This window comes from Podarcis tiliguerta, assembly GCF_965153285.1.
Source record: "Podarcis tiliguerta genome assembly, chromosome: 2".
NCBI lineage: Eukaryota > Metazoa > Chordata > Lepidosauria > Squamata > Lacertidae > Podarcis > Podarcis tiliguerta.
Genome location: NC_139535.1, coordinates 91,410,182 through 91,665,150, shown reverse-complemented (window position 1 = coordinate 91,665,150; position 254,969 = coordinate 91,410,182). Strand labels below are relative to the sequence as shown.

At 45.5% G+C, this 254,969-nt stretch overlaps 12 protein-coding genes and 3 long non-coding RNA genes across 29 annotated transcripts; 7 read left to right on the top strand and 8 right to left on the bottom strand.

Moving 5' to 3' along the window:
* Positions 1-5,557: 5,557 nt before the first annotated feature.
* Positions 5,558-6,860, top strand: NPB (neuropeptide B). Its single transcript, XM_083430336.1, has 2 exons — positions 5,558-5,863; positions 6,559-6,860. The coding sequence occupies exons 1-2, from the start codon at positions 5,591-5,593 to the stop codon at positions 6,685-6,687; spliced, it is 402 nt and encodes a 133-aa protein (XP_083286462.1). The 5' UTR covers positions 5,558-5,590; the 3' UTR covers positions 6,688-6,860.
* A 16,003-nt stretch (positions 6,861-22,863) lies between these two features.
* Positions 22,864-37,438, bottom strand: PCYT2 (phosphate cytidylyltransferase 2, ethanolamine). 2 transcript variants are annotated; one of them, XM_083430211.1, is made up of 13 exons: positions 37,218-37,438; positions 32,370-32,458; positions 31,715-31,876; positions 31,149-31,215; positions 30,687-30,771; positions 29,531-29,575; positions 28,293-28,431; positions 27,163-27,245; positions 26,959-27,036; positions 26,679-26,744; positions 26,097-26,162; positions 25,661-25,749; positions 22,864-24,068 (listed from the first exon to the last, which is right to left on the bottom strand). In XM_083430211.1, exons 1-13 carry the CDS (start codon positions 37,298-37,300, stop codon positions 23,945-23,947), a joined length of 1,176 nt encoding a protein of 391 aa, XP_083286337.1. In that variant the 5' UTR covers positions 37,301-37,438; the 3' UTR covers positions 22,864-23,944. The 2 variants fall into 2 exon arrangements, with proteins under 2 accessions (XP_083286337.1, XP_083286338.1); XM_083430212.1 differs by lacking the exon at positions 37,218-37,438 and adding an exon at positions 36,425-36,639.
* Positions 37,439-38,566: 1,128 nt separating this feature from the next.
* SIRT7 (sirtuin 7) lies at positions 38,567-50,948 on the bottom strand. The gene is made up of 11 exons (XM_083430210.1): positions 50,818-50,948; positions 47,992-48,873; positions 47,681-47,818; positions 46,417-46,521; positions 44,167-44,237; positions 43,949-44,021; positions 42,856-42,954; positions 42,533-42,769; positions 40,589-40,669; positions 39,452-39,558; positions 38,567-39,049 (listed from the first exon to the last, which is right to left on the bottom strand). Exons 2-11 carry the CDS (start codon positions 48,085-48,087, stop codon positions 38,848-38,850), a joined length of 1,209 nt encoding a protein of 402 aa, XP_083286336.1. The 5' UTR covers positions 48,088-48,873; positions 50,818-50,948; the 3' UTR covers positions 38,567-38,847.
* Positions 48,751-49,750, top strand: LOC310672691. Its single transcript, XR_014508724.1, has 2 exons — positions 48,751-48,891; positions 49,280-49,750. It is a non-coding gene; the product is annotated as an uncharacterized lncRNA (long non-coding RNA).
* Positions 50,949-51,104: 156 nt separating the features above from the next.
* Positions 51,105-64,339, bottom strand: MAFG (MAF bZIP transcription factor G). Of its 5 annotated transcripts, XR_014508721.1 has the most exons (4): positions 64,164-64,339; positions 57,546-57,607; positions 55,866-57,460; positions 51,105-55,508 (listed from the first exon to the last, which is right to left on the bottom strand). XR_014508721.1 is itself a non-coding variant. In XM_083430229.1 (3 exons), the coding sequence occupies exons 2-3, from the start codon at positions 57,579-57,581 to the stop codon at positions 57,008-57,010; spliced, it is 489 nt and encodes a 162-aa protein (XP_083286355.1). In that variant the 5' UTR covers positions 57,582-57,607; positions 64,164-64,339; the 3' UTR covers positions 51,105-57,007. The 5 variants fall into 5 exon arrangements, 4 of the variants coding, with proteins under 4 accessions (XP_083286355.1, XP_083286357.1, XP_083286354.1 ...); XM_083430229.1 differs by having other exon boundaries at positions 51,105-57,460; XM_083430231.1 differs by lacking the exon at positions 64,164-64,339 and adding an exon at positions 63,846-63,991 and having other exon boundaries at positions 51,105-57,460.
* A 75-nt stretch (positions 64,340-64,414) lies between these two features.
* On the top strand, positions 64,415-84,140 carry LOC310672690. Of its 2 annotated transcripts, XR_014508722.1 has the most exons (3): positions 64,470-65,015; positions 67,529-72,588; positions 84,050-84,140. It is a non-coding gene; the product is annotated as an uncharacterized lncRNA (long non-coding RNA). The 2 variants fall into 2 exon arrangements; XR_014508723.1 differs by lacking the exon at positions 84,050-84,140 and having other exon boundaries at positions 64,415-65,015; positions 67,529-74,378.
* Positions 75,900-84,561, bottom strand: PYCR1 (pyrroline-5-carboxylate reductase 1). Its single transcript, XM_083430214.1, has 9 exons — positions 84,529-84,561; positions 84,071-84,170; positions 82,524-82,594; positions 81,652-81,831; positions 80,227-80,448; positions 78,938-79,030; positions 78,320-78,483; positions 76,648-78,229; positions 75,900-76,424 (listed from the first exon to the last, which is right to left on the bottom strand). The coding sequence occupies exons 2-8, from the start codon at positions 84,135-84,137 to the stop codon at positions 78,085-78,087; spliced, it is 942 nt and encodes a 313-aa protein (XP_083286340.1). The 5' UTR covers positions 84,138-84,170; positions 84,529-84,561; the 3' UTR covers positions 75,900-76,424; positions 76,648-78,084.
* Positions 84,562-97,432: 12,871 nt separating this feature from the next.
* On the bottom strand, positions 97,433-100,148 carry MYADML2 (myeloid associated differentiation marker like 2). The gene has a single exon (XM_083428615.1). It carries the CDS (start codon positions 99,556-99,558, stop codon positions 98,656-98,658), a length of 903 nt encoding a protein of 300 aa, XP_083284741.1. The 5' UTR covers positions 99,559-100,148; the 3' UTR covers positions 97,433-98,655.
* A 7,206-nt stretch (positions 100,149-107,354) lies between these two features.
* Positions 107,355-124,215, bottom strand: NOTUM (notum, palmitoleoyl-protein carboxylesterase). The gene is made up of 11 exons (XM_083430201.1): positions 123,360-124,215; positions 122,094-122,146; positions 120,612-120,707; positions 118,314-118,374; positions 117,105-117,163; positions 112,986-113,088; positions 111,202-111,393; positions 110,774-110,874; positions 110,148-110,295; positions 109,490-109,537; positions 107,355-108,641 (listed from the first exon to the last, which is right to left on the bottom strand). The coding sequence occupies exons 1-11, from the start codon at positions 123,698-123,700 to the stop codon at positions 108,335-108,337; spliced, it is 1,509 nt and encodes a 502-aa protein (XP_083286327.1). The 5' UTR covers positions 123,701-124,215; the 3' UTR covers positions 107,355-108,334.
* Positions 124,216-124,700: 485 nt separating this feature from the next.
* On the top strand, positions 124,701-133,355 carry LOC310672693. Of its 2 annotated transcripts, none has more exons than XR_014508726.1 (3): positions 124,701-125,636; positions 131,139-131,283; positions 132,087-133,355. It is a non-coding gene; the product is annotated as an uncharacterized lncRNA (long non-coding RNA). The 2 variants fall into 2 exon arrangements; XR_014508727.1 differs by having other exon boundaries at positions 131,135-131,283.
* A 2,978-nt stretch (positions 133,356-136,333) lies between these two features.
* ASPSCR1 (ASPSCR1 tether for SLC2A4, UBX domain containing) lies at positions 136,334-202,457 on the top strand. 2 transcript variants are annotated; one of them, XM_083430198.1, is made up of 16 exons: positions 136,334-136,631; positions 138,416-138,471; positions 142,550-142,664; positions 153,868-153,968; positions 165,675-165,732; positions 166,788-166,861; positions 169,058-169,475; positions 175,552-175,691; positions 178,435-178,516; positions 179,259-179,325; positions 181,298-181,360; positions 181,594-181,646; positions 199,549-199,600; positions 200,806-200,872; positions 201,353-201,543; positions 202,305-202,457. In XM_083430198.1, the coding sequence occupies exons 1-16, from the start codon at positions 136,533-136,535 to the stop codon at positions 202,316-202,318; spliced, it is 1,650 nt and encodes a 549-aa protein (XP_083286324.1). In that variant the 5' UTR covers positions 136,334-136,532; the 3' UTR covers positions 202,319-202,457. The 2 variants fall into 2 exon arrangements, with proteins under 2 accessions (XP_083286324.1, XP_083286325.1); XM_083430199.1 differs by lacking the exon at positions 136,334-136,631 and adding an exon at positions 136,763-137,141.
* A 7,820-nt stretch (positions 202,458-210,277) lies between these two features.
* Positions 210,278-218,663, bottom strand: CENPX (centromere protein X). Of its 2 annotated transcripts, none has more exons than XM_083430243.1 (5): positions 218,540-218,663; positions 212,402-212,453; positions 212,175-212,228; positions 211,228-211,316; positions 210,278-211,030 (listed from the first exon to the last, which is right to left on the bottom strand). In XM_083430243.1, exons 1-5 carry the CDS (start codon positions 218,576-218,578, stop codon positions 211,016-211,018), a joined length of 249 nt encoding a protein of 82 aa, XP_083286369.1. In that variant the 5' UTR covers positions 218,579-218,663; the 3' UTR covers positions 210,278-211,015. The 2 variants fall into 2 exon arrangements, with proteins under 2 accessions (XP_083286369.1, XP_083286370.1); XM_083430244.1 differs by lacking the exon at positions 218,540-218,663 and adding an exon at positions 218,382-218,511.
* LRRC45 (leucine rich repeat containing 45) lies at positions 217,308-236,654 on the top strand. Of its 6 annotated transcripts, none has more exons than XM_083430184.1 (18): positions 217,308-217,328; positions 221,226-221,538; positions 223,072-223,133; positions 224,014-224,084; positions 224,422-224,600; positions 226,060-226,188; positions 226,881-226,993; positions 227,934-227,992; positions 228,968-229,045; positions 230,518-230,653; positions 231,088-231,165; positions 231,345-231,456; positions 231,584-231,654; positions 232,375-232,467; positions 232,714-232,806; positions 233,661-233,834; positions 234,864-235,011; positions 235,760-236,654. In XM_083430184.1, the coding sequence occupies exons 2-18, from the start codon at positions 221,301-221,303 to the stop codon at positions 235,954-235,956; spliced, it is 2,031 nt and encodes a 676-aa protein (XP_083286310.1). In that variant the 5' UTR covers positions 217,308-217,328; positions 221,226-221,300; the 3' UTR covers positions 235,957-236,654. The 6 variants fall into 6 exon arrangements, with proteins under 6 accessions (XP_083286310.1, XP_083286312.1, XP_083286308.1 ...); XM_083430186.1 differs by lacking the exon at positions 217,308-217,328 and adding an exon at positions 218,679-218,817; XM_083430182.1 differs by lacking the exon at positions 217,308-217,328 and adding an exon at positions 218,851-218,964.
* Positions 236,655-241,936: 5,282 nt separating this feature from the next.
* RAC3 (Rac family small GTPase 3) lies at positions 241,937-249,093 on the top strand. The gene is made up of 6 exons (XM_083430237.1): positions 241,937-242,299; positions 245,301-245,372; positions 246,906-247,023; positions 247,397-247,459; positions 247,765-247,924; positions 248,160-249,093. Exons 1-6 carry the CDS (start codon positions 242,265-242,267, stop codon positions 248,288-248,290), a joined length of 579 nt encoding a protein of 192 aa, XP_083286363.1. The 5' UTR covers positions 241,937-242,264; the 3' UTR covers positions 248,291-249,093.
* DCXR (dicarbonyl and L-xylulose reductase) lies at positions 248,666-253,348 on the bottom strand. The gene is made up of 8 exons (XM_083430222.1): positions 253,099-253,348; positions 252,911-253,008; positions 251,954-252,108; positions 251,445-251,487; positions 251,003-251,102; positions 250,738-250,802; positions 250,112-250,229; positions 248,666-249,486 (listed from the first exon to the last, which is right to left on the bottom strand). The coding sequence occupies exons 1-8, from the start codon at positions 253,145-253,147 to the stop codon at positions 249,383-249,385; spliced, it is 732 nt and encodes a 243-aa protein (XP_083286348.1). The 5' UTR covers positions 253,148-253,348; the 3' UTR covers positions 248,666-249,382.
* Between the last annotated feature and the right edge of the window lie 1,621 nt (positions 253,349-254,969).

Sequence of the window (254,969 nt, the reverse complement as noted above, 5' to 3'; positions counted from 1 at the left end):
CCTTATGTGGGTTTGAGTCTTAGAGGTTCACGTATCCTGTTTGAAAGGGGAAATTATTTCATGTGAAAATCTCTGTCAGGAAATGCTGTTCCTAAAATGCATAGGTATATACACACAAAACAAAACCTATCATAAAATTCATTAAAACCCTTTTTTTCTTTTTATAAGTAAAAACTACTCAAGAGACAAACTTATAGTAGGACTACTCTGATATTTATACTTGTGGAAAGAATTTGGCATGTTAGATTTGGAACTTGGCAACCTCTTGACTTTTAATGGTCCAGTGCTTAACCCCTTTTATTTTTCCTTAAGTAGCCCCTGGAGCAAAGGACACGTAAGGGTGATTTCCCTCAGTGGTTCCAAGTTTACATAAATAAATTTGAATAAATTTCTCCTTGCAGTCAGCTGTCTCTTCAAACCTCCTTTTTTTTCTTTTCCCTCTCTCTCCCCCCCCCCCGCCTCTCTTTTAAGCTGACATAGCTTCTGTGCATGTGCAGAGTTCATGTTTCAGCAAATCTTTTATACCATTAAAAGTGTTGCATCTTTGGGCTAATTACCATTTGAATAAAGGAAGGGAAGGGTAAGGAATACATTTTAAAATAGGGTTAGATTTAAAACAAAAAGAGAAACCCAGCAATTCAAGTTTTCACTAATGCCAGCAATAGAAGTTGGTCAAATTAAATTTGTTAACTCAGTTCTAAGGAATCATGTTTCCTGCAGCCCAGGCAAAGGGAATTGGAAGTATCTGCCTCCTTTATGTACAGGAAATTAGGGTGCAGGGCTATTATTTTGTGTGCCCCCCCTGGTCATTCATGGAACAATCACTCGCTCCCTTATGTATGGGTAAAAATGGCCAGAGTGTCAGATTTCCTAAGATCTTTAACATTCTCAGTCATTTCAGCCTTACCATTTGCAGACAAATTTTCCTGCCCTTTATTTACAGGATGGTAAAGGCTGATTCTGCTTGATTATGAATTTGTATGTGCTTAAACTCTGAATAGACTTTGAAGTCTGATTTTAAATAATAGACAAAATGGTAAAAACTGTTAGAGAATGACTCAAATGCTTGTTATCACCAGCTCTGCTTCAAAACATCGTGGCTTTCACCTCTCACCCTTTAAAACTCTCTACTGTATTCTAAACTCTGAAAACCAATCTTTCCATCTTTCTGTACCAAAAAGCAAAGCTGGGCTGAATTTCAACCCATCATCTTACACCAGAACTTAAGAATTACCCTCCAGTGCTTGCAGACACATTGCACATAGCCATAAATTGGGAGTTGGAAGGAACCCTGGGGTCACCTAGTCCAACCCTTTAAAATACAGGGTTCATAGCAATATTTGCATTACAGCAACCTTCCTGCCTCTTACAATCTGAATTCAGAGTTCCTACTGAATGCTTGAGGTCAATTTGTTCAGGACCTTTTTTCTGTGGGGTTTCAGACGTGGTTTATATATTTATGTACGTGTTTGCTTGGTACATTTATGAACATTTATTACATATCTAAGACCTTAAAATATTTCTCTGCAAGGTCAAAGTGGGAAACATCCCCATTGTCTCTTTCCTCACAAATCCTGTCTTAAGGGCACATTTAAGATATGAATAGGGTGTGAGCCTGTGACCTGGCTCAGGAACTAAGTATTTATCATTACAAAAGACTGGCCAGGCTCCCCAGGGTATCCAATCAAGTAAGCATTAACAGGTAACCTGCCAGACAGGAGATAAACAACGCACTCAGATTTATTTTGATTGAGGTATGATGTGTCTGGGGGGTGGTCTTGAGCTACGCCCTTTCTGTGATGTATGTATGATGTTTCTGGGGGTGGTCTTGAACTCCAGGGCGGGCAATTTAAAATGTCTATATAAGGGCGGACGCACCTGGGTTCTGGGTCCTCCTCCTTCTCCTGCGTGTGAAGGGGGCACCTGTTGCAACATTTCAATAAAGATCCGGCTTACTAGAGGCTTTGCTTCTCAATAGTCTCTGGTTGGCCTCTCTTATTTTTCTCTGACCGATGGAGAACCTGCAAAGGACTCTACATGGGCTCTTGTGTATCCCATAAGGGAATAAGGGCAGATTTCCATTTATTACAGTAAACAGTTCCACCAATGGGGCACTGCCACAGAGTAGGCTCTGCCTTGCTGCTGCCCCATGGGCCATATCTATTTGTGGTATCTGTTAGGATATAGTTCCGTTCCACCTTAAAAGGGAACAGGCATGACTGTTGTGTGTCACATGCCTGTTTACTTCCAGCGCTTGCTGGGAACTTCCATTTGTATATAGCTGTTGTATTGCTGCTGTTTTGCTGGACACGAAGGGAAGCAGACATGTTTTTTCCTTTGTTCCTGCTGCTGAATAAAATGTTGTAATATGCTGCTTACATATGACTCTGTCTGCCTCTTCTGCTGTGAGATTTACACACTCTGCTGACAGAGCGTGCACGGGTCTCTAAAGGTATCTGAGGCTCGTGTCGCTGATTGATGCTGTTCCAAGGGAACCCAGTAATCGCCTGGCTGCCGGCCGGTGGCTGGAGCCAGCTGGGGGCCTGCCTGATGCCCCCGTCTCCCCGGCAGTATCCCAACAGTATCACCAGCAGCGCCTCCCTACTGATCTTAAAGCACAGGTTGGTCAGTGTTGAGAGAGATGATCTCAAGCCTATAGGACTTTGTACTTCAACTTGTTGAATTGGGTCTGAAACTCACAGGCAGGCCGTGCAATGCTTTCAAGACTACGGTCCTACCACATTTAATATCTGGCAGCTGCATGGATCCTCTGTTTGACCATGGTTTTGCCAGGCAATTGCTCTGTGGACTGGCAAAAGGAAATAAGTCTTTTCCAAGCTACTCTTCCTTTGAGAAGCCTTGAACAGCTTGAGTGGTGATGATTCTATGTGGAAATTCAGTGTTAGCATGACATTTAGATAAATGGGAAGGGTCTTGTGTTTTCAGGCTCTCTGAAGGTCAGTACAGAAATCTCTGCTTCATTATTCTCCAATCATGTATTTTCTGTATAACTAGCACCGCAAGAGCACCAAAAGGTTGAAAACTTGTATTTGTTTCCTAAACAAAAAGTAACTCATGAGAATTAGTTCTTTTGCAAAAAAAAATTTACATGCAGCCACTAAGGATGTGGTTTGAAGTGGAAGGATCCTGGTACTTTTTTCCTCAACGTGGATAAAAGTGACTCAACAAGTGTTGATGTTTAGTTGGAATAGGACAGGACAGAGAAAGCTGCCTTGTCCTATACTAGGTAAAGGTAAAGGGACCCCTGACCATTAGGTCCAGTCGTGACCGACTCTGGGGTTGCGGTGCTCATCTCGCTTTATTGGCCGAGGGAGCTGGCATTTGTCCGCAGACAGCTTCCGGGTCATGTGGCCAGCATGACTAAGCCGCTTCTGACGAACCAGAGCAGCGCACGGAAATGCTGTTTACCTTCCCGCCATAGCGGTACCTATTTATCTACTTGCCCTTTGACATGCTTTCAAACTGCTAGGTTGGCAGGAACAGGGGCTGAGCAACGGGAACTCACCCTGTCGTGGGGATTCGAACCGCGACCTTCTGATGGGCAAGTCCTAGGCTCTGTGGTTTAACCCACAGCACCACCCGTGTCCCCTTAAACTTCAACCTTATCAACTGCATAATTTATAGGAAAAAATAACAGTCAAGACTAAACAATGGTCCCAGTCAACTATGCATTAAGATTGCAATCCAATATGAAATCAATGGTACATCTATCAATCTAAGTCGTTTTGAACTGTAGCATCACAAATTCGACCTGGTACTGTATCCCTGGGCAAAGGTATTTGTCCTATAAACTAATCGTGCTCAGAAGCTGCCTCTCTTCAAATGAGCTGGTACCATAGCTGCCTGCCTGTGCAAATGAAAAAACGCCACAAGAGGGCATTAGAAAACATGACACCTTTTATTCATCATACGGTATAAAAGCTCTGTACTTTTAGTCCTCTATAAAGAGAAATTTTCTTTGAAAGCACCCTCAGAAAAACTTTAAATGAGCTTTTAATTCCAAATTTGACAAGCGACTCAGGATTCTCCCGCACAGCGGTGGAGCCGCACGTAAATAAAAGCCTACTTTGTATTTCCACTCAAGTTAAAGCATATTTCAGCAGCATCTGCTTCAGCAAAGGGACAGCTCCCTCGACCAGAAAACAGGCTACTGGAAGAGAGAAAAGGAAGTGAACGTGTGAGCGAGGCAAGGAAACGGGAGAGCACAGCTCATTTCAGAAAAGAGAGAAATTCCAGGGAACATTCAGCTCTTTTTCCTGATTAATTAACCTGGAATAGATACTTAAAATCAAAGCAAATGATAGCATCCCGCAGATGGAAAGGGACTGCCATTGCTTTAGTCCTCTGCGTATGGGTCCTCTTAAGTGAACGATTATTCATCCCAAGGCAGGTGCAAGACTTTAGGGTCAGCTTTAGACCCAGAGAAAAAAACCCTCCTTAAAAAAAAAAGAAACCACGACTTTTAAATGCCCTATTATAGTAAATTATCCACAAAACTTTATGGAAAGCAGAGATATCTCACTCCCCCCGCCCCCGATGTCTAGGGGGGAGATCTTCCGCAATTGCCTGCCTGGCAATTCCGCCTTCTGTGGTCTCCTAACCCACAACGCTTTCAAGGTGCAGTGGTACCTCGGGTTAAGTACTTAATTCGTTCCGGAGGTCCGTACTTAACCTGAAACTGTTCTTAACCTGAAGCACCACTTTAACTAATGGGGCCTCCTGCTGCTGCTGCGCCGCCGGAGCACGATTTCTGTTCTCATGCTGAAGCAAAGTTCTTAACCTGAAGCACTATTTCTGGGTTTGCGGAGTCTGTAACCTGAAGCGTATGTAACCCGAGGTACCACTGTAGTTAGAAGTTTCTTGGGCGCGGGGGAGAAAGGAAGCCAGCCCCTGCGTTGCCTTCCTTGCTGGCCAGCAGCGAGCTCCGAGCTCGGGCTGCGCCAGCTGGAAGAAGCTGGCTGAGAAAGCGATACAGGGAGCAGGACATCCGAAGCGGCGTCCACGACGGGAGGTTGCTCGTTGGCAACCCCCTGCCCGCCCGCGCCTCCGGTTCTTAGTCCTGAGCTGGCGACGTGAAGCTCAAGGGACACGTCTAAAGACAAAGGCGCCTCCAGGCCGTCGCGCCTCCAGGGCAGAGCAACTACTTTGCTCGCAGGGGGCGCCCCAGACAGACCTCAGCAGCCTCCTTAAAGGCGAGCTTGTAACCTAAGGTTAACTACGAGGTTGGTGATTCGAGCCCACCCATCGACGGGTGTGGGCTTTGCAGGGGGGGTTGGACTAAATGACCCTCGAGACCCCTCCCAACTCTACCATTCTGAGTGCGCCAGAACCACAGAAGGGCATCCTTCCGAATAAGGCTCAGGATCAGGCCGCCTCCTTCTCTCGACGCAGCCTCGACGCCCCCACACCGCTCCTCTCCCCCCGCCCGTCAGGTCTCCCGCAGCTCCGGGGCGCTGGGGGGCTCCGGGAGGAGGCTGGGCGGCCCCGCCTCCGCTCTCGCCGCCCCGATATAAGGAGCCGCCGACGGCGCCGCCTGCCCAAAGAAGCCGCCGTCGTGGCCGAGCGCACCATGCCGGGAGCCGGGACTTCGACGCTGCTCTGCCTCGCCCTGGCCGCGCTGCTCAGCCCGCCCGCCGACGCCTGGTACAAGCAGACGGCCGGACCCAGCTACTACTCGGTGGGCAGGGCGTCGGGGCTGCTGTCCGGCATCCGCCGCTCGCCTTACATGCGCCGCTCCGACGACACCGACAGCAGCAGCACCAGCGCCGAGAGCGGACCCGGCGCCGCCGCCTCCTTCTTGATGTCCGAGCCGCGCCCGAACCCCAGCGGGCTACGCAACATGGTGAGCTGCTAGGGGGCGCCCGGATGGTAGTGGGCAGCGCAAGTGGAGCCCCCTGGAAGAGGGAGGGGGTCCCGGGTGGAGAAGGCAGCTGGGGGGGGAGTTTCTTTTATATGCATTGTGATTTATTTCAATGCATTGCATTGTATATTTATTATTATTGACTTAGAGCGTACATTAGCCACTCCCGAAAAGTTGTATTCATCAGATAATTATAGTAATAGTATCAATCAGCACTTTCTAACTTTTTAAATTAAAAAAGCCTATATGGTTTTATACCTATATTTTTTTACCTATAAAAATCTGAGAGGAAATATCTATTTTAATTGTTTTAATGTTGTATTTTAATCTTGTTTTTAAGTGGTATTCATGCAACTCGTTTTTATTATTGGTTGTTAGCCGCCCTGAGCCCGGCCTTGGCTGGGGAGGGCGGGGTATAAATACAATTTATTGTTATTTGCTGCTTTTTAGCCAAACAGGCCGTCGGGTCGCGCTGTATCAAGGAGGTAAAGATATGGCAATGATTGAAGGGCCCGGGAGATGCTCAGCTCCATCCTGGGCACATTGAAAGGCTCTTCTGCTCCACGGGGCTTCCTCCGAAGTGCTTTAGGATGGCAGTCGAGCAAGCCGGGGAGGGAGGGAAGCCTGAGGCTGGTGCCCCCGCCTTGCCCTCTCACTTTTCCCTTTTCCCTTTGCAGGCGGTGTGTGTGAAGGAGGTGGCCCCGGAGCTGCAGAGCTGCCAGCTGCTGCCTGGCTTGCCCAGCGTCATCCAGTGCAAAGCCGATGTCACCGTCTCGCTGGATCCCGCGGACTGCGCCAGCGCTTGAGCCCCGACGGGGCGTCCTTCCCCCTGGAGCCCGGAGCGGGGCATCCGGACGGGCGAGGAGAGGGAGGGAGGCGGAGGCAGCGGAGGGGGTTGCTCTCTTGCCAAAGCGACCGACTCCGTCCGGGAGTGTGTGTTTTTTCTCCTGCATCTCATAATAAAGGCGCTTTAAACGGCTCTTGTGCTTGCCTGGGTTTCTTGATAAAACAGGTTGAACAAAGTTATTGGCTCCACAGAAGGAGACACCGGGAAGAGAAAGATGACGCTTCTTTGGTCAAAATCTGAGTAAACATAATTACAGTGGTACCTCGGGTTACAGACGCTTCAGGTTACATACGCTTCAGGTTACAGACTCCGCTAACCCAGAAATTGTACCTCGGGTTAAGAACTTTGCTTCAGGATGAGAACAGAAATTGTGCTCTGGCGGCAGCAGGAGGCCCCATTAGCTAATGTGGTTCTTCAGGTTAAGAACAGTTTCAGGTTAAGAACGGACCTCCGGAACGAATTAAGTACTTAACCCGAGGTACCACTGTAACGTGAACTCAGTGAGGCTCCATTCTGACCAGGCATATATCCAGAACAGGCTTTAGGGGTGCTCAGAGGTGCTGCTAGCACCGCCCAGGGGATTTCACATTTGGAGGACAAAGATTTCTCAGCTCCATCCCTCCTGCCGCTGTTGCAATGGGAGAAGTTGCCCCCAAGCCCAGAAAAGGGAAGAGGGTGCTTTTATCTAGGTCAGGGGTAGCCAAACTAAGGCCCGGGGGCCGGATCCGGCCCAATCGCCTTCAAAATCTGGCCCTCAGACCGTGTTTTTACAAGAGTGGAATGTGTCCTTTTATTTAAAAAGCATCTCTGGGTTATTTGTGGGGCTTAGGAATTCGTTCATTCCCCGCCAAAAAAATATAGTCTGGCCCCCCACAAGGTCTGAGGGACAGTGGACCGGCCCCCTGCTGAAAAAGTTTGCTGACCCCTGATCTAAGCACTTTCAGAGAAACAGAGTGGGTTTTCACGCTGCTAAAATGGTCCCCAGGTTTTTCCCCTCCTGTTCCCCGGATTCAAAGGCAATCAAGGCTAACCAGGAAGATCAAGTATTTCTAAAAGACTGGAGTAAATTTTTAATATATTTAAAAGACCACTGTAAACAGTTAAAATCATTGGTGGGGATGTAATGACACTTGTAATGTGGAATCAACTATGGTAATTATAGATATATAACAGATGAATAATGGTAAAAGATGCAGAATACTTTATTTCAAATATGGAACCAATGGAGAGAGGGCAGGAGGTCCACAGGTTTGAAAGAACCTTTTATTTTAATGTTTGAAATGGTTAAAGTTAAAATGTATAAAACTATGTAAAACCAATTTAAAAACAAAACAAACACACAAAGGCAATCAAGGCTGTAGCCCTCTGCTTGCATTTACCTGGGAGAAAGTCCCACAGAACAGAGTGTAATGCATTTCCACAGAAACGTGCACTGGATCGCACTGCCTGGCTATAAGCCAAAGCTTGTTTAGGTAAAGGTAAAGGGACCTCTGACCATTAGGTCCAGTCGTGACCGACTCTGAGGTTGTGGCGCTCATCTCGCTTTATTGGCCAAGGGAGCCGGCGTACAGCTTCCGGGTCATGTGGCCAGCATGACTAAGCCGCTTCTGGCAAACCAGAGCAGCGCACGGAAACGCCGTTTACCTTCCTGCTGGAGTGGTACCTATTTATCTACTTGCACTTTGACATGCTTTTGAACTGCTAGGTTGGCAGGAGCAGGGATCGAGCAACGGGAGCTCACCCCATTGCAGGGATTCGAACCTTCGACCTTTTGATCGGCAAGTCCTAGGCTCTGTGGTTTAACCCACAGTGCCACCCGCATCCCTAAAGCTTGTTTACATGAAAGCAAATGTACGGGGATCGGTCATTAGCGTTGAGTAAGCAGGGACAAGTCAGGCTGCAACTTATTTTCCTGCAGCAAGGCTGATCCACGAATATTGGCACCATATGGCTTTCCCTATAGTACCTGCCCAACTTAATCACCCTAATAAAAAATAATTAGGGAAATGATAATTTGCATTTTTAATAGAAATGCCTTTTTATCTGTGTCGAAAACAATTCCATGTCACAACGGGGACAGGGTGGTGGTACTAGAACCAATTTACGGTAATTCTTTATTTGGAAATTTTCTTAATTGCTTTATTTTTGAAAGAATCTCAAAGCATACAAAACAGAAGTCAAATGCAATATATTAGTAAATTAAAATAGCACTGTACTATTCAATCAGTAACACAAAGACACAGCCACCCCAGATCCCTCTATCCAAAATCCTAGCAGGTCACTTTATAGAACAAAGACAGCTGACCAGAAAAAAAATATAATGGCCATGATGGCTGGGAGTGATGGGAGTTGGAGTCCAGCCACATTTCAAGAAAGCCACGAGTAATCTAATATGCCATATTCAAAGGTAAAAGCAAGGTGTAACTGTGGCTCAGTCACATGAGAGAGCTATGAAGATCCTAGAAGGAATGTAGATAGAATGTAGGATCTGCTCTGAACCCATCTTTTATTGGTTCACTTTATTCCTGATGGCAATGGGAGAAGGAGGAGAAGGAGAAGGAGAAGGAGAAGGAGAAGGAGAAGGAGAAGGAGAAGGAGAAGGAGAAGGAGAAGGAGAAGGAGAAGGAGAAGAAGAAGAAGAAGAAGAAGAAGAAGAAGAGGAGGAGGAGGAGGAGGAGGAGGAGGAGGAGGAGGAGGAGGAGGAGTTTGGATTTGATATTCCGCTTTATCACTACCTGAAGGAGTCTCAAAGCGGCTAACAATCTCCTTTCCCTTCTTCCCCACGACAAACACTCTGTGAGGTGAGTGAGGCTGAGAGACTTCAGAGAAGTGTGACTGGCCCAAGGGCACCCAGCAGCTGCATGTGGAGGAGCGGAGACGTGAACTTGGTTCCCCAGATTACGAGACTACCGCTCTTAACTTCAGAACTTTGTTCTTGGCTAAAGTTTGAATAGTCTTGTCCAGGGCTTTTGCCATTGTAAGTCAAGTCAGGAACTGTGGACTATTTCATAGTTATTATTAATAGAGGTTAAACCCATGTCTGTTATGGAGTGGACACTCAGAAATAATATTTATTAATTTCCTAAATTTTACGTATATAAAATTGACTGTGGAAAAATCTCAAAGCAATTCAAAGAAGATAAAACAATAAAATCAAGAAAGAAATCACAACCCTACTTTAAGTCATACAGAAGTTAAAATATTAAAACAGATTAAAATCACCACAACTTTCTAAGCATCAGGGCAGGCTTGTCTAAACAGGAATGCTTTTTTGCAGGCGCTGAAAAGAGCACAGCGAAGGTGCCTGCTTGCTTTCAATAGGCAGGGCGTTCCCAAAGTGTAGTGCTGCCACACTAAAAAGCCGAGTTCTTACAAACGTGGAACGGGCATTACTGTATGTGGCACCTGTAGCAGTGCCAATTCTGCTGATCGAAGCAGTCAGCTGGTGATCTCTGAGCTGAAGCAATTGTAGTTATCTTAACACTGTACTTGTAAAAGATACATTTGCAAACGTGACTTTTGCATTTGTGGCACAGCTCCGAGCTCTATGTGGCAAACACAATTGTTGCATGTACTTCAGTGTTTACACTGTGTACCCTGCCTGGTTCAGAGCTTCTGCATGTGTACACAGTTATTGCAAAATATCTATGTACATAATAATAAATGCACTTTGGAACTTCCAGCCAGTTGAGATCAAGCAGGCATATTTTGGTGCTTGCTTATAAAACCCTTTTCTGTTTAGGCAAGCCTTGCCAGCCATGTAGATGCTCTCGTGTTTTTATCTTTTCCGTCTGTTGGTTTTTCTCGTTTTTAAATATTTTTAACTGTTTCATTGAAAAATAATATTTCTTGTAAACGGCTTAGAGGTTTGGTGGCAATCAACCTGTATATAAATGTTATAAATAAATGAATGTTCTATACTTTGTGCCCACTGTGCAATACACACACCCTGGCTCTATTTGTCACACAAAGTGGAGCTGCCCACCCTCTTACATCTTTAGATGTGCGCTTACTTAGAGGTGAGATTCCAGATCCTCTTTTGACTGTCTGGGACAATCTAAATCCTCAGAGTGTGGAGGGAATGGATTGATGTATCAATCCTGGATGCCCTAGTTTGTGGGAATATCTAATTCCATCACTGTCTCTCTGTCTCTCTCAAACACACACACACACACACAAATATTGGAGCTTCAGGAATTACAGGCCCATAAGGCAGATGTCCTCATTTAATCATCTCATCTTCAGAAATTAACGAACTAATTAGGGAGAGGAATAAGTTCCGCAGCCTAATGTTAACTAATACTGTCAAGCAGAACCAGTCACCTTTCCTCAGAGACAGCAGCAGCTGCAGCTTAATTACAAGTGACAGCACTGCTCACAGATAGAGGAAAGAAATCCCCACCTTCAGGAAGGGGAGATGAGCACTGTTAGCAGCAGCTTGTCTACTCAGCAAGAAGTTGATTTTGGGGTACATTAGCACATGGGCATAGGCAGGATATTGGGGGGGGGACCTTTTGTGGGTGGGCAGAACTTCAGTTTGCTATGTATTTTTACTAACTTATATTTATTTGGGCAGTAGCTACCCCTTCTTGCCTCCCCCTTGGCTAAGGGCATGCATTAGCATGGTGCAGGGGGGAGATATGATGGCCCCCTTGTAGCCGCTATTGAGAGGAGGACTTGGAACATCCTGCAGGAGAAGGCAGAAAGTGTGTGTGTGTGTGTGTGTGTGTGTGTGAGAGAGAGAGAGAGAGAGAGAGAGAGACTAGACTAGACACATATAAAAAACGTTGTGAAAAAAATATTGAATCTGCCATAGCTCACCATCGCCATCTAGTGTCACATTTGTATAATTCACTTTAGTAAAGGTAAAGGGACCCCCTGAACTTTAGGTCCAGTTGCGGACAACTCTGGGGTTGTGGCGCTCATCTCGCTTTACCGACCGAGGGAGCCGGCGTACAGCTTCCAGGTCACGTGGGCAGCATGACTAAGCCTCTTCTGGTGAACCAGAGCAGCGCACAGAAATGCCGTTTACCTTCCTGCCGGAGTGGTACCTATTTATCTACTTGCACTTTGACATGCTTTCGAACTGCTAGGTTGGCAGGAGCAGGGACTGAGCAACAGGAGCTCACCCCATTGCGGGGATTCGAACCACTGACCTTCCGATCAGCAAGCCCTAGGCTCTATGGTTTATAATTCACTTTACAACACACTTAAATGCTTTATTTGCAGCTGTATAGCTGAGTCCAGAGGGGACGCGGGTAGCACTGTGAGTTAAACCACAGAGCCTAAGGCTTGCCGATCAGAAGGTTGGTGGTTTGAATCCCTGCGACAGGGTGAGCTCCCGTTGCTCGGTCCCTGCTCCTGCCAACCTAGCAATTTGAAAGCACGCAGTGCAAGTAGATAAATAGGTACCACTCCAGCAGGAAGGTAAACGGTGTTTCTGTGCACTGCTCTGGTTCACCAGAAGCGACTTAGTCATGCTGGCCACATGACCCGGAAAAACTGTCAGTGGAAGTGGACAAACGCCAGCTCTCTGCCTGTAAAGCGAGATGAACGCTGCAACCCCAGAGTCGTCCATGACTGGACCTAATAGTCAGGGGTCCCTTTACCTTTAACTGTAGCTGAGTCCAGAGAGAGAGAAATTGCTGAAACAACGCACATAGAAGCCAGTGTAGCATTGTGGTTAGAGTGTTGTACTAAGACCTGAGAGATCAGTTCAAACGCCCAGTCTGCCATAAAGCTCATAAAGTATTTTAGGGACGCGGGTGGCGCTGTGGGTAAAAGCCTCAGCGCCTAGGGCTTGCCGATCGAAAGGTCGGCGGTTCGAATCCCCGCGGCGGGGTGCGCTTCCGTTGCTCGGTCCCAGCGCCTGCCAACCTAGCAGTTCGAAAGCACCCCCGGGGGCAAGCAGATAAATAGGGACCGCTTACTAGCGGGAAGGTAAACGGCGTTCCGTGTGCGGCTCTGACTCGCCAGAGCAGCGATGTCACGCTGGCCACGTGACATGGAAGTGTCTCCGGACAGCGCTGGCCCCCGGCCTCTTGAGTGAGATGGGCGCACAACCCTAGAGTCTGTCAAGACTGGCCCGTACGGGCAGGGGTACCTTTACCTTACTCATGGGTTTGTTATGAGGATAAATGGGCGGAAGTAGAACTGTTGTGTGGTTCCTTGAGAAACACTGTGTTTCCATGTGTTCCACCCCCAAACCAGCTGTGATCCGATTTGAAAATGTAAGCCACATGGAGACATCCATGTCCCCACTCTGCCCACTGGTCTGGACAGACAGCAGGAGACGTGGAAACACATTTAACCCTACTGATGTGTACAACAACCAGCAAATGTGCTTTGAAACATGGGTGGGTGGGTGTGATCTCATTGCATTTTAAGCCAGCAATGTGTACACAGCCAAGGAGTGGAAGGGAGATCATCAATGAGTAGAAGCAGGTTCAAGAATAAAATCAAGCCTAGCTCAATAGTGTCTGCTACACAGATTGGTAGCAACTGTCCAGGGTTTCAGCCAGAGATCTCTCCCAGGTGCTGTGGCTCAAAACTTGGAGTTTTTATGTGCAAGGTGTGTATTCTGCCACTGAGCCAGGGCAGGACATGAGTAGAATTAGCAGCTCCTTGCCTTTCTCCACAAGCGTTAACATCTTTGGAAGAGGAACATGCCCACAGAGCATTGCTGGAGTTGTGCTTGCAAAATCAAGACAAAAAGAGGATGGACCAGTAGAGTGGTGTACCACCTAAGTGGGAGAAACCATTCCTGAATGTTCTGGTGCTGTTTTAAGAGTAGCAGTTGTCATATCTGGGTCCACAGTAAGCAAATCGACATGTGAAAGCACAGCCCCCACTCTTCGGTTTGGGAATCCCTTAACCAAATTACTCTTCCCTGTGTAAATGTGTAGAATTATGGGGGTGGAAGAAAGTGGTAGTGGGGAACATCTAAAAGGGATGGGGAGGTTTCTTCGCCCCCTGGGTCATTCCAGGCGGGAGCTTAATTTGCATATGGGTCCATTAGATATTGCAAAGGGATTGTTAGCCTCAGGGTTTTTGTTACATATCTGAAATATACTCAGAGTCAAGAGTGGATTTCATGCTCCTTATTCAGCTCATAGTGGTGAGGAGGAATGGAACTTCCCCCAGAATGTCTGCTTTATATACATTATTTACACAATGGGCCCCATGTGATTGGCTGCTTCCGGGATTCACCTGTGGGCCAATCAGGTTGCGGATTCACTCCCAACTGGAGCTGGATTGGGTGGCTCCTGTGGACCAATCAGACTGCTGCATTTTGGATCCTACTCAACTCAGTACATAACAATATCATTTCCACCCCCCACCCACCTAGGAAGGGTGCATCTGGATTAAATGGGAGGCAAGGGAATAGAGGTCATTATTTTGATGGCAATGATGTTGTTTGCAAAAAAAACCTTGTACGCAGGAGCAGGGACACTGATCCCATCTGGAGTATCACCTTTCAGAAATTAGACAAGTCCAGTTTCAAAACCAGCAAAGTTCTTCCCATAGCAATTCTCCTCTGTAACATCCGCCATTTGTCAAGCAGAACTTTTTCTTCTGTACTTACTGACAAGGAAGTGGCTCCATGGCCTCCTGGGCCCCATCAGGCCTGTGACAAGCATGAGTTTATAGGATCCCGCCAAGTGCCACCGCTGCTCAGCCAGTGGAAAATTACTGGCTGGAAGCGACTGACAAATTGGTGCTCATAAACTATGTGCTATGTCCTCCTCCTGAGCCCTGGCACTCATGGCTGCAGCAGTGGCTGAAGGGCCATGGAGCAAGGAGGAGAAAGAGATGGCACACATGGAGGAATCAGAGAACTGGGGATCAGGAGACAGAGTGAGGTATGGGTGCTACACAGGAAAATCCAGCACAGTGGTACCTCTGGTTGCGAAAGGGATCCATTCTGGAGGCCTGTTCGCAACATGAAAAGCCCGCAACCTGAAGTGCTGTATCTGTGGGAATGTAAACGGCGTTTCCGTGTGCTGCTCTGGTTCGCCAGAAGCGGGATAGTCATGCTGGCCACATGACCCGGAAGCTGTACGCCGGCTCCCTCGGCCAATAAAGCGAGATGAGCACCGCAACCCCAGAATCGGTCACGACTGGACCTAATGGTCAGGGGTCCCTTTACCTTTTTATGTTACCATATGAGGTCTGGGTGGAGAGCTGATCTGTGTGTGTGTGTGTGTGTGTGTGTGTAACACACACACATACACACAGAAAGAATATCAGAGTTCAGTGTGTGTTTGTTTGTTTGTTTACTTATTTATTTCATAAAGTTTATATACCTGATGTTTGTGGGGGGAAACTGAAAGCTAATTGCACGACCGATGCACATCCCACATGGTATTCAGAAATCAATGGGTTTTATCCTAGAACTAGCCTGCTCTCTGGATTCAACTCGTTCAATAATATATTGGAAAATTGTCCATCCCATATCTTGACTGCTCCTGTTCTCTCAGTGATTGTGTAATTAAAAAGTCCTTCAGGTTCTGGTGGTCCCTTCATCCATCTCTGCAAGTACTGGTCCAATGTAATCATGCTGCAATGTTGGGGGCAGGTTTTGGTTTTTTTAAGGGTGACTGCAGGCAGTCACACTGACACTTCAATTCCCTCAATAATATCCTATACTGAACACCTTACCCCATATCTTATCTGATAAGCATTTGCTGTTACTGTACAAGGTGAGACACCCCCATTTCATGAATATAAGTTGAAAAGAAGATCACAGCATATATAAGCATAAGCTAAGGTGACCACAGTGTATAGTGGACGCGGGTGGTACTGTGGTCTAAACCACTGGGCCTCTTGGGCTTGTCGAGCAGAAGGTTGGCGGTTTGAGCTCCCATTGCTCTGTCCCAACTTCTGCCAACCCAGCAGTTTGAAAGTATGCCAGTGCAAGTAAATAAGTAGGCACCGCTGTGGTGGAAAGGTAAACAGTGTTTCCATGCGCTTTGGTTTCCATTACGGTGTTCCGTCGCGCCAGAAGCGGTTTGGTCATGCTGGCCACATCATCCAGAAAGCTGTCTGTGAACAAATGCCAGCTCCTCTAGATGCTAGATCCTGCCTGAGATCCTGTACCTGTCCTTGCCTGGTTTCCTGCCTTGTGTCCTGCCTTGGCCCTGTCAGACTGACTCCTAGCAGAACATTCGGATTCTGGACCGGTCCTGGACTGCGTTTCATGGGTTACCCCCAGGCCCAGCACACAGAGGTCCTTTACCTACCTTTTTACATCCACATAAGCTGAGAGGAACACCACAATAAACTAGTCTCAGTTGCTATGTTCTGCCTCCATCCATCTTGGGAGACAATGCAGTTGTCCCACTTTGGGATAAGGACAGGAGTGCAAACATACTGGGAATGTGGCCTTGGGAGTACTATGAAAAAATGATCCTTTCTCTGCTTCCCCCCCAAAAAAAAACCCCCATTCCCTCCCTTTTTTCTGTTTTCAGTTTAATCTTGGAAATATCCAATAACTTTGCTGTAAACTTTCCCACTCCCCAAACTTCTTGGCCCCAGGGGACGTTTTCCCCCCCACGATTCCAAAAGCACAGCCATCTCAGACAGGCAGTGCCAGTTGCCCACCTACACATGGATTGGGTTCCTCTGTCTCCTTTAGGCTGCTCCATCATCCCACCAGTTAGCAGTTAATTCCACTGACATTTATTGACATTTGGAAGGTTGGGCGGAGTGGGGGGGGGAACCCTGGCTCTGTGGAGGCTGCCAGACACAGCACGCACCCTGCGGTAGCAATAACAAGCTAGCTCTACGCATCCTCCCATTTCCATACTAATCACCTCCCCAACCCCAAACCACCTGCACGCCCAGACAGCAGCCCCAGGCCCTGGAAAGAGCCAGTGCCAAGGAGCATTCGCTTCCACTTGTGCTGTAGAGCAGCAGGCAGGACAAGAAGTGCTCAGAGAATTCCACTGGCGACACTCAAGGCCGAAAGAGTGATGCAGAGCCCCACATGGAGCCCAGTAACAAAGGGGTTGGTGCTGAATACATAGAAACACTCTGTGACACTGTGCTCACTCTGGTGCTAGAGAGGGGATATCTTTTTGTGGGCTTCTTTTCTATAGTTCAGGAATGTGCCCCCACCCCCCATCTTTCTTTGACCATTGGCTGTGTCTAACAGAATCTAGAGATTCTCCATCCCTGCATTAGATCCCCTCCATAAAAGACAAGTGAAGTTCAGGGAGCATAAAGACCATGGAAAGTACCCCGAAATTCCTAATTTTGAGGACAAGCTCCCTCCTTGTTCTGGTTCTCAGGTGCAGCTATCACTCCACAGCTCTTAAACGGCCACTGGGTTAAGCAATTTACACAGCACTGGGTGCACTTGTGTGAATTATCCAAGTCAATCATCATCCCATTTACTGCAAAGCTATAATTGCATCTGTACTGCCTTCCATTGACTCTGTGATGGCTTCAGATGAGAGTAGAAAATCCAAATGATGAGTCAAGTTAGAAAGCAACAAGCAGTGCCTTATCAAATGACCTTGCAGACCCTTTGATATCAGAATGGGAGCCATGAGCTTCACACACTAACACTTTCCACACCAATTGGGAGAGGGAGGGAACAGAGACACGACTGCAGCTCTGGTTTCAGAGTACCAGGTGAGGTGGCACTCTCAAATAAAGCAGCAGCAGTAGTTGCCTGAGAGGAGAGAAGGACTCCTTCCCAACCACTGAGTTTCTCCCCAAAAAGAACAAAGCCAGAGTGCTAACAATTTGGAAGAGAGAAAGTAGCTGTCAATTCCGCCCTATCAAAAGCATTCAGTATGTAATTTGGGGTGGGAAACCTGTGGGACTCCAACTCCCATCAGTCCCAGCCAGCATGGTCAGTGGTCTGGGCTGATGGGGATTGTGGTTCATTCCAGCAACATCTGGAGGGTCCTATCCCTGAACTGTAAGAGGCAAGCAGCCCTCTCAAGTGCTTGGTGGACAAGAGGATGAGGTGTCAGATATGTTCCTTTGTAGATAGACCCCTTCCGGCACTAAGGGTGCTGTCACAAGCAGGCTGAGTATATTGACTTCCTCTAAAGGTAAAAAGGGTAGTGGACCCATGGACAGTTAAGTCCAGTCAAAGGCAACTATGGGGTTGCGGTGCTTATCTCTCTTTCAGACCAAGGGAACCGGCGTTTGTCCACAGACAGCTTTCCAGGTCATGTGGCCAGCATGACTATACCGCTTCTGGCACAATGGAACACCGTGACAGAAACCAGAGTGCACCGAAATGCCGTTTACCTTCCTGCCACAGCGGTGCCTATTTATCTACAGTGGTACCTCGGGTTACCTACGCTTCAGGTTACAGACGCTTCAGGTTACAGACTCCGCTAACCCAGAAATAGTACCTCAGGTTAAGAACTTTGCTTCAGGTTGAGAACAGAAATCGTACTCCGGCGGCACGGCAGCAGCAGGAGGCCCCATTAGCTAAAGTGGTGCTTCAGGTTAAGAACAGTTTCAGGTTAAGAACGGATCTCCGGAACGAATTAAGTACGTAACCAGAGATACCACTGTACTTGCACTGGTTTGCTTTTGAACTGCTAGGTTGGCAGAAGCTGGGACGGAGCAACGGGAGTTCACTCAGTCGCAGGGATTCGATCTGTCGACCTTTTGATCAGCAAGCCCAAGAGGCTCAGTGGTTTAGCCACAGCACCACCTGCGTCCCCATAGTCACCGTAACCATCCAGGGGTCCTTTACCTTTTACCTTGACTTCCTCTAAGACAGAGTCGCTCAGATAACACCAGTCCCAACTGAATTAATCAAACTAAATGTGAGAAGGAGGACAGAAGGCCCCTTTTGCAGTAGAAACTATTCTAAGGAACATTGTACTCAGAAGACAGCAGCTGTACCACAGCTAACAGAAACTTCCACAAGACATTTTCTCCAAGGAGCTCAGCTCTCTTCTCCTTCTCATCTTATATAACTTCCACTGTATTTGACACAAATGCATCCTTTGAATCTTGTGTTCCCACAGACACACAAAGTTAGGTACACCCAGAATAATGGAAGGGGTGAGGGAAAAGAACCCTCACAAACCAGCTACCAACAAAGCACTAATGGAGAGATGACCATAGATCAAAATCACATGAGTGGTTATTGAAGAGCACTTGCTCTCTCACCATCACTTGTACTAACCCCTCCAGCTACTGTTTTGTCACTGGGGTACTTCTAGATTCTTCCTGTGACATAAAATCAATTTCTTTGTAGCAGCGTTCTTCAAGCCCAAGCCTTGCTGGCTCCTGAAAGATACCAGACGATAAATAAAATACCCAACAGAGCAGTCAGAAATAAGATTTCACATTTAGTTCTAGCAACCAGGGCCAGAGCTCCATGGTGGAGTGTCTTCTTTGCATGCAGAAGGTACCAGTTGCTATCCTTGGTGTCCCCAGTACAAAGACTCCTGCCTGAAACTCGTCTATAAAGCCACAACCAATCAGTATGGACAATACTGAGCCAGGCTTACCAATGGCCTCATTCAATATAAGGCATCTCCCTATGTAATGTATTGAAATACCTTTTCCAAGAATTTGACAATGTGCCATTGTCATAACATATAATTTGTCACACAATGTGCTTTATATTAACAGGCATTGGTGTGCAGCACATCTATTACAGTGGTAGGCACCTTGGTTGTCGAACTTAATCCGTTCTGGGAGTCCGTTTGACTCCAGGAGTGGTTCAAAAATCAAGGCACGGCTTCCGATTGGCTGCAGGAGCTTCCTGCACTCAACTGGAAGCCGTGGAAGCCGTGTTGGACGTTCAGCTTCCAAAAAAGTTGGCAAACCAAAACATGCACTTCCAGGTTTGCTGCATTCAGGAGCCAAAATGCCAGAGTACCAAGGCATTTGACAACCAAGGTATGACTGTATAGCAAGTATCCCATACTGTCAAAATGTTTTGGACTACAACTCCCATCAGCCACAGCCAACACAGCCATGCTGATTGGTTGCTGAGAGCTGTAGCCCAAAGTATCTGGAGGACATGAGGTTGGGGAAGGCTGATGTATGTTATTGTGCGGGCAAAGCTTTCATTCCCATTATAGTCTAACACAGTGCATGAGGCAGTGGAAGACAGGCGTGCCTGGCGTGCTCTGGTCCGTGGGGTCACGGAGAGTTGGATACGACTAAACAACAACAACAACTCTGTGTTAAACTTTACTGTTTACTGATTCTAAAAACTGGCCACTAGAACAGAATACTGGACTAGAAAGTGGACCATTGGGTTAATGTAGGCAGTGGCATTGGAAGAATCTTCAGTCCTTCAGATGTTATTAGGCTCCAACTCGCATCAGCCCCATCCAGCCTGGCCGATGGCCCTGCTGTAGTCCAGGAGCATGTGGAGAGCTCCAGGCTCCCCACTCCTGGTTTAATGGAACAAGATTGCTCCTAAAAGTGAGCGAGCAATGACTGCCAGGTCCCAGAGCTTTTATTGAGAGAGGCAACAGTAAACAGCCTCCATTTGAAATTCATGAACCTTCCCCATAATCTAACTCCAAGTTCGTTACCATCTCCCATTCCCCAAGGGGGAAACAACCCATCAGCAAATGCCAGCACAGAAAGGCAGGGACCCACAGGCACTTTAAGAGCAGGGAAAATGTAAAATGCAAAAGGGTTTGTGATCAGAAAGAACAATAAGGTGTTGTGAGTAACTCCAGCTCCGCCAGGCACTGCTCATTGCATTTGATTGAGTAGACCTGAAGTTTGAGATTCAGGCTGCGAAGCAGCAGGGAAGGCAAAAATTAAATAAGTCTGACATTTTTAATAACAATTTTCAAACAGTTGGAAGCCAGCGGCACCTTCTTCCTATGGAAATGCACAGCCCGCGGTAGATTTGCCACTTTGGGCTGAGCTGTTTGCATTTAATGACAAATCCTTTCCAAATCTCGCACTCTGCAGAAGCGGCCGGGCCCAGAGGAGTTTCAAGTTTCAGAGAAATTAATTCAAAAATGGTAACAAGGCGAAGATTAAAAACAAACATGAGATGCTCAGAAGGAGAGGAGTTTCAGGGCATGAATGCCACTTTGTTAAGGTTCCAGCGAGAGGTGGGAAGGGGCACAGAGCTCAGTCAACGGCCCATAGGCAGGCGGCACTTGGCTAGGAGAGGAGGAGAGGAGGTGCCCAGGCCACAGCAGCCCCTCTTGGCCAGGTGGGCAGTCAGAGTGTGGCAAAGGAGATTGAAGCCCGGAAGTGCTGTGAAACTATGCCGTGCTCCCCAAAGACAATCTTCCTCGCCAAATATTACATGTTTGGTGGCAGGGTCTTGAATCTGCCAGCCACTCTCTGCAGAAAACACAACATTATTATTATTACATCTCTTAGGATGAACACAACAATTTCCTCTCCCCACAACCCCACTACTGGTCTCCTTTCCACCTACTGATCCTTCAAGGCCACTTCCCACCACTTCTTCCGTAGGAAACAAAAGCTACCCCTAGAAATCAATGGGCCAAGTGTCATTAACAGCAGAGCCAAGGAAGCTAACAGAGGGAATTCCATTTTCTAATGGAAGCCTTGTCCAAATGAGAACAAAAAAGGGAACGCAAATTTTGGCCAAAAATAAAAAAATAAAGGTTTAATGTTGTTGTTTAGTCACTTGTTCAGACTCTTTGTGACCCCATGGACCAGAGCACGCCAGGCACTCCTGTCTTCCACTGCCTCCCGCAGTTTGGTCAAACTCATGTTGGTAGCTTCGAGAACACTGCCCAACCATCTCGTCCTCTGTCATTCCCTTCTCCTTGTGCCCTCAATCTTTCCCAGCATCAGGGTCTTTTCCAGGAAGTCTTCTCTTCTCATGAGGTGGCTGTCTATGTTTGTCATTGCTTTTCTCCCAAGAAGCAGGTTTAATAAGGGATACTAAAAAAAGAATTTGAGGAGCACATTGCTTAGACCATAAAGGCCAACGATAAAGACAGTCAACTAAAATCTTTAAATACGTTAGCAACAGGAGACTGGCTAGGGAGGCGGTTGGACCTTTGTATGCCAAGGGAGTCAAAGGTAGGGTAAAGGAGGTTAAGGAGATTGCAGAGAAGCTGAACGACTTATTTGCATTTGGCTTCACAGCAGACTGGGCCTGCCTGCTCATGAGGCACAGTGAGGCAGCTACCTCAGGGTGCCAGGCTCCTGGGGCAGGGCTGCCACTGCACACCCAGTGCACATTGCCACAGGGCGGTGGGCTCCTGCCACTTGCTGCTGCAGAAACCACCTGCTGCTTGCTGCTGCTGCTGCCAGGTGCTCATTGCTTCATCCTGCTCTTCCCTTGCTGTGCCCATGCCACCCCACTGCTGCGGCCTACCCACTGCTGTGCCCTCCTCCTAGGGAAGCCCTGATGGACTGGCAGTCGGGGTGTGTGGGCTGTGGTGTGTGTGGCCATGGATTGGTTGTGGCAGGGGGGTGCAGCTACAGCAGAGGGGGATCAAGCATCCAGGAGTGGCGTGTGTCTGTCCGTGGTGAGTGGCAGGGACAAGCTAGTGAGTGCCTAGTGGCAACTAGAAGCAGGAGGGGGGCACAGGGGGAGTGGGAAGGAAGAAGCAAAGTGGCAAAATGTCACAGGAAGGGCCTTGCAGCAGAAGATAAAGAGCAGATCCCTATGCCTAAACTGACTTTCATTGGAAAGGGAGTCCAAGGAACTGAGGGAAATAGTGGTTATAAGAGATTATGTTTTAGGCTTTATAAACAAAATGAAAAATAACAAATTGCCAGGTGGTGCGACTGTATGTGTATGTCATGTTGCCGCTCCTCCCATCTTCAGACGTGAATTTCCCACTTAAAGAGTACAGAAGTTTCTGGGAAATGTAACACAAGGCGCGGTCCCATACCCACCAACATTTCTCTGATGAAAATAGGGATGTCCCATTCCATAATGTTAATTTTACTATTTATGCCCCACACACATTTTATTGGGTTGCCCCAGCACTCACAATGACCAACCACATGCGTCTCGGGAAGCCCAAAAGCAGGGCTAATAACAATAATATGGGGGCTATTGTTTTTTTGTTTGTTATTATGGTATGTATTTTGTACTTTTACATTGTAAACTGCCCTGTGATCTTCAGATGAAGGGTGGGATAGAAATTTAATAAATAAAATAAATTAATCACTGCCACAAAAGTAAGTCATCAACATTTTATTAATTTCCACTGCTGAAATTGTACAAGAGAGATAGAAAAGACACAGAGCCTGCCTGGACACGGAAGAGCCCCATGGTCACATGCGCGCGCCCCCCATGTGTTTCCCACTACGCATGAAAAGATGCCTCAGACAGTGATCTGCACCTAGATCTCACCACAAAGCATTCAACCTTAGCAGCACAAAGCATTTTAAATACAATACACAGTATACTGGGCTCAATGTATCTGATGTCTCCATCTCTCCGCACAAGAACCACAAGGCCCATATGGATGAGAATGAAGCCCTGGTTGTGAAGCAACGCAGTGGGGTTTTAGGATGGAGCTCCAAGCACATTCTGAAGATCTATGCGGTATTTGTGTTTGGTGGGAACATTGAGAATTGCAGTGCCACCAATCTCTTGCTTGGCCATAGGCCTAAACAAACATGTCTGAGTACAGAGTAGTGAGGGCCACTGTCTACCACCGGGGAACCCTGGGACGTGCCTAAGCTCCATCCACTGTTACAGCTTGGAAATATTTTGTAGGTACCAGATGCAAGGCAGTGTGTGCAAGCAGCAACAGGCCACTTAGAGAACCCTTTGCGCCCAAGCTAGGAAATGTAGTGGTCAGTCTGGCTTGGAGCCCAACGCCAGCAAGCACTGCTGTTGAGCAAATGCTCTGAGATCCTATTAATGCTGTAAGCAATGAGCCAGACCAGAAAGGACGGTTTTAAAGATTAAAAAATTGTCTCTGGCAGGCAGAAATCAGAGAGATGCTCCGAGATGCAGAGACTCAATAAGAAGTTGAGCAGAGATAACCCTGACTCCCCAAGCTCCAATATGTCAGGTGAAATCACACCATGTTGCAAACATTCATTGGAATTGAAACCTGCTATTGAGAGGGCAATGTTAAAATCTTCCCATGGGAGTGGGCCTGGGCTAACTAGATAGCAGCATCCGGGATCTTCCCCACACGCGGGAGAATTGTTACCACAGGCCTTCCTAAGGCTGGCAGCAGTATCCTCTCCTCCAGGAAAATATTGCTGCTCCAGGAGGGAAGGATTCTGCTACACCGTCCCCCATGCTAGCTCTCATGATCTTCCTGGCCTGCCTTCCCCAGGGCCCCTTCCTCCTCTCTTCTCTTCATGGCCTCCAGCACAGCCAATTCTTTCGCTTCTTTCTTTTGGTTCCGGGCTTCAAACTCCAACCTGCAACAATCGAGAAATCTGTATCAGCATGGAATATTTAAGTCCACTGTGCTCCTTCAATTGTAAGGACAATGATTTTATTATTTGTACCCCCACCCATCTGACTGGGTTGCCCCAGCCACACCGGGTGGCTTCCAACATGTAGAAAAACATAATAAAACACTGCACGTTAAAAAGCTCCCCTGTACAGGGCTGCCTTCAAATGTCTTCTAAATGTTAGATAGTTACTCATCTCTTCGACATCTGATGGGAGGGCGTTCCAGGTTGCCACCACCAAGAAGGCCCTCTGCCTGGCTCCCTGTAGCTTCACTTCTCACAGTGAGGGAACTGCCAGAAGGCCCTCAGTGCTGGATCTCTGTGTCCAGGCTGAACGATGGGGGTGGAGACGCTCCAAACAGCCGAGACAGAAAAAATACTACTCTGCTAAGCCACTCACTTCTGCTGCTTCAACACTGATCCCTCCTAGGAGAGGCTCTGGACAAGTAAACCATCTAAGGCAGCCATGTGCAAGACTCTAGTTGAGGACCCAATGGCTTCAGGGATTCAACATTCTTAAAGGTGCCCGGAAAAGCCTGTTCAGAGCTCGGGAACCATCATGGGAACAGACATAGTCTAACCACTATCAGAACTGTGTGGGCAAGGACAAAGGATTTGCTCATGCTTCTTCAAACGGCCCTGGCAGCAGCACCAGACAGAATCCAGTATCGCAACAGACTGCTTGGTACAAAAGCTCTCCCTTGCCAAGACAGTCCTTAAAATAGCAAATGCAGTGCTCCAGGTAACAATTAAGGGACGCGGGTGGCGCTGTGGGTAAAACCTCAGTGCCTAGGACTTGCTGATCGTAAGGTCGGCGGTTCAAATCCCCGCGGCGGGGTGAGCTCCCGTCGTTTGGTCCCAGCTCCTGCCCACCAAGCAGTTCGAAAGCACCCCTAAGTGCAAGTAGATAAATAGGGACCGCTTACTAGCGGGAAGGTAAACGGCGTTTCCGTGTGCGGCACTGGTGCTGGCTCGCCAGTTGCAGCTTCGTCACGCTGGCCACGTGACCCGGAAGTGTCTTTGGATGGCGCCGGCTCCTGGCCTCTTGAGCGAGATGAGCGCGCAACCCTAGAGTCGGTCATGACTGGCCCGTACGGGCAGGGATACCTTTACCTTTAGGTAACTATTATGCACACACCAATGGCTTACTCATACTTGCATAATAAATTCTGGTTGCCATATCTGTTTTCAAAGAATTCAGAATGTGCTAGTACTGTCAAAACTGACAGAGGGCACAGCAACTAGAATATCAGGCAGTGGATAGTTGTAGACTTGAAACTATGGGGAGGCAGCAACGGTGCAGAGCACAGAATCCTTGTTCCAAGGCCCACACTTCTTGTTGGTTTTGAACACTGAAATGAAACTGTTGAAATTTCATCTGCAGGGATGTTGGGGAAAAATTTAGCTATTTCCTCCTCTGTGAATTCCTGTTTAGTTTGTAATATAACTGGCATCATACGGAACTCCAAAATAAAAGACAGATAAGCAAGGAGTTACGGCACAGTAGAATCTAGGCCTTATTGTGCCAACGTGAATCAAAGTCAAGGTCAGCCAACCTGTTTTTAATTATTCTTTTCACTATCAGATCTGTTGTGAGATTGTTGCCACTGTCCACCAGCCGGAAGATATTACGCTTCTTGGGTTCCTGAAAATATGGGGAAGAGAGATGAGAGGACACAAGGCAATGGATCGTTAGAAGCATTCCAAAGAAGTTAGCAACGGGTATTTGCCAAAATAGTTTCTGAATGCCCAATATGCACCACAGCTGCAGGAAAAGCTGACAACTCAAGTGCATTCAAGGAAGGGACAGAACTGCACTTTCCCACAGCAAGGAGAGGCTTGCCACTTGGTCACACAAATGACAGGCCAAGCCTTATTGCCCAGTCACCCACATACTCATTTTTCAAAAACTCAATACTCTTGCCATGCACTGTGATTTGGGCAATAGATGGCATGTAATCGACACTAACCAGGAAGGAGTTTTCTGCTTACCTCATATGGATCTGACCCATTCTTGTCTGGTACCACCTCTGTCATTCCATGGCACACAAAGTCTACCTGCAGAGAAACAGCAATAGTCACTATCGCCTTCGCTCGCACGCTGCCCTACAGTATGATGTGGCTACCTGTGAAACTTCAGAAGCAAAGGGACATATCTCTCAAGCGCTTGTCTACCACAGGTACAGTATGAAGGGAGACAAGTGCCAGCAACTCACCCACAAAAATATAGGCAGTTACTTCCATGGCTGATCCAAAACATATTGGTACAATCATTAATATGTTCTCTTCCTCACAAGCATCCTGGTACTGCAGCCCACCCCTCATCAAATAGGGAACAATAGTCAGGCTGGGTACAGATGATAGCTTTTCAGAGCCAGAGGAGATGCTACAGAGTAATTGCTGCTAGCAATTCATGCATTCGTTCCCCTTTCCCCATGTGCCCCAGCATGTTCTCCGGCCAAATTAATTTACAGGTGTGTATAGATACTTCCTTTGTTCCCAAGAGCATACATTCCCCGCCCCAGTTAGTAGAAATCACACACACACACAATCAATCAATGGAACTATACTCACCTTAAAATGATCCAGCAGATCAGCAGTGATGGAATAGGGGGCTCCAATCACCACCTCAGAAACATACTAAGAGGAGGAGGGAGAGAGAGAAGAAAACAGTCACTCTGGATTCCCACATCTGCCAATGGCTGTTTCAGTTACTGAACTCTGTATATCAGGCACCTTCCAGGGACATTTTTAAGCTTACCAGGTGGCCTACTACAGCCAGATGTGCTCAGCTTTATCTGGTGCACTCTGACCATGTCCTAGTTGTAAGGGGAAGATTTCATCTAATACTCACCCTGCAGGCTAGAACACTGAGGGTTCGTTCATGCACATTCATGATTGGATAGTTCTTGCCTTTGTACAGATTCACCTCCTACGATTAAAATATGACAATCAGCACAAGTGGAAGTTTTGCATTCCCAACCCTCTCTCCCTCCCAGCTGAGATGAGAAGGAACGAATGACCAACCCTGCCTGGGCAGTGTGATGCTGATACCCACCTGGTCAAAATGTAGCCCCACAATTATATAAGGTCGCTTTGCTATCTGGTGCGCTTTCTCCAGGAAGTCCACATGACCAACATCTGGAGAGTGTATGTATTAAGGATAAAAGCCTGTGGCACAGAATGAGAAGTAGCGACTTTCTGTTTGCTTCTCATAGACTCTATGCTTCTTTTCCTGGTAGTCTCAGCAACCGCTGTGACAATCTGAGTTACTATGGTTTGGATGCACACAGACACTCAGCGCTGGAGCAACTGAGTAGCTGTGGAAGTGAACTTTACCGCATTGTTTACAGACTTCCAATACCCTATATCAGGGATCAAGCGCAAGGGAAACCAATTCTACAGTTGACATAAAAAATCTTGGCACAGCACTGATGGTTCGGCACTTGTGACAGGTGGCTGAGACCAGCAAATGAATCATGGATGCGTAGGTCTATCAAATGCAAAGTGAAGGCCGGGGGAAGGTGGGTTTCCTGTATGGGAGGGGGGAAACATGGAAAGCCCTGTTTAAGGCATGTCTGTACACATCCTTTATTGTTCATGTGCCTTTCCCTCAACCATTGCAGCGGCGGCAGCTAAAATGTAATAGACTGGGATGCATTGGAATGCGTGATACAGGATGAATCAGGCAGAGTTCAGCTTTTTCGAAGATGGTTGTTAGAGTTTATAACTCAAAGACTCCTGGGCTAGTTTGGCTATCACAGCAGAAAATTCTTAACACATATGGTTTTAAAGAGGAAGTGCAGAAGCCTATGTTTTGTGCTGACTGTATTTCTGGCACATCAGTAAGGAACCTGGGCTCAAAATACACTCTCTATTACAGTAGAAACTGTAGAAGGGGTGGCAGTGCCTTGCAGGGTCTGAGTCAGACAAGAACAACTATAGCTGACTTGTTCTCCTCAGAGTGGTACAATCCACAGAGTTCCATGGGAAGAGTGATTGATTGTTAAACCACTCTAGGAGGGGAATAGGGGTTTCTTAATAACTTTCAACAAAACAAAACAAAAGCAAAACACAGCAGGGCCATTTGAGACCTGGGGTACAGTAAGACCAAACCCAAGGTGTCAGGAACCCGTAATTTGCCTCACAGACACCTCCTTCCACCCGGGCCAAAAGGAAACAGGATACGAAAGAGGTCAAAAGCACCAGCCACGTAGATTATAGTATCTCCTGGTTGTGGCTCCTTGCCAGATGCAAACTGGATGATCTTCTGGGATGTCTGCAGGAACTGGGAAACTCCGGTCCAGGGGCTGTGACTTTTAGGGCACTGGAGAAAAGAGTACAACTTTAACACCTTGGCAGGCTTCAGCTGGGATGAGTTGTGAAAGAAGCAGACTGAAATGTCATTGAGAACACACTCCTAGCACAGGCATGCCACACAGTCAACACAACATCCCACCTTTATCAATAGGTGCTTGCAGACAGATGTTTACCGCCAGATCAATGCACGAAAGTGTTTGTCTTTTTTCAGTGTCCATGTGATATTGTGGACAAAATACCAGCCCATATTTTTACCCCATTTGATCTGGATTTCCCCTTTCTGGGAGAAATCCGGAAAGTAAAAAAGAAAACTTTGATGACTCATTTGAGATATCTCAACAACCTATTTGTAGAGTTTAGCTCCACCACGCGGCAGCAATAAGTACTGCTTCTACAGCTAGTTTAGTCAACCAATCTCATATACACACTTTACAATGCTGGTGCCAAAGCTCACATTCCTGAGGCCAGAAAAAAAAGCACAAAGTTTTTCCAAGACACAATAAGCTTCCACGTGACTCTACTGTATAACTTGGCAGATACTAAAGGTATTTCAGCTGGCCGAAATAGATATTCCATTGAAGTCCTGGTGAGACTAGAAATCAGCTACAAAAAACCCCAAACAATCTCCTTGATCACTGAGCTGATGTTCACACCAACAAGCTTATCTTTTCACAAGTAACTCTCAACAAAACAACAGGAAATAAAGTGGCATGAACAAGCAGATACTTTCTTGGCCATATTAACAGTTAATACCAGATGAAGCTGCATGTCTGCTACGATTGTCAGGATGCAAGCTGCAATTCATGTCTTTTAATCCTTCACTAGATTGGGAGATAAAACCACTACAGCTTGTCCCACCCATTCTCTCTGTGGCTTTTTCATCTTCATTTTACCCTGTTGTGAATAGCGTGTTGCGTATCTAGTAGTTACTTAACCATGACATTGTCCCAGATTCTGCCTGTTCCCATCACACCCTCCACTGTTGAAGTCAGGTCTGCTCAGGGTAAAACTGGGCAGGGAAAAGCCACTGTAAAAAATGCAAAACCACACAGCATGCAGGAATCACATCCCAGGTTTCATTTGCAGTCACTGGAAATGGTACTCACTTTCCCAAAGTTATCTGTGTGCTTCCGATAATCCATGTCTTCATCCTAAGAGAGAAAGCAAGCATGTCAATGAATTGTGGGGAAAATGCCTATACGACTTTCTAGTTAAGGAAGGAAACACAGGGTGCTAGGGATCAGAAATGGCAAGGGGGGGGGGAGTTTATTGCCCTCCAAAGGTTGCTGGACTCCAACTCCCATGAGCCCCATCCAGCAGGGCCAATGGTCAAGAGATGATGGGAATTATGGTCCAGCAACACCAGGACAGCCACAGGTTCTCCACCCTTGTGATAGGGCAGAGCTGCCATCACTCAAGTTTTCCCACCCTAAGTACATAAAAGGAGTCCTGCTGGCTGAGACCAAAGGCCCTTCTAGTACAGCGTCCGTTTTTCACAGTGGCCAGCCAGATACCTATGGGAAACCTGCAAGTGCAGCAGCCCTCTCCCCACCTGTGATTCCCAGCAATTGATATTTGGAAGCATGATGCCCCTCGACACTGGAGGTAGTACAAACATTCCACATCCATGTAAAGAAGACAATCTCTTGGTTCAAACTAAAACAGACACTTAATGGGACAGTGTTTGGTTTCCGTCTTCAGCCCACGCACATCAAGATGCAAAGTGAAACTCAAGATCAAATGCTTCAATTCCACAACCCCATGTATATCTTCAGGACAAGCCATCCTGCCCACAAGGCAAACGGCAACAATCTGACACCAACACACAAATATACATGTACACACTCCTGACCTGTGATGTCCTGTACCATTCCCCAGGCAACCCACCTCCTGAAAACCCTGCTCCCTAATCCCATCGCTGCCATCTGATGACCTACATGAACAGCTTCTGAATCCCTTTCTTCCCTCCTTGCCAGTCCATCAACACAGTACACGTGGTCTAAACACTAAGAGTGATAATTCTGTGCAGATTGCAAAGGCCACTTCATCAAACATATGCTTTTTCTCTTTGCTTTTGGCACCTACTGCCTCAAAGGCTTCTGCCAAACAGCTTCTAGTCCTGGCGCACGCAAGCAGCAGAGCTTGCTACAATCTGTCCAGGAAGCAATCTCAGATCAGAAAGCCCGGATTGCCTTGGTAAGTCAATGTAGCCAAGAAGCCCCGTTCCCCACCTCAAACTCTCAAACTCTTTCATTGACTCACAATGTTGCTGTGGTGAGCCTTGGTCATGAGCAGCATGCGGCCAACCAGATCTGTGGTGGATACTCCCTGAGTGCGCTTACATTCCCTGCAATAAGACAAGCTCAGAGTGAGACAGGGGCCCCTGGCAATGGCTACTCACCATGTTCACACTACGCTCACATTCACATCTCCTTCCTGCCCCAAGATTATCCCTGAAGCACACCACATTTATATGGGGACAAGGGAACGGCATCAAGAAGCCTAATGTAATACTGACACTGAAGCTAAATGGGGTCAGGCACGGCCAGCATTTCTGCAGGAAGCCATCTGGGAATTGACATGTACACATTTCAAACTGTATGGAAGGAAAGCAAGCTATAAACGCAATGAATAAAATTAACTGATCCGCTCGGCAATGTTTCGCTATTCTGATACGGGGACGGATTTTGAGCAGGGCAACAACAGTCCTAAGCAGGGCGTCACCTGTATCTCCCAGCATTCTTTACTTCCTCATAGGTGTCCTTGCCATCCACAGTAAGTGTGATATCATCTGTGAAGGGAAGAGGGGGAAACAGATCATTGTTGGCAAATGAGAGAAGCTGCCTAGGAAGACTAATCGGCGAAAGCCTAAAACCACACACCACAGTTAGGTTATGGTGAACTTGTGTATATGAGCAGGCCTGCCTTCTCTAAAGCTGGGGGAAGATTTAGTCCGCTGCCCTTCCCAGACTAGATGAGAAAGAGCACTGTGGATCAAACAGAATCCTTTGGGAACACGGATGTAGTAATTTTAGATAACTTGAGTGTTGTTCTGCAGACGGTATTGGTTTCTGTTTTATTTCTGTTCCCAACAGCATCCTACTGTTTTTTGGAGAACACCTCTATGGCTTTGGTCTATGGTGTGGAATGGATAAAGTCCAGGATAGTGAATGAGCTTGAGATTTACTGGCAAAGACAGAAAACCATTTATTTTAGCCTGAGAGCCACAGTTAGATGCAACTGGGCCGATCATTCACAGATAACCAGCTAGAAGAGTATCAGGTACTCACTCCCATGTACACAGAAGTCACAGTTGTATTTATCCAGCGTTTCCAATGTTGTGACATAAGGAGCTCCTGGTACAATCTCGTCCACCCACTTGATGGCCTTCACCATTTTGTATCTCTCCTCTTGAGTGAAGACAGGGGGTCCTTTGTGCTTGGAGATCTCCTCTGAGATTTAAGACAGAGAGAGAGAGAGAGAGAGAAGTTTGTTAATACCAGGTCTGCGTGCGTTCAACAGGTCCATACGTTTCCTAAGCAAACTGGCATCTCGCATCCTAAAGAGTTCCTAGTCCTAATCAGTTCAGAATAAACTTTGGAAAAATATGGGCAGTAGAAGGTGAAGTCTCAAAAGGCTAGACATGGCTTTAAGTGGACAGAAAAGCAGTAATTCATCCCTCTCCTCTCTCGCAATACACCTCTGACTACTGGATGCTGGAGAAAATCAACACTACTGTCATGCTTAGGCTGTGAGCATCTCAGTGGCATCAGGCTAGCAACCCCCAGATTGTGGACTGTGAAATCATGCAGATGGTAGGGGGAGAATCTAGCCATATTGTTACATATTCTGACTGAAAGGAATTTGCTGCTCACAATTTCACTTTCTGGGTTTCTTTCCAGGGGTGCTTCTGTAACAAGGAGAAAAGTGGGCCAATTTCCTTACCATCTGTGTGGACTCCTACGATCAGATAATCACCCATCGCACGAGCTTGCCGCAGCTGGTTGGAGTGCCCATAATGCACCATATCATAGCTACAAAAAAGAATAGAAAAGACAAAGGGGCTTTTGTGAAGAACTTGCCCTGGTACTGACTGTTATCACAAGACTCTCCTCTTGTAACGCTCATAGTACACCAGTCAATGCATCATTTCAGCCAGCTATACTACTAATATCAGTTACTGATGATGGAAAGGTGCTCACAAGCAGCAAACATTTTTAGTCCTAGTAACATTTATGCTCTTCTGTTAAACATAGATCTGCTCATATCTCTGCATCTCATTTTTGCTCATTGTTACATCATCTGCACTGAGAGACCCATTGTATTGCTTGATGAATGGAAAACCACAAATGTGCATGATTAAATTATTCATCCTGAAGACAACCACAAGTGGAAAATCCCAACTTGATTTTAATATTGCAGGAATCTCCAATCTGGACAGATAACTGGCAATAAGGTGAAGGGTTTGCCTGCCTTCAGTTACCATTTTCAATAGAGAGGGAGGCCTGTGAGGGCCGCGATGGTCACACATGTTTTGCTAAAATGACACAGGAAAGCATCCATAGACCACTTTTGCTTATAACTTGGAGAAATACTCATGGTAAAATCAAAGGTGTAATGAGAGCAAAATTATGCTAATATGGGTTACACTTAATGAAAAAGACAGCAAAGCCTGAGGAGAGCATGAATTCTTCAGGTTTAATCTAACTCTGGTCCAGAAGGTAGCAACTACATAATTAGACTAAAGGCAAGCAGTTACTAATAGGGCTCTTAGTTATGATTTTGCAATTTCGAATGTGTCTTGGTGCCAGCAGTCCCAGGGGTTATCTTCCAGAAGCCACATGGCTTCAAACCTAGTTACCATGACAGCACCTGGAAGGGTTCCAGGTGCCATTTGCCCCCTTCCTTGGTAACCCTCATTGGAGTCATGGAGGTAATTGATACAAGCAGCTTCTACGCTTCAGAACACACCAAGAGAAGTGATCGCATGCAAGATGTTGGACTCATTGAGCCCCACAGCTCCAAAGAATTTCCTGGTAACATAAACCCTTTGCTCAGTCACTGGAAATATTGCTGGGACCTTCCCTTAAGGTCCTAGGCTTACTCCATTTCAATAAGGACATGCTGTTCCTCCATGGAATTCCTTCTCAAGGCTTATCGTACTATTAAAATATTAGACTGCTGTAATACCAGATAATATCTATTGCTAACAAGGCAATTGAGACTCTTAATGAAAACTGACCTTGCCTGCTCTCACATGGAATGCACCCTCCCACTCAGATTATGCAGGGAATTTTAGTCCCACTTCTTAAAGCAGAATGCTATGAGCAAACTGCAAACCAGATGGCAAGGAATCTTGCATTAATTATGACTGCATACACAAATATTTCTGAATGCTGGAGTAAGCACAGAAAGCACAGTAAACTATTTGTTAATCAATCTCTCCCCAAGAGTTTGATCCCTCCTCCCTCCTCAACCACCCCCAAATGTAGTTTCTGCCCATTGCATCTAAACTCCCTGGTGCTGCTTAGCTCCACTATATTGGCTCTCTACTCCAGTTCCTCTCCTGAACCCCGAAAGGAGAGTGAAACCCCTCTGTTTTCCGCTGAAAACACCCTCAGCACAGAAAGTTAAACCCAAAGGCTTCTACTCATTTCTCATCTTTCTTGACCTGTCACCTTTGATGCATTTAATTACTTTCTATTATTTGACTTCCTTTGTGACTGTCCTCCAGTGATTCTCCTACCTGTCTAAACAATCTTTGAATGTTTCTGTGAGTAGAACCTTTCCTTCTCTCCCTTGAAGATATGTTTTTGAGCCTCTACTATTCTTTCTACACACTGTCCCCAGGTGACCTCATTCAATCTCATGAATTCACTATCACCTATACACTAAGAGGACGTCCAGCTATTTCTCTCTACCTCAGAACTTCCTTCCATCAAACACTCATCTGCCCGTCTTATATTTCTTCTTGGAGGGTTGACCTAACTTACTTTACACAGTTGCTGAGAGGGAGAAAAAGTGGGATGGCTGCTGTGTGGACGGAGGGGTAGCTAATGACACAGAAGACAGAATCAGAATTCAAAATGACCCTAACAGATCAGAGAACTGGGCGTGGGCTAACAAAATAAATTTTAATAGGGACAAATGCAAGGTTCTGCACTTAGGAGGAAGAACCAGATGTACAAATATAAGATGGGGGACATCTGGCTTACTAGCAGTACATGTGAAAAAGACCTAGGGGTCTTGGTGGACCACAAGTTTAACATGAATCAACAGTGTGATGCAGCAGCAAAAAAAAGCCTATTCTAGGTTGCATTAACAGACGTATGGTGTCTAGATCAAGGAAAGTAATAGTACCACTCTGTTCTGCCTTGGTCAGACCACACCTGGAATACTGTGTTCAATTCTGGACACCACAACTTAAGAAGGATGTTGACAACATGTGCAGTGGAGGGCAACCAAGATTATCGAAGGGTCTGGAAACTAGGCCTTACAAGGAGCACTTGAAGGAGCTCAGTATGTTTAGCCTGGAAAAGAGGAGACTGAGAGGAGATATGATAGCCATATTCAAATATCTTAAGGGCTTTCACATGAAAGATGGAGCAAGCTTGTTTTCTCCTGCTCTGGAGGGTAGGACTCGAACCAATGGCTTCAAGTTACATGAAAGGAGATTCCGACTTAACATTCAGAAAAACTTTCTGACAGTAAGAGCTGTTCGGCAGTGGAACAGACTCCCACAAGAGGTGGTGGACTCTCCTTCCTTGGAGGTTTTTAAGCAGAGGTTGGATGGCCATCTATCATGGATGCTTTAGCTGGGATTCCTGCATTGCAGGGGGTTGGACTAGATGACCCTTGGGTCCCTTCCAACTCTAAGAGTCTAAGATTCTGTGATTCTATAATAGAGAACCTACATCTAAGCAGTATACAAAAATAGTATAACAGACAGATCCTACCCATGGTTTAGGACATGGGTGGCGCTGTGTGTTAAACCACAGAGCCTAGACTTGCCGATCAGAAGGTCGGTGGTTCGAATCCCCGCGATGGGGTGAGCTCCCGTTGCTCGGTCCCTGCTCCTGCCAACCGAGCAGTTCGAAAGCATGTCAAAGTGCAAGTAGATAAATAGGTACCGCTCCAGCGGGAAGGTAAACAGCGTTTCCTGCGTTGCTCTGGTTCGCCAGAAGTGGCTTAGTCATGCTGGCCACATGACCCGGAAGCTGTATGCCGGTTCCCTCGGCCAATAAAGCGAGATGAGCGCTGCAACCCCAGAGTCGGTCACGACTGGACCTAATGGTCAGGGGTCCCTTTACCTTTCCCATGGTTTAGAAGCTAATAGACAGACGGGGGGGGGGGGGTGACAGTAAGGAAAGGGAGAGGCAAACAGGTAGCACTTTATAAATTGCTCCAGAACCCTCCCTGCAGACCAAGTTGGGGAAACAAGGATAACAGGGGAGATACTGAACTCAAAAGTTAATGCACTTGACTTCCCACACCAGGTGGTGACCAAAGGAGGCAATAAGAAGGGTGGGCTATTTGGCATATCAAAACTTTGTAGAGAGCAGTGTGACTTTGTATCATTTCCTGCTGAGGTGACGTTTATGCCAGTTACAATCTCCTGGCCCATTTACAATCACGGTGAACAGGCCCAGGGGGAAATTGAGGCCCAATAAACCCAACCCATGACTATAAGGTACAATTTAGGCCATAGGGTAGTCAAAAGATAGCTATGAGCAAACATCATTTTGCAGCCATGAACCGTACACACCTCTCAGAACGAGGGGAATTCAGGGCACAGGATAATCCAAAAGCACGTCTCAACGTGGAAATTTATGTTTACAACCGTATTCAAGCTCCAAAGTCCCTGCTACGTAACCCCGAGACGAGAACATCCAGTCCCTTCAATGGGATAAGTTTAGTAGGGCCATAGGAACCAGCCAGCTTCGGGATCGAGCCAATCAGGAGCGATGGCGCCACCCACAGAAGCTTCGCTACCCACTTACCAGCGGGATCGCAGCCAAGAGCCGAGGCTCTGCGATTGGCGCTCTCCAACCGCGAGCGCTCAGCTGATGCGAATTGGCCCGCCGATCTCTTCCACCCACATTCAGAGCAACCCGTTGCAAACCCTGCGCTAGCAGCGGGTACCGTAGAGAGAGAAGCCCTGTCGAAACGCAGAGAAGGGGGAGCCGAAGAGTGTCCGAAGAGGAAAGCAAACAAGAAGGTTGGAGCCTGCCCTGTTAACGGGCAGCAGCTTCGGTTCCAGGCGAGCATGATGCAGGAAGCGCTCCCTCCACGTGCATGCGGCACACACACACGACACACACAACGCGCGTTCTCCCCGTGAGCGGACGCGCGACGCGATTCGGCGGCTCCTCTACCCGGAAGCAAGCCTGCCCGCCCCACCGAGCTTATGGGCTCCCTCCTCTGAGCGCGCAGGACAGCAGCAGCCTCCTGCTCTGGATCCCGAGCTGCACGCGTCCCCCGGAGGAGCTTTGGCAGCGGCGCACAGACAGCGCCACCCGAGGGGGCACCTGCCGTGGAAAAGCCCCACGGCGGGTAACAGGAGCGCCGCCGTCGCGGACGCGAGCGCAGCCCAGCCGAAAGCAGCGCGGACGGGCGTTGCTATGGGGACAAGGGGCAGCCGCTTCGGGGCGGCGGCAACCACGGCAAAGCGAGCGGTTGCCATAGAAATACCCGGGGAAGCGTCTCTGCTGCTGGCGCTGCAGGTGGGCCCCGTCCCGTCCCCCTCGGAAACGGGCTTGGCTGCCTCCCCCGCCCCCCCACCCAAGCGCTCACCATCCGTCGCACCACACGCGCACGGGCCGGTTGGCGCCTTTGCCAGAAGGGGAGGAGGCCCCGGCAGCTCCGTTCCGCAGCATCTCCGGCCAGCGAGTGCCGGGCTCTTGGGCGGCTGGCCTGACCCCGGCGCTGTCACTCGCTGGGACCTCCCTCGTCACGTGGTCAGGGAGGAGCCGCAGCTGTCGAGCGCGCAGCCATCTTCGGTGGCCGTCACCTGACCAACAGGCGTCGCGCGCGTCGCCCCGCCCCCTTCACAGGAACCCTCTACTGAGGGGGGACCGGGCGCCCCGTTCTCTCGGTCCTTCAGCGCTGCACCATCTCCCTTGCGCCGGACGCTCACCGGCCTTCCTCCGCTGCTGGACACATTTGAGCTCTTTTCCACGCCAGATGTAAGCCTTTGCATCATAATAAGCAAGGTGGCGCCTGTTCCCTACCCCAGGACCCTCAAATGCTGTACAGGGGTACCTCAGGTTAAGAACTTAATTAGTTCTGGAGGTCCGTTCTTAACCTGAAACTGTTCTTAACCTGAAGCACCACTTTAGCGAATGGGGCCTCCTGCTGTCGCAGCGCCATTTCTGTTATCATCCTGAGGCAAAGTTCTTAACCTGAGGTAATATTTATCGGTTCACAGAGTCTGTAACCTGAAGCATATGTAACCTGAAGCGTATGTAACCCTAGGTACCACTGTACATGATATTTTGTAGGACTGCCTTGCTGAAGGGAGACCAAAGCCCTTGTGATTCTGTTTCCCCTGGCACTCACCTGTATAAGTCTGAGATACACTTATACACACTGGGGTTGACACCTTTGTTCTGGCAAAATACAGAACGGTGGGGCGGGTGCAATTTCCACCTCGCATCTGTTGCTTGAGTGATTTCAAAACAATCCATTACAATCAATTGCAGCCTAACAGGTTAGTCCCTCTGAAATCTGTCAAACACACACACACACACGAATTTGTAAATCTGTCTTTGCTTTGCTACCCAGGGCTTAAATACACGACCTTTCGCACACATGCATTTGGAGAGGATCCCTAACTTGGCAGAGAAAAAAAGCGCTGAGGAAAAACAGGACAAGCTGTCTCCTGTATTGAATGCAGGACGTAGCATTTTACACTGAAATAGAGGGCGATCCTGTATTATACAGGACGGGTGGCAACCCTACCCTCAAGACCACTTGCAACAATCTGGCACCGTTGTACTGCACAGCTTCTGAAAATGTAACCCTTGCTGTTACAGACCCATGTTTAGATAAAACATGCACACCCAAATGTGGTAGTTATCTGCATTGCTGACACCAACACAAGTGTGGGACTACAAGCTGTGTGCTACAAAAACCACAGCCACTGCCTTTTATTGTTTTATTTTATTAATAATATTTAATAATTGACAGCCCTGAGTATTAAACACCAACCTCTCCTCAGCCACAGCAGAAACCAAGCTAGGCTTCAGCCTCTGTTTACAAACTGAGTAGTTATACAAAACATTATGAAAATAGCAGCTGTGTTTTTCCAGTTAGCCCAGCAATTCTGGTCAAATCCAGTGCAGTTGTAAGGTCTTGTCCTGATTTTAGCAACTTCAGTTGGTCCTCAAGGTTAAAAAAAAACAACACCCTTATAATTCCATTATCAAGACACTTTTCTTTTCTTGGTGCCTTTTGCACAGCCCCTGCCAAACCATCCGCCAGAAAGGGGTCCCACGGGTGTCTGCTGTTGCTCTCCCAGCTGCACTTCATGAAGACCTACTGGTGGAGCCACAGCTCTCCTGCTATGACTGCCTTCTTCTTCAGGTTGCAGAGGAACAGCCAAAGAGAAAATGGGGTCCTTTGTTCTGCAAGCACAATAATATGTAATATTAAGTTTGCAGCACGCAGAGAATTACCATAAAGCCCAAGTATCAAGTGAAAGGGTGTGTTTACAACCATGCATGATATACTCCAGTAAAACAGGGCTGGACTGCAAGTCCTCACAAGTGCAAGTATGTTCAGTGCATATTTCTTTCCTGATACAAGCCATGTTTAAATTACATCACATTATGAAGAAACAAGAAGCTATATTTAATTATAAACCTCCGTATATGATATTGTATAAGCAGACAAGAACCAACATTTAGATTAAATGTAGAAGAGCCTACATTTAGCATCTGCTCATTCAAAAATCTGCGACTATCTACAAGAGTGAAGTATTAGTGCATAAGGGCACAGTGCTCAAGCCAAGCATTATCTTTGCTGACCTGTCATAGCAAGGGATGGGAAGCCCCAGCTCATCCATCAATAGCTTCATCACATCATCACATTTCCCATGAAGTTTCAGGGCTGCCAGATCATCTTTTGGTGTCCACTGTAGACAGAACAGTAATACTGTGAATGAAGTGAACTGACTTAGCACTGCTACCATGACATTCACAATGATCCTCATGTGTCACGTACTAGGTTTTCACTTTTATTGTAAAAACGTTGGTAACATGTTTATCCCATGGCAAAGGAACAAAACTTCAATATAAACATGTGAACAACATAAAAATTTATTTGAAATCTGACAATGTGGACTTGTTACAGAATTACTTTCAACCAATGATAAGTAGGAATCCACCAGATGGCTTCTAGGTAGTGGCATAGCATGGATGGGGCCACAGGGGTTTTTGCCCTGGGCACAAAAATTCAAGATTAAAAAAAACGAGTGCTCCCTGGCCCAGAAAATCTCCCAAAGTTCGCCTGGGCAGACTGAGGAGCAGATTTGGGCAACGGCTGGTTGCTACGGAGCCCTCTGCATGGGCTTTAACAAAGATACTTGCTCCTGATTAATTCCCAGTCCCACTCTCTGCCATGCTCGATGCTCATGGGGCACCGCAACTGCCTCTCGGGAAGGTCGCCAAGCTATTGCCCCTTCATTCCAACCTATCAGCGAGCAGAGCTGAAGAGCTCCGCCCTGCAGCCCCCTTGCTAGCTGGTGCTGCTGAGGTTGCCGGTGACAACATGGAATAGGAGTGTGTTATCAGCCATGGACCAATCAATGAAGAGAGTTTTGGTCCATAGGGATGTTATATTCATTACCATACATTCTACTCAGACACGTCAAGTGCTTATTTTTTGTATATCCTTTAAACCTAAACATTTCTTTTCTTATCTACTTCTCTTTTAGAAACTACTTAGCTCTTTATTCAATCCCATACGCCCAACTGCACAAAAACATATTTCACACTGCGCAATTTTTTGATAATGCACAAAATTTGTCCAGCTGCATGACGGAATAAACCTTGAACTTTGGTCCTACCCTATAAACACATGGAAGCAACTAAAGTAATCATATACACTTGCATATATCACCAGAGCAAATTGCTCTGCCCATAAATGACAAGGCTCAAACTAACCTGGAGATTTACAATGTAGAGTTTAGGGCGGTGTCTGGGTGGTTTGCTCATGCACCACAAATGTGGATACTTCTTCAAAACCTGTTGTGAGAAGGACAACACAACCAAAATATTCATCAGTGCTAGAAGAGGGAAGGAGTCTCAAACTTTGAGATACTTGGCAACACAGTTCATCTTTAGTCATTTGTGTTCAGCTTTAACCAATGCCTACTGCAAACTACTTAGAAGGGATGTGGGAAGCAGGAACAGTCTTCTGGTACCAACTTCCAGGATTACATGGTTGCCAAGGCTTTTGCAGGATTCAACATCTGTAGAAGAATTTCTATCAAATGCAAATGACCAGTCCCAGTAAACATCTAAAGTGTACTGTCTGGAGTGATGATGGGCAACACACAGGCTTTTGCTAAAATTTAATTGATCCTATTTCTAGTCCAATGGCTAGCATGCCCAAAAGACTCGAACCAAACACTTTTGCAGGTATTGCAACTATTAAAATACACATAACTAGCAGTCACCTCAGCTAGCTATTACCTCAGCTAGACGGAAGTCGTACAGTAAAACAGGCCTAGGCGTCAAGCTCCAATGCGGCTTCCTCCCAGGGAAATGTACCTAGGACTACAGTCCCACTTGGCAAGAAACTTGAAACACTTTCTAAACTTAAAATACTTTCTCAAAACACCCTAAAGTATGGAGATGGATGGGGAGAAGTGTAAGCAGGACATGATCCTTTGGTAAAACACTGGCCAATTCCTGATGGAACATCTAGTAACAGCTAGTTACTGGGATTGTTGCAAAGCAAGCTGGACTAGATGGGCCTTTCCTTATTGCGCTCTCTAGCAAGTGTCAGGATCTAACAGCAATAAAGCTATACAGCAGACCTGCAAGTTATGCACATTTAACTTGTGCGCATTCAGCTTGACACCCTTGGCAATTAAATAATAGTAGTAATAATAATAATAATAATAAAGATGATGATGATGATGATGGGGGTGTCCAGGAAACCTTTGGCATTCCCAATGTGTTTTGACTGTATGCAATTCTGGCTTTATGTGCTATGCTTGGAACACAATCCCACCACCACCACAAGTTATGGGTCTACTGTAATTTAACTGTAAGAGATCCAGAATACGCATTCTGGATTTATATGATTATATTTAAAAAATAGTGAACTACTCAAATATGGTATAAGGCCAATTCAGGTATCCTTTAGTTCATTCTTACATTTCACATTTACATAGAGAGGCAAACACTAACATGTTGAAATAATACAAACTGCCTTATTGGGAAACTTTATTGGGTTATTCAGCTATGAACCACTTAACTGTATACATCCTTACTTTAATCCAGGTTTGGGGACATTTGGCTCACCGGATGTTGCTGAACTACAACTCTCACCATCCCTGGCCATCAGCCATGCTTGCTAGAGCTGATGGGAATTGCAGTTCACCAATGTCTGTAGGGTCAAAGGTTTCCCACTCCTTTTTAAATCTCTAAATGAAGGGGGGAGGGGGAATGCAAGCCAAGACATTCATACAAACCAAGCTGCTTTATGACCTATCTTTGACCAGATATTTGAAATCTGTTTCCATAACCTTCCCCTGACATATATTTGGCTATAACCAATGAGACAGGAAAATATTCTCAAAGGATTCTATTGTTACATTTCTAAGAAGCTCCAAAGGAGGAAATGCATACATATTTGTGCCTATGTTACAGAAACTTCTATTGTTACATTTCTAAGAAGCTCCAAAAGGGGAAATATATACATATTTGTGCCTACGTTGCAGCAACTTCTATTTTTGCAAACACTTTCACAATAAACCTTAAAGACTATAAATTGAGCTTTCAGCCTGCTGATTCCAATATAATTCTAGAATTTTTGAAATTAAACCATTACAGAGTATAGTGGAATTGTACATCGAATGACATTTTCTCCTGCCTTACCTTCAAGCTAGATCCCAAGCACAGGATCACATCTGCTTTGCTTGCAGCCTCTATTGCTGCCTCCCAGTTCAAGGGCTGCTGCAAGATGCCCTTCTCCCCAAAGTGTACAATTGTATCTCTTAGTTGTGCCCCACATTTGTGGCACACTCTGCCGGTATGGTGCCTGTGCAAGGCTGTGCGCTCCGTCACGTCAAACACTCGCACGTATTCACGATTGGGTGTGCAGGATGTGCAAACCTAATTTTGAATGGAAGCACAGAATCTGTGTTATCATTCCCTATGGTACAATGGTACACCAAGCCCCGCTCTCTGCATATGCTCACCTCTATATACATGTTTCCATGCAGCTCAGACAGGGCTTCCCGAGGGAGCCCACTGCGCAAGTGGAGCCCATCACAGTTTTGTGACACCACATGCTTTACCTAAACAGGGAAAAATAAGAGTGTTAAGCATGGAGAAAGTAGAGTTAAAAGCAAGTCACTTCTTGTTTCCCTTTATCAGCAGTTAAGATATGTTCTGCACAGTTTGCATGTTAAATAGCCAACCTTCCCCTCCCTTTCTCACTGCTCTGCCAAAATAGCTGGAGGAGATATAGCTGATTAGCAGGAGCGGAGAGACAGTGGCTAAATGTGGTTGCCTGATAAAGCATGGGTGGACAATAACTGCTCACCAGGAGTGAGCACTATGGAATCACCTCTGTTTGAGGTGCCAGTTAGCGAAAGTAGCAGAGTTAATGATAAAAGACAGCATAGCCCTGCATTCAAAATGAGAGAATATCGTCAACAAGTTGGGTGGTTTCGCAGACTGGTACCGAATCCATCATTTCCTAATTTAAGAAATTGCTTTCAAGAGCAGACAGCAAAGTGCAGCAAAATTAATGCTATGCATTTGTAACCCACATGCAGCATCATTTCTATGGTGCCGTCAATATACACTGTCATACCACAGTCTTTTAAAGTAACCTAGAAAGTACAGAGTGTGTTAAGCAGCCTATAAACCTCCCATACAATATGCCACAAACCTGTTAATTCTTCATGGATTCTGGCTGCCTTTTACAGCAAGTAATATCTATTTATGTGCTATCACTTCACCCTATAATTCCATCCTGTGCAGGAAGCAAGTACCTAACAGGGAGGTTCATTTTTGGAGTCCTAAGTGCCAGCCTCCAACACACAAACAAAGACTGTCTATTTCTCTGCTACTCTAAGCCCCGTATCTGGTTCACTTTGTCTAACAATACAGTATTTGTGCAGGGAGGGTGTGCATAGCCTTATCCTCTGCACTGAGAGGCTCTCCAGCATTCCTGATTCTCCAGACATAATATCCATTTCACATTTAATGCCCCAACTATGTTCCCCACTGGTGCCATCTCTTTTTGCCCCTGGGAGTATAGGATTGACTAATATGCAGCCTTACCATTTTGTGGTTGTGCAAACAGGCGATGCTCATGTGGGTGAGTGTGGGCTCTGCCTCACTCAGATCCACAGCCCTGGCAAGTGGAGATAAAAACTGTATTAAATATCGGTAGTCAATCTCACATGTTCCAGTGGAGCCTTCTCTGAGAAGGTGGAAAAGATCTTCTAAGAAATTTCCCAAGCACCAGGCAAGCATCTGAATGGTCAAGTTTTGGTTACCTGATACTCCTCCCTTTCTGCAGCATTGTCCATACCCCATTAGGGCCTCTGTAGTCAGGAATTGAGGCTGCCTGTGTTACCAGGAGACATAAGAGAAAAGGGACCTTCAGCAATACACAGCCACACTCATCAGCAACTTTGTCTGCCACATCCTAAAAGCCCTGCCAACCCCCATAGTCTCCTGCTCAGACATCTCTCCACTGCTACCATCATCCAAAACTGAAAGCCCTTCATGATACAAGCACCTGCCCCCATCAGTCAACTAACACCATACTGAAATCTGCCTGAGAAATGGCCTCAACATTTTCCTCCATCAGGAAAAATCTTATTCCAAACTTCTTCCTAGCTAGGGCACTTAAGGTTCGTATGCTGCTCACATGGCAAACATGTGATTAATCTGCCCTGCTCTTCTGCCTCCCAAATTGCTAAAGCAGATTACCGTATTTTTTCATGTATATACAGTATACGCCCCTGTGTATAAGACGCCCCCTATTTTTGAGGACTCCAAATTAAGAAAATGGGAGGAGATTGCCAAGAGTTGTTAAGCTTTTTGGGGAGAGGATTGCCCAGAGTTGTTGAGGTATTTTTTTGGGGGGATTGCCCAGTTACAGAGCTTATAGAACAATAACTGTATTGTTAGACATTCTCACATATTGCCAATGACACCAATCGTAAGAACGGTCGCCAACAGCCCTCACCAATTGCCCGCCAAATTGCCACAGCGGCAGCAAAGCCACAACAGATCTTGCCGCATCCACCAATCAACCACTCAATCAAAGATGACAATCTCCTGCAAGCCGCAACAACCTATCGCTCGTCACCACACTGTGCTATACGTGTATAAGATGAACCCCACATTTTAACTTAATTTTAAAATAAATAATCCTCATCTTATACACGGAAAAATACGGTAGTTGTAAAACATAACAGAATGGAAAAACCCAGCCAGCCAAGCAGCATCTCCCACTGTCCAACAGCTGCTTTGCCATAGGCAAGTCTGATAAAATGCTATTTTCTTCCCAATAACAAGAGACAGCTAGAGGCAAGAACATGATGATTCTGCAGCTTTCCTGTTAGGGACAGCTTTCTGAAAGGAGTCTTCTGTATTCTAGATTGAAAGAGACATGCTCCTTAACATGAAGAAACATAATATGCAGACTGGCTATGTAGACTGGTTCTTAGGTGGGCATGCAAAATGCTAGTTGTTTCTCTGAGACACGAGGAATCAAAGTGACAGTTAAAACTGGCGTTCCTTTAACGTATTTAGCATGTCACCCACTTATTATCCAGAGTAGTTCTAACACAACCTCTTCTATGGCAAAACCTTAATCTATCTCAAAGGGTGTCAGGCAACTAACTAACTATCCAATGCAAAATCAAATGAATTCTGAGACGCCAGAATTCCCACCCAATCAGTTAAAAATGCTTCTGAAATGCTGAAATCAGTATTTCATGCAACTCCACAATGTTGTCACCACCACCTGTGCCTTGCATGCAAAATGTCGCAGCTTCAATTGGGCTACAAAAGTCTCATCTGAAGTGCTGAAAAGTCGCTATCAGTCAGTATATTTATTTATTTCATGAAATCTATATACCATTTGATAGTAGAAAAAACTCAAAGCAGCTTACAAAAAGAATAGGCAATACTCAGCTAGACATACCAATTCTATGATTGCATATAAGACAGCTTCCCATTGTCCTGCATACATTCAAAACAGTTGTTCCATCATCTCAGTATCCACACTTCCCATACTTCAGATTGGGAGTGCCTCTTCACTACCTCTAAATAAGAACGCTGTTAACAATACTACAACAAACTATTTTCATAAGTTCAAAACAATTGTTCTGTTTCACTTGTGAAAGTGGCCCAACTCACATCAAGAGTCACACTACATGTTATACTCACCACAAGAGAGCAGTCTAGCTCTTCTTGTTCTGCAAACTCCCCAACCAACAGACAGAGAACACCGGACAGGAATCACAATCAAACATGCATGGATGAAAAAGCTGGTTTTATTTTTGCTTACCTCTCTCATTAACAGGTAATTGTCCCTAGGAGGGAACAAAAGTAGTTTGAATACAGTTTCTTCTATATTTATCTGTTGCTGAGGGAGCCTACAGGATTCTCAACAGTCAGAGCTGGACTGCTCTTGCATGGTGAACATAATGTGTAGCCACACACTAATAAATACAAACCACTATAGGATCTTGTACCAGGTGATTTTAGAACAGCCAACCACACAGTCTTACCGTACTGATGCCAGCTCCTGTGTAAATGATGAGATGCTTTGCTCCCTGCACAGCTGCAGAGAGCTTACTGACTTTTCTTTTCAACTCTTCAGGTTCATCACAAACCTAAGAGTGGATGAATGAGGGACTGAAATTATTTCCAAAGGACCACTTCAGCTAAGCCCTGTACAATTCTAATCACATGACATAAACTCAGCCATGTCTTTTAGTCTCTTCCCTCTGCTCTCTTTCTTTTGTCCTCAACTCTATAAGCCTTGTAAAGGAGGACATTAAATAGAAGAGCGAGCTTCAGTAGAAACATCTTACATGTCAGAAACAGGATACATTAATGACATGTGGGAATAAGTGAGGGGGGACCAGCTCATCAAGAACAAGGAGATGGCTAACAAGAGCATTAACCCTAAACATTTTTCTTTAGAAGGCGTTCTGATGTAACAAAACTTACTTTCAAGCACATGGACCAAATCAACTTTGGGTTGTAGCAGAAGTTTGATTTTGTAACAACTGAAAGCCAACTTAAATGCTACTCTAACAGCAACTGGCTCCCCTGCCTGTAGGAAAATAAAGCCCTCAGTCAAATTACACTGCAGGGTTTTCAGAAACATTTTCACTTTTTAACTGGTCTTCCGAATATGACATATATCAGCTAGATAATGGTCTGACTGAACTATGTTCTTCCTGGCTCTGCTTTAAAAAACGGGTGGGGGCTGCTGTTAAAGGATAGTTCTAAGTGTATATAGGTTTTGAACACAAGCTGCCATGGATGGACATTTGCCCAGAAAAACAGCCTAAATATATTAAATTAAAAAAATTAAATTGAGTAAGTTTTCTCAGGTGGTAAAAATAGAATAATCAGAGGCAAGCCACACTAAGCAGTGTTGGAAAGAATTTACTTTGGACAACGTATTTCTTAAGCAGGCCACATACTTTCCACTGTGTGTTTTGTCACCAGCAGGTAGTAGCTGAACAAGCAAGATAAATGTATACATGGGTAATACCAGATGCTCATCCCCTCCGTCCTTCTCACTAGCTCACTCGTTCACTCTAATCCCAACAAAAGTGAAGCGTCGCCGTAGCACCGTAAAGGCTAACAGGCTCGTTTGCAGACTAGCGCCCACTTAGGGTGCCCCACGCGTGACTCGGTGTTGTTTCTGCCGCCGGCGAGCGACTGACGTGGCTGCCCCGCCGAGAAACCCTCCTTCCTCCGTACTCACTCGCGCTCGTTTACGCATCGAGGGGGGCATAGCTAGCAAGGCGCACACACCTCCTCCAGCCGCCGCCGCAGCCTCTCGCGCTTCTTGCCAAGTCGCTCCAGATCCCGGACGATCTCCTGACAGCCGGAGAGCAGCGCAGCCTCGTCGGGGCTCCGCTCGGCCGCCGGTTTGCGCAGGATCCGCGACACCTGGCGCCGAACGGCGGGGGAGAAAGAGACGGAGAGGGAGAGAAAGAAAGAAAGACAGAGGAAGGGGGCGGTTGATGGGGAAGGAGGAGGCGTGGGCGCAAGGCAGAAACAGCGGCGCCCACAAGCGCTACAAAGACCCACAAGCCCCTCGCCCCATCCGCAGGTCCCGGTACCTGTCTCCGTCGCTCCCGCTGCTCTTCCTGCCGGAGGAACTCGGCACGAGCCGCCGCTTTCCGTTCCGCGCGGCTCAAACTCCAACCAGCCGCCATCGTCCCGGTGGCTTCCGGGTACCAACCGGCCCAGCCGGTGGTTTCCGCTATTTCCGCTTCCGGCCTCCCAGAGCAGCGACCGAGGAAGCTAGAGTGGCCTTACTTTGCCGCCATTCAGAGAGAAAGGTGACGAGGCTCGCTGCCAGAACTCCTCACAAAGGAGGCTAGAAGGGCCAACGAGGCTCCTCGCCAGAACTTCCGGTCCAATAGCTACAAGGGTTCCGCCATAGAGATGCCAGAACGACGACGCTCTACAGGCATCTCTTTCCGTGAAGAGAGACTCGCAGCCCATGGCGGCTTTCACTCCTCCGGCTGCAGAAAGCGCCGGAGGCTCTAGCTTTCCGAGCAGTATTCCGCATTCGGGCTAGCCTGACGCCCGCCTCTTCCCGGGATCTTTCCGCTAGAATCTCGCCGCTCCGCGCTGGCATTGAGGTGGAAAGGGTGGTGGCAGCCGAGCACTTTCCAACCTTAGGCGCGCCGGAGCTGCGCTAGTTCTGGCCAGGTAGTTCTCAGATTTGATATTCACCTTCCCTCCTGCCGTTTTCCCGAAAGAGGGGACCGAGGTCTTAAGCCCATGAACCGTTGGCTGATACAATCTGAGCATTTTGTCTAACAGTCCTGACGGTCGAGCAAGAAATTACAGCTAAAGGAGTCAACAGCTGGCATTCATAACTGCTGTGAAGCACCAGTTTTCTGTGATTACTTTTTCCCCAATGGGAAATCAGAAATCGAGGCAACTGCGCAGATCTGGTCATTTCTATACAATTGGCAGCATCAGAAAATGATCTAAGAAAGGCAGAGAAAGTGAGCAATTGACCCTCTCTTATTTGACAGCTGTCAAATGTTCCTTATTATACCCCATAAGCCCTGCACATCCTTGCTGCTATAGCTGGACACAAGCTTTTCTTTTTTAATTACAGCAGAAATGAAAGCCCCATGCTGTAAGTCAGCGACTTTGCTGTTACCAGCATGGTCCTTCATATATAAAGCAAGCGCCTCCAGTTCTACCTGCAGGTTTGATCCCTGCATTTTCAGGTAGGGCTGGTAAGGTTTCTTTCTGAAATGCTGGAGAGCTGCTGCCCGTCAGTGTACTGTTTACAATACTGTATTGAGATAGATGGTCTAATAATCTGACTGTATAAAAGAGTTTCCTTTGTCCCTTATGCTTATTTCCCCTCTTTTTCACTTACAGTTAAACATAGAAGAATATTGCAAGTTAAAAGAAGAGACACAAAGAGAGACAGAGCCATCCATATACAGTGGTACCTTGGTTACATACACTTCAGGTTACATATGCTTCAGGTTACAGACTCCGCTAACCCAGAAATATTACCTCAGGTTAAGAACTTTGCTTCAGAATGAGAACAGAAATCGTGCTCCGGTGGCGCAGCGGGAGGCCCCATTAGCTAAAGTGGTGCTTCAGGTTAAGAACAGTTTCAGGTTCGACCTCCGGAACGAATTAAGTACTTAACCTAAGGTACCACTGTACTGTAGAAGCTTATGCAGCTAGTTCTGCCCTGTAATTCCAGATGTCTGACTTAGTCCTGACTTATAGTCCTGTTATGACTATAAACAACGTTGTGACATGAGCAAGCAAAAGCCACACAAAGTCAGTAGCCTATCACAGGCACATAGAATACTTATAATAAACACATTAAAATAAGTCTTAGTCTGTTTGGTTTATTTTTCAAAATTGAGTGGCGGGGGGGTGAGGAATAGGTCTGGAAAATTGTTGATGGGGAAGCGGGGGGCTAATAAGGACTGCTGCCTTCAGACAGAAAGTGTGTACCTCCCCAGCAGCACTGGCCTAAACCAAAATACATGAAATTCTGGTGTGATAGCACAGGTTTTATGCATTACATTGTTAATTATGATTTGTTTCTCATGCTAATTTACAAAAACAAATTCATTATGTCTCTTTTACAGTACTTTAAATAACTATCATGTGACATATTGACATATACTGTTTATGTTTTATGTTGTAAACAACCCTTTGGTCTTTCACAAAGGGTGGTAGATGAATTAGTCATCATCATCTCAACATCCACTGTGGAGTAAAAACCACCAATAATTTTTAAGTGGTCTGGGAAATAGGAAGATTATGATGCTTTGATTTTACCCAATACAAGAGAACAGAAATGGGCATTTGTCTTGTGCTTTGACCTGTTTCTGAATCACAAAGTTGAGGTCAGCAGCATTTATGGCCCCATCCTTGGCCCATTTACATGTAAGTCAATCACACAGAATTAGATTGACCTCCAGATGTACATAGGACTGAAGGACCTGAGCATGTCCATACAAAAGGTAGCCACTCTCTTAAGCAATTAAATATCACCCTTAATACTAGTCAAACTCTAGCTCCAGTAGTGCAGTACCTTATGTCTACTTTAGTAAGGAAATGGCTTTGCCGCAATGTCTTTTTTTTTTTTAAGTTACAACTGGCTTTTTACAATTGAACAGCATAAAATCAGCAAAGAATTGTTTCTTATTTATGAAGAGTGTTTTTTTTAAAATAGCAGGGTAGCGGATGAGGAAAGCAACAGACTTCATGCTTTTAAAACTTTTTCTAAGTAGTGAAATGTTCCAAGTGCTCAGCACAACTGGGGATGCAGTTCTTTTTTTAAAAAGGAAAAAAGTATGAAAAAATTATTTGATGTTATGAGGGATGACAACACAATTCCACACAGCAGGCAGAACAGCAACATATATGCTAATTGAAGAAAGACTTACAAAGGTCGAAAATATCCATCCAGTGCGGGAAGAAGGCATCAGAAGTGCAAATTTGAGGGAAGTTACTTGGATTGCTTGCAACAAATGGGTAATAATTAGACAAGTATTGTGCTAAAATGGATTGTCTGGGAAGTCCCTAAGAGGAAGCAAATTTGTTTTTTCTTTTCTACAGCAGGGAAAAAAGGTACATTCCCTGCATGAAATCAACCAAGCCTCAGTCAATTCAGTCAGCAACAGGAAACAAATCTGCCAGTCTAAATTTAGTCAGTAATATCATAGGAACCAGCCTCTTTAAAGATGTTTATTGGTCATATACAAAATAAAGAATGCTTCATATCAACAAACATACACTATATACATAAATAAATTAACAACACCTCCACTGGGGCTGTGGCAACAAATCCCCAACAGTTATCAGATATCTACAGATTGAAAAAGGACAATAATTTAGCAATAAATACTGATTAATTCATTGGGCTCTCCCATTGTATAGAAGAGCCCCAGGACTTGACAATATGCTATTACACCCCTGGCACATAGAATTAATCTCCAGTTTTATTAGCTTTGGAGACTGAGATTTATTTATTTATTTATCAAAATACTCCTCTTCCCCCCTTTTAAGAAACATTTTAAAGCAGCAGTGTATTTCTTTTATCAATATGTTGTAAGGACTATCCTCAACATCTGGAGGTTGGGGAGGAAAAGTCCTTAGCCCGTCTCATTAAGTGCTCTGAATATTCTTATTTGTATTGTTTTTCTCCATAATATTCCATTTTGGCAAAGGGTGTAATAAACTCAGAACAAACTGCAGGTGAGGGCAAGAGCAACGACAAGTAGGATTTGTTTTGGAACTCTCTGAAGATAACAACCCCCCTTGCCTTAGCCAGACAGTAACATACCTTCATTGGGAAAGAGGAGACTATTCACGTCAACTGCTCAGTGTTCATACAGGTGACAGCCGCAAGTGTCCGGAGCTTGTATACATCAGATAGCGGGAGAGGAAAACATAAATCCTCATCTCTTGGAAGAACCTGCCTGACGTTCACAGCAAGACTGCCATGAGATACTGTCCTGGTCTCTCAACATGGGGAAGAACCTCTCTTTTAGCAGCCACAGCTACCTGCTACTGCAGGTATCAAAGAAAGCAGCAATGTTATCAAACAGGAAATGACCTTCCTGTACATTAGCTTTTTTTCTGACAAAATATAGCTTGAGACATCAGGAAGGTGTGTGTGAGAGAGAGAGAAAGAAAGGGGGGCTGTCAATAAGTGCTTGTGTTTTCCAGTGGAAGGGAAGGCAAGATGCCGCTGGAGCTCAGCTACAATTCTGAGTGCAGCTTCATCAATACACAGGATGCCAATCCTGTTTAAAGGTAACATATGAAGAAAGCGTAGAATCATAGACTTGGAAGGAACCTCAAAAGTCATCTAGTCCAACCCCCTGCCAAGGCCAACTTGCAACATCTCTGGAGTGTGCCAAGGGCACAAGAGATGCAAAAAGGAACATCTGACACAAGGAATGCATGACTTTTAAGCATGAATGCATGTGATGTGTGTGTCCATGTATCTATGCACTCACACACTCCCAGCTATCCAACCTGAGGGCACAATGCGCAAACGCTGAGCAATCTCCAGCCATGCCTAAGTGTCAAATGCCCTAGTCCTAGCCTGCAGTCTTGCTTGCTTTTTCCAAAGCAAAATAATTGTTCCATAATCAAAGAGATCACTTTTACACAATTCACCACGACATAAAACAAGCCCCCCTCCCCCTCCCCGCCACAAGCCAGCCACATGTGGGCGGAATTATACTTCACGTATTTGCTCTGCAGCTAAGTAGAAAGCAAAGCTCCCCACCTGTTGCATCAAACAAAATGCCCCATAATAAAAAAGGAGAAATAAACACACAACACCCTTCACAGCAGAAAAACCAAACAAACAAGCACCTCGAAAACAAGAACCATCACACTCCGAATTCTATATACCAGAAAGAGAAATCAAGGGGAAGGGCTTGAGAGGGGCACCTGGGATGGAAAGAACTCATAAACAGTAGGAGACGGACTGAAACTGGGTGAAGGAAGATGGGAGGTTTGAAGGGCCCCTTGAGTGTTGGAAGATTCATCACTTTCATTTCAATCCTTCCCACTTTCCAAAGCCAGAACATGCCTGATAACACACCTGCTGTATTCAAGGTGAGGCACCTGCCACTTCTTCCAACAAACCCAGCTGTGGACAGCGTCTCGCCTCTTTAGGCCTCGGAAAGGGCACGAGTTGCAACTCTAGAGGAGAGACTTTCAGTAGGAGCCCTTCTTGCTATCCAAGATCTAGATGGAAATAGTAGACAACCCATTAAGAGGAAGCAGCAATGGAAGCCCGGCCAACTCCAGCAAGCTGTTAAGAACTGTTCTGGACAATTGTCCATGATAAGAGTCAACAAGGTTTGTTGAAAAGAAACTTCTACCCCAGGAAGACAGCCCCACTCAATCACTTTCTCATACAAGCTGTGTTTAAATATCAAAGTTACCACCAAAGGTGTCGTCGCCCTGCTTTCCATGGAGCAGTATACAGTACAGAGAAGCACACCAATGCCAATGGAGAGGCAGGCAGAGGTCAGACAGCTGGCATTCAAGAGTTGTTGCTCATCAAGGGAGCATGGCAGCCCATGGAACTGCCCTTCACGTGACTCTCAAAAGCCAGCTATGACGGGACCTAAGATTTCACTTCACACACACATCCCGCCTCTCGCTTGTCAGTTTGGTGACCATGAAACCCAAGTCACATGCTATTGTGGTTTCTCAGTTTGACAAGTTTGCATAAATATTGCTTCCTCAGATTACAACTGTTTGGTTTTCACAGAATTTGGATTTCTTTGGCAAGGACTAGAAAATGGAAGGCAATAAGGGGAAGAAAATACGCACAGCTTGAAGATGGGAGGGAAAGATGTACAGAGAGGTAGAAGGATTAAAAAACAATAAAAGGTAGGACAGCTCTGGACCCAGCAATCCTACATAATCAATCCTCCAATGGTTTCTAAGCCTTTTAAACCAGGAGTGAGAGACATAAATCCCTGGAGCCTTACCAGACCTTACAAGCTCACATCTGACCCACAGCAGCCCTAACATACTCCATACAATTCAATCATTTTCAGGTCGGACACCTAACAGCCTTAGTAGGGGAAAGGTGCTGCCTTGCCAATAGCAGCCTCTTACCTATTCTTTCTAAATTTGCAGTATGGAGTAGCCAATATAATTTTTGGTGGAATCTCCAGCAAAGCTAAGTGTACATCCACACCAGAGCTCTTTTATTATTTAAACACACACTCTTCCTTGTTCCTATACTGCCAACTGCATATTTGCAGTCCACATATTCAAAGGGCAGCAGAAAAGCACCCCAGGTTGCCATGTCGAAAGAATGGTTGCGATATTTACAAGAACCGCTGGTGGTAGAGAGCAGCCCTGTCTTTACATTGCAAACGGCAAGCTTGCAGTTGGAGAGAGCTCAAGAAGAGGACTTTCGACAACTAATCCTCATTTAAAGCTTTCTTTCTTTCTTGCACCTAGGAGATGTTCTAGGCAGTGAAATTCTCACACTGAGTGGGTTATTCGGAAGATGACTCCGGGGAATTAATTTTCAGCAAATTGAAATGGAAAAAACATTTTCAATGGAAATTGTTGAGTGCTGTCCCTGGGTATCTGCTGGGTAAGAATTTGGCCCTTCAGTTTATACGAATTTGACCTCTTTGCTTCAAAATTGGCCATTAAGTTTTTCTCTTTAGCCGTGAAGGCCAAATCTAGTAGAATGCCAGTTTGAAAAGCCACCGGATTCTGTACTGCCCAGCCTGAGCTATGCAAGTTTCTCAATCCTGCTGGCAATATCGTAACAGCTGGAGGGTTCTAGTGTCTGCCAATTATAGTGCTATTCTTATGCTGCTTCAGTCAAAATTTCTGAATGTGTTCTTGACTAGAACTCATTAGCTGTGCTTACTCTTAAGAACACTGTTTTCTAGGCAAAGCCCCAAGTTTTAAGTGCACACCTAGAGAGACAGCCTGACAAATATATACTGCCAAAGTCCCAACATGCTCCTCTTGATAAAGGGATGACCACCTGCTCCCTGTGAACCAAACACTTTTGGGTAGCAGCACAGAAGGCAGGGCAACTCCTCCTCTCAGAAAAGAGCAGGCTGCCAGAAGGCTCTCCTTTGGAGAACCTCGTGACCAGGCTTCCAACAACACTTTATGAGTATCCAGAGAATAAATAGTAAAGCTGGATTTTCCTGGGTCACACTGACAATCACACTGAGTCTCTATGGAGTTTCCACTGGCGCTTCCCAAGTACTTCTCAACATGCCCAAGAATAGAAAACAACAGCCAGGAGGTAAGTTGATGGTAGCATTGACAGCAAAATAATTCTTCCCAAGGAATGAACCTAGATGTATGCAGCCTGTGGCCCAACCCTAGGAAATACTGGAGTTAGTTACATTCCCAGCTCCACTAACTGATTCATGTTGCTGCAGCATGGGCAGTGGCCTCTTCTACCCAACCTTTTTTGACATGTTGGGACTGACCATTGGAGACCCCGTATCCACAGGAAAGCAAACTCTGTGATGCAAAGTGGCATGGGGGAAGGCAAGAGTGTCTGCCAGTTATAATTTATGCCAGGCATAGGCAAACTCGGCCCTCCAGATGTTTTTTGGAACTACAACTCCAATCATCCCTGACCACTGGTCCTGTTAGCTAGGGATGATGGGAGTTGTAGTCCCAAAACAACTGGAGGGCGGAGTTTGCCTATGCCTGATTTATTCAGTTTCAGCAACAACAATTTACCTCAGACTTCAGCAGCCGAGGAAGTGAGGCCATCATAAACAGATAAACCTTCTAATGAGAGGATCATCAGAAGGTCATTGGGAAATGCCCAAGAAAGCCCTGCCCTCAGCCCAGGAAAAGCAAAAAAAAAAAGAATGCTCACAGGACATCCACACAGCAAAGATGGCCATTGGCACCATCACATCACAGCGCCACACAAGACCTCAGAGCACAGACAACTAAACACAACAGGAGCACAAAAGAAGCGGGTGAGGAGTTCAAGAATAAGTCACTTTTGGTACAATTGCAAAAAGATATCAAACAGGACTAGCCTTTTTTTGTCTCCCCCCCCCCCAACATTATTTATAAATAAAAGTCTGATAACTCTTTATAAAAAACAACCTTGGAGCCACAAAGACTTAGCGAGAAACTTTTAAAATTTGCTTTTCTTTTTCTTTTCTTTTAAATTAGCAAAGTCTCCAGGAATATGAGAGTCAAATATTCTCACCCTTCTCAGGTTAAAAAGGAGACTATTAAATCCAAGTTGTTCATCCAGTTTTACTTTTGAGACTTAGATCATTTAAGAATTCTTTCAAATGAATGTTTCTCTCTTAAATAAAGGGCTATTTAAAACCACATAAGACTTGTGTAAACCATCACACTAGAGACACTTGATACTCTCCAAACACAGGAAACAACTAGTGATTTTGGTCTTGTTCAGTGCAACACATTAGGCACAAAACCGGCCTGTAGTCACCACGGTAGAACCTGCCTTTTACCTGACAGGCAGGCTACAACAGTGCCCATCCCTGGCTCCTTTCCCTTCTCAGCAGCACAGACACCAGGAAACTGCAGTTTTGCCCCTTCCCTCCCCTTTTAGGAAAAGCCCTAAGGAATCCCACCTTTAAACATAAAAGGCGCAACTAGATGTTAATATAAACATGGTTACACAAACTACCCCCATTATAGCCACTGATACCAAGCAATTTACAAGCAGCAGACTGGACAGCTGACACACAACCCTGGAAGAATGGTATAAGTCATCACTGACAGCAGGTCTTCCAACTTTCTATGACCTCTGCCCTCCCCCCTTTGGGCGATTTCTCTCCCCAAGAATTTATTCCATGCTGCTGAGAATCTCTTTGGCTAGAGTACCGAGGTCCTTCAGTCTCTGTCCCCAGAATACCTCTGGGTGGAAGGTTCTGCTCACACAGAAGGGTTGTGTTACCATCAGTCACACCAACCAGAACAAAGCTAAAAACAAAGGGACTGCAGTGACAAGCAGGCCAGCGTGTGCCTGTGTGGGCTAGGCCATCTGGGAGAGGGTTGTGCTTTGGGGATTCCGGATGAGCTTTGTGCCTAACTGCCCTGCACACACAAGCCCTCGTTTCACTAAGACCGGGCGTCCGTTTTGGATTTCACTATTGTGATGACGCTGGTGGTGGCAACCTTGCCGGGCACAAGGGGCCCCATGCTGGCGGCGAGGGGGCCCCGGGCAGGGGTGACAGGGCTCCGGGCCACGGTCCGGGCGAAGTTCTGCAGCGCCTCGTACTTGGAGCGCAGGGCATCAAGTTCCATTTTCATGCTGGCATTCTCCGAGGCCAGTTTCTCCACCTCCTGCTGAAGTTCTGCCTTCTGCTTCTCCAGCTCCTCCTTCTGTGTCACCCTCTTGACACGGCAGCTAGCGGCGTAACCCCTGTTCTTCAGGGTCCGCCGGCGTTGCTTTAGCTGGATGATCTCCTCCTTGGACAAGCCCCGCAGATGCTGGTTCAGCTCCCGCACAGACATGGTCACCAGCTCTTCATCTGTCAAGCTGGTCCCATTCTCACCTGGCTCCCGCTTCACCTGTGGGGACACAGAAGGGAACACATGTATCACGGGAGCTCTGGCAGTGTCCACGGACGGCTCAGCCCCACTCGTGCCCCATTACCTTCAAGGCTTTGTTTCCTTTGTTGGGGGTCGTCATAACACGCAAGCCTTCACAGTCAGATTCTGCAAGAAAAGAGAATGGCCAGAGGTCACCATCAAACTCAAGATCCTGAGACCTCATTTACAGATCCCTACTTATCTGGCTCAGGAACCAGGCAGGGAAGTGGGCAAGGCTCCCTGCTGGAACAAATCCCTATGCGCTCCAAACAGCATGAACCAAACAGAGAGACTAACCACAGCTCCTTGCCACCTCTGTCCCTACCAGCCCCACAGTTCTCTATAATACATGAAGGCAAATGGCAGGGGGGGAATTAAGAACCCTGGGAGGAGCCAGAGCAGGATGAAGCCACATTTAAAAATAGCCTGGCAGCCAGGGTCCTGCACGCCTGTGCCGAGCCAGTCATGCTGACTCAGCATACTAACAGCCTTGCTTACAGCACATGCTTCGTAGTATAACCAAGCAGGAGAGTTGTAGCCCAAGAGGCTTGCCAGGGAACCAGCCTGTCTCTCTTTCCATGATTGGGCTGAAAGCTACACGAGCTACGATGACACCCCATAAACTAGAGAGTTTGTGTGGGAGCAGTCTTCATAAATACTCCCTATGACAGAAGCTGGTGCATATGAATTGACCCAAGCTGTCTCAAGTGTTTCTTTGTCTGGGAAACTGAATAGCAAGACACAGGGGGTGGCGGGCAGGGAGAAGAGGGAATGATAGGGAGCATACAGGCTCCTAGAAAACTGCCCCAACCTAGTGCTCTCCAGATATTTGCGACTAACACCTAAGGGACTCAACATTCGGGAGCCATTTCTGGGTTGGAGGAAATGCATAAGAGTGTGTGTGAGAGAGGGGGGGGGGGAGAGAGAGAGAGAGAGAGAGAGAGAGAGAGAGAAAGAAAGAAAGAAGACAGTTAGTAGATGGGGTTCAAATAAATAAATAATAATAAGACTACAAATTCTATAAGATACATCCAGCATAGGCAATGTTTAGGAATTATGGGAGTTGTAGTACAGGGTGCAAGATTAGGGAAGGCTGGTTTACTGGTTTCATGTCACTACGTTCTAAGCTTCCAGAATGTGTGTCGCTAGGGAAATCTATGCCAAATGCAACTTTTTTTAAAAAAAAGTTTAAAGATTCTCAAGATTCCAGCAATTATGATTTCAGAAATAAGCCTGGGAAGTGTAATCAGGTTTTTATAGTTAAAGCTCAGGAAATCAGAAGGCAAATTAAAGAACCCACACTGATTATACTTTTACATTTAGTAATTTTACATCCATTGTGTTAGTCTAGCGAGAATAAAATTCAGCGTTGCAATGCCAGAATTCACAAGACACATGGGACAGCAAGTACATTTGCAAGCAAATTTTTACTGCCGAGTACATTATTAGAATGTTCTTTTTGAAACCAGCAGACAAAAGTGGATTCATAAAAAAGACATCACATACAGACATGCCTTGGTGTAGCTGTCGGTATAAGCCAGAACAGTCCACCACGTATCACAAACAAAAAAGAAAGCAGAATCCTGCCGTGCTACTCTTCAGGCTTAATCTGGAACTTTATGCAACACTAGTAATGTTCTCCTGCAGAAGATCTGGGATTGCAGCAAGAGATGAGTCGTGTCTTACAGGTCACATGCATCCCCAAAATGCACACACACTAGGCATCATAAATACTATACCTTTGGCTACTTGTCTGGAATAGTTCAGAAGCCACGGTTTTTCCCTAAGCAAGAAGAAAATCTGCTGGTGTGGCCAGGACTGTGTCAGGGACAGAGGAGTCACTATGTGCATCCAGACAGGGATGTTTTTACATCCACCTCCCACCAGGCACATCATCAGCACTTACATGGCATAATAAATGCCTCTCCCACACAGCCCATGTTCTTGTTTGTTAAATGCATAAAACATCAGTTCACATTTATAGCAGAGAATTAAGACAAGCTCGTGTCAGCAAAAGCCAAGGAACGGTCCCCCAGCAGCACCCCCAGAAGGGATGGCTTCAGCGCTTTCCAAGATCACTAATAGGCCAGCAACAACTCTGATATTCCTAGAGCACCGAAAACTGCTGACAAGCAAAGTGCTTATGCCCAAAGGATATGGCTGTGGTCACTGATTAAAGGCTTACTGCACACTAACGCAGGGGGTCCCAACTGTCTTACTAGAGGGACCTACCAACTTATTTTTGTCTTTAAAACTGACAAGTAGGTTCCAAACAATTACTGATCTTGAAGGAAAAGACACTTAGCTTGCTGCGCTATAACATCCAAAACCTGATTGCAGGCAGTATTGGGACTCGCCTTTTGGGAGTCAGCATTCTAAAAATACGTGGGGGAAAGAGACATTAATTGCTAGTTAAGTTTTTTAATTCAGAGAATAGACTAGGAGGAACACAGTATTGCCATCCCCCAAAACACAATTGCAACAGGGCAAAGGCTCCCCTCTGTCACCACAGTAATGCTTTAAAAAATCATGTTCTTTCAGTACTGGTAAAATAAATGCTACAGAATGCACAAGTATGCCTCTCAACAGTATAACCCTTTGCTTTCATTTTTCTGACTTTGCTCCATTTAAAAACCATGTGCAGTTATAGGTCTCCAGCAACAGAACTGTAAACGAAAGTCCCCCACTCACTGAACAGCCACAGCACTAGAACTGATACTCCAAACACAATCTCCTTCTCCAGGTATAGGATTTTCTTTTGAGACATGTGAGAATGTATTAGGCATCATTGCAAGCATTCATGTGAGAGTGATCTGAACATTTCTAAAGTACAGAAACTGTTTAAGCAAAGACCCATCATACATTTGTAAATCCAGCAGAAGTAAGGAAATAATAAGATTCACCATGCCAAGTATAAGTGATGTTCCACAGATATCCCAGGAAAGAGATAGTTAGTGGGAAAGTAAATACACTTAGTGCCCTGCCCAGCCAACTCAAAAATGTCTTTCATAGGGCAAGTCCAGGACTCTAATGTCTAGAGATCAATGCTTAGAATGCGAAGTTACTTATCATCATCAGGGAAAAGAAGAGATGATATAAAGGCTGCCCGGAAATAATCTTTAGTGCTCATAGTTCTCTTTCATTGCACAGGAAATTATTGGGGAAGTCTATGTTGTGAGAAAAAGATGAGACACAGCAAAAAAAACCTCAGTCACTCTGATGGGTCAAAGTATGAAGATACTTGAACTCATCTTTGTATATGAGACTTAGGCATCTTAGTTTCATCAGAAGGAGTAATGTGTGCTGCGTCTGTGCCTAGACAAGCACAACCTTCATTACTAGAAAGATTTTAAAAGGCCAAAAGAGGGCAGTCAAGAAGTGGAATCCCTACCAAACTTAGCGTGTTCTGTACCCAGCATAAATTGGGATGGCACCAGACCCTTCTACAGTCCTGACTTGCTGGCCACAGAAGGACTTATTAACATCATGCAAGGAGGACGGCCGGAGAGAACTGGCATCCAGACAGAGACAAACTTGGTCTAACTCCCCAGACTGCTGATTTCTCAGCTTTTTGACAGCTTCCCGAAGAAAGATCACACTGGAAAGTGCCAAGTGCGACGGCTGCAAAGGGAAAAAGTGCAACCTCGACACATTTTGCCAAGCTCAAAAGGCCTGCACTCAGCACAAGCACCGCCAATTCTTCGCTCACAACAGAGCTGACAGCAGAGCGCATGATTCAACACAGGCCCCATTCTCAACATTCCTGATTCACAGAGCTGTGCCATCAAACTAGTGTAAACATGGTGACGTCACCCATTCCAGGAGCAGAGACAGCCCCATCAGAGGAGGCCCAGCTGCAAGGGATGAGAAAGGAGATGGGCATGACGAGAACAGCAACGGGAGGCTTTTCAACAGGTGAAGTAGGAACAGTAGTTTCAACACTACACTGTACATATCTGCAAGTATATGACTTTCATGTGTTTTATGAGGGCTTCTCTATATATAACTTCTCACTTATGGAATATTTAACCTGAAAGTAGATGCTTACCCAGTTAAGACTTCAAGAAACATAAGAGTCACTAGAGAATTCTGTCTCCTCAAAGCAGACCTGACTGGCCCCAGCAATATCCCTGCTATGCTTAGAAAGTGCCTCAGAACTGCTGTTTACACAAGTTGTCTTCTTACTCAGCAGAACTGAAGTAAAGGGGACCAAAAATCAGTAACCTGACCTCTTCCTACCAGACTGCCAGACTCCTTAGTTATGATCCCTGAGGAGCTCATCATATTTATACTTAAAACTGAGCTTGCTCATCTCTCTCCACACCTTTGAATCGTTATTTTCAAGTACTGTACAATGCTTCTAGATAAGGCACATCTATTTTGCTTCCTATTTGCCAGAAGCTTTGTAAGTAACTGCAATTATCTAAATATCCAAGGGATAATACATTGTCCAGGTTGCCATGTCAGACACCCAGAATGAGAATCAAGACAGCTGTTCATCATCTCCTATCCTGCTACAATGAGCCCAGGAAAGAGACATGCTACGCATCAGTCTGTTAGGAACACTAGGTTTGAAGTATCCTTTTACAGAGAATGGAATCAGACTAGATTAACTTTCTCTGTCCTTCTAACATTACCGTTTTAGAATTAGAATCAGTTTGTGGAGATCTCCGTCAAAAGGACATCAAACCGCAGCTAGCTATTGTCACACAAACCATCTCCATATAATCACAATCTAAATATCTATGACATGCTGATTAAGTTGCCCAGTCCCCAGTAGCCAAGCCGCTCTCAAACTGGCAGAGGACAGATTGCCCTCCAGAGTTGTGGCTGTAGACGATAGCATGCTTCAGCTAGCTTCACTGTGGGAACTTCACACAAGGGACTCAGGGTAGGACAGCATGCACTTGTTGCACAGACGTGCTCCATTATACAAATCAAGCAGAGCTGTGCAGGCACAAACAAGGGAATCTGCATCTCTGTGCCCTTCCCACTTCAGTGTGACAGCATGCCAAGCACCTTCACAGAGTCCTTGAGGACATCGTGCCTGTCTGACAAAGACGGCATAGACAAGTAGCAGCAATTTCCATAAAGGTATTCAGGAACTACCATTTTACAAAGTCTATAAAGCTAGCCAAAACAGTAAAGTTAAGACCTACATGTACAGAGAGAGCACTGAGGACACGCGAGCAGACAGGGCAAACATACATACTGGCATAAATCTACAAGCACTTAGGAATAGGTCTCTTACAAAAGTTCTGCCAAGTAACCCTTTTTTTTCCTCTCTCTCTCCCTCACACACACACACACTCCCCACATACAGTTACTTCTGTCCTAATGCACATAAACTGCACATGGATATACAGTGTATGACATATGCTCAGAAAGCTACAGTTGTCACAACATTTTGAATGCAGGCAAAATACAGACAAGTAGCAGAGAGGAAGAATCTCAGGTGAATCCCCTTCCCAACCATCTCCTGAACTTGCACCCTTCTCTGCCTTATCACCTAGTGAGAAAGTGAGTCAGCAAGTCACCCTCTCTCCCCCAGCTAACCCTTTTGACAGGTCCCATCAGCCGGTCAGCCCCTACCTCCCTTTGTGCAGCATATACCTAGTGGTGACCTCATGTTGATGAGTCAGCAGTGTCTGGGCTCTGCACACAGTAGGCTGTGCCAGGGGATGCAATGGGGTGATTTAGATCCCCCCCCAATCCCGAATACTCTCTACATATTCCCCTTTGCCCCACCCCACATAGACTCACTCTTTCCCCCACCCAGACACCTGATGAGTCAGCACGGCAAGCCCTTTAACATTAGCAGACATGGCTGCACATCCCTGGAGACACACACAAGTGTGTAGGGAGCAGCTCCCCCCCCCCCCACTCTAGGCAGGGGAGAGGGAGCACCTGCCCTAAGAAACGGAATAATAAGGTGCCCAACTACTTTTTCATCCCCACTACTTGAGAAGCAAACTCAACAACAATAAGGATCGAGGCAAAACCGGGGGTGGGGTGCCAATGGCATTTCTCTCCTCCTAACGACAGCGGTGGGGAAATAAATACGGCCACCCACGCCGCAGAAACCCCTCAGAAGGAAAGAAAGGGGGGAAGCCACCCACCCATCTGTCAGCAACAGAAAATGAAGTCAACGAGCAAAGGAGAAGAAAGGAGGTGGGGAAACGAAGATCGGCTGCTGAAATACGGAAGCCCGCTCACCTAGACCCACCTATCCCTCCCCCCACACTATATTATCATTATCTCTCACACACACCCGAGCGCACCCCCCCCCGAGCGCGCCAGAACATTCCCGGGTGGAAATTGGGGAGGGGGGCCCATGCTCCTGTCAACATAAGTCTCCACCTACATTGCAAGAGTCGCTTCTTCAGATAATAATCATGAAAATAAATAAACACCGTGGAGAGAGAAACGCTGAACTCCACGGCGCCCGAAATTCCCGGGCGCAATTGGAGAGCGAGAGGCAGGGCTCCCCTAAAAAAGACCCCCCTCCCCGCTTCTATGTCAGACGCGCCCCCCCCCCCCCGCGCTTATTAATGCTCGCTCGCTCGCTCGCTCGCTCCCTCCCTCGTGGAGAAGGGGGGGTGGCGGCGGCGCTGGCTTGCCTTCCTCCCTCTCCCTCCAAAGGTAGAACCGGGGGCCCCAGGCCGCCCGCGCAGTCTCTCACCCTCTCCGCTCGGTGCCGCTGGGGGAGGGGGGGAGCCGGGGCGGGGAGGGGGGGAGGCCGCCACGCAGAGAGGGACCGAGAGTCCGGGGTCCGCCGCTGCCGCCGCTCACGGACACGTCACGTGATGTTTGGGTCACGTGCCTCCATTCATGAAGCCGTTCGGTGCAACCGCCCCGAGCCTTAAAGGGGAGGCGCCCGGAGGTTTCCCCCTCCGACGGTTCGAGATAGACGTTCTGAATATCGGCTATATTGAAGGGGGGGGGGGGGGAAATAGGTGGACGGCGGAAATAAAGAGGAGCCGCGAAAGCGTGGAAGGCAGGAGTGGGGCTACGGAGCCGGTGGAGAAACAAGTGGCTCGCCTGGCGGGCGAGGACAGAGCCAAGGCTGGGCACCTAAGCGCGGATCGCGCCTGGAGCTCCTACAGGGAGTGGGTTGGGAGGGGGGCACCGTCTCGTGGGTAGGCCCCCACTGCTTGAGCCATTTGGGGACAAATCCGAGGGAGCCCCGTTGGGCTTCTGGGATTTGAACAAAAGGAATGAAATCAAGGCCGAGGCTTGGAGTCTAATATAAACAGTCCGCTAGACGAGATCCAGCTTCAGGAACAGCTTTCACAGACGAGCGATTTCCGCGGGGTGGGTGAAGGACCGGGAACTCGGGGAGCCCCCCGTTTATGGCTTCCTTCTTCTGTTGCCTCCTTGGAGAAGAAACTTTTGAGAGGGGGCAGCAGAAGAGCTGTGTGGGAAACCCAGGGCAACATATGCATGTCGTGTAGGCACCCATGCCTTTGTGTGGCAGAGAGCATACCCTAGCCCCGGTTCACAGATTAAAAGTTTGCTAACCACGGATCCTAAGGTAAGAGGAGCTCTGATGGAGCAGACAAATGACCCATCCAGTCTAGCATCCTGTCCTCATATAGTGGTCAACTGGATGCCTCTAGAGGGCCCAGGAGCAAGACCCTAGTGCAATAGCAGTCTCCCCATTTCTGATTCGCAGCAACTGGTATTCAGAGGTATTCTGCCTCCAACCGTAGAGCTAGAATGTGGCCACCATGGTTAGTGGCCATTGGCAGCCCTATTCTCAATGAATTTGCCTAAACCTTTTTTAAAGTCATCCACTGCTGGTGGCCATCACTAGAATCTTGTGGAAGCAACTTAAATGCACTTTGTGAAGTACTTTTTTCAATCCTGCATCTTCCAACATTCAGTTTCAATGGATGGCCCCAAGTTATAGTTGAATGTGGGAGACAAACTTCTCACTGTCCATTTTCTCCACTGCAGACATGGGTTTGCACATATCATGTCATGTTTTCTCAACCATAAAGCTCCATTTGTGGTAGCCTTTCCCTTAAAGGAGGGTTGCTCAAGACTGTTGATCATTTTGGTTGCCCTTTCCTGAACCATTCCAGTTCTACAATATCCCTTGAGGTGAGGCAACCAGAACTGTACACAACATTTCAAATTTGGCCACATGAAAGATTAGTATAATATAATAATAATTATTATGTTGTTGGATTTCAACCTCTTTCCTTATTATCGTCAACATGGAACTTGCCTTTTTCACAGCTACTACACACTGGGTTATTGGAATGTGGGTGGCGCTGTGGGTTAAACCACAGAGCCTAGGGCTTGCCGATCAGAAGGTCGGCGGTTTGAATCCCCGTGACAGGGTGAGCTCCCGTTGCTCGGTCCCTGCTCCTGCCAACCTAGCAGTTCGAAAGCACGTCAAAGTGAAAGTAGATAAATAGGTACCGCTGTGGCAGGAAGGTAAACAGCGTTTCCGTGCGCTGCTCTGGTTCGCCAGAAGCGGCTTAGTCATGCTGGCCACATAACCCGGAAGCTGTACGCCGGCTCCCTTGGCCAATAAAGCGAGATGAGCGCCGCAATCCCAGAGTCGGTCATGACTGGACCTAATGATCAGGGGGCCCTTTACCTTTACACACTGGGTTAACATTTTGAGCTATTTACCACAACCCCAAGGTCTTATTCTTTTGTCAGTCACATCAGTTTAGACCCCAGTAGCATTTCCATGAAGTCAATGTGCATCATTTATACTTGCTTACATTGAACTGCATTTGGCATTTTAATGCCCAACCTTCTCTATTTGGAACGATCCCTTTTTAACTCATTGCAAATCCTTTTATTTTAACCACCCAGAACAGTTTGCTATCATCAGCAAACCTGGCAACCTCATTGCTCTCACCCTTAACTCCTGGTTGTTTATGAACAAGCTATAAAGCAAGGGTCCCATACCACTTCCTGGGAGACTCATTTCCCATATTCCTCCACTGGGATAACTACTCTTTTATTCTACTCTCAGCTTCCTGTTCCTTAAGCACTAACTGATCCATAAAATGACCCGTCCTCTTATTCCATGACTGCCAAGCTTACTCAGGAGTCTTTGCTCTGGGACTTTCCACATGTCAACTGAATTACCCCTATTTTATGGTTGCTGACTCTCAAAAAAAGAAAAACCTCTAAAGGTTTAGTGAAAGGGCTTACCTTTACAGAAGCCATACTGTTTCCATTTCATTGAGGCTTGGTCTTCATCCTTGGACATTCTTTAATAATGCTTTCCACTAGTTTTCCAAGAACAGATGTTATGTTAACCAAACTGTACTTTCTCAGCTCCTCTCTGGATCCCTTTTATAAATGGTGTTGCGTTGACCACTGTCAAGTCCTCCGGCTGATATTAGCAACAAGTTAGATATTCTTGTTCAATCAGCAATATTTACATTTTTGCCTTCCATTTCCCTTACTGGCATGGAAATGGTCAGATTCTGAGGGAAGGCTGCATCAGGCAGGCACATTGAATTGATGTTTTTTAAAATGCATCTTCAGCACACAAATATATTTTTAACTGAAGTAAACACTGACATCCCCCTTGCCTAGATAGATTTGGTATAACCAGTCTATGAACTTTTGTTAATTTATTCAGAGAGATACATGAAAGTATTACTCCCTGCCCTTAAGATGCTGTGATTATTCAGCAGTAAGCGGGAGCAATTTGGCATATTTTTAGAGGCACTGCTCTCCAATATTCTGCATGTTCCAGGATAGAGCCAGGTAGACTGTGGGTCTCAGCCTTGGCTCTCATTAAGCCTTGCTTCTAAAAAAAGTATACTGGTCACTGCTCCATATATAAATTGGTGATGTGCAGACTGGCTGGCATAGGGATAAAAAAGTGAGGAGACAGAGTTGCTGTTTGAAAAGCTGTCCAGTGGGGGATTCTTTTTGCCAAAGGGTTCTTTAGTATTTAAGTTTCCAAAACAGCTATTCTGTGGTTGACCCATCCAGATCTGTAAGGCTTAGAATGCCCTTCTAGACACCTTGTAGGATGACTGGCATTTCTTACTCTCTTGCTCGTAGTTGGTACTGTACCTGTTCCGCAACTTTACCACAAGGAGTGTGCCTGAGCCAGCACTTTTGCAATTGATTTTCTCAAGCCAGGGAGACTTGCTTACTGGAAAGTTTTCCAAACCAATTCTGCCCATCATTGTATTTTGCCCAGCAGTGCTTGCCTCATGAGTGAAGAGATCATCCACCCAGCTGCTCTGCAACTAACCCCTGTTAAAAAAGACCCCTCTGGCTCCAGATTTACTGCTGATATATAAAGTTTGCTGAGAGCCAGAAGATGATTGTGCAGCAGGGGCCTTTCAGCCTGCAGGTGCTTGCCTGAACTGTCATAAGGCATTTTGGTTCACTTGCCCAGAAGCTAGCTGATTGAAGACAAGCCCTCATATCCCAAAATACACAGAGACCCAGTGATACATGCTCAGCCATGGGCAGGACTCCTGGCAAGCACACCATTTCTCCAGAATTGCCTGAGCTGGATTAGGTCTTCTCATCGAGCAGCATGCGCCGTTTATCTACATGCGGAAAAAGCAGCAGGGCAAGTGTGCTCCAGGAATAAAAGCTCCGCTGGCTTTTGGCTTCTGTTTGGAAATACTAGAAACCCACTGTCTGATGCAGGTGTCAATTGGCACCTGCTCTAGGAATTGAATTGGTAATTGTTATCTAATTGCACTGTTTTACATACTGCATGAAAGAGAAAGATGGAGCTGGGAAGGATGAACACTGAGCACATTTCTTCCTTTCCTCTCTTCACCTTCCTGCGCAGCCAGCCCCAAATCTCGGCCCATGTTTCTAATGCCCACTCTGCAATGCTGTCCCCCCCTCCCTTAGGAATGCTCCCCCTCCCCACGCTTCTGTTCAGTCTTTGCTGTGTCTACACTTTCTCAAAACTGCGGAAATTGCAGGGAGCAGCGAGGTCTGGACTGAAAGTGCTGATGTAGGGAAGCAGCGCTCACAGCTGTTTCTTGCTTAGGTGCCTGGGACAGGAATGCTGCGGCATGCTCCAAGCCCAGAGATGAGGCACTGCATAAACTACTGTAGCAATGGAGAAAAGCCTGAGCCAGATACATTTTCCCCTCCAGAGCTCCAACAGGAGACAAGGCACCCCCCTTTTTCTTTCACACGCACACTCTATTGATACAAGACGTCATGCAAAAGTGAGAGGAAGCTGAACCTGATTCTTGAAGAAAAGACCACCTTACACAATGCTTGACACAATGCAGCAGTTTGCTGACACTTCCCTTTTCCCACCCACAGAGTTTTAGCAATAAAGTTGTCTGCCTAAATGTGCTGAGTCTGTCATCCTGTGAGGAGCAGGAGATGTGTTAAATGATGGTGGTACTGAAAAGCCTGATGAGATCCGATGGCCAGATTAGAGGAGGAGCAGGAAGAGGAGGACTGAAGGGTAGATGGTACAAAAGAAGCTCTGACCCACATCAGACATTACTCTTAACAGCTAGCGCCAAAAAGAAAAGCCATTTGTGTGCAGGGTCTCCCCATTCTGGATGCTGAATTGTTGCCCCAGACACTTGGGTTTGAAGATATTATTACAAATAAAGAGTGGAAATGGAGTGCCTTTAAGTGAAATTAAGCACTCAGGAAATTCCAGTCTAGGTTGTCGGTTGCTCTGTAACTCTTTGAAATGTAATTTGGTACTGGCAATTCAATCTTTGAAATTATGAATCAGCCTTGCTGCTGCTGCAGGTTCTATCTAGTGATAGTTCTGGGTATATAATCCATTATGTTAGCAAGTCTTTCTCTTCTGCCTTTTATTTCTCTTTCCTTTTACTTTTCACACTTTCCTTCCTTCCTTCTTTCTTTCTTTCAAGGGTGTAGGGCCTAGGAAGAACAGGATTGTTGGGTGGAGGTTTACATAGATTATTTGCTTTAATGCCCTTTTGAAAACTCCTCCCATAATGTAGATAAGGGGGTGCAGAGTTTACAACCACCAAAGTAACAAACATCTTTTGGGGGGAGAAACACTTATACCTGAGTAAAACTGGTAATCGTGCTTGTTAAACATACAGAATCCATAGATGTAATAGTAAACAACAAACTGCATTCTGACATGTCACACTTCTAACGTACACTGAATAGAAATTGTTCTGGTTATATTTATTCATGAAAATAATAAAAACAAATTATTTAAAGCTTTTAAAATGTCATTTAAATCTAATGATATATTTTTTTTAAATCAACAAAATGTGCACAGCCTGAGCCTATGCTTTGGCAAATTAAGCTTATGGCTAAAGGCTACATCACACATGTGGCTGTGTTTCTTTTTCCTTTGACTGTTTTTTTTGTGACGTAACCAAACACCCTTCAGGCACTGAGAGTTAAGCAGGAAGGGGAAAGGATAAGAGCCCCCTTTACTCTTTCTTTACCTGTCAGGAAAGTCCCAGTATCTTTCCCTCAGAAGGTGGGGCAACATATTGCCTTCTCAAAATCATTCCCCTTATTGCATGCTCATATTTCTTGGATTGTGATAAGACACCCAAGGACACAATATTCTTTCCTACACACTTGCTGTGTTTCCTAGTTCCTACTTGTTCAGATGCGTGGAGATGGGAAGCATATGCTCAGTCTCTCTAGACAGATTTTCTTCCTGTCCTCTGGAAAATAAATCCTGTGATTCTCAACCTGAGATTTGGTGTGTGGATTATGTGTTTATTACATGCATTCCCTGTTCAGAGAGGCTAGTGCATGGGAACTTCTTTCCATTCACAATGTTATCGTATCAGAAGGGCAGGAAGAGCCACAACATTTCTTATCCAATTTAGTTTGGCCCTGAAAGTGTGCTGAGGATTGCAGCCATTGCTGCTTAATCCATGGGGCAAATGGTAAAGGGCACACAGTACTCACAAATTATTATTATTTTATTCGTTGCTGGTTCTGGTGTACAGTGGTACCTCAGGTTACAGACGCTTCAGGTTACAGACTTCGCTAACCCAGAAATAGTACCTCAGGTTAAGAACTTTGCTTCAGGATGAGAACAGAAATCGTGCAGCGGTGGCGCAGCAGCAGCAGGAGGCCCCATTAGCTAAAGTGGTGCTTCAGGTTGAGAACAGTTTCAGGTTAAGAATGGACCTCCGGAACGAATTAAATTCTTAACCCGAGGTACCACTGTACTTTACAATAGGGAATGAGAAAGGAAAAGATGGTCGTCGTCGTCCCCCCCTTTTTAAACCACATTATAAGTTGTGTTATGCTTCCTCCAGTATCTCAAAACACACCTATACTGTACAATCATTTGTTGTATTACATACATGTATTGAATTGAATTGTTATAATATAGACACCTGTACAGTTAGGTTTATAAGCAAATTATTTAAAAATGTAATAAATTGATTTTAAAAACCACAGATGCTTAAGCCATTAAACATTCCTAGGACAACCATAGTGTGCTCATGCTGTCAGGTATTCATTAGTTGTTTCTGCAATGGACCATTATAATCACTCACCAGCAACAATGTATATCAATAGTCCAAAATCAGCAGCCCCCATTCAGACATAAGAAAGTATGTGACAGTTCTCTCCCCACCTCCCATGACTATTCCACTTGTGCTCATTCAGAAGTAAATATGGAATAGGGTGTCATGCCATGTCACCTTGACCTAAGTTCCAGAAAGCGTATGGAGTGTTTGTGGAAGTAACTGAGAAGCCATACATAAATGGTTTAATAGCTGCAAGCAGACATGAAAGCTAATGCCGCAGGCAGGCATGAGAGCTAATGCCAAAGTGGAAAAGTACCCACAGAATTCTAGATTGATCCATCATCATTCTAGCGATCTTTCTATTCCAGATGAACAAAGTTTCTACCCCTACAAAGCTTATTATGACATATACAAACGAGTCAGGGAACCTTTTTCAGCCTGAGAGCCACATTATCTTCTAAATCTTCTGAGGACCACATGCCAGTGCTGGGCGTATCCAGAGGCAAATATGGTTGGAAGGACGTATGCACATTTCAACTTTGTATAGTGGGCTACTTTCTCCAGCTGTCAACTTTTCCCTTTTCTTGTGAGGAATCCTATTCAGAATAAGGGAATTTCCCTTAAAAAGGGGGAAAAGTGGACAGCTATGCCACCTATCCTTCATCCAGACAAGAGGATACAATCCAGCCTGGCAAAAACTCAGGGTGTGAAGCAAGAGTCAGGCATCTGAAGGCTAGATAGGCCCGACTGAGTGCATTGGGTCCCTGGGCCTGAGGTTCCCCACACCATTTACAAGGACTATACAGTGGTACCTCGGGTTACATACGCTTCAGGTTACATATGCTTCAGGTTACAGACTCCACTAACCCAGAAATATTACCTCGGGTTAAGAACTTTGCTTCAGGATGAGAACAGAAATTGTGCTCCGGTGGTGCGGCAGCAGCAGGAGGCCCCATTAGCTAAAGTGGTGCTTCAGGTTAAGAACAGTTTCAGTTTAAGAACAGACCTCCAGAACAAATTAAGTTATTAACCCGAGGTACCACTGTAAAAGGACCATATAGGTTGGGGAAACAGCTCCATGTGTGCAGGTGGAGAAAGAACAGGGTTTTTTTTTCAACCGCAACTTTCTGGAACTCAGTTCCGGCACCTCTCAGGTGGGTGCCATTGCCATTGTAAGAGAACAAGGGAGGTGATCATGGTGAAACCTTTTTTTATAGAAAAATAGCACAGAAAGAACCTTGGAGAACCATGTCTTGCCTCAAAGTACTCTTCTTTGGGAGCAAGCCCCTCGCAACAGCAATGTCCTGTGAAATGGAGAGACCAACTATATTCAGCCCTTGCAATTACTGAGGATGCAACCAGTAGCCTTCAGAGAAAAGAGCCGCTCAGCAAATCTGCAGCTTCAGGGCACAAACTGCTCCTCAAGGCGATGTGTACGGATCAGCGTTCCTTGTGGGGTAGCTCCTCCTCCAGCCATACCCACAGTTGGGTGGAAAAGAGGACTTTGCCCTTGAACGGGAAGAACTACTGCCCTTTGCTCAGCAGCTGCTAGGCATGATGGAGAAGGGACAAGGTGGCCCAATGTACATGACGAATATGGTATTTGTCCCGGAGCAAACAGAGGCTTTCCTCATCACAAAGGTAGGTGCTTGGGATATTCTTCATGCTTGGGTGGATGGGTCATTCACTTTCAAGGCTGGATTCAGACTGCGATTGCACAGTGTGGGCCTAGTGCAAATACTACCCACTCCAGGCCTCGTACCACAGAAATAGAGGCCATAACCACGACAGAAGCTTCAGTGCAGTGAGCAAAATCTACAAGGCCATTTCTCTCCCCTTTGTGGCAGCTGGATATCGTTTTGGGTATACAAACTTCAGCAACACACCATATTATAAGGAGGTTAAGAAGCATGGCTCTCTTAAGAGATTTGCCTTCCAGGGCCAGGCACTCACAAGTTGGGGTATCACTCTATTATACACATTCATCACACCCCTTTACAGATGTGGTGTCAGGGTACCTAACTACCACTGACCATTCTTCCCCTGCAGATCAGGCAAAAATTATTATCAATGAGAAACTTTGAACAAGCTCAAATAAAACCATCTTCCCCCTTTCCCTTATTGGGGTATAGCACAGAAAAACCTGGGTCTCAAATATGATCCTCTCTTCTTATTCTGTTGTAACTTTTACCTCATGTTTCACCTGATTGTACAACTGTTTGGTGATCTGTTTGTTGAACTGCTAATGAGCAGCCATTTCCCACAGACGAGCAATCCAAGGACCATCCATAAAATGTATCGCACACCAAGACTGAGGAGATAGCAAAGTTGCAGCAGAAAAAGTTGAACATCAGTTAAAGTTGGGTTGGGCAGATGCGACAGGCATGGGGAAGGTGCTTAGAAGGCCTTTAAAAATGTGGCTTCCTTTATGTACAGAACAGACCTTGCCAAGTGCTTTCACTGAACTGTGTGGCATTTTAAAAAACGAAACAGCAATCCAGAACGTTGGGAGTTCTGACAGGACACACTTCAGTAACACTGACAACTGAGGAAAGCAAGCTGCTTCTCTTTGCCTCTTTAAAGACTCCATCACAGAAAATGGTTACCTACCCAGATATAGAAGTGTTAGCTTATACATGAGCAAAATGAGAGGGAAAATGGATAACTCTACAGAACAGGCCCCCAAAAGGACAAAGATGTCAGATATAGCATCTCCTCTTGTACACTGACCCACCCCATAGGCAGGTATAGGAAATGCTCAATATATAAATGCTGAGATTCCTGCATTGCCATGGGTTGCACTAGATGACACTTGGGGACTCTTCCAGCTCTACAATTTTATTCTATGGCCGTCTAGATGTTGTTGGACTCCAACTCACCCAACCTGCACAGTGAGAAGGGATGATGGGAAGGTGTAGCCCAACACCAGACAGTCCACAGGTTCTCTATCCCTGCCATTTTGCATATATACCTCTCCACCAAAACTCGCTCCTCTTCTTACATAAATTAGATATACAATACACTCCACTCTGTCTACACACATGCGCACCATAAATTCTTTTGTACATCAGGTATACAAACCTGCTCTAAAGCATACCTTGATTTTCATCCTCTCTCCATCATTCACTCACTCACTCTCACATGCATTATACATTATTCCAACTGCAAGGCTGAAGAGAACTCATTCTGTGCTATTTTTTCCAAACTTTTATGCAAGAAGCTTCTTTGTAAGCTTCTGGGTCTGCTGTGCTTGTTGACATCATCAAATCATGTTTGAATTCCGGTCATGTTGCACAGTAATCTGACACTTGTGGTGCAAGGATGGTGCAAGCCCCACAAGTTTCAAAATGAAAACCATAAAAGTAAAGCAAGATGCAAATACAAACATTATAGGTCTGGTGAAAATTATATTAGCTATGGCTTCAGGCAGGGGGGAAAAACACAAATCAGATGCATGGTATGTTCAAACCTAAGCAACCATATTCTTCTATTTGTATTACCAGTACTGATTATTCAAAGAAAAAAACAAAATGTCATTTATGCATAATGACTCCCAATGCTTTTTTCGGGGGGGGGGAATGCAGGGGTACACATACCCCTAAACATTTTGTGAATCTAGATTTGGCCTCACTGAGGGGCAGTATTTCAATATGAGTAGGAAAGTAAGAGAACGGCAAAACATTTTTTTAAGAAAAACAAGCACTGATGACTCCAAATAAGAATAAGAAAAATAAGCGACTGCAGGAGCAGAGGTTCCATCCATGGCAGAAGGAATGTAAAAAAAGGTTACTTTCAATTATTTAGGAAAATGACAGATTTAGGAGCACACAACTCTTCCCAAACCATACCCTGGCAAGAAAACAAACAAACCCACAAACCCTGCAATATCTTCAGGGACTGGACTGAGGCTTATGTAGCACAATCTTTAGCATGCTCACTCAGAAGTGAGCGATAGTTAAGTGTGTTTTGAATCGCAGCACTACAGCAATTTATCAATAAGGTACTGGACCTTCAAAATTATGTAAGCCCTCCCTCTGGTGGAACATCTTGTATAGCATGTTTAAACCCAGACAGGGAAAAGTTCAGCATTTCCTGCTTAAGATCAGCAGTTTTGGGGATTCTGGCACCAATAACTGTGTGTACAAACAGTAATTATGCACACAGAAATGTATCTCTTATGTTTTTTCTGTGTATGGTTGCAACAGTTCTGCAGAATCACAGTTGTCCTGGTGAAGTTATGGAACCCTGGGCCAGATGTACACAGGAGCAGCAATAGCAGCAGCAGGCAGAGAGAGTTGGTTAAGAATAAATGTTTTTTCAAGCAGTTCCACCGAAAAGCAATACTGATGATAATTCCTCCACTTTTAAGAAAACAACTTCCACCAACAGAAAGCAGTTGCAGGCTAATCAACGGACTGAAGTAACTGCAGTTCATTATTTGAATGGATCTACTCAGAAGTTTTATTCAGGATCCTGTCCCTTGTTAGGCCTTCAGACTTCCCCAAAGACTTGTATCTTTAAAAAAGATACAGTAAGTGAAGAGGCAGTCTCTATTGGGAGTATTTTTAAAAGTTACCAATTGCACAGAGATCTTCATCAGGTGAAATGAAAAAGTATGTATACAGCATATCTATATCTACACACATTAAAAGAGATAATTAAGTGTACTAATCTTGATGCATCTATTGCCCATTCAAATTATCAGAAGTTGACAGAAGTATTGCTCTGCATTATGTGTGGTCTTGGCAGGCTGACCATTTTTTCATTTTAAGTGGAACATCCATATCTCCCCACTTTCACAAATAAATCATTTTCTCTCTCTCTCTCTCTCTCTCTCTCTCTCTCTCTCACACACACACACACACACACACACCGTCCTTGAGAGAAGTTATCATGTTCTGGCCTCTCTGAGCAAGGAGCACAGGTAATAAACACACAGTCCACACACCAAGTCTCAGGCTGAGAAGCACAGAGTTTATTCTCCAGAGGAAAATGGGGGTGGGGAGTGGAATACGCCCCTAGAGAGACTGAACATAATGCTCTCCATCTCCACACCTTCCAATAAGCAAGAACCAGGAAACCCAGCAAGTATCTAGGAAATAATACTGTATCCTCAGGTGTCTGTCTTATCTATCCAAGCGTGACCCTGGTCCACTGTATTTCTTTCACCCACCCGCCAGGTTCGTTATTCCAATCATTACCATATGAAGGGGCTAGAGGGGCAGAGCCTTGAAGGACAAAGGCTTTTTGTTGGAGCTGGGGAGGAGGAATAGAGAATGTCTGAGGAGTTAGCTCTTGAGCACCTTGAAGTAAACAAGTTACAAATAACAACCAGCATATTTTGAAAGGATCATGAGGTATTTTACACAAAGCTTCCCAGAGGTTAAGTGTTTGTTACTAGAGCAAGTGTCGTTAGCAAAAAACAAAACAAAACAGAAACCAACAACCCAAAACACATTTTTAATTCTAATTCTTCTCTATACAGTGGTACCTCAGGTTAAGACTTAATTAGTTCCGGAGGTCCATTCTTAACCTGAAACTCTTCTTAACCTGAAGCACCACTTTAGCTAATGGGGCTTCCTGCTGCTGCCGCCGCTGCACGATTTCTGTTCTCATCCTGAAGCAAAGTTCTTAAACCAAGGTACTATATCTGGGTTAGCGGCGTCTGTAACCTGAAGCGTATGTAACCTGAGGTACCACTGTATATAAAGACAGCACCTCTGAAGGAATGGGCGGTGATAAAAAGCAAGCAAATGTAGTTGAAACAGCAGGCCAGTTCTGACGTATCTGGAAACCACAGTTTGATTCTAGCTTGTCATTACTAAACCATACTGATAGAGCTAGAGCAGGGATGGAGAACCTGTGGACCTCTAGATGTTGCAGGATTACAACTCCCAACAGCCAGGGGGGAGCATGGTGAACTCCCTGGCATGTCCATTTAAAAAGGGCTGGGTAGTGGACAATGTAAAAGCCCTTCCTCTGCCCTGGAGAGTTGCTTGTCAGTCAATGTTGGAAATAATACAGAGGTAGATGGGCAAGGAGTCTGGCCTGGCATAAGGCAGTTTCCTAGGTTTCTCTAGTAGCTGAGCTACACCAGACTTTTAATCTATATGGACATCTACTTCTGCTGGTAACAGGAGAACGGCATATATGTAGCCAATGCAAAAGTCCTAGCAAGAATAGGAGAAGTTGGAAGGAGGCAGAAACAGAAAAATTGTGAGAGATTTTATTTTACTACTATTGTGGGCAGCATGGTAGGGGCTGTCCAGGTGGAGCTGCCAAGGAAATTTGGGGTCCTCTATACAAAGTGAGACAAACAGTGTGTGGGGAACAGTGGCAATCCAGTTTGCAGTGAGGAGTAAAAAAAACACAAGGCCGCTATAGCCCGAAGCCCAGAGTGCCTTGCAGACTGTACAGCAGCCACTATTTCATGAAAATGGGATATACAACAACTGCCAGGACTTGAAGGGCCTGCCTGGGGTCAAGTCCCTGGCCTATTAAATAAGAAGTGTGCCCATACCAGTGAATGTCTACCAGCCTGATACAGCCACAGAAGAAAGACAGACTGGGAGAGACCAGGTTAAAATCTCTGCTTAGACATGGTGCTCCCCAGGTTACCTTGGGCCAGCCATTGTCTCTGAGGGCAATGTACCTCACAAGCAGGGCTTTTTTTCAGCCAAAACTCTCTGGAACTCAGTTCCAGCACTTCTCAGGTAGGCATCATTGCCATTTTAAAAGAATGAGGGAGGTGTTCATGGTGAACCTCTTTTTCTAGAAAAATAGCACTGTTCATGAAGTTGATGAAAAGATTAACAAAAAGGGTGTGCCCCGGAGGAAGGGAGGAGGATGTAAATAACAAAACACCGTAATCACAACTACAGGAGCAAAATCCCTCAAGGTCAGAAGCACACACAGTCACCCACCCAATGGAAAGTGGGGCTGGTGACAGTCTGCCTCCTGCTCAGCCCCCAGAAATGCTGGTCCCTGCTACCCTTTAATTAATCACATCTGGATGCTAAAACCCCGTTCTCCTGCAGCCGCGAAACCAGGCTAGGCCCCACCACAAAAAAATGGCTTAAGCTACTGATTTCCCTGAAAGGGAAAGGAAAGTGTTGGCTAGGCAAGGCCCAGGCCTCCTCATTGCTTCTTGCTGCCAGGATTCTTTTTGCTGAATAAGCTGACCTTGTTGGCAGAGGAAGACTCTAGTTTCACTTTATCCATCAAGGTCTTCTTAACAGCGGCCGGGGAGACCGTCTCCTGGTCAGCCAAGCATTGTAGTTCCCTGTTGGGGCAAGAGAGGGAAAAGCTTGTGAGCTGCTCAGGAGGCTCAGCTAAGGCAGGGCAGCTCTTAAGACTCCATGCCGGCATGTACCTTGTCCTGATGCAGGATGCCTCCACAGCATTGATGAGGAGCGAACGGAAGCCACCACTCTCCAAGAAGTGCAGGGCGTAGATGGTAGCACCCCCAGGTGAGCAAACATTGTCCTTCAGCTGTCCGGGGTGCTGCTCTGAATCCAACAGCATCTTGGCAGCTCCCTGCAGCATTGAGAGGATGAGTCGAAAAGCTCATCAGAAGTGGCAGCTACACACACACACACACACACACACACACACACACACACAAGAGCCTCTCTATGGAAATACTCAAGGCGATTTCAAAAACTATTCACAAGTATACAAACCAGAAGAATTGCAACACCTGCCTCAAAACTGGAAAATTCTGAAAAGATTGCAAAGAAGCCTGACCTGCATTGCGCAGGACTGAAGCCAACACCATCACAGACATCTGCTGGGCCTTTCCCAGAGTGCCTTTGTTTCCTTCTTGCAATTGCAACAAGAAGAGAAGAAAGCAACATGGTGCAGGCTGCTTTCATAAATACTGCTTTTTGAGGTAAATGGAATAGAAGCGCTGGGAGATGTTTCTGACCAAATATTGAAAAGGCAGAGTGGACATAGCTTGAAGAAGCAGCAAACAAGGTGAAATACTGACCAGCAAAGCTTGAGCTCCCAGCCGGACGGCTAGCCTGCGAGGAAGGCCCATCTTCACACCTCCATCTGCCAGGGCATCCAGGGCTGTGAATGCCTAGGAGGACAGAAGTTATCACAAGAAAATAAAGACATGAAATGCAACCAAGGGGGACAGGGCGAAGAGACAGACTTTACCATCTAGCTTACAGGTAGACAATCCACAGGCAACCCTCAGAGGCCTGGAGTGCTGCCTTGGGTGCCCAAGCTGCCCCTCCACTGCCAAATTCCCCACTGCCTGACTGGCTGTGGAATGTAATTTGCTTGGGAAGAAAGGTGTGCAGGGATATCCTACCCTATGCTGCCCTAATACAACAACTGTGCTCCCCCAGCAGCTGATAGGAAGATTGGCAGACGGAGTACAAATTCTATGAGGAGGAAGCCACAGGGAGGGACATCCTCCTCATATAAACTGAGCATGTGTGTGAGAATGAGTGTGTGGGAGCATCTGATCTGGTCACCCACCTACCATCATAGTGTGGCCCCCAAAGTGGCCAAAAGTTTGTCCACCCACAAACACAGATTGTTTCTTAAGTGCTATCTTTCCTCTGCCAGAAAAAAGGAAGAAGCCAGAATAGACACTCTAAGGAAAGCAAACCTCATATTCCTGAATAAACAAGTTTATTTTGGAGACAGCTCTCATCCAAACTGTGCCTATGACTATTGAGACTATTTATCCAGCAGGCACTCCCAAATGTTAACTGATTCTTGGTCTTGGTTTATCTTCAAATCCATTAAGCAACTGAAAAGCCCATGGCTCAGATGATGTTCTAGAGATTCAACATGCTGCTATAAATGCCTAATCAAAAAAAGGTAAAGGTAAAGAACCCCTGGACAGTTAAGTCCAGTCAAAATCGACTATGGGGTGTGGCACTCATCTCCGCTTTCAGGCCAAGGAAGCCGGCATTCATCTGCAGACAGTTTTTCCGGTTCATGTGGCTGCTTCTGGCACAACGGGACATAATGATGGAAGCCTGAGCACATGGAAACTGCTACCTTGGCAGGAGCTGGGACAGAGCAATGGGAGCTCACCCCGTCATGCAGATTCGAACTGCCGACCTTATGACTGGCAAGCCCAAGAGGCTCCATGGTGTAAACCACAGTGCCACCCGCGTACCTAATCAAAAAAAGTACTGCAGGCTGATCTGCCTTCTGTGAAAATGTAAGTATACCACAAGCATCGTTTCTGCACTTAAAATTCCCCCTTGACTACTAAGTTCTTTTTGCTTCATACAGGGAAGAGATGGTGCTTACATAAGCAGGTCCACTGCCACTGAGTCCAGTGACAGCATCTATCAAGTCTTCTTCCACTTCAGTGCAGAAGCCCACACTAGCCATCAGTTGTTCCAAGAGCTTTCCATCCTCTACGTCAGCATGGGTCCCCGTAGCATAGACAGTAGCTCCTTCTCTTACAATCACAGGTGTGTTGGTCATGCACCTGATCACTTTTGGGGTGGGGCAGAAGGCAGAAAGTTTCTTAGAGGAAAAGAGAAATAGGAGAGACAAGTGAGCATATTTAACATACAGCTTGCATTCAAAATGAGCTCTTCTAGCAAAGGGCAGAGATAACCATTTTCAGGGTTCTAGATCACATCGAGAGGCTATACATCACTGACACCATCCTGTGAAAAATGAAGAATGTGTCTGTGATGTGGCAACAAAGTGCTCTGCAACTGAGTTTGTCCGGGAAAGAAACCTTTGCAGCCAATAGTACAATGGAGGTGTTTTAGTCTGCTTTTTTTATTCTGTGATTTGCTTTATATTCACTGGTGGTTTTTATTATTGTATTCATATGGGGATACAAGCAATGATACACAGAGTCAGGCTCTCTAAGAAGCCTGGGGAGGCCTGGAATACTTCCAGCTTTTGAAGCCCCTCAGCCATAATAAATAATGATGACACGTGATAACAAAATAAGGCAGCAAAAGAAAAAAAGAAGAGTGAAAGATTTTAAAAAATCTCACTTTCATGCAATCTCAATGCTGATGCTAAGCATATGACAAAATCTGTATCAGTTAACAAAAAAGTTGCATGTCTTTTACCAAATCACATCTCCCATTTGCTTAAATTTGTCATTCTAAACTGAGAAATTGTGTCATAATTTGATCCAATGAACATAAAAACAAGTTGCAAAACTTAACGGATGCCCAAAAAATTAGCAGGTGTCTAAATTTGAAGCCCCCTTTCAGCCTGAGGTCCCAGACCAAATGGTCCCCTTCCCCTACCCCCTCCCACTGGCACTGCTCAGAGTAGATCCACTGATATGGACTTTTAAACTTACGTTGATTAATTTCAGTGGGTCTACTCTGAGCACAACTTAGTTTGGGAACACCTATGACGTATGGAATAGGTTTATTCACATTTCTATACACCACCCCAGAATTCTTCAATAAAGGGCAGCTAAACTTTGCTTTTTAAATGACTAAATAATAATTCAGCTAAGTTCCCTACTAAGGAGTGACTCTGGCTAGCAGGAAAGTACTCTGGCAGAGGGGCTGTAAGAAAGTAAAACACAGGCTGATCCTTACCCCTGCCTTCTAGTTGACTGGAGCAAGTCACAGGATTGTCACCATCAGTTTCTAGTCTGGTCTTCAGAAAAGAGCACAGAGGCTACCCTGTTCCTACACTCAGCCTCACCTGAAAAGACTTGCCAGAAAGGAAGGGCTGTGAGTCTCTTACCTTTTCAATAGAGCTGATCGTGACCCCAGCAGCGCATGAGACCACAATGTGCCGATCCTCTATATCTGAGCCAATCTCATCCAGGATGAATGGAATTATGGGAGGTTTCACTGCCAGAAACAGGACGTCACTGTTTTTAACCGTCTCTTTGTTGCTTAGAGTGAAATTCACACCCATTTTCTGGAATACAGGAGTTGGAACAGGTGAAGTGTAACAAGAATAACAGGATTTAGACATGCAGGGTCAGCCTAGAATTAGGCAGGATCTAGTTTACTGAAAATTTCAGAAACTGGATGAACTAAACACACACTCTGTCAGTCACCATCAAGGTCACAGGACTTTGTCCTTTACATATCAGACTGTGAATGTGGGAGGCAGAGACTAAACTGCACTACTGCTTGGGTTTTTCTGCCAATATGGATGAAGTGTCCTAAATAGACTCTCCTTGATGGGTTGCATTCCCCATAGAAGATCAGGTACACAATTAGGAGATGCTCCTGGACTTCGCTTTATTCTTAAATACTCAGGCAACATTAGTGTCCAGTACATTTTATCAGCTTCATCTGGTTCACCTACTGCAGCCATGCCTGGATAAACAGACATGGCCTCAGTTACTTATGCCTAATTACATCAAGACCAAGAGCTGCAATGTTCTCTATGTGAAGAGTTCAGAATCTGCAGTCAGCAAAAAATGTATCCGGCAGAATTTTGGTTGCTGTGTGACAATCAGAACAAATCACACCAATGCTATTAAATGCATGGGCATAGCAGCTTAAAGTGCTGGTATTGATTTTAAAGCTAGGGTGGCCACATGCACGGAGGACAGGGTGTGGGGTTAAGAAATATTAGATTTTTTAGTTCCTAACACTTACCCTCAATCCTGATACAGTAGGGAGATCAGTGTCTGGTGAACTTGCTGTTATCTTGTGAGCAGCCAAAACTCCTAGAAAGAAAGAAAAATGGTCAATTTTAGCTTTAACACAGCCTTCTGCCAACAGCTATTGAGCATTTTCTCCCTCTTCAGCATATCCCTTCCATTAAGACTGTTAGCATGAACAGCATTACCCTTCACATTATGCAACCGTTAGTTGTGGGGTCTTATATCCTCCCCCCACCTAAAGAATGGATACATATATTTCTAGAAGGTGGCATACCAATAGGCAAATGCCTAGATAATTTGCACATAGAATCACCACCCTTAAGACCTTTATGCTTCCCAGATCTGTGATATGAACCAAGCCTACTTTTGCATAGTTGGCCTTTTTTTTTTTTGTAACCAGTCTTATTACTTCATTCCTAATGACACTTGGCAAAAGGAGACAGAATTTTTCTTCTCCATGTTAATCCTTTGGAGGCCTTTGAGAATCCCCATTGTAGGTTTTGATTGCAGGCAATGGTTGCTGCAACCTGGACATTTAAAATGAAAGGAATAAATGCAAGGAAAACTGACAGTACACACCACCTACTCTTGTTTCTAAGCAGCTAGCATTTTTTAAACTATGCACATCCTTTAGTGCAGAACAGGTTATTCCAGAGAGGCTGATATTTATCAGGAACACCATTATGGGCAGAATTTCATTAATTAGCTTACCATTCCAAAAATGAAGCACAAGATTAAAGTTGGGTGTGTACCCGACTTTTGCAATATACTAACAAAAACAAGAAAGTCTGAGCACATAATGCCAACGCTGGCCCGACTGCACTGGCTGCCAATTAGTTTTCAGGCCCAAAACAATGTGCTTGTTTTGGCCTATAAAGCCTTAAACAGCTCAGGACTGCAATACCTCAAGGACCACCTCTCCCTATATTAACTGACCCAGAACCCTGCAATCATCATCTGAGGCCCTCCTTTGGGTGCCTTCTTCATGAGAGATCCAGCAACACGAAAGTGGGTCTTTTCTGTGGTGGCTCCCTGCTTGTTGACTGCTCTCCCCAGGGAGACTCACCTGCTACCTTCATTACATACATTTAGGGGTGAAGCAAAATATTCCTCTTCTCCCAGGACTTTGTTTAATTAAAAAACCCATGGCCCTTTAAACTGTGGAAGGGGGATTGTTATTGTTGTTAGTTACTATACTATTATTTTGTGTTTTTACATTGTAAACCACCTTGTGATCACTGGATGACGGGTGTTATAGAGAGTTAATAAACAAAGCAAATAATAAATAAAAGCACACCCCCCACACCCAGGCCAGACACTTCTCTTGAACGCAACACCTCACTCCAGATAAGGGTTGTGCCATCTGACAGGAGGATAAATATGCATATTGGGGATTTAACATCATTTCCATTTTTTTTAATCAGAACTATAAAGTTATATAAATAAGGAACTTTGATACCAAGAATCCCATGCAGACAGCAGTTTTGACTGTTTATTTCATGTTACATCTTGTTTCAGGAAGCACTGGGGCCTGCCTACCTGCTGCGGTGAAACCCCTAGCCAGGGAGAAGGCAAGCTGCCCCGCGCCGATGAATCCCACACTCATGGTGTCAGTTGCCTGGAGGTGACCTAATGGATTCTTGGGAGTGAATAAGAACGCGACAAATTAGAAGTTTCCCTGCCAGCGACCCGACTGTCTTCAGATCCTGCGCTGATTTAGGGAACTGGCCAGACCAGGTGGGGCTCACGTATATCAGATATACAAAAATGCCAGGCGATTTCTCTTCTATATCACTCGCCGCCACAACTCAGTTCACCCAATTCGTTCCTTCCTTCGGCTCCACTTCGCTTCCCACTTTCCCCCCTTTGTCTCGCCAAGCCCCTTTCCCCTCCTTCCGCCCGCTCCAAGTCTCGGTTCGATCCGTTCCGCGTTACTCGCAGCCCTCGCCCCATCCCCTGCCTCTGCTTGGGCTCAACCTGCTCCCCAGAGCACAAACCTGATAGCGCCCACGTGGCCCCTCGGGTGGGAGGAAAAAAAGAGCGGACGCGGCGTCGCGTGGCAAAGGGAACAGAGCGATAACACCTCGTCCAATCCGAGGGAAGGGGGTGCGGCGTCGCTGGCATCCCGTTCAATCAAATGCTGAGGAGGCGGGTCACCAGCTGCCTATTGGAGCAACCTTTGTTTGCGGTTGCATCAGTCGATGCTTTAACGGAAGCCGTGAGGGACCTATACCACGGCTTGCTTTTCGGCGTAATTTCTCAGCAGGTAATGGCTGCTGCGGGCCATCTGGACGTTTCCGATGGCAAGCTATACGTACAACTTGAGGCCGCGCTGACCCCTGGGAATTGTAGTCTTGGGGGAGCAGATTAATCCACGAGGTGTGATAATATAGTTGCATCTTTCAAGTGCAGTATTCGCAGACCCTCCAAGTGTCCCTATTTTCCAGGGGTGCCCCTGATTTAGAGAAGCCGTCCCGGTTTCTGATTTGATCCCGGAAAGTCCTACTTTCCCTTAAAGGTAAAAGTAAAGGGACCCCTGATCCTTAGGTCCAGTCGTGGCCGACTCTGGGGTTGCAGCGCTCATCTCGCTTTACTGGCCGAGGGAGCCGGCGTACAGCTTCCGGGTCATGTGGCCAGCATGACTAAGCCGCTTCTGGCAAACCAGAGCAGCACACAGAAACGCCGTTTTCCTTCCTGCCGGAGCGGTACCTATTTATCTACTTGCACTTTGATGTGCTTTTGAACTTTTAGGTTGGCGGGAGCAGGGACCAAGCAACGGGAGCTCACCCTGTTACTTTTCCTTAAAGGTAAAGGTACCCCTGCCCGTACGGGCCAGTCTTGACAGACTCTAGGGTTGTGCGCCCATCTCACTTAAGAGGCCGAGGGCCAGCGCTGTCCGGAGACACTTCCGGGTCACGTGGCCAGCGTGACAAAGCTGCATCTGGCGAGCCAGCGCAGCACACGGAAACGCCGTTTACCTTCCCGCCAGTAAGCGGTCCCTATGTACCTACTTGCACCCGAGAGTGCTTTCGAACTGCTAGGTTGGCAGGCGCTGGGACCGAGCAACGGGAGCGCACCCCGCCGCGGGGATTCGAACCGCCGACCTTTCGATCGGCAAGCCCTAGGCGCTGAGGCTTTTACCCACAGCGCCACCCGCGTCCCACTTTTCCTTAGGTTGTCCCTATTTTCATTGGAGAAATGTTGGAGGGTATGGAGTTATCTGACCCCCTGAGCCATCTGAAGGCAATCCTGTATAGGGAAGCTTTTTAAAAATGTTTAATGTTTAATTATTTTTTATATGTTGGAAACTGCCCAGAGTGGCTGGGGCAACACAGTAAGATGTGTGAGGTATAAATAGTAAAATTATCATTAGAGAATGGGACGTCCCTATTTCCATTGGAGAAATGTTGAAGGGTATGAGTTTGTGATTTCTAAAACAAGTGTCTGCACTGAAAATTATTTAGAGATCAGATTATTCGAGTTAGAAACTTTGCCTCCTAACTGTAATTATTCAGCTATGATTATTTAGTGACGTTCACTTCGTATATGCTCAGAGGTGCCCTGAAAGCAGTAAGCTACTTGGTCCTTCCACACTAGAGCCCTTTAGAACTACCGATGCACTGCTTTTCCACAACAAGCAGGAAGCAGGTCTATAACTGGTTGGTTCCATGCAGCATTTGAAAAACAGTACTGTAAGGTAAAGGTAAAGGGACCCCTGACCATTAGGTCCAGTCGTGGCCGACTTTGGGGTTGCGGCGCTGATCTCGCTGTATTGGCCGAGGGAGCTGGCTTACAGCTTCCGGGTCATGTGGCCAGCATGACTAAGCCGCTTCTGGCGAACCAGAGCAGCGCACGGAAACGCCGTTTACCTTCCCGCCAAAGCGGTACCTATTTATCTACTTGCACTTTGATGTGCTTTCAAACTGCTAGGTTGGCAGGAGGTGGGACCGAGGAACGGGATCTCACCCCGTCACGGGGATTCGAACCGCAGACCTTCTGATTAGCAAGTCCTAGGCTCTGTGGTTTAACCCACAGCGCCACCTGCGTCCCTATGTAGTGTTGTTTTATCCTATATAATCCTGAAGGAATCCTGTAGGTCCTACCATGGGGCAGAGGGAGGCGTCTGCCTCAGATAGTGGATAGCAAAATTCCTCTCTATTGGAGGACAGAGTTAGTGTGCCACAGTCTTTTCACCCTTCCCTAACCTGAATTGCTGCCCTCATACTGTAACACCACCAGAGGAAGAAAAAAGACATTGGGAGAGGGGACAGAAGGGGCACAGTACATTTTAGGTGAGTGAGTTTTCCCCCACATGTTAAGATCTCTGAAGAAAAATAACTGGATTAATAACAGGAGTGCAGCAATGGGGAGAGGGTGCAAGATCCTTGATGGGGATGCACTTGCCCCCCTCCCCCTTGCCACCCATGCTTTCAGGTGTCCTGGAGGACAGTGTTGAAGTAATATCTGTTCCTAGTCAAGTCATTTTTGTGCTTGGAATGAGGAGTGGGGGACGGGTTCTCTTTTGCCTCAGGCAGCAAAATGTCTTGTGTATGTCCTTCATCTAATGCGCAACCTCACAAAAAAGCCAAATTGGAGCAAATCATTAGTGCATCTGACATAGAAATCCTAAGCAATTTTTTTTTTAACCTTTCCTTGTTTTTCTGTTTGGTTTGCATATGTGCTTTAGTATACACACAGACACACACACAGAGGAAAGCACAAAATGTCAAAAAGTAACTGGAGATAGAGCTGTGTTGCATGACATTGCGGTGGGTGGACCAGATGACCCTTCCAACTGATACGATGACATGTAATGCCAAAGGGGCAAGCAGCTCATTTTGTACTTTGTTCATTTCTTGTATTGATAACTAATACACAGTCATTGCAGATCTTTCAACACCACTGTAATATGTGTAAAAGTGGGTGTTCCATTAAGCACCCTAGCAGCTGAACTTGGCACTAGTTGCAGCTTCTGAACCAAACACAAGACTAGCCCCACATGCAGTGCATTACAGTAGTCCAGTCATGCAGTTACCAATGTATGAAGCACAGTGACATACACAATATGGTGGTTGCTGTGTTAAATATACATAGTTCTCATAGAACACAGAAGTTGACAGATACATCCTGTCATATTGCTGCAGAGCTGTCAGAAGCTGTAGTTGTCAAAACTATTATATATACAAACAAATGAGAAGCCTACTCTTTGTATTTGACTAAAACAGAGATACTGTAGAGCTAAATAGATTCACAGGTGACTGAAACATTGCATCAAGCATTTAATGTGATTGTAAATCCCCTAGTTGCATTCTATTTTGCGTGTTTTAAAAATATATGTCCTAATACTGTGTCTTGTGCTATTAGAAGCTATTCTGGCAAACTGAAAGATGAGGTATAAATGTTTTAAATAAATATTGCAATCCCATTGCCTTCATTCACTAGTGCTGTGAGAAATGTTATTTGCTCCTGCTAATTCCTTCAATCATTCACCAGGCCTAGCTCTTATTTTGCATCATATCAAAATTGTCGTTGATGGCAGGAACTAAGGAATTAATTTCTCATAAACAAATGTACTTGTGTGGGTTTGTTGGTGAAGGAAATAGGCTGTATGTAAGATTCTTCTAACCCTTGGATCCTGCAAGTGTTAAAATTTAAGTCAGGCTAGCTTCCTGTGTTGATGTGATAGCCTGAGTGATGGGCCATAAAGGGAAGCAAAGGAAAGGGGCTCTGAGATGGTAAATGGGTGGGGCCCCTCCCCACCTCCCCCACCTCACAGTTTGTTAGAAGGACAAAGCAAGAGTTTAAAGTTGTGTTTTCAGTGATATGACCTAGCAGCAAAGCAGTAAGCAGAGAGAAAGAGCCATGCCAGTTCACTGGGTGAAACAATAACTTTGGGGGTGTTAATGCTGTGAATCTGTCCATCGTAGACTCAGGTTGTATATATGTATAAATAAACCATGTATCCTAAAGACACCACAGTCTCCGCTGTGCCTCATTTCCAAAAGGAAATACAAACCCTGGGTAAGTGCCTGGAACCCCAAGATTCTCACACTGCTCAGAGATTGGGGTGACATGCAAGAATATGAATGGAATGGCCTATCGGAAGAAGCTGGGGTTTGTTTTTAATTGGCCAGCTTATTGTGTTGCCTAAAAAAAACCCCAACCCTGAGATTGAAAATAGATTCCATTTGTGATTCAGGTCTGGGAGCTTAAGAGCTTGGCAGTTGTAGATATTTGGAGTTATGCAGTGAAGGCAATACAGCCTCCAAAGAAACCCTCTGTACCTTTCATTGGATTTATCAGTTGAGTAGTGCCAGTTTGAGACTCAGCTCTCCATGTGTTCACATGCCTCAAATTCCATCAGTGCTTTTCCTCATTTAATCTCCTGGAATCTTCTGAGTTGAATGTCAGTATCTTCTAATGCAGTTCCATGCACTAAGGTTGATGAGACCTTTTAAATGGGGCAGCTCTCAGCTGCAAAAGTCACACGTGTTCATGCTTTGTGCTGCTCATCCAGTCTTCCAGTCCCACAGAGCACACTACTTCCAAACTTAGGCAATGATTTGAAGCAATAAATAATTATTTTAGGCGTTTCGTGAAATCAGTTTTACTCTCCTCATGACTGACTATAGTTAAAATTGTAGGTACAAATACATACATCAATGGAGATATTTATTGTGAACTAAATGCATGAACACAAATCTCTTGTCAGACTGCTCTGGATTCCTTCCCTCTGTTCTATGCAGGCGAGAAATTCCAGGGATGGTATTTCAGGATTTATTTTATTTTACATTAGCAGTCACATACCAGGTGTTGCTTGGGAATTCTAAGAATCTAAGAAATCATTTCAGTTGTATATAAATACACAAAAAATCCCTTTCCTTGCTCTGCAAAATGCAAGATTTGGTTATTATCAGTGCAGTTTTGAAAGGCTGATTCCACCATCTTGATTCAAAATGGTATCCAAACATAGATGACAACTTGCTCCTTGCAATTATTAACTTTCATAACTATATAGCATACCTTTCCTTTTCCTTTTTATTTTATTTTGTTCAAATAAACTGTTCTTTAATAAATAATAAAACAAACAAACAAAACCATCTGCTCCTTGATCTCAGGAACCATCATGCAAAAATTGGTTACGATGCTTTAAAAGGTGTGCAAATGCATAGTGAACAATCCCCCAAAATATATAGTGGATAAGAGCACTAGGGAAACTCTTTCGTGTTATTAGCTCCTACTAATGACAGACAAACCAATAATCCAAGATAATCTGGCTTCTCCCTCAACTGTCATTAGGGGCTACCCCCTCAGGAGTGTCTCTTTCATCTACTCTGCTTAAAGACCAGCTTCACCAAGCTCAATAGTCATCAGCAGCCATTTCATCAGTCTGTAGGAGAGAGACAGACAGACAGATATTGGACTGCAGGGCCTTTCTGTCCATTGTGCCAAAAAACTCCTCCTGTTAGCTCCTCTTCTTGAAACATTTCCATTCCAGCTGGTTGTTACAAGAACTCTGTACCTAAGAAATTGTATCTCAGCTTTCTTTTTTCCTTCTCCCTCTCAATACCTTTTCCTTTTCCTCCTGTATTTTAGTTTGGATTGTAAGCCTGAACATTTCTTATTGGTGGCATTTGTTAGCTGAAGAGGCACCTTGAAATGCATTAAATAAATAAATATTGAATCCTGTTTCTGTCTTCGAAGCTACCCTACCCACTTTCATGTTGTCTGCAAACGTGGTTAGGATCCCCTCCACTCAGTCCAAATAGTGTATAAACATGTTAAACAACAGAACCTTGTGCTACTCCACTTGTAACATTGATGAATACTGCAAATCCACTTAACACTTGCATTGTCTAACCCACATGAATTGTCAAAATTCTTGCTGAAATCAATATAGTATTGTGTCCACAGTATTTCCCCTGATCTACCAGGCTAGAAGTGCTATCAAAAAGACAGAGATAAGGTTATTCAAATAATCAACAGTATTTGATGACTGCCATCCAATGGCATTTTGTATTTAACTGCATTTCATAGTTTGGATGCAATGGAATTTAATATTTGATATTTGATAGCTGACTTTATATGCATTCATAGCAGAGAACTGATGGGAAGATCACTTATATAGTTTTAATGTTAATGACTGTATAAATTTTAACATCTGTTTATCAAATTAGGTTTTTCTAACGTCACCAATAACTGAAACAGATTTGTAAATGATGTGCATGTGCAAGTATTGAATTCTGGATTTTATTTTGTACTGTTACTGTTTACTGCCAAACAAATACATTTACTTATCCTGTCAACATGGTAAAATTACGTTTGATTATATTTGCTGAATCATATGCAACAATGTTTAGTATTTGACAGCTGACAACTAAAAAAAGATTTCGCATTTGACAACTGCCAAAATCAAAGCAATCAATAGATAGCAAGTCCTAAGTGCTCAAATGTCTACTTTTGAAATCAAAAGGCATATCCAATTTTTTTCATTTTAATTTATAAGTCAAAATTCTGCCATCAAAATTTATATGATTTAATTTCACATTTTGGTACATTTCAAATCTTTGTGAATATTAATTTTAGTAGTATATAATATATATATGCTAAAATTAATATTCACAAAGATGAACAGAGAGGGGTGAGTTCATAGCACATTATCACATGCATGTGGTTTTCTTACATGGAAATTATATCCGTGTAGGAAATCAAAATGAAGGAATCAAGCAACGAATGCAAATTCCCTGCAAATGGTCACCACCAGTGTTTGAATAGTAGGGTCCACTGTCCTGGTATACCGTAATCATTGTAAACAGGTAGCTTATTTTAATATGCGCTGCCAAATGTGTTAATAGTCACATTCTTTTACGACGTGCAAATATACTGGTGTGTGTTGCAAAATGAATCCTTGCAGAGTAAGTTCCTAACAGTACAAACCAATCTAGGATTCATTAACCACACTTGCAGGATTACTGACCAGTGAGGAGGTACTATGAGCAGTTCAGTTCTGCTTTCAGGGCACATAAGCTACAAGTGTAGTTTGAGTTTAAGCTCATTTGAGAGGGGCCTTTTCCAGCTGTTGATTCATAACATTCCCGACGTGCTTCTTCTGCGTTTTGTTTGATTTTTATTTTAAATTGCCTTGGAATCCCGCTGGTGTTAAACAGTATACACTTTGAGGAATGCATGTGGCATAGCTCCAACTGTCAATGACACTTTTAAAGGGTGGAAAGAAGATTTAAAGTGGATAGCAGGTGTGAGGAAAGGCTACTGTTAAAGTTGTGGTTTTATTTATAACTTGTGCATAATTCAGCATTTTGCATTTAATGTCTTTATAGATATTTATTTAATAGGAATTATATACTGTTTCAGAATCAAAACCTCTACACAGTTAATATGCCGGTAGAGAGGTTATGTTATGATAATTCCCATTTTGGAGATATTGGCATCTTCAATCAGCTTCCTCCTTGAGCAATGGTATCTTTTAAAATTATCTTTTATGTTCAAGAGGCCTGGAAATCCACATACCTGCAATCAAACTATTAATTGCAGAAGTTGACTTTCTACAGGCACACAGCAGTTTCTATCGGTTTCTAGCACACTCACTGTAAGGTATTGGAGACATGGAAGCAGTTCTGAAAATGGCATCCCCAGACCCCTCTAATATGTCATTGTAATGCTTGGTCTGTGAAATATAATCTTTTATTGTTTATGGGTTTTACCAGTTTTATATTTACAGATCACATTTTCATGCCTATACAATAATTCACATAGACATCCCCACCCAGCTTTCCATGGCAGTTCAGATACGTCTTATTAAGGTCTGTGAAATATCATCATCATCATCATCATCATCATCATCATCATCATACCTGGTGCTTCTCTGTCCCCATCAATGACAGCTAAGGATGTGGAGCAGAGGCAGGAAAAGGTATGCTATAAAGAGATTCTGTCCAGGGCAAGCATGACTACATGTTTGGAAGGACCAGGTGAGAACTACTCTCTCCTTCTGCTCTAAGTGCATCCAATTCTAAACAAAACTCATAACCTACATTCATCTGCTGCCAATTCACGTGGGCAGATACAGAAAATAATGGACCGTCACACACACAGAGGGAAGCTATTGTATTTTTGCTCAAAATGCTCAGACCTAATATTAACTTATTCCCACAAATCACAGGAAGTTCCTGTGGAGATGTGCGTTTAAACAGATTTCAAGAAGTGAGAAAATCCGGCTCCTGTTGTTCTGCTGATAGAAATATTTATCTTTCATTGTATCAAAACCTGGGATTTTATTTGCCCTTCTGCTTTTGCTGCTGACTCAGATCATTTTGCTACATCCTCCTCTAGGTTTCTTACAGTCCTCCCTGCTCTACTTGCAGTGCTATACTGAAAGTGTTGCTACCACCCTGTGGTTCCGTAGTCATGTAAAGCCCTCAGGGCACCGGGAACACAGCAAAAAAGGCCGGCAGCTCCATACACTTCCTCTGCCAACACCACTACCAGTGTCCCTAGCACCACGGCCAAACTAAATGACCCTTGGAATCAACTGCAGCCTGGACTCTCAGAGCCTCTACATCTTCATGGGCAACAACAGAACAGTGTGGTTTGCGTGCCTAGAGTCCACTGCCCTCATCCATAGCAGGAAGCTCAACTCCACCAAGCAAAGGGGGTTTCTCATCTCTTTGTGCAGGGTAAATGGGTCCACAGCACCACCCATCCCTGAGACCTGGACACAGGTGCACATCAAATAGCTGGTGGTGCAACTCAGCTGGAAGTCTCCTGCAGGATGCATCCTATGAGCTGCTGAACACCTTCCATGGGGAGCTAGCGGACGACCTGGCTGGTTCCTAACAGAGTGAATATGTGGAGGATTGGAGCATCCAAGCAGAAAATGGACTCCTGCATTGCAGGGGATTGGACTAGATGACTCTTGTCCGTTCCAATTCTATGGTTCTGTGGTTGACACACATAGCACTGAATTGGATAGTGGCAACAGCAGTGGGGCATCCTCTTGAGCATTATACAGCTTCCGGTGCCACCCAGATAGCTATCACTCTGAAAATCAGCAAAATGCCGTTGCACTATTGCAGTTTCCTCAGTAGTTCCTTCACAGAAATAGTGCTCCTTTCTAATGTTCTTTGTATTAAATTAGCCAGTACAGGCAGCCCGCCACTTACACGTGTCCAATAGGTGTGTGACCATGTATATGTGCATTGCACTGAACCCGGAAGTGTCATAAAGATGTCACTAAAAGGATCAAATGGGGGAATAACTGGATGTCTGCAGGCTTTTTCAATGGGTTTCAATTATATGTGATTTCATATAATTGATTTCATGTGCCTTGAAATGTAACCCCTGTAAACGGGGGACTGCCTGTAATTCTAATATGAGCATTTTCCACCAACTTCCTGTTTGGTACTAATGTACCTAGCAAATATGGAAAACTGGGGAAGTAATTGGATTAAATCCCAGAGCAAATTTTTGTTTTATTTTTGCGGATCGTACACAATGCAACTGCTTAGCTCCATCCTTCTCACTCTCTGTGGAAGTGATTCACAGTGATTCTCACTCTTTCTGCAGGAGCAGAGGAAAGCCCTAGGAGTTTATTTGTCCTTAGTTCTTGATTTAATTAGAAACCTAATTAACGACTAATTATAACTAATTAATAGAAACTTAATTAAAACTTGGGAAACAGGGGTTAGCACCAAGGAGAGTTCACCATCCCATATTTTATGTACCTGATCTATGCCCCCAATGGCCATTTATGCTACACAAATTGAGACAACACAGCAAACATCTCATCATCCTTTGACCTCTATCCCAACTATATTGCTAGCCTGCCTGAACTGTGTTTAGGATGATTACAAAACTAACCAAAATCCAGTGTAAAAAATGTGCAGGAAGAATGAGGAATTCTTCACTTGAGGCTATCCTGTGCTGAGCAGGGGCTCAGGCTAGGTGACATTCAATGCCCTTGCCGTCATTTTCTATGGATGGTTTTGACTTCCAGTTGGGTATTTTTTTGTAATGTTGTGGAACCACAAGTTCAGTGTTAATGTTCCACCTTATGCTGCTTTCAAACTGCTGAAGTAGTGTTACTTTATGCTCTATTGGTTTAGTCTGCTTATTAATAAATTATTTTGGTGTTTGTCAACTGTAGCTGATAAGGAAAAGAAGAAGCACAAGGTTTTGTGGCAAGAGGAGAGTAACTGGAAGCAGGGGTGAATTTAGCTTCTGGCAAAGTAGCCATTTGCCAGCTATAGAAGGCACCCACAGAGATATTATTTTTTTGCCAAGGTTTATAATTGTGGAAGGAAGGAAGCTTGACACATTCAATTTGGGGAGATGGAAATTAATGGAAGGACGGGATGCTCTGCAATGAAATGTTCCTCACCTCCAGAATAATTTTATCATGCATTCAGATCCTGACTTGGGTCTCATATTTTGCCTGAAACTTACAAATGCGCAACACATGCACACGCTCCAGAGTAAGCAGAACTAGAAAATTACCCCCCACATCAAAGCTGTAAATGTCAGCATTAAGAAGATACAATCCTATTCTGCATTCAGAAACAACAGGATTGCAATCAGAAATCTATCTTGCAGGTTTCTAGAACTCCTCCTGGTATTATGAGAGTGCTCCCTTTCCTGCATTACAGCTGGGATGGCCACCTTTTAACCTGGCAAATTCAGGGTAGTCAATCCAGCCATTCAGTGGGCAAAAGAAGCTCATCATTTAAATTATGAAATACAGAATTGAAAAAACTAGGTCACTAATGGCTAGTAATATTTAAAAGGCTTACTGCTACAGCTTGCATACTCTAGCCACCAATCATTCTGCTTTGCACAGGAGCCAGAGCAGTTAACTGCTGTCTGCTCCCCCCCCCTTAAGTCTGCACAATGTAAGGCGGCTCCTGGAAAGACAGGCTCAAGTTGCTGTTCAGAATCAATGGGAGACATAGGTGGAATCTAGACATATATAAAAAACGTTGTGAAAATGCTTTTTAAAAAACATTGTGAAAAAAATGTTGAATTTCCCATAGCTCACTATCACCATCTAGTGTCACATTTGTGTAATGCACTTTACAACACACTTAAAACGTTTTATTTGCAGCTGTATAGTTGAGTAATATTGTCCGGCTAGATTTTGTTTCATATGCCACACTACTGTTAGGCAGAAAGAGGCTGTTGCTGGGTGCCATGAAACAACAGCAAGTTGTTTACCGGTAATTTATTATTGGAGTATTTTTACTGCTAGGGAAGGAGTGAGACCTTTGTGGGATTTTCTGTCTCAGGTACCAGAATAACTTGACTGGCTCTAGGTGGCATGCATGTTGATGGAGGTCAGGGAGTGCCACTGCTGCACTGCCTTAGGTGGCAAAATATCCTCGGCTGGCCCTTTAAGTCACAGTGAAAATGTTCTTTTTGGTATACAGTGGTACCCCGGGTTACATACACTTCAGGTTACATACGCTTCAGGTTACAGACTCCGCTAACCCAGAAATAGTGCTTCAGGTTAAGAACTTTGCTTCAGGATGAGAATCGAAATTGTGCTCCGGCGGCGCGACAGCAGCAGGAGGCCCCATTAGCTAAAGTGGTGCTTCAGATTAAGAACAGTTTCAGGTTAAGTACGGACCTCCGGAACAAATTAAGTACTTAACCTAAGGTACCACTGTATGCCCATCTCATGAGACAATGGAGTGTCTCCTCCGGGCATGAAGTCAAACCACTGCATTAGCAGCAACGAAGTGACCTTTCCGGGGCGCAACCCTGGGCAGTGTGTATGCAGGTCCTGGGCTGCTCAGACAACAAAAAACCCCTCTTGGTCTCGCTGATGCCAAAGGAATGCAGAGCAGGAGTTGCCAGAAGGAGACTACAAGGTGCCTCAGAGCATGTGTCTATTCATTGTGGGACCCCTGGTGGGTTTTTAAAAAAATCACACTATCTGTATTAAGTTTCTTACCAGTGCCAGAATGTCTGTGTTTTCAAATAATTTTTGTGTGTGAATGTGCACTTAATAACATAATTAACACACTCTGTACTTCTCTGCATTCCGTTCGCTTCTTACCTCACTGTTTGCAATCCCACATTCTCTCCAATCAAGTACCAGCAACTCAAGGTAGCACTTCACGCATCTGATGGACTGTAGTCCATGAAACGTTATGCCATAATAAATGTGCCACAAAACTGTTGTTTTGCTGCAAAAGACCAATACAGCATCCCCTCCGAAAAGATGAGACCTTTAGGACACACACACACACCCTGTAACTTTAGCTCTGTTTCATTTTAATATGCATCTGAGCTATATTAGGGTGTGTTGACATTAGTGCTTATTCCTCATCCAGCTGCTAGTTTTTGAAACAGCATGCACAATATGTTAGCCACAATTCATACCAGTCCTGTAGTCTCTGGACAAATGCTGTTGTTTGATGCTTCCTTGCCCCTCTCGAATCAGCTTCAATCTGATTAGAGAACTGGATGCGGAGTTCTCTATGTGATAATGTGAACATACCCTAACAGCCACAAAGCATGTGCAGATGACAGCTTGATGAGCTGATGGGAGGCAGTCATGAGCAGGGCCATGCATCAGGTGAAGACATCCTTGCCCCCTCTCCGATGTGAACATTACTGTGCCAATGTGGATTCAACTGCAGCAGGCTGGGTGGGTGTGTTTGTGACCTTACTGCATTTTAAGATACCAATGTGAGCATACGCTTAGACAAGGCAATGGCATTCAAACACCATAAATCACTGTGTATTTCCAGACGGGAAGAAACTTGGTCTGTGTTTCTGTGCATTTATGTTGAGGAGGAGGAGAGGATATACAGTGAGTTGGTTGAGGGAGGAGAATAAATGCAAGACTAGGGTGCTCTGTCAATTAAGGAAAACACAGAATACTTTTGCCAACTTGCTATTTTTATTCTAGATTGGAATAAAGCCTTCCTACCTAATTCACACACATTTAATATAAGCTATTGGAATAAACTACTTGCTTTGGCTTCTTATATTTGAAAATGTCTCTGAATTCAGGTGATGATCCTGATCCACACCAAAGGAGACCAGCACACTTCTTTGCACCATGATGCATTTATACAGGCATGTTTTCTCAGCTGCGAATCAAGAATCAGCACCTCCAGGAGTCGGACAATAGGCACTTGGTTGGATGTATTTAAATGTTACTCATGTCCTTTCAGCATTGTGAAAGACCAGCGAATCCAGGTCATGTTCTAGATCATTAAGTAATCTGCAGTTTGCACGGTGCCAAGTGTTTGTGGAATTAAACAATGTCTGTTGCCTAACTCTTGCAAAATGAAAACAACACAGTTTTATTTTGTCTAAATTAATATACTTTGGTTCAAAGTGTGGTTTTGGTTCAAAAGTCTGGCTTTGGTTCAAAACGCTAATGTCTTGTGTGTAGCCACAGTTTCCGCAGGCATAGCAATATCCCCAGATGCTTCTTGAAGGAATAACTGAGGGAAACAATCTGGAAGTAATTATTTTAGAGCTTGCAGCAACCTTCCCTACACCCATTGTCAATTACAAACTTGACAGTATTCACTTCACTTCTCAAACTCTTCCAAACAGGAATGTGCATCTCACCAACAACCAAGTACATGCATAAGGAAATTGTTATTTTCATACTCTAGGCTGTGGACAAGGGTCTCAGTCTTCTTGGTGGTTGTAATCTCCCCTCTCTTTCCCCTGCCTCGTCTGAAATTTCTGACAGAATCTATTAGGTTTAGTTATACGTTTTTCACTTTAACAGAATTTCATGGATTGTGCTGGGATTTTGGCAGTTGTTCTTTTGGGCCTAGATATTTTTCTATTCTTCTTGCAGTTTTAACTTACCCAACAATTTTGGGATGAACAATTCAGGGTCCAAAACCTGTTTTCCCCACCCTTAGTACTAGGCCTTACAAAACCTATTAACCTGTAGAGTCACTGATGTGTACACATCTGCTGGAATGAGGGTAGCATTGCAGATGCGTCGCTATGTTTCTTTCATGGACAGGCTGCTTTCAATCAAGACAAATTCTTTTGGTGTGACCTGGACATCAGCTTTCTAGGCGGGTCCCAAAACTCCCTCTGCCTGAGTCTTTTATGGCTTTTTTTTGTGGCTACTAGGGGTGTGAGACGAAGCGGATGCGTTGCGAGTAGGCTAAGTCCACAATGTAAAGCACCAGGTTCACACACGTGAACACTGCGATGACCACCTGGCTGTCCCAGGGGCACTTGCCTCTGGAGCACTGGTAAGGGCGGTGTGGGGAGCCGTACTTACGGTCAAAGCAGAACACCGGCCAGATCACTGCGGCGCTCAAGTACATCAGGACAGCCACAAAGGTATAAACAACCACAAAGCGCTCAAAGGGCCACTTCAGCATGGCTGTCTTTCCCGTGACACTGAGGGCCACCACCACCACTGTCACCACAAAGCAGAAGCTGTAGACAGCCACGCACCACTGGGTTGCCACGTACCGGTCGTATTGGCTGCCGTTCACCAGAGCTCCAAATATGATGCAAGCTACGAAAGCCTGGACAATTTTCAGGAGGCCAGAAACGGTGGCCATGTAGCTGGTCACCTGTCCCGGCTTGGCCCTCGTGAGGAATACTTCCGCGGCGTAGGCGAAAAACAGAAGCCCCGCGAAAACACTGGCCGAGATGCGGAAGTCTCTCGCCTCACACCCGTTGGAATGGCAGCCAAACTCGACGTAAAGCGGATAGATCACAGCAGCTGTGATGGACATGAGGGTGGCAAGCATGGCGAAGGCGGCGGTGAAATTCCCCCAAGAGATGCTCAGGCAGCTGTGGAGGCGCGTGAACTCGCAGGTGACGATAAAGACGGTGACTGCGAAGCAGAAGCACCAGACGGACATGCAGAAGGTGCCGTAGGCCGCACTGAACCCTCCTCTGTGGGCCACAAGGCTGAACGTGATACATCCACAGGCTGCCTGCAGCAACCGGGCAGCTCCAACACGAGATGCCACGGCAGCCATGTTGAGGTGTGTCCCTCTTGAGCTCTCCATCTTCAGATCAGGACCCCCCAGAATGTTTCTTTTGTGGTCGGATGTCGGCTGCTTGTCCTTGAGTTTCTACACGACACTGGATGACTAAGCGGGAGCTGCAGGGTGAATAAGCCCCATATCCCTCCGCCAAAAACCTTTGCTGGCTGCTATTTATGCCGCAGAGCGTACATTTCTGGCAGCTTTTTGAGATAGCGTTGCCTCTGCAGTAAGAATATTGACCTGCCCTTCTGGTACGCTGCAGTTATGATCCATCAGCCCTGCTCTTCCGGGGTCTGTGTGTTGAGTAGTCTGTAGGCATCCCTGTCACTCCCACTCCACCTCAGCTGATCAGTTTCTCCCAAGTGGCTAGCAGGACGCCTATTCCGTCTCAGTTATGCAGCTGTAGCTCTCTCCTATGTTGCTGCAAGGAGCCAGCATATAAATAGGAAGGTGTATTAATAGACTTATCTGGAATGGAATGAACTGCGTGGTCTGTGCAAAATAACGAGAGGGTTTTAGTTTCACCCAGTGCTGCTTTGCATGTTACTTTTTAAGCTCTGTGTCAAAGACCAAGTGAAAGTAATTTGAATTGCCAAAGACTAGAACATGGGTAGACAAACTAAGGCCCGGGGGCCAGATCCGGCCCAATTGCCTTGTCCAGCCCACGGACGGTCTGGGAATCATTGTGTTTTTACATGAGTAGAACGTGCCCTTTTATTTTAAATGCATCTCTGGGTTTTTTGTGGGGCATAGGAATTCTTTCAATTTCCCCCCCAAAATATAGACCGGCCCCCCACAAGGTCTGAGGGAAAGTGGACCGGGCCCCTGCTGAAAAAGTTTGCTGACCCCTGGACTAGAGTCCCAGAAGAAAGCATGGGGAAGCAAGGAGTCCACCTCAAATATATCATTTGTCTTGTCATGTTGAACTTTTTCTGTATGGTTGATAGTGGTTGCGGGGAGACATTCCATCTCCTTTCAGGGATTCCCCGAAACTGACTATTTGACCACAAGAGTGAACTCAAGAGAGCTAGTCACTTTTGTTGTTGCCATTTGTACTGAAGCTGGCTTACGCAAATTCTATTGCTCTATATGTAGAGATGGCCACCAACTTAGATGGCTTTAAAAGAGGATTAGACAAATTCAAGGAGGAAATGGCCTGTAGCCATGATAGCTATATACTATACCCAGAGGCAGTATGCCTCTGACTGTTGGCAATCACTAATGGGCAGAGTGCTCTGGCACTAAGGTCCTGCTTTTAGGCTCCCCACAAGCATCTGGTTGTCCACTGTGGCAACAGGCTCTGGAGCTAGATGGGCCCTGATCCTCTTAAGTTATTTAAAGCCCTTTAAAGCCCTATATGGCCTAAGACCCTCGTACCTACGGGACCACCTCTCCTGGTATGTCCCACGGAGGACCTTACGGTCTTCAAATAAAAACATTTTGGAGATCCCGGGCCACAGGGAAGTTAGGCTGGCCTCGACCAGAGCCAGGGCTTTTTCGGCCGTGGCCCCGATCTGGTGGAACACTCTTTCACAAGAGACTAGGGCCCTGCAGGACATGACACCTTTCTGCAGGGCCTGCAAGACAGAGCTATTCCACCAGGCCTTTGGCTGCGGCACAGACTGACCCCCTCCTTTTGTAATCCTCATAGAACTCCAGCCCAGTGGTTGCGATTAATTTGACTCTGAATTGATTTTAGAATGCATTTCAATTAAATGATTATGATTTTATGTAAACTGTGTTTTTTTTTACTGTTGTTAGCCGCTCTGAGCCTGGTTTTGGCTGGGGAGGGCGGGATATAGATATATTTATTTATTTATTTATTTATTTATTTATTTATTTATTTATTATTATTATTATTATTATTGGCTTGCTCTTATCAGCTGTTGACTGGCAGTGGATTTTCCAGGGCATGAGACAGTGGATTACCATCTTTTCTAATCTTTGTTGTAAAAAGTTAAAATGCCAGGGATTGAAGCAGGAATTTCTGCATGCAAAGTGTGTGCTCTACCACTGAGCTATGAACCCCAAGATGTCTGCAGATTTGGGGGTGCGGAAGCTGGAGGTTAGCTTATCTCCTGCCCCTACAGGCAAGTGGTAGCTGTAGCTTCAGAGGCACCTCCATAGAAACTAGTCACTGAAGCTGCTGCTCACACTTAATGGTGCACACCAGCACTCCCCTGAGTGAGTGCCTGAGGGCCCTGCTCTTGCCACTTACCATCTGGCCGGAGTGGGGCCTGAAGCCTCACAAAGACTGCTTGCTGCTTGCTGCCTGCTGCCCGGGAGGACTCCCCTGAGTGAGTGCCTGAGGGCCCTGCTCCTTCCTGCCACTTACCATCTGGCCTGGGGCGGGGCCTGAAGCCTCACAAGGACTGCTTGCTGCTTGCTGCCTGCTGCCCAGGAGGACTCCCCTGAGTGAGTGCCTGAGGGCCCTGCTCTTGCCACTTACCATCTGGCCCAAGGCGGGGCCTGAAGCCTCACAAGGACTGCTTGCTGCTTGCTGCCTGCTGCCTGGGAGGACTCCCCTGAGTGAGTGCCTGAGGGCCCTGCTCCTTCCTGCCACTTACCATCTGGCCTGGGGCGGGGCCTGAAGCATCACAAGGACTACTTGCTGCTTGCTGCCTGCTGCCCAGGAGGACTCCCCTGAGTGAGTGCCTGAGGGGCTGTCCCTTAATAAGTCTGGCCCAACCCATAGTCGCGGACATGCCTTGGACCTGGTGTTTACCTCTATGGATGTTGGTGATCTGACACTAAGTAAAAGCGAAACGAAAGAAGTGCCATGGTCAGATCACTTCCTGGTGCAACTGGACTTCTCTGCAACCCATCCCCTCTGCAGGGAGGTGGAACCAATTCGGATGGTCCGCCCCCGCCACTTAATGGATCCAAATGGTTTCCAGAGAGTGGTAGAGGATGCTTTATCCCATGTTGATGGCCTTTCAGCTGATTCCCTGGTGGCCCGCTGGGATGCGGAGTTAACCAGGGCTATTGACTGTTTGGCTCCGAAGCGCCCTCTCCAATTGCATGGAGCCTGGACAGCCCCGTGGTTTTCCATGGATCTGAGGGCAATGAAACAATCGTTGAGACGGCTAGAGCGCTGGTGGCAGATAACTCATTCCGAATCTGACCGGACACAGGTTAGAGCTCAACGTCGAGCCTACCAAGTGGCGATAGCAACGGCGAAGAAGAATTTCTTCACCGCCTCTATTGCATCTGCAGAAAACAGCAGCAGGAGACTTTTTCAGGTGGTTCACAATTTAGCGGAACCACCTGCAACATCGGGGCCCAGTACGGGCCACATGTTCTCCTGCAATGATTTTGCAAAGTTTTTTGCGGATAAAATCGCTCAGATTCAGGAAGAAGTAGACTCCACCGTGGGAGCAGGGCCGGGGTGGGAGAGTGCTAGAGTTTTGTCTAGTCAAGTTGAGTGGGATCAATTCCAATCTGTTACCTCCGAGGATGTGGACAGGCTGCTTGGACGAGTGAAACCAACCACCTGTCTCCTGGATCCTTGCCCATCCTGGCTTATAAAAGCTAGCCGGGAAGGACTGGGCGATGGGCTTCGTGGGGTGGTGAATGCTTCCCTCCGTGAGGGAGCCTTCCCAGACCCACTGAAAGAGGCGGTTATTAAACCGCTTCTTAAAAAACCATCTTTAGATGCGGCCACAATGGCCAACTATCGCCCAGTCTCAAATCTTCCATTCTTGGGCAAGGTGATTGAGCGAGCAGTTGCTGAACAACTCCAGGCACGCCTGGAAGAAGCAGACCATTTGGATCCCTTCCAGTCGGGATTCAGGCCTCATCATGGGACTGAAACTGCCTTGGTCGCACTGGTTGATGATCTCCGGCGGGCTAGGGACAAAGGTGAGAGCTGTTTCCTAGTTCTGCTGGATCTCTCAGCGGCGTTTGATACCATCGACCATAACATCCTTCTGGACCATCTTGAGGGGCTGGGAGCTGGGGGCACTGTCATACAGTGGTTCCGCTCCTTCCTCCTGGGCCATGTTCAGAAAGTGGTGATGGGGGATGAGTTTTCAGACCCCTGGGCTCTCACTTGTAGGGTGCCTCAGGGTTCTGTCCTCTCCCCCATGCTTTTCAACATTTACATGCAGCCGCTGGGAGAGATCATCAGGAAGTTTGGGCTGGGTGTTCACCAGTATGCAGATGATACCCAGCTCTACCTCTCTTTTAAATCAGAACCAGTGAAGGCGGTGAAGGTCCTGTGTGAGTGTCTGGAGGCAGTTGGAGGATGGATGGCGGCTAACAGATTGAGGTTGAATCCAGACAAGACAGAAGTACTGTTTTTGGGGGACAGGAGGCAGGCAGGTGTGGAGGATTCCCTGGTCCTGAATGGGGTAACTGTGCCCCTGAAGGACCAGGTGCGCAGCCTGGGAGTCATTTTGGACTCACAGCTGTCCATGGAGGCACAGGTCAAATCTGTGTCCAGGGCAGCTGTTTACCAGCTCCATCTGGTACGTAGGCTGAGACCCTATCTGCCTGCGGACTGTCTCGCCAGAGTGGTGCATGCTCTGGTTATCTCCTGCTTGGACTACTGCAATGCACTCTACATGGGGCTACCTTTGAAGGTGACTCGGAAACTACAACTAATCCAGAATGCGGCAGGCAGCTAGACTGGTGACTGGGGGCGGCCGCCGAGACCATATAACACCGGTCCTGAAAGACCTACATTGGCTCCCAGTACGTTTCCGAGCACAATTCAAAGTGTTGGTGCTGACCTTTAAAGCCCTAAACGGCCTCGGTCCAGTATACCTGAAGGAGCGTCTCCACCCCCATCGTTCTGCCCGGACACTGAGGTCCAGCGCCGAGGGCCTTCTGGCGGTTCCCTCACTGCGAGAAGCAAAGCTACAGGGAACCAGGCAGAGGGCCTTCTCGGTAGTGGCGCCCACCCTGTGGAATGCCCTTCCAGCAGATGTCAAAGCGATAAACAACTACCTGACATTCAGAAGACATCTTAAGGCAGCCCTGTTCAGGGAAGTTTTTAACGTGTGATATTTTACTGTATTTTTGGTTTCTATGGAAGCCGCCCAGAGTGGCTGGGGAGGCCCAGCCAGATGGGTGGGGTATAAATAATAAATTATTATTATTATTATTATTAGATGTGGGCTGATCACAATGCCAGTTTACTTCTGCTCTGGGCAAGTAGGTGGAGGCCTGAAATTATACTTTGAGCTGTGAGGTCAGGAGGTAATTTTGCAGAGCAACCTGGCAGGGCACTCTCTTTTCTCCTCTCAGTTTGGAGCAGCATTCTCAGTCAAGCATAGCTAGGGATCATAGACTGCACAGTGACCTGACAATCTCATAGAAAGCAGTTTGCTTGCAGGCCGGATTTCCTGGTTATTGTTTAACCCTCAGCTACCTAGCCTTAGAGTGCTAACGACAGCTGCTTATATAGAAATCCATTGCTGGATTATGGTTGGATTGTTCTGTAGTGTTATGGTCTTCTACTCCAAAACACTGAAGCAAAGACTGAAATTAATGTTCATTCACAATCATGTCTTTTGATATAGGGAAAATATGATATAAAATTCTTTTTTGTGTACCTTATAAAAATTAAAATAATCTGAAAACATAACAGGAACGCTATTAGCAATGTACAGCCCACACCAGATTTTGTCCAACATTTTATTTAAAATGCATCTCTGGGTTATTTGTGGGGCCTGCCTGGTGTTTTTACATGAGTAGAATGTGTGCCTGTTGCCTTTGTCCATGGAGTTTTCTTGGCAGGGATACTGGAGTGGCTTGCCGGTTCTTGCTCCAGGTGGATCACGTTTGATCAAAACTCTCCACTATGACCTGTCCATCTTGGGTGGCCCTGCACGGCATAGCTCATAGCTTCTCTGAGTTATTCAAGCCCCTTCGCCACGGCAAGGCAGTGATCCATGAAGGATCCAAGGCAGTGATCCATGACCTTTGCCAACAAAGGTCCGTATAGTTAAAGCCATGGTTTTCCCAGTAGTGATGTATGGAAGTGAGAGCTGGACGATAAAGAAGGCTGATTGCCGAAGAATTGATGCTTTTGAATTATGGTGCTGGAGGAGACTCTTGAGAGTCCCATGGACTGCAAGAAGATCAAACGTATCCATTCTTAAGGAAATAATCCCTGAGTGCTCACTGGAAGGACAGACCATGAAGCTGAGGCTCTAATACTTTGGTCACCTCATGAGAAGAGAAGACTCCCTGGAAAAGACCCTGATGTTGGGAAAGATGGAGGGCACAAGGAGAAGGGGACGACAGAGGACGAGATGGCTGGACAGTGTTCTCGAAGCTACAATCATGAGTCTGACTAAACTGCGGGAGGCAGTGGAAGACAGAAGTGCCTGGCATGCTCTGGTCCATGGGGTCACGAAGAGTCGGACACAACTAAACGACTAAACACACAGAATGTGTGCTTTTATTTAAAATGCATTTCTGGGTTATTTGTGGGGCATAGGAATTTGTTCCTATTTTTTTTCCAAAATATAGTCCGGCCCACCACATGGTCTGAGGGATGGTGGACCGGCCCACGGCTGAAAAAGGTTGCTGACCCCTGGTGTTAGAGAAGGGTCTCTCCCAGTCCTATCTGGAAATCCTTGGACCTCTTGTGCTCTATCAATGAGCTAAGATCTGGGGCAGTTCATTTCAAGGCTCATGGCCTCTCTCAGCTAACTATGCATCATTGAAGGCTGCTTTTTCCCCTGCCCTTTTCTGCTGCATCTCCCCCCACTATCTGACTGGGAGAATCCAACCCAGCATTTACTTTCATTGTGATCAGCTGGAACGGCAACAACTCCTGCATCCTTTTTCTGCCATTTGTCTGCCTAGGGCATGTACTGTATTTTTCGCTCAATAAGACGCACCAGACCATAAGACACACCTAGTTTTTGGAGGAGGAAAACAAGAAAAAAAAATTCTGAATCCCAGAAGCCAGAACAGCAAGAGGGATCGCTGCTTTCATTGTGCAGTGATCCCTCTTGCTGTTCTGGCTTCTGGGATAGCTGCATAGCCTGCATTCGCTCCATAAGACGCACACACATTTCCCCTTACTTTTTAGGAGGGAAAAAGTGAGTCTTATAGAGCAAAAAATACAGTATTTTATACATTACCTTTAAAACAAAAAACTTTATGGATTAAGTTCTTGCATTTGGTCTTAAATAAACAATCCTTATGATTGTAAATAGTCTAGTGCATTGCAACAGCTGGATCTTCTCCTATCTTTTAACCTACTAGGGCTTCCTAGCTAGGGTAGGAGTACAGGAGATTAAGGGCTTGCAAGACCTATGAGACTCAAAACCAAAATTGCTTACCTGTAGTAACCAATGGTGATGTGATTCTGTTTCCGACCATCTGAAGTAAATTAGAGGGAGGTGACAATAATGTACTCATTTGATAATATGAGGGTGCCTCGCAACTGGAAAAAAAATATGTCTGGGCACCTTTCTATTCCTTTCATTTCCATTATTATTATTACATCCTTAAAGTCCAGAGAGAAAAGGCTCAACCAGATGTGAGTTGGTTCCTGGAAATCAAGCCAGAGTTGACTGCAGAACATCTGCCAAGTCCTTGCTTGGTGTTGGAAGGAGTCTGGAATTTGCATTAGCCCTCAACCCTGACAAGTATGGAAGCTTTTAATGACATAATGCTGCCACTGAAATTTAACAGCACAGAAGAAAAGTGGTGGGCTATTTCTGAGCAGTAACATCCATATACTTCAAAATCAGCTACTCCACTGTTAAGGGCAGAAATTATCTGGGATAGCTCCAGGATCTGATTCACAGGTAAGGACACAGTCCTCTCTGAACAAAAGATGGAGAGAACGTAGGTGAGCAGGAAGGATAAAAGCTCTTTACTGAGGCTGTGGTTGATAATCTTTCCCCCTTTCACAAACAACAAGAAACATACTTCAAAAGAGTCATGGGGATCTAATAAACAATTTGAATAATAATAATAATAATAATAATAATAATAATAATAATGCCACTGCTGACCCTTGCCCTTTCTCACACATATGTGATCAGAAGGAAAACCTTTCCAAAGGAGAAGTATTTACAACTTTACAACAACATGTGAGCATATCTTGGGTCAGCCCTTATAAATAGCATTTACATATTAAAATAAATATTTTCACATTGCCAAAAAATAGCACAAGGTGTTTTTTCTTCATTATTTAAAAAAATATGTTACAAAACAATATCATTAATCTTATATTTCTTGCTTATTTCTTTAAAAATTAATAAAAATCATTTTATAAAATAATACAAAAGTAAATTGAGTACAAGATAAGTCCTTTTCTAGCCTGTGTGCTCGGTTTGTACATTATTATGTTACATCGTGAGATGCTGGCCTCCAGGAAGTCATATAATCAGCTATACCTTCATCATTTCTAATTGGACAAATAATCCAGTGCTTTTCTCCCCCCCCCCCCAAAAGCACCTTTTGTTGTCAGTCTCATGGTGTGAAAAGTTATTGGAAAAGGCAAAAAGTATACAGTCCTTTTAACTCTGGAGAGGGTTCGTGATTTTCTATGCATTCCCTGCAGACCATTAGTGAATTATTGCAGACAGAGGTGACGCTTAGCTGAGACTGTCCCCTGAAGTAGAGGTAACATTTCAATCAACTGGTGTTCATTTTATCCTGATAATACTAACTGTGCCAGAGTGTGCGTGCATGACTTGTGCCTGTATGTGTCTGTGTAGATGCTTATGTTATGAAAGTGAGCAAGGAGGGCAGGAAGTTTGAGAGGGGAGCTAAAAGGCTCCTGCTCTATACGCAGTCATGCAGTCCTCCTTAGTGGAAAACTCTCCTAGCTACCACTACTCAGCATCCCCAGCAGTTTACTGGGCTCCAGACCCTGCTGCTGCGCCATCTTCTGCACATCAAACCCCATATGCATGAGAAACTGGATCACGTTCATCTCTTGTCCTGTGTACTGGTCCCGGATGGTAGGGCACGAGGGGTTGCAGTGTGGCCAGGGACAGCTGTCAATCAGATGGACAGGGCAGCCTTTCAGTGGAGTTTTCCCATTCTTGTTGCTGTCGTGGAGGCTGCGATCCCAGCAGTGCAGGGCGCGGGGTAAAGAAGTCCCTTTCACTTGGATGTCTGTCCAATGACTGCAGACACAAACCACACAAGTTGCATCACTATTATTGTTCATGTTCATTAGTGCTTAACCTTTTGCACGCTCCAAAATAGAAAGGCTGTGATCAGAAGAACAGCTGCTCAAAATGGGATTCCGTCGACAAGTTCTGCTAGGGGAAGCTCGCAAAAAGACTTCCACTAATGGGGTTCCTCCCTTCCCAGGTGCCCCACACAATTGGATTGGGGAAGTTCAGGAGAACATCCCCCCCCCCGAACAACACATGGGGAGAGGGATGGGGGGGGTTGTTCCACCTGGCAAGCTGAAATGCTTGTGTTGATGGAACAATTGCCACAGCGCTACATTGATTTCCTCCCACTGGCCACCAAGAACATGGACCTAAGTCACATGCAGGCATTATGCCATCGTGATGTGTCTGCAAGGAAGGGGACAGAGTAAGCTCTTGACAGATGCAGCACAGAAATAGTATCGGTGAAAATGTGGGTGTTCTGCAATGCCGCTGAAGTCCCTGCGTCATTTTTTCCAGAATCAAATCCGAGATAACACAGGAGCCAACTTACATTGGCTCCTGAAGGGTTAAAGAAGTTCCTCAAGACGTAGGAGCAATTACTGATGCTTATCAGGACCTTTTGCCATTTTCTAGTGAGCCTTCCCAAGTGGGCGGCTGGGGAACTGTCTTCCCTGGTGCTCTCTTCGCTACCAAGGCTGTAACCCTAACCCTACTTCCCTGGGAGCACATCCCACTGAATTCAATAGGACTTACTTCTCAGTAGACATGGCTAGGGCTGCACCGTAGCCCCCACAAATAGGAGAAAGTACAAAGCAAGAGGGAGAATTCATCTCCCCAACCTAGGTACTTACTTGCGTGTGATGATCTCATGAGACAAACAAGCGGGAGCAAAGCTGGCACTGAAGCAGAAAAGAACAAGATATAGAATAGGTGTGATAGGAGAAATGCAAAATATTGATACATTTCCTTCCCAGCAACCCAGTGTTTGGTCATTCCTCACAATACGGCTTTGGGTATCCTTGTGCTTTATTTGTAGAGATAACTGTGACTGGACACAGTGGCTGCTACAAGAATTTCAAGCAAAATTTCCTCCAATTGTTTTTGGTGGCTTACAAAACAAACCAGATTCCTAACACAGAATGAATGCAGACAGTAATTCGAAAATTTATCTGACAAAGTGTCTTAGGCTAAGTCCACACTATACCTTTAAAATGCATCCAAAAAACATTATTTCCCACAAAGTATTCTGGGCACCGTAGTTTACCCCTCACAGAGTTACAATTCCCAGCAGCCCTTAACCAACTACAGTGCCCAGAATTCTTTGAGGCAGGGAAAGGTGATTTAAATGTATAGCGTATATGTAGCCTTATTGTTAGGATATTGGAAGTTCTCAATTTAAAAACAAAACAAAAACCACACAGTGATCTTAAAAAGAATGTGGTTTCCAGACCACATATTTAGAAGAACATATTGGAAAGTATTTAGGAAAAGAGAAGAGGCAAGACTAACGTCACATCTTTAAGGGTGTTCCTAAGTTCACGACCCAAATTCTGGATGTATAGCCACTGCCCCTCCTGCACTGGCTGGCCAGTCAAATGTACATTGTCCACGGTGAGCTGGGCTTCATCGAAGAGCCACTGTACTATAAACACAGGACCTGCAGCAAGAAGAATTGAGGAAAGGTTTCCCCATTATCAGGGATGCAAACTTCCATTGGTTTAATCAGCTAGAGCTTAAAATGCACAATTTTAGTCAGTGAGGCAGAAATTTAAGAATACACTTTCTTATCTTTCAAGGTTATTTTGATTCTGGTGTGTTACGGCAATAGGGAATGGAATCCTTTCTTAACAATATAGTAGGTTTTGTTTATAAAACTGTAAGTTGTCAGCGTTCCTTCAGCATCTCAAGGAACATCTATTCTGAGTGGTAATATTTATTCAAATCCAACAATTCACTTAGCTACTGCTACTGCTAAGCATCTGGGAGTCAGAAATGTTAAAAGGCACAAAACAATCCATTAAAGTCTTCAATGCGTTGACACTGCTGGCTCTTGCTAATACTAATAATGAGGAATCTTCTGAAACACATTTCAGATCAGCAAACAGAAAGCAGAAAACTCTCCGTTTCATACTTACATCGCAGTGTGGGATAAATTTTATAGCCAAAGAAACAATTCCATTCCTCTCCTTCTTTAAACTGCATTTTGCAGCGTTCAGGAACAAGTCCGTTCCAATACCTGAAAGATGACATGATAACAAGAGTTAATTACAGAAGCTTGTTCTGCAGCGGAGATCCAAAAATGTGCAAGTTACAAAAATTACAGACAGCAGAGGGCAGCAAATCATACATTTCAGCAAGAAGAAAATTCTACTTGTCTTACTTTCGTGCCAGATTACTATACAGGGGACACCTTCTACTCAGCCACATTTCATTAATATTATTTCTTTTCCAAATAGAACTTCATCAGCTAAAGGTAATAGATACTTCTTATAATTACAAAAAGAAAGGAAGACTAGGTGTCTCTGCCCAGTCTTGAAAAGGATACTTTAGAATAATTCAATACCTAATTCCTCTCCTGATGGCTTCTGTAGGGGCGCAGGTTATGGTATCAATGCAGTCTGTTCTACGATACTGTTTATTGTCCAAGAACCATCCAGAGTCTGCAAGGCCACGGACCTGAATCCCAGGATACCCCATCTCTTCCAGCTGCTCAGCTACTCGATCTACATTCAGGAGCACCCCCGTTCCACCAGCACTGCAATGACAGCATCAGTCTTTCAAATGAGACTGTAACACAACCACAGACATATTCAGGATTGCTTACAGAAGGGCCATGCCTCTCTAAACACCTGTCATCCACATCTGAATTCATAGGGTGCTCTTCTAGTGTGCTTTTTGTAAATTGTGCTCATTTGCATTTTTTTATTTAACAAAAATTACTGCTTGATTGTAATTAAACCTTTAACCTTATATATTGGCTATATTCCAAAGATGCTTCAGACAAATAAAACTGCACAGATAACTATGACCATTTTGATTTGTTAAGGAATGTGGCAAGATAGGAAGCTACTGAATAAAAGAATTGGGATGGTGCCAATCCTGCCTTAGAGGGTTGCATTATCTTAACAGTGCAATCCTATGCATGCAGCTTGCTCCCATGTAAAAGGGTGCAGAATTGCAACCTTAATGCACCTTCCAACTCTAGAATCCCATTTTCTAGACATTCAAAGAGTGGTGGGTGCTTGGAAAACCTAACCCAGGGGTCAGCAACCTTTTTCAGCTGTGGGCTAGTCCACCGTCCCTCAGACCATGTGGTGGGCCGGACTATATTTTGGAAAAAATATATGAACAAATTCCTATGCCCCACAAATAACCCAGAGATGCATTTTGAATAAAAGCACACATTCTACTCATGTAAAAACACCAGGCAGGCCCCCCAAATAACCCAGAGATTCTACTAATTTAAAAACACGCTGATTCCTGGACCGTCCGTCGGCCAGATTCAGAAGGTGACTGGGCCGGATCCGGTCCCTGGGCCTTAGGCTGCCTACCCCTGACCTAACCTAAGAGACAGTGGCTGCTTGTGGGATCTACTTTGGATTTCAATAAAATCCTGCTATCACTGGAGACAGGTGCAAAAGATACTCACTTGGACATTTTGTCACTGAACTGCTTATGAGTACAGGATTCTATCCTAGGTATCATAACTGATCTGGGCTCACAGTTCCCCCATATAAAAATCCGTTGCTGGTTCTCCCAAGTTTTATTTCAGCATTCTAATTTGATGGGGGAAGGGGGCGGGGCTCATTTGGTGCTTGCTGCTGTTAAACAATTGAAAGTCTAAAATCCTTGCTGATCTACTGCCATTCAACCCAGAGATCTACCTCTTTAAGCTAGTGAGCTGTATCACCTGCTGGAAGGTTAATTTGAGGAGAATAAACTCAAGCACCTTGACATCAAAATATTCCACTACCCAAATGTAATAACCAGTTCAGATAACCCCCCCCCCCCCAGTATTACGGCATTGGTTGTGAACATTAGTGGAATCTCACACAGAAGTCTCCCTTCTTCCTCACCCAAAAGTCCTGCTACTGTTCAAGAAGCATATTGAAATGCATCTTCTAACACCACAAAGTAGGACAATCACAAATATGCAGAAATCAAGATAATGGTAGCCTTTGTTAACTTCAGCACTTTTTTCCATCAAGAGGGCAAGGGGGCCTGTGGTATAAAAGTCATGCCCATCACCAACAAGTCAATCGGCAATCTTCCCCCATACACACACACACACACACACACACACACACACACACACACACTTTCTAGACAGTCCTTGTATACACGCACCTGCTTCCTGCTAGTAGGAGGACTTTGGCATTCCCAAGACCTTTTCCCACCAACTCTTTTACAACCTCTTGAATGATAAGGGCACCCATGAAGACAAATTCATCTGTGGGGAGGAGGAAAAGAAAAAAGTTCACAGTAAACAAAATTGCTTAAGCTGCAGATTAATTAAAACATTTCCCCATTCCTCTCTACTGAAGGCTTGTGGCCTATATGAATTGGAAGAACAGACAACATCTTTATAGAGTCTCAGACTAGGACCTGGGAGAGCAGGGTCGCCACTCAGACATGAAGCTCTCTGGGTAACGTTGGGCCACGCAGTATCTCTCAGCCTAACCTTGTTGCAAGGATGAAATGGAGTGGGGAGAACCGCGGGTGCTGCCTTGAACTCCTTGAAGGGGAGGCAGAATTTAAATGTAATTAAATTTTGGTTTTTTAAAAATAGGTCTGTTGCAAACAAAATTCTGTGGGAACCTGGCTGGTGCTTGTGGGTCTAGCCATGTACCTCAGGTGTACTGAGAGGAATTAACAAAGTACCACAGCAATTGTTCCATCGGCATGAACATTTCAGCTTGCCAGACAGAACCATCTTCCCCTCTCTTTCGCCTGCACACTGTCCCGGCTTGTCCTTCTGATACGTCTCCGCCAAGGCAATTTCGTGGGAGAGAGGAAAGTCCCACTTCACAAGCAGAGGCTCTTGTGTGGGTTTCTGCTAGCGGAACTCAGTATCTTTCGTTACCTGATGTCTCAGCCCTAAAATCACTAGAACGTAATTTTGCAGAAGGTTATATCTCCCATCTCTGAAATGCTACCACCTCTAGGCAAAAGACAGAATAGCAGCTCAACAACCTTCCACAACATAACAAGTGAAGATCCATTATTATTGGTTTTTGATTTACCTATGTGGTGAAAGCTTATGCCATAGGGGAACTGTCAAGTTTTTAATGTATCAGAAATCCCTTTGTTGTCTTTACGGCAAAGAGAAAAGATACACACACAGCCTAAAACGGTGGCAACCAATCCTGGCTCTCTGAAGTTACACACAAGGCCAGTGGAAGCACTAGATGCGCCTGCAGTTCAAATTTATAGCTACCATGGTGCTCACCTGAGGACCAATGCTACTTGGGAAACACCAAGATCAGCAGTGTAAGGGGGGAAAAACAATATCCTTTGTTCCTGAAGTATTTCAAGAAACTCTTTCTTAAGGAAATACAGATAAGGCAGTTGAATCTGCTCACCCTCTCAAAACTGGTGGCTCAAATAACTTCCTCTATCGATGTCTCTGAAGTCAAGGCAGTAGATCTGCTCAAACCACTTCAAAAATGCTGACTGACTGAAATAGTCTGTTGGAATAAAGGATATTGTTTTTTTTTCTCTTCTCTTCTCTGTCCTTTTTTATGTCAGAAATGCTTCATTGAACCAGATGTTAATCTTGTACTGTTATAAGAGGCAGGATTGTGAAATGTTTAGTATTCTCATGCAGGACTGTTATGTTGTGATACATTATTACAGTGGTACCTCGGGTTAAGTACTTAATTTGTTCTGGAGGTCTGTTCTTAACCTGAAACTGTTCTTAACCTGAAGCACCACTTTAGCTTTAGCTTCCTGCTGCCACCACACCGCTGGTGCACAATTTCTGTTCTCATCCTGAAGCAAAGTTCTTAACCCGAGGTACTATTTCTGGGTTAGCGGAGTCTGTAACCTGAAGCGCCTGTAACCTGAAGCGTATGTAACCTGAAGTGTATGTAACCCGAGGTACCACTGTAGTAGGGTAAAAGAGACAGCACCCCTGTGCCTCTAAACCAGTGTTTCTCAATCGGCGGGCCATATGGCCCCCCTAGGGCCCCCCCAGGATAGTCTACAGGGGCCACAGGTGAAAAATGTGTAAAGGTGGGGCACAGCACAAGGGTAGGGGGCCACAGAGGGAAGTGAGAAGTAGATTTTAAAAAATCTTTTAATTTTTTAAAATCCTGATTGGCTAGCTATCCACTTGGCCAATCACAAGCAGGTCAGGTAAGTACGGTGGTGGGGTGGAAATGGGTAAGTCTGGGCGAGCCAGAGCTGCTTGTTGCTGTTGCCAGTGCTGGGCCAGGCTCTATGAGGCACAGGATGCAATCCACCCCAGTGTATTGCCAGATCGGGACCTTTGGATGTTGCCTAGGGACGCAGGGCTCGTCAGCAGTGTCAGCCCAGCTCTGCAAGGCACGGTGTGAAATCCATCCCAGTGCCTAGCCAAGCGGGATTGTCTGGTGCTGCTGACTAGCATCTAGTAAATAACTAAGTGTCTACTCAGAAGAAAACCGCACAGAGTTCAGTGGGCCTTACACCCAGGTAAGGGTGTGTGGGACTATAGTGCTTTATCTAGGCAGCTAGAGCTCCTCCAGGTGACAAGATCTTTTTGCACCAGATCAGTGAGGACCACTTGCTTTTTAAAATTCTCCCATATACATATAGAACTCCCTTTGCACCTTTTGGGCTGTATCTTTAGGTTTCCCCTTCTGTGTCAGATGACTGGGGTCAAATAAATGTTGTTTACTTTTTATAACACATGGAAGATGGATCTCCCTTGGCAGGTTCTGAACTGTCCTTCCTTGGAGGTTTCTAAGCAGAGGTTGGGTGGCCATCTGTCATGGATGCTTCAGCTGAGCTTCCTACATTGAAGGGGTTGCACTAGAAAGATGGCCCTTGGGGTCCCTTCTAGCTCTATGATTCTATGTTTTTCTGCTTCAACAATATTTCATTATGTTCTTATCATTTTATGTACAGTGGTACCTCAGGTTAAGTACTTAATTCGTCCCAGAGGTCTGTACTGTGACCTGAAACTGTTCTTAACCTGAAGCACCACTAATGGGGCCTCATGGTGCTGCCGCGCCACCAGAGCACGATTTCTGTTCTCATCCTGAAGCAAAGTTCTTAACCTGAAGTACTATTTCTGGGTTAGCAGAGTCTGTAACCTGAAGCATATGTAACCTGAAGCATATGTAACCTGAGGTACCACTGTACTGGTAATTGTATTTTGTATAAATTATAAATAAAGCATATTCTGTTTACAAACAAAACATTTAAATAGCTACCTTTCTACTGGTAGGATGGAGAGGCATGGGTGTAGCCAGGGTTTGTAATGATTTTTACTTATTGGGGGGGGGTAGCTACCCCCGTCCCCCTCCTTGGCTACACCAGAGGGGGGCACAGGAAGGAAACAGGATTGGAAAAGGGCCACGGTCGGAAAAAGGTTGGGAAACACTGCTCTAAACAACCTTGTAGAAGAGGGAATTTCAGCAGGTGGACCTTGTCATGCCAGCTTCTGAAGCTCCCTCTCCTGCAAGGGTATTAAAAGTTCATGAGGGAGCCCTATCTTTTTACCAGAGGCACCCGACAAGCCAAGGTATCAGCAGTTGCCACCAAGAGGAAAAGAGTCATCCTGAAGAGACCAGTGAATTAATGAGAGGAAAGGACTATAATAGGATTCAGATTTGAACTGCTGCAGCTGTGGGGAAACCATTGCCCTTCCAGATGTTTCTTAACTGCTGCTCCCATTATCCATGGCCATTGACTACGCTTGCAGGAGCTGATGGAAGTTGCAGATTAGCAACATCTGAAGAGTCAAAGCTTCCCCAAACTTGACCTACTGAGTCAACGATGCTGGTAGCCCCAAACTTTTGAACTGCATTTAGGTCAATATCCATCAAAATAAAGTTTTCTTCTGGCCTCTCTGTGTCATTTTTTGGTGATAGGTTTAGGTGATCAAGTCCCTCAAACCCATACTTGGGAGCATTCATGATTCAGTCTGTGAATCCTGGCATTGTTTAGTTCTTCCCTACCAAATCCTGGCTGCTGTGGGGGGAGTGGGGAGGAGTGGGGGACATTTAGCTAAACAGACTGGCTGGGCCTCAGACATTCAGGATGCAGCTATTCCCTTCAGGCTACTGCTGCGTGATGGGGCTCTGAACCATGACAAAGCAGAGTTAGCAAGCGGATGTTTTATCCGGAGAATATTTATTATTCCTTCCTGCCCATTGGCAAGAACCATTTCTTCATTTGCATAACTGTAGAGAAGTTGGGCCATATCCCCTTTAATGCATAATGTCTGTCTGGCAGCAGGAGCCTATCAGAAGCACTCACTTTTCTCAATCCTGGCAGAGGCTCCGCTCCAGACATCGCTTGAGCAATAGGGGATGAAACTGCAAGAGACAAGAGATATGTGAGCGCCATTATTCCTCTTACATGCAGGGAGGGGTGAAGCAGGGGTCAAGCAAATTAAACCCAAAGGGAGTCGGAAAGAGACCAATTTCATGCCCATTCAAATCTCATGGTACCAGCTGGATACTCCCAGAAAGAACTCACTCAAGGAGCACGGTGTTTGTTTAATGGACATTAACAGTGTGTTTTACACTTTGCAAACAGGCACATATCCCTGTGCACCACTGTCATGATAAAGGCATAAAGCCGGAAAAGGAAACACACATGCCCAAATGCAGATATTTGTCACTGCCCGCAGTTTGGTGCATGTCCACAGCACACATGGAGACATGTGCCAGCCCCTTACATATTACCAGTGTTTGCTACGGCAACCATGCAGTGGAGTAGCGTGGGGGGTGCAGGGGGGGCCGGCCGCACCGGGCGCAACATCTGGGGGGGGGCGCGCTCGCACTAGTGGAAGAGACTCGAGTGCTAAAATCCACGGGTTAGGGGGCGCAAATTACTTGCCTTGCCCCGGGTGCTGACAACCCACGCTACGCCACTGCAACCATGTCATACTTTTAAGTAGTCCCAAACCCTTACCCGCCTGCCATGTTCCTACATCAATGGAGAAGCTTTTTGGGGTATTCTTGTTTTCTCCATTTAGTTTCTCTTCCTGAATATAATGCAAATGAAGGCATGGTAACATCTTTGCTCCACCCAGTACCTCCTGTGTCTACCACTATGGCTGGGGCTGTGAGAGACATCAGCACCAGCCACCCAGTGAAGACTTCCTGGACTATATAGAACTCTAGCTGCTTCAACAGCCAGGAGATTTGACTATATAGGATGGCATTTGCTGGAACATCAGAGAACAAAGGGATGGTGGGTTTTTTGCTTTGCTGTAGTGACTATTTGTATCACCATCTCTTTTACTGTGTTCGAAATATACTGTAAGCCGCCTTGAAAACTTTGGTTAGTAGGTGGGGTACAAATACCCTCAAATAAACAAACTGAAGTTGTCAATTATGCTATCCTACCCATTTTGACATTTTACAGCCACAAAGGACTTTGATTCCACTCCCTGTATATTGCTTGCTTCATCACATCCGCTGTGTTCCCCCCAACTCACACAATCATTCCCCTACTTACACCATGTTTGCATTCCACCAGTGTGGATTTTCCTCCGGTTGCGATGACAGAATACCAGTTCCTGTAAATGGGAGAATAAAAAATATATTCAAAAAGAAAAACATCTGCCAGATATCAAAGCAGCAATGTGTGGAGAACATTTGAAAGTAACAGACTAGCAAAAGATGCTAAAGAGGCAAGGACTTTGTACACATATCTCCAAGGACAGGCCTTTAGTCTGGCCAATGCCTTATGTATGTGGGTCTCAGCATTTGCAAGAATAAAGTGCAGGCAATAAATTATTTCCTAGTTTCTCAGAATTTAAAAGAATACAGTGTATCCAATAAATCATCCCCTAATGTATCCATGTTTGTGCCATTAAAGGAATAGAGAAGAGGAAGGGAATAAAGAAAGAGAGGCTGAGGTAAAATGATACAAATTATACACTTCCCAAACTGAAACTCTAAAATTTCAAATAAGAAGCCAATTCCTATTCCAGGCAAATAAGCAGATGCATACACGTAGAATCATAGAGTTGGATATTTCACTAGAGTGTGAAGTACACAAGAATTAAAGATGTAGGATCCCTATCTTCTTTTCAAATCTCTCCACCCAAAGAGACAACAGATTTTATTAAAAAAAACAGGAATGGGAACTTGTGATTCTCTGGAAATTGTTGAACTACAATGCTTATCAGCCTGGATAGCTCAGCTGGTTAGAGCATGGTGTTGATAGTGCCAAGGTTGCAGGTTCGATCCCCGTATGGAACAGCTGCATATTCCTGCATTGCAGGAGGTTGGACCAGATGATCCTCAGAGTCCCTTCCAACTCTACAATTCTATGATTCTATGCAGCCTTTCTCAACCTTGGGTCCCCAGATGTTTTTGGCCTACAACTCCCATCATCCCTGACCACTGGTCCTGTGAGCTAGGGATCATGGGAGTTGTAGGCCAAAAACATCTGGGGACCCAAGGTTGAGAAAGGCTGTACCTGATAATCCCTGTCCATTGGCCTTGCTGGTTGGGGCTGATGGGAAATTGGAGTTCCACACATCTGGAAGATAACAGGATGTGGAAGACTGAATTAGGCAGTGAGGTCCCAACACCAACTGTAAGTGCTGGCCAAAAACCAGTACCTGATCCCTGCCCCCATGGCTGCCAGCTGTTTTTCTGAACTAGTGGTTATTCCTGTGATGATGTAAATGTGCTAAGCAAGGAAAATAACGGACGGCTTTAGCCCTCCTGTATGTCTGCTCACAATGTGGCATCTACTTCATCCTCCTTGAATAACACCCTATGGGATGTTTGTGTTTCCTGGAGCTGTAAAGATGAATGCAGTCTTGAACAAGCCTCTGGTAGAATTTGCTTAACAGGTCTCTCTGCATATCTTGAAGATTTATGACTTATTTATGATATTTACAACTCATTGCAATCCCTACAGGCAACTGATGAGGGAGTCACTATCATCGCTGCCCACTTTACTGAAGGTACAAACACAGAAAGTGTTCATGGGTCGCTATTCCCAGGTGTGCTCTTCCCCCAGGTGTCCAATACACTTCCAATCAGGTGGCTTTTCACCATTAAAAATAATGATAACTATTTATAAAAGGACAATACAGAGAAAAACAGAAAGAATCAAAACTAAAAGAGGGGGAGAAAACTGATGCAGGACTTAAAAAGAAAAAAGAAATTATTCTTAGTTCTCATTCACATTGTTTGAATATGTACTGCCCTGCTGTCAGATGCAATATAAATTAGCATTCCTGATTTCTATAAATAGTATAAGTCCATTTCCCCAACAATTTGAATTTTTAAAGCCATTTTCCACAGAGGCATCCAAACCAAGAATAGGAAGACAATGAAACGAACACTTATCAAAGCATCACCGTAAAAGCCTACTAAAAACTATTTCAAAATGCGACATAGCATTCCAGATAAAACACTTCATTTCAAAAATACTCACACTGTAACAACATCTCATTACAATATGTTAACTGCCCTTATATCGGGTCTGGGCAGTATACTCTCTGATAGGTGCACCCTCAGATCTGCAGAGAAAGCTCTGTTCCATGATCCTTCCTTAACTGTAGATAAGTCAGCAATGCTAGGGCACAGGGCTGGACTTTCCCTACAGTGGCAACTGCACCATGAAGTGTCTCCTCTGTTTGATTTAAAATGGCATTATGGAATGCTGCTTCACTGCTGTCATGGTTTGGACTTAATGGAGCAGGAAGGCGCTCCAGTAAACTAAAATGTAGAAAGTAGAAGCAATATATAATTAATTGAGTAAATCCCAGGTTGGTGAGAATCAAGAATTTACCAGTTCTGGTAGTGGGCCACTCCTTGGAGCTCATAAGTCTCCTCATTGTTTCATACCGAGTGTTGCAGTTCTCTCTGTTGAAGCAGTACCAGCCTCCTGATTCAGAAAAGAAAGAAAGAATCGGATAGTGTCCATTTCTTCCTGTTTCACTTATTACATCTTTTTAGACTGTAGTTTGCATAAGAAACTATTAGTGTCATTAAATTAATTGAAGGAATTTATTTTTTTACTCATCCTAGGTCCACAGAGTAGGGTTTATAATGCAGTGGGATTTTTAAAAAGCATAACAACACATACATAATATCCAGCATAATGTGATAGTGGGATCCTGTTGTGACTTTAAGACTGTGATACTATGCACGCTTCCCTCCAGGAAACCCCAACTGAACACAGTGTTCCTTACTTCTGAGTAAGCATGCGCAGGATTGCATTGCACAGTGCTATCTCTGAATATAGTAAAATTTAAAAGCAGTATGTGCTGTAAAATAAAAAGCCACTTACAGCATAAGGCTGTTCAAAAGGTAGGTTGCCATCATTTCCAAAGCATGATCTGCCTTGAAGTGCTCCTATGAACATTTTGCTAACTTCCACAAGCCTTTTCAGCAACATCTAACTTTCCTGAGAATTAATTGGATGCCTTCCGGTTTTAGATCTAGCCAAACTTATATTTAATATTCTGAGGAGCCTGAAAAGGCACGTCCAACCTTTCAACCAGGCCTGGATTTGCACTAGTATGCAGAAGCACCCAAAAAGGCTTGTTTCTCTATGTGGATCCATCTACCTCACATGTGTTTAGTACCGATTACCCAAAGAACACTACTTCTGTAAACTGCAGAGAATTCTGTAGCTGAGGTGTTTGCATGGCAAAAGCATGCAAAATGGTTTTTTGTTTTGTTTTTTTAGTAACAAATACTGTAGTGAAAAGTAACTATATTAATAACGATAAATCTTAGCCACAGTTTCATACGGTCGCTTGCAAAATTTTGAAAACACTATTTCTTGGAGCACAGTACCATCAAAAGCAATGGGACATTTCCAAACAGATGATGAGTTCAGGACCAGAATGTAAGTACCAGTTAATTTATTTCATATTACGCAGAAGAAAATTAGAGAAAACAGCATATATGTGTAGACCAAAATCTGTTTGGAGACTTACTGCATGTATGCATTGAAACCTAGGAAATACAACGCCAAAAGTAACATTGCAAGCAAACAACAGCAAGAAGTAGATTGACTAAGTAGCTTTGATTAAAGTTTGGTGAGTAGTTAGGCTGCCAGCAAACCTCCAGGTGGCATGGCATATGAAACCGTAAAAGGGGGGAAAGGATGGAGACATTGGTTATAGTGAAGGCAGCCAGCACTCGCTATAAGTCTTTGAAGAAAGCAGCTGGGAAGCTCTTCCGCCATCCCTCGACTTTTTACAAAAAGAGCCTAAAATGATTGAACTTTGCTTAAATAAATTAAAAGAAAACTCAAGCTCACCTTCCAGGAAAAGCAGCCACCTTCTACTGCCTTTCGATTCTTTGAGGTAGTAGCTAAAATAAAAACAAACAGAAGGCAGCGTGAACTTAATTAGGGAGACTGGCTCACTCAGCCACAAGCCCTTTGATACACCAACTCATTATAATATCAAGAGGGTTACATAAAATACTTGGTTAAAGAACAAGAGAAAGAAACAGGACGGCTGTCAGAGGAGCTCCAAACGAAGTCTGATCAAAGGGCCTTCTCGGGGACCCTGAGCCAGGCTTTCATCTTGCTCCAAAATAAATGCATTAAACAAATTCCTAGCATTCCTAAGTATTTCCAGGCAGGAAAGAGTTATTCCACCTGTTACTGGCTGCGTTCTTAGCAAAGGCCACATGATGGAAGCAGAGCTTGAACACTAGGAAGGATTGTTTCAGCACTTTTGAAGTACTAAGGAGCAGAGAGGGACCAGCAAATGGTATTAATAGTAAACAGTCGTGTGCGTGCTCTGTCAAGCATCCCCTCCGCAGAAATGGTGCTTTACAAAGAAGCGGGTGATGTTATCCATGTTTGCTCAGCACATACACAGAGAGTCTGCGTGGAGCTAGTTTGAGAACTCACAGAGTTCTTGTTTCAGAAAGCAGCTCGTACTAGAGGGGCTGTGGTAGCTGAACTGAGATCTAAAAGAAACAGGGGCACCGCAGAGCTTCAATGACTATTCTACAGAGTTCCAAGGAACTATACTGCTGGGAGATAACTTTTTTTATCTACTCTGCTTTGCAAAGTCCCTGTTTTCTGGACTACAGCATATTCCTCGGAATAAGGGAGAGCTACTAACTTGAGACTACTGTATAAGGAAATCTAGCAAATACAAGGAACTAAAGTGATGAGGGACAATAAGAAAAAAATAATAGGTGCATTCAAAAAAGTTTTCTCTTCCTACTACCCACTTCTACTTTGTCTGCCCTCAGGCACAGGTTTAAGAGTAAGTTCATCTCCGATTCTTACTCTTAGTGGTATGAACTTGAGAAAAGAAAAACTGTTGGGCACGGAACGGGAGAGCACAAAAGCACACGCCGATGGAAGTGGCCGTGGGTTTGTGCGCACAAATTAAGAGAGGCAGCAAAGAAGCAGAGAGGATGGAGAAGGGCTCTGTTTTCTTAGACGTTTCTTCGCTTCCTACTAAGCACAGGAGCCACGAAGATGGGCTAAGGGGAGGTGCCTGAAGGGCCAGGGACGAAGCAAGGAGATCGCAGAAGGGTCAGGCTTGGCATGTGCACTCACCCGGCGGGGCTGCCGTCGTTGCAGGTGACCGAGCTGTTGAGCAGCATGTGCAGCCTCAGCTCCTGGTGCAGATTCTGCGCCGAGCAAGGGTACAGCGACTGCGCCAGGCTCTTGATCTGAGCCATGAAACTGTCCATGTTGCCCTCCACAGCGGTAAAGTCCAATGGGAAGCTCTCCACCGGCTGCCCAGCCGCCTCGCTCCGCTCCCGACCCGCCGCCGGTTGTTGTTGCTGCTGCTGCTGCTGCTGCCCACGCCGCCTCCAGCTTTTCCTGCCCTCCCCGCCGGGGCCCCAGTGCAGCAGCCCCAAGAGCAGCAGCATCTGCACGGCCCCTCTGCCCATGGCGACGCGGAGCCACCTGTTGGGAAGGAGGAGAGGGAGCCGGTGAGCGCAGCCCGCCGCTTTGCTGGACGGCCGATCGGCGCTTGCTCGCCTGGCCTCGGGCGGCTGCTGCTGCTGCTGCTGCGACGGCAGAGGCAGCGGAGGGGTGCGCGCTCTGCCCCTGGCGGCGCTTGGCGGGCGGCGCTTGGCGGGCTTTCGGTTGGGGGGCTCCGGCCTGTGCCTGCTCCTCGCCTCGCCTCGCCGAGGGTCTGGCAGCTCTGGGCCCGTCTCCCTGGCTCCAAGGAGCGGCGAGCAAAGCGGCGTGGGGAGCGGGAGCCGGTGCTCGGGGCCCGCGCTGTCCGAGGTCTGCGGCGGGGCTGGAGGGCGCGCGGCTTTTCTTGGTGCACGGACTCGCCGCCTCGTCCCAAACCACAAACATGACAAGAGGGGCACGGAGTGCACGGGGAGCCCGCCGGGGGCGCCGCCAGCCCCGGCGCCGCGTGGGGCGGCGGCAGCAGCCGGCCAGTCCCCGCCCCCTCCTCTCCGCCCCCACCCCACCGCACGAGGAGGACCAGAAACGGGGGGCGGAGGGGTGGGGGGCGTTCCGAGGCTTGACTTTCATTTCCCAGCCGACAGACGTCGCTCTGCCGGCCGCCCTCCTTTCTCTCCCCACACCCCCCCCCCATCCCGTCTGAAGAGACGCCCGGCGAGTGCCAAAAACACCTTCGCCACCTCCCGCCCAGCATCGCGGGGCGCCGCTCCAAGGGGCTGGCTGCCGCCGAGGATGGAGGAGGGATGAGTCAAGCGGGGCTTTGAAGTCCTCCCCTCCGTCCGCCCCCCCTCCATCCTCCTGCGAGGCCCCCCGCGCCCCAGCTGCGGTGTGCGTACAGGGATGAAAGGACTGGCTGCCTCTTGTTGGCTGCAGGCGGGGGGCTGTGCTGTGGTATTGGAGGGGGGGGGGCGTCGAGGCAGAACAAGGAGCCCTCGCGGCCTGGGGCATTGCCACTGGGGCTGGACGGCCACAACCCAACTCCCCACGCCTGGGGATACCCCCCCCCCAGCGTGGATCCGGCTCTGACCCCCCCCCGCACTGGGGAGCCTCCCCCGGGGACTCCCCACACCGATCCGGCTCCCCAGCGCTGTGTGGCCCGCTCGCTTCCTTTCCCGGGGTTCCCCAGCCACGTGCTGCCCCAGGCGGCCCGGTCGGCTTTCACGTGCTACCGTGTTTGTGAGGAGGAGCGAGCAAAACTTTGCTTGCGAGAACCACGGAAGGAGAGTAGGGGCTGGGAATGGGTGACCGTCCAGGCCTAGCTGCTTCCAGGACTCCCTTCCCCAACACGAGGGCACAAGAAGCGGCCTACTGGGGTTAGATGAGTGTCCCTATAGAGTTCCACAGCCTTCCGCAATGGCGAACTGGAGGCCTCTTTCGAGGCCCAGCCCGCCCTCCTTGTTTGTCCTCAGTATCTGGTGTTCAGAGCAAGGCTTCTCATGCCACTGGCATTCAGAAGTATTTGCCTCAAAACTTGCAGGTTTCGTTGGGCTTATGGCTAATAATCTGCCCCCTAAGAAAGCCGCTGTGGTGCACCGATTAAAATGTTGGACTAGGGCCTGGAAGACCAAAGTTCAAATCCCCACTCAGCCAAGAAGCTCACTGCCTGATCTTGGGCCAGTCGCAGCCTGCCAGACCGGCCTACCTCACAGGGCTGCTGTGAGGATGGGGAGGGAGAGAATAGTGTAAGGAAAAAGTGGGGATATAAATGTAACATTAATAGATAAGAGCTGCTGGTGACGGCTAAACTCCCTGCTCTGGAAGGGAGTCCTCTAAGCTCTGCTAAAGGCTTGTTCGTTTCTCAAGTGCTGGACTGCTGGTCAGGCAGCCTACTTGTTTAAGGACTAGGCTGTCCCTGATGCTGGAGAGTGGAGCTGTTCAAATGCTGGCGCTTAGGAAGAACTGCAGGTCTGGGTTTGGAGAAGCAGGATGGAATAAGTCTGCTTAACATAAGCTGGGTGTTGCTAACTGATACCCAGTTAGAGAAATCTTAATTTTATGGGTTCTTGTCAATCAGTTGTTTGCTGAAATGTGCGCATATTCGCATATTGGTAAAAGGAATAGATCTGAAACAGAAGCATCTTTCAGGTTGATGGAGAAGTGTATTTTAGTAGAAGCATTGCCTTCTGTGCATGGGAAAAGGGAGGGAATGTCTTAGAAGACAGCATTTGCTATCTGCAGTTTTTATAAATACTTGTATTGGCAATACTTTTTTTCAGAAACCGGTCTACCCAATTAATCAGAGTCAATCAATCAATATTTTTAGTCAATCAAAAGACTTTCATCTGATCAATCTGACTAATATATTAAGGCTGCAATTATCCTCTGCTTGAGTTTTGTCAGCCGAGGGGCTCCAGAATCAGGCAGAAGCCCTGCAACACTGGTGGAACTTAAGATACTGGAAGACCTCCTCCCAATAACACCAGTGGAAAACCTCACCAGTGAAGATCAGTGGTGGAGTGGCCAAAATGTTCTTGTCAAATCATACCCAACCCATCACTGTAGTAGCCACTTATCCTCCCATTCAGTCATGAATGTGATACTACGTCTGAGCTCACATAAATGAGTACAGCCTTGGGTGACGACTGGAATATGCAGGGAGTGTGTATATGAATAAGTTAGGTTTGGTGGGCGTAGGGATCAGCCATAGCACAACCTATTTTATTTGAGGGTCAATGCAACTACCCCCTAAAGGTGACATACCCCTAAAGGTGGCTCTGAAGAATCTATCTATCTAAAGATTTTTTACCAGTTCCTCATCAATTAGATATCAGTGGAGTGTACAAAATAAGACCAAAAATGAATTATGTAGGGTGTATTCATCTTTTCCCTGATGAATTCATCTCTCTTCAGAACTGTAATGAGCTCCAGGTTGTAGTCCCCTTCCCCCTCCTCTGTGCCCCGATGCTTCTAATTTTATACAACTATTTCAAATTAGAAGTGGTGCTGGATATGAAATGTGACCTTTAACCTCTTTATAACAGTTCTGATTATTACATGCCCTTGGAAATTGGAGGCTTTTCTTGAATCCTGCAACATGGGATAATTCGACTCAAGTTACTTCAAAGAGTGCTGTTCTAACAGAAGTAATACAGTTCTTATAAGGATGTGCCACTTTCTGATGCAAAATAGAAAACAGCTGTATGCTTCAGACAGAAGATGGGGGCCATCCCAAATTCAAAGTGGATGAGGAAACAAGCTCTGGCTGTGCAGGCCTTTTTTATGCAAGCAACCAGTCCTCTTTCAGTTTAGTAGAAGAACCAAATGTTTCCTTCTTTTCTGTATAATAGTCTTATGGTGACATCTTACAGTATAATGTAAGATGTAATCAGAAGACGAAGTCCTCCATTGGCAAGTTCTGTGTTCTGTTAATGTACGGATTACCTTATGCTGAATCAGACCACTGATTCATCTAGTTCATTGTTGCATATTCTGATGGACAGCAGCAGTTGAGGTGTTCAACTCTTGCATGGTAGGCTCCCCACCACTTTCCTTGTGGGGTAAGTTTGTGTGTTTGTGCTGGTACTGGGTGAGGTCAAAACCAATGATTAGTGACATTACAGGCAATAGTAGAAAGGGCCATTCTTTCTTTTGGACATCCCCTTCTCTCTGCTCCCTTGCAGAAGACACCCCCCCTCCTCCTCCTTCCATTGCTGCATCCATTTCAACTCCTCCCTTCATTTCCTTCTGGGTCTGCCCCCCACCCCCACCTGCATGAAATTAGGCCAAGGACTGCAAGTTGCTCACCTCAGCTTTAATCGATTACATCAGCAATGGAACCTGGGAGTTCCCATGTGCACTACAACTTAGCTATGGCAGGAATTAGGAACCTCTGGCTCTCCAACACCCATAACCAACAGCCTTCATTGCCAATGGTTGAGGACGATGGGAGTTTTAGTTTTTTACTTTGTTGTACCACCATAAACGGTGGTTTTTATCCATGTATTTTTATTTTGTTTTGTGTTATTTTGGGGTGGGGTGGGATGGTTGTTGAGTGGGGTGGGGATTGGTTTTGTTTTAGTGTAACTGTTTTGCTTGTTTGCTTGTTTTTATATTTTGTAAATCGAGGAGAGTATGAGGCTTGGGATTCCTACTGTGGAGGGGCGAGGGAGGTATGGCGGTGGGGGCAGATGTTATAGGCGAAGGGGATCGAGATACGGATATGCTCGTACCCCTTCCAATCTGCGCCCCATCCCGAGAGACGAGGGTAGGGTGAACAAGGATTACTCACCTCCGTCACTGGTGTTGTGCAATGCCAGGTCTATAGGCAACAAAACCGCCACCCTGCGAGATTTCTTCATCTCGCAGGGGGTCGACCTGGCTTGTGTGACGGAGACCTGGGTGCGCGAAGGGGATACTGTTACCTTACGACAGATGGCGCCCCCGGGTTTCTCCGTCCTCCACCAGTCACGGACTGTGGGCCGGGGGGGAGGGGTGGCACTATTAATCCGGGAAAATTGTTCTTTCAGGGCTCTACCATCGCCATCGATCCCCGGCATTGAATGTGTTGGCCTAGTGTGGGGCTCCGAGGTGAGCTTGGCTGTCTGGCTGGTGTACCGGCCACCTAGCGCACCAGCAGCCACCCTGTCAGGCCTGCTGGAGGCTGTGGCCGGCTGGGCCTTGGAGTTTCCTAACCTATTGGTATTGGGGGACTTCAACATCCATGCTGATGCCACTCCCTCCTCACAGGCTCTGGACCTGGTGTCTTCCATGGCGACACTAGGGCTCTCCCAGTTTGTTTCGGGCCCCACACATCAAGCAGGCCACACGCTGGATTTGATCTTTGGGGCCGGTATAGATGTGATCATGTTTCCTTCGATGAAGGTGCCATGGTCTGATCACTACGCTCTGAAAGCCAGGATTGATGTTCCACCCCCACCCTGCTTAGGTGGCGAGCTGATTTGGGCTCGCCCGCAGAGGCTGATGGACCCTGATAGATTCCGCCAAGCCTTGCGGGACCTTGCTCCCCCTGGCGACTCATTGACTGAGCTTGTTGAGGGCTGGAATACCCAGCTCCTGGCAGCCATCGATGAGATCGCACCTAAGCGCCCTCTGCGACCCCGCAGAAACCGGGCTCCCTGGTTTACCGAGGAGCTCCGGAAAATGAAGCGGGACCTCAGACGGCTAGAGCGAGTATGGCGGGGTGCCCGTGACGGAGCTTCAAGAACATCTTATAGGGTTTTTATGAAAACCTATGAGATGGCAGTGAAGGCCGCTAAGAAGTCCTACTTCTCGGCCTCCATTGCATCCGCTAGCTCTCGCCCGGCGCAATTATTTAGTATAATTCGGTCTTTAACATCCCTTGAAGGACAGCCAAATTTAAATAACAATTTGACCCACAGCTGTGAGGCATTTGCGAGCTTCTTTGCGGAGAAGGTCCTGTTGCTCCGCCATGACCTCCCTGCCAATTTGGATACAATAAAGGAACTGGAGGCCCCTCGACTGTCCTCGGGTCCAGTATTGGACCACTTTGACCGGATATCCCCAGCCGATGTGGACAGACTCCTCCGAGCTGGAAAGCCCACTACTTGTCCTCTCGACCCGTGCCCGTCCTGGCTGATTAGAGCGTGTCCAGACGAGGTGCGGGCCCCCCTGGGGGATATCATCAATTTGTCCCTTGGCACCGGGACATTCCCAGGGGAACTGAAGGAGGCAGTGGTGCGCCCGCTCTTAAAGAAAACATCATTAGATCCCTTAGATCTATCCAATTACCGCCCGGTTTCGAATCTTCCATTCCTGGGTAAGGTGATTGAGAGAGCGGTTGCTGAACAGCTTGGTAGGTTTCTGGATGAAACATCGGCTCTGGATCCATTCCAGTCCGGCTTCCGCGCTGGTCATGGGACCGAGACGGCTCTGGTCGCCCTAACAGATGATCTCCGCAGGCAGCTGGATCAAGGCGGGTCGGGGCTGCTGATTCTTCTAGACCTGTCAGCAGCCTTCGACATGGTCGATCACGAACTCCTGGACCACCGCCTTGCCGACGTGGGGATCCAGGGCACAGTCCTTCAATGGCTGCGCTCGTTTCTCTCCGGTCGGGGACAGAGGGTGGCGCTTGGGGGGGAATTGTCATCCCGTCACTCCTTGGTGTGTGGAGTGCCCCAGGGTGCGATACTCTCCCCGATGCTTTTTAACATCTTTATGCGCCCCCTCGCCCAGCTTGTCCGGAGTTTTGGGCTGGGCTGCCATCAGTATGCTGATGACACCCAACTCTATCTGTTGATGGATGGCCACCCTGACTCGGCCCCAGACACACTGATCAGATGCTTGGAAGCTGTGGCTGGATGGTTACGTGGGAGCCGGTTGAAGTTAAATCCTTCGAAGACAGAGGTCCTCTGGCTGGGACGGGACGATATGGGATTGAGGGGGCAACTCCCATCTCTAGCGGGGGTGCAATTAGTGCCAGCACCGTCCGTTAAGAGTTTGGGTGTAATCTTCGACACCTCCCTCTCCATGGAGGCGCAGATTGCAGCTATAACAAAGGCGGCATTTTTTCATCTCCGCCAAGCTAAGCAGTTGGCTCCTTACCTCTCTCGCCCTGACCTAGCCACTGTGATCCATGCGACGGTCACCTCCAGACTGGATTATTGTAACTCGCTCTACGTGGGGCTGCCCTTGAGACTGACCCAGAAACTCCAGAGGGTGCAGAATGCCGCAGCGAGACTCCTTACAGGGTCTTCACTGCGAGATCACATTCATCCGGTGCTATACCAGCTGCACTGGCTCCCGGTGGAGTACAGGATCAGGTTTAAGGTGCTGGTTTTAACCTTTAAAGCCCTATACGGCCTAGGACCCTCGTACCTACGGGACCGCCTCTCCTGGTATGCCCCACAGAGAAACCTACGCTCGTCAAATAAAAACATCCTGAAGGTCCCAGGCCTCAGAGAGGTTAGGCTGGCCTCAACTAGAGCCAGGGCTTTCTCGGCTGCGGCTCCAATCTGGTGGAACGCTCTGTCACAAGAGACTAGGGCCCTGCGGGACCTGACATCTTTCTGCAGAGCCTGCAAGACAGAGTTGTTCCACCAGGCCTTTGGTCAGGTCCCAGCCTGACTCCCTCCTCTGGCAACCTGCACAGAATTTTGCTCAACGGTTGCCATTAATTTGACTTTAATTAATTTTTATAATGGAATGTTTTTAGAATGTTTGATTATTTGATTGTTTGATTATTTAATTGTTGTTAGCCGCCCTGAGCCCGGCTTCGGCTGGGGAGGGCGGGATATAAATAAAATTTATTATTATTATTATTATTGTGGTCTTAACAAAACATTTGGAGGGACATAGGTTGCCCATCCCTGAGCTATTGCATCTTCCTTTCCTCCCTTCCTCCCTATATATATCTTTCTAGTGTCTTGCCCAGGGTGTCTCCTATATGATCAGCATTAATTATACCCATGTTCATCACTTACAAGACAGGAATGGGAAAGCTGAGGTTCTCCAGATATTGGACTGCAACTCTTAGAACCTTTGACCATTGGCCATGTTGGCTAAGCTAATTGGCATTGGAATCCAACAACAGAGGCCACAGACTAAGCATTCCTGCTGTCAGACAAGAGCTATGGTAGGACATTAATTTTGCATTTGGTGCCCAATACACAGTTTGCTGAACTTCAACAAAATGTTGCCTTCAATAATTTTTTAAATCAATGTTTATATATGTTTAATCAATGCTTACAAAACAGTTAAACCTACATCCAGTCTAAATGCCTACTTTTCCATGCCTAGTACAGTACATTCACAATTGAAAAGTTATATAGTCCTAGCTAATAAACTAGTTGGAGAAATAAAGAAGCCATACTTGACCCTTTATTCTCAGAAAATACTTCCAAGATGACCTTGAGCCTTGAAATCCAGAGAAAGTGCAAGGAGGAGGACATTGTAAACAAGATGGAACCTTAAATGTGTCAGTCTAAACTTCAGATGGTAGAGATAAAGGTACAGGGATAGTCTGGGAATTTGTTCCCAAAGCTGCGATGATGGCACCACTTGTTTCTCACATCATCACTAGAATACTTGCATATGGTCCTATAATAATCTATGTTACTTTAGCAGTTCCAAAGTGTTGGCTGTATATGCCAATTTACAAAATAGGTTTAAGCCACATGTAAAAGTACTAATAGGGAAGCTTTTAATATTTGATGAATCATTGTATTTTAATATTCTGCTGGAAGCCAGCCAGAGTAGCTGGGGAAACCCAGCCAGGTGGGCGGAGTATAAATATTATTATTATTATTATTATTATTATTATTATTATTACTGATAGGCCTTTTTTGACAATATTGTGGCACTCGCATTTGTTCAGACTCTTTCCTTTCATGCTGTCCCCCCCCCTTTCTTTTTGTCTCCACTCCACTTCCTCCACAGCCTCCCACCTACTATCTAGGGATTCCTGATCTACACTTTTGAGAATTCTTTCAGGAAGATTATATAAGTTAGAAGAGACTGTTAAAGGTTTTCCATACCACTGCAACACTAATTGTGTCAGAACTTCAGAAGTATTGAATTATTGAATCCAATGAGGCTTACCTTCAGGTAAATTAGGTTAGGATTGCAGCCTAAGGTAGAATATGAATAATTTGATGTGCAGGATAGAATGGATGAGATGGTACTTTAAAAAACAGATGTAACTTGCAGTGCAAGCTAAAGGAATCTTAATGGATCCTTTTGGAAACTAGATGGATGTGAACACACTGAACAAATAGGCTGATGAAGCTCATGTCAAATCTGTTAAGAGTATTTGCACTGGGGAAAGTATTTTTGATTAGTAGGGAGCTTTTTGTTTATCAATAAAGTTTAACTTACTGATGAGAAAATCTTAGCACAGATGGAGTACAATACAGTGGTACCTCTGGTTACGTACTTAATTCGTTCTGGAGGTCCGTTCTTAACCTGAAACTGTTCTTAACCTGAAGCACCACTTTAGCTAATGGGGCCTCCTGCTGCTGCCGCACCGCCACCACACAATTTCTGTTCTCATCCTGAAGCAAAGTTCTTAACCCGAGGTACTATTTCTGGGTTAGCGGAGTCTGTAACCTGAAGCGTATGTAACCTGAAGCATATGTAACCCGAGGTACCACTGTAATGTTACATTTATTTAAGTTTAACAATGCATTCTCTTAAACATATTGTTCTAGCAATGTGAAAATTAGGAGCCCAGACGTCAACGTTATATCCCCTCCTTGCTTTCATAATCTATCTGAGAAGAGGTTGGGTCAAGTGGTAGTAGCTTCTTGTTTTTTAATTTATCATGTAGGGGTCAATTATAGGTGATCACTGTATCTTTTATTTTGCTACTGACTGCATTTAAAAAAAGTAGTTTTCTTTGGAATTTCTTATCCTTTTATTTGTCTTGATGAAAACAAGCTGCTCTGTACTAAAACCATTTTCCGCCCATTTAAACTGGCGTGTCTCATAAACAGAAGATGTTAATCCAGTCAATTTAGCATTTGCTAGCACCTACGTGTCATACAAAATAGAAAAGATAAGATGCAACAGGTATCAGTTACCCTTGGTCTTATCTGTCTCAACCTCACTATCAGCTGGATCTAGAACCTTTCAGAGGCTTAAAGATAAACACATCAGGACCATGAACTGTTTATGCAGGACTGTCAGTTCTCATGTGTTGGACTGACTTGTTTCTGGCTATATTGCAATGCTGGATAAATTTTTTTTAAAGGTTCCCCCCCCCCATCCCTCCCAATGATTTCATAAAATAAGCCAACCCAGAGACTGTAGGAAAGGTGGTATGAAATGAACTCTGTGTTGGCCTTGCAGGGTTAATATGTGTTCTGATTTCCAGAGGGATATGTGCTGGTTTCACAGCAAAAACAGAGATTTGCAGCACTGAAAAGTCTACCAAATTTGTTAAGGCATAAGAGTTCATGGACCAATCCCCACAATGTCAGATGCCTGAAGTAAAATCTTTGTTGACAGGTATATAAAGGAGAAATTTGTAAGGAGGGAGTTGAAGGGGAGGGGAATCAAAAGTTACAGTCAGTAGTAACTGGACCTTGAATGCATGTCAGATAGGTTTACATTTAACTTTTACAGCAGTAAAGGTAAAGGGACCCCTGACCATAAGGTCCAGTCATGACTGACTCTGGGGTTGCGGCGCTCATCTCGCTTTACTGGCTGAGGGAGCCAGTGTACAGCTTCCAGGTCATGTGGCCAGCATGACTAAGCCGCTTCTGGTGAACCAGAGCAGCGTATGGAAACGCCGTTTACCTTCCCGCTGGAGCGGTACCTATTTATCTACTTGTACTGTGTGCTTTTGAACTGCTAGGTTGGCAGGAGCAGGGACAGAGCAATGGGAGCTCACCCCGTAGTGGGGATTCAAACCGGCGACCTTCTGATCGGCAAGCCCTAGGCTCAGTGGTTTAACCCACAGGGCCACCTGCATCCCTCTTTACAGCAGTAGATTAGTGATAATTTACTCAGAATTGCTGTGGTGATTGTATTATAAATACCTGTAATGGGCAGGGAATTATTCACAAAACACAATAGATAACACAGCTATTCTGTCAATGGTAAGCCAATCAACACATGTAGTATGGATTTTTAAAACCTTCGGTCTTTGTCTTGATGTAATCCACAAGCAATAAAACTGATTTTTTTAAAATTGATCATTGTTTCTGGAATGCTGGCCTTATGATCAGTTACAGAATTCCCTGGGAAGTCAAACGTTTTCCTACTAGTTTATAAATATAACCATTTCTGAAGTTGGATGTGTGTGAATTTATTCATTGCATAGGAAGGCCTGTCTCTTGTAAGCAGAATGTAAGAGGAAATTGTTGACAGATTATGGCATAAATGTCATTGGAACAAGTGCAGTGAATGAACCCCTGATGTTGTGTAATCTGGGTCTGCCTCAGTAGAAAAAAAAATTTGGGCGAAGGAATAGTGTTGCAAGTTTGGGAGCTCAGTCTGCATGATGCCCTGAGTCCCTCCCAGTTCTTGTGGTCCTGTATGCAGTGAGGGTCAAAATCTAATGGAAGGTTCTATTGTTGAAATATTTGTGGAAATAACTCATAGGCAAAAGGGGAAGCATCTTACAGGGATAGTTGGAATAGGTAGGTAAGAATGCCAGTTTTCCTATGCCACTTATCTGGGAGCGGGACCTACTTCTGAGTAAACATTGACTGCTTTACAGTAGCATCAAATTCACTACCATGTCCTCCTGTTTCCTTTACCATCTTTATTCCTTAGGACATCCTTGTGAGTGAGGCAAATCATTACTATTCTCATGTTACAGATGGGGAACAGAGTCTGAACAATTTGGCAGGGGCCATGTGAGCAGTTATATATGGCAGGAGTCCAGTTCATGGATCCAATCCTATTCATCTAGTAAAGGTAAAGGGACCCCTGACCAGTAGGTCCCGTTGTGACCGACTCTGGGGTTGCAGCGCTCCTCTCGCTTTATTGGTTGAGGGAGCCGGCGTACAGCTTCCGGGTCATGTGGCCAGCATGACTAAGCCACTTCTGGCGAATCAGAGCAGGACACGGAAACGCCGTTTACCTTACCACCGGAGCGGTACCTTTTTATCTGCTTGCACTTTGACGTGCTTTTGAACTGCTAGGTTGGCAGGAGCAGGGACTGAGCAACAGGAGCTCACCCCGTCATAGGGATTCGAACCGCCAACCTTCTGATTGGCAAGTCCTAGGCTCTGTGGTTTAACCCACAGCGCCACCCGCATCCCATCTATTACTCTCTGCCAATGGGTTGGCAGATTATACAGGACTCAGGATGCTGCCGCTCCTTCCCTGGCAGGATCCCGGTACATTGCACCTGCTGCGTGCCAGGCAGGCAGAAATTCAACAGAAACATATATACCTCTGGGATAGAAATGTAGATCTGGGGGACCCTGGCACAGGGACCCTCCCAATATTAAAAGTAGCCGTCTTTGAGCAAACGCTGCAGTGGTACACACATATTTTTCAAGAGAGAAACCCAGGTGGAAAAGTTGGGTTCCCCCCCTTTTCACTACTTCTTTGGCGATCGCTTGTAGCCGAGTAAGATTGACTTCCATAAACACGGTTTTAACAATGAGTCCGTTAAGTGACTGGGGAGGCCAATTCTGGATCCACACATCCTTCCACATTGGGGACATTGGTTTCTGGTCGGAAGTTGATCACGGTGTAGAATAGCCAAGCGTGCCTTCCTCTTAACACGTTTCTGCCTTTTGTCCTGAGTTCGAGTGTCTTCAAAGCCCATATGACATCTTTGGTAAAGGCTGTTCTCCAATTGTAGCGCCCGCAGGCCAGTGTTTCCCAATTGTTGGTGTTTGTACTGTACTACAATTTTTTAGATTTGCCTTGAGACCTCTTTTGTTGACCATCAGCATGATGCTTTCTATTTTTAAGTTAGGAATAGAGTAGTTGCTTTGGAAGACGATAATCAGGCATCCGCACATGACCAATCCAACGAAGTTTATGTTGAAGAATCCAAATGTTGTGTGTGTGTGTCCCCCGCCCCGCTTTTCACTAACACTGAGGGCACAGCTGCCCCTCGACAACGAACAGAAAGCAAAGCACAGCCGTGCATACTCGGAAGAGATTTCTTTCAGGAACCGGCCGCGAGTCCTTTAAAGAAGGAGGAACCCCTATTGCAGCGAGCGAGCGAGCGAGCGGGAGGCGAAGCGTAAGGCGGGGCGGCCTGAGTGGTGGCCGCGCCCCCTTGCCGGGGCCATTGGGCTGAACTACCTAGGAGGCTGGCTATAGACAAGTGCCGGGGCGCGGGGGGTGAGCCCGGCGGCTGAGGCGCTCGAGGGCCAGCCAGGGGTGGGGTCGGCCGGGGGCTGAAGAGGGGGGACGATGGCGGCAGCTGGCGGCGGCACTTCCGCGGTCTCCGTGCTGGCTCCGAACGGGAGGCGAGTGACGGTGCGAGTAGGCCCAAGCACCGCGCTGCTCCAGGTGGGTCTGGCCCAGGGACGGGGAGGCTGGGCGGATGCAGTCACTCTGATTGGCCCTGGGGCAGGAAAGGGGGGAAAGAGGCTCGTTCTGATTGGACCAGAGGGCACATAATTGTCAAGGGTTTTTCTCTCGGACCGGGCCGGGTCGGGAAGAGTTTCTCGAGTGGTAGAAACGGAATGGGTTGAACACTGATAAAAGCCGGTGACGGGCTTTTTCCTCCTCCCTTTATGTCTGTGTCTGAAAGGAAGTTGTGCAATAATGGAAGGACTCCGGCCTCCTGAAATGGGGGAGGATCGTAGATATTTGCCCCTGGTGGGGAAAAGAAATGGCCCCTGACAGCGCAGTCATCTTGGCTGTTGACTTCGAAGTGACTTCTGTCATTCAGCAGGGGCTTACTCGCTAGTAAATGCGTTTAGGATTGCAACCTGAATGGGGTTATGTCGAGAAATGCATTTTCTGTAGGAGAAAAGACCCTGCCGGAAAAAAATAGACGCCTTCCGATGTAGGCAGGTGCGAATGAGAGAGCTGAAAGTCCCTTTGAAATGTTAAAAGTATCTCTTCTAGTCTTATGTAATTTGTGGGGGGAAACCAACCCGTAGTCCTGTGGCACCTTAAAGGCTACCAAATGTATTATGGCACATGCTAGTCTTTAAGTTGCTGCAAGATTCTTTTTTGGGTTTGCCTCTCAGGGAAATGTAATTTATATTTTTTGGGGGTAGATCTTCTATCGCAGTGGTGGGGAACCTCAGGCCTTGGGGCTGAATGTGGCCTTCCAGACCTCTCTGTCTGTCCCTTGGGACTTTTCCCCAGACCATACTCTTCCCCAGGCCTGTTCTGCACCCTCTTCAGGTGTTTTTGTCTGGCTGGCATGTGCCCTTAATATGATCATGCCTCTTATTTAACTGGATGGAGAACAGAGAATGGTGTCTGTAGAAACTACCCTACCATATAAAGGTAATATTTACATTCACTACTCTGCCTCCTTTTAACCCAGCCCACCACTGGCATGTGGATCTACAACTTTAAAACGGTTTTCCACTCTCTATCAGACTTCATCAGAGGTTTTCTTTTTTTATCGGACCACAAATATTTTGATTTAAGCTTCTTTCATGTAAGATCTTTTTTCTTTTGTTTCCCAACCTGCATGTTCAGTGGTCCATAAATGAGTATTCCATAAGGTTTCCTTGCACTTATTCATGTAAATAATTATCCTCTATAAAATCCCACAAGGATCAATGGGGTACCTAAAAACAACCAGTCAATTTAGCCTTCATCATGAAAAATTAGTCCTCAAATTAATGTAATGTTGAGGGAGATTGCTACTTTCTGTCAGAAATGTATCATGTTAACATCCTGGAATAGTTTGCAGTGTTACCCCAGAATAAATGTAATTTTCCTCTGATTGTACTCTCACATTTGGCCTAAATTCTCTTGCCGGGCTGTGGGGGAGAATCTTCCTCTCATGCAGGTGGAATTGTTAATGTAAGTTAGAATCACAACTTGACCCATAAGCATGAGTTGAGAAGGGGGGGGGGGGAAAGGATGCTGACTGAAGTAAATGATAGCTCACCTGTTAGAGCACGAGGCTCTTCATCTTGGGGTCATGAGTTGAGCCCCATTTTGGGCAAAAGTTTCCTGCATTGCAGGAGGGGGTGGACTAGATGACCCTCATGGTACCTTCCAACTCTATAATTCTATGAGTAATCTGCACTGAGTATGTTATGGGACAGAATGGGAGAACTCTCTATTTTATATTAACATCTTGCCTTTTTTTCTTTTTTAAGATTCTGGAAGAGGTTTGTAGAAAGCAGAATTTCAGTCCCAATGAATATGATTTGAAGTGAGTCTTACTGTTTTTTCCATACCTTTATAGCTTGACAGTTCGCTGTTTCTTTGCCGTTAATTTGGGGGACGGGTGGGAGAGAAGTGTAATATGCAGCCCACAATGGCCGTCCAGAACTATTCGCTTTTGAAGGCTGTGATCCCAAATTTGACATGTCTAGCAGAGTGTTCCTTGGCCAAGATCAAACTTTCATCTTAATTGGTCAGATGTACGTAGTACCAGTTCTCATGCACCTGCAGCTGGCTGTTGAAAACAGGATGCTGGGCTAGATAGACCCACTTCCCAGATGTGAAAACACAGTCACTAGTTCATTCAGAATGGAGATGGGGAACGGATGGACCGCCAGATGTTGTTGGACTCTGCCTCTCATCAGCACCAACTAGCATGACCAGCGGTTAGGGATGATGGGCGTTGTACTTCAACAACCTCTAAATGGCCACAGGTTCTCCCTCCCTGTTTTAGCAATAATATATCTTAATTCCATGCATACTCACCAACTTCTCTAGGGATTTATAGCCCCAAATTCCAAGTATTTTGGCATAATCGGTCTATGAAATAGGCATGTATTAATATCATTATTAATATTTCTTAGATGCCTTTCTCAGAGAACTCAAGGTGACTAACAAGAATACTAAAATATTTACAGTGCAAAATAAAACATTGAAATCCAATAATTTATCTGTATAATACTAAAACCATACCACCCCACGGAAATTAACAAAATCTGGCAACAATATAATCAATAATTACAGGTGAATCAGAAAATGATTAATAAGAGCCCATATTTCAAATTTAGTTTTAAAAAAAAGTTTCTCAAGTAAAAAAAATAATCCCCACAGTAGATTCCCTTTCATAGTTAGGGCAAGAAGCATCCCATTCTGGTTGGTGTAGGTGATGTTAAGAGGCATGGCAGTCTAAAGGAATATTAAGTTCCAAACTAAATATTCAGTTGCTCAATGGATGCTGGTAAGGCAGAAGGCTCTCTGTGCCTTTGTCACTTCATCAGTTATACTGTAATCCAGCAGTTTCAGCAAGCTTTGATACATGTGAAACCTTTGATGATAAATGGTATCACTGCTATGAGAAGATTGTTCATTCCTCCATGTTTTGAGAAGTACGGTAAATGTAGCTGCAGGTAGACCTGCTGTTAATGGTGTTGCTAGGATTGTGTTTTCCTGCAGTTGAGTCACTGAGACAGTTAATACCCTTGTTATTGCAAGATCTCCTGCAATGCTTTTGCAAAGTTTTTTTGCAGATAAAGTCGCTCAGATTCAGAAGAGGTAGACTCCACCGTGGGAGTCGGGCCAGGGTGGGAGAGTGCTAGAGTCCTGTCTAGTCATGTTACATGGGATCAATTCCAATCCGTTAGAGGATTGCTTGGACGAGTGAAACCAACCACCTTTCTCCTTGATCCTTGCCCATCCTGGCTAATAAAAGTGAGCCAGGAAGGGCTGGGCGATGGGCTCTGTGGGGTGATGAATGCTTCCCTCTGTGAGGGAGTCTTCCCAGACCCACTGAAAGAGGTGGTCATTAAACCGCTTCTTAAAAAAAAAACTTTAGACCCGGCCAATATGGCCAACTATTGCCCCGTCTCAAAACTACCATTCTTGGGCAAGGCGATTGAGCGGGTGGTTGCTGAACAACTCCAAGCACGCCTGGAGGATGCGGACCATTTAGATCCCTTCCAATCGGGATTCAAGCCTCACCATGAGACTGAAACTGCCTTGGTCGCGTTGGTCGATGATCTCTGGGGAGGGATATAAATAATAAATTGTTGTTGTTGTTGAAGCTGCAGCTATGGAGAGCCAAAGGCATTTACGTACCTGGGGTGGAAAATGGAAATGGCATTGCCTTCACTTGAACTAGTTCACAGGTCTAGAGAAAGCCATCTTGTGCATAACTAATGGATATGAATGGGAGCTATTCCAGATCCTGCTCATTTTAATGGGGCTCATGCAGGAACTGTCCTGGTGGATTGTGCCTTATGGTTTTGACCTGTATGCCTCCTACTCTGCTGTCCTTTGGAACACTAAACATCTGCTGCCCACAGATGCCATCTCACTTTGCTATGATAGCTGCGACGCAGAGTTAACTGTTGTGCTGCTATTTCATACAGGCCTCTAACAAAGGATTCCACTGACTCCCCAGGTCTCTGAACACTCTGGTGGAAACAGCCCCTCTCATAACTGACATCACACGGCATTATGTGCAACTGCGTCATGCTGCTGTTCTAGACTATTCTTTTTACAACAAGCTGTTCCTCTATTAAGCAGCTGTTTGGGCCTGGGCCCCTCTCTGAAAATAAAAACACTGACAGTAGCGTTGCCTCTGCTTGTCACATGTATTTCAGCTCTTTCCAAATAGCAATTCCTGCAGCTTTTTTCTATTTTCTATCCAAATGTTTTCCTGATATGAAAATGCTTGCACCTCTTTCCATTGCTTTACTCTACAGCTTCTAAGAGTGTGGCCCTTTGTATGCATATTCATAGTTTGTTGAGAGTTGGGTGGCTCCTGTTGTTCCTAGTCTTCAAACAAAAACATCCTGAAGGTCCCAGGCCACAGAGAGGTTAGGCTGGCCTCAACTAGAGCCAGGGCTTTTTTGACTGTGGCTCCAATCTGGTGGAACGCTCTGTCACAAGAGACTAGGGCCCTGCGGGACTTGTCATCTTTCCGCAGGGCCTGCAAGACAGAGCTGTTCCACCAGGCCTTTGGTCAGGGCGCAGCCTGACTCCCTCCTTTGGCAATCTTCACAGAACTTTAGTTTATGGTTGCCATCAATTTTGATTTTAATTAATTTTTATAATGTTTTTAGAATGTTGTACTATTTTAGTGTTGTTAGCCGCCCTGAGCCCAGCTTCGGCTGGGGAGGACGGGCTATAAATAATAATAATTATTATTATTACTAAACTGTGTTAAATGAAGCAAGGGAGAGGGGGAAGTAAGTAGCTGACCTAATATTATTGGCTTGAATCCAGGGGAGCATAGGGGTGAATGTCATGCAGTGGACTTTTCCTGCCTCTTCCTTCCAGCCACAGTCCTTGTGCCCTCTGAAAAGCAGCCCCTGCAGGTCAGAAAGCCTTCTAGAATGACATGGGATATGGCAAGTGCAGAGATGCTGCTGGAGAGGGATGTTAGTGGGTATTGGAACCACCAATTGCACAAGTATAAATACCTCTGGATTCAAGCCATTGTTTCTGTGAGCATCAGTAACTAGTACTAATTGTTCCATGATATTCTGATTATGTTGGGGATATCTATGTGGAACCTAAAATCATGGTTGCACAAATCTACATGTTCTGTTTAGTACGCTATAAAATGTGGCAACAGAAAATAATATTTTAGGAGTACCTTTCAAGCGTTACTGTGGTGCTGGGGAATTGCTTTTCTGTGGGTCCATCTCACAGCATTGTGGTAACATTTAAAGGCCCATAACCACATGAATGGTGCAAATTGTATAAATCCTTGTTGCCTGACCATGGCTAGGGAATGATGATATCATGCTAAGAACCTGTGTGGTTAGCACCCATGTGGTTTGGGGCTTTTAAATGTTACCACAGTGCTGTGGGAAAAACCAGGGGGAAATGTCTCACATGTACTGTAGTAACTTAATTTAATTTAAGGAAGACTGTCGGGGGGGGGGGCTAGATTTAGAGATCACCTGTTTGGGGTAATTAATAAAGGACTTGGCTGGATCCTTAGATCCAGAGTGCAGGCTGAACACATTCTCCAGTAGTAAGAGAGCCCCAGCAGAGTTTAAAAATCGCAAAATGTTTAGCAACAGTGAAGCATTAAGAATAAAGGCTGTTAGACCCTTTTAATATCCAGTCTAGTATGCTTACAGTGCTCCTCCATTTATCCCCCTCTTGTAGTGATCAGACCACACAGTTCTGTAGGTTTTAATGGATTTTACTTACAATTCCCAAATGTCAGATTTATGTGTTATTCCATGCAGCAGCCAGAAGAACACAAGTAGAAATTATCGGGTTACAAAATACGGGGGCGGGGGGGAATCGCTGATAAGTAGTCTGAATTAGTCTCAGGGCAAAAGGATATCATTAGACTGTTTCTTTTGCAGGTTTCAGAGGACTGTGCTGGATCTCTCTGTTCAATGGAGATTTGCCAACCTACCCAACAACGCCAAACTGGAGATGGTGCCAGTCTCTCGTAATAGAGCAGGAATTGAAACTACGGTAGGTTCTTTTCCCTTTATAACACACTTCTAGCTCACATTCCAGCTGTGATCGTGGCAGGGTTTTGTCAGAGGGACGATGATAAGACATCCCCCTTCACAGGATTCTCATCTTCCTTATGAATCTATATATGTTGCTTTGTTTTTAAAGCGAAATCTCAAGGCAAAGTGGAGGAACCTGTGACCCTCCAGATGCTGCTGGATTCCATCTAAGGCTTTTTGTACATGATAAAGGCAGGCACGATAAAGAAATCCCTCAGTTTCTCTAGGTACTGTACTGTAAGTTGCCTCTCATTCACTGTCAACCTCTTCACCTTCTTTCTGTCAACTCATTTATAATCTTAAATGGAGTTGATAAAAGAAAGAGGGAGAGATGGCATAGTAGTAGTAGGACCTCAGTCCTTTTTAGAAAGCATATCATACACAGTGGTACCTCAGGTTAAGAACTTAATTCGTTCTGGAGGTCCGTTCTTAACCTGAAACTGTTCTTAACCTGAAGTACCACTTTAGCTAATGGGGCCTCCCGCTGCTGCTGCTGCGCCGCCCGAGCACGATTTCTGTTTTCATCCTGAAGCAAAGTTCTTAACCCGAGATACTATTTCACGGTTAGCGGAGTCTGTAACCTGAAGCGTCTGTAACCCGAGGTACCACTGTATTTCTCCGTAATTTTATTTTTAAAACTCACGTTCTTTGGTAATTACCGTCTGACATAAGGCTTAGTCTGACCTGAATAAAGTTGCCAAAAGAGAAAGGGTTTGGCTTTCCTTGTCTGGGATATACTATATTGTACTGCGGTTCTTATCAGTTTTGTAAATGAAATTGGATCTCCTAAATGGTTCTAAATGGTTGACCTGGCTAATATTGCCATTAGATGCTGTGTGCCACTTAGATTTTCACATATCAGTAATAAAAGTGTTGGAAGAGTGATGAAAAAAATGGGAGAATGCACAGAAATTGGTTTGAAAAGGGCATTAATATTGCTTTAAAAGCATAGATTAAGCTTTGCTATGAAATGGTGATATATGTTTGACTTACAATGCAGTCCAATGTGTATTTACCCCAAAATAAATCCCATGGTAAGTGTGAAACCCAAACAATATACTTTTTCAGGGATAGCAGTTCTGCTCTTAAAATCCCTAAAAGAAGGAATTTATTTACCAAGGCCGACTATATTTTCTTTAAAAAAGAAGAAGCCCTAAAGACTTACAGAAATTGTATATACAACAATGAACAAATGAAGAACCAAGGCAAATCCTTTTCAGTGGAAATTTGCTGGAGCACACTAAACCAATTAAAGAATCATCAATTTATGGTCAGTTAGCCAACAACTTTTCATAAAATTAATTGGCTGAGAATGCAATGGAGAGAAATTGCATTTGTACTGGCAACATGAGTCAGTTAAGCTTTTGATGAAGAAGTATTTGGAAGGCTCAGCTTTGTTCTCTAGGTAAATATCAAATGTTCTCTCTACTCTCGCCATGATGTTTGGAAATCACACCAACAGGATGGGACAGATGGATTAAATTTACTCCACTTGGCCCAGCACTGTGATGGTTGTGGGCAGGGTAGGTGGGTGAGGAAGCCACTCATCTGTTAGGATCCTGACAGACTCATACCCTGGAGAGACCTCTTCAGAGGAAGAGATTTGGGGGTTGCATGCAGCACCCTGTTCCCACCGAATACTTAAAGAAACCCATACCAGTCCCAAGGCAACCAGAAGAGCCCCATCTCAACGTGTCCAGAGGAGGGCAACCAAAATGGTCAAAGGCCTGGAAACGATGCCTTATGAGGAACGGCTAAGGGAGCTGGGCATGTTTAGCCTGGAGAAGAGGAGGTTAAGGGGTGATATGATAGCCATGTTCAAATATATAAAAGGATGTCACATAGAGGAGGGAGAAAGGTTGTTTTCTGCTGCCCCAGAGAAGTGGACACGGAGCAATGGATCCAAACTACAAGAAAGAAGATTCCACCTAAACATTAGGAAGAACTTCCTGACAGTAAGAGCTGTTTGACAGTGGAATTTGCTGCCAAGGAGTGTGGTGGAGTCTCCTTCTTTGGAGGTCTTTAAGCAGAGGCTTGACAACCATATGTCAGGAGTGCTCTGATGGTGTTTCCTGCTTGGCAGGGGGTTGGACTCGATGACCCTTGTGGTCTCTTCCAACTCTATGATTCTATGATTCAACGATGCCTCCTTTGCTTCCCCTTCAACCCTATCCACCTTGATCTGCAGTTCTTCCCCATCATCCCCTGGGCCACAGGAGGAAAGGTGGTGGGAGAGCAGGTGGGAAGGCCTAACTTGCAAGGTAATCTTCTTGCCTTCCAGACAGCTCTGTTGGCAGGGTTCTACATGGGAGGAGGGATCTATTTGGGAGGAGTGGGGAGAAGACCCAACTGCAGGCTATGACCCAGAAGAGGACCAGGGAGAGACGGGGACTATGTACGTCCCTCAGACTCCTCTGGACCTTTGCTGGGTCAAGAGCTCCCTTCAGAGCTCCTCCATGCTCCAGTTTCTGTGTTCCACCTCCTAGCTCCAGACTCCTCATTCCTTCGGCCTCCAAACTGGTTCTGGTTGCAGACTTTACCTTGGAACAGCACTTCTTCTTGCTCTTGTGAGACACCATTGCTAGAAGCCTTTGGAGGTTGGAGCATCCGTTCTTGTTTCCTGAGCCTAAGGCCTTCCAGCAATTGTACTGTGCCAGAGGGAGTAGAGGATCTTCTCAAATTAAGAAGTAGTGCTTGATTTTGGTAAAGGGCTGGCAAGCTGCTAACAGTGGTTTTGCAGGCTGCATTGAGTCATTGGGCTGTGGATTTGTAACCTGTATTTTATGTCGTAACATTGGAAGGTTATCCCCCTTACCTAAGGGTTGTGGGCTTCAGACTTGGTAGTGTAGCTTTAGAACATCTGACGTCTGATTTTTTAGCTCTTGAAAAAATTATCAGAAACATATTGCAATTAAAAAGAAATAACTCCCTCAGGAAACTAATCAATACTAGCAACTGAAGGACAGAACTAATTTAACAAAGCATCTTATTTATTTATATTTACTTTTAGAGTGGAATGAATGGAACTAGATAGGGAAAATATATGGGGATTGATGTTTGTATATTTCAGAAATGTAAATGAATTCTCTGTGTATATCCTTTAAATGAATCCAGTGTCTAGCCTCCAGTAGTCAGTTGTTGAACTTAAGGAAGATATTGACTAAAATCACACATACATTTTTAGGTGGAGTGTTCAGGGGAAACTACTTCAAAAATAAGATATGTAATCCCAGAAACAGATTTAATTATTGACTCAGATATAAATAGTTAATCAACAGTTTAGTCCAGTTAATCCTAAATTATTAATTACAAAAGGAACATGTTTAATTAATATAAAAATATTGCTATTAAGACTCATTACTAATCCTTTATCAATAATTCATGGAGTTAGATTTTATCTGTTGGAAGTATTGAAATTTTTATCTGCTGCATTAAACCGAAAAGGGAGACAGGTCATGACTAAATAACTAGTTGCAGAAATCAAGATTTATCAGTTGAGTTAGTAACAAGGCTAAGCAATGCCTAATTCTGTTAATTCCAAACTATTACTATAAGGAATGTGACTCAGTTCATTAGAAGTGGTTTGTTAAAGTCTGTGAAAGAGCTTCTTGAACCGAAACTGACAATTCCAGAGGGCAGAGACAACCAGTGGGGGAGATGGGGAAGGAGTGGCGTCCTTTTTCTTTTTTTTTATGTGAGACTGAGGGCATTTTTGGGTTGAAGAATGGGATTTTAACGTGCTTTAAATAAATAAGCCCCTTGTGCCGACTCTTGGTTTGTTATGCTGTCAATACCGGTAATTAAATTATAAACCTTGACTGCTTTGTTGTCTGCAACTCCGGAAACCTTGTTGGGCTCCAGTTCCCATCAGCTTCAGCCGGCATAGCAAATAGGGATGCTGGGAATTCTAGTTAAGCTGTATACAGTGATACCTCAGGTTAAGTACTTAATTCGTTCTGGAGGTCCGTTCTTAACCTGAAACTGTTCTTAACCTGAAGCACCACTTTAGTCAATGGGGCCTCCTGCTGCTGCCGCGCCGCCGCTGCATGATTTCTGTTCTCATCCTGAAGCAAAGTTCTTAACCCGAGGTAATATTTCTGGGTTAGCGGAGTCTGTAACCTGAAGCATATGTAACCTGAGGTACCACTGTATGTCATTAAACTACCTTAACTTGAAAATTAGACACCTCAAAGGATGACCTTAAATTGTGTTGGCTGGCAATGGCCTGGGCGTGCCACATTAAACCATAGTTTAAAATGAGGAACCTGAGGAACCTTTGAGCCGCCATATATTGTCCAGCTTCCATCAACTCCAGCCAGCAAGGTCAATGGTGATAGATGATGGGAGTTGGATTTCAATGATATCTGGTTCCCCAGCCCTGGTTTTGGGTCAACCTGTTGGGATTTGCTGCTTAAAAGCTTCTCTGTGATACTTCTCTCCCTGCTTCTGCTGCACTGTTGTGTCATCTGAACCTCAGCTTCTGGTTTGTTTCTCTCCAAACAAGCCATGAGCGATAACCAAGGCTTATTCTTGGTTTCCCACTCATAGTTTGGGGGAATTAGGAGCCAGAATTCAGATGATACGACATGTTCGGCTGTGACATATTTATTATACTGTGTGGCAACAGTGGGAAAATACAGGAATCTCAGCTAATTCTCGTCCCATTAAACTATAGATAGCTGAAAACTGTGGCTAAATGTGAGCTACGAATTGGGGCAATATATATATTTAACGAACTGAGTATACTGCTTAATTGTAAGCAAATCTCCAAGCAGTTTATGAAAATCTGTTATTTCGCATTTGGTTTTGTTGGTTGGTTGCAAGGACCATAATATCGCATTCCAAAAGAGTTTTTAAATGGCTGCATAATTTCTTCAATTACTTCTGCTAAATAATAATACCCTTTTAAAATGTGGGGTTTTTTGGGGGGGGTGGGGGGTTTATTGGGTTGTTGCTTTTATTATGATTATATATTTTGTGGTTTTATATTTTGATTTTGTTCCGTGAACCATCCTGAGACCTCTGGGTATAGAGCTGTATAAAGATTCAATAAATGATAATAAAGATGTCTTCCTCTGCGGCTGCGATGCTAGGTGAAGTTATTTGTATATTATTTAATTTCTGAGACCCCCCTACTACTGGAAAATAGTCTCAAGGTGAGTTACAACATATACCGTATTGGCCCGAATATAAGCCGCAACCGAATATAAGCCTCACCTTTAAAATTCACAGGGAAAAAGAAAAAAAGTCAATACCCGAATATAAGCTGCTCCCTTAAAATTACGCAGGCACTCACACCCATTCCATTTTACCGTATGTCTGTTTCACCAGCAATATCGTAAAAAAAAACAATTTTTGTAAGGTCGCAAATTTAAGTCGCACTTTAACTTTTCACGGTCGGAATTTCTAAAAAGAGGTGTGGCTTATATTCAGGCCAATACTGTAAATAATATATATTTTGTAGTGTTTATTGTATTTCCCAGCGGCCTTTACATGAGCTAAATCAGCATACTATGTCCTATATCCCAGTGTTAGTGCCTTCAACTGGTAAATAGTGATGGTGTAACTGAATAATTTGTAGCTTCGATAGCATGATGAAAACACAGGATATGTACATCCTGACTGGAAGCAAGCTGTGAAATTTTCTAGACCACAACTGTTAAGAACTGTCCTCTTTAATTCATGTCCTCTTTATTGAATTTGGGTCCACATCTTCTTTCTTTCTGGCTTTTGAAATACATGTACGTAAGGCAATGAAAGCAGATTCCTCAGTGGTCAGGGGAAGTGTACTGTTACAAAGAACTAACACAGCACTTTAGCCGTTCATCAGTCTTGTACTCGTGTGTTTGTAAACTTAGAAACTAATTGGCATGGCTCTCTGTTTGCTGGATAAAAAGATTAATATTTAGACGTAGCTTGGGATTTCTGTGAAGTTTTCATTTAATTGCCTGAATATGACTTTCGTGTCATGACTGGCTTTGAACTGCTGCCTAAAAAACTGATGCAATTGGCAGAGTCAATTTCTGGGCAAGAGTCTTCTAGCCCGGTGATGTCAGTTGTCGGCACCCTTATTCAGCCAAGGATAACCCAGAGGCTGGTCTTGGGCAATGAAGAAACAGGGAAAGCCATGACACTGATAGGATGAAACTACTTTGGCCCTTGCACTTAGTGTCTGAAGCTCTGCTTCCTAGGGGCGTGCTGCTGGCTCCAAGCAGGTCACATCTCTCGGTCATGGTGCAATCATACCCTGCCAATGAAAGCACTAGGGCACGTTGGATTTTATGGCGTATAGGGTTTACTTTAAAAAAACTCTTGTTAAAATCTTGGAAGGATTTTGTTGTGTCTGTCTCTTTCCCCAGAACCCTTGGATGCTTCGGTGATGAGGCCTATGTGCAGAATGAGTTCAGTGGGATGGTGGTTCAGCGCTCTTGCCCCATTGCCAACTCTGGAGATTTCATTGGTGTTTTCTCAAAGAATTTGCTTGTTAAAAAGAGCGTTTTGCCCTCCCAGTTACGGTGAAAGCTATCATAAAAAGAACACAAATTCTGTGTTCGCAGGAGTTGCTTGTTGTTGAATGTTTATAGACGTCATTGGGCCACCCCTGCATGTCATTTACTGGCTCAGGCTTTCAGATTGCAGTTGATAGTGTGGATGGTTCTCAGATCCATGGCTTAGGAGGGGAAAGTTCTGTTCTCCATAAAGGAGATTTTTCTTGCCCATGTCAGTTGCACAGTTGCACAGTTATTTAAGTCAAGCATTATTTTATATCACAAAAATCCAGGGGCTGAGTTGACCATGTGGCGTGTCAGATGAAGAGTGTTCTCAAATGGAAATTAGGTTTGTGCTGGTCAGAAGTGCTTGCAGTTTCTGAGCAAACTTCCTCCACGATGGCTTCTCCCAAAGGGAACTTTTGACTGACCTTCCCTTTATCGTTTTGTCCATGACTGCCTTGGTCAGACGCAGCCCCTTTTGAACTATGGCTGCCTCCTTCTGTTTTGGATCTACCAGCTGGCCATTTTTAACATTGTGCAAGTGAAATTCCTTGCTGAAGAAGTACAGTGGTGCCCCGCAAGACGAATGCCTCGCAAGACGGAAAACCCGCAAGACGAAAGGGTTTTCCGTTTGCAGAGGCGCTTCGCAAGACGAATTTCCCTATGGGCTTGCTTTGCAAGACGAAAATTGACGAAAAATTTTGAATTTTTTTTCCGCTCCAAAACCCCTTTTCCTGAAGCGCTAAGCTGCTAAAAGCATTTTAGCAGCAAAACCGCTAATCCTTTAAGCCTAAAAAAGCCGTTTTTAGCCCTTAAAATGTCAATAGCGCTAATAGCGCTAATCCACCAATGGGCTTGCTTCGCAAGACGAAAAAACCGCAAGACGAAAAGACTTGCGGAACGGATTCTTTTCATCTTGCGAGGCGCCACTGTAATTAATTTACATTGGAAGCATTCAGCTTTTCTTTTCTTTTCTTTTTCTTTTTAATTTGCTTTTTATTGAAATTTCCACAAAAAAACAAAAGACATACAACAAAGGAAAAATAAACAGACAAAAAGAAAAAAGAAAACACTCTTATTAATCAATTATAAGTATCATCCACTTATTTACACAACGTTAACACACGTCTTGACTTCCCTCCTATCCTGTTGCGGTTTTCTTACATCTTTTCTTCTCCTGCAGTTTCTAACTCTGTGATTTACGCATAGCAAGGTTTATGTTAGGCCTACTGTAGTTTTTAATTTGTTACAATTACTTTCAATTTACTTCACAAATTTACTCCATTCTTCAATAAACTTTGTTTCTTTTTGATGTCTAATTTTGTTTGTCATTCTTGCTAATTCTGCATATTCAAATAATTTTGTTTGCCACTCCATAATTGTGGGAGTCTCTGCTTATTTCCAATTTTGAGCTATCAGTATCCTGGCTGCCATTGTCGCATACTGAAATAAATTCTGGTCTTCTCTTTTAATTTCATCTCCGATTATTCCTAAGAGGAATGCCTCTGGTCTTTTTAAGATGGTGTACCTAAAGATTTTTTTAGTTCATTATATATGAGCTCCAAATTTTTTTAAATTTTGTCACACGCCCACCACATATGGTAAAAATCGCCTTCCTTCTGCTTACATCTCCAACACATTTTATTTCCACTTTTATACGTTTTATCTAATTTTACCAGTGTGATGTACCAACGATAGATCATTTTTTCCAAATTTTCTCTTAACGTGACACATACTGTAAATTTCATTCCTCTGTTCCATAACCTCTCCCACTTGTCATACTCTATGTTGTGTCCAATGTCCATGGCCCATTTTATCATTACCTCCTTTACCAATTCCTCTTTTGTGTCCCATTCTAACAACAGATTATACATCTTAGCTAAGAGTTTAGTTTTCCCTTCTAACACTTCTATCTGATATCTAGATTTTTTCTCGTTCATCCCCAATTTTTTATCCTCATTCCAAAATGCATTTATCTGATGATATTGCAGCCAACCTGTCAATCTATCTTTCAGTTCGTCATATGATTTAATCTTCCAACCTTTTCCCGCTTTAATCAATATGTCTTCATACGTTAACCTTTTCGCTTCCATGTTCACTTTTTTATTGTTAAAATATCTGTCGGAGATAACCACCAAGGGGTATTTCCCCCCCAAAATTTCTTATTTTTTCCCCAAATTTCAAGCAATGCACCTCTGAAAATATGGTTGGAAAATCCTTTATGAACCTTTCCTTTGTTGAGCCACAAGCAAGCATGCCAACCATATCTATTGTTGAAGCCTTCTAGATCTAACAAATCCAAATTCTCCAGGGTGATCCATTCTTTAAGCCAACACAGCCTGGATGCCTCATAATATAATCTTAGCTTTTCTTAATTCTGCTTTCAGAGTGAGAAAGAAATCTACCTCTGAATGAACGTGTTTCAGGTCAGGTTTTCCCCCAGTGGCTACGAGATTTAAAGTTGCCTGTGACAGGATCCCAGGATCATGTGCAGTGGTGAGAACAGATCTAAAGTGTAAAATAACTTTCCCTTAGACATAGGGAAGCTAATTATTCAGTGTCTTTAGACTTCAGATGAGATCTAGCCTAGTGAGAAGAAGAGCTATTTTGAATAAGATACCTTATCATGAGTTCTAATTGAGTTCTAATATGAGTTCTAATATCTTATTGTGTGTGCCTGCACACAAACTCCTATGGATATTGGGATATCTCTACAAGGATTTCTTAGTGGCATTCCTTTGTTTGTTATCCCACCCTAATGCTCTTTTGTCCTTAGTTGTGGATCCCTGTGATTATGCCAAATGTCCTCTTGTTTCTGACTTAACATAGTGAGACCTAGCTGTCTTTGCCCATGAAAAAGAAAACTTCATTAACATATATTGTGTCTGCAGCCGTGCCTAACTACCAAGCCAATAGAACTATTTGGCAAAAACAGATGTGAACACACACACAAAACTGTTGGCAAAACATGCACATGCTTGCTGTTGTGACTACCTTTTATTTGAAATTATTTTATAGTAGAGTAGACATGCAAACTGGAGGAGCTCTTAAGTCTGCACAACCCTCTATGACAGTTACCCACAAATGTTAATAGTCCAGTTTCGTAGCTACCCTAAGGAACTCTGTTTGTGATCCAGTCTTTTTATATCTCCCTGTTTTCTGTGGAGCCAAGGAGGTAATTGCATATATGAAGAAACTCAAACACCTCTGATTATTGCTCATTTGAAGTATGTCAGAGTCCAGCCACATCGTGTATAGCAGCATTGACCCCAGGTGATGAAGCTGATATCCAAGTACTGTAAACACCCAAGTTCATATAACTTTCCATTCTGCACTCCTGCTGCAATTCTTTTCAGGACCAGTCAGGATGCAGTTGAATGCAGATGGGTCAAGATTAGCTATTGTAAACAGGCTTTTTTGAATCAGGAACACTTCCAATCATAGAATGATAGAGTTCCCATGGAATAACTTGATTCTCTCCTTGATTCTCCCCGATGTTCTACTTTTCTGCACAGGCGTCCATTGACAAATATCATCCCTCACTTGAAGTATGAAGTAGTGCAGTCCATGGACTCTGCAGTGTGGTTTTGTTCAAAATATAGTTCTGCCATCTAAGTCTTGTATGCATGTCTCTAGAGAGACAATAATGGAACTGCAATTTGATCCACATGATCTGTTTGGTTTTTTGGGTCACTGTACTGTATGTGCTGATATCTATTGGTCTAAAGCAGGGGTGTCAAACTCAAATTCATCGGGGGCCGCATCAGCAGTTTGGTCACCCTCAAAGGGCCGGTTTCCGAATGGACGCACGTGAGGTGACACCGTGACGTGCCTCGGTCACGTGAACTGTCTCGCGTGAGCCCGTTTCTCACGGTTAACGGCCACAACTGCCACGGAGCCCAAACCAGATATGTTGTTGTTGTTGTTGTTGAGCAGGGTGGGAGGGAAGGACTGTCAAATCCTTCAAGAGGCCTCCACGTGCATCAACAGCCTACAATGCAACTTTTAAAAAATAAAGTCACCTGCGCAGGCAACACCATGACGGAGCAAGAACTCTGCTGCTAGTCCATAAATCTCTCTCTCTCTCTCTGACTAGCGCCCGCTTCCCCAAACAATTCAACTAAATCTCTAATTCGGGATTACGTAATGCTCCCGTTTGTGCCTGCTCTTCCCCCCCCCCCGAGAAATGGTCATAGCGTCTGCGCCTCACGCCTGCTCGCTTTCAGCCCTCCCCTGCTGGGGAGCTGGAGGACCTTCCCAGAATGCCCCTGGGTGGCGGCAGGGACCGATCTTGCTTTGGGTCTCGCTGGCAAGACAGTGCCGCGCGCCTGCGAGCCCCGTCACGCTTAAATCCCCGCCTACCAACCTTCTGCATAGAGAACTGATTGGGTAGCGCTGCCGTGTGGCGTTTTTCCTCTCTCTACGGGCTACACGGGCCACATGACGAGGTTTGGCGGGCCGGATTTGGCCCGCGGGCCTTGTGTTTGACACCCATGGTCTAAAGCATTAGTCAAAATCCCGGATGGGGAGGTCAGGATACAGTTGGCCTGATGTGACCCTGGATGGCTGACTTGCCAGATGTGACCTTAAGCAACTTGCCAAATACTGTTCTGCCATTAGTTATTTGGGACATATATATTCTGTTCTAATTCCCTGGGTTCTACCTCCTAGGTACGGATTGTGCTGCAGCTGGATGATTGCTCTAGGCTCCAAGACACGTTTTGCTCCAGTCAGACCTTGTGGGATATTCTTAACCACTTTGCACAGACCAGGTGAGTGCAGACAGAGAGCGATGAGAGAGAAATGTTTCAGAAAGCTGAAGATGAAAAGCACAGACGGTTAAGATGTCATGAATGAATAGATTCTGTGCTGCTACTTGAATAAGGCTCCACTAATGAATACTTTTCAGATTAATGACTGTATTTAATATGATTGTTATGCTTCATAGCTCTTTGTTCACTATTTGCTCACTAATGACAGTTGCTTTGGGCAGGACTGGGTTATACTGCAAATGGGATCACCTTTCATCATTGTCCTGGAACTTGGATTCATTCAGGGCAAAAACTGCTAGCTTCCTTTAAGGAAGTTGGAATCACTGCTTAAAAGCGGGGGTTCAGCAATGGAAGCGGATGATAGCTCAGTCTGCATTTGAGGAGAATAATGCTGGCAAGAGAGTATTGGTTAACTACTTTGCCATTTTCAGACTTCTTATCCTCTTTCCTGTCTCGTTTAGCTCCCAGCAGAAAGACGGGAAGATACACCACCAGGTCCAAACTACTCATTACACACAAAGGCATGTAACTGCAGCCCGATGGCCTTGCTGTGTGTTAACAGATACTGTGGAAGGGTTAAGCTGAGAAGTGGTGAGGGAAGGGAGCAACTAGCTAACCTATCAGTTCCTTGCTTCAAATCACCCCTCCCTGCCCATAGTGTTTAAAATGTAGCCATCAGTTTTCATGCATTCAGAAGAACAAACGAGTACTCAAAATGAGGTAGAGTGTGTGTGCACGCACATTCACACCCCCTACCCAGTTTAAGTCCTCATGTGTTCTTTTGAGCACTTGAAGAGGACTTGTGCCTTTGTCCAAACATACCGTTTTATATTTCATTAAAGTGCCTCTTTTCCTCTGCTGCTTCTTTGCTACCTCTTGCACACTTCCAAAGCAGCTTTTGATACACCCACACACCCTGTTAAGCCGTGTGTGTGTGTGTGTGTGTGTTTTCTCCAGGGGTACTTCTTCACGGTCAGTTTATTGTGCCATTAACATGCATTTTGTTTCTCAATGACTGTACATTGTTTGCATGTCTGTGTGTGCCTCCCTCAGTATCCTTTGAACTGCTGCTCCAGACACAACATTTTTTATCTAGGATGATGTGATTTTTTTCACCAGGAGGGTACATTTGCTGCTGTTTTGGTTGCTCTATGAAATGTGGTTGCACAAGTGCCACGAGCTATTGTGCCCCACCCCCAACACAGTGTTTTATTTCAGTCTTCTGTGGTTGTATGCTCCTGCTCCCCCCCCCCATTTTTCATTTAAAAAATCATTTATATTCAAAAGTAATAAAACAATAGAAATGACATATTTAACAAAAAGAAAGCAAAGGAAAAGAAAAATCAAAACCCAGCCGTTCTTGTGTACATTTCACAAGTTGAGTAACAGTATCATCATGTTGTTCATAGTTATATTTTTTAATGATCCCTTTTTCATTTTTGTTTTTTCGAAGGGTTGTATTGTATGCAATCCCATATGCACAGATGGGATTGAAAGGGGATGTGTAAGGGAATTGTGCCAAGGCTAGAACTTGATTGAGCACACTTTTGACTGTGCAGAGAAGTTCCAAGCATGCTTGCAGCTCATAGTGTTGACTGAATGGGCTTTTTCAAACCTTTGCTGAGTTATGGTTATAGTGGAGAAAGGCCTTGTTCTAACCTGGAAGCGGTCTACACTTCCAATATAGCGTCTCTGTATTAGAAAGCTTCTGTGAGGGTTTGCCTCCCTCTTGCTGCAGCCTACATTTAGTGCTTTCCTTCTTCCTGAAGAGGATTCAAGAACAAAAGGTGCTCTTTCAAACCAAAAATGTCAAACAAATGATCCATACTCCAAGACAATTTTGTTGCTTAACTTTTTTTCTTTTTTGTGGCATGGAAGGCTGAACTTCATAAATCAAGGGCGATTGCTACAAATTCTATTGGAGCGTCTTTAACACTCTGCCCCCCCCCCATCACATTCACTTATTAGGCAAATCTTCTAACACTTGGGAAGGGTTTCTCAGCCTCGTACGGTTTCTGTCATCTCTGCTTCTTGAATTCGTTCCAAGTTCTCTTTCTGATCCAATGGGAGCTCTTGGCTCCCGTTCTATTTAAAGGTCTTTTTCCGTAGTCCACGTGCTGTGTTGTAGGATTGTGTAATTGGCGGTTGTTTCTTTCGGGCTCAGAAACCATTCCAACAATCATCTAAAGGAGTCATCGACCTACTGTCGTACCAGGACTTCTAAAGCTGAAATGATAGAACTACCAGGAAAGGGGTGGGTGGGCCAGCTTGGACTCTGGTATGAATAACAACAAGCAGATGGGTGCTATTTCTTTGCCAGCTAGTGGATTTGCAGTCTCTGTATTCCTGCCCGCCCCCCTCCCGCCCGACACATTGGAGACATTAACCTCGCAAGTAATACTGTTTATGTCTATCTGCATCGTTGTGTGACTGCCACAGAGCACTCCTAATTTCAGACGTTTACAAAAGATATACCTGTTAGCCCTTCCTCCATGTGCTGGCTCACATCTAATGGCTTTATTGTACACGGTGCAAACCACACTCTGTAGAAACCCCCAACTAGGGATTACCTCAGATCCGCTTGGCAGTCTTCTTCTGTAGTTCAGCCCCTACTGATGGATCTGTGTAAAGATTGTTCTGTTTATTAAAGGTAAAGGGACCCCAGACCAATAGGTCCAGCCATGGCCGACTCTGGGGTTGCTGCGCTCATCTCGCTTTATTAGCCGAGGGAGCCGGCGTACAGCTTCCGGATCATGTGGCCAGCATGACTAAGCTGCTTCTGGCGAACCAGAGCAAGCAGCGCTTGGAAACGCCGTTTACCTTCCCGCCGGAGCAGTACCCATTTATCTGCTTGCACTTTGACATGCTTTCGAACTGCTAGATTGGCAGGAGCAGGGACCGAGCAACAGGGGCTCACCCCGTCGCGGGGATTCGAACCACCGACCTTCTGATCGGCAAGTCCTAAGCTCTGTGCTTTAACCCACAGCGCCACCCGCGTCCCATATTCTGTTTATTACCATACACAAATTCCCTCAGGCCTTACTTTGCTGACTCTTACTAGGAATTTACCTGACCATGCAAATGCTCGAAGTGTTGGAAGGGGGCGGGGGGAGGTGCATGCAAGCCCCGTCCTTAATATCTTCCTGTGCGTTGCCCCCCAGTCCCTGGGCTTCCCCATGCTTGTATGGAGAAGATCTGTAGGAAACCTCTGTTTGCGTTTGCTTGATTGTGTGTGTTTGTGAATAGACTCCTTGCAATCAGGGAGCCTGTTTTATCAGAGGATTCTACTTGCCTTCACGCAAGCATGAATAAAAGCCTCCTGCAGACCGTCTGCTCTCACTGCCAGGGAAGGTTGAGGACACCGTGGTGTACACTGGGGTGCTGGTGGGGGAGCTTGTAGAGTAGGGGTCAGTGCGTGAGACGAGAAGCAAAGTAGACTTGTTCCCGTCACGATAATCCATGATTTAGTGTGAACTCCAAATGCATCTTGACATGCAGAATTTGTCATGGATTATGCTATGATTTCCTGCCAACCTAGCAGTTCGAAAGCACCTCAAAGCGCAAGTAGATAAATAGGTACCGCTCCGGCGGGAAGGTAAACGGCGTTTCAGTGTGCTGCTCTGATTCGCCAGAAGCAGCTTAGTCATGCTGGCCACATGACCCGGAAGCTGTACGCCGGCTCCCTCAGCCAGTAAAGCGAGATGAGCGCTGCAACCCCAGAGTCAGTCATGACTGGTCCTAATGGTCAGGGGTCCCTTTACCTTTATGCTATGATTATGAAATCTTTAAGCCGTCATCTCCCATACTTTATCATGGGATATATACTTCTGTTTCCTGAATTAAAATTGAAAACGCAGCTAATTCTTAAAGCTCTTAGTGTGGACAAGAATAGCCACACTTGGAGGAGTTCCTGAGTTGTTGATCTGGGCCTTCTTCCTGAAAATAACATCTGGCCTCCTCTGACTTCAGGTAATTCTGCTATGTGTCTCCATCAGAAGTCACTTCTCATGCAAAGGCGCAATAAAACTAATCACCTTCAACAGAGGCTGATTGGAAGGAGATGAGACTGTAGCAGTGAATTATAGAAAAGATGTAGCAGGGTTCTTTTGGTGAAAAGTTGGGCTCACAAAAGCCTTTCATTATTTAACTTGTGTGACATGCTGCCAGTTCTATGGCAGCACATCAGCGTGCCTCAGCACACAAAGCATGAGAGGTACTCCTCAAAGCTCTGAAATTGGGAGAGTACCTTATACAGAGTCAGACCATCCAGATGACATTCTATGACATCTTCTATCATTTCTGTTCTGTAGGGAAGTATTGTATCTTCTATAGCTTTTTTTATTTTTATTTTTACCCCCACTAGTGTTTAAAGCTTTTCAACTCTTGCTCTACTACTTTTATAGCACATCATACCTATCTTCCTAGAAACTTGTTTTGTCTATTGCATCTGTCGGGTCTCGATGCCACAAAACTGTTCATGTTTCAAAATATTTTTCCTTCCAGAGTTCTGTGACGTATAAGAAATTCACTGGAAGGGCAATACAAAACAAGAAGGGTTTGGTTCATTTAGTAGATTTCCCCCTGCTCTTGGTTTTGTGGCATGCTGTCATCTTATTTCATGAGCTAATGTTATTTTGAAGAACTCTGTGTATGGAAAATCCTACTTCAGTATCAATGATTTTGGGGGTCCTACTAGTTTTTTTAATTTGTTGCTTGAATACTGAATTGATTCCAGGGCATCTGCTCAACTCTTGGGGAGGCTCTAACTGTATTTCAAAAGGCTGCATTTAATTTAAATTTTTTATTGGTTTTTTCCCTAGCCTAATTTGGTTGGCTTCTGATCATAAAGCAGAATACAAGTTTACTCTGTTCATGCTGCTGGTGTCACATGTTGTTGCTGTCTTTTCTCTTTGGAAGCCTGCTATTTACTTAAATTTATGTTCCCTTCTTTTGCCATAGGCATACGTTTCCTCTTCTGTCCCCTACAAGTGATCCCACTGAAGTTGGGAATTTGCTTGCTTATTTTGGAGGATTTATTGCACACTTCTTATTCCCGTTTCCTTCTCTTAAAGTAGTGGGGAAGTTTCGTCTTCACACTGCTTCCTCTCCCTGCCCTACGTCCTCTCTCTCTTGGCCATTTCATGAAGTGGCAGGATGTATATATTTATAAATTTTGGGTCTGATGTTGCTTTCAGAGAATTTCGGAAGTTCTTAAAATTTGGAGAGTAGTGCTCGCTGGCCAATGATGTGGCTAGGCTGGTGCCACTACTTTGGTCCTTAAATGTGTTTAATATAGAACTCTCTCTCTAAAAAGAAATACATGAAATACTAGTAAAACTCATCTTAAGAACTAAAATTGTGGTCTTACCTAGGGGCAGGGCCATGGCTCAGTGATGGAGCAGACTCTTTACATGAATAAGTGTCTAGGTGCCAATTTAAAACAAACTAACAGATTTTGGGTACCATGATCCAGAGATCCCTGGAGAGCTGCTGCCAGTCTGAGTGAGTTAGATTGGCCACTGGTCTGACTTGGTCTTTGGCAGCTTCATATGTTTGCCCAATGAAGCTATCAGCTTCTGAGATGAGTGCATACCCCCTGAGCACGGCTTCTTGGTCTCTGCAATATCTTTGCTTGGTTTATCAGCCGACATTTTTCTTTTTCTTTTGCAGACATTTGGCTTATTGTGGTTTAAGGTATGACAGTGCTGATGAAACATCTCTTTTGAAGATGAGAAGCACTAACAGAAGTTCTAATTATTATTAATTTCAGTCCACGACAGACAGCTGGGATATTCTGCCCTCCGGGATGGGAAGGCAGCCATTTGGATGATATTATTCTGCTTTTAAAAAATTAGGAACACTAAAAAGCCATACGTGATCTGGCAGAGTGGTGATCTGAGCTGGTGATCTTCCTGGCTGCATTTGGTCGTTGTGTAAGTTGGGGTGCTTCTGCGTTTTGTAAGCCATCTGGCTCAGTAGCTGTTTTAGCATGGATGCTGGTAGCCACAGCTGTGTGTCTAGCTGCTTGACCCTTCTGCATCCTCCGTTGGCAGCCCCATTTGGAGAGTTTTCTTGGAGTTCTGAAACTCTTCTTGGAGCACAAGGGGGATAAGTATTGTAAACCCACTGGAATTTCCCCCCAGGTCCCTTGTGTCCATTTCTGCTAATTAGGTCTGAAGAAGGTCTGGAAGCTATTGTGAACTGCTCCACCTCCTCCTCCTCCTCCTTCGGCATGCTCTAGTCCTTACACAAGATGTTTACAGGCCCTGTCAGATCCCTACATGAGGGAATCTAATCTGCCTGCTGTTCCCCTTCTGAAGAACAGCACATCAAAGAAATGGCAGCCTGTTTGATGTGTCTGCTTGCCTCAGAGAATGCACGTAATGGATTAGCAGCAGCTGGAGGAGGGGCCTGTTGGCTCCCAACTATTGCACACAATCTCATCTCTTGGGGCTATGTGTGTGTCATCTTTTGCAGAGGCTTGATCAGGGAGACACAGTCTTGGGATATTAATGCCCGGGCTATCCAGATTTAGAGGGGCGGCCCTTTTAGCTTATCTATCAGATCCCTGCATTCTTGTGTAGCCTTGCATGTTAACCATGTCGGGAGGAATTCAGCAACATGCTGTTACAAATGTTCCATCAGGACATGCATTTCTGCTTGTCCAATGGAATAATCTCCCCTCTCCTCCTCCTCCCTGGGGGCTCCTCTGAGGGTTCTCCTGCCCCCCCCCCCAGCGAATTGGGAAGGTGTGGAGTGCGAGGGGAGAGGGAAAAGCCTTTTGGTTCTAATGAAGGTCCTTGTATAGGTTTCCGCTAGCAGTGCCAGTTAACTGAATCCCAGCTTCAGACCTGACTTTTGCAGAGAACTGTCACCTGTACCGCATACTGCTCTTCTAGCTTTTTATTTTGGGTCTGAGGAAGTGCCCACCATGTCTTTGGTATTCTGAACATATCATGTGGAAGTTAAGAAGAAAATAACAGGAAAGTGGAGTAAGGCAACTTGAAAAGGAAGGACCTTAGTTTAGAATGCTTCCTTTGCAAGGTACGGTTCAGGGAAACAGAGTATGGAACATCGATCCAAAGAGTGTTGGAAACCTGTTAGATAGAACTCTTGCTTTGGAAGCAAGAAATGATGTAGGAGACAAATCTGCTGTGGGATGTTTCTTGCCAGAAATCCTCAACGATGGCTAAACATTGGAATAGTTAGCAGTGACACAAGCAACTCCAAGGATTCCACTAGCAGCAGGTTATTTAAAGCATCCTGAAGAAAATTCTTATCCTTAGCTCACCTTTCTGATTTGCACTGCTTCTATAGAATGAAATGGATTATTACACAAATGTCATGCTCAGAGAAAAGGCTTTTTAGGAATCCTGCAGCTCCTCTTCTGTGCTCACAGGGTGCTCTTTTGAGCTTGACCTTGACATTTACTGTTAAGAACTGTTATTGTAGAGCTGTCCTGAGTAAGTTCCAGTTTCCAAAGCCTGTAGTTTAGGCATGTGTCATTCTTCTCCTTTTCAGGAGCATAGCTTCACACCTGCCAACATGAAACACGTTCTGCATTGGAAATATTGGTTAGGTACCAGTCAACCCTTAATGTTGGCATGACGCTTTTTCTGTTTCACCAAATGCTTACTGGTCAAACAGGAAATGGTTTTCTCCATTTGAGTGAACTGGGCTGCTGCACTCTATTCTTCCCTCACTGCTGGAAAAAAATGTGGGTAGAATTATTTTGCTTTAACCATGTAGCTGAACGGAGGTGAAAAACGGTGAGAGAGTTTGAAGAGACATCTCTACAAAGATTGGGAACTTCCTTATAAAACCCATTTTTTGTTGGGTACTAATGGGAGTCTACAATATAGTCCATGATGTGTCTTGTTGGCAGTTACTGTCTTCTTGGAGAATGAACTACGGGTTATTATTTAGGACATTTGCCACATGACTTTATATAGGAGGTGTGAATCTAAGAAGGTGTGCTATTCTACTAATTCTACTAATTCCTGCACACCCTTCCAAAAAGAAAACCTTCTTAAAATCCAGTCCCACTAGGCTTAAATCTTGTTGGTCCTTTCCTTTCAGCCTTTCAGTGCTAACCATTCATTTTGTGGTGCTGGTGAATGTAACATAGAATGCCTTTGAGGCACTCTTATTTTCCTGTCTCGACCAAGTATTTTTGTTTGGTGCCTGAAATCTCATAATTCTAAACTGAACTCGGGCACGACAGATTCTGCTTCAGGAAAGAGCACATTCCTTCTTCCCTAGGCCTGATTCAGTACTAAACAGGAATTGAGTTGGAGTTCAGAATGAAGTCTTCTTGCTGGATTTTGGATATACTTTTCTCTATTCCTTCTGTATAAATTTGTTAGCAGCAATAGCCTTCTTCCACAGGCAAGTATCCTGTAGGCAGGGGGTGCAAAGCATATTCACAAATGCTGGGAGTACCTTTAGGCCTACTAATTTGTCTTAGCCTTTAGCTGTATCTACACCTTTTTTCAACAGCAGGGTTGCTAACCAACCAAAACACACACACACACACACACACGGCCTTCCTTTCAATATCAGTTGCCTACAGCACACAGAAATCAACAAATGAATATTTTAATAGTATTTATTTAGAACATTTATTAGCCACTCAGTCAACTATGTCTTCTGGTGGTTCACACAGAATTAAGACAATAAACACTTATGTATTAATTTAAATATTAAAGAAAATAATTTCCTGCCTAAAAAACAGAACAAACATCAAAACATCATTTAAAACCTAAGCAGAAGTAATTTGGTCCAATGTCAAAAAAATGAACTTCTAAAATGCCTGGGAGAATAAAAAGGTGTTCAATTTATGCTGAAAGGACTTTAATATAGGTACCACCAGGCAAGCATCAATGAGGAGAGAATTAATATACAGGGTACTACCACCACAAAGGTCCTCCCCTTAATATCATGGAGAAAAACTTTATCAGCTTCTAATATATTCAGATAACAATTGAAAAAAGACAGTCACGGAACCCAGAAATTATACAAAACAAAATGAAATACCGTGAAAATCCCTGAAACGAGAAGTAATCAACTAGAAATAATATCTTATGGAATTAAACTAAATAACAAAAATCAAAAAGTTTAAGGAAAAAATTAGAAAAACCTAGAGCCTTAACGGGATGCGGGCTACAAACCTCGTTTCACTGAACTATTCAGTTTCCTCAGAAGGAGATAGAGAAATCATAAACCTTAAATGATTTTAAACAAACTCAAGAACAGGACAGAAACGCTCCTTTGGTCTAGATGTTATTGCTGAGTCGCAGAAGCGTCGCTCTAGTTGCGGACTTTTCAGGGTGCGAACGGCACCCCGGAACGGATTGTGTCCGCAACTAGAGGTACCACTGTACCCATAGCCACAGCAATACACCCCTATTTGAACAGTGAAAAACCCAGAGATTATGAAACCGCCAGATTCACTAAAATGCACCCAGACATCAGCGTAACATTCTCCAACACTACTGTAGCGCCTGCTGCAATGTCCTTGCTCCATTCTGCGTCCTTGATGTCTCCTTCCGTCTTTCTCTTTTCTTTTCTTTTCTTTCCTTTCCATCCTCCTCCTGCCTCCCCCATTTTTGCAAATTTCTTTGGCCCTTTCATTTCCTAAGGGAAACATAAACTGCACTGTGGCAGCCATAGAGTGGTTTCAACTAGCTCCTCTCTCTCTGCAAAAACTGAGGGAGGTTATCTAGAGGAGACTTGTGTGTAGGCACACAGCTGACCTCTGAAGCTCAGCCTTACAACTTTTCTTTCTTTCTTTCTTTCTTTTGTATCTAATTTTTATTAGTTTTCTTTTCTAAGAACAAGTATCAAAATTATTTCCAAACATACATTCTACATTCCCCCCCCCCTTCCATTGACTTCCTTCAGCTTCCCCCTCTGGCTTGTTACATTAAATGATAAAATTTGCTATTCCTTATCTGTCAAAATGTTATTACAATGTTATTCCTCATGCATTTTGTTAAGTAAAGTTGTGAATGTTTATTCAAATCCTGCTACCGAGTCCATTTCTTTCAGTTGTTTCTTCAGATAGTTTATGAAAGGTTCCCATTCTTTTCTAAATCACTATTGTCTTTTTCATGTAGCTTATCCGCTAGCTTTGCTAATTCCACGTAGTTCATCAATTTTTCCTGCCACTGTGCTTTCGAAGGTATTTCTCCAGCATTCCAGTTTTGTGCTATTAGGATTCTTCCCGCTGTTGTCGCGTACATGAATATTTTCCATTTCTCTTTTGGCAGTCCTTGATCAGAAATACCTAGTAAAAACGCTTCTGGTTTTTTAACAAACGTCATTTTTTCAGTTCATTATGTATCATCTCCCAATTTTTTTTGATATTACTACATTCCCACCACATATAATAAAAGGCACCCTCCTTATTTTGGATTCGGAGGAGTTTGGATTTGATATCCCGCTTTACCCTAAGGAGTCTCAAAGCGGCTAACATTCTCCTTTCCCTTCCTCCCCCACAACAAACACTCTGTGAGGTGAGTGGGGCTGAAAGACTTCAGAGAAGTGTGACTGGCCCAAGGTCAGCCAGCAGCTGCATGTGGAGGAGCGGAGACGCGAACCCGGTTACCCAGATTACGTGACTACCGCTCTTAACCACTACACCACACTGCCTCTCTTGTGTGCAGAGCCACTCTTTTCTTTCTTTCTTTCTGGCTTGAACTCAAGTGGGGCTGCAAAGGAAGATCCCCGCCGAAGGCAGGGTTTGCAGACACCGCCAGTCAGCTGCAAGCTCCGCTTTCAGTAGGGGTCAGCTCAACTTGAGTTGAGTGAATCCCAGTGGGACTTGCATTGAGCACCAAATTTAAAAGGCACTGAATACAAGTCCCATTTGCCAAGGAACAATAGGCACATTAAGGCTCCCAATGTTCACCCAGGTATTTGCCTGTCCTGCACCTGATGTCAGGTGTGTGGCCCGAGGGAAACTGTCTTTTGGGCCAGATTAGGAAGCGGGTGGCGCTGTGGGTTAAACCACAGAGCCTAGCACTTGCCGATCAGAAGGTCGGCGGTTCGAATCCCCGCGACAGGGTGAGCTCCCGTTGCTCGATCCCTGCTCCAACCTAGCAGTTCGAAAGCACGTCGCAGTACAAGTAGATAGATAGGTACCACTCCAGCAGGAAGGTAAATGGCGTTTCCGTGCGCTGCTCTGGTTTGCCAGAAGCGCTTAGTCATGCTGGCCACATGACCCGGAAGCTGTATGCTGGCTCCCTCAGCCAATAAAGCGAGATGAGCACCACAACCCCAGAGTCGGTCAAGGACCTAATGGTCAAGGGTCCTTTACCTTTACCCAACACTTGAAGACCAACCTGAATTAGACTTTTTTGCAAACTGAGTCAGGCTGTGTGCCGTGTTTTAAGAGTCATTCCCTGATGCTGTGTAATACAGTTGGTTTCAGTACGACTCTTTTTTGAAGCAAACCTCCCCCCCCAAAGAAAAACTTGAGAGAAAATAGTGTTTTGCAAATTGAGCATTAATACTGATAGATGTAGACTGGGCTTGGAATATCCACATCCATAGGATATTTGGATTGGGACAGACTTGGAAAATCTCACAAGATATATATCTATATATATTGGATTTGGGTCAGACAGGTTGCTTTTCCAATGGGCTTGAAGCCAGCATAGAATTATCTTCATAGGGCATGCCTGCTTTCCCTTTCCCTTGCAGGGTATACGTGGAGCAGCCCTGTGAGACCTCCCCCGTCTGTATTTACATGCGAGATGAGGTAAGTCAACAAACCCTCTTCTCAGCCATCCCCCTTCATCTGCCACTGAAAATAACAAAATATACCCTGCACAGCTTTCCAGCCTGGAAAATGTGTTCCATCTCTGGGCTTGCTGAAGAAGGGAAATGGAAGAGCTTTGGTCTCTTCAAAGCTTGACGTGTTTGTGTGGGGGAGAAAAAAAAACCCTCTGCTGGAACATAATCACGGGTCGCTCGGCACAAGCCTCTGAGCCCATAAAACATTCTCAATGACCTGTCTGTGTGTTTTTTTAAGTTCTTTTAAAGCTCAAGAGTCACAACAGTGGTTTCATTTTAATAAATATTTGCTTTTTCCATGTTTTGATCTCTGCAGCATTTTTGTTTTTGTTTAATACTTTATATGTCAGCATTCTGGAGGCTTCCCCTCCCCCAAATAAATAAACAATATCCCTCCCCTGGGTCCGCATAGATCACTCGTATGCTGAGACTAAGAGGTGACTGACATTGATTCTGCCATCTTGCAAGGCCACAGGGTGGTTGTTTGCCCTTGCAGGGTGGGTGGCGGAGGCAGTTGATTTTTTCTGAGCTTCCTTCTGGATGAGAAGTTGCCCCCTTGAACATGACTTTGGGAAGTTGTTTAATACCAAGCCAGAACAGTAGTTCATTCAACCCAGATTTGTCTACTCTGACTGGCAGTGACACCCAATGCCTCAAGCAACACCTGCCTTTCTGAATCTTACGACCCAAGAATCCTTCCTTTCAAGGGTAGGAAAGCTGTGGCCCTCCAGATGTTGCTGCGCTCCCATCATCTCTGTTGGCCATGCTGGCTGGGGCAACATCTGGTCCTGGGTTCCCCATCCCTCTTCAACTGGAGATTCCAAGAACTGGACATGGGACCTTTTATGCCTGCAAAGCTTCCCTGACTCCACACTCAACACATTTAAAATAGCATAAAGCTGCTTACAAGTATGACAGAAAGAGTATGTGAGGTAGCCCTCAAATTATTCCTCGGTGTCAGTTCTGAGCGTTGAGCCTCTTCATAACTGAGAAGCGTGTCTGCCTTCATCTCTTTTGCAGGTAACTGGGAAAACTGCTTTGGAGAAGACAAGTCTGAAGTCGCTTGGTCTGACAGGAGGCAATGCTATCATCAGGTTGGGAGAAAGAACAAACTGTCTTCCCTATTAGTGCGCTTTGCTTCCCCCTTTATTTTTTATTTTTTTTGCATAAGGGATGCATTTAAGGAAATGTCCAGAGACCAATATTTGTGGTACTTGATAATGATTGGATTTTCCTTTTTAGGAAACAGCTGCTTAGATATACTTTCTGTAGCTGCAGCTGCTGCCACTTACCCCCCAATTTTGTTGGGAGGAATTTCTTCATAATGGCTTGTCTGCTTCACTCAGGAGGAAGCACTGTGAAACTCTGAGCAGAACCTTTAACTGCTTCTAGCAGACCATATATCCAGGTTTTGCAGCATTCCAGCTGCCTGGAAAAGTTTGCCTTCACTGGTTCCAGAATACATTATCCTGCACCAGGAAATTGGTCACCTGGTGCCCTCCAGATGTGGTAGAGCTCCAGTTCCCATCAGCCCCAGCCAGCAGTGCCAATGGTCAGGGATGGTGGGAGATGTGGTCTCTAAAACATCTGGTTCCCAATCCCTGACTTATACACCCCTCCCTATAAATTGAGATAAGCAAGAGAGGACTAGCTTCACATGAGATGAGATTGGTAAGGATGTAGGGCAGGGCTTTCTTAACACCATTAGCCATATTGTACACCCCTGTGAGTTTTTCCTGGCTCTCTTGCTTTTGCCGGCAGTGAAAAACTTAGTCTTCCCATCTTGCTGATTGCTGATGTACTTTTTAACATGAATCTGAAGTTGTTCATTTTGAGTTTGCTGTCTTTTAGCTCTTAAAACATACAACACTATTTGTGAACCCTGAAATAACTAATTTGAGGGTTAGTGGTGGTGGCGGCATTTCTGCCTCTTCCGTGCGGCTTCAGGTGTTGGAGAATGCAACACCTGAGTATCTGAAATTAAAATTTCAGGCATGATACTCAAATCCTTGATTAGGTCTTCCAGTGTTTACCTTAGTCACACACTCCTTAGCCTGGGACATGTGGCGTTGCTCCTTTCTCATTATCGTTCTGCGAGCCACTTCATCATTAAAGGAAAAGACTGATTCTAGCTTTCCTGCAGTGGGCTGACCACATAGTTTCTGTAGGGGAGTGATATTTTTCCTGTGTATGTGTGTACATACTTATGTCTCCTGACCTACTTTCTGGACTGCAGGATAGGGATACAGTGGTACCTCGGTTAAGTACTTAATTCGTTCTGGAGGTCCGTTCTTAACCTGAAACTGTTCTTAACCTGAAGCACCACTTTAGCTAATGGGGCCTCCTGCTGCTGCCACGCCACCGGAGCACGATTTCTGTTCTCATCCTGAAGCAAAGTTCTTAACCTGAGGTACTATTTCTGGGTTAGCAGAGTCTGTAACCTGAAGCGTATGTAACCTGAAGCGTATGTAACCCTAGGTACCACTGTACTCTTGTTAATTAATAAATCTGTATGTTGTGATTTAGGGACGCGGGTGGCGCTGTGGGTTAAACCACAGAGCCTAGGACTTGCCGATCAGAAGGTCGGCAGTTCGAATCCCCGCGACGGGGTGAGCTCCCGTTGCTCGTTCCCTGCTCCTGCCAACCTAGCAGTTCGAAAGCACGTCAAAGTGCAAGCAGATAAATAGGTTCCACTCCGGCGGGAAGGTAAACGGTGTTTCTGTGTGCTGCTCTGGTTCGCCAGAAGCAGCTTAGTCATGCTGGCCACATGACCCGGAAGCTGTACGCCGGCTCCCTCGGCCAATAAAGCGAGATGAGCGCTGTAACCCCAGAGTCGGTCATGACTGGACCTAATGGTTTTACCTTTATGTTGTGATTTGTATTCTGTTAGTTCAGGTCACTTTTATTAGCCATAGGCTCTGACTCATTTTCCTCTTTGTCCATTATGCAACTGATCAAAATGGTGGGATAGTGGGTAGGGCTGGTCTCTTTTTCTATAAGAGGTGCAGTGAACTTGGATTGTGATGTGCAACTTTTTAACCTACTCCTTATCGTCCCAAAGTTGGAGCCCCTGGGACAAAATGCCCGCTTTTGTTCATGTAAAGAGTGGCATTTATTTTTAGGCATTGCTTCTGTGGAGTGTTATATGCCCAGATTTTTCGAAGTTGTTGTTTGTTCCTTTCTTGAGGAAATGACTTGGGGAACTTGTTTAGCCTGAGCTGTTTGTGAATAAGAAAAAAGTCAACATTTCCACTGTCAGCGACTGCTTCACTCTTTCCCTTTATGTCTAGGGTGGTCAAAAAGAAGTCCACCACCTCTGGCCACGCCGAAGCTGGAAGTGGTGAATATCCTTCTGAAGATCTGACAGCAAGGGCACCTTCCAGCGAAGAGCCAGGGGGTCTGCCTGTGCCACATACAGCTGCCTCCCCAGCAACGTCAACCTGCAGCGATGAGGCTGTGTTTGCCAGCAATAGCACCGATAAGCAGGACAGGAGTGCAGAATCTCAGAGCAGCTCAGTGACCTGCCATTCTCCTTCGATGCCTTCCCCATTTGTCCCTTTTGTAGGTGGTGGCCAACGTCTGAGTGGTGGCTCTTCTGTATTGGATATGCCATCGCCAAGCCTATCAACATCTCTATCCAGTCCTGGAGGGCCTTCCAAGCCAAAGAAGCTAAAAAACAGTCCAGAAAAGCTAAAGGAACAAAAAGAGGTAGTGGTTTGGCTTTCTTACAGTGTTCTGGGGAGGCGGGATTTTCTCTTTGCTTGTCCTCCTTTAGCACTGACTTTTGAAGAGATGGAGGAAGCTTGTTAGAGTTCCACTCCCGTAATCCTACAGTAAACCTCTGGCCTGCAACCTCTTGATGTTGACGAGCATCACGTAGTTTGGGCAGAGTTTGATCTTTGGCCTGCTTGACCTGGTGTATTAAGAGTCAAAGTGGAATAAGTTGGTGGGAAAGCGGGAATTTATAGCCCTTATCTGGTGCATTTGAAATCCAAGTTGTTAGGAACCAGTGAAGTTAGGTGAAAGTGACAGGGCTGAGTCAAAAGTGCAGCACAGATCTTAGGGATTTGCTGTGCAGACTGAAGGATTAAGCACAGAAACTGAACTGTACATTCACAACCAGTGGCAGAAGACTATGAAGCTAGTTGCATTCTTCTGCTGAAACTGGAATGGATCTTGATTTACTAAAGCTTCCTCTGGTGTTGTCTCCTGGTCTCTGAATGGATTCCATAGTTGAGAGGTTCTTTGACTTCCTTAACTCAGCAGGACTTCTGCTGCTTCACAGCTTTTCTAGCATCCGAATGCATCAGGAGGGGGAAGTAACCCTGAGATCTTATGGGGGTTGTCCTCCAGAAATGAGAATGGAGTTGCAGCAACTTCTATTATCCTCTGGTTTGCCATAGTTTAATTGACTTTGCTACATTTTTCTTCTGAAACCTTCCTGTTGTGGAATTCCTGAAGTTTTGGTCTCTTGTGACCCTTTTGACTGAGCTGGCCAAGAGAGATGAGTAAAGAAAATGATTAGGAACAGTAAGTGAAACAGCAGTGAAATTTTACGGAAACTGAGCCAATCCTTCCCCCTGCCCCAGTCTAGGCATAACTTTCTGATGTGCTCAGGATATAATTTACCCTCGGTCTTTTCCCCTGTGTGGCTTCTGATACAGAGAGCAAATGTTTCCCTGGTGTGGTCCTTTGTGACCTCTGGTTCTTGAGTGTGTCACCGAATGCTGCCCTGCCTTTGCTGGCATCCGGGACTAGAAAAGGACCATGATTGAATTCTTGAGGATGCAGCTGAAGGGTTGGCTGCTTTTGTTCAGTTCTGATACTTGGATTGAGGCCAGCCTTAACTCTTCTTTACATGGTTTTGCCTGTAGCTAAGGAAACCTCCTGTTCAACAACCTAGACACCCTTAACAAACTCGTGTAACGGTATGTTTTTAGAGGAAATTCTTAGTTTACAAAGCAACATTCTGCAATCAGATGCTTGGTGCCCTTATATTCCCATAAGTAAAATAAGAACAACTTTGTCAGCGAGTAATATTTGAACAGATTCAACATTAATAGGGATGTGAAGTTAATTCCCCCCGCCCCCGACAGCTCGAGTAACGATTACGTGTTAGGCAAACTTGCCATTAAGAATGCACGAAATGGATGGCTGCCAAAGACCTGAGGTCCTTATATTCATGTGACAACAGATCTGTGGGTCACCATGCATACCAAGTAAATTGGACTTGTGGATCAACATGCCAAAAAGGTTGGAAAGCCGGGCCGATGGAGTGGTGCCTCGGGAGCAGCTGCAGGTTCTGTTGGAGGCTTCCCTCCCTCATGCTAAACAGCGTGCGACTCTGACGGCTGCTTTCAGGCCCTTTGATCTCGGGTGCCTTTGCCGCTGATTGATTACGTTGCGCTCCCTCCTCCATTCCTTCCATTCCCTTGCCTTGCTCTCATCAGCAGCTCCAGAATGGGGCTGGCCGCATGGCATCTGCTTTTTGTCCCTTTTCAGTCCAGAGGGGGAAGAAGAAAAAAACCCCAAAACAAAACAAATTATTTTTAAACATCAAAGGTCCATTTTAGCAAAAGAATCTTCCCATTAATGTTGTGCCTGTGTGTGGTTTTTTGGATTTGATGGAAGAGGCTGGATAAAATCTGTGCCGGCGTCCCTCCACTTCTGGGCTGGGGATGGTTTACAGACCAGCCATACTTTGATGTCAAAACATTAATTATTAGAAGGTAGCTTAGCTCCAAATTCCCCTAGAGATCAGAGACTTCTGCAGTGTGGGAGAGGAGCTGGTTTTGCCCCACCACCTTGCTTTAACGTCACAGCAATCCCTGCCACCCTTTTGACTGTGGACCGCAGTAATACGTAGGAGTGTAAAGGGTCGGTTTGAGTGACAAGGCCAAAGCACTGGGCTAATGGATGGCCTGTAATACTGTTGGCAAAGGATCTCTTGAGAGTTTTGGTTTGGAAATGCGTACTGAAGATTGTGGATGAAGGCTAGTAGTTTCACATTTATTACTCCCTTAAGTGCTTTTTGCAGCGGTTTCCAGAATTGAAGAATCATCTCAGACCAAATGACCACCGAAGAACTCTTGTCATGCAACCTGCATGCGAGCATCATAGCTAGTTCTTGACATCCTTCTCTGAAGGCTATGATCAGACCATGCAGCCCCTCCAGGCATTGGCTGATGATGGTGTTGAGAGTTGTGGTGCTGCCCATCAGCCCCTCTGTTACAACTGTACACCCAAAGCTGAAAGTTGACGCGGTAAATTACATCATATTGAAGATCTACTGGAAGGGCTTGGTATTCAAAAAGTCCTGTTCCCTTTGTCTCCATTTTTGGCAGCCCTCCCTAGCCACACTGGAAGTTGCCAATGTCCTGGGTTTGTTTAATAGTCTGTAGAGAGGAATGTGTTGCATTGTTTCTGTCCTCAAGTCAATTACTTGTTTCTAGACAGAGCCCTTCTGGGATTTGCTTCAGTTATTGAGCAGTCAGTGCTGCTGAGAGAAGAGACAAATGTTGACAGTTCAGATTATGGAAGAATTTTATACCAAGCAAGTTGTATTGAGTTGGTGGGAAAGACCTGAAGATCTTAAAGCAGGCATAGAGAATCTCTGGCCTGCAAACCTAATCTGACCCACCAGCCCCCAGTGCTCTCCCTACACGCCCCCCCCCCCCAGTTGTTCTGTTCTGCCAAGAGCTGGCAAGGCCAGGAAAAGAGCAAGAATGTGTCTCCCAGGGAATCATCAGACTTTGTTTCATGCTGCCATGGGTGAATGGTATTGGAGTGATGGAGAAGTTAGTGTGCCAGGCTTAAAGAGTTCTTCCATCTTGAAGTAGACCATAAAAGCACAGCTTTAAATGGGCATTAAAGGATGGAAGAAGAACTGTGGTAAGAGGGATGTGACACTTGTGAAATGTCCCATTATATTATCCCAAATGAACCTTGACTTTAAGCCAGCCTTTTTAACCTTGCGTACCCAGATGTTGTTGGACTAAAACTCAACATTCCTAGCTAGCAGGACCAGTAGTTAGGGATGATAGGAGTTGTAGTCCGACAACTTCTGGAGACCTAAGGTTGAGAGAGGCTGCTGTACCTTGTGTGATCTTGTAATTGGTGCAATAATTTGGTGCTCTTGGATTAAGCCAGGAATTTCTGCCAGTATGCTAGCTGGCTCTTGATTCTGGGCTCTCTTCTTCACATAGGGAATCTGTGGTGCGTGTGGGAGTTAATTTTTCCTCCAGACTTTGCTAGGAGTAGTAGCTGTCTTTGCCACACACACAAACACACACCAGTTTTTGATTGGATCTTTCCAGTGTAGAGGTTAGAGGTGTGGAACTAGGACCGTAGGTTTTAGATGGGGTGTCAAAGGACCCTTTTACATCACTCTATAGTAAATTGCTCCTAGTGGCTGTCCCAGACTGTCAGTACAAGGCGGTTGCTTATCCATTCTGCTTCTTCTGCCAGTCCCTAAACAGCCAGCGTAAGGCGACAGTAGTCTTTGAAAGAGGACAGATTGGCAGCTCACGGGTACTTCTTGTGCTTTCTGCCCAGAGAAAGCTACAATCAGGCTCCTTCACCCTCTAGTTAGACCCAACTCTCTTCAACTTTCTAAAAGTAGCTGAGGGTCCCACCCACGCAACCTCACTCTTTTAACTTCCCAAATTACCCTCTGGTGCCCACAAATAGAGAAAATCTTGCCTTGTAATTTGTGTTGTCTCTACTGACAATTGAGAGAGACTCCTTCTATTCCCAGAGGGCTTGTTCGGGGTGGGAGGGGTGGTGGTGATGCTGCAGAGAAGTGAGAATAAGATAGGACAGTAGATGGCCAGGGATGTGTGGGTGGGAAAGAGGGCACAGACAGGGATGTGCTAGAGACATTAAGCGTGGGGGGTATGGGCGATTATAAATAGGAACGTCCCAAGGTCACGGAGTCTGGGGCCAGGCTAAGCAGATCATTGATGGTCAAGGATGCTGGTCTTCAAAGCAGCCTATTAACAATACAGACCAAGTGGTGCCATCATTTTTTAGCTCTGAATTTACAGAGTGTCAGCCAGTAGCTCTGCAGTGCAGCACCTTCTCTTTTCTGTCAGAACTAGCAGGACTGTTTGCCAACTGAATGGAATCTTATGCATGCATGGAGGGGAAACTGAAAAGGGAGACTATATCAGCAGTGGCAACAAAGCCTCTTCCCCTCCATCCTTCACAACGTTGCCTGATTAAATCTCTAATCTGTAGTAATTCTGATGTAGATTGGTACTTGCAGATGCAGGTTATTCCAGTGTGTGGGGTGCAGCTGATAACCAGCTCCCACAAGCCCAAAGCCTTTCTGCTTCCAGTTGAACATGTAGCGTGGTATCGATGTCAAGCTCACTGTTCGGTAGTTGCATAGCCTTGATGCTTCTGCTCTATATAATCTGCTATAACCCACCAGTGCTGGGTTCAGTGAAATCTGTCTCTTGTTCATGCTTGTCACTTCTGCATAACTATTTCCGAGTTCCTTCAGTCTCCCCAAAACTGATGGAGGCTTTCCATAGCAATCTTGACTGAGTCAGTTCTCCATAGGCAACATACCTGATGTGGACAAGGAGGAGTGGCAGCAGCTTTCAGGCTATAAAGCATGCAGAGATTGCTACTTAGCAGACTAATTCTGAAGCTCAGAAGGGCACATTTTGAATCATCTCTGATTTTCACAGTGGAGGGTCACTTGCTTGTAAACCATCCCAATCAACAGCAGAACCTGCTTGATTGTGCAAACCTGTTGCATGAAAAAGCTCAGTTGGAAGCCTTCTTTTCAGTGTGAAAGCTGTGCACATTTCAGGAGATTTTGGCATTGCGTTCAAGCGAGAATTCTGAGGTGGTGCACTTCCATGTGTTCTGTGCCTTGTGTCTTGTGCCCTTATTAAAGCTTATATTATTGTGTGTCAACTAAGAAAGTTTGCCCAATCCCATTTTCAAATGTCGGTCCTATTGTCATGCAGGTTTTTAAAACTGATTGCATTTAAATAATCATTTGGGGGAAATGATATCAAATAACTTTCAATTTTTTAAAAATTACATAGATTCAGCTGTACTATTTATGAGATCTTTCTTTCTTTCTTTCGTATGGCTCCTAGCAGCTTTAGTTCAAAGCACAGCTGCTCTGCTGCCCTGGGTAAAAATGCTTTAAAATGCTGCAGAAAGAGGCTTTTCCCCCACTGCTTCCTGTGTAATTGTGTAGGCACAAAGGGACCTTGTACAGTAAAAAAGATGGCTACCCCAACAGCACATGGAGGCATCCATATTTTTTTCCCATACAATGCCCCTTTGTTTGTTCCTTTGTGTGCAACCACTTACCGCAGCATTTTAAAAGCACCTTTACCCGGTGCTGTACTTTGAAGCTGTTCTTAGCGGCTTCACAGTGGGAAGGAAGGAAGGAAAGCAGTCTTCAGACCATCTTGTAAGTGGAATGAGTGAACTGTGTTTCAGAAAGGTTTGCACATCTACAGGTACAGGAGTATTTGTTTATGGGGTATGAACCAGGGGAGCTAACCTCACATTGCAGAGAAGATAAAATCCTTCCCATTTCTGTTTTAAGACCAGGAAAGAGATTCACATGGGGAATGATTAAGCTGAAAGTTACTGTAATTCTGAAGCCTTTTTGTAGTTAAACGAACAAATGCTTTTGGGCAGGATTTTCTGGACACCCCCAAAAGGCACAATTGTACATATGCAAATATGTTCAGCTGATTCCATGCCTTCTTGGATCCAGTCATCTGAACATCAGTTCCTATATTCTTTACAGCATCTGGAGCGAGAGCCAATTTTGTGCCATCCAGATCTACAGAAGCCACTGGATTTTGGCTCACAAGAACTTCCAGATGAGTTCTTTGAGGTGACTGTAGATGATGTGAGGAAACGTTTGTCTCAGCTCCAGAATGAGAGGTAAGTTTCTTTTTCATTAGTGATGCAGTCACTCCATGTAGTATGTTGTGGATGGCCACTGACAATAACGGAATTTTCACCATCTGTATTTTCTACATTTCACTTCCTTCTGAACTTACAATTTATAGTTCTCTCCACCATATGTGTGTGTATATTCCTATAATTTAGGATTATATAATTCAGGTATCTGGTGAAGTGGACTATAGCCCATAAAAGCTTATGGCATAATACATTTGCTAATCTTTTAAGTGGCCACAAGTGTCTTTCCTATTTTCCTGCAATGGACTAACACAGCTAATTCCACCTATAGGCTGTTTCACAATCTTGCTGACACAAAGCATATCACAGCATGGGTCTGCATTGGCCTAATATCTGGGAGAATTATATGCTGTTATAATGTCACCCACATTCTTTGAGATTTTGAATCTTTCTCATAGTTTCCCACATAATCAAGTACGTTCACCTGTTCCAGATGGTGTTTTAATATATTTCCCTAAGAGCTCAGGAAATTAGCATAAAATCAGACACCACTCAGCATGATGCTTAGAAGAATTAAAGTACAGTATTCTGAATTTAGTGGGTGTACTCCCAAGTTAGTGTGAAGCTGTAATATGATAAAGAAACTATTTCATTGAAATTGGATAGGGAAGGGTTTTTTTGTTTTTTTGCTCAAATTACAGGCATGGGGAATGTGTCTTCTAAGCAAAAGGGGGGAAACATTAATTTCTTTCTGAGTGTTAAGATCAGGTTGTAGTAGTTATTCCAGGCACACACCTCTGTTCTAAGGAGCTGACAAATACAGTTGCCTCCTGCAAGGCTGAAGGTTTATCTAGGCTGCTATTTTCCTAGTTGATGTTTCAGTTTCGTAAGCCTTATTGCTTTCCAGTACCTCCAGCCAGTGTGTCTAGGTCACAGAGTTGTTTAGAAATTCTTGATACACTTTATGTCATCTACTAGATGCCTCTGTTATAAACACTGGAAAAAAGATAGACGACTGGACAGCAAAGCTCATGATTTCTTTGTTTATATATTGGCAATCCCATTTCATTCCCTTTGACCACAATGCAAGTCATCAGGTGCTAAGCCAAAAAGCAAATCCATGTCAGAATCCTCTCATTTTTACACTGTGGCAATATTTTCCAGTTTAAAACTGAAATTTTCATCTGCTGTGGCAACGAAATGGGATTACACAAGACACAGGAATGAAAGAGATTACACCAATTGTGGATCAGGCAATATAAACAAGAGGAGGGATGAGTCCGGTGCCAACTTTATTTTTGTGTTCTTCCACAAACTTCTAGGGGGACCTAGATGGATTCTACATTTCCTCATCCCTTGACAGTTGCCTTGCCACTCCTGAATAATATTTGGGATAAACATGAGCGTGTGTAGTTGTCACATTACTAATATACTCCCCAATACTGTTACGTATTTATAACATAGGCTGTCATTAGATCTCACTGATACTGTACTTGGATTTTGGAAGGAAAAAACTAAATCTGAAGACTTTACTTTAGGTAAACTTTACTGACGATCGCAAAGATAACAGATTGTCGCATTTTAGAAATTGGAACAAAGCCTGCATGTGAATTGGTCTTTACACAGAGTGTGCAATAATGTGGGGGGGGGGGGTCACAAAGCAGACAAATGGTGTTAACACAAGTGAAGGTACTTTTCAATACATGTTTTTCATGATTCCCCCCCCCCAAAAAAAACTTTTAGATGGAAGGACTAATGCACAAATGGAAGGATTAGCTTGATCGTTCCTTAAGCTTGTGAATATTTGTATGGTTTCACTGGAGGTGTTTCTTTGAAGCTTTGCAAAGTTTTTTTTTTAAAAAAAATAGTTTAAGAAAGTGAAGGAGTAAAGTAATTTAAACGAAAAGTGCTGTGTCATCTCTTAAAGTAAACAATTAAACTGTGGAGCTGTGAAATCTGTGGAAGAACACCTCTGAGCTGCATCTGCAGTTTTGTTTTTTAACTTCTCTGATTACAGTATATCCTTTACCGCTCATCAGTCTTGGTGAATCAACATTTTGAATTAAATGTCAAATGAATCAAACTTCCCTCTTTAACTTCCAATCATTCCTTTGGTATTGTGGTATGGCATTTGTTGCACCATAGGGAAGGCTGAATTGAGCTTTCTGTTTAAAGCTGAAGCTTCTTGAAGACTGTACAGTCTGTCCCTGCACCTCCCCATGATTTTAGAATAGTTGGAAATTGCACAGGGGGTACCTGTGTGAGGAGTTTTCAAAATACGAGCACACATATTGCATAGTTTCAGTTTATATGCTTGTCACAACTTCTTTTCTACACCACAAGGGGGAAATCTGGCAAGGCTGTTACCAGCAGACTTTTTTCTAAACTAAGTAAAAATTACAAAATGCATTATTTCAAACATTAATCTTAAATTGTTATAAATGTATAGTGCTGGTGCAAACCTGTAGGTTGGAGGCACATTTGAACATAACCAAAAATGCTCAGCCACTTTCAAATATGTTTGAGATTTGTTTGGTTAAAATGATTTTGCTGCAGAGTTTCTCAGATCTGCCTCTTTTGCAATCTTGTTTTGGGAGTGTGTAGTGGTGTTTTGTTTTAGACAAACATACACAGAGGTAGAGAGCAGGAAGGAGAATGTATGGAGCTTAAGCAGATAAGAGAGTTACTAGATTGTGTGGAGTGGCAGCCCCTGGCTGTATGGATCTGTGACTATACTGGCTTGCTAAGCTTTCCCTCTTCCTAGGAAGCGTTTGGAAGAATCTCCCTTGATGACACGAGCTCAGCGAGAAACTCAGCTGAAGGACAAGCTTGAGCGCTATCCAAAGGTAATGTTTTGTTTTGGGTCTTTCACAAAATGAGGAACAGAAAGGTAGTTGGTGGATGGTAAATTCTCAGGTACCGACTTCAGGTTACTGGCATCATTGAACCATCTTCTCTTACATTCTGGGACAACCAAATGAATGGCAAACAGGGCTAGCTGGTTATAGCGGTGCCCTTAGCAGGATTCTTATACCTGAAGGTTTGATGGGAATCCTGCCTGTTCTGCTCCCCTGGTTCATTGCCCCATTTATTTCCTTTAATTTGAGATCAGTAGCTCTCTTGGAACAGTGGTGGAGCCCAGAATGAAGCTATAATAGTACTTAGCATTTAGATACTGTGTTAAGTGTGCCGAAAGTTTGCTAAGGTGTCATAATTAGTATTTCCATATTGCAGAAGGTTGCTGGGGGGTGGGGGCTGAGTCTGAAAGAGAACGTCCTGCCTAAGGTCACCAAGTGAGTTAATATCAGAGGTAAGATCTGAACTGGGAGCATCCTGATTCATAACTCAGTCTCAACTACCGTGCTACCCCAGCTATCCATTGTTGTTCCTGACAACTTCTTGTTGGTGTGGGTTTCTAAAATCGCCCTTTCAAGTATCTTGAAAGCCCCATATATAGTGTCAACCAGTCACAGTTGCTCATTCATGAAAAGGCATCAGTTTCTCAGAATGAGCTAGTCTTGTCCCAAAGGCAGAGGTGGTTTGACCATGGTTTACTTGAGTAGGCTCCTGCTCTTTGTTTTCAACTAGGTGGTACTGAGAGTTTACTTCCCAGATCGTCACATTCTACAGGGCTTCTTCCATCCCAGTGAAACAGGTAAGAAGAGTGTATCTCCCTCCCAGCTTCTGCCTCACCCCCAAGTAAGGTGCAGTGAAATAGAGAAAAGTTCCTTGCTCCCAGGCTAAGGTTTGTGACTTGAGATAGTTACACTGCAATGTCTCTAGTTGTTTTGTTTGGGCGGTGCTTTAAAAGCTTGAAACTCAAGCACTGTGATCTGAATGAAGGAGGGCTGAGATTTGTGCTCTAAAGAGGACAAATCTTCCAGGCCACTTACCGCTGCATTAGTCATGCCCAGATGAGGCCATTGAACAACAGGGTGTTGGTCTAGTGTAGTTTCAACCAGAGCCCAAAAAAGGAGCTGGAAACACTGAAGAGAAGTTGAATCAACCACTCTTCTTAAATGTGCCAGGGGCCAAAAGCAAAACCAGGCTTCCTGCACCTCTAAATAGCAAGAGGCTAGAACTTCCTGCGGCATGGCAGGGCACACACCCAACTATGCTTTCTGCCTTGCATCTGTCCCCATCTACGGAACTAGATGTCCGTTCCTCCTCATGAATTTCTGCTCCTCCTTTGGCCTTAGGCTTGTGAGAGGGAACTCTAAAGCGATAGTTCTTTTGCACAGGCCTGACTAAAGTAAGATCCAGAATCTTCTGCCTTGCTGGCGTGAGATGTGTGCGTCAGCCCCTGTATTCCTAGGATCCTGAGTCGGGGCAGGCAGAACATACCAGATAGGAGGCTTTACACAATGCTGTACAGATAGCTGGCTGGTTTATCTGCTGTAAACACTTAAACACTACCATTGTTGCCTGTACCTTTTGAGGGAAGTGATTTGAATATTGAAGGAGGGGCGGAGAAGGCAGATAGGACCCTGGGTAACTACTGTTTGTGTTGCTCATTCTTTTGTGTCAGATGGCAATGGTGGTTGCTCGTGAGTAATCAGTCAGGACTGTCTTTTACAGGTTTTATTTTGGTGCAAAACTATTTACAGTGCAGAACCACAAGTTCATGTCTGCCTCAATCGCTAGCAGAATGCGGGAGTGGTCATTTCCGGGTCATCCCCCAACATAATAGCTTAGTCACCCCCAGCCTTTTCCTTCCTTCTTTGCGTTTTACACCTCTGCGCAGGGTGGGCGATGGAGAAGCGTGCTTCCTCCTGGCTGGCTTGACCAGGAGCGGTGCTGAGGCTCTCAGCAGCATCCTCTGGTCCCTTCCCCTCTTCCCCACTGGAGGTGTGGCTTTCCCCACCACAGGAAGAGGAACTGCTTCCCAAGATTTTTGGAGGTTCCCTGTAACCCAACTGCCCCTCTGCTTCCCTTCCCTGTTCCCATGGCAGTCCCCTGACATTTTGCTTTGTGTTGAATCTGGGTTTTTGCTCCTTTTAGAAGCAGCCATGTTCCTTGCTACGCCATCTATCTTTCAATCTAGCATAGCCTGGAAAAATCATTTGTGAGGGTCTCCGATAGCAAAACTGAACACCACTTCAGTTATTCCTTTCAGGGAAGCCAATCCTTTTGAATTGCTCATTGGGGGCAGAGGGGGTTTGGGCTGGCAGTTAATATAAGACGGAAGATTTGTAAGGGAAGTTTCTTCATTTATTCCTGGGCAGAAGAATTGGAACATACTGTTGAGACTTTGCATTGGGGAAACCAAGCCAGATCTTGATTAGGATGATAATTTTTTCCCCATCATTGAAGGATGCTGAAGTCTCAGTGTTGGGGTGTTCATAGTGTGGGGAGGAGACTTCCAGCTATAGAGACAGAATGTGCAGTGATGAAGCTTGAAAGCATAGACAGATGTTACAATTCCTTTTGGTGAACCTAAAATAGGTGCTGACCAATCAAGACATCTCCTCTTGCTTTGTCCTCTCCATGTGTCTTTAAAGCAGTGACTACATTGGTTTTCTTTTCTAAGCACTGCAGCAAAGGAGATGTGGTCAGTGCTGTAAAGAGAATGCTGCTCACAATATATCTTTTGATCCACACACCGATTTTCATGCTTTATTTGACAGTTGGTGCTCTGAGGAACTTTGTGAAAAGCCAGCTTGCAGATCCAGAGATGTCGTTCTATCTATGTAAGTTCAGATTTATGTTTTATAACTTTTTAAATGCCAGTTCTACAGGCCTACTGTCACCATCTAGGTCTTTTAATTTAAATTGCCACAGCTAGTGAGCTATAAGAGATAGAGCTGCACCTCTATCTCTCTCCTCCGCCCTATTCCCTCTCATTCCCCAACCCTTTGCTAAATGAGCTTTATATATTTTTCTTGTTCTCTTTTCCTAATGAGAACTTTGTGTTTTACTTTAGTTACTACACCTCCCAGATGCATCTTGAATGATGACAGTTTGACCCTCTTTCAGGTAATGGCTGTATGCCTCTTCCTGTTTGGTTTGTTTTTCTTATCACAAAAACGCCCTCTACTCTGGTTTTGCTTTTAAGGGCCTGAATAATTGCCTCCTGTGGGTCTCTATTAAGCCAAAGGTAGGTGAAAATCTGCAGTTGGAGTCTAAAGTGCTTCCCTTTGCTTGTGCACCTGGCATGTTACAAGGGCTTCCCATTGTTGAGCAGAAGTGCTTCTGGCAAGGCCATTTTTGCCGCGAGTGAAGCAAATAAGCCCCACTGGGTGGAATTCAACTGAGTTGTTACATGCACAGAATGAGGTCAGCTTGCACAATGGGACTTCCCTCCCTTATATTCATATCCCCCAAATCTACTCTGAAGGGTTGGTGGAACCCACAGAACAGGTTTGGGGGGGCATGGAGGGGAGGGGAAGTCTTGTTGCACAAATGGACTTCATTCCCCACACATACCCTACTTAGCACTACCTTGAATTCTGCCCACTGTGCTTACTGGGGCTTTCTCTGGAGTTAGTATGCATATAAGCGCAGCTTAAAATTGAATTATTTAGCATAGAAGCAAGCCAGCTGAAATAAAGGGAGAAGGGGCTACACATGCCCACAGTATTCACTAGTGTTCTTGTGAGAAGATTCTGAAAGGCCGTTACATCCAAAATTAAAACATTTTCTCGTTGTCTCGTGACACTAACCATACGGAGCACTTTGATTGCAGAAGCTGGGAGGTGATGCTGATGAATTGGGCTGTTTCCTTCCAGCTATACAAGTTTAAGGATTCGTGAATGGGGGTTTTCCCCTCCCTGACAGTTGTGTGTACCTCCTGATAGATGTGGGAATTGTTGTGGCATTGCGATCACCATGCTCCGAATTCTTGGGTAACTGGAAATGTTGCTTATATGAACTGAATTCCTGGAGGCTTTTCCAAATTGGACAACATTGCTTCACTTTAAAAGGGTGCATGAGTATTGTGATACGGATATCCTTTTCAGAAGGTATAGATCGGAACGTGAGCTCCCCATAATGCCTGCATCCCAGGTGTGTGCATCTTAAAGAAAGGCTGTGACTCAATGGTAGGCAAATGGTTTGCATGCAAAAGGCCCTGGGTTCAATCCCCAGGCAGGGCTGGGAAAGACCGCCGTCTGCTACGCTGGAGAGCTCTGCCGGTCAGTGTAGACAATATTGAGCTAGGTGGGCCAGTGGTCTTGACAGCTGAAGGCAACTCCCTGTGTTCCCATGTCTCTGTGACTTGGATCTTGACTCTTGATACCAGTCGCTTCTTTCTGTTCATGGAGTGCAAGAAGCTTGGGTTAATTATCAATGTTGAGGATCACTGGAGCGACCTTCCTCCACTTCCCCCTTCTAGGGGAGGTAATTTTGCAAGTTCTCTGAAGTTCCTCCCTCTTACGGGTCCGTGCAACCCTGTTCTGTTTTGCCCCTGCCCCCTTTCTTTTGATCTCCTTGCCTCCGGGCCCCAGATGAGAGTGCGCACTTGCCAAGCAAACAGTCTGTCTCTGTTTTGGAAGGCCTGAAAATGTGTGCTCTTGATTTTTAGGAAGGCTTACTGTGACGGAGATGAAGAACTCCTTGCACAAAAGGCTTTTTGCCTGAACCTAGCTGCGGAGCTCTGGTTTGTTTTGCTAAATGCTGAGTGGAACTGAGAGGGCCTAGCCAACAAGCCTCACCGACTGCAGCTTTCCTGCCCAAAGAAAAGCGAGGCAGGACCAAAACTGTCACTCGCAGGGTATGATATACCAAGGGTCATTTGGAGGTTGACAGGTCATACAGAGTGTAACAGGAATCGGTTTGCGTAGTGTATGTCAGAGCCTCTCAGGCGGCATATTGAATTAGGAAAGGATTAGACCTCTTCTGAAGTTGTTTATAATGGAGCTTTCCAAATTCCATGACTTCCTGGCCAGGCCATGTGGACGAGACACCAGTGCAGCTGCTGTCAGAGCACTGAATGTGTAAAGAGCCAATACCGATGGCTACCTACGTTCAAGCTCAAGACCTGTCCCCTTTCTGACACACAGTGCCTCACAACTCCTTGCCAAGAAGCTTAGGTTACCCCCCCCCCCAAAACATGTCTGTCTCTGTATGGTTTACTAATAGTGTTTTGTTTGTTGCCACAATGCTTACATTGGCCTCGGCCTCCTTGACCCCTGGGAATGTGTCGGGCCTGCGCACTTTTACAGCATGGGTGTGCTTTTATTGTTCATGGCTGGTGACTCCATAGCCCGGGCATGATGTAGCGGTTAGTTGTGTTTTCTGCCGTCTTGAGGCCCGTTCGGCATGCTTAATCAAAGTGTGCACAAAATACGTTTTGACTTTCATGAGATACTTCTGCAAATCCCTTTCCAATGCCAGTAGCACTATACTCTGCCGGCATTTAACAGATCGGGGAGGGAGGGTATCTGTGCAACTGTTGGCCTCCTTTTAAAGTCCAGATGTGGTTAGATGTGTTCTTCAGAACGGGGGGGGGGGGGGGGAGCATTTAGCCTTTAGAGTTTGTTTGCTTTTTAAGTGTTAATGAAAAAAAAATCAACAAATGGTGGGGCGTTGCTGTGGGGAAAGTGGTACTCTTGAGTTTCGCTTATTTTGTTTCATTTCTGCCTAATTTTCCACTCTGTAAAGAAACAAAAACAAAAACAAACTTGTGTGTTCCAGCCCAGGAATTTATAGAGCAGGTACATGCATAACCTCCATATTATTATTTTTAAAAAAAGATGGAAAATATTTACAAAACTGGACTGAGGTGGAAGAGGTGTTTTGCCCGTGACTAGTTACGTCACCAAAATATCAAGCAGGTGCCTGTAACACTTGTGGAAGTATATTCCACACAGCAGTGATCACACCGTCTGAAGGAAGTAGTCATATTTTCTGAGGTACGCTTTATTTGTCCAAAGAAGCATGCAACTAGTTCCGCGAGCCCAACGAAGCTCCAGAGTTGTTTTTCTCAAGCTGCAGGCATCCCCCTGCCCTACCGCCACAGTTCCCTGGGTGCTATGCGCCAAGCTGCTTTCGAAACTGACAGGGATTTTAAATTCAGATGTTTGAAGGAAAAACCTTTAGAATTCAAAGAGGTTAGCAGAAACCTCTTGTCTGAGCTTGAAGCAGCTCTTTGGATTCTTGGCCAACAGAAGTTTGACCTTGGATAGGGGGCAGAGACATAATGTCTGCACACAGCAAATGAGAAGCAAACACATATTTATCGTACAGTGGTGCAGAATGACCCTGAGAGCCATTTAGCACCTGAGCCTGGCCTCTGCTCGGATGTGCTTGCAGCCCTTCAGTGCTGGAACAGAAAGCTCTGTGCCTTTTCTTTCTGAGTCACAATGTCATCTTGGTGGGGAGCAGTCAGTTCAGTGCCTTTTCTTCTTCTCTCCCCCCCCCCCTTCAAAGCCACTGAAATATTTTAATTAATAGCAGAAGTGCCAGTGGAAAGGTCCCTTGTGCCTTTGAACTGGGCGACTTTCCCACTCATTGGGAAAGCAGCTCCTCCCATCTTCCCTTGTTTTGTGCCATCTTGCCCACAGCTGCCACCCAACACGATCTCCAATTCCCACACGCTTATTGTGGTCGGAAGATAGGAAAATAAGAGAAGTTTTCTGTGGAGTTCTGAGAAGCCTTAGGAGGGAAAGGTCACACTGGGAGTCTGATTAAACTAGTGATTAAAACCTGTATCTGGAAACGGAAGTTTCTCTATACGTTTTGGCCCTCTTTAGCCCAGCCTGTAGGCCAAACCAGACCTGTAAAGCAATTGTAACTTGACCTATCCCATTTTAATCAATGTGGGGTATAAAACCTTTGTCCTCTTGAGGAAATAATCAAATTAAAAAGTAACACCGGGGGGGGGGGGGGGAGACACACACAGAGACATGGAGTTGCAGGGGAATCACTCCTCATTGTAATGTTACTACTCATCCCTGGATCTTACATTTAATGCACTGGCTGCGATTGAGTTTTGTGTGTGTCAGGCTCTTCTAGGTATCTTGAACACACAGGAGTACTCATCCCACCCAACCTCCCATGTTGGCTTTATCCTTGAACTTTGCTTCCCAACATAGATTTTTGCATCACCACCACCACCACTGCATATCTGAATACTTCTTGGATTTTAACTTCCTCTTTACCTAGGATGCTTTTCTTCACCTCTCTTTTTTGTGCATTTTCTGACTATATTAACCAACAGCTGCAAGGGAAGGTTTAGTAGCTTCTCACTCCTTGATCCAGCTATGGCGGCTTTCTGGTCTATATACCCAATTTTGACTGTGAGTTTTTAGCATTCTAATATGCAGTTTTATTATTACACATAAAGTAGGGTTTTTGTGTTTTGTGTAAGCAGGCAGGAGGTTTGAATGACACTACAAGCATGATCCCAGACAAATAGATATAGGATTTGAGTCTTAGGCTGCAATCCTAACCCCATTTACCTGAGAGTAATCTTCACTGAAATCAATGGGACTTACTTCTTAGATTAGTATTACTACCTTAAACTCCTAGCGAAGTGGTTTCCTTGATATTGCCACCTATAAGGTCTCTGAGCAAATACTCCTGTTTTCATAAAGAGAGTTAGCAAAAGGTTAACGGAGAGAAGTTCAGACAATAATTGCTGCAGCGACCATATAAGGACATCTGAAAATAATTCAACACAGATAGAATATCACAAACATTATTACTGTCAAAAATGGTCTTGTTCATAGTGATCTTCCTTTGATGGTCCGTTTAAAGTCTCTGCTATCTGAACACTTCATTCACAATCTGGAGTCAGATCTCCAGTTCCTGAGAGACTAAAGCATCCACAACGAATGGCCATCTAACCTCTGCTTAAAAACTTCCAATGGCGGTGAGTACATCACTTTCCAAGGGAGTCCATCCCACTGTCAAACAGCTTTTACCTCCAGAGAGTTAATCCTGATTATGATTACCGTATTTTTCGCCCCATAGGACACACTTTTCCCCCTCCAAAAATGAAGGGGAAATGTGTGTGCGTCCTATGGGGCGAATGCAGGCTTTCGCTGAAGCCTGGAGAGCGAGAGGGGTTGGTGCGCACCGACCCCTCTCGCTCTCCAGGCTTCGCGCAGATCTCCGTAAGCCATGGGAGCCCGCGCTGGGCTCCCGTGGCTTGCGGAGAGTTGCCTGTTCTGGGGGCTGGGGTCGGGGGAAGCTCGGGCTTCCCCCGCCCCAGCCCCGCTCCTAGGGGGGGAAATAATTCCCCCCCTTTAATTCCCCCCCAAAAAGCTAGGTGCGCCTTATGGGACGGTGTGTCCTATAGGGCGAAAAATACGGTAGTTTGCAATTTTGCACACACACAAACACACACATAGATTGTCTATCATCTTTGTGACCCTTTTTTCGGTATTGCCCTTTTTCACAATAATGAGTTTTGGACTGAATGTATTTCAATGTTCTCTAGAGTAGCTGCACAGCTTTCCCAGGTTGCTCACCATTTATTTTCAGCTGCTTCACAGTTCAGAAGTGCTTCAGTGAAGCATTTTCATTCATCCATTCCAGAATGCCTTGCATCAGCTTCCTCCTGACACCTTTTCCAGCACCTGTTCTGTGAAGCCTCTTGCAGATGACAAGCTCAGTCTGTTTCAGCAGCCCCTGCAATCTAGCTGGCCCTCTACATTCCCATTGCCCTCAGATGACTAAGGCAACCACATTTAATTTTATCTACTAGAGAGCATTGATTGCTCTCAGAGAGATGCGAGTTGAGGGTTGGCAGCACAATGTGTGAGCATCTGTGGGGGTTTCCCCCCTCGTGCCCATTCAAAGTCTGTTAGTTCCAAACCTTCAAACCTAGTTTCAGGTCAGCCCTCTTAAAGTATTCAAGCTTTTTAGCTGGCAAAATAAGTTGGAGGTCAGGGAGCTGGCCAGGATGTTTTGATAAACCTTCCTTTCTATGTTTTTTTTTTTTAAAGTATTTTGGAAATCTTCATTTCCAAAACAACAGGAAGGATTCTGTTCAAAACTTCACTTTTCTTGGAAATTTCTGTACCAAATGTGACTGTTAGAAAAAGCCGGGAGAATGTGAAAGCAGCCCAGGCTAGACAGCTTGAACATAAATGATGGTGGCCACTCTTCAGAATTAAGTGGTTTTAATAGATAGCTTTTGAGGTTCAAGATTTTTTCTTCCCAAACCTCCAAATTTTTAAGGAGAGTGATGAATAGCAGTGAATTTGATCATGTATCCAGTGCTCTAGTATCACCAGTGTTTGCACAGAAAGCTCTGTAGTTTTCAGCACTATTCAGTTTTGTCAGTTCTCCTGGTTGCTAGATAGGTAAGTCCTGGTATATAGAATTATCAGAGGTTTAATATGATTTACAGGGAAGTGATAGTAGGTATGAGTTGGGCAGGTTAAGGGGTAGTAGTAACCTGTGTAAATGAGACCTGAATAAAGACCACCTTACCTCCAAATCTGAGTGCGGTGGGAGTAGATCAGCAGGGTGTTTAATTAGATTAATGAATCTGTTTCAACAACAAATGGCTGGACTGTGTGCCTTAGTGCTGCAGAGCCCTAACAGTGTGAAGTTAGTGGCCACACAGTCCTTGAGCAGAGTTAATGGCAGGTTTTCTAGCTCATGTTTCATTTGAGTACAAGGGTGGGCAGTTGGTGTTTTCTGGTCCCAGTAGGTTCTCCTACTGTGTGTGGTCAACATACAGAAAGGAGCGGAATGACCAACAAAAAATATCCTAGCCCTCCGATGCAAAGTACAGTAATCTGCTCATGGATGTACTTGTAAAGGACTCCTGCCTGCAAGCAGATCTGTTCCTAAGCACCCCAGTCTTCCCTTTTCAAGTAGTTGGCTGGAATGTTTACCCTCCAGTAGAGTTACTCATGAATAAGAACCCTGCATAGTTGTGAGTAAACACAGCCTGTGAAAACACTGACAAACCTGTGTGTGGACATAGCCGAAGTACTGAAAATTGCAGTGCTTTAACTACAAATGCCCATGTTGTCTAGAGTATTAGGACTGCACCCAAATTCTCCTTAAAAGGTGAGTAAGCCCAACTCAGGATGACTGCACCGGCTGATCCTAGGGTGTTCCCTAGGAAAACATCCGATGCACATACAATGCAGCCTAGCATCTTGCAGTAGAGCTTAGAAATGAACGTGTGCACTGTTCAGGTGCATCGAAACAGGAGCAAACAAGCAACTTATTCCTTATTCTCTTCCTTTTTTTGAGGTGGGGGAGATTGCAATCACATTGCTATAACTTCCTGGGTTGCCTCTCCCTTTTCCTAGTTTAGATTGGCTGATTCTAGATGACATTTTGCTCCCTATCACCAGTATAAACATGCATTCATCCGTTCGTTCTTTCCCCCTTTTTGCCTTGAGTCAGTGTATGCTCCATGCTGTAATGGCTTCTGCTTGGATAGCCTTTCTCTGCCACCGGAGATCTGAAAGCTTGGCAGAGGCTGAAGGGGGCTTTCTTTTCTGGAGAGAAATGGGTGCGGAAGCTGCTCCAGCTTTCATGTCCCTGGCAACTCTGTTATTGTTGGATGCCCTTTTTATAGGCTGCTGGTCCTAATCGGGCTGTTTTGCCTAAGCCCCTGTGTTCCTGGGAAGGAGGGGTGTGTGTGTGTGTGTGTGTGTGTTTTTGGACCTGTCTCGGCACTAGCGTGAGGGGCAGTGCTGAGGTGGGGGACCCTGCTGTTTGCCTTCTCCAGCATTATTTGCTGAGCGGCAAACTCATGGGCACAGGAGTGGATATGTATTGTGCAGACTCCTGCTTTTGAGTCTGCATGTGACTAATGTGGGAACTGGAACAGAGACTTCTCTTATTTTTGTAAAAAAATAAACTATGTTGGTTTTGTGTACACATGGAGATGGAAGCGAAACGCAAAGAAACACCAACCTTGTTCAGTGGGATGCTCTTAATAGTTTCCGTATTTAATATAGACGAAACCACTCTATAATATTTGAAATAGTCTTCTAAGAGACTTGTAAATTAATTTAACATGGATTAACTGACAAAAAGGAGCTAATTAGACTCATGGAAATGCCAGACAAAGGCCTGCTGGAACAAGTGGGTTATAGCTAGTATGATGAATCTTCAGAAAATGTCTGTCCTGGGCTTGAATAATCAGATCTCTTTGCTCTTGAGGTCTCTGCACTTTCATGCTGTGTTGTCAGGACATCAGAAGAGGCTAGACCAGGAGTGGGGAACCTCACAACTCCCATCAGCTCAAGCCAGCATGGTCAAAGATTATGGGAGTTGAAATTCAATAACAAGGGGCTGCAGGTGCCAACATCCTTGGACTAGACTCTAGAGCATCCGGCCTTAACTTACAGTGGAGAGAAGAAGGACTGTCTCAGTCGATATTACAGTGCAGAAACCCAGGCCAGGCATTGGGCTCAGGAGACCCATACATCCACGGTCACTGTCGTTTCAACAACAGAATATATTGTTTGGAGGCTGGTCCTGAGAATCCTAGCTTTTGCTGCAGACCCTCATGGTTGTAGCGGAGAAAAATTAAACTACAGAAAAGCAGGGAAGGTCTGGAAAGGATTCCAGTGGCTGATGTGGCAGGTATGAGAGTGAAACATCCTCATTTTTCCCAAGCTGGAGAAGGCTGCTTTAAATGCCATTTAATGGTGTGTGGTTCAATGTAGCCTAGATTTGCCACTGTTCCATGAACTCGTTTCTACCTCATGCGGCCGCACTAAAGTCTTGCCAGCAAAAGTAGCAACCTTGCAAAAGGGTTCTGACAAGCTTTGGTTGCATTTGTCTGAGCAAAGGAGGTTCGTCTTGAATCCGGGGATGACTTCTGAAAGTTATTGCATGATATTTCTTTTATGCTGAGGACAGAGAGATCAGAAAGTGAGGGGTCCAGCCAGGACAGCTACATCATTCTTTCAGACTCTTTGAAACTGATAAGGCCTGTGGTTCCAGCTATGAACCACTCCATAGCTATTTGTGACCTCCTGAGAGAACTCAAAATGCTTAATGTTAACAGCACCTTCTTACTATTTTTGTGTGAGAACATCCAAAGGGAGCAATCCCAATTGCATCCAAAGTGACAAGTAGGGGAATAACTACTCCGGCACATTTTCATAGCATCTCCTCTCTCTGAATTCGGTCCAGTTGGCACCAGTTTGGGGACATAGCCCCCTCACCTTGTATGAATTCCGAGGAGAAGAAAAGCCTTAGGTTCTCTTTCTGCCAAACTCAGCAAGGAAGTTGCTGGGGAGGCGGGGGATGAAACAAGTCAAGTGGGAAGGACAGTGTGCAAGGGAGTGGGGAGCAGAGATGGGATGTAGAGAAACCTGCAGTGCTACAGAAACGAGGGTGCTATGGAGTGCAAAGGCAGGGAAAGGAAGACAGAATACTGCCTTATCCAGAGTCAGACTATTGCAGTAGGTCTCTGAGATTTCAGACAGTCTTTCTCAGCCCTACCTGGAGATACCAGGGATTGAAACTGGAACTTTTCAAAGGGAAAGTATGTGCTGTTCCCTTTCCCATACTGGTTAGCAGTGGCTGCACATAGACCTAAAGCGGGAGAGAAAGCGAGCTGTAAAATGGAGAGGGATGCAAGGAGATTTCTGGAGGGGCGAAACAGAAAAAGGAAATAGCAGATAAGAGTACGGACCAGTGGCACTTCAGACAGAGAAAAGGAGGCCTAACAGGGATGCAGAGAGCCAGGAACATGCTGTGGGCCACGCAGAGAAAAGAGGCACTAACAAGACATTGTTTTTAAAGAGAGAACACTGAGCAATAAAATAAAATAAATTGGAATAAAATGTTGTTCCTTTGCAAGCCTAACAGAGTAGCCCTGCTAAGTTAATACAACTATAAAAGTGTCTCTTAGTATTTGAGTTGTGCACCCTTGAAACGGACCGATCAATAATACATGCTTTCAGCTTTGCAATCAGCAGTCATTGAGTAAGAACACTCACTTCCTTTTTTTCTAACCGAGATTTTGCTACCTTTCCAATTATCCTGATGTGTTCTGTCCTCAAAGCTTGTGTATCAAGTTGCTATAATAAGTCTTAACATTTTGTCTGCTTTTTTCTGTTCAGACCTTTGGGACCAATACAGCCATTGCTATCTAACAAGCTTTCTTGTCTGAAGATGCAACAAGCTATTCCAGGAATCCCATTATTTGAAACACAGGCAGTGATAAGGGTCACCGGACCCTGAGTCCTTTCTGATACCGTTTGTTTCTAGAAAGTCTTGGGGTGTTGAGTTCCTCCTCTACCCCCACCCCAGAAAGGCTTGGCTCACTGTGATGGGCTGAAAGAATATAGATACCTTAGATGGTTACCCTAGCAGGGGCCTCTGTGAACAAGTGCCGGAATTACAAGGCTATGACTGATGCTTATTTTCCTTACAAGGTTGAAAAGGCATCTAGAGCTACTATTGTTAAACCCGATAGCCACCAGAAAGGGGAAGAGACTTCAACTGTGGGATCAAAGCCAGGAAAACAAATGTTGTCAACTTGTCTGCTTAAGAGAAAAGGGGTTGCATCTGAAGAGAGCGTCCTGCAATGTGTGCCTATTTACTGGAGGGCGAATGTGCAGACTGGCAGCAACATGGAGTTTTTGGAAGCCATAAAGACTTCAAGGCATTGCTTTGATATTTTGTTATTGCTGTTTGTGCTGGCTGCATTATCCCCATGTCCCATGAATTATTTTAAAGTGTTCTCGAGGGCAGAACTGATCAACTGCAGGCTTCTCTGCTGAGCACTCCAGCCAAGGGGTCCCTGAAGCTCCAGCTGTGTGTGTGCTTTTTCTTAGCTGGTTGGACTTTCCCCCTCCCCACTCTACCCCAAGGAACACACACTGGCATGACTCAGTCCTGGGGCTTAGGAAAGGCCAGTTCACAGATCTCTGCTTGTGCTGGGAAGCAGTGAGGAGAGGTAAGCATCCCAGAGTCTGGGAAAGGCAGCAGACAACTGTGGTCCCATCTTCAAAGGAGCTGAAGAGGCCCCACATGCTTCCATCTAAATATTTATTCCCCCTCCAATGTATCTTAACATTTCTCCAAGTGTTGAATCAAGCTATTCTTGGCTTTGTCAACAAGAGGAAAAATACAAACGAGCTGAGGATCTTTTCTCATTGCTGCTCTACTTTCATATTCTTTGGTGCGGTTTTGGGTGCGCTCACATCTTTGAGTCAGTGAATCTGATGCTGGCAAAGCCTATGCAGGTTGAGAATCTTCCAGTAGACTTAGATACAGGTAGGTAGCCATGTTGGTCTGCCTTAGTCGAAGCAAAATAAAAAAATTCCTTCCAGTGGCACCTTAGAGACCAACTAAGTTGGTTATTGGTATGAGCTTTCGTGTGCATGCACACTTCTTCAGATACACACAGACTTGTTACACAGGGACAAACTTGGCAATTGAGTTTCCTGCCGCAAAAGGTACCTTTTGAAGACTGAACCTTCATTTCTGTGCTTCAGATGGAATGGGACACCATGGTTTCCCATTGTGTCTGGACAAAGCCTGTGTAACCAATGAGAGAGCAAAAACAGCAAGTACAATGAATATTGCACCTTTCCAGTTTGTATGTCAAGTCTTAGCCAGTTTACTGTCCCTCTGTGTTGCTCTTAGCAGAGAATATATACCACTCAACATGTTAGTTTCTGGTATGATTGTCCTGGGTGGTCCCATGTGCCCAAACAGCACCAGATATGTTCAGAGTACTAATACTGTTAGTACTCCGTGGTCAGAACTTGCTGTACTTTGGCTTGGGAGTATCTTAAGTAGACTGTCTCCACTTACTTTACCCTTGTGTAAAAGTTCCCCTTTCAGACCATATCTCATCAAAGGTAAAAGACTTAAGCCTCTGCTTTCCAGCTGCCTCACGCTCACTCTCTGTTTGATCATGGTCTCCTCTGCTTTGGAAAGCTTTTTTCTTGGGTATTAAATGAGACAAGGCCATTTAGGCAACGTCCCTTTGACTGTGGTGGTTCTCATGTTTGTTTCCTTTCCGGAGATGCTCTTTGCTGCTTGTCAGGGAAGCTTTTGATCTGCTAGCTTCCCCATTGAATTTTCCAAGTGCTGATTTCTGTGTATCTTGAAGGAATGTGTGTGTGTGTGTGTGTGTGTGTGTTTGGGGGATGGTGTTGTGAGGTATTTCATGCTGGTAGCTTGGATTTCTGCATTCATGCGCATGTCCCCTTTGAAGCCCTCATTTATTTATTAATCTTTAAACATCAAACTAACAGTGGACCTGTGGCACTCTAATCATTTCAGCTCATGTAACGGAAAGAATGCTTCCTCTTTTGGCAGCTGCAAGTCCCTGTCCCCTGTCTCCAACTCCCCACCCGCCCCCACCCCTCCAAACAAAAAGGGGGGGGGAAAGAAAAGAAGAAGACAACAGCCTCTTCCTGATCTCAAGGTCTCTGAACGAACTTGGCAAACTAAGTAGCAGTGTGGTGAATTGCATCCTTTTGCAGCAGCCTTTTGTTAAAGTGTAGGAGTGTGTGTGTGTGTGTGTCCCTCAGTTGTTAGGGAGGAGGATTTATAAAAGAAAGGCTGTTGAAATATTGGAGGGGGTGTGTGGGTGTTTGCAGCCTTTCCACTATAATGTATATACTGTAATGTAAAGATCCAGGAAGAAATATGTTGCTTCAAGTAATTGCCTCTGCTTAGCACGCTGACAAAGATCATTGTGACCAATGTGCTTATAGGACCGTGTTCAAGGCTTCTCCAGCATGTCATGGGCTCCTCAGTTGCCTCCCACACTCCCAGCTGCACTTTTTCAGTGGCTTCTCATTTGAATCTATGACGTGCGACTTTAGGTGCCTGTTTCGGTTGTTGCTCACCTGATACCTCACTCCAGTTCATCTAGCATTAGAGTCTATGTAGCAAAGTTTGGACCGCTCAGGGCCTAGGATTCAGACCATGCTTTCTGGACAGTGGTGGTCTTTCTGGGATTGCCCTGCATCTGTCAGTTCATAAAGCAGGGAGGGGGGGAGAGGCTGCTGCTGCTGCTGCTTGGGCCTCCCCACTCCAAGAGGCACCAGAGTGTGGTGAATGTGTGCAACACGGTAGCTAACCTTTTCAAGGCACTCTTGAGCTCTCTTGCAGCACACTCTACTTTAACAGCAATTGGTGAAGACCTCTTGAGCTCTTCATAAGAGGAGAAAATGTGTATTGGCATTTTTAACTTTAAAAAAAGTTAAAGGACCCTTGGACGGTTAAGTCCAGTCAAAGGCGACTATGGGGTTGCGGCGCTCATCTCGCTTTCAGGCCAAGGGAGCCAGCGTTTGTCCACAGACAGCTTTCCAGGTCATGTGGACAGCATGACTAAACCGCTTCTGGTGCAATGGAACACCGTGACGGAAACCAGAGAGCACGGAAACGCCGTTTACCTTCCTGCCGCAGCAGTCCCTATTTATCTACTTGCACTGGCATGTTTTCAAACTGCTAGGTTGGCAGGAGCTGGGACAGAGCGACGGGAGCTCACCCTGTCACAGGGATTCGAACCACTGACCTTCTGATCGGCAAGCCCAAGAGGCTCAGTGGTTTAGACCACAGCGCCACCCGCTTTACGTGTACCTTGAGCTAGTTTAAATGAACTGTCTAGTCACCTAAATCCTGTATTTCATGCAGAGATGTCTGTGTTAACGTTTTAACATGCTGACTAATTCCATGTCCTGTTTGTAAGCTTTCTGAAACATCTGGCTAGCTGCTGTTGGATATAGAAGTAGATGGACCCCCAGTCTGATCTTGCAAGGCACTTCCTAAGTTCTTTTGTTGTTAATGTGTTGATACCTCCAGGCCAAAGCTGAGATGCTGTGATAGCACAGATCTGTCACAGTCTCCCCTTTTAACCAAGACTATCAATATCAGCTTTTAAGAGCATTCAATTTTGCATCCTTTCACGTGTGCCTCTATACTTTACCAACTTAATTTGGTAAGCTGCTTTCATTTGTGTAAGAAGACAGAGATGAATGCTGTGGAAGGACCCGGCAATATTCCATTAAATTGCAAATAGTCGTATATGTTTATATAAAGCTTGGCTGGTTCTTCTGAGAAAGAATGGTACAAATGAGGTTGGACTGCACTCTACTGGACTACCCTTGGCTCGAGTGTCAAATAACACAAGTTCCTGTATTAGGCACCATCTGTTCTTTCTAAAATCTAGCTTTTGGAAGGCCTGATGCTACTCGCCCTCTAACTTGGGTTTTGATTTTGGAGTCTTCTGCTCTTTCATGCGTTCCAGAGGCTTTTTCGGCCGTTAATCAAAAATATAACCAAAATGAGAATGTGATCTTCAGAAGATCTGGAGAATTCCTGATCCTAATGTGTTATCCCGGAAAAGAGGCAGGAGCAGAGCCAATCATTCCAAAGCCAAAGGTATCCATAGCCCAGAGGCAGCATTGAGTGACTCATTCCTTGGAAGCAGTTGCTGCCAGCGGCAAAATCGGAAGTGGCCTCTAGTCTTCTGTTTTCATTTAATATTCTGTCCCATGGCAGAAAAATGAAAATGGCATGGAGATGCCATCAGATGGTGTTATCCCATAGCAGTGAAGTGATAGGAATGTGCAAGAGTTCCGTGGCAAGGTGGATTTAGAGAAGGAAAGCAGAGGTGGAATGAAGTTGTTTTCTCTGTAAATCTTTTTAACGTGTTCAAAAGCTACCCTGAAAGTCCATGATGATCATTTTGCTGATTTTTGTGCATTGCAGGCGAAAGGATTTAATTGGTCCTATTGAGAGAATATACTTTTCCTTTCCTTCACCCATGGAACGTGTTGTGTCTTTGGGATTCCCGTGTAATTTATACAACAGACAGAGGGAAGCAGACAAATGGCACACAAATGAGCCTTAAAAGTAAAGGAGGGAGCTGTGGAGAAGCCCCTTTGAGGGGAGGTTTTTATTGGCCAAACTCTAGGAAGGGAAAAAGGTGGGCAAGGGATGCAGAGCTGGGAGGGGGAGAGGAAAAAACGAGTCTGGAGGAGGTGGCTGAATGTTGTGTGCTTACGAGCTGCTGTCCCATTCCTTTAAGTCTCTTCCAATTAAAAGAGCTTTGGACTGATGTCTTGCCAGTGGTGGGAATTGGTTGGGAGAGGAGGAGCTCAGAAGTTAAAGCGGGACTTATTTGTCAACCTCTGAGTAAAAATAGGGTAGCGGCTCTTATCGGGGCATGCTGTGTGTGGGTGTAGGTGTTGCAGCATTTGTGCCTCGTGTGTCTCTCATTCTTGAACTGTGTTCCTCTGCGCTCTGTCTATCCCTTCTTTCTTTGTGCCTCACTCACAGGCCCTGCCATGAATTTTCTCTGACCCCTTGGGGCCATTCCCACATGAAGCTTTGATGTGTGTGCCCAGAGCTTGATTGACAAGGAAGTTTTAGTGGCAGCAACTGGAGAATCGAAGAGAAAAGGGCAGGGCTTTGAACTAAAGGGCTTTGAGCTCCGAGATGCTGTGCTTAGTTATCTCCTTCAGAATGTTAATTATTCATCATGATAATTGGGCAGGAGAGGGGAAAAAGAGAGGGGAGGTTATTAAAAAATTCCAACACTAACACGCTACAAAAACCTCATTTTCCAACGTTGTGACTGGCGTGAAAAGGATAGTGTGTATGTGAAGAGGTTTGGGGAGGGGGGCCTTCTTTTTTCTTTTTCTTTTTTTAATCCATTCCCTAAATAGTAGGATCCCTTCAGATGAAGGCAGCGGGGACATCAAAGCTTTTGTAAGAGTTTTCTTGGGGGTTTCTTAACTGTGTCTGGTACTTTTTAATTAAAAAGTTTACCGAGAGCCGTCTTTGTGACTGGCTTCTGGTGGAGTTGGCAACCCTGGGTCCTGCTGCTTGAGAAAGAAAATGTTTTTAAGGGGCCTAATAAATATTGTTTCCTACTGCTAGGATGTCAGGTTGGCACTGTGAAAGACCTCGTCGCTAGAAAGGAGGTGAACCCTGGTGCTGAGGAGGGCAGGGAGTGCAGGCTGTTCCTGGGAGCTAGACGTTGTCGGCCACTTTGAGTGCCCATGCCCACATCCCCCCCTCAGGTGCTCATTCCAAGTCTATGGCGAATGGGTCAGGAAGAGACATTCTGCGGTCACTGTGATGCAGGCGTATTCTTAGTATCCTGACATTCACATCAGTCGCTTCAAATAATGGAAGCAACGTGGTTTCTGTGGCAAGTGCATATACACCATCCTGTCCTCTTCCGTTCCAATACATAGCTTTTGGACCCAAATCAGAGGTTCTCCATCAAGAACACTGATAATGGAATGATGTGTTTGGTGGGAAGCATAAGATTTCGAGACTTACGATGCTGGGATTTTTTGCCTCAGTACGCATCACCTTTGTTGGTGTTTACATGGAACAGGTTTCGCCATGTTGTTGCTCCTTTAGTTTGGAAAGATCCTTGTGGAGCTTGAGTTCTCACCATCCTGAATAACTTAAGAATTCTCAGGTATATTCCATCCAGACCCAGTGAGCTAAGTTTCTAATTTGTCAGTAAGTCCTAGAATGTCATCATCTTCCCCCCTTCATGACTTAGATCTTCAGATGCCCTCATTTCCAGGAAAGTGGTTTATTAGCAGATGTCCAGTATTATTATTTTTTGCTCATCCAGCTTTGCTGCAATCTCCCTATCTTCCTATTAGCATCCTTTCTCTCCTTTGTCATCTAATGGTCCAACTGCCTCCATGTCCTGCTTCTGACATACTTAAATTTTGTATTAATACTTTTAGAACATGTTCCTCACTCCCTCTCCCCACCCCACAAGCATTGCCAGGCACTTAAAAGACTTTGGGTACGTGCCCATGACACCCGCTTGTCCTAATTTATATTTATAGATGCCTCTGGGTGAATTAAGATGGTGGGTATCTCTAGAGCAAGGGGTGGCAGGAGGGTCTCACAAGCACTGTGCTTTGCAAGGCACCCAGCTGTCCTCTAAGCAAATGAATGTTACCTTTCAACTTCCTTTTAAATATAGATAGATACGTAGATACATAGATAGATGGTAACTAAATCATGTTCATTTGCTGTTGTTGTATATTCATATTTATAGGATTCTTTTTTAATTGCCCTGTATTATATATTGTTGGCTAACTTGGGTGCTTGATGTAGAAAGTCAAGATATTACATTTAATTATTTATCCACAAATCCCCATTATTTAAGTTTTCTCTTTTGAAAACAAATGTGACTGTGCTGGACATTCTGGGCAACTTTCCACTTACATATGTATTGAATTTAGCAGCACAGTCAGTTCATCAACACTTAACATCTTACACCAGACTTCTCCAATGTAGTGCCCTCCAGATGTTGTTGGACTCCCAGCTCCCATCGGTTCCATCCAGCATGGCCAGCCATCGTAGTCCAAAACACTTGGCAAGCACCAGATTAGGAAAGGCTGGGCTATATTGTGATTGCCTACACATATGTAAAGGGCTTTGTTGCCAGCATGGTGGCATTCTCGGTATTCTTGAAATGTGGTGACCTGGTTTGCACAGAGTGGTAAGCCATCGTTTGTTTAAAAGTCTACAAGTTAACCACAAGTTGTCCTGCGGACAATGATTACTTGGTTTTCCAAAGTTTGGTTTGTTGCTTCTCCTGCTTCTCTTGCCTTTTCCTTTACAGTTTGGTAAGCATTATCTAGGATGGGGTGGTCAAACAAACCATGGTTAAGGAAGGATCCTGGGAGTAATGCCAGGTCACTGTTAGAACAAACCAAGGTTCAAACCATAGCTTCAGAGTGTAGTTTGTTGGCAGTAAGTAAACCATTGTGAAGTTGTTGGGCCGGGTTCACACATAACATTAAGTCAGTTTAGTAAACCATGGTTTAGCGTTATGTATGAAACCAGCCATGTTGTGACAAGCAAGATTTCCCCACTTTTAAGTTTCAAGGAAACAGTACTGTTCTGTGCATGCATGTTCCCAAGGCTGAGAGGAGAGGCATTTCTGGCCCTGGCTGTGTTTCTTCTAACCCTGGATATTTTCTCTGGTTAATAGGCTAACCTCTTCCCTGCTGCCATTGTACATTTTGGATCTGAGATGCAGAAAGGTGAGTCACTTATCTTCTTCCTCTCCATAAGAAACTCTGCATAGTTGTTACATGAGCATCTAGATGAACTGTGTCCACGGTTTCAGCTATGGTGGCTGAACTCTGATTAATGTGTTGGGCATAAATAAGTGGATATTTATAGATCGGGGCTCTTAGAGGTTCATGAAACCTTTTCGTTTGATGCAAATTAAATGATAGCCCAATATGGAAATGGTTGTAAGGGAAGTGCCCACTCTGGTTTAAGGTGAAATGAACTGAATCTTGGTGCCATTCATTGTTTGCTGTAGAAATTTTGGTTCACAGGTGGCTTTTTTTTCCAATTTGGGGGTGAGGCCTGTTTTTTAGGTGAAAATCTCTGCTTCCTATGTACCACCCCTTTCTCAATTCTTTTTTGACTCAGCTAGGGAGTACTCTTTGTCCTATTGTGTGTATCTTGAGTTAGCTAACAGCTATAGAAATCTTAATCATGCAAAATAGGTGAGGTATTATCTTTTTTGAATTGGCCCATCTTCAGTTAGTGTGCAGAATTGCACACTTTTTCAGGGTAGGTATTTAGACCTTAAGTAAAAATTGGGTCCAAAGTATGGCAACTTTATGTATATCTTCTGCATCTAACTTATTTTTTTGGACCAGACACTAATACAGTAAATGTCCACGTGAACATTTCACAGTTGTCTCTCGCCATGGTTCACTGTTAATCTGAGGACAAATGTCTGTGTGGTGCATACTGTTCTGGACATCTTTAAAATGCAGCAGGATTGACCACCATAGTTGGATGGGCTTTAGGGGGATTTGTCTGCAGGGAAGATCAGAGTAGGGTTGTGCTGCAGGTTGAAGATAACATCTGGTAGTCTCTCCTAACGGTTCAATTTACTAGGAAACTGCCAAGAACTAAATGATAAAAGAAACATATACAAGCAGGGGGAGACACCATCCCTGTCTGGCAGTTCTATTTTTGTGTAATGTTGCAGTCTTTACTCAACTAGTTCACAGAATAGGGTCTGATAGGCAGATGCGTGTTCTAAAATACACAATCTTAGAAGTTGAGATAAATGTTTCACAGGTTGGGAGAAGAGTACTGAAGAGGATTAGTGCAGCTTGTTGGGGCTATTGGTTTCACAAAATAACAGAGTTGCATCATGGGGCTTCCTAGCTCTGAAGGACAAGAACTTTGAGTGAGGGGTGTGTGTGTGTCTGTTTAACAGATTATCTGAGGTCGGACCTCCGGGAATCTGCTGTGTCCCCTTCTGAAGCTGACATCTTAGTAGCTAGGTAAGTAGTGTGAGTAATTCTTTTTGAAGCTGTTGTGGATGAGTGAGTTATCATAGAACTGCAGAGTTGGAAGGAATCCCGAGGATCCTCTAGTCTGACCCCCTGCAATGCTGGAATCTCAGCTAAAGCATCCATGACAGATAGCCATCCAACCTCTGCTTAGAAAGCTCCAGTGAAGGAGAGTCTACCACCTCCCAAGGGAGACCATTCCACTGAGTTGTTGCCTTGCCCAATGAAGAGTTTGCCAGCAGTTTACAAAGCTTGCTTTTACACGTGTTCTCCCACTGACAGCTTTGAACACCCCAAATGAATGAAGAGAGACCCCTGTAGTATCAAAAGCCATAGGGATTGGAAGGCATTTTTGCTGATATGCAACCTCTGGCTTTCGCAACAGTATTTGTAGTGATTTACATTTTGGAATATGTAAGCTTAGCAACTGGAAGACCCATATGAACATCTAATACTTACCTTTTCTCTCAGGCGGTTGTCTAAATCAGCACCTCCCACTAAGCGAAATTCAGATCCTGTTCTTAGTTCCCTACCTAAACCAAATGAGACTGATGGGAGCGCGGCAAGAGGGCACTCAGAAGCAGCAGTGGCTCCTGAAGCAGCACAGCCACCAGTAAGGAGGACGCCATCTGGGAAAGTGCCAAAGTGGCTGAAGCTGCCAGGTACCTTCTTAAATATTACAGTGACGCGGGTGGTGCTGTGGGTTAAACCACAGAGCCTAGGGCTTGCTGATCAGAAGGTCGGCGGTTTGAATCCCCGCAACGGGTGAGCTCCTGTTGCTCGGTCCCTACTCCTGCCAACCTAGCAGTTCGAAAGCACGTCAAAGTGCAAGTAGATAAATAGGTACTGCTCCAGCAGGAAGGTAAACGGCATTTCCGTGCGCTGCTCTGGTTCACCAGAAGCGGCTTAGTCATGCTGGCCACATGACCCAGAAGCTGTACGCCGGCTCCCTCGGCCAGTAAAGCGAGATGAGTGCCGCAACCCCAGAGTCGGTCGCGACTGGACCTAATGGTCAGGGGTCCCTTTACCTTTACCTTACTTGTTCCTAGCCATTGTACTGCTCCTAAAAAAGATTCTGTGCGGCAGTCTGGCTCGTCAGCTAAGTGCGTATCTGAATATCCTGATTTAGGGCTGGGAAGGAATTTCCCTCAAGCAGATCATACTTTTCCTTTCCTTTCCCACTACCCCCATACTCCTTTCCTACTACCCATCTTAGGCATGGTACGCCATGCTTGTCTCCCCCTGTAAAACGTGGCCCTGTTTAGTCTCCTACCAGCAGAGCCCTAAAATATTCTAATGTACTTTTCAGTCTGAAAGGACCTATCATTTGGGAGGCTCTGGAAAGCTCAGCAGTTGGAAGCTCCACTATATCAAAGTTTGTAGTAGAGGTTGCTTTCACAGTTGCTTTATGTTTGCATTTCAGGTGGGAAGCGATGAAGGACTTGTGATTTCCACCTTCAGAAAGTTGCCTCACCTGGCTGAGAGGCAAGTTGGGTTGCTCTGTTTTCCTTCATGTGAAGCAGCTGAAAGACAGGGCCCAGCAAACAGATTTTTCAGAATAAAATTGCAAGCACCATTTTCTGTTGCTCATTCTGCTGCTCTGTGTGCAACATTATGTTTGGGCGGTGGGTAAAGCAGAGACACACTCCAGCCACGCTGTTGTTTAACTAACATGAAGTAGACGCGGAAATTTGTAGAACTACTTTGCTGTATTTGTTGTGTAGGTGCAGGGAATTTCAGGACCAGGTTGTTGATGATAATTAAAAACCCAGTTGGGTGGTCATATATGAGTCTGTGACACTTACGTCAGTTGTCAGATGATCACCTTTGTGTTGTATAAATTGTCACCAAATCCCCTATGTTGGAGGTTTGCTTCTGGTAACCCATAGGACTCCATGCCTGCCACATGCTGGACACTCCTTTTCCAGTGCTGCAGGCACCGTACGTTGCTGCAATATTTTGTAGTTCTCAAAATCTGTCAGTAGATCTGAATGAAGAGATGCCTTAGGACCTGGCAACACTTAAGAGAGGTCAGTGAATACTCTTTTGGGGTAATAAAAACACACACATCCCCGCAAAATTGCTTCAGACAACATAGGTTAGTGATAGCCAAAAAGGATGTCATCTCAAAGTCTTCCGTATGCTGCTTTTAATTCTTTAATGCCATTGGCAAGTAGAGGCAAGCCAGAATGCACTTCATGGTCATCTTTATATTAAAGATATGTGTGATGCACAAGCAGAGGATGTAGGAAGGTCACATGCCAAAACCCTTTTGGAGCTTCAGATCCATAACGAAACTTCCATTGGCTTATCTTTTTAAATATTCCAGTGTTCCCGGAGCCTCTTCCTACTTCCTTTTGAACACTAGCTTACGGTAGTTTCTGTTGATTTCATGCTGTCACTTCTTAATAAGCACACAGTTCGCTTTGCTTTATGTGCATGTTTGAATCATGTACTGTATTTTTCGCCCTATAGGGCACACCGGCCCATAGGGCGCACCTAGTTTTTTTTTGGGGGGGGGGGGAATAAAGAAAAAAAAAATTCCCCCCCCAGGCGTGGGGCTGGGGAAGCCCGAGCTTCCCCCAACCCCAGCCCCCAGAACAGGCTGCTATCCGCAAGCCTAGGGAGACCGGCAGGAACTCCCGCTGGGCTCCCCAGGCTTGCGGAGAGCTGCCCGAAGCCCGGGGTGCGCTCCGCTGCACTCCCCGGGTTTTGGGCTGCAGGCTGCTGTCCGCAAGCCTTGGGAGCCTGGCGGGAACTCCCGCCGGGCTCCCAAGGCTTGCAGATAGCTTCCTGAAGCCTGGAACCGATCCCTCTTGCTCTCCAGGCTTCAGCGAAAGCCTGCATTCACCCCATAGGACGCACACACATTTCCCCTTCATTTTTGGAGGGGAAAAAGTGTGTCCAATAGGGCAAAAAATACGGTATTTCTACACTGCTTTTCCCTGGAAGAAAATATCACAAAGTGGCTTCCGAAAAAGCAAATGTAACCAAAAATAGATCATACACTATATAAAGCGATAAAACAAACAAATAAATAGAAAAATGCACCGATGTATTGCGCTTCAGACTGAGCCCTACTTAAGGCTTCCATCAATTACTGGGAGCATTTGAGGAACAGCCAAATGCTGGTTTTCTCCTTCGCTACCCTCAGAGCCTTCAGATGTTCAACTAGTTCATATCTTTGTTGAAGTATTATTCTGTATTCCACCTGTATCTTTTTTTCCTGAGCTGCCTTTTCTCCAGTTTAAGCTGTCCTCATTTCTGTTTCCTTGGTTGCTTTTTCGAAACCAACGGCTAATATTGTGCTCCCTCCATGTCCAGTCCCTGGCAGCACGAACGAGCACCGGCAACTGCTTCCTGTCAACCCATAGTTCAGATTAGGCCCAGAAAGATTGGAGTGGCAGCAGCTTACGACCCCTGCCCATCAGCAGTTTGAAGGGCTCGGGTTTCTGCGTCCTGGGAACTTCCTAACCATGCCAACTCCTGATACCAGGCTTGCCAGAAGGCTGCCAAAATAGTAGCAAGGTGGAAAATATTTACTCTGGGAGAGAAAAACACCACTGGCTTGCTAGTTGGCATCATTTTGTCTGAACTGCGATAATATCTGGTAGTTTTCAGAACTTTTGACGTTTGTTCTCAATGAAAACACTGTTATTATATAAAAATACATTACAAAACAGGAAAAAATATGTTATTCTAACTGAGGACTTTTACAATGATTATTCCAATGTGCAGCAAAAGGAACCCATCTGTGCAGCGGTTAATCACAATTTGTTTCCAGTTGGAGTCATATCAATATATAGTTGGCATGTCTATTTCAGCTGCAAGGAGTGCTTTCCCAGCTCCTCCGCAATAAGCCATGGTCTGTTGATTTCTAGTTTGTTAAAATTACAAATGCAGTAACGAGCATTTTCAATTAGAGCTTTGTGGTCCATTAGCACCTCTCCCCAACAATATCATAAAAAGAAACAGGTTGCATCTTAATCCAGATTGTTATCAAATGGATGTTTTCCCCATAAAATTCACTAACCAGAAGGTATTCTCATCACATATGTATAACTCCCACCCATATATGTTGACTCATTGAATCATTTAGTCTTGTCACTCACTTCTCCCTCCTCCCCGGTCATATTCAAAAATATGAAAGTTTCTCTGGGCCCAGGGGGCCGCTGCACACATCACATTATAAGCAAGGGATACCTGCTAGCAGATTGCTGTGGATACATGCAGATTGCTCTAAACTGAGACATGCAAGGTAGCTCAGCCATATACAGGGCAGCAGTGAGCCAACTGAGTGCATTATTCCTCCAGCCCTTATTGAATTCAAACTGTAACCCCTGTTAAATAATCAGTTGCTGAGGAAGGCCATTAAGGGCTATAGGTCTTTAAATAACATCTGCACCCATCTCTTCCCATGACAACAGTATGGTGCTCCCTAAACACTTGTGCAACTTCAAAGGCTTCTGGATCCAAGTGTGATTCAATTGCCCCTCTGTAAACAGTTGTGAAGTTAAGCTAATTTCTTTAACCCTGTGCTATGCTATTCAAAGACCCTGGCTCTTCTACATAATAGTTGATGAATAAGTGGAGGAGGAGAAATATCTCTGCTGCAGGCTAACAGATCAGGCTAGTCTGATGCTAGATGGGTGCTAAGAGTTACACTTTTTTCTGAGAGTGCATAATTTGTAGGTGTATGGAAGCAGGGTGACCATAAGAGGCCTTTCAATTAGTCTCTTTTTGAATTGCACATCCTCTCCACCTACTTGTTCGGGTTCTCTATCAGTTCAGAGTAACCTGCTTCCTGTTCAGTGTGCCTGACATGGCCCATTTCCCTCCTGCCCCTGCTTTTCCAACAAAGAAAACAAGAGCATTGTACCATCTGAATGAACTTCAAAGTGGCTGGAAGGGGCACTAAGGGTTCCTGGCACTTGTCATTGTCTCCCAGACTGACCAACATTTCCCTTCAGGTCTAATTACTTCCAAATGCTTCCAGCCGCTTTGAAGAAAACCAGGAAGGGGGGGGGGGAGGGAAAAGGTAGGGAGAAAAGCTTCAGAGCACACAGGGAGCAGAGAGCAGTTAAAATAGCAAAGGCGCAGATCTTTAATGTCACCCAAACACTGAGCCACCAAAGAAGATGAGTGTATAAGACAACAGCTGATGAAAACTGAATCCTGCTTTAACTGTACTAGTTCCACACACACACTGCTGCCATCTGTGGTGCTGGGAGGGTGGCTGCTACAGAAGACAAAGTGGAAACTTAAATCCAAGCAAGGTTAGGACAGTGCCAATTCTAGCCTTATTACCCTTACCTGGAAGAATGTGGTCTGTGTGGTTCTTCAGTAAGTCCATTTCTCTGTGCTAGGAGCTTGGCAGATCTCATCTTTCTGCACTCTACGTTGGAGGTTTCTAATTGTTTCCTTTGGGCCGGTTAGTGTTGACACCCAAGCTGCTTTCTGGTTTTCCCTGTGATCTGCCCTTTGTATCTTTATACTGTAAGATCTGTCACATAATCAAGCAGCCAGCATTCTGCGCTGAAATGTTGTTCAAACAGAACACACACACTGCTGTTAGGACAGATCATACGCATTAGCATATGGGTCTCTGGCTGAAAGGTGTATGTGTGTTCTTGAAAAACAGAATTTTGTTTTATTGCTATATTTTTATTACAAGCCATGGAGGGGAAACAGGGAAGGGATGACGCCCTGCGGATTGAAGCCCCGGACTGAAAATGCCAAGCTGTCTTGTTTCTAAGTTTTGACCATAAAGTTACTTACATTTCAAAGGTTGAGGGTTGTTGGTTTTTTTCACTCACAACATTTTCATTAGAAGCTGTTCCTTGAAAATGTAAAATTAGTTGATGCTGCTATAGTTTCTTTACTGCAGCAATGCTTGCTGTTAAGACACATGTACCTCATAATCCCTAATTGTGGGTGGTCATTCAGTTCTTGCTTTTGCTCGTGTCTTCCTTCAAAGCGGAGATGAGAGATCTGTGGCCTTCCAGGTGTTGCTGGACTCTCATCAGCTTCAGCCAGCATGGCCAATGGTCAGGGAAGATTGGACTTCTAGTCCAACAACATACGGAGAGTGGCAGGTTATCCCACCTCTTGTTCAGAGAGCCCTTCTTTGCTGTACTTGCACACATCCAGCCCTGGGTCAGATTCAAGATCTGCCCTGGTTGCTGACTCACTTGCCTATCCTAAAACAACTGAGCAGGTAAGAGCGCTGGTTTGATCCTACCTACACTGTCACTTAAAAAAAAAAAAAATCCCTCTGATTGCATGTAGTAGTATCAATTTTCTTCTGCCTTCCTTTCTCCCAGGCAACAGATGCTTTAACACTGATACATGTGCAATTGTAAAGTGTAGAGTGTTTCTTCTAGGAGCAATAATCAGTCAGGTGTGCATTAGGCAGACTGATGCACAGGGACTACGGCTCAGGGCCCGTGTTCAAAGGCTGAATTGTAAGCAAAGTAGGGCTATGAATAGATTCAACTGCAGCAGCAATAAAAAGGACCCATCAGATCATAGCTGTCAACGTTTCCCTTTCTTAAAAAGGGAAATTCCCTTATTCCGAATAGGATTCCTCGCAAGAAAAGGGGAAAGTTGACAGCTATGCATCAGATAATCTCTAGAGTCTCAAAATTAAAATCTTGATCATGTTGAAATGAAGATGCAGCTTGACTAGCACTTCCAGCTACATTGTATGGTTGAATCACACCTCTCTGCTGCCAGCGTTTATATTCCAAATAAATTTGTTTGGTACTGCACGCAAACTCACTGTGCCCTGTTTAAGACCAAGACTTTTAATAGTACATCTCTATCCCACAGAGTTCAGTGAGACTTAACGCCCAAGTAAGTGTGTATACGGGACGCGGGTGGCGCTGTGGGTAAAACCTCAGCGCCTAGGGCTTGCCGATTGCATGGTCGGCGGTTCGAATCCCCGCGGTGGGGTGAGCTCCCGTCTTTCAGTCCCAGCTCCTGCCCACCTAGCAGTTCGAAAGCACCCCTAAATAGGTACCGCTTTATAGCAGGAAGGTAAACGGCGTTTCCGTGTGCTGCGCTGGTGCCGGCTCGCCAGAGTAGCTTAGTCACACTGGCCACGTGACCCGGAAGTGTCTCCGGACAGCGCTGGCCCCCGGCCTCTTAAGTGAGATGGGCGCACAACCCCAGAGTCGGACATGACTGGCCCGTACGGGCAGGGTACCTTTACCTTTACTTTAAGTGTGTATACAGGATTGTAGCATAAATCAGGTGAAAAAGAGAGGCAGTTCTCTCTGTCCCATTCATAGAGTGGGTGGTGGGGAAGGATAGCATATTACCATAATCCCCCCTCCCAATTTTTAGCACCAGGTTTGGGCCATAATTTGGATTTTCCCTTTAGAAATTTAAACAGAGACATCCTGTTAAGTCAGTGTGCAAGTGTATGCAGAACAGAGACCTACATGTGTTTTAGTTTAGCTTTGCTGTGGGTACATGTGTGTTTAAACCCATATTAAATGTTCTGTAGTACATTCACACCCCTTGCTTAATGGGGGATTAAGCTTTGTGTGTAGTCAAAGCTGCTCAACTCTGGGGATCGGCCTGTTTTATACAATTCAGAGCTATATAGGAAGCAGCTGCCTGGGCCATTTGCTGGTCCAAGGCCTAGACTACATTAAACCAAATGGAAATGGAGAAGATACTTGCAAATTACAGGAAAAGTTAGCCTTTAAGGCTGTTAACACTTTTGACCAGATCATTTTGAGCTCAGTGAGACTTGCTTCTGAATAGACTAAAAGCAAGGTTTTAGGCCGGTACTTCACTTAACAGATGGCTGTAAAAATTCTGATTGATCAGATACCTTTAACTTCTAGCCTAAGCCCTACAAGTATCCTTAATTTACATGTCAAGAGCCAGTGTGGTACACTGGTTAGACTAGTATGGGTCTGAGGACACACTGGTTCAAATCTGCATTCAACCAGGGTGACTTTGAGCCAGTCGCTATCTCTCAGCCTATCCTACTTTACAGGGTTGTGGTGAGGATACAAATGGAGAAGAACTATGCACATTAGTTCTTGGGGGGGGACACACAAAACTAAATACTATCTTTAGTACTGCTCTTAAGCCCACATCCTCTGAAGTAAAGCCCCACCAACCTTAGATTCCCAATAAACGAGCACAAAGGAGTGCATGCATTCTCAGTAGTACGTAGCATCCTTTTGATGATGCAACAGAGCACAACATTGTTTTCATGCTTTATCACAATCGAGCAAAATAGCTATGACATAAACATTGCACTACCATTTTTGTCTAACGCAGACAAAGAGCTACAAATTCAATTTCTGGTTTAAAGAACCAGGTGGGAAAGAATAATGCCTAAGAGAACAACTCCCAGCTAGAGTAGACTACATGGATAAATACCTTTGACCTGATACAAGGAGCTTTAGCGTTAATACGCACTGATAAACCCACTTCTGTTTTTAAAATCTGATGAAGATGAGAATACTGGAAACGCTAAACCATGGTTAAAAGGCTGCTAAAGCAGGGTAACATGTAGCACTCCTAGAATTTGCTGGATTCCTATCAGCTCCTGCCAGAATCGCCACCAGTGGTAAGGGATCATGGGAGTTGTAGACCAGCAACAGCTTACTCACCCCTCTGCTAAACCATGGTTGAGGCTGACAAAGGCAGAACAGGAGAAAGGAAGTTGCTTTTGTAACGCTGGTTCCTAATTTATAGGCCATGGGTTTGTAGGAAGACAGCATTATGACAGTTCTGGGAAACGGCAGCATTCCACCTAACCCTCATCCTGTGTTTTTCAGCATAAACATTACTGGGTATTTCGGAGCCAGCATTCAAAGCCAGCAGCCCTTTGTCCCTGTCATTACCAATACGTAGCAACTGGTAGCTTAGGTATAGCATGCACATGACTTATCTATCAGGCAGCATGGCTGCTAACCACTAGCTGACAGTATCATTGCTGCCTTGGTCTTGTTCTGCCTCTTGGCGCACTCCTCTATATCCATTCAGAAGTAAGCCCCGTTGAGTTCAATGGGGTGTAGACCCAGATCTGTGGGTATAGGATTGCAGCCTGTCAGTACCTCGAGTGGCAATTGCTTCTTCCTCTGTAGGCCTAGCCTTTATTTTGCAATAGAAAAAAGATTCATTAGGCTATGCCCTGCCCCCCATGTATACGGTTTACTATTTCACAGCTCTCTTCTCTCCCCCCTGTCCTGCCCCGCTGACACAGAGGGGCTGGGCCGTGCGTGATGTGGGATCCTCACACATGCTGTTTGTTATTCTGCCCCTTTTTGAAAGTTTTTCTTTCGTCCTACAAAGAGGGTGGGGGGGAGGCCAAACGACTCTTTGAAGCTACTTGACTTTCTATGATTAATTGCAACAAGGAGCCCCGCGCAAGGGAGGGAGACTATTTTTGATTTATTGAAGTTTCTTTGTGAGAACAAATTTATAGCAGAGGGAAGCAGCTTCTGAGAGGAATATCAAATGGTTAAAAGGTTCCAAGCCCTCTTTGATGTCATGGCCCCAGTGGAATGCTGGAAAGGATTGAGGGACAAGCACTGTTTATTTATAAAATAAAGATCAGGTACCTGATGCTGGCACAGACCCGGGGCTCGGCTCCTGTTTAAGAACTCAGACAGCAGACGGGCCCGGAGCTGGCCTTTAAATGCCTGCTGAGGTGATGAGAGCCCATGGTGTGGGGAATGCTTCCAGGCATACTCACTCTTTCCACACACCCCTACAGGAAGGCACCTGCTTCTCCCATTGGAAAAGAAAGTGTAGACTCTGCCTGGCTGTGAATCGGAAACAGCAGCAGGCTAGGACGCAGCCTCAGATGGTGAGTGTCACTGACTCCAGGCATCCCATCACAAAGAGGGAGGGGTGGGGGGAGAGAGAGAAAAGATTCCAGCCCTTAGCAGCCAGCCTTAGACCATCACGGAGTGCCCAGAAAGAGAGATAGCAAACAACCGCAACTGCGCTGGCAAGGAAGGAGAGAGGTGATGAGAATATCGTCCGAGCAAGCAGAATCACGGCGGGGCAGATTCCATTTCAAAGCCTGTCTTCCACTTTGCTCCAGAGGTCAGGCCACGATCTTCCCCCTAGCAGGAATGTGGGCTTTGCCCCATCAGGTTTCTAGAAGTCCAAAAGCTGTAAACATTAAGCGTTTTTAAGTTACTGTGAGCAAAGAGTTCTCCCCAAACTGTTTGGCTGATTTGCCTGAGTTCCAGTTGCCCAGTGAGGATATTACTAACCAGCCAAACATCCCCCCAAAGGAAGGGGATTAAGATGCCTTTGCCCACATCCTTATCCTGTTAATTTAGGAATCCAAGCTGTGCGTTACATACCAGCTGCGGCAGCACTTTTTCCACGTGCTCCACATCCACCCTGGTCAGGTCCTCCGTTTGAGCCTGCCGTGCGGCTCGTGCGGCTGCCTCTGCAAGAAACACACAAGGCAGGCAAGGTGCAACAAGTAGGTACTGGGAAGGGTAACAGAAATGGCCTTTAGGGAGGAATGACATCAGTCAAGTAACAAAAAAGTTACTTTGAGAGGCTTTGCTTGGGAACAAATAAGTCTGCAATTCACAGTATTAATACTGGAATTCCACCTCAGGAAGTGTTAACTTCTCAGCACTCAGCACTTTTTCAACGTTCAGGCAAATGATCCCCAAGCAAAGCATGTGCTACCTTCTGAATGTGCACATGTCCACCTAGCTCCACCTAACTGCTGAGGCTCCAAACAGTCATGGTTGGGGAGCCTATGGCCCTCCAGGTGCCGCTCAACTCCAATTCCCATCAGCCACAGTTAGCATAGGCGGTGGCTGCAGATGATGGGATATGTAGTCTTGCAACATCTGGAGGTCCCAGGTTCCCCACCCCTGCAGCAGATCATGAACTCAAGACTGCCGAGAAAGTCCTAAGCTTTATATATCTGATGGAAGCATCATGAAAAATAAGCTTTCAGCATTTAAGCTGTACCTATTCTGTATCAAGCCTGGAAAATCAAGCTCTATTGCCTGGTTAAAGTGTAAGGTTTCATGAAGAATCTACTAGTTTCTGATAGAAAGATCAAGGTGTTTTTTTCTTCAGGACTTGGTTTTTGTGCTGAAGTTTATTCTTCCTTCTAGTATCTCCTGTCGACTTGTACTGCCTTCTGAATGAGCCGTGAGGCTACACCTTAAAAGAATAAAGAGTTTTTATAGTCTTCTGATTTTTGCACTAATTTTTATCCTTCTGTGTCATTCATCTGTGACTGCCATTCTATGGAAAAAAGGCACAGTCCTTTACAACTTACCTCGCACGAATACTTTGAGCATTTCTGCCATGAGCAACAGAGCATCACCACTGACTGGAAAGAGGGGAAAAAGTAACCATGAGAAATGCCCAGCCCAGTTATCTGCCCACAACCCAGGAATCATGGTTACCTCTGATATTCCAGGGCATGATCTCTCTACAGAAAAGTTTGGCAAGATTGCGAGCAGGAATTGGCCTCCTTATTGAGACAGAAGGGAAAGCAATTACCTCGTGTTTTGTCATCTTTGAAGTGGAGCTGGAGCAGTTTGTTCACGGTCTCCTGCATGGAAAGGAAATCAGTCAAGGGGTGTTAATGGAGAAAAAGTGAATCTCCCTGTCTTTCCATTTCAAAGAGATATAAAATAGGTAAAGCAATATCTTTTATGAGATCAACTTCTGCCGGTGTAGGAGTACATCAAAAGAAGCTCAGCCAATAAAGTATATTACCTTACCTGTTTTGCATCTCATTCTCTGGGACCAAGAGAGCAACAACTATTGATGCCAATCTTCCATCCCTGGGCAGGGACCACATAACTGGCTCCATCACCCACCATTTCTCTGTTGCTGAGGCCCAAACTTTTTTTATTAATCGGCAATAATTCTCCCCCCCACCAACTGCCTTATTTGTGCTATCTTATTTATTATAGGGGTTTTTAATTCTGCCTTTCTGCTCTGAATACAAGGGTACCCAGGTTGGCTCTCATCAGGGTAAAAACAATACATAATGAGAACACTAAATCTCAAAAAGCAGCAGCAGCCAAGAAAACCATACTGGAGATGAAAAAAGGAAAAGAGACACTAAAGTTGGGCCAAAAGCTAGCAAGAAGGTCCTAAACCTGAGGCAGAAGACCAAAAAGCAAGGGGGCTACGTGGCTCTTCCTAGACAGACAGTTCTACAACCGGAGTGCTCCAAACAGAACTGCCCTCTTTTCCTGTTCCCATCCATTGTACCTCAACTGATGGTAGGACATGCAGAAGGAGCCTCTTCAACCCAGCTCAGTGGCTGGATAGAATTGCATGAGATTAGAATCATGTTAAACAATTTTTAGTTGACTAGTCAGCAACATCCAAATTCACACATGAATTTCTCAGAATAGGTTGCTCACTTGCACCTTCAAAAAGGAAAACTAACATTCACTGCCAGATGGAAAGGCCCTTTTTAGCATTTGCTCTCCTGTTCTGTTAGAACCAGAATAAACTAAAGAAATAAGGTGTATGCCCTTAGCTTACAACCATCCCAATAAAAAAATGATGCCCTTCTATTAATTAACTAGGGTTGCATCCAGTGAAATCATTGAGCTTAAGACAAGGAATTCTGCATACACAAAGGGTCTTGTTCTCCACATATACAGTGGTATCTTGGGTTAAGAACTTAATTCGTTCTGGAGGTCTGTTCTTAACCTGAAACTGTTCTTAACCTGAGGTACCACTTTCGCTAATGGAGCCTCCTGTTGCTGCTGCGCCAACACGCGATTTCTGTCCTCATCCTGAAGCAAGTTCTTAACCCGAGGTACTATTTCTGGGTTAGCAGGGTCTGTAACCTGAAGCGTCTGTAACCCGAGGTACCACTGTAATCCCTCTCCCAACCACCACTGCACCAATCTGCTCTGGAGGTTTGGGGAAGCCCCAGAAAAGATTAATTTTATTTATTTCATATTTCTTCCATCTTTTCCTCTAAGGTAACTTTCAGTTCTTGGTAGAGATGTTACCACATCAAATCCTGTGAAGTGGGATTTACTAATTTTAGCCCTGGCTTTCTGGACTGGTATATAAAGTAGCACTGCACACTAAGAGAAGAAAGATGTATAAAAATGAGAGTCATGAAAAACTATGCATTACAGTGACTTACAGTTTTAGGAATTAAAAATTGCTCAAGAAAGGGACTGGTATGAACGTAAGTACTAACAGAAGCTGCAGTGACTGTCCCCTGAATCACTTCAGATGAGCCAAAAAACAGCATCTTTGTAAAAGCAAATTTAGCAGCTAGGCCACAAGTGAAGAATGTTTGTGGTGTACTGAAGATATAAAAATATTTCAAGGAAAATGCAGTTGTGTTGTATTAACAAAAACAATATAAGGAAGACACCAGTGGCAACAACATTATACTGGTTCAGTACTTATTAGGCTTTTCTTTGAAAATTCTGTTCAGGATACCAACAAACACTGAACAACAAAATATGACGTAAGTGCTTGGAGTACATAGTATGAGAAAGGATGAAGGAACTCTTGGGAAAGAGACTTGAAGAGATATATTAACAATGGCTAAATATCTTAACAAGTTGTCAGACAAAAGGGTGATCTACCAGAGCAGTTAAAGAACAGAGCACCAGCAAAATAGATTGACTGCTATTAATTTATCTCCAAGCATTTTAATCTTGCTTTTCTGTTTTAAAAAGACACCAAAATCAACATCTATATAATACAGTGGAAAAGCTATCAGCAAAAGCTTCCTAATTTTAGGAACAGCTGATTAATGTATCAAGTTATTTGTTCTATGGAATTTGTGGTAGTTTAAGTAACTTATGAAATAAGTTTTTGGTTCTGGAGGCGAGTTCAAAATATCTTTTTCAACTCATGATTAAATCAGTATTACCCAACCTGATTCTCTCCAGCTGTTGCTGACTACAATTCCCATAATCCCTATTGGGTGTTTCCACCAGGGCTGATATGAGTTGGGATCCAAAACATCTGGAGGACAACAGGTTTGGGAAGGGTTAATTAAAATGTCAAACTCTTTCTTCATCCAAATGGAAAATACTAGCTTGATTAATGTATTGTAAGAAAGCCCTATCCAACACCCCTATGAGGGACTGGCAGTTAAGGTAAAATAATAATGACAAATAAGATCTAGGCAGGACTGTGCAGAAATGGCTGTAATCAGGATGCTGGTTGCCAAAGCTGGATTAAAAAAAGTGCCCCCCCCCCGATTCTGTTGCAAAGGATTTCTAATGATAATTTCATTTTATAAGCGGTTAATCAGCCGTCTGAGCCTTAACTCCGTACCAGAGTCAGGAACATGGCGGCATGCCTTAAAGCAAGTCAGACCATTGCTTTGTCTAGCTCAATATTGTCTGTGCCAGGTATGAAGAACCTTTGACACTCCAGATGCTGCCATACTACAATTCCCATCAGCTCCAAGAAACGACCAATGGCCAGGGATCATGGGAGTTGTAGTTCAGCAGCGTGTGGAGGCCAAAGCTTCCCCACATCTGGTTGACACTGATGGGAAGTGGCTCTCCAGGATTTCAGACAAAGGTCTTTTCTGACCCTAGCTGGAAATGCTGGGAACTGAACTAGAGATGCTTTGCCACTGACTACAATCTTTCCTCTAAATCTTTTGAAATCAAAGGGTTTGAGCGTGCCTAACTCAGCATAACATCTAGATTAGTATATAAAGAATCCTTTGCACAAGAAGGAACAGCTTACGGATTTTATCATGTGGGCCTGCTAGAAAATAAAACACAAAATTAACTAGGCTGTAGCGCTACCTGCTGCATATATCTGGAAGTGCTCTGGAGAGTTTCACCAGTTTAGCATATTCCATTAAGAGGGTCAGTAGGAAAGGGACTGAAAGTCTGCCAATATCATGATGCCATTCTACAAAGCTATGGCACGTGGAATGCTAGCTATAATTCTGGTTGCCTTGTGTGATCAAAGGACTGAATCAACTACCTTATGAAGAAAAGTTGCATTTGGGGCTTCTTAGTTTTGAAAGAGTGAGTATTTGGGGGGATGGCATGACAAAGGGGCATACAATGATGCAACGTGGAGAAAATGAACAGAGAGAAGCTTTTCTCCCTCCTTCCTCTTAATTGAACTCATGAGCCAATCCAATGAAACTGAATGTTGGAAGATTCAGGACAGGCAAAAGGGAGTTCTTCACACAGCGCATATGGAATTTGCTCCCACAAAATGTAGTGATGTCTACCAATGTGGATGGATTTAGAAGGAGATTAGTCAAATCACGGGGAATATCATGACTACCAGCCATGACTAAATTCACTATCAAAGGCTGTAGGTGTTTGAACGGCATTTACTGGGAATCAAAAGTTGGGAGAGTGCTGTTGCTCTCAAGTCTTGCTTGCGGGCTTCCCATCAGCATTTGGTTGGCCACTTGGAACAGGGTTCTAGATTATATGTGCCTTTGGTCTGATCTAACAGGACTCTTCTTATGCTCTTACCATGAAAGTGTGAAAGTGCATTTAAAACATTTTTACCAGATTCTTTGGCCAAAAAGTCCCCCAGGGCAGCTTACAAGGGTCAGTCTTATTACAGGATGAATGGAGAGACATCTGCTCTGATCTCCCAAAAGTTATGGTTCGGTTGTAGCACACCTGCTTTGCAATCAGAAGGTCCCAAGTTCAGAAGCCAGCCTGGAAGCATTTTAACTCTTCCTATTACTTTCCTTTCCCCTCTTCTGAAATTTAAGTTTGCCCATGTTTGACTTCAGGGGCAGGATTCCACATTCTTGTATGTTTAATTTAATAGGGCCGTGGTCTCTTTTCCCAATCAGTTCAACATCATTTACATCTTGCAACAGGTCCTGGGCTACCACTCAGGTTTCTAGCTATAATCCTAACTAGTACTGTGGTCTGGAGGGGCTGAACAAAGTGGCAGGACCAACACTGCACCCACAGCTCTGTCACCATCACCAGGTGGGATGCTGGAGCAAGGAAGTAAGTGTATCACAGCAGCAGCCTGCAGCTGGTGCAGCAATAAGGCCTGATGCCACAACACAGCATTACTGGGACAAGCTTGGGATCCAACAGCACATCTGACAAGGTAAAGGGGAGCTCCATACTTGTGGCGTGACGCCGGTATCTCCCTGCAGGCAGCAGGGCTGGGCAGAGAGACGCCTCTGCCCAATTCAACCCCCTCTCCAGCCTGTTGTGAAGGGCATTTAGGTTGTTCTGTAATTCCAAGGTCATTCCCATTTATTTGCTTTCTTCCCCAACAGTTTCATGGCACAGTCATTTACATACGTTTTCCTTTGTCACTGCCTGAACGTGAGTTCACCTAAGCAACTTGAAGGCAGCTTAAGTTACCCATTATTACAACATCCATTATTACAATTATTTTCACACTCCCAGCCCTCAGATTTCTATAGCAAATGAAGGCCATTACAAAATGACCTGCAGGCAGACATAATATTACGGTGGGTAGGCAGCCCTGGCTAACTTACAAATCCAGACGCCAGGGGCAAAAAAATCCCTCAAGCAAGTGGGAGGGGGGGCAATGGATAGGGCTTAAACACTACCAATTCATGTCTCTCCCCAACACCACTTTATAGTGGAACCTCCTTGGTCCTTCCCCAACCCCATTCCTCATCCAACGCCTACCCTTTAAGGAAACCACCCCGGCTTCTGAGCACCCATAATCTGATTCTCCATAAGAAGATTAAGCCCAACGCTTGCAGTCCTGAATTGGCCAAGCTGCTCTATCTATCCACTACAGTGGTACCTCGGGTTAAGTACTTAATTCGTTCCGGAAGTCTATTCTTAACCTGAAACTGTTCTTAACCTGAAGCACTACTTTAGCTAATGGGCCTCCTGCTGCTGCTGCGCTGCCAAGCACGATTTCTGTTTTCATCTTGAAGCAAAGTTCTTAACCCGAGGTAATATTTCTGGGTTAGCGGAATCTGTAACCTGAAGCGTATGTAACCTGAAGCGTATGTAACCCGAGGTACCACTGTATTCTTTAGTGCCCCCAAATCCAAATACAGTGGTACCTCGGGTTACATACGCTTCAGGTTACATACTCTGCTAACCCAGAAATAGTACCTCAGGTTAAGAACTTTGCTTCAGGATGAGAACAGAAATCGTACAGCGGCGGTGCAGCAACAGCAGGAGGCCCCATTAGCTAAAGTGGTGCTTCAGGTTAAGAACAGTAACAGGTTAAGTACGGACGTCTGGAATGAATTAAGTATTTAACCTGAGGCACCACTGTACGACCCTTCCTCTAAACCTGTGCTTCCCAGACTTGGGTCTCCAGCTGCTGTTGTTGTTTTTTGACTACAACTCCCATCATCCCTAGCTAGCAAGTCAGGGAGGGTGGGAATTGTAGTCCAGAAGCAGATGGAGACCCAAGTTTGGGAAACACTGGGAGTCTAAACCAAGAGCCCTCCCAAGACACAGGTCTTCCCTGAGGGAACCTCTTTAGCCTTCACAGCAGGATTTGCAGAACTTGACAAGCCACTGAAACAACTTACATAGAAACCTTCCCAAGTTCCTGCCATAACATTTTAGCGCGTGTGTGTAAACTCTGAATTCTCAGGGCTCCCTTTCACACACACACACACCCTTTAACCGCCACCCGTCACTTTCCAAGGTGAATTCCCTCCTGGCCCCCTGCTCCCCCCGTACTGACCTTTTTGAAGCCTTTCGCGCCTTCTTCCCTCTTCTCCATTTCAAAGAGGACCCGCCCTCTTGACTCTCCTCCTCAATCACTGGCCAGAGGAGGCGCCGGAAGTCCCGAGGGCTCAAGGCATCGCGCAATGCATGCTGGAACATGTAGTCGATCTGAAGTCGGCTCCCGCTCGTGATTTCCTCCCACTTCCGGTGGCAGAAGAGGCCTCCTTGGCCGAGCATTGTGGGAGTTGTAGTTGACTCTTCCCTCCGTCTCTTGCGTTGTGCTCTCTTGACTCAGTAAGTAATCCAAGGTAGAGACCTGAACGGGAAGCCTTGTTTTGCAGGGGCGGTGGAGCCTGACCTGGGGACCTGGGGGTAGGCCAGGATCTGAAGGCAAAGCGAGATAAGAGGGAGAAAATAGGCGGTGTAAGAGCCGCAGCTCGAGTAAGTTCAGACAGGAAGGGTGGTTTTCTTGCTCATTTGGTAGTGGAAATGGTATTTTTGCCCTCATTGCCACGTGCGCCTGCTCCTGTGCTCCACTGCCATAGCTGATTTTGCTCACATCTCTACTGCTCGTAGTAACCATGTTCAGAATAAACTAGTAGCTAGTAGGATAGATTGCAAATGCATTTTGCACCAGCCCTACAGGATCATAATTCTAAAGCCTTTCCTTGGAATGAAATTTCTATCAGTAGGAATTACTTTTAAAAAAATAATTACGTCCCATTAAGTTCAGTAGACACCATACAGTTCAGTAGGCATCATACAGTTGGCACAAAGTTATTAAGAGATGGTGACAATAGTTGTATAGAAGCATTTTAGCACTATTTCAGTGTCAGTAGCTCCAGTGCCTAGTATGTGGACTTAAAGCTTGGTCCAAGCCAAGTTTACTCAGAGGTAAGATGCATTAAATTCAATCAGACTTTCAATGGCTTAAGTTCTCTTAGGAAGGCAGCCTAACAGCCCGGCCCTAAACCTTTTGGATACAGAACTACTTCCAGGGAGCTAAGCAAGCTCAGGAACTGCAACTGTGTGATCCAGTCCTATAAATGTTTACTTAGTAAATCCCACCGAATTTGGTGTGACTAAGTCGCAGTCTTTGATTGCACAAATGTACAAGAGAGGAAGTCCTACTGAACTTGTTGTTGTTTAGTCGTTCAGTCGTGTCCGACTCCTCTTTTTCTTCTATCCTACTCTTCTGTTCATTTGATTTTCTCTTCTTTTTTGTCTACTGAGGCATGAATGGGTATGAAAGTGTGGCTGAATGTATACAATTAGAATATTCACAACACGTTTTTTAAAACTGCAAGACAGTGTTGGAGGAAAGGTGTAGGGAGAGAATGGGTGAGGCGAGGTAAGAATACATATATGAAACTCTTTCAACCAATTTCTTATTGCTTTACATATTTTTCTTACAATTAAGACAATGTAAACTTTTAAAAAGCCAAGTGAGTCTAGTTTTGTTCAGGGGAAGTCTCTGCAGATTTCAGAACCAATGTAATTTGACGTTTCACACTGTGACTTGTAGACAAAAGAATTAACTGCCTCTATTGAAAAGAACTATGCTTGGCAGTGTGAGGTGATACATAATGCTTGAAATGTGATAGTGGTTACTTTTGCTGCAGTCACTGAGTGGTTAACATGTATGTGTGAACTCATCCTGAGACTGAACTGTTACTGTGAACTAATTTACAAGTAAGTGGATTGTTCTCACATAAACATAAAGTGTCTAATTCTCATCCCTGATGGCACGCTGTAGTGTCATATTGTACCTCACATCTCTGTAACAGTTTCTCACAGAAAACATGTGTGATTCCAAGGCAAATCTCCAGGGATGGAGACAACAACTTGGCATCTTTGTGTGAAAGGCTGGCTTCATCCTTCCCAGTTAAATTAATGCATTAATTTGATAACACGCACACAAAAATAAACAAGTTTTCCCGAAGTCCTGTATTCTGCAGAATGTGCACCCCAGATTTCAGCATCTTACATTTCCACAGAATATGAGAGACTAGCCAGACTTGTATTTTGATTCTGGCTAATCTCTCACATTCAGGAATCTTGTAGAACAGCCACACTATATATTTATTTTTAAAGGGTTCTCTTACACCACACGAAGACCACAGGTGCCTCTTATTTTAGAGAATGGCTGTCCCATAAAACAGGCACTGAAGGTCTCTCGAGTCCTTTTAAACATGCTTAATCTGCCAACTCTAGTTCTTGTTAAATTGCCTTCATTACTTCAGAAACTTCACCTAAAACTCTTTATCAGATTCTAATTTGATTTCATATGTATCATTATATGTGTGTTTACCCTGTGTGTTTAAAACAAGAACTCATTCGCAGAAGGAATGTCCGTAAGAAAGTCAAATATTACTTCTAAACTACAACTCCCAGCATGCCGTACTTCCTAAATAATAGGATTTGGCAGAGGAAGAATTTAACTACATTACCCATCATGCTCCGTTTCCCTTGGTTACATAGGCTGGCGCTGGCAGTTGAAGGGTGAGGCTGTATTTCTAGCAACCATCAGTGAGTGTTTGGAAACCTGACTGCTTTGTCTCGGGGTAAAGTTGGCTAGGCTGGTGCCATTCCTAGTGCCCTTATGTGGGGTTTTCTTAACATCTTAAAAGCATGATTACCTGAGAGAAAGCACTCAGCAGCATGTATCAGGGTGGTAATATCTGACTGTTGCTGTCTCCCAGGCTACCCTCGGCTGCCATTTCATACCGGGACCCCTCTTAATTCCTCATCTACGTGGAGGGGCATGAGTGACACTGATGCCTGCCACAGAGATGGATGACTTCCGACGGTCCTACGTTAGGCTGTGCAAGGAGAGCGGTGCTGAACCCCAGGAGAGTATCCTGCAGCACTTGGAGGAAGCCTCAGGGAAAAGCCGCTTGGATTTAGCTACACACACCCTTTCTGTGGAAACCTGCGGGGTCCTGGGCAAGCTGTTGCAGGATGAACTCCAGTTCACCGAGATCACGCTGAGCAATTGTATGCTGAGTGAAGAAGGTGGGGCTCTGTTTGTTCATAAGGCAATTCTTGATTTCTGTCCTTTCCTGAGAATAGACCGTAAAAGTCAAAGTCCGTGGCCTCTTTTCCTCATGGCCTCTCACCCATCCTTCAGTTGCTGATGTGGCTTTGTCACCCATATGTTTTCGTTGCGTTGCACAAGTGGGAATTTCTGCTCCTCGTAAAAGGGGTTTCCAGTATCACTTGGGAAGGAATAAAACAAAAGATTACAAGTTGCCATGGGAGGCCCAGGGGAAAAAAGGGCTTGGAATACTTGCAGGTGGCAATTGCCGTAAGGGGATTTGGTCACTATTCAGAACCATGATGCCTCTATGAGGGGTGCATTTGAAATCCCATCAAGAGCCAAACAATGATGTGTGAAGTGATGTAAAATTGATTTTTTGCAGAAAGTGGATTTTCCTGAGTGCCACAGTAGCGGAGGAAAGGGTTAACACACCCACCCACACCCCACATGCCTGCTAATTACCAGCCACCCAGGCTGGGGCGTTTTTTCCCCATAATGTGAAGACTGCATTTAACAGACTAAACCCCAGAAAATATTACACTGAAACAGAATTTTCCCAGTTCCCAAATAACATGTTGTTAACAGAGCCTCTTACACAGGGCCAGGCATACACTGCAATTTCTGTGATTGCACTATGCAATAATTGGCAGTGGGGGCAGAATGCAGCATCCTGAGAATACAAGCTTATTTCTAACCCTAAAACATGGGTGGAAAGCTTGCTGCCCTCCAGATGCACTTGTTGCACTCCCTGATCACTGGTCATGTGGGCTGGCGATGATGAAAGTCGTAGTCCAAAACATTCAGAAGGCACAGGCTTGAGGGAGACGGCCTTAAAGTATTCAGGTAAAATAATAGGAGCTGTAGGGCAATTAGAGAAGGCCAATGGCCTCTCTAGAATTGCCCCATTTTTCTTTTTTTGAGAGAAGGTGTGCCTTTTGGGACTGCCAATATGGATGAGAAACATCCAGGGGTCAAATGCAGCACTTTATCTGCCCCTCAAGGCTTCTCTCCCCCCCAGACACCTCTCCCCTGCAGACCTCCAAGTGTGGGTCCATTTAGTGTAGGCATTCCATTAAGTGCTTGAGCCTAGAGCCAGTAACAAAGCTTTGATAGCTCACAACATGCATAAGATGATGCTATAAATGAGTTCTGCCTCCCCTTTTTCCAGGCTAGAGTTATGGGTAACACATAATCCCAGAGGAAGACCTTTTGGCACCCATTAGAGCAGGGATAGCCAACATAGTGTGTTCTAGATATTTTGGACTACAACTCATCCATCGTCCGTGATCGTTGGCCATACTGGCTGAGGCTGATGGAAATTGTCCACAGCATATATAGGACATCTGTTTGGCCACTCCTGTGTTAGAATCACAGCAAGAAGTTGCTAACTACAGAGCTTGCCTGACTGAAACAAATACCTGCTGACTCTTGCTGCTCATACCCAGGGGTTGAGAGGCCAGACCTGCAGTACAAAAAAAATTAACTGCTTTTTCATTTTTTCCTTACAGGGGCTAAGCTACTACTTCATGGACTTTGTTCCAACACTGTTGTGAAATCCTTGGATCTGAAGGTGAGTCGGTTCCACTTCCAAGTAGTGGGGTCCAGAAATGACTACAATGCATCTTTGGAATTTTGGGAATCCCAGCTATTTTTAAAGGCTGAATTCCTCTTCTTCAGGGTTGCAGAGGTACAGTTTTAAATGTAAAGGCAGGAATTCAGAATCGTAAGTCCCAGTTAATTGCTTTAAACTCTTACAGGTTCTGTGCATATGGTTTTGCATCCCAGTCCTAAATACATGTGGAACAAAGCACCAATAAGAAATAACTAGCTCCTCATTACCCTCCCCCACAAGCCAAGAGAGACAGATATTTTGCTTAAGTTGCAGCTTATGATTAGCCCATACCTCAAATGTAAATAGCGTGTGTCTATGTTGCTAGTACAGACTTTTTTTTTTGCAGTTTAAATGCCATGGCTTTCTCCCCAAAGGAATCTTGGAGTCTATTTATGTACTTACTAAATTTCACCCTGCTTTTCAGTTCAAATAACACAAAGTGATGTACAACAGCAGAATCATAAAAATAATAGTTGATAATGAAAATAAAAACATAACACTGAATGTGAACTGTAGTCCACATTCACAAGAGCTAGTCACAACATCTTTACAAGTTTCTGACTCCAAGAGTCCTTGGGCAAAGCCACGGTACAAAAAGTTATTTTAAAGCAGTGTTGTTTGTAGTGTGGATGTTCTTGTACCTGACGACGAGGCAAAACAAGCAGCTGAATCCCATTTAATGGGGACCATGAGTGGGAGAGGACCATTGTGCTCCTGGCTTACTTAAGGGCTTCCCACAAGCATCTGAGAACAGGATAACAGACTAAGTGGGCCTTTGGTCTGACCCTGCCGTTCTCATATGTTATCCTGTTAACTGCTGGGGCTTGGTTTGTTTCAGGGAAACAACCTACGATCTGTGGGGGCAGAGGCTCTGGGGAAACTGCTCAGGCAGAACAAGACAATCCGGAGGTGAGCAGCTACAGGGATTTTGGGGTACACCTGCTCCTTTTGGACCTTTCTGGGGGGGCACTGTGTGCTTGTGTGCATCGAGTTCTTCGAAATCTGACTGGGAGCAGCTTTTCCTGTTGTTGCTCAGCGAAACTGGAAAGACTGAGTGGATTCTTTCTTGTCTCTACAAAATTATTGATTGTCACACAATATTACCTCATAAAATTGGTACTGAGTGCGAGGAAAATTAAAGGCTCCTTGCTTGGTGTATAGCCCTGTCTTAGCTGTGCCGTTACGTCTCTTGCCTAACGTGGTCTCTTTGCCTTTCTTTTTGACTCTTCCCCGCTCCCAACTCCAGTCTCACTTTGGAATGGAACAACTTGGGTGTGTGGGAAGAAAGCTTTGCCATTTTCTGCGAGGGCCTTGGCGCCAATGGTCACATCCAGTACCTGGATCTGCGCAATAACCAGATCAACCACCAGGGGGCAGGAGAGCTGTCCATGGCGCTGAAAGCCAATTCCAGTCTTCGGGAACTTGGTAAGACCGATCTCTCAGACTTGCTTCTCTGGGACACGCTTTCAGAATAAAAATCTACTCATGCCACACCAAATCAATCAGCAATACATTGGAAAACACAGCTAGGATTGTCCTTAGTATTACTTGATGCTCTTGCTCTCATTTTAAAAAGATACCTATCCATATTCTAGAAATAAAAATATATTATGTTGACACTATATTATACCACACTGAAATGTTTAAATGTTCCTTGGATGGTCCTTGAATCTTCCCTGCCTGGCTACATCAGTGGGGGGTGCCACACCCTTTGAGAACCACTACTCTAAGCAGTGAAGCATCTTCCCCTTCTTGTCAGCCCAGTTCCTTTTTCAGGGAAGCGATGTCTGCTCTCCTGGCTTGAGCCTTGGACTCTGCCTACATCTGAAGATATCTGCAGGGCATTGCATGGATGTGTCCAACCCCTGTCTGCACAGTGACCCTCTTTCACCCTGGGATCGTTTGACTCCTGCACTGCAGCCACAAATGCTACTGAGCAGCATCTTCAGAACTGGAGGTGCTGCTGAGGCAGTTGGGCATCTCACTTTGCAGATTTTGATACAGTGGTACCTCTGGCTGCGAACGGGATCCGTTCCGGAGGCCCGTTTGCAACCTGAAAAGAGCGCAACCTGAAGCGCCGTATCTGCGCAGGTGCACTGCACGATTTGGCACTTGTGCGCATGCGCGAAGAGCAATTTGGTTCTTGTGCGCATGCGCGAGCGGTGAAACCCGGAAGTAACCCTTTCCGGTACTTCCGGGTTGTCACGGGACGCAAACTGAAAAGACGTAACCTGAAGCGTTCGTAACATGAGGTATGACTGTACTCTGTTCAGAAAGATATAAATTTGCCCACTCTTAACCAATCAAGCCAGGGCAAGTGAAGCTTAGAACTGTACAGGTGCAGACACGGCCTTAGTGGCCTGTTCTGTGCCTTTTGGCATGAGGCCTTCAGCTGCTGAGCTTTATTGGCTGCTTGGCTGGCACCTGAAGCAACGCATGGCAAAATATTCAAAACTCTCCACACACACAACACACACACAGGGGCAAAGTCTCCCTAGCCGGCAAAGTATCCTTACATAAGCATTTTCAAGTTGCATAATTTGGTGCACACGTAAACCCATAGTAATTAATGGGCTTAAGCACCTCTAATTATGCATAGAATTATACTGTTCGTTTCACACACGTATAATAAAGTATGGATCTGTTGCTTTGCATCGGTTCAGCAAGCATTTATCTCCCTAGTACAAAAAAAGGACATGAAGGGGAATGCCACCAGAAATTAGCCTCCCAGCCCTTTTCACTGGACCCTCGATGAATTGCAGTGATAAGTAACACACCCCCCCCCGAAAGTGGCCTAGTTTCAGCTGCTGGTGTGTGAAAACTTGGAAAAGCGAGATCTTGTGTTTAACTGGTGGTCGTGTGTGGTGCTTTTCTTCTTACTTAGATCTGCGCTGGAATAACATTGGGCTCCTGGGGGGCCGTGCACTCCTGAATTGCCTGCATAGCAACCGGGCACTACGACAACTGGAATTGGCCGGGAACAATGTGCCCAGTGACATCCTGAAGGCTGTGGGTGAGCAGCTGTGCCAACCCTTTACGTGCTTAGAGTTCTATATTCAGCTGCTGCAGTGGGCTGCTGTGTACCCAACAGTCCTGTACAAGAGGGACAAGAGGTCAACATCCAGCCTGAGACCAAAGAAGATTTTCAGACAGGCTCACAGTTTTTTGAAGTTGACAGTACATCCTGGGCAGGGAGGGAGGCCAGCACATTTGCTGGGGTTTTTTTAGTTTATATTATGTGCATCTCAGAGGTAACCGGTAGGCCCCTGTTGAAAACAGAGTGTTTGGTTTACTCCAGCAAGGCTCTTCATATCTTACACTCCCCATTTTGATGCCAGATGCACAGGGAACATACTAACAGCAATTGTTGGATTTCACATTTGTGACTCTGGGACAAAACTGACCTTATTGGTCATTGGTGTATGATTGATTGATTGGTTGGTTGATTGATTGCATTTATATCCCGCCCCTTTTCTCCCAAGGAGCTCAAGGTGGTAACAGCCTTATGAGGTTGATTAAGTTGAGAGTTAGTGACTGGCCCCAAGGTCACCCATTGAGTTTCATGACTGAGTGGAGACTAGAACCCCAGACTCCCAGGTCTGGGTCCAACGTTCTATCGACTACACATCACTGGCTGCTCACCCTGAGCAGAATAGTTGGCGAAAAGGTTCATTTATGCACTTTCTCTCTCTCCCTCTGGCCCAGATCAAGCCATGGAACACAACCAAGAACGTCAAAACATCCTCTGCAAGAGTCGGAGCATGACCCAAGTGCTCAGCAAAGAGGTGATAAGCTTGAAGGAGAAGAACTCTAGACAGGTTTGTTGGCTTTGCTTGATAATTTTTGGGGGGAATGTGCTACGGAGCTGTCCTGTCCTCTTCATCCATGGATTCAATCAGGTTTTCTATGGAGTGGAAGGGTTAATTTGTAATGGTGCTTGATCTTGAGGGCCTTGCATTTCTAACATCACTTGGTAATTCTTCCCAAGTTGCCAGAGGAAGTCATTCTGATCTACAGAACCCTCTCAACTTCAGATGGCAAACTACTTTGAACATACTAGAAATTGAAGCAAGCCTGGACCAGTTTGTCTTGTCTGGTCTAGGGAAGGCTGTTACTGTAAAATCATCTTGCTGGATCCCTGTGGCCTGGTAGAATTGCTGAAGCCAAGAGAAATGGGTAGGAGAATCCCTCTCAGTGCTCTGTGTAACTCTCAGCCTCCCAGACATATCATCTGCACTAGTCCAGCTAATAAAACTTAATTCCTTAAACTCCCTGAAAGTAATCCATTTGATTGAATGAATCCTTGGTCTTCCTATATATACCTGACAAGACACCTGTGGATCTAACCTGTTGCTCTTCAGCATCTTGGTGTTTACCTTCAGCTCTTGTGACTACAGCGGTAACATTCCCACAAAAAAGAAAGACTTGTGGTCTTGTGAATAGAGCTTGAGGCTAGGACTGGGGAAACTCAGGTTCAAGCCATAAAGCTAATTGGATGAGTTTAGGCCACGCTACCTCTCAACTTAACCTGCTCCAGAGGATTGTTGTGTAGTTAAAATGCAGGGAGGAGGCATTGTGCATTTCCTAAAGCTCATTAGTAGAAGGGTGGGATTAAAAATCTATAGACGTGTTAACTGGAGGGCAAGGAAGAACAGCTGTGGCCTGAGGCTAGAAAAGTTCGACTCTTGAGTACATTGGCCTGCCTGCTGCTTGAATTTCAAACTCAGGTTACTGATTTTATACATATGTGATTTCCAGTACCTGGATATGATGGACACCATTGACAAGCAGCGAGAGGTGATGAACCACAGCAGTAGGTGAGTGGATTGTGGGCTGCAGATTTTTTTCCCTCATCAGCTGAGTCCAGACCATGGTTCCTCAGTGTTATTTTCAGGTGCTACTAAGGCGTTACACCAAACAGAAATGGTAGCATGGAACAGGGAGCATCTCAAAAAGAGGATAATTCCACTGTGGAAGTTTAGAGATATTGCTATTTTACTTCGCTTCACTTTGTATGGTACAACCGTGACATCTGTGCTGACCCTAATAGGTCTTATGGACTAGCAGTCAGAATACTGTTATTTATTTATTTTAAAGTTTTTTTTCCACCCGCCTTTCCTCATATAGTCAAAGGCAGCTTACAAAAATATCAAAACAGGTTATTCAGAGTGCTGAACCCTTGTAAAGCATTACTTGTCACATAGGAACTACCGTATTTTTCGCCCTATAGGACGCACCGTCCCATAAGGCGCACCTAGTTTTTTGGGGGGGAAATAAAGGGAAAAAATTATTTCCCCCCCCAGGCGCGGGGTTGGGGAAGCTCGAACTTCCCTCGACCCCAGCCCCCAAACAGGCAGCTCTCTGCAAGCCGTGGGAGCCCAGCGCTGGCTCCCGCTGCTTGCGGAGAGGTCCGCGAAGCCTGGACGCGCTGAGCTCAGCGCGCGCAGGCTTCAGCATGCAGGCAACGCTCCGCAAGCAGCGGGAGCGCTCCCGCTGCTTGCGGAGAGGTCCGCGAAGCCTGCATTCGCCCCATAGGACGCACACACATTTCCCCTTCATTTTTGGAGGGGAAAAAGTGCATCCTATAGGGTGAAAAATACGGTATCTACAAAGTATGCTGTGGTTTTTTTAAAAAAAAAAGATTTCTAAGAAACTTCCTTCGGCTTGTTACTGTTTGTCCCATTTTAACCAGTACTTTTGTCACAACTTGGCTGCTCCCTTCCCTGTTCTTGCTACAAAGTTTATTTTACAGATAGTCCCATACCTGGATATTGCCTCTCTCCTCCATGCAGGGTATCAGCGACACGAATTGGGCAGTTGCAAGAGGCCCTGACGGAGCGACATTCCGTGTTGAACTCGCTACAAGCAAAGTAAGCAGCAGCAACTCTTTGGGAACCTGTTGGGCAAGAGGATCAGAAAAAGCAGGATTTAATTTCCTTTTTTAAAAAGAAATATTTATTAAAAATTTCCAATCAAACCAAATTATATATTCCAAATTATACAAATTATCCAACAATCAAACAAAACCCAATGTTATGCCTAATTATAAATTTTTATTATTATTATTTAGCTGACTTCCCATGCTTCGAGATCAGAGGGAATCCTAACCATCTCATATTTCTACTGCATGTCTAAATATTACAATAATTCCCTTAATACATTCTGATGTTAATCCTTCAGCACGATCTAATTTCCAACCAGATATCTGGCTCAAGCGGAATCTCTAAAGAGTTACATCCACACCATCCAATTACAGCCCTCTTATACCACTTTAATAGTCACGGCTTCCTCCAAAGAATTCTGGGAACTGTAGTTTGGGTTGCTGAGAGCTGTTAGGCAGCTCCTCACGGAGCTACAGTTCCCAGTGTCCTTAACCAGTTCCCAGAATTCTTTGGGGGAAGCCATGACTGTTAAAATGGTCTAAGAGACTTTTAAATGGATGGTGTGACCCATCTAATACACCATCTTTTTCTCGCTACTGGGAATCCCTACTGGATCACAATTTTATCTAGAGCGAGTCACACCACCTGCACTACCACTATGCAGAAATACAGCTGAAAATTAAGAGGTGGGTCCCCAAATGCACGTCTTGGCAGAAGGTGGTGCCAAGTCTCAAAAGGCGGAAGATTGCTGTCGTCGTGTACGCCTGGAGAAATACATTGGACTTGACCTGTGTCGCATGTATGCTGAAATGGTTTTCCAGCATCCAAAATGGATATGCTGTCTCTTTATTTAGTTATCCCAATTGTTTACATTCCACCAAGGCGGCTTACAGGTAATATTTCAATTCGGTTAGTATTTTATTGTATTTTTAAAATATCTATCAAAAACACATCCTGATCCTTCACACACAACGTTCACCCTGGGGTGGTGAGGAGATAGTCAAGCAAAAACAGGCCCTGTTTATCATAGAATCATAAAATGATAGAGTTGATGTTGATCTAAGTACATATTTCTCAGAGGCATGGAGAGAATGTGGCCTTCCAGTTGATGTTGGGCACAAACTCCCATCAGCCTCAGCCAGCCTGGCCAGTGGTGATGGATGATGGGAGTTGTAGTCCAACAAATATCAGGAGGGCACCAAATTCCTCATCCCTGAAAACCCTGTGAAAGTTTGTTATACTGGGTTACCTCCTCTTGAGAATGTCTCCTCCACTCCGCACATGAGGTTTTGTGGCTGTAAAGATCTTCAGGTTGAAAGCAATTATGCAGGGCAATTTGTCTCCTTCACCATCTGATTCTGGCCACCAGCACTCGGGCGTTTGCTTTTGCTGCTTGCCCCTAATCTACTGCAGTCTTGAGCATAGCTGGAGCGGCTCACGTGACACTTCCTGCCTTGCAGGCTCCAAATGACCGAGGCCGCTTTGGCTTTGTCCGAGCAGAAGGTGTGCAACCTGGGAGAGCTGCTGAGTACGGCAAAGCAGGAGCAGGCGAGGCTGATTGAGAGCCAGGCTAAAGAGTTGCAGCAACACAAAATGGTAGGCTGGAATGATCTGGGCAGACTGGGGCCATCTGTGGCTGAGCAAGTGGCAGGTGGCCAGTGTGGTGTAGTGGTTAAGAGCAGTAGTCTCGTAATCTGGGGAACCGGGTTCGCGTCCCCACTCCTCCACATGCAGCTGCTGGGTAACCTTGGCTAGTCACATTTCTTTGAAGCCTCTCAGCCCCACTCACCTCACAGAGTGTTTGTTGTGGGGGAGGAAGGGAAAGGAGAATGTTATCCGCTTTGAGACTCCTTCGGGTAGTGATAAAGCGGGATATCAAATCCAAACTCTTCTTCTTCTTCAGCATGGAAGCCTTTGTTGGGAAAGGTGCCCAGAGCTGATGTGGTGGTGGTATGGGAAGCAGTGCTACATAGGGGGTATGTGAGGAGGATGGAAGAAGAACTGATAGTTGCCACTGCCTGCCTTTGTAGGCATCTGCTAATCGAGAGGCAACACTTCAGCGAGAACTTTCAGCAGCCCATGAGAAAAACCTCCTGCTCAAGAATCAGGTAAGAGAATGGCTTGAGTATCTGCAATGGGTAGCTTACCTGAGACACACACCAGGACCTCCTGACAGCCCATCTTCTCCTTTTCCTGCTGCCAGGCTCCTGCCTCTCCCCCTTGTCCCAGCAGTCCAGGGTGTAGAGACTGGGCTTGCCTGGGTATCATGAGAGTGGCTTCCTTCTAGGTGAGCGACCTGGAAAGAAGGTGCAAAGCACAGCAGGAGCAGCTCTTCCAGGTGAAGGAGGACCTGACCCACACAACTGCAGAAATGAAGCTACGGGCTGTACAGGCTGAAGGTGAGCAGGATTTGGGGAGTCTGGAGCTGCTGAGTGTAAACTGGGAGTCTGGATTCCCCAGAAGAGTTGAATCAGTGAAGGATCAAGCAGCTGGCACCTCACTGTAGTTCTCCCTGCTTATCCTCAGAGCGTTTGGACATGGAGAAGAAGAGGTTCAAGCAGGTCCTTGAAGATGCAGAGTCCCTTCGGCTGAAGGAGGTAAGATTGAGGGTGGCCAAGTCTTTCAGCAGCTTCCCTGGGGAGAGGGGGGGTGGCCTAAGAAGACAAACACAGATCCCTTCTCAAGGAGGCAGAGCTGACTCAAGCTAACTCTCGTGTCTCAGGTGAAAATTTAATTCCTTCATTTAGCATCTTGCTGCATAGGATGTAGGGTCGCAGAGTTTTTCCTACAAGAGGCTTCAGTCCCTTTGCCATTTCACATGACTGAATGAAGAGAAAAGGAAGGGGGTGCCCCCAAGGTGGACAGCAAGGCCCCTAAGTGGGGGATGGAAAGGTCTTTTGTTCCCTTTTGGGGGGAATTCCCCGACTGCAATCTCCATTTTCCATCTTATCCATACAAAGGAGTGGATGCTTTCACAATGGTTCCCACATTTCAGATCTTACTTCCCAAGAGTCTGGGGCAGGGGAAATACATTTCCCCTTGAAGGATCTCCCAGTTAGCCTGTATGGCTTGCTGGGTTAGACTGACTCTAAGCAGAAGCTCCATAGTCTGAATCAGTCCTCATTTCTTATCAGGAGGTCAGTTTGTTTATGTGTATATATTTAGAAAGGAAGGCTTTGCTCCCAAACCATTTGGGACAGAGTGGAGCCCAACATCCCTTTCTGAGCTGAGAATGAGAAGGTCCCCATTTGCTGAAGGGGTTACACTAGATGGTGCTCAGATGCTGTTATGTATCCTTTGTGCCATTCATAATGCAGGTAGATCACCTGAGCCATCACATGGAGGCAAGTGAGCGGTCCCTGCAGGAGCGCATCCAGAGACTGGAAGCCATCCGCATAGGGCTTGAGGAGGTGAGTGGAGCGGCAGCAGATCCTCCGCAGGGTACCAAGTCCCAGCCATAAGCTGCTTACTGCCATAGCCAACCTTTGCGTGAAAAACATACCCAGTCCCTACCCTCCTTTGCTTTTCAACCTCCTCTAGGATCTTGCATCCAAATGCAACCTGTCAGATGAGATCAGTCAGGAAAGCTGAAGTGACATCAAGATTCTTAAAACCCGAAATTGTCACGTAATGCCCTTTTTTGCTTTTGTAACTAGGAATTGAGCCGAGTGAAAGCTGCTGCCCTTGTAGAGCGAGGGCAGATTGAGGAAGAGCTCATCAAAGCCAAGAACCAAGCTAGGTTGGAAGAGGTGAGAGCGGCTGGGTGCTGAGGGTGGAGCTACATGTTATAGGAAACAATGGGGGTGGTTGCAGAAGCCGCAACAGCAGCAAACCACTTGACTTGTCCCCATTCCACCCATAATGTGTTGTACCACCTACATCGTATCACATCACTGTGTTTCAACAGCCACATGAGTGGCACCCAGTGATGTGGAAACAGGATCGGGAAACTCGTTGTGTCATAGCATCAGGGTGTGAAACCAGTGGCGTAGCGTGGGTTGTCAGCACCCGGGGCAAGGCAAGTAATTTGCGCCCCCTAACCAGGTAGGGGCAGAGAGCTGCGAGTGCGAGCGCCCCCCCCAGATGTTGCGCCCGGTGCGGCCGGCCCCCCCTGCACCCCCCACGCTACGCCACTGTGTGAAACCACTTTGAGAGAGAGGGGATTACCATTTTGGAGCAATGGGGGAGTGTTGGCATGTTCCGTGGCAGCTTCATGTTTTCTTGCCTCTGCAGAACAGCAAAATATATGTTGCAGAACTGCACACTTGGAAGCAAATTCAATATCACATTGTATTGCTACTTCCAAAAACTGTAGGTGGCAAGCACAGTCTTAGAAATAGGAATTCCCCTTTCTCAAACACACACACACACGGCTAACATGAGCCCACAATCTGTGCTTTTTGCTTCACAATGATGGCTTTTTCAAAAGTTGTATGCAATTTCAGTTGAATAACTAAAGGGTTAAAATTCGCACCAATAATGGGTGGAGGTTTTCCTTAACTGGAAGACGGCCCTAATTAGTGCATGCTGGTGTTATATATATATAATTTCAAGCAGTTGATTTCCCACCCCCTCCTCTCACATCCCCTTTTGGGCTTTGCAGCAACAGCGACAGGAGCACCTGGAGGAGAAGCTGCGGCTGATGATGCAGTCCCGCGACGAGGCTCAGAATTACTGCCTGCAGCAGAAGCAAGCAGTGGCTGAGGCCCAGTCTAGGGAGGGCCACCTGAGCCTGCAAGTGGAAGGGCTCAAGAGGCGGGTGGAAGAACTTCAGCAGGTGAATGGAGAGTGTGGTTTGGAGGCCATGGTCATTGAGTGGTATATACCGTATTTTTCACTCTATAGGACGCATTTTTCCCCCATCCAAAAATGAAGGGGAAATGTGTGTGCGTCCTATGGAGCAATGCAGGCTTTCGCTGAAGCCTGGAGAGTGAGAGGGGCAGCTATCCGCAAGCCTTCGGAGCGCTCCCCCAGCCTGTAAGCTCCAGGAGCAGCGGCAAGGCTGTGCAACCTTGCCTCCGCTCCCGGACGTTTTCTGGGGGCTAAAAACGAAGCCGCACACAGCCTCTCCCGGCTGGAGAGGTTGTGCGTGGCTAAAGAGGAAGCCAAGACAGCCAGCGGAATGGATCCCGCTGGCTGTCTTGGCTTCTTTGCTCTTTGGGGCTGGGGGGGGGGAATATTTTTTTCCCCTTTATTTCCCCCCTAAAAACTAAGTGTGCCCTATGGTCTGGTGCACCCTATGGAGTGAAACATACGGTAAATTGCCTAAGCAGCAATAATAATAATAATAATAATAATAATAATAATAATAATAATAATTAATAATATTAAAATAAAGTGGTGAAAACGGGTAGGGCATCCTTCACTGCCAGAAAACCTAAGATTAAATTTTCAAACACATGCAATTTCTACTGACTAAAGTATTGAATTGGTGTAGAATTGGGTGTCTGTAAGACATGGTAGATTACCTCGGGTTACATACGCTTCAGGTTACAGGCACTTCAGGTTACAGACTCCGCTAACCCATAAATAGTACCTCAGATTAAGAACTTTGCTTCAGGATGAGAACAGAAATTGTGCAGCAGCGGTGTGGTGGCAGTGGGAGGCCCCATTAGCTAAAGTGGTGCTTCAGTTTAAGAACAGTTTGAGGTTAAGAACAGACCTTCGGAACCAATTAAGTACTTAACCCGAGGTACCACTGTACAGGGAAGGGATGGGATGGGCATCTCCTCTGAGCCTTTAAAATGGTTCATTCTTAGCCTGCAGCCCTCTTGACTTGCTTTGTCGCCTGTATTTCGGATGGCAGGAGTTGAGCAGCAAGGAACAGGAGAAGGTAACTGAGATCAACAAAGTGCGAGTAGGGCTGCAGGAGCAGATAGGACACCTTGAGGCCGAGAGGACGGCACAGGAAGGGCTGCGGGAGAAGATTGCAGCCCTGGAGCGACAGCTGAAAGGTAGGGAATGGTGTGTCTCTGCTTCCCCGGAAGCTGCAGGAAACAGGGTGGTATGCCATGCCTGTGAGACCAAGCTGATCTATTTCTAACTCCACCAAGTATCCTTTGATGCCTTGGAGCTGGGTCTGACAAATGGGACCTTTTGCATCCTGCTTCCCTCTTGCTGGCAGATTTGGGACTGAAGGAGGCAGAGATGGCTGACATAGAGTCCCAGCAAAGGAGGAGGAAATGAGAGGGCTGTCTGGAATCCATGTGGCAGCCTCTCTCAAACTGAGAGGAACACATAAAGAGAAATGGAAGCGTTTGACGCAGGGCAGGAGTAGAAGATTAAGCGGCTCGTACATGAGCAAGAGGTGTAAAGGTGGGACCTTTGCAGTCTACCAGCTGGGGACAAAGTCACATCCAGCCCATGGGATAGAGAAGATTGGGGCGCCCCCTCTTATTTCTGCCTCCCAGGTATCCCAGATGCCAACTCCCCAAACAGCAGTGCAATTGTAGCTCTTGTTCAGTAGCATCTTTGGAGCTGGGGAAGTGACTTGTCACAGGTTTGCCCATTTTGTCATTCTAGGAGGTTTACATTCAAAGAAGAAACCTAGATTTCTCCACCAGCAGAGATCATATGGGCAATGGCGGCTTTCTGGGTTTCTGCCACTGCTGTGTAAAGCTTAGCCCAGCCCCAAGAGCATTTCCAGAATCCTGAGGACCACAGAGGTCTTGCTGTGCTGATGCTTTGTTCCTCTTTATGTAGTTCTGTCCAGCAACCACCGGGAGGCGCTACTGGACAAAGAGGGCGAAGTCTCAAGCCTACTGGAGAAGCTGCGGGTTCGTGAGGCAGAGATCTCCAGGATGAGGGAGGAGGAAGCCCAGCGAGTCAGCTTTCTTCAGAACGCCATCATGTCTTACGTGCAGGGCTCCCCGCGGAGCACTCAGAGCCCCAAGAAGTGATCATGAGGATCCTGGCTTCAAGGAAGGGAGTTTCAATTATTACTGTGGACAGGTTGTGGAGCATCATGGAGTCCATCTTCCTTATGTCGCTAGGAGATCCTGCAAGAGAGACTGCATTGCGTCAGCTTACCTGAGGCTGGGCCTGAGGTATCATTGGAGTGTTTGCCGTTGCCTTAGGAACTATTTTACTGGTTTGCACCAAAGCCAAGTCTTGTTTTTAAACCTGCAAACTGTGAGGAAGTCTCCAAGGCAAAGCCATCCATTCCAGTTTGTGAGACCACAGAGAGGTCTGGTCACACGGGCAGGAAATACAATGTCTTCCTACATGACAGGCATTAGCCTCAACCTTTGGTCTGATGCACGTTACCTCAGTGGCATGACCTGAAGCAAAAGCCCCCTCCCAGCCGCAATGTGGTCAACTGTCCTACTGTATCAGGAACAAGTGAAAGCACCCATTTTTCAGATACCCCAGATCATGTAGGTATTTCCCATGCCAGACTTTCACCTGCACAGGGACTACTGATGCAGACATGGGGGAAATTCTATTTCATGGAGAAGGTTGGGACAGGACTTGCTTTGTATAGCCTGGTCTACATCCATCAGCTCCTTCCACAGAGCGTATAATTTGCCTTCCATGCTTGGGAGGAGCTCTCTTGTTGTAGATTTCGAAAGTGATCATTACAGTGAGCGAACCTCTAGCTGCCGGTGCATTATTTCCTTGGCCTGAAAGTGGTACAGGCTTGAGTGGCCTAATGGGGCAAGGATGGGGCAAATTTGCTGTGTTCCTTTCATGGGAGTGGCAAGCTTGGTGTTCATTTATTATTCTAGCTTTAAAGGCAGGATAAGAATGAAATGTTTCTACTTTTGCTCCAGTTCAAGGGCCGGTTTGTGCACAGACCGGTGTTCATTTTATGTGTCTTTTCACATATAACTATGACGCTGTTGTTTATGTATAATTTGACAATGGCCTGGTTCACAAGACGTGCTAAGCCAAACCTTAGCTTAGCGAGACCATGCAGTCTCCCCGGGGAAAAGCTTTCAGCTGCTTTACTTCTCCCTTGTCCTTTATGTTGCCAAACTGCACTGAGCTCAGCTCATGTTTGGTTTAGCATGCCGTCTGAACTGTGGTTAGTGATGAGACTACTTGACCACAAGCCCCGGTTCGGATGACACATCTTGGCTTAGCTCAGCACAGCAGCTAAAAGCACCAGGGAGGAATATAGCAACCGTGAGCTCCTCTCCAAGAGCTACACACTCTTGCCATCTCTCACTATGCAAAGGTTTGGCTTCCTGTGTCATGCAAACAAGACCCATGTATGTCTACCCACCCTTCAGACATGCTACAAAAATGAAGTAGCTCATTTATATACTATTATGAACCACCCTGTGATCTTCAGGTGAAGGATGGTATATAATAATAATAATAATTATAATAATAATAATAATAATAAAAATAATAATAATAATTGTGCTCCAGTGGGTTTGGAGGAGGAGGCAAAATCCCCCTCCTATAGTCTGGAATGTTCACCAAACTTCACAGTGGGGTGTGTGTTTGCAGCTTCCAATAATACAAATTATGTGCGGAAATAATTTTGTTTATTTTCAGATTGTTGCCACCATTTATATGGAGAAGCAATACCACTCATCTCTTACACTTTCCATTCCCCCAAAACTGGCAGAAATCCAAAACTGCTTTCTAAAGGAAATAGCTTATCTCTTCTCTTCCAAGCCCCTGTTAAAATACGAAACGCATTGTATGAAGTTGGCCTGAACTTAAAGCTTGTTAACGCAGGGTCTTCTAAGAGGTGAAGACAGGCCTGCTTAGTTTTTCTTGGCTTATTAGCCAACGGCAGGTGGCTTCCTTGTGGCAGATGTACTCTATGAGGATATAATTGTAAACTTTTGTACAACTTCAGTAGCTTTTCAAGCTTTTCAAGTTTCTTATCGTTTTGGGGATGATCTATTGGTGGTGGGTTTAATAGTGCTTGAGAACTGCATGTGCTTGAGCATCTGCCCCTTTTTCTGCCTTCACTAACACGGTGTCCTCCTGCTTATACGAAAAACAACATGGCTGGCGACAGAAAGGACACAGCTCAGCTAGAGAAGAGTGTTTGCAAAGGCAGCGGGGTGAGAAAAAGGACAAAGCTACCCTAGTTTATTCTTGCTCTTTCAAAGCTTTGTTTATGTGGTTTGGGAGGAAACCTGAGTGCTGTTTGCTCATGTCTGTCTGGAGTAATCAGTGCCCTGCAACCCTCTGCCCAATGGCAAGGACATCCCTTCCCCCACGCACACATCAACAGTGCCCCAGGCGTCAGGTTTTATGGAGGCAGGCTCTTAAAAAAAATAAAATCCTTGCAAGGGTGTTTAATGGGATCTGACTGATTCTGTGGGAAAGCAGAAATTTGTTCCCTCTTAGGCTTGTCCTGCATTTTGGGGAGCTAATCGAAAGGGGCAGCAAATCAGCAACCATCTTCAGCTGTTTTACTAAATCTCAGTGCCAATTTGAGGTTTCCGTAATGTGCGGGTGGCAATTGATGAGTAGTCATATATGACACTAAAAGTGACTTTGAGCCCCGTGTCACACTTTAAATGCACACTAAAGTTGCCATTATGCGATTAAACACGCACAAGATAGAAAGTACCTTTGATTTATTTTTTTTTAATAACAAATACCTTTGCATTTATTTATTCACTGCCCTAGCAAGGGCTGCAAGAACATACAGTTTAAACAACAACAGCATTAAAACAAAGGGTTTTCTACATAATGCAAAATAAACAGGCATAGCTGGTACAAAGGCCTTTCAACTGCTTATAATACTCCAAGTATTGAACCAGTACATTGGCTGGAAATATAATCGCATATGGTCTAAGAGTTATAGGGGGCAAACCCCCCCCCTCCCAAATGGTGCCCCTGGAGAGACATGATTACTTGCCTAGAGACACATGGTTGAAATTAGCTTTGCATCTCTTAGGTCACAGCTTGGCTGCTATCCAGAGAACTACATTGGTTTCCTGAACTTACTCTTGACTGCTAGACCATGACTTTTGATAGGAAGTTATATAGCAAAGATCAGAAGAAATGTGCCCCCCATGGATGCAGCAAGCAGCAACTATGGTTGGCAAATCTATTTTCAATCCTAAAGACAAACTCAGCTCCCCCACTCCACCCCCTCAGGCCCTGAGAATGCCATAATTTCGTAAGTTCTCTTGGGTGGAGCTTGAGAGAAAACATTATATGTACACACACATACACAGTGCTATTTTTCTAGAAAAAGAGGTGCCGGAACTCACCATGAATGCTTCCCTTGTTCTCTTATAATGGCAGTGGCGCCCACATGAGAGGTGCCGGAACTGAGTTATTATTACATTTCCTCCAAGGAGCTCAAGGTGGTGTACATGGCTCTTCCCCTCTTCATTTTATCATCACAATAACCCTGTTAGGTAGGCTAGACTGAGAGACAGTGGCTGGTCCAAGGTCAAGCAGTGAGTGAGCTTCATGGCCGAGTGGAGATTTGAACCCTGGTCTCCAAGCCCCTAGTCCAACACTATAACCATGGCACCATACTGGGTGTCAATTACCTGTTCTCAGGCACCTGTGTTTCCAGCAGCTTTGTAGAAAGATGGTGATTTGCATAAGTGGTTCCTTGTGTTGAGTTGGGGTGCTTGCCTGAGTTGGCCTCCCTCCAGGGCAAGGAAAGCGGCTGGGTGTTTCCCCACTCATGCCTGGGAAGCTGCCTCCACTAGGCTGTATATTTGCGGGTGGCGCTGTAGGTTAAACCACAGAGCCTAGGACTTGCTGATCAGAAGGTCGGCGGTTCGAATCCCGCGACGGAGTGAGCTCCCGTTGTTCAGTCCCTGCTCCTGCCAACCTAGCAGTTCAAAAGCATGTCAAAGTGCAAGTAGATAAATAGGTATCACTCTGGCGGAAAGGTAAATGGCGTTTCTGTATGCTGCTCTGGTTCACCAGAAGCGGCTTAGTCATGCTGGCCACATGACCCGGAAGCTGTACGCCGGCTCCCTCGGCCAATAAAGCGAGATGAGCGCCGCAACCCAGAGTCGGTCACGTCTGGACCTAATGGTCAGGGGTCCCTTTACCTTTACCTTTAATATAGCTGCCAGATGGAGCACTGAGGCTTCAAATCACAATTCCTCACCAGGTCACAATTTGGGAGGAACCAACAACTGGAAGTTCCAGACTTGCCTCTGCCACTCCAGAGATGCTGGTTGCTGCAGTAATGGGGCATAAGGACTGACCTAGCCTCTTTCATCCCATGTGACAGGATGCCCTCAAAGTAGCTCTGTAAAACAATTTACTGACCATAGCCACAGAGTTACACTTGCAGTGTAGGGCTAGGGCTGCAACTTCCCCTCAAGACAGTAATGGCTACATGATCCAGTGCTATTTTTCTAGAAAAAGAGGTGCCAGAACTCACCATGGATGCCTCCCTCATTCTCTTATACAGTGGTACCTCGGGTTAAGAACTTAATTCGTTCCGGAGGTCTGTTCTTAACCTGAAACTGTTCTTAACCTGAGGTACCACTTTAGCTAATGGGGCCGCCGTGCCACCACCGCACAATTTCTGTTCTCATCCTGAAGCAAAGCTCTTAACCCAAGGTTCTGTTTCTGGGTTAGCGGAGTCTGTAACCTGAAACGTCTGTAACCCGAGGTACCACTGTAATAGCAATGGAGACACAGCCTTGTAGCTCAGTATTGCCAACACTGGCAGGCAAGCAGCTCTCCAGGATTTCAGGCAGAAGACATTCCCAGCCCTACCCTGGGGGTGCCAGCAAGTGAATCTTGGACCTTTTCCACACAAAGCAGATCTGAGCCACAGCCCTTTCTGTTGTAGCGGAATGCCTGCATGCTTATTTATTAAGGAACATCAGCATCACTCTTTATATGCGGCCACAGGGTGGTTCACAATGGAATAACCATACTGTGCGCACATAACAATTACTTCAATCTGACTCAGAAGATAAACAGCAGCATCAGACTGCTGTAGACATTAAAGGCGCAGTGGCCATGCCAGCAGAAAGGTGCCAAGCCCCTACGGTAATGTAGTGGTTGCAGTGTTTGACTCCCCACAGGGATAGGGCACTTCTGGTCCTCCCAGTATTGTTGGGATCCGGCTCCCATCAGCAGGAATCTCGGCTAAAGCATCTATGACAGATGGACATCCCACCTGACATATTTGCCCACCTCTTGGAGTTAGGGCCAGAGAACCCAGGGTTCGAATTTCTATTCAGCCATTAAGTTCTCATAGGGTGACCTTGGGTCAGCCACACTTTCTCAGCCTCACCTACCTCGCATGCTTGTTGTGAGGATAACATGTATTGGAAGTCATGGGAGTAGCCAAAGGGGACAGGGGGGAAATCAAGTAAATTAATACAAAATAGTTAACTAACTGATGTTCTGCTCCCCCCCCCAAAAAAGACCATAATTCCTGGCTACACCTATATTGGAGGTGGTGGTAGTCTGCCACTTGAACATGAGTGGGGCCAATGCTGTTGAGGCCATGCCCTGCTATGGGGCTTCTTATGGGTGCCTAACTGGCCACTGGGAGACCAGAACGAACCTTTGCTGTGACCCAGCTAGGGCTCCACTCCTCTTCTTCCAGGATCTGGAGCACCTTGGCAGAAAAGGCAGGGCATAAATGCAGGCAGCAAATAACTACTAGACTAGAAGGGGCTGCCTCTGCAGGCACCGGGCTCTCCTTCACTGGAAGTTGCTAAACAGAGGTGGGTTGGAGAGGTTCTGTAGCCGTGATTCTTGCATTGCAGGGGGTTGGAATAGACGACCCCCGGGGTACCCCTTCCAACTCCCGGATTCTGTGACTGCAAAGGGCCCGATTCTGACCATCTCTCCCCCCCCCCCCCCCGGTCGCCGACGGTGCTGGCTGCTGTTGTCCCAGGCGCCACCAGGCAGTGCACCAGGCAGTTGCTAGGCTACCGCGGGTTGCTCCCAAGGCGCCTGCTGGGTCCTAAGATCTGGGCATCTCCTGCAAGGTGCCTCTGCTCTGCCCCGCTTCCTTCCACACGGCTCCGCCGACGCGAGTCCAGGGGTGGCAGGGAGGGGCCACAGGACTCCCACGCTGCTGCCTCCTCCTCCCCTGGCCCCGCCCGGGTCTCTCTCTCTCTCTCTCTCTCTCTCTCTCTCTCTCTCTCTGGCTCGCTCCCTCTCCTCCCTCCCTCCCTCCCTCTCTCTCGTTCACTGCGGCTGCGGGCGGCATCCATCGCCAAAGAAGACGAGGCACACGGAGCCCGGCGCCCGCCGCCGCCGCCGCCGCCGCCATCGCAGCCGGGGCTAGATGCAGGCCATCAAGTGTGTGGTCGTGGGAGACGGGTGAGCGCCGCCGGAAGGCATCGCCGTCGGGGGGCGCGGATGGGCGAGGCTGGCGCTCGGCCCAGGCGGCAGGGGACCTCAAGGGTGGGGCTCTGGGCTAGCGGGGAGAGAATGAACGCCTCGCGGAGAGGAAGAGGATGGTGCACTGGGAAAGAGGGGGCGTCTGGGGGAAGAGGGGGGTGGGTTTCCACCAGCCTCGGGGACCTGAGCACACGCCCATCTAGCTGCCTCTTGGGGAGGCGCCTGCTTTCCTATGCCTGCGCGCGCGCCCCCTTACACACGCACCTATTGTTGCCCTACGAACCCCCCCCCCATTGCCTTGCTAGCCTTTGCCTCTCATCATAGCTGCCCGCCCCCCCTCATTCTTCTGTGCTGCCCCCCCCCTTTCTGCTGCAGTCTCCAGCAGGGGTGCCAACTTGAATAAAAATATGGGGGGCAGGTAAGCCCCACCCCACGTATTCAATCACAAGACAAGGCGCACGCATACTATTTGACTGGCAACGCTCGTCAACTTTGGGGGGGGGAGCCCCATCAAATTTGGGGGGGGCGGGGGCGAAGGGACCTCGGCCCCCTAGGAGTTGGCTCCTAGGGTCTCCAGGAAAGGCTTCCACCCACCCCACGCTTCTGATCTGCCCCTCTGTTCGTCGTCCGGGTTTCCGCACTTAGCATCGCCATGTGGTTTGGTGGGAGCCTTTATGAAAGCCCTTCGCCTTCCCTTTGGCACAACGCCTCCCCGCCTCTCCCGCGCACATACACACAGCTGGATCGAGGAGCGGGGCGGCTGCTTTTATTGTGATAGGGATCTGAAACCGAATCAGCTAGGCGGGCTGAGATAAGGTGTGTTTCCTTCTTTGAATCCTAAGATGATGTGACCGCCCTGCAGATTGGCAGAGATGGGCAAATGCCCAGTTTTGATCAGTGCCATTCTCTCTCTCACACGCACAGAGCCATGGCTGTTTCAAATGCTGTGATTCCCCAGCTTGCAGGTTTAAGTGCCACCAGCCAGGAGGATGTGTGAAGATAGCTTGGCAAGCTGACAGCAATAAGCACTGGTGCAGGGTGAATCCCAAGGATGGTTACCAGCCACCTCAAATGTTCAGGCCAGCAAAGGAATACAGTATTGTGCTCGAATAACTATGTTGGTAGATGGATTCAGGGATTTAGGGAACTGTCCTGGGGCCAGGGCGTCAGCATGTGGTGTGCTGTAGAAGGCATGTTGGTCATGGAACACAGAAGCCTGGGTCCAAAACCTCGTTCTGTTGGGGCGTGGGGTTGGGCAAATCACAGTCTCAGCCTATCCTACCCCATAGGGGTAAGAAAGAGGAGGTGATATCAGGTATGCTCCCTTAGCTCCTTAAAATAAGGGTGCAATACAGATGTGATAAATGGCGGTGTGAAGTCGGGAGCCCCTAGTTCAGACTTCACTTTAACGGTGAACTCTGTGGCTGGCCCTTCAGAACAGAGGATCTGGTTCAAACACAGTCAGCTATTTTTGTGGCGGTTCTCTGCTCTCTTCCGACTCTCTTTCTCCCCTCCCCACCTCATTGTTGCCCTAGCAAATCAATCTCCCACCGCCCCAATCTCTCAGCTTCAGGTTCCCTGGCTTCCCCTTCCAATAGCACTGACCTACCTTACAGTAGGTTCTTAGTATTATTTAGGAGATGCACACGAATCACTTTGAATGCTCAAAAAGCATTCTGTAAATGCCACGTGATATTTATCGCAAGGCATTGGGTGGTCCAACTTCCCTGCCACCATTGATGTGGGGTATCCCCATTGCTCCACTGATATGAGAAGACTGTCTTCCTGCATGATTACAAAGATAAATTAAAATGTTACAGTGCATAATTCTAACACGGTCAAACTGCACCTCTCACCCCATCTGTTCAGACCTTTACTCAAATAAAAGTTAAAATAATCTCCCTGTTTGCAGATGTTGGCAATTCCTGCTTTCAGTGCTTTCCCCCACCCCTAGAAAAATAGGTGCTGGTACTCAGCATGAAGTTGTTACAGTAACTGCCACTTGTTTTTACAACAAAAAGGGGGTGCGTACCCTTGAGTATCCCCTTTTTAAAAACCTATAGCACTGCCTGCTTTAAACCATACCCAGTGAGAGGGGGAAATGGCTAAGAATCAGAAGTGCGAGCATGCAAATGAAATTTCCAGCACATGGGAAGGGAATGCTGTGACTGGGTACAAGGTGTGTGACCTCTCCCTATGCAATGGCTTGCCATTAGACAATGCTGGTGCTGATCTTAATAGAATCAGTCCACAGACATATCACAAGCATCTTTTTTTTTAAATGTGTGTTGCACAGAAATAACAGTAGAGAGCAATACATTTGTTTCCTACCAAATGGTTTCCACATGTATTCTCATGTACAGCACCAGCACTGCTGCTGCTGTCTACCCCCAAAGACCATCTTTTTCTGTGATCATATGGGTGAAAATTTGTCCCTTTGGCTTTTGTGCTTGCTGGCTATGCCATTGAGAGATGCTTGGTATGCAAAAAGGAAGCGTAAAGACAGGATCATTGAACACCGTTTTTCCTGTTGGAACTCAAAATCCTTGGCTATTAATTGTGTTTTCACTTTTTAACCAAAGTGCACCCTGTTAGTATCAACAATTAGGGTTGTTGTTTTTTTAAGGTTATTATGAGCCCAGATTAGTAGTGTGTGAAGAATCTCACTATAAGGGAGGGGTAGCTTTCCAGTTGTTGCCAGACTACAACTCCAGTTATCTTGATCATGGCCAAGCTGGCTGGGGCTGACGAATGTAGTACATTGGGTACCCCTGCTGTATAAGGTGTGTTTCCTGCCCCATAGAACAACGTCACTGAAGGAAGAAGTTTGGGTGTGTTAAGGATAGATCACGTATACAAAAATCTAGATCTGATCCAGTGGCTGAGAATTGGGGAAATGCACCCCATTTCCCCCCTCTCAGCCCCACTGCGTGCCATCCTGTTGTGTCTATGCTGTACGGCTGTGTTTTCATTTCTTCAGGGCTGTGGGGAAGACCTGTCTGTTGATCAGCTACACGACAAATGCCTTCCCCGGAGAATACATCCCCACTGTGTGAGTATAGAAGTTCTACTACATAGTTGTGGGATAACATGCATGCGTAGATAATATGGCGGTTTGTAGAAGTCCCACAATGGGATGCTGATACTCTGGGTATTGAAAGAACTGGGACTCCTAGGGGCACTTGAAGTGGGACAAACTGAGCAATAGTCCACTAAACTGGAGAAAGTTAAGCACAAATGACTTTAAAAATAAGTATTTTGCCGTAGGCACATCTGCAGGGAAGCTGTAATTAGCCATTTTCCAGTGTGTGTCCACACATAGCAAAAAAATCACAGATGATCTATATGCCTGCTTTTCTTATGTGGAATTTTGTTGGGTAAAATAGCCCTGGTTGTGATGGCTATAGTATCCCTCAAGGATTGTGCTTAAGAATAATAGCACTATGGGAAATGTTCTCTAGAGTCATATCATTTACATGCTTCTACCATTTTTTCGCTTGGAAAGTAACAGAGAAAGGGTTGGCGTTAAACTTATTCTCCACCTCTGTACAGGTTGCCTGTTGAGTAACTTACTGAAATGTAATATACAGATTAACTCAGGTTACTTCTGCTCTAGCACACTTTAACAATCCTGAGGCATTGCTTTTCTGCTCTCAACTAGAAGCAGAATTAAAAGGGAAGTTCAACAGATCACTTAATATATTATCCTGCAGTGCCCACCACTATGGCGGTGATCTTTTCTTATTTCCTCAGAAGTAAGTCCCATTCAGCAAATGGCCCTTCTGACATCATTGAAAAGTGTCCTGCTTGCAGGTTGTCCTAAGATAGCTTCCACAGGGGGGCTGCTGATCGCCCCTCTTAAATGCCTCTCATTATCGTGCCTGTTTCTCCTGAGGGCTTTTTAAATTAATGGGGTTTAACATTACAAAACAGAGGTATTTCACTATATAAAAACAAAAAGAGCAAACGTTATGGGAGGAAAATAATATTTTTAATAAAGACAGCCAGGGGCAGGGAGGTAGAAGAAGAGACTGTGGTACTACTTTTCAGTCACCATTAGGTTAGACAACAGATGTGATTTAAGTGTGGTGGAGGAAGAAATAAAGCTATGTGATTGAGGCGATGCTCTAAAACGTGTAGTGAATAGTTACTGCTTTAGAAGAGAGAAGCAGTTAGTGGGAAGTATTCCAGCATAATTAATCTAGCATGGAATTAAGGTTGCAATCTGAAACCCACCTACTTGGGAGTAATCCAAATTGCTAAGTGGGAGTAGGTATGTATAGGATAGCACTGTGATATGGAGGGTGTGACCTGTGATGATGGAGTAGAGCATGGGTAGGCAAACTAAGGCCCAGGGGCCGGATCCGGCCCAATTGCCTTCGAAATCCGGCCTGCGCACAGTGTGTTTTTACATTAGTAGAAAGTGTGTTTTTATTTAAAATGCATCTCTGGGTTATTTGTGGGGCATAGGAATTTTTTCATTCCGCCCCCCCAAAAAAATAGTCTGGCCCCCTGCTGAAAAAGTTTGCTGACCCTTGGAGTAGGGAGTGATTCTCTGTTGCTGATGGACCATTTCCCCCTCCAGGTTTGATAATTATTCTGCCAACGTCATGGTAGATGGGAAGCCAGTAAACCTGGGACTGTGGGATACAGCGGGACAAGAAGACTATGACAGGCTAAGGCCTCTTTCCTACCCACAGACGGTAAGTGATGAGGCTGCTCCTCCACAAGTAGAGTCGGATTATATCTCCTGTTAGAGAAAGGCCCCTCTACCTCTACCAAACTAGGCAGTACTCTTGTAGACTATGCACAAATGCATTCCATGTTATTTCTGCAACAAACAAGTTTGAATTACGTGACCATGAGGGAAATCTTCAGCCAGTTCAATAAAAAATTAAGCCAATATTACACATCCCTTTTTGTGAAATCTGCTATTTTGGGGCGGGGACTAAATTGAGAGGGGACAGTATTGGGACACAAATAGCTTGACAATGCACGAGATGCATTTGCTACTCCTGTTGCTTCATCAGAAGTTACATCCCACCCTTGTCATCTATCCTGCTTGTATCCTTGCAGGATGTTTTCCTGATCTGCTTCTCACTGGTGAGCCCAGCTTCCTTTGAAAACGTCCGAGCCAAGGTAAGAGGCTTTCTCTTAAGAATGTGGAAGTGACTACCAAGAGGTAGGCCTGTTCGGAGCAGCCTAGCCACAGATTGGCAGAGGGTGCCTTTCATCTTGCTGCCCAAAGCACATGAGTGATGCCTCAAGGACAGGATTAAAAGTCAGTGAAGTAGAATCAGGATATTTTCCTAAAGGCCTCTCCCAGCCATCTTTGGCAAAGCAAAGAGCCAGGAAGGGCCACCTATCCTTGGGTACCATTTTGCTTCTAGCGCACTGTAACTTCTGCCGTCAAGGAGATTCACTCCCTTGTGTCTCATTTTCAGTGGTACCCAGAAGTTCGACATCACTGCCCCAACACACCAATCATTTTGGTGGGCACCAAGCTGGATCTGAGGGATGACAAGGACACCATTGAGAGGCTGCGTGACAAGAAGCTGGCTCCCATTACCTACCCTCAAGGTCTAGCTATGGCCAGGGAAATTGGTGAGTCTTGGAAGCGGGGGCTACAGGAAGCAATGGTGAACTGAGGGGGACACAGCATTCTCCCAACAATTAGAAGTGTTAGCTTCTGTGGTTTTCCATCTTTTTGTCTATCATGTGCACTAGAACCTTGCTTCCCCCCAAAAAAAGAATTTTATAATCAAGGTTTAAGGATCTGAGTGGGGAGCAGAGAAATCACAACTCTCCCTAAGTCATGTTGTCTCCTGAATTCCTCCAGGTTCAGTCAAGTACCTAGAGTGTTCTGCCCTTACACAGCGAGGCCTCAAGACTGTCTTTGATGAAGCCATCCGTGCTGTGCTCTGTCCTCCCCCCGTGAAGAAGCCTGGCAAGAAGTGCACCGTGTTCTAAGGGCGTCTGAGTTCAGCATGTTATGGGTGTCTCCTCCTTGTATGTGCCAGGAGGAAGCGTTCGCTGGGTGTTCCCGCAATGGGAGAGGCGGGGCCCTTCATCATGTACGAAGTCAGTGTTTTTTAAATGTCTCTTTGATTTAACGTCTGTGTCGATGTAAAAGGGCCGCATGGGAGGAGGAGGAGCTCAATGCTGTCCCACCCCCAGGGCGGAGCGGTGGGAGGTGCATGCTCCCCGTGTCTCCATGCCAGGGGGGGGGTAATGCGTGAATGGAAAGACCAGCCCTTTATTACTACTTCTATTGGTGCTAGAGCATTGTGGCAGGAGCAGGTAACAAACCCCAGCTGGGGCAGGGAAAGACAAACGGGACACAGGTTGAAGAAGCAGCCTTTATAGTGCTTTATTTGCACGAGACACTAGCAAAGCTTAAATGATCAGTGCAGCTCTGTGCCATCCCAAGCTGCCTTTGCCTTTCAGGATATCAGCCTGTGTGCTGCTCCTCAGCTGGTTTTATGGACCATCAGCTCTCCCAAAGATGGAGAGTTGGAGGAAGGCCTCTTAACCTTGTCCAGCCTGAGCAGGACAGGGCCAGATGGCAGGAACCTTTCTGTAAGATTAAAGATGATGCAGGTGGAAAGGGTTATGGCCAACCCCTTCCTTTTACCAGGTGGGATGGACTGGGGGATGGAGCAGGGAGAGCTTTGGAGGGGTTGGGATGGAGACGGGTCCAGTTTTTAATCATCGTGTAGAGTGATGAGCTGAACACCTCTTATTTTATACAATAAACATTTCTCCATAAGTAAGGAAGTGTGATTTCTTCAGGGTCAGCGGCAGAAGCAAGCATCCTACAGCCCTCACTTTCCGCATGCATCCACTAATGGGACTTCCCACTTGGTCTCTCTCTCGGTGGCCACAACTTCCAACATCCCTGGTTATTGGCCGGGCTGATGGGAGCTGGGGCCCATGAAGATCTGGAGTTGCGGCAAGTTCCCCATCCATGTTCCACAGAATTTCCTTCCACGTCTCAGTCTGTTCCGGATAACTCAGTAGGGGGAAAAATCACACAGGGAAGATGGAAGCAAACGCTGGATTTTAGCAGGCAAGGAATCCCCCATCAACTGGCAGCATGGCACCTGTCGTCATGTTGCTTTGGTTGCTCAGCAGGAAGAGGATGCTGTTCACCACATCGTCCACCTCTGTAATGATAGATAGACCAGAGGCAGCAGTAGGCAATCAAGTCCACGGAATCCCCTTGGGCTTTCAGAGGTGGATGAAATGCCCCACACTCCAAACAAGATCTTCCCCGTCCTTGCACTTCCACATGTGCTGTAGCCCCGTCCCAAGATTGTTCTCTCTGGCAGATACTAGCTGGAGTCTGTCAACCAGTTATACATGTGATAGGACTCCTGCATGTGATATCTCCCAAGGCAGTTTTCAACAGTTGGTGTGCTTTTCAAGCAAATCCATACAGGACAGGGGTAGTATAGCCCCTGTGTGAGAACTGCACTCTCCTGACTACTGACTACTGCATGTACTGACTAGTTACATGTCTAGCAGGAAAAGGGGAAATAGCAGTTTTGCCTGTCCCTGGAGGGATGCCCATTTGCCATGATCTTAAATGATAAGCAATCCTTCTTCTTAAATGGTAAGCAATCCCTTTAGCCCAGTGGAAGCAGAGTATTTTTGGGGAAGTCAGAGGCAACCTCAACTGTTCCATGTTACTCAGAGGAGGCTGCCATGCTCTTCTCTTTTCTACTAGGTTTCCAAAGCTACAGAGGCCCCCACTTGCGCTCCTCGTGGGAAACTGATGCTTCAAGTTACCTGCAAATTTCCCCAATGGGATGCGGCTAATCATAGGTCCAGCTTTCAGGGGATCAGTCCAGTTGAGGCGGCCCATGTCTGTCATGACAACGGTGGGGTTCACACTGTTCACCCGAATCTTGAAAAGCAAGGACAGGAAAGTAGATAATGAATGCAGGCTTAGCCCATTCATGCCAGCAGGACACCTGCTGGGGCTTTCAGATCTTCCCCCTCTTTTATAACCATTCTTGTCCATAAACAGGATCCAGAGACAGAGATTTTCTGTCCCAACTGGCATGTAGGAATATATGTGACTCTGACTTATTCAACCTGATTACCTCCAGGGCAGGATCCAGCTGAGTTTTCCTCTTTGGCCTACATCAGGGATGGTGAACCAAGTGGCCTTCCCAGATGTTCTTGGACTACAATTCCCATCATCCCTGACCATGTGGCCATGTTGACTGAGACTGATGGAAATTATAGTCTGACAACATGGGGGGGGCACAGGTTTCTCAACACTGCCACAGGCATATATCCTGATTCAACCATTATTAGTCTCTGTTTACTCTGCTCTGATTGAGAAAGGTTTCACATGGCCCTTTCCACATTCACATTCTTATAATAATTCATCAAGGTTCAGTTCTTACCTTGTGGGGACCCAGCTCCAGAGCCATTGTCTTTGTCAGCATATCCAAGGCACTCTTGGTGGAACCTTCAACACAACAAGAGAATGTAGTGTCCTGGGTTGCTGCCTACTCCTCCCCACACCCCAATCCTGCCCCTCATGCTCTCATCCATGGCCAGCTTGAACACGCATGGCTTGAGGCAACGTTGTCACTGCAAACACTGTTTGCAGATTCCACCTGTGTTTAGCAGGAAGGACAGCAGCAAAAACCTTGTAGTTTTACTCACAGTAAACCGTGTGATCGGTCAGAGCCCGATGGGATGCCTGGCTCGAGACATTCACAATGGCACCTGGCACTCCCCTGGCAATCAGTTTCCGAGCAACAATCTGAAACGCATGGCACCCGATAAAGGGGTGAGGACATTGTAGCTTGGGGTTTAATGTGCAAGCCTCGAGCACAGAGGAGCAGTTACATGGAGAAGTTCTAATGTACCTCAGCCCTGAAGGAGCATGCGACAGCATGGTCAAAGCTCTACATGTTTACCACCTTAAGGCACTATGCACTTACTTGGGGAGCAAATCCCATTGTTTATTTGTGAGTGTTTACTTCAGAGTAAACATGCATAGGATTGAGCTGGAATTCCTACGGGAACTAGCCCAGCCTCTGAGCCTTTTGCCTGGCTGCTCAGAAGTGAGCATTGCCCTCCCAAAACCGCGCAGACTTCTCACCTGGGAGACATGCAGTGCGGCCCGAAGGTTGACATTGAAAGACCTACATAAAAGCAAAGTCAGATTAAATATGCAAAGCAAAGCAGACAGCAATGCCTTGAGGTTACTGCTAGGGACCAAAATATGCAGGGACAACATTTGTAACCTGCAAACAGAGCACCGCCACCCTATTTTAGCAACGGATCTGCCTTGACAATAACCAAGCAGATAAAATAAAACTAGCCTCTCCGCCCCTCTCTCCAGCGGCAGGAAGAGTTGTGGTTGGCGCCTCAGTGAGCCAGCTCTTTTATTTGGCAAACTGGGACAGATTAAAATGAAAACATCAATCTAGGATAAAGGTTTTATTACACATCTTTCAGGATTGGATGCAGAAAGCCTCAAGGGCTCAGAGTGAGAATCTGGAAGGCACATAATTGTATGACAGCTTGCAATGTGAAATTAGGCATCTCTTCCCCTAACCACCAGATACCAACAAGGGAACCTGCCTGTAGCCCCGGGTCTGGGATTACCTGTCAAAGGCCTCCTTGGTCACCTGTAGGAATGGTTGCAGCAGTGCTACAGCAGCATTATTCACCAACAGGTCAATATCCCCCACTGTGCTCAGTGCTGCCTCTGTGGCCTCCCAGTCTCCTAAGTCTATGCATAGCGTCTGGATGTCAGGGCACTAAGAACAGAGAAAACAGATAGAGATCAGGGTTAAACTAGTGGAGCAGAAGAGAATCTGGGTCTGCTGGTGCCCTAGTTCCTGTTTTTGCAACAAACATACAGACGCACAGAATAGGCTGAAGACGTATGTGGTTGATGGTTCAAGACTAGGGTTGTCAGATCCTATCTTCACCCTGAAATTAATTCTGTATCATTAGGGGCACTTTTACACAAGTGTGTGTGACATTGTCTGCATCTCATATGAGAATGTAACATCTTAGATGAGGGATAGCTCAGTTGGTAGAAAGCACGAGACTCTTAATCTCAGCGTCGTGGGTTTGAGACCCAGGTTGGGTGAAAGATTCATGCATTACCGGGGTTGGCTTAGAATTATGATCTTTGTGCTCCTTTCCAACTCGTAAGATTCTATGGAAGATCTACACAAGCTGGAATGTGCATTTCACATTTTGTACCCTACATTAATAATAATCACACAAATGGTGCCACAGGTGAAAATATCACAAGGATTGCATGGAAGACAAAGCTGTGCAGGCAGATAATCACTGCCCCCGCCCCCCAGCTATCACATTGTTTCTCAGTAATGCTCCTACACCCTGAATAGTGTAGGTAGTGTAGGTAGTGAAGCAAGTGAAGTTTTTCTCAGCACCGGGTCTCCATGAAGATCAGCTAACTATATAGGATCAGGGATCAGCTGGTCGGTAGGTGGAGCATGTGTGGGCAACCCCAGCCAGTAAGAGCCCTCTCAGAAGCTTGACGACCCTACACGAGCTTTTCTGAAAGAGGCATTGAAGAAGGACTACCTCCTTTTGCAGGTGGTCGAGATCCGCCTGGGTCCGGCTCAGCGCGACCACCTGGGCCCCGGAACGGCTCAGCGCTACCGCCACAGCCCGGCCGATCCCTGCAAAAAGGAGTAAGGAAATGCCTCTTAAATGGCCGGAGAGGGTGCGCGGGGGCCGCTGCTTTCAGGCCGGATACCCCTGGCCGGTACCTTTGCCCGCCCCCGTCACCAGAGCCCGGCGTCCCGAGAAGCCCTCCATCTCCTGCCGTGGCGCAGAAAGTCTGGAGTCCGGAGTCCCCGCCTCGGGGCGAAGATCAGAGCGCGGGGCGTGCAAAGAGGGAGGCGGGGCAAGACCGGGACCGCCCCTCTCGGACCCTGCCAATCACACCTCGCCCCGGAACCGCGCCTTCCCTCCCGCTTGAAAACGGGGCTCCTTTTTCTCCAGTCTCAGGTTTACTCCGCCCACACAGAGGTAAACAGTAGCAGACTAGCCTTTCCTTTGTCTAAAATTGGGTCTGCTCCGTTACTTCTGACGCCATGTTTCCCCTCTGAATTTTGTAGCTGCTGTTCCCTAAGAGGCAATGGCGAATGCGAAGACTTCCCTCTCCCCTAGGGATGGGGACCTTCTCCCCAGTCCCGGTCATTCTTTTTCTTTCAATTTGCAACGTTTTCTGGCAACATCTTAAAAATTGCCCTGCACAGATATTGTCCACGGTGTTTTGTTTTCATTTTTACCCCATTTTGCAGGCGGGGTGAGGCGGGACCGGAGAGGATGTCACACGTGCCTGTCAATGTAATTCATTTTTTAATATTATTACTATCAACCTCATATTGCAGGTCGGGAGGGCTGAGAAGGAAAGCGGTTTATGGCAGCCCTTTAGTGTTGGCCACTGGGTGTTGTTAATCCTCAAATTGCTAAATTGCCTCGCCTCAAGCAAGTGCCTAGAACAGGGGTCTGCAACCTTTAAGACAAAAAGAGCCACTTGGACCTGTTTCCGAAGAAAACAACAACTGGGAGCCGCAAAACTCATCATTATAAAAATAACCTTTTTGTCACTTTTTATTATTTCTTTGTTTGACCCCTCAGAATTACTCCTCCTCATAGAAACAAACGTTAAATTAACAAGTTACCTTTTTGTGTGTGTGTGTGTTCTTCACTCCCCTTCAAAACAGTGACCAGCGTACATGCCCCCTTTCAATGCAGTGACCAGCGTACATGCCCCTTACAATGTAGTGGGCGGGCGGGCGGGCGGGAAGGTGACGTCAGGACGGTGCGTGACTAATGCATGCACCGCCGCCATGCGACGTCACAGCCAGTACAGCGCCCGCCACAGTGGGGAGTGTCGGGGCGCACAATGCGCCTCCTCCCCTCGTTAGTATCTGCCCCGGAGCCGCGGCAAAGGTGTAAAAGAGCCACATGCGGCTCCGGAGCCGCGGGTTGCAGACCCCTGGCCTAGAAGAAAGAAATAAATAAAAACCCAAGTTCACCTGAGTGTGGTATATTCCATTCATTTGCACGCTGGCCCCTTTGAGCTTTTACCCATCTTCATAAATGATCTCAAATAAAATAAACTGGCCTTGAGGGACACCGATCATGGGTGATTCTTACTGGCAACACTCAGGTAAACGTTTCTGGTCTCCAGTAATTTAATGGTCCATTCTTACACTTCCATAATCCCATTGTTACTGGACACCCCCTCTTAAAAATAAAAATAAAAAAGACAGTTCTCAGCTCTGACCTGCTCCGTGAACCCAGATCATCATCACTGAAAACAAGCTACTGGATATCGTATTTGCTGGATTCTGAATCAGTGTGCAGTCAGTATTTATCTTTATGCATGTCCAAGGTAGTTCATACAAATAAATAAATAAATAAAGCAGCAAAATAAACAAACAGCAGTGAAATATCAGGTTAAAAAGCCTAGGAGAATATTTTTATTTAATTATATGAAGCAAGTATTCTGCAGCACCATATCATAAAACATATCAGGGGGGTGCACACTATAACACAATATCATTTAATTTAAACTTAATAATAAAGTATTACCGTCATTAAATATCTATACAGCCCAGCACCCATG

What these genes read in the sequence shown, in the direction of transcription:
- MAFG (XM_083430228.1), bottom strand. Translation starts at nt 59,377, where the DNA reads ATGATGTGCCTGGTGGGAGGTGGATGTAAAAACATCCCTGTCTGGATG. An exon ending in TTCCAGACAAGTAGCCAAAG is followed by an intron (nt 57,608 to 59,220) that starts GTATAGTATTTA and finishes CTTTTCTTGCAG; the next exon opens with AATCTGACTGTGAAGGCTTG. An exon ending in AAGGAAACAAAGCCTTGAAG is followed by an intron (nt 57,461 to 57,545) that starts GTAATGGGGCAC and finishes GTGTCCCCACAG; the next exon opens with GTGAAGCGGGAGCCAGGTGA.
- NOTUM (XM_083430201.1), bottom strand. Translation starts at nt 123,700, where the DNA reads ATGGGCAGAGGGGCCGTGCAGATGCTGCTGCTCTTGGGGCTGCTGCAC. An exon ending in GTGGCTGCTTTTCCTGGAAG is followed by an intron (nt 120,708 to 122,093) that starts GTGAGCTTGAGT and finishes TTTCTGAATCAG; the next exon opens with GAGGCTGGTACTGCTTCAAC. An exon ending in CTCTGCCAGGATTGAGAAAA is followed by an intron (nt 113,089 to 117,104) that starts GTGAGTGCTTCT and finishes TCCTCCCCACAG; the next exon opens with ATGAATTTGTCTTCATGGGT.
- LRRC45 (XM_083430184.1), top strand. Translation starts at nt 221,301, where the DNA reads ATGCCTGCCACAGAGATGGATGACTTCCGACGGTCCTACGTTAGGCTG. An exon ending in ACGGGCTGTACAGGCTGAAG is followed by an intron (nt 231,457 to 231,583) that starts GTGAGCAGGATT and finishes GCTTATCCTCAG; the next exon opens with AGCGTTTGGACATGGAGAAG. An exon ending in TCCGCATAGGGCTTGAGGAG is followed by an intron (nt 232,468 to 232,713) that starts GTGAGTGGAGCG and finishes TTTTGTAACTAG; the next exon opens with GAATTGAGCCGAGTGAAAGC.
- PCYT2 (XM_083430211.1), bottom strand. Translation starts at nt 37,300, where the DNA reads ATGCTGCGGAACGGAGCTGCCGGGGCCTCCTCCCCTTCTGGCAAAGGC. An exon ending in TGACTTCTGTGTACATGGGA is followed by an intron (nt 31,216 to 31,714) that starts GTGAGTACCTGA and finishes TTCCCTTCACAG; the next exon opens with ATGATATCACACTTACTGTG. An exon ending in AAAAGAATAATTAAAAACAG is followed by an intron (nt 24,069 to 25,660) that starts GTTGGCTGACCT and finishes CGATTGTTGCAG; the next exon opens with GTTGGAGTTTGAAGCCCGGA.
- PYCR1 (XM_083430214.1), bottom strand. Translation starts at nt 84,137, where the DNA reads ATGAGTGTGGGATTCATCGGCGCGGGGCAGCTTGCCTTCTCCCTGGCT. An exon ending in TAGGGGTTTCACCGCAGCAG is followed by an intron (nt 82,595 to 84,070) that starts GTAGGCAGGCCC and finishes CTTTCTTTCTAG; the next exon opens with GAGTTTTGGCTGCTCACAAG. An exon ending in GTGGCAGTGGACCTGCTTAT is followed by an intron (nt 79,031 to 80,226) that starts GTAAGCACCATC and finishes CTGTCCTCCTAG; the next exon opens with GCATTCACAGCCCTGGATGC.
- RAC3 (XM_083430237.1), top strand. Translation starts at nt 242,265, where the DNA reads ATGCAGGCCATCAAGTGTGTGGTCGTGGGAGACGG. An exon ending in GGAGAATACATCCCCACTGT is followed by an intron (nt 245,373 to 246,905) that starts GTGAGTATAGAA and finishes TTCCCCCTCCAG; the next exon opens with GTTTGATAATTATTCTGCCA. An exon ending in TTGAAAACGTCCGAGCCAAG is followed by an intron (nt 247,460 to 247,764) that starts GTAAGAGGCTTT and finishes TCTCATTTTCAG; the next exon opens with TGGTACCCAGAAGTTCGACA.
- CENPX (XM_083430243.1), bottom strand. Translation starts at nt 218,578, where the DNA reads ATGGAGAAGAGGGAAGAAGGCGCGAAAGGCTTCAAAAAG. An exon ending in CAAAGATGACAAAACACGAG is followed by an intron (nt 212,229 to 212,401) that starts GTAATTGCTTTC and finishes CCCTCTTTCCAG; the next exon opens with TCAGTGGTGATGCTCTGTTG. An exon ending in GCTCAAAGTATTCGTGCGAG is followed by an intron (nt 211,317 to 212,174) that starts GTAAGTTGTAAA and finishes TGTTTCTTGCAG; the next exon opens with AGGCAGCCGCACGAGCCGCA.
- ASPSCR1 (XM_083430198.1), top strand. Translation starts at nt 136,533, where the DNA reads ATGGCGGCAGCTGGCGGCGGCACTTCCGCGGTCTCCGTGCTGGCTCCG. An exon ending in GGAGGCAATGCTATCATCAG is followed by an intron (nt 166,862 to 169,057) that starts GTTGGGAGAAAG and finishes CTTTATGTCTAG; the next exon opens with GGTGGTCAAAAAGAAGTCCA. An exon ending in ACAGTTTGACCCTCTTTCAG is followed by an intron (nt 181,647 to 199,548) that starts GTAATGGCTGTA and finishes TCTGGTTAATAG; the next exon opens with GCTAACCTCTTCCCTGCTGC.
- DCXR (XM_083430222.1), bottom strand. Translation starts at nt 253,147, where the DNA reads ATGGAGGGCTTCTCGGGACGCCGGGCTCTGGTGACGGGGGCGGGCAAA. An exon ending in GGTGACGGGGGCGGGCAAAG is followed by an intron (nt 253,009 to 253,098) that starts GTACCGGCCAGG and finishes TCCTTTTTGCAG; the next exon opens with GGATCGGCCGGGCTGTGGCG. An exon ending in TGGAGCTGGGTCCCCACAAG is followed by an intron (nt 250,230 to 250,737) that starts GTAAGAACTGAA and finishes TTGCTTTTCAAG; the next exon opens with ATTCGGGTGAACAGTGTGAA.
- SIRT7 (XM_083430210.1), bottom strand. Translation starts at nt 48,087, where the DNA reads ATGGCGGCTGGTTGGAGTTTGAGCCGCGCGGAACGGAAAGCGGCGGCT. An exon ending in TGCGGCGGCGGCTGGAGGAG is followed by an intron (nt 46,522 to 47,680) that starts GTGTGTGCGCCT and finishes ATCCACTCTTAG; the next exon opens with GTTTGTGATGAACCTGAAGA. An exon ending in ATGGAAACATGTATATAGAG is followed by an intron (nt 42,770 to 42,855) that starts GTGAGCATATGC and finishes ATTCAAAATTAG; the next exon opens with GTTTGCACATCCTGCACACC.
- NPB (XM_083430336.1), top strand. Translation starts at nt 5,591, where the DNA reads ATGCCGGGAGCCGGGACTTCGACGCTGCTCTGCCTCGCCCTGGCCGCG. An exon ending in CCAGCGGGCTACGCAACATG is followed by an intron (nt 5,864 to 6,558) that starts GTGAGCTGCTAG and finishes TTCCCTTTGCAG; the next exon opens with GCGGTGTGTGTGAAGGAGGT.
- MYADML2 (XM_083428615.1), bottom strand. Translation starts at nt 99,558, where the DNA reads ATGGAGAGCTCAAGAGGGACACACCTCAACATGGCTGCCGTGGCATCT.